Here is a 288,358-nt window from a genome sequence, read left to right as displayed (position 1 = left end):
TTTGATTGGTGTCTGTTTTGTGTAACGCCACATTTTCACAATGCGATAACCTTTCTCAACAGCCTTAACCAGCTCAATAGAAACCCAGGTACCAGTTAAAGATCTTTCTGAATCAGTATGTGAACAACCAGTTACCTGATTTTCAGACTCTGCACATATTCTACACAAGGGAAAGAACAGCTTACAACCACCGATCCTGTGTGGTAAAACGGGGTGATAAAGGCCTTTCAGTGGACACACCGTAGCCTTAACAATACCAAAGTAGGTGTCTAGCGGTTTGAAATCTCGAAAGATTATGTATGGATGCCCAATTGGATAAGTCTTTGTCTTGTGGCAGAATGGGTAAAGACTACAGACATCGTTATACTGAATAGTCTCCCTTTCTCGAGCTGGAAACTTCAAATGAATTGCCTTGGTACGACTGCCGAAAAGAGCATCCCGAGGGTCAAGGCGCTCTGAAGCATCAAAGGTCTTCAAGAAAGCTTTGACATCTGCGGATGTGTTTTTAAGCTGATTCCACTCACACTCCCATATGTATTGAACATGTACGTTGTGTTGTTCTATCAAAGCCTCTAGCTTTGTCAGCCATTGTTGGTGCATCAACCTGTACGGTATCTTCGTCACCGGATTGGTGCTTGCTGAACAATGACCGTGCCAGAAATTCATAGACTGTGCTCACCCCATCGCGTTCAGCATATCCATCAATATAGTAGGCACCGATCTTCACTTCATCCCTGTTCAGGGCATGCTGTATTGATATATTCTCATCAGAGGCCACATATTCAAGCCATTGGAATAAGCTGTTTGAGAATGTCTTCTGACAACGGTTGTAGTTGTCTGAGGGGACCAATGCAATGGTGTCCTTGGTGAGGAATCTGTTGCAAGACTTTCATGCAAGCCGAAGCAATCGTAATTGACTGGAATGGGTCAACACCACCACACTCCAGGAACTCAAGTCTGTAGCGCATACAACCAGTCTGTAGCGCATACAACCCTCTCTCAAGATGACCACATGAGTAAGCCTTTATTTCAGCCTGCATGACAAAGGGGTCTGCGGAAACAGTTGCTTACCATTGCAAAAAGTCATCTTTTTCTTTAGCCATCATGGTATTTACACTATATTAATGCGGTTCCAGATGGGGGCCAACATAGTTCTCATTCTCCTTGATGTTAAACTTGTAAGGAAAGTAGCCTTTTTTCGAATCCTTAAAATCCATAGCACGTGGCAAGGCTGCCAGCTTCATCTGCAGGAAGCAATGATTCTGATTGAATGTGCTGTCTGTTAAAATCATGAGCTTGCTACCATTAACAGTAAATGTTGTGCCAATACCATTGTTATCAAGGTACTGCATCAAGATGTAACCATCGAAACCTTTAGAGCTATAAATGTGTAGTCTTTTTTTTTCTGTTGCCTAAACTTTTAGAAAAAAGCAGTGATTTGCAGTGTGTACACCATTCACCGGATTGGCAATTGTCTCAAAATCATAAAACATGTTGCACTCAGTGGGGTCCTCGGGATTAGAGGGTTTTATGAAAACTGATGATTCATTTCAACCCCCAGATCCACATTACAATTGGGACACATGTTAGCCGTGCACTTGTGCGCTGTATAGTTGTTAATACTAACATTGTGATGACGGCCGCCATCGACAGTATTTCTTCTGGTCACACCTGCTAACCCAATGACTCAAACTTTTGTGGTGCTTCAAGTGTTTATGCTGTCTATAACAAATAGAATAAGAGTCTGTGCACTGCTTTGTGTTGTGGGGTTGGGTATGACAATCTTCACAAAGACTGACACTACAGCTATGTTTACAGCCATGATCGCCACGGGTGTTAAAACCTGTATAACACCACCCACAAACATATGACACACCCAGAAAACCCTTCAGATTCATGATGCCATAGCACATAAAGATGGTTATGATGTACATAAAGACGTTCTAGGGTAGGTGTCCTCGCTGTTTTGAAACTTGGTAAAGTGACCATCCAGTGTTTGATAAAAGACAACAATTTTACACCCTGTCATTTCTTCAAACCGAACAATATCTGTGAATGCCACACAGTCATCTAACACTAAACCATCATTGCAATCAGTTTGCATCAGAGAGCTCAGAGGAGTCAACTAGATCATGTGAAAAAAGGGAGCTACTAAGCTCGGTTAACAAACCTTGCATCTGAGGAGTATTGTGTGCATCGCTGTGCAAGACAGTAATGGCCGGTTCATTTGTATTTTGGGGTGTGTTCTGCTGATTATGTGTAGGTTTTTTCGTGTCTGGTCTGATGTTTGCAATATCTTTCGCCATTTCTCTATCTTAACGTGTAAATGACGATCCACTAACAGGTTAAAATATTCTAACTCAAACATACATTTTAATATATCACAGTTTTGATGAGTTGATGATAAAATATGTATTACCTTCAGCTTTCAAGCAGGAAATAACTTTCTTTTAACAAAAATCCCCTGACGCTGTGCAGCCACACGGTTGGTGTCTGTAACTGAAGCCATTTTGGGGATGTACTCTGTATGATCACCAGGGGTCCTCAATCTGTTGGTTGGTAAAGAGAGTACAAAGGTTCAGCTGTTTGCATATATTGTATCTATAATATTTAATACTTCTACCCATATTGTTCATATTCCCCATCCTAATCTTTAAAAAAATGCTGCTAGTTTATAATGTTATGTATATTATTGTTATACTTGCTATATCTATAATATTCAACACTCCTACCCATTTTGTTTATATTCCCAATCCTATTCTTTTTTTTTTTCATAAATTGCTGCTAGTTTATATTGTTATGTGTATTATTGCAAAAATGTTGCTGTATTTCTGCTTTATATGTTTCTTAATTCTTACTAAGGAGATGTTTTGTGCCATGTCACAAGAATTTCATTGCGCGATAATTTCTGTGTTATTCGGTGCATTTGATAAATAAACTTTAACTATGGTCAGTCCGAAAATCACTGTTTTCCAGGAGCAAAGTTGGATTAATTTAGTTATATTTCAACCATCAAGAAACAGATTCCCAACCTGACAATAATTGGATCATGCAACTTGAATCTGTAAAGCTTTGAGACTTAAATAATGCACTGAACTTGGAAAAGATTATCTTGTCTCAGACCCAAACCTATCTCCTTTTCGTTGAGGGACAGATATTCAGTCGTCTTTAATCTCTTCACCTGTGGCAATTAGACTGGATAGATTGCTGTATGAATTATTGTTCTTTACATTCACTTTTGATGTGGCTTTAATGATATTAACCTTATATGCAAGCTGTTTGCCATAGTTCTAAAGAAATCGGAAAAATACAGGCCTTATTTTTGGTCTTTTTTTCACCATGGCTCTTCCTATCAATTATATTGTGCAGAGTGGCACCAACTTGTCTTCAGAACATGTTCTCAAGGTTCTTTTTTAAAACCAAAACAAATCACACTACTGCTTGCATGGTTGCCAGATGGGGTGGTTTCCCGCTAATTGGGCAATTTTTTATGACAGTGTGTGGGCAAAAATGGGCTTGGGTGGGGCAATTTACAGATATAGAAAAAAAAAATATTCAAGGCATTTTTTGTGGTGCCTGTGGGTGATTGTGAGATTTACAGTCAATACAATCTGGCAACCCTGATTGCTTGGTAGACAGCCCCCATTAGTGTCATGCCGGCTTATAGCCCACATTAGTGCGGAGCGTTTGATTAGCTGTAACGGTAGTGCAGTGGTGGAGAGGAGGAACCAGGCGTAGGCAGAGCGGCAGTCGATGTAATATTTTAATAGAAAATAAACACTGAGCACACTGAAGGAAAACAAAAGCTGAAACTAGAACACTCACCACTGACATGTACATATGGAGACAGGAAACAATAACCGACAAGGAGGGGAGCAGAGGAAAAATATTTAAACACATACTGATGATTTAATTGGGACCTGGTGTGAGTGACAATTGGAGACAAGACAATGAAGGAGTCTCGGGTGAGTTTGTGAACAATGGGAAACCGGGAAAAGCGAGAGATGACGGAGCTGTCTGTCACCTCAATGTCACATAAGCATAAATTGTACGCGGTATTTAGGTTGTTTTACCAGATATAGAAGTCATCTTTACTCTTGATGAGGCTGCATTAGCATTATGGAAAAGGTCAGAAATCATTTCTAGTGAAAGTAAAACCAGACTGTACTAAAACCAGGTCCTAAATCTGTGAAATTGATGCAGTCACTTCACCAACAGAAACAACCCAATAATGCTGGAGATCAAGGTTGTGACAATTCCACACTACTTGGCCACAAGGAAAATGCAGCTATGCAGCACTTACGAACTACATATATCTCAGTCATCTGTCAGTAGAATATTACATCAAACAATAAATACTCTCTCCAGACTCCAGATTGTCTAATAATGTTCTCCAACTACAAAAAAACAAAGCTAACTTCATGGCCGTAGCTGGACCACCGGTATATTTGGTGCTATAGATGTGTTGAGAAAAAGGGCAGAGTACAGGAAGTGAGCCGAGGGTTTCGGGAGCAACAGCCGACGACGGAAACGGATCAACAATCCACACCAGGACTTGAAACGGATGACGTACAACTACCCCCCTCCCCTTTGGTGTTTGTGTATGAACCGAATGACCCCAGTACAACAGAATACTTTCAACAGCTCTGTAAAGAAATGGGGAGGGCCTACATAGACCCCAACTAAGGACTATGGGAGGGGTAGTAAAGTCTGTGGTCATGTGATTATGATAAACCAATCATTGAACAATGTTGTATAATATGTATATCCTTCATACACAAAGGGAGGGAACTGAAAGATGATATTATGGTAAACCAATCATTGTACGGTTACGTGAAAATGTGTACCTCGCTCATAGAGGGCGTGCATAAAAAACACTCTAAAAGAGCCTGGAGGGTCAGATAATGGCGCACTTCTTTGCTGTTATAGCGAAGACTTGAGAATAGTTGATCTGACTCTTGGTTATTGGACCCTCCCGGAACCCGGCGCTGTCTGTACTAGTGATTGACTAAATAAAGGTAGGAACTTTTAAGAGCTCTGCCTCTGAGCCGCAGCCCTGTTTTTACTAGAGATAGTAGTCAGTGAGATTCCGCGTTCTCCGTAAATCAACCTTAGACCTTAGACGATATCAGTTCCCCGTCCAGGTCCCTTGCAGGCAACTGAGAGAAAGGTGTAGACCCAATCATTGGTGAGAGTGTGTTTGGTACTGGTTTGCTCCAAGGTGGCGTAAAAAATAAATCAATTCCTTGAGGGATTTGGTCTGGGTTTGCTATACAGTAAGGTTATATTTAATAGAATATTTTAGGGCAAAAGAAGTGGGTTGATTCAGGATTCGTTCCCGAGAAGGAGTACTATCCTTGATTCCCCACCATACTAAAAGATCTGATATCTGACCCCTTCTGAGCAGGGAATGCCTGGACGGACAGAGGATCAGCATTAGTTAGATGAGATTTTTAAAAGGGTTTGATCAAATATTTTAGGGCTTCTGGAGAGGAGAGGAGAATACGGCCGATAGTAGAACCTCGGATTCAGGAGGAACAGTGTGGTTTTCGTCCGGGCCGTGGAACACTGGACCAGCTCTATACCCTCTACGGGGTGTTGGAGGGTTCATGGGAGTTTGCCCAACCAATCCACATGTGTTTTGTGGATTTGGAGAAAGCATTCGACTGTGTCCCTCGCGGCATCTTGTGGAGGGTGCTTGGGGAATATGGGGTCCTGGGTCCTTTGCTAAGGGCTGTCAGGTCCCTGTACAACCGAAGCAGGAGCTTGGTCCGCATTGCCGGCAGTAAGTCAGACTTGTTCCCAGTGCATGTTGGACTCCGGCAGGGCTGCCCTTTGTCACCGGTTCTGTTCGTAATTTTTATGGACAGAATTTCTAGGCGCAGCCAGGGGCCGGAGGGTGTCAGGTTTGGGGACCACACAATTTCGTCTCTGCTCTTTGCAGATGATGTTGTCGTGTTGGCCCCTTCTAACCAGGACCTTCAGCATGCACTGGGACGGTTTGCAGCCGAGTGTGAAGCGGTGGGGATGAAAATCAGTACCTCCAAATCTGAGGCCATGGTCCTCAGTCGGAAAAGGGTGGCTTGCCCACTTCAGGTTGGTGGAGAGTGCCTGCCTCAAGTGGAGGAGTTTAAGTATCTAGGGGTCTTGTTCACGAGTGAGGGAAGGATGGAACGGGAGATTGACAGACGGATCGGTGCAGCTTCTGCAGTAATGCAGTCGATGTATCGGTCTGTCGTGGTGAAGAAAGAGCTGAGCCGCAAGGCGAAGCTCTCGATTTACCAGTCAATCTACGTTCCTACTCTCACCTATGGTCATGAGCTTTGGGTCATGACCGAAAGGACAAGATCCCGGATACAGGCGGCCGAAATGAGCTTTCTCCGCAGGGTGGCCGGGCGATCCCTTAGAGATAGGGTGAAAAGCTCGGTCACCCGGGAGGAGCTCAGAGTAGAGCCGCTGCTCCTCCACATCGAGAGGGGTCAGCTGAGGTGGCTTGGGCATCTTTTTCGGATGCCTCCGGAACGCCTTCCTGGGAAGGTGTTCCGGTCCCGTCCCACCGGGAAGAGACCCCGGGGAAGACCTAGGACACGCTGGAGGGACTATGTCTCCCGGCTGGCCTGGGAACGCCTCGGTGTCCCCCCGGAAGAGCTAGAGGAAGTGTCTGGGGAGAGGGAAGTCTGGGCATCCCTGCTTAGACTGCTGCCCCCGCGACCCGGCCCCGGATAAAGCGGGAGAAGATGGATGGATGGATGGATGGATTTTAGGGCAAAAGAAGTGGGTTGACCAGGGATTCGGCCCCAAGAGGGAATATGATCCTTGATTCCCCACCATATTAAAAGATCTGATCTATGACCCCTTCTGAACAGGGAATGCCTGGACGGACAGAAGATCAGCAATTAGGCAGATAAGAGTTTTAAAAAGGGTTATAGCTAGGCGACTCTCAGTACCTCAGGCTCAGTGAGTGAATATTGTTGAGCGTTAGGAACCGCTGGGTGGCAACATTAAAAGTTCCTCTGTCGGAGGATTGATCAATAGGACCGTTCCAGAATTAGGAAGCGTGACATAAGCCAGGGGTGGAAGTTAACTGACCTTGCAGTGGGTCAAGTTACGCCTTACGCTACATTCCAGTGAGTGTAAACTGAGTTCGGTGTAATCCAAAGACGTAAAATCAAACTAAAAAGATCCTATTTCAAGTGTGAAATAACCAAAGACGCTTGGCGCCGTCACCCGATTAAAACAGAGGTCTGATAAATAAAAGGAGGTACATTGATCGGGTGATCCCAGAGATAAAGGTGAATTCGCCATCTAAATGTGAATGCTGTCAGACATGCAAGAGGCTGACAATTAGCTGAACATATCTTGACTAGTCAGTATATCATTCTTGTTTTCATATGTAATCAGTGACACTTAGCGTACACTTTTATTTGAATATCTTTATTTCAATATGGCAACATGACACATCCTTCTACAGTATTGCTATAATGAATTCACTGACAGAAACCATTCCCCTATCTGCCAATCACTGTGGGCATAGCAAATAAGCTTGTTTGTGGAACACAGCATCAACCATAGCAACAGGGTCAACACAGCCCTTTCTCTTAGATTAAGATTTTTCCCCATTCCTTATTAAAAGTTAGTCTTAGCAGTTATTGAATAGGATTAAGAGGAAACTAAGAACTTTTACTGCTGTTTAGGAGTACTCCTATTGGTAAGATAAAATGTTTGGGGAATACGGCCCCATAACTGCTATTTAGAATTGTAATTTACTTCATTGTTATCTACTATTAGCCTTTACAATTTCAGAAATACAGATTCATTTTGCAGTACTGGCTTCCCCATTTTTTCCCTATGGAAAATGACTACATAAAATATCTCACCACAGAACGAGTCAAACCATCCAACCGACCATTGTTAAATAGCATAGTGGTTAAAGACGCAGCCTCTCACTCAGGGGACCGGGGTTTGATCCTCTGCACAAATCAGGCATGAGGTTCTGTTCTAGGCGTTATATTGTGATGGATGAACTGCACCAGCAACAAACATATTGCTCTTGTTTTCACAAAGCGTAGTTCAAATTGCATAGTTGTTAGCTATTAAACTGTCTATTTGTTTTCTTAAGAAACAAATCAGTCATGGAGTGATTTAAGTCATTGTTTTCATTATAGGTACTGTATAGCTATTAGCTAGCCATCCTCAACATAGCGTTGTGGTTAGACAGGCCTGTCATGTTGGTGACTGGGGTTTGATCCTTGTTTTGGGCCCAACAAATAAGGCATTAGGATTTGTTCATATTGCTCTTGTCTTTGATTTACATAGCATAGTTCACATGGCTTAGAGGTTAGCTATTCAACTGTCTATTTGTTTTCAAAAGAAATGAACCAGCCATGGAGTGATTCGTGTCATTGTTTTCATTATAGGTACTGTATAAGCTATAGCTATTAGCTAGCCATCACAAACAAATTAGGCATTAAGATTTGTTCAGGATAGACCACAACTTTGTGTTATATTGTGATGGATGAACTGCACCGGCGACGAACATATTGCACTCGTTTTCTATTTACATAGCATGGTTCAGATGGTGTAGCGGTTAGCTATTCAACTTTCTATTTGCTTTCTAAAGAAACGAACCAGCCATGTGATTACATTTATTTTTTTCATTATAGGCACTAGAGGGAAGTCTGGGCATCTCTGCTTAGACTGCTGCCCCCGCAACCCGGCCCCGGATGAAGCGGAAGAAGATGTATGTATGTATTACAGGCACTGTATTACTATTAGCTAGCCATTTACAGTACTCTCATTCTAATTTAACATGTTCAGTGTAGTGTAGCGATCCTGTTATACTTGTTGGTTTGGATGTTAACTAATGTAGGGAACCATGGCATTTCGACTAAATGGTTTGACAATGCAAGTAAACAGATACCACATCTCAACACATGTATCACGTGCACCCACACCCGCTGTTTAAACAGCGTAGTGATTAAAGACACAGTCCGTCATATAGTAAATCACGGATCGAATCCAACCTGGGCAACAACAATCATCCCTTCTAATGGCGGTCCGGCTTGCCTGGTTCTTGTTTTGTAGTTGGACAACATTTTAGTCAGGACAATCTCTGCTGCACAGTTATGATTGGGCAGCGCCATTTACTGTAATCCAGTGCTAGTCCAAAGTATTTTTTTCCTTTGGAACTCTGAGCTTCGCCCATTGGTATCCAATTGTGTGATATGCTGGTGTATTTTGCAGAATATCTCAAAATGTGTGTTCACATTTATCAAAATATTGTCCTCTTTTTAATGAATATGTTTTGGCAGTGCCATTCCTTGTAATATAATGCTAGACTAGCAATAGTCAGAAATTGCAATTTTTTAAAATACTTCCGGTTCACCCTAATGTAATTGCAATTGATACCACAGAGGGGCAGATGATTAATTTCCACCTAAGATGTTATTTTCAGTTTTGTCTCTAATTGATTCCACAGAGGGGCAGATGTTTACTTTCTACATAAATAAACATGTATGTTGCATGTGTCTTGCAAAAATAGCTTTGAAGATTGCATCAGCCCAACCTCTGACCCCCCTCCATAGAATTTGGGGTCACTTAGAAATACCCTTGTTTTCTAAAGAAAAGCTAATGTTTTGTCCATTATAATAACATCAAATTGAAGCAATAAAACAGGCCTTCTTTAGACTAGTTGAGTACCTGGAGCATCAGTAATTGTAGGTTTGATTACAGGCTCAAAATGGCCAGAAACAAATAATTTTCTTCTGAAACTTGTCTGTTCATGTTCTAATAAATGCGAGAAATTGCCCAGAAACAGAATATCTCATACAACACTGTGAGGTACTCCTTAGGGAAGAAGCAGTCAGCTGGTATTCTGTCTATAATGGAGTTGCCAGCACAGTCACCGGATCTCAACCCTATTGAGCTGTTGTAGGAGCACCTTAACCGTATGGTACATAAGAAGTGCCCATCAAGCCAATCCAACTTGTGGGAGGTCCCTTAGGAACCATGGGGTGAAATATCTTCAGATTACCTAAAAAAATTGACAACTAGAATGCCAAAGGTCAGCAAGGCTGTAATTTCTGCAAATGCGGGATTCTTTGAAGAAAGCAAAGTTTGAAGGACACAATTATGGTTTCAATTACAAAACATTATTTCTAAGCTTGTCAAGGACTATATTTCCTATTCATTTTTCAATATTTCCTATTCAAACAAATTTCACAATAGCATTTCTAAGTGACCCCAAACTTTTGAACGGTAGTGTATACAATCATCGGTGGTAACCTATGAAAGGGGCAATGCATACTGGGAAATTATATTAGAGGAGAGTTTTAATATATTACACAATTATTTTCAGCCAAAACAACTCAAATCTGGACCCCATTAGATTTGACAGGTTTGAATAATCATAAAAAAAAATAAGATTATGTTAGATTCTGTCCAAGTTTGATCCATGAACAAAATAAATGCAACCAAAAGTCAGGGGAGAGTCATCTTTATTCAGCATGAGTCTATGATGTTGTCCTTCCATTTCTCATTTCTATCTCTTCCATAATTACAGAGGCAACACAGTCTTTTATGCAAGGATACATAGGAGGTGGCCAGTGGTCATAACCAACCATTGAACATTCCAATACCCTCCAATAAGAAAGGTTTATCCTATGTATGGTATGTTCCAACCTATGGTCAATGGACCTATCCATATAGCCTATGTCAGTCACATGGGCAACTCCTAACAGGAGGTATGGACAGAATGTATGGACAGGATGTGTGGGGCCCATCAGTAACAGGCAACACGTCCTGTCTATGGTCCTTCTTTCAGAGTTAGTCAGCACATCTGTGTTGTGTTAAGTTTCTCATGCCCATTTCCTATCAATTTTTACATACCAGTATATAAATCTTGTCAGTGCGGCTGGTTTCCTCAAATGTTTTAAGTAATGTGAACAAATTGGGGTTTACAATGAGGTTGGTTCTAGTGGTCCATCTCCATCTTCTTGTTTTTCCCTCGCCCAGTCACCTGGTTCACCTGAGTCAGTCATACTATGACCTCACAAATACTCTTGAATACAATAGATTATTTCTCTGCAATATTTCACCATGGTGTTATCCACTGGGTGTAGTTCCCGACAGGTTCCCAGGAGGAGGCCGGACGTCTCATAAGACTGTCATTTAGGACTGTCAGGGATAATACTGAGTTTACCACTTGCCGTGGATCATATAGACCAGAACACGGTAGAGGTTGTATACAATTTACCAATTGGTTATTTTTTCAAAATTCCTGAGCTCTGTATGGCAATGTAAATGTTTTGAAGAGTTGTATTGCTTTCCTTTTGCACCTGTACAGTTAAATTAAGTTCCACGTCAAAATTAGTGTGATAACCTCATTGATGATGTCTATCCTTGTTTTCTTTACCAGAATTACAATGTCAGAGTGTATCTGCCATTAATAACATGTGACACTTTTTAACACTGTATATAGACTGTTGAAATCTTTTGAAACCAAACTAAATAATATCATCAACACAATTCCCATGGAGTGGAGGATCAGCTGTCATTGTATTCAATTCCAATCATCCTCCATAATTGGAGAAATACTGTCAGAATTTTTTTTACACATTTTATTTTGATAGATACAATTCCCCCCTATAGACAGCTTGAATTCAAAGTTTAGTTCCAATAAGCCCCTCTACTGTTTCCTCATGATTCATTTTAGTCACACATGCAAGAAAACCCATGTTAACATCCATTTGGGACCACAGGACAGCAAAGCCTGTGTCTCTATACTTCATAATAGCATAATTTATGGGCAACACTTTATTCCAGTGCTGAAATTAAAATATGCATTGTGTCCAAGGAAGGGATGTGGGAGGCATCCAAAAGTGCCTTGCAATAATTGCTTACATAAACCCAAATCATCATGTCAACCGCACACATGTACAATCACACATTTCCATAATGCCATTCCATTTAAATGCTGTTCTTCTACAATTTGCATAAGTTAAATTATACATTTTCAAGGATTTTGCAGCCAATACTCAGTTCATAAGATAAACCAGGGTCTTGGGTCCCATGGGTCATTGGTAAGGTCTCCCGAAAATGTTTTTCTTAGCTTATAATGCTTTTTGTATTTAGTGGAAAAGTGTTTGTTCAGAGATACTGAGGGAGAGAAAAGGATTTGAAGCTTTTTAAATAAAAATCTGTTCATATTTGCTATTTCTATGCATAAGAATTGTATAACACATTTCTATAATATCTAGTAAAATATATGATTTATATGATGTGATTTGTTTAAAATACAAATGAATACTAAAATGTTAAGCTATTCAGCTGACAGTCATATGCTAAGTTAGTTACAGTAGTGAGGGTCTACATTTTCATATTGGTGGGAATTGAACACTTGCGCTTAACAAGTAAGCTACATGGAGCAACATACTGTATGCTGGGTGTCCCTGGCTTAACTTATTGTGACCCCTGAGCCAATTATTATAATATTTTTTTTTTGTTTCACAAAATCTCAATTGAGGTGACACCTGTTTTCCTCAAATAATGAACTACCCCATTATAAAACTGTTTTTTCACTCCTCTACAATGCGTATTTGTTAAGTTTCATTGTAGTAGCTCCCACGCTCCCAATTGTTCTTGTTATAGTCCACATTAAAGGTGGAAAAAGTTCTGACATGATTTATCTCTGTCCCATTTTTTTACATCACAAGAACCTGGCATTTTAACAGGGGTGTTTAGACTTTTTATATCCACTGTACATGCATAGGTTATCATGAGAGCTAAAGCACAGGAAATCACCGGCAGGTGCGGCCGCTTCCGAGGCCAGGCAGCCACGCCCATCTTGTCATCAACTGCCGGCCCCTGTGAACAAACAGTCACTCACGCACCCACACAACACAACATAGTACAAACAATGTGGAACGTAACAGTAGTTCCCAATCATGGTTGTGAATAGGCATTCAGGTTTTCAAAATGTCTCCCTTTATCAGGCACTTAACAGAACCACTTAAGTACCATATTATAGGATTTATTTCTCTAAAATTGAACTTTTGAACTGGCCTGACTCATCAGAGCTTGCCCTGTATGGTGGGAGTCAACAGCTTTGTCCTTAGGGCACTCTAGCAATGATGGATTTTCCTTCAACTTAAAACTCAATTAAACATTATACCCAAACTGAGGATGAATTAGAATTTTGATGTGTTCCTTGGACTTTTTTTTTACCCATGTGTATTACTATCATCATGTTAAGGGATGGTCGTGACTATAAAAATGTGTGATATTTTTTCGACGTTGTTTTGTATCGTTTTGATTAATCATCCAATGTAACTGCAAAAAATGATACAAATATTAATTTTTTATATCAACCGACAGCAAAAAAACCCAAAAAGTTTCAGAAAAAGTTTCATTCTATACCTATTTTTAAAACATTTCACTAACTTTGAGTTAAACTAACTTGGTTATCAACATTATACTTTACAACTGCAGTGCTTTCAGGGGTTCATATCAGTACCTTATTACAGATTTGTAAAATGTGTTCGTAATTTATAGAAGGCATTAGATACTTATTCAGATTCATTTATAGAAAGTGGTCCCGGTCCAGCCAAACCTTACAATAGCAAAGTTCTAGAACCTTTCATGTTTGTTTTACCATTAGGTGCATCATTTTATCAGTGATTTAATTTTCTTGGTTCTCTGCATTGTGTATTTCTAAATTCATTATAAATTCAGTCTTAAATTAGCTTTGACATGGCCATCTCTGTAATTTCTCATGTCTTTTCATACAATTGCACAACTTAATTTTGGATATCAAGACCAGATTATGAATCGTCAAGGGGAATGTCAGTCACAACAAAATCCTACCAGACATTTGATCAATCAAATCTCTCTATTTCATAATTATCTCATGAACCCTATTATAATCTATACACCCTATACAGTCACGAGTTATACGTTTTACACCAATCTGAGTGAAAGGCGGTACTTTCACTCAGCTGGGTCACAGATATCCCTAGTTTAAAGACAAAGGGCTCCCTATACCCATTTTTGGTTGCACTTTGAGAGACATATTGATCCAGGTCTAATTTTAAGAATAGGTTGACACCTTGCTTACCCTAACTATCTATAGACCCTTTTTGTGTTAGTAAACAGTGAGGAAATATTTTTCGGCAGAGCAGAACTGGTGGCAGAATGTGACAGCAACCTCTTTACAACATATAGGAATGTGGATCATCCGGATGCCTTCTCCAATTATTTTGTAAAGTAAATGTCATATCACAGGTATAATATTACCCTATATCCCATTCATTCATTAAATGCTTGCATAAATACTTAGTGATGTAAGCTAAACTGTTTAATTATGAGCAATTTGGTTTGTTTGCTTGCTAATTCTGCTTAGACGCTTGCTAATGTTGCTCCATGGTGTGAGGTTTTTGATCCCCTGCTGATGTTGTACGTTTGACCACGGACAAAGGAATGATTAGTCTTTTTTTTTTGAACAGTGAGAGACAGAAGGGGATCAAATACTTTTTTCCCTAACTGCACCATTGTAAAATAGCCTACATCATTGATTTTGCCTATGTGTGATAAACAGTGTACAAAACTTTGCCTGATATGAAATGAGCACTGCAGAGACGAGCATTCTGGATGATTTCATCAGTCCAGTGTGTCTGTTTAATGGCTTACAACCAGAAACGTGTACATTTAGCAAGGATGGCTTCGACAACGGCATTCTATAAAAATGAAGGCCATCTTTTTTTGCATTCCTATTCTGACATCCAATGGCACAACAATAATTGTTTTCCCTTAAGTCCAAGGATCTTGCCCATTTCCCTATACTTGTTCCCACAGTTTTCTGCCACCACGAAAGTTTAGTGATGTAACCGTGACATCCACCCCAAATTGGTCTATACAACCAAGGAGGGAGGAGGGGCAGGGTGCAAGGATATTCAGAAACGTTCCGTCCAAGAGTTAAAGAAGGGTGAGCCATGGACCCTGTTGACACCATGATCATGACCCCTGGTGGCACTAGGCATACAGGTTCCCCTCCCCCATATCTTCTGATTAAATTGCCCCATTTAGGAATTGTATTTAAAAAGAGGTAGGCTTAAGGGCAACAGCGATTTAACAACAGCCCAACCATAACCCAGATCAAAACAATGGAAATTGATATTGTTTTACAGGGATATATACTTTATTTCCCAAGTCACAGACATCAAGAGTAGTGCATCATATAAGCATACTCAACCTAGATTTTATTCAAACTAGATTAATTCCACCAGGACTGCAATATAATTCTATGAATGAATATATCCATTTGTCATTTTAAAATGCTAATTGCTAAATGCTAATTATTAAGAAGTGTGGTTGTTGTCAGGCTGACCAACAGAGTGAGGAGTGGTAGCGCTATGGGCTGAGTGTCATCACTGCTCATCATGTCCATACCTCGGTTACTGTTGCAGAGATTTCTCACACAGCAAGAAATAGAGTTGGAGTTACATAGAGCCCCGGAGATACACCCTTGAAGATTCAGAGGCTCACCAGCTGCTGTCATTATAGAGGAAACATTACAACATTTTCTATCAAGTTGACAAACAGAAACGATTTTTTATGATAATTCTTATGTGTACCATACAAGTACATGTGATCTTGGACTACCCAGCAAGCCATTGTCTGATTGCAAATTCTGTCATTTTCATTAGAACAAAAAGCACACTGAAGTCCATTGGGGGGACCAACGTGGAGGACACAACAGAACAACATATCAGGATCAGGAACAAAAATGAACAATGCTGTTCAGAGGACAGGTCAAATGTCAGAGTATTTCTTTACCAGTAAAATGTACACTGTTGCAGCCAGATGAGTTGCAGCAGGAAGAAGTAAATTGTTGATAACTGATATTAGAAGACACCATGAGGCTTGACTGACACAGCTTGTCATACTTGAGTTTGCACCTGTAAAAAGTGTATAGTTAAAAACAAATAAATGAACTGGATTTCAATGGACTACAGTTGTTTATTATCCATTAAAAGTAAAGAAACAAATGCAAAAACATTTTCATTTGCTGATGTATTCCTTTAACTTACTAGCATTTGACTCAGTTGAACTGTTCCAACGCCGCCTCCAAGACACACCAACACAAGCTTGACCCCAACTGAGGCCATAGTAGGCATGTCGAGAACTATGATCTACAGTGTGCACCCCATTGATGAACAAACAGGCAAGCTATTAAGGCAAGTTATTAAGAGCAAGTAATTTTTTTGCAATAAAATGCTAATTAATTATTTTAAAAAAATGTTTTAGATTCCGTCTCTCACATTTGTAGTGTACCTATGATAACAATTACAGACCTCTACATGCTTTGTAAGTACATCAGTGTATCAAATACTTGTTCTCCCCACTGTATAGGATTTCAGCAACTCAACAGTTCGTGGGTCTCCTTTGTCATATATTTCGTTTAATAGGGCGCAAAATGTTTTCAGTGGGTGACTCTTTTACTACAAAGTCATGCTGTTGTAATACGTCCAGAATGTGGTTGGGCATTGTCTTGCTGAAATAAGCAAGGCCTTCCCTGAAAAAGTACCACGAAGGCCTGAAGTGGCCATCAAATTTTCCCTTGTGTACTGAGATTTCTCTGGATTCTCTGAATCTTTTAATGATATTATGTACCATAGATGATGAGATCCCCAAACTCTGTGCAATTTTATGTTGAGAAACATTATTCTTAAATGCCTACGTCTTTCACAGTGTGGTGAACCCCTCTCCATCTTCTGAAAGACTTATCTTCTCTGGGATGCTCTTTTTTTATACCCAATCATGTTACTGATTGTTGCCAATTAACCTAATTAGTTGAGATTTTTGTTGCCCCTGCCCCAGCTTTTTTGAAACATGTTGCTGGGCATATATTTTCCAAGAAACAAAATAATGTCTCAGTTTCAACATTTGATATGTTGTCTTTGTGCTGTTTTCTATTGAATAGGGTTAATAAAAAAAAGGGTTAAAATAATTTGCAAAAGGGAAAACACCCCTCCATGAACTGCCACCTTAACGTGGTGGAGGGGTTTGAGTACCCGAGTGACCCTAGGAGCTATGTTGTCTGAGGCTATATGCCCCTGGTAGGGTCTCCCAAGGCAAACAGGTCCTAGGTGACGGGTCAGACTAAGAGCGGTTCAAAACCCCCTTAATGAAGAGTAACATTTTGAGTTCTGTGACATCGCCCGGAATGGCGCAACCGGGGCCCCACCCTGGAGCCAGGCCCGGGGTTGGGGCTCGTATGCGAGCGCCTGGTGGCCGGGCCTTTCCCCATGGGGCACGGCCGGGCTCAGCCCGAACGGGTGACGTGGGGCCGCCTTCCCGTGGGCTCACCACCCACAGGAGGGACCATAAGGGGCCGGTGCGAAGAGGATCGGGCGGCAGTCGAAGGCAGGGGCCTAGACAACCCGATCCCTGGACACGGAAACTGGCTCTAGGGATGTGGAAGGTCACCTCGCTGGCAGGGAAGGAGCCTGAGATTGTGCGTGAGGTTGAGAGGTTCCGACTAGAGGTAGTCGGGTTCACCTCCACGCACAGCTTGGGCTCTGGAACCACACTCCTTGAGAGAGGATGGACTCTTCACCACTCTGGAGTTGCCCATGGTGAGAGGCGGCGGGCTGGTGTGGGTTTGCTTATAGCTCCCCAGCTTTGCCACCATGTGTTGGAGTTTACCCCGGTGAACGAGAGGGTCGTTTCCCTGCGCCTACGGGTCGGGGATAGGTCTCTCACTGTTGTTTGCGCCTACGGGCCGAACGGCAGTGCAGAGTATCCGACCTTCTTGGAGTCTCTGGGAGGGGTGCTGGAAAGTGCTCCGACTGGGGACTCTATTGTTCTCTCCAGGTGTCACTGTCGTTGCCCACGTGGGCATTGAAGTTCCCCAGTAGAACGATAGAGTCCCCAGTCGGAGCACTTTCCAGCACCCCTCCCAGAGACTCCAAGAAGGTCGGATACTCTGCACTGCCGTTCGGCCCTTAGGCGCAAACAACAGTGAGAGACCTATCCCCGACCCGTAGGCGCAGGGAAACGACCCTCTCGTTCACCGGGGTAAACTCCAACACATGGTGGCAAAGCTGGGGAGCTATAAGCAAACCCACACCAGCCCGCCGCCTCTCACCATGGGCAACTCCAGAGTGGTGAAGAGTCCATCCTCTCTCAAGGAGTGTGGTTCCAGAGCCCAAGCTGTGCGTGGAGGTGAACCCGACTACCTCTAGTCGGAACCTCTCAACCTCACGCACAATCTCAGGCTCCTTCCCTGCCAGCGAGGTGACCTTCCACATCCCTAGAGCCAGTTTCCGTGTCCAGGGATCGGGTTGTCTAGGCCCCTGCCTTCGACTGCTGCCCGATCCTCTTCGCACCGGCCCCTTATGGTCCCTCCTGTGGGTGGTGAGCCCACGGGAAGGCGGCCCCATGTCACCCGTTCGGGCTGAGCCCGGCCGGGCCCCATGGGGAAAGGCCCGGCCACCAGGCGCTCGCATACGAGCCCCAACCCCGGGCCTGGCTCCAGGGTGGGGCCCCGGCTGCGCCATACCGGGCGACGTCACAGAACTCAAAATCTTACGCATCATTAAGGGGGTTTTGAACCGCTCTTAGTCTGACCCGTCACCTAAGACCTGTTTGCCTTGGGAGACCCTACCAGGGGCATATAGCCCTAGACAACATAGCTCCTAGGGTCACTCGGGTACTCAAACCCCTCCACCACGTTAAGGTGGCAGTTCTTTGAGGGATCATTCTTTTAAAGATTAGTTCTTAAAAGTGATCTACACTTGTTTTGTACTCATACATGAACTAAAGGTCAGTTTATTTGGTTTTACCCAAAGATCTATTCCAGTGATATTTCAAAATGTAATACTTTGACATTGAGTACAGAACAGAAAACAATAAGGCAGATTAAACATTTTTACTTAAGACTCCTATAGATAATTAAACTACTAAATAAAACTAGCAATGTTAAACTGAAAAAACACTAACTTCGGCAAAATTGGCGAATTTGCTTTGCGCATTTAGAAAAATGCATTTACTTTCTAAAAGCTACATCTGGCTTAAGTTTTAGGGTTAGAACAAAGGTTGCAATTGGGGTTAGGGTCTGAATTTCGGGGTTTCGAGAAAATACAAATATCTGTATGTATGTGTATGGAGGGGCTCATTCCAACTGAGTGATATCCTCTGACATCCATTCCTGACTCCTGGGATAAAGTCTGAGAATGGCAGATGCAGAAGACATAGATGGATGGATGGAGAACAGAGTTTGAGGCAACCAGACGTGGAGGGACGATGATGAATAAGGGAGCAAAGGAGAGATGAGAAGATTTAAAGATAAAATAGGAACCGTAAGTGCCTGGGACACACATCCCGTCCTGTTAAGACATCTGAGGACAACTGCTGAATAACTAATACACACATTAAACAGATGGAGTGAGGGGATGGGAGGGAGAGCGAGGGCTGGGTACAGAAAGAAATGGAAAGAGACAAAGTCATTGAAATCAATGATATTGCTTATTTTATCAGTTGTAAATCTGGATCACTCCCATTTGAAGTATGCTGAAATCTCTTGTCAAAGAGTGAGCTGTCATAATAGATTTAATAGGGATGCATAACATACAGACATAGTCACATCCAGTATACACACACAGGCACACACACAGAAATACAGCTAAAGTTCCCTTCCTCCACACATAGATGTTATAGTAAATGTCACAGTAATAGTACCATTACCGATCATTTACATCCAACATCTCGTCAGTCAGTGATAACACATTGGGAGAATCACTCCGTGCTGAGAGTAATCCTACTGTATAAAGAAACACACTGAACAACATTAAAAAAATAATTAATCCATTTTAGTCTACCCTGTGATTACAGAAGAATTTGTTAGTGATATTTAAAAGTTAAATCCATCAGTGGTGTTTTTATACTCACTCACTAGCTCATAAATTGTGATTGGACCATGAAAAGAAAAAAATAAATCCCTATTCTTGGACTCAAATGGTTAGAGATGCGTAAATATATGCACATACACCCTTGAGGATGTGCACATAGACACCCACACACACAGCTTAAAGGACACAGCAATTTATCATACTGAGTGAAACTGCATAACCCCAATCAAATATTAAACTCTGTAGAGCCAACCTCCCTGCTAGAGAAAGTAGCAGAATGCCAGAGAAAACAACAGAGACAGAAAGAGAAAAAAGGAAACAGAGGGAAGGAAAGAAAAGGGAAAAAAGACAGACAGAGAAAAAAGGAAACAGAGAGAAACAGATTAACAGCGAGAGAGAAAAAACTTAGAGACAAGGAACACAATCGAGACAGAAAAGATAGAGAAATAGAGACAGTAAAAGAGAGAGATTATTATATTAACATTATCTTCCACTTGCTTTGGCAATGTAAACAAATATCACCGATTCCAATAATGCCCTTTAAATTGAAATGGATAAAGAGAAGGAAAAAAACTGTCTATAAAATTGGTGAAGTGGATGTTGACTTTAGTATTTAGTTTTGCAGTGATCCTGATGTTACCTCACGGAGTCAGGAGAGCTGACTGAAAGATCACGGTGCTCAGGATGCACGAGGAATGTGGTATCTATAATTCAAAAACACCAGGGTAGAAACATGAATAAATTATTTATTTCAGCATGTTTTTATAGAGTTTGTGTGAGTGTGTGTGTTGTGTATACGTTTTTAAAATACAAACAGTCTTGCATGAACAGTAAAACTAGGAACATTTTCCTCAGGGGGATATCTAGAGTGGACATAAAAAGTCTACACACCCCTGTTAAAATACCAGATTATTGTGATGTAAAAGAATGAGACAAAGATAAATCATATCAGAACTTTTTACACCTTTAATGTGACCTATAATGTGAACAATTGAATTGAAAAACAAACTGAAATCTTTGAGGGGGAAAAATTAGAAGACGCCTGAATTATTTATCTTTGTCTCATTCTTTTACATCACAAAAACCTGGCATTTTAACATGTATAGACTTTTAATATCCACTGTAGGGAGTCTGCATGAGTAAAACAGTTAAAAGGTCAGGTTTAGGGTGAAGTTACAATAGGGTTTTGTTATGTTGTGGTTACACTATCACTTTTAATTGATTGGTTAAAGTGGCGAAAACAGTGCAGCGGGAGGAGCTGGCGGCTGCGGCCACTGGGAAGCGGGAGGAGCTGGCGGCTGCAAAAACAGGGCAGCGGGAGGAGCTGGCGGCTGCGGCGAAAACAGGGAAGCGGGAGGAGCTGGCGGCTGCGGCGAAAACAGGACAGTGGGAGGACCTGGCGGCTGCCGCGAAAACAGGGCAGCGGGATGAGCTGGCGGCTGCGGCAAAAACAGGGAAGCGGGAGGAGCTGGCTGCGAAAACAGGGCAGCGGGAGGAGCTGGCGGCTGCGCCGAAAACAGGACAGTGGGAGGAGCTGGCGGCTGCCGCGAAAACAGGGCAGCGGGATGAGCTGGCGGCTGCGGCAAAAACAGGGAAGCGGGAGGAGCTGGCTGCGAAAACAGGGCAGCGGGAGGAGCTGGCGGCTGTGGCGAAAACAGGGCAGCGGGAGGAGCTGGCGGCTGCGGCGAAAACAGGGCAGCGGGAGGAGCTGGCGGCTGCGGCCAAAACAGGGCAGCGGGAGGAGCTGGCGGCTGCGGCGAAAACAGGGCAGCGGGAGGAGCTGGCAGCTGCGGCCACTGGGCAGTGGGAGGAGCTGGCAGCTGCGGCCCCAGGGCAGCGGGGGGAGCTGGCGGCTGCGGCCCCTGGGCAGCGGGGGGCGCTGGCTGCGGCTCCTGGGTAGCGGGGGGCGCTGGCTGCGGCTCCTGGGCAGCGGGGGGCGCTGGCTGGACACACCCGGCGCCTTGGGGTTGGCACCAGACATAAACCAGGCGTCGGCCGCACCAAGCTGGCCGTGAGCTCTTCAACTGGCAGCAAGAACCGGTACGGCGGGTCCTTAAACCCCCACCAGTCCTCACTCCACCCAACATCCAGGAAGGCCTCCGGGGATGGCAGCCACGCCTCAGGGTCCTCTGACCGCCCCCATAGCACCCCCCCAAAAAAGTATTGGGGCTGACTTACGGAGGGTTGAGCAAGTCGCCTCCGTCGACGTCTCCTCCGGGGTCGGCACTGAGTTGGCCAGGTTTGCAGCGGAGGACGGTAGGGGTTCTCCTCCTCCTCTGTATCACTGTCGGGCCAACAGAGGAGTTCCCCTACCGTCCATCTCTGCCGTGTCGCTTGCTGGTGGTTCATTCTGTCATGGTTGAGGTTGTGGTAGGACACAGGCGCCGAGTAAAATAAATGTATCTAATCCATGTTTAATCCACAAAAAGGAAGACAAAACAAATGCAGCAACCAGTGACAAGCACTCAAACCAGGTCCTAAATCTGTGAAAAGTTAGGGGTGGTCAAGAGGACTCCTAAGTCACAAAGACCAAGTCACAAACAATCCTAAAATGGCTGCTCCCTTCAATCCGCCTCGTAATTAGGTTGACGGTTTAGAAACATTTAATGATACTGAGCTTCATATTATGTTAACAGTATTATGGTAGAGCTAGTTACTTCACCAACAAACAGAAACAACCCAATAACACTAAAGATGTTGTGACAACTCTACGCTACTAGGCCACAGGGAAAATGTAGCTATGCAGTGCAGAATATTCAGTCAGTAAAATATTATATCAAACAACACTCTCTCCAGACCCCACATTGCCTGACAATCTTTGCCAAATACAAAGAAACAAAGCCGACTTCATGGGCATTGCTCTACCACCAGTGTAGTCGGTGCGATAGATGGGACACATTATTACAAGAATTATTGCACGGTCAAAAAATTAACAGGCATTTGTTTTCACGAGCTGCCAGACATGTAAGAGGCTAACAATTAGCTGAATATATCTTGACTAGTCAGTATACAGTGGGGAAAACAAGTATTCAATACACTGATGATTTTGCAGGTTTTCCTACTTACAAAGCATGTAGAGGTCTGTAATTGTAATTTATCATAGGTACACTTCAACTGTGAGAGACGGAATCTAAAACAAAAATCCAGAAAATCACATTGTATGATTTTAAATAACAAATTTGCATTTTATTGCATGACATAAGTATTTGATCACCTACCAACCAGTAAGAATTCCGGCTCCCACAGACCTGTTAGTTTTTCTTTAAGAAGCCCTCCTGTTCTCCACTCTTTACCTGTATTAACTGCACCTGTTTGAACTCGTTACCTGTATAAAAGACACCTGTCCACACACTCAATCAAACAGACTCCAACCGCTCCACAATGGCCAAGACCATAGAGCTGTGTAAGGACATCAGGGTTAAAATTGTAGACCTGCACAAGGCTGGGATGGGCTACAGGACAACAGGCAAGCAGCTTGGTGAGAAAGCAACAACTGTTGGTGCAATTATAAGAAAATGGAAAAAGTTTAAGATGACGGTCAATCTCCCTCGTTCTGGGGCTCCATGCAAGATCTTACCTCATGGGGCATCAATGATCATGAGGAAGGTGAGGGATCAGCCCGGAACTACATGGCAGGACCTGGTCAATGACCTGAAGAAAGCTGGGACCACAGTCTCAAAGAAAACCATTAGTAACACACTACGCCATCATGGATTGAAATTCTGCAGCGCACGCAAAGTCCCCCAGCTCAAGCCAGTGCATGTTCAGGCCCATCTGAAGTTTGCCAATGACCATCTGGATGATCCAGAGGAGGAATGGGAGAAGGTCATGTGGTCTGATGAGACAAAAATAGAGCTTTTTGGTCTAAACTCCACTCGCCGTGTTTGGAGGGAGAAGAAGGATGAGTACAACCCCAAGAATGCCATCCCAACCATGAAGCATGGAGGTGGAAACATAATTCTTTGGGGATGCTTTTCTGCAAAGGGGACAGGACGACTGCACCTTATTGAGGGGAGGATGGATGGGGCCATGTATCGCAAGATCTTGGCCAACAACCTCCTTCCCTCAGAAAGAGCATTGAAGATGGGTCGTGGCTGGGTCTGATAAAAATTACAGACTTCTACATGCTTTGTAAATGGGAAAACCTGCAACATCGGCAGTGTATCAAATACTTGTTCTCCCCACTGTATGTATATATATATATATATATATGTGTATGTGTGTGTGTGTGTGTATATTTATATATATATATATATATATATAACTGTATCATTCTTTGTTTCATGTTCAATCAGTAACACTTAGCCTACATTTTTGTTTATCTTTAATTTAATATGGCACATTGTTTTGCAGTATTGCTATGATGAATTCACTGACAGAGACCCCCATCCTTCCTAACAGACAATCACAGACAACCACTGTGGGCATAGTAAGTAAACATGCTCATGGAACATGACATCATCCATAGCAACGGGGTCAACCCTGCCCTTTCTCTTAGCTTAAGATTTCTCCCCATTAAAAGTTGGTCTTAGTAGCTTTGTGAATAGGTTTAAGAGGAAACTCTTAGCTAGGAACTTTTACTGCTGTTTAGGAGACCTCTTAGAGGTAAGATAAAATGTTTTGTGAATACGGCCCCAGAAGTGAGTGCTCTGTTGACAGCCAACTAGCTGAAAAATGTGGGACAGTGTTCTCACTCTGTCATTAGATTTGAACTCCCCTCATTTGGAATGTTTTGCAAATGTGCATGGGTGATCAGTACGGATATGTTCCCAAATGTAGGATTTCCTTGTTATTTACGTATTTGCGTTAAAACATTCAGGGGCATTTTTGTTTTGGCTTAAACTACCTTTTTCTGATTATCTTAATTTGCATGTTCAGATCATCTTCCCTGGAGAGAATATTTTTTAATTCTATGTGCACATGATTAATTGCCGATCCATTAACTCTGTTGAGCAACCATTTGAAACATGGCAGCCTAGTGAAAATACTATTAGACATGGAATACATCTCCCAATCTCAGGCTGACGTCAGCCTTCATATCTTTCTCTACCATATGTACAGTTAAGGAATAACTTATGCACAGGTAAGGAATAACTGTACATATGGGTTGTAATGTGGATTTCCTTGTAGATCTGTTTCATAAAATGTACCTAGCCTATGTGGTGTGTATGTGATCATCGTTTGTTTGGCACTCTAGCTGTCACATCTTTTATGTCCTGGTGGTGCATTTGGGTGGCTACTGTGGTCTTGCCACACAGCGCACAGGACAGAGTATGTGATGAAAATAAACTGTACTCCCTCTCAATTAGCGGTCTTCTTTGTACAGACAGTGTTTGTTTTCATGCTCTGCTTAAAAAAACATGATTTGCTTGCTACTTATTTGCTTGATACATTTACAAAATAAACTTTTATACTTCTGTAATTACCTAGGCTACCATCTGCTTTTTAAGTAGGTTATGCATTTCCTTTGGAAATCAAGGTCCCAGAGTCTGGAGGAAGAGAGGAGAGGCACAGAATCCATGTTGCTTGAAGTCCAGTGTAAAGTTTCCACAGTCATTGATGGTTTGGGGTGCCATGTCATCTGCTGGTGTTGGTCCACTGTGTTTTCTGGGGTCCAAGGTCAACGCAGCCGTCTACCAGGAAGTTTTAGAGCACTTCATGCTTCCTGCTGCTGACCAACTTTATGGAGACTTGGCACTCAACATTGCAACTGGATGTCGTAGGCTATGATGAAATATAGAAAGGTGATGAAAGAAATTGTTTAAACCGCTTTGTGCTTTCCACTCCAGCTCTACGCTCATACTCTGGCAAGGATCTGTTTAATAAATTCACGATGTCATCAAAAAGCATTGGTTCTAATGCTTCAGAGATTTGATGTCGTGCCCCTAAAGTAAATGACTGATGGTGTGATTTGGTGATTCTACTTGATTATCCAGTTTGCTACAACTTTTTCAAGGATTTCTACCCTACATAAGAACTAGGTCCAATAAACATGGATCATATGGCCTAAAACGCATGCAGTTGGTAATGATTTCCCCATTTCTGTGGCCTATACATTGAGCATTATAATAATCTAATCATGTCCTAAATGTAATTATCTCTGATAGCATGACAGACTAAGCTTTCACCTTGCTGTCACATTTCATTGTCCAATGACAAAGCATGTCTAATCTATAATCAACAACAGAAACGTTTGACTAGGTCACAATCATTTTGGGTCAATATACACTGCAGGCACACACAGATGATCAGGGTTTATTCAGGACATTCCATTATGTTATTTCCATGTAATTTATTCAGTTTTTCCCATCTGCTCCATTTAGAGGGGCTATGCTGCCAGAAATGGAAGAACCTCAGGGAGACTTTCATCAGTGAGAAAAAGGAATCTGAGGAGGAGCGGATCAGGAGCTTTTCCCCACAGAGTCTGGTGCAGCCACATCTAAGATGGTGGTAGGAGTTAGGGAAACAACAGTGGGCCCCAGGAGAAGAAGAGGGTCCGAAAAAAAGACGTTTGGGAGGGAGAGGGAAGGAGGAGGAGCACCAAGGAGAGAAGTAGGTAGAGTTGCAAGAAGAGAGGGAGCAGCAGTAGTATGAAAGGAAGAGGAGGAGCTGCGGGGAGAAAGAGGGGTAATTTATTTTGAGAACCCCAAAAGCGTGTATGTTGTTTCTTTACAGATTATATACTATTATTAAAGTTTTGACTTTGAGACAGAGGATCTGGACTGTGTGGAAGGACAGGGAAACCTGGTGATCGCTCATGTTGCTCCACATCAGACATTGGTTGCTAGCACTTCAAAACCACCCATCACTGTGATTTCCTGCAACCCCAAGGCAAATCCCTTTGAGATGGAACTCCTTGGGGCATTTAGGACAGCAGTCAATAAGGGAGGTACCAGTACCCACCCTGGTCCCTGTGGATGAGGATAAGCTTTTCCATAAACTCCCCTATGAGGCAGAAACTGATGAGGACTGAGTGTGTTGAATTGGCTCTCTCTCTCTAGCTAGGTAAATTACACTCAACTGTGCTTGTTCTATTGTACAGGGCTGTTGTCATCTCTTTTCAATAATTTAGCATTCCACCAAAGGTGTGGCTGTTAATTAAGGGAGAGACTGTGGCCCCTTCTGAGTTTAATTTGTTCACCACATTTCTTGCTTCTCTGTCCTCTTTTACCTGTTTTTTTTTATAAAATAATCCTATAATATGGCTGTTAAAGAGTTGTTGCATTCCTCTAATCTAAATTCCCATGATGGACAAATTATACCTGTGAGGTTCTGTTTTTTTCCATTTTGTTTTTTGCTTCTGTTTTTGAACATAGCTAGTTCTGTTTCATCAGGTCTCCCACCAAGACATTGGGTTCCCGCTATTCTGCTACTAGTGCAATCTCAGAGAGCTTGACCAAAGTCAAAGTTTTCCAAGGGGCCTCTGTCGTTTGTCCAGCTGTAGCTGCTCGCACCCACAACTGCCAAGAGGGCAATGGAGTATAGAAAAGTGAGCCAAATGACCATATGCATGCCATCTACAGATACCAGGCAGTTAGGGAAGTTACACCACTCCTCACAGCGGGCAGCGAAGGCCCTCCAGTCATCCATTGTTGGAACGGGCATGACCTTTCCCATGAAGTAATCTTAGATGGTCCTGGTCACACTGGAGACAATGTAGGCAACTGTGGCCTTCCCTACATGGTAGGCTACGGACATGTTTACATTTCCGGTTTCAAAGTATTTGTAACAAATATGGCAGTGAATGTTTTTAATACACCGTCAAATTCAGAGTGATGGTGAATTACTAATATATAATACTGGTCAGCTAATGATTATGTGTTCAGATAATACAGGCGCATTCACAATGCACTCGCATATGTATGGCATGAAGGTGTCTGAATCAATTATAAGATTCCAAATGACCACAAAAATACTACAAGAAATGACTAGCATCAGTAATATTGAAGATGTACTTTATGAATTTATCCTATGTAATAATGTTTTAAATATGTAAAAGGTAATTGTTGAGTATGCTATGAATCACTGCAATCTATATTAATTAAACAATTAAATAATTAAACTTCCCAAAACAGGAACTCTTACAAACAAGGATGGGAATGATGCCGTTAGGCTGGAATCGATCCAGATGTATTTATTTGGTTTGTATAATTGACATTATTTGTACAAATGGAGAGACATTCTGAGGGATATGTAGGCCATTACAATATTGGAAGCCACCCTGGACAGCAGGTCATCAAATTGACCTCAGAATTTGGGCCTAATAGTTCAGTTTTTGTCTCATCAGACGATATACAGGTGCTGGTCATAAAATTTGAATATCATAACATTTTTTATTTATTTCAGTAATTCCATTCAAAAAGTGAAACTTTTTATTATATTCATTCATTACACACAGACTGAAATATTTCAAATGTTTATTTATTTTAATTGTGATGATTATAACTGACAACTAATGAAAATCCCAAATTCAGTATCTCCGAAAATTTGAATATTACTTAAGACCAATAAAAAAAAATATTTTTGAAATGTTGGCCAACTGAAAAGTATGAACATGAAAAGTATGAGCATGTACAGCACTCAATACATAGTTGGGGTTCCTTTTGCCTGAATGACTGCAGCAATGCGGCGTGGCATGGAGTCGATCAGTCTGTGGCACTGCTCAGGTGTTATGAGAGCCCAGGTTGCTCTGATAGTGGCCTTCAGCTCTTCTGCATTGTTGGGTCTGGCGTATCGCATCTTCCTCTTCACAATACCCCATAGATTTTCTATAGGGTTAAGGTCAGGCGAGTTTGCTGGCCAATTAAGAACAGGGATACCATGGTCCTTAAATCAGGTACTGGTAGCTTTGGCACTGTGTGCATGTGCCAAGTCCTGTTGGAAAATGAAATCTGCATCTTCATAAAGTTGGTCAGCAGCAGGAAGCATGAAGTGCTCTAAAACTTCCTGGTAGACGGCTGCGTTGACCTTGGACCTCAGAAAACACAGTGGACCAACACCAGCAGATGACATGGTACCCCAAACCATCACTGACTGTGGAAACAAAGTCCCACTGGGACAAAGTCCCACTGTATATTTGATGCTAGCAACATGTTTTAAACAAAATCTGGGACAGGGGCAATAAAAGACTGGTGAAAAGGTGTGTAATGCTAAAAAACCTGGTGGAACATCTCACAGCTAATTAGGTTTGTTGTCAACTGTTACAAACCCTGTGGCTCTAGCAGTCTAGGGTGGATGTTACAGAGATCCGTAACATAAAACTCATGCAAAGTGGTGTAGTGTATATGAACAGTGGGAACAAACACAGACAACCAAAGCTAGTCAACATTTTATTATAAACACACAGTAAAGGGGGTAGGGGAAAAGGCGCTTAGATGGTCCAAGAAATGAAATAATATGTTCAAACACCCCAAAACTGAACTTGCCTGCCTCAAGAACCGCTTAGCTGACTAGTAACCAATATAAAAATACAGTGGGTGGTCCGCCCAGTTCTAACTATTGTTTTTAGATGAAGTTTTCCTACGGTTTGTGTTTGCCCAAGGGCGACTCGCTAAAAAAAAAAAAAACTCTTCCCAGGGACAAACAAACCACACAGGTTAAACAGGGACTAAACAGCAAACAATGGACTAGAAAACATCAAACAAAACACCACAGCAATACATACTCACATGAAACAGGACAAAGTCAGATGTATGGGCTAAACTAAGTGATGTATGAATGAACAAAGTGTCTGTCTATGAAAAGTATCTGTATCTTAAGGGTGTATATGTCCATGTGGGGTAAAGCAAAAGAGTCTCTCTGGGAGAACCAACTGACTGGGTTTTTAAACCAGGGATCTGTGATGCAATTGGGTAATGGAAAATGGAACAGGTGGTGCAATTAGGAGGGGTGTCCACTGATTGGTCCACCTCAGCAGTCAGGCGGTGCGCTCATGACTGCCAGGTGGGAAACACCAACGAGCACAATCAGGAACATAAGAGTCACCTGGGGAAACGGTAGGAGGGGGAAAACACAAACGCACATACAGGGTACCTGCATGCGTAACAGCAACTGGTCAGCAACATGATTGGGTATTAAAAGAGCAATCCCAGAGAGGAGGAGTCTTTTAGAAGTAAAGATGGGGAGGAGTTCTCCACTCTTTGAAAGACTGCACGGGCAAACAGTGCAATAATTTAAGAATAAGATTTCTCAATGTAAAATTGCAAAGGGTTTGGGGATCTTATCATCTGCAGTACATAATATCATTAAAAGATTCAGAGAATCCGGAGAAATCTCTGTCCGCAAGGGACAAAGCCAAAAACCAATATTGGATGGCCGTGATCTTCGGGGCCTCAGACGGCACTGCTCTGGACATTGCTGTATTGGCTCAGGAACATTTCCGAAAACCATTGTCTGTGAACACAGAATGTTGCTGAATCCATAAATGCAAGGTAGAACTTTACTATGCAAAAAAGAAACCATCTTGAACAAGATCCAGAAACGCAGCCACCGTCTCGGGGCCCGAGCACATTTAAGATAGACAAAATGTGAAATTATTTTTGGAAATCATGGACACAGCATCCTCCCGGGCTAAAGAGGAGAGGGACCATCTGGCTTGTTATAAATAGCTGTTCAAAAGCTAGCATCCGTGATGGTATGGGGGTGCATTAATGCACATGGCATGGGTGACACATCTGTGAAGGCACCATTAATGCTGAACAATACACCAATCAGCCATAACATAATGATCACCTGCCTAATATGGTGTAGGTCCCCCTTTTGCCGCCAAATCAGCCCTGACTCATCGAGGCATAGGCCGTGGCTCTATTATTCAGTGCCTCCAACCCTTGCTTCACACTGCTCAGAATCCCACACTGCCCTGCGCACATGGTCACGTGACTCAAATGAAAATGAATTGGAGGAGAAACTTGCCTAGTGGACATCCGCTGTGAATGTACCTTGAAGCAAGACAGCGCGCTTGCAAGCGAATTCGCGTCATAACATTGGACATGCAGCATTGAGAGAGCAGCGTTATCAAGACTTTATTTTTTGCTTACTATAGCCACATCAGCCATAACATAGTGACCACCTGCCTAATATTGTGTAGGTCCCCCTTTTGCCGCAAAAACAGCCCTGACCCGTCGAGGCATGTACTCCACTAGACCTCTGAAGGTGTGCTGTGGTATCTGGGACCAAGGCATTAGCAGCAGATCCTGTAAGTCCTATAAATTGTGAGGTGGTGCCTCCATGTATCAAACCTGTTTGTCCAGCACATCCCATAAATACTCGATTGGATTAAGATCTGGGGAATTTGGAGGCCAGTTCCCCAGAAACACCTTGAACTTGTTGTGTCCCTCAAACCATTCCTGAACCATTTTTGCTTTGTGGCGGGGCTCATTATCCTGCTGAAAGAGGCCAATGACATCAGGGAATACCACCGCCATGAAAGGGTCCACTTGGTCTGCAACAATGTTCAGGTAGGTGGTACGTGTCAAAGTAACATCCAAATGAATGGCAGGACTCACGGTTCCCCAGCAGAACAATGCCCAAAGTATCACATTGTCTCCGCCGGCTTGCCTTCTTCCCATAGTGCATCCTGGTGCCATGTGTTCTCCAGGTAAGCGATGCACATGCACCCAGTCACCCACATGATGTAAAAGAAAACATGATTCATCAGACCAGACCACCTCCCTGGTCCAGTTCTGATGCTTCCGTGCCCATTGTAGGTGCTTTCAGCAGTAGACAGGGGTCAGCATGGGCACCATGACTGGTCTTCGGCTACGCAGCCCCATACATAACAAACTGTGATGCACTGTGTGTTCTGAAATCTTTCTATCAGTACCAGCATTAACATTTTCAGCAATTTGAGCTACAGTAGCTTGTCTGTTGGATCGGACCACACAGCCACAGCCAGCCATGTGCATTGATGAGCCTTGGCCATCCATGACCCTGTCACCGGTTAACTGCTTTCCCTTCCTTGGTCCACTTTTGATAGGTACTGACCACTGCAGACTGGGAACACCCCACAAGGGCTGCAGTTTTGGAGATTCCCTGACCCAGTCGTCTAGCCATCACAATTTGGCCCTTGACAAAGTCGCTCAGATCCTTACGCTTGCGCAATTGTCCTGCTTCTAACACCTCAACTTTAAGGACAGAATGTTTACTTGCTGCCTAATATATCCCACCCACTAACAGGTGCCATGATAACGAGATTATCAGTGTTATTCACTTCACCTGTCAGTGGTCATAATGTTATGGCTGATCGGTGTATATACAGGTTTTGGAGTAACATATGCTGCCACCCAGACAATGTCTTCGTCGGTGAAGGCCTTGCTTATTTCAGCATGACAATGCCAAAACACATTTTGCATGTATTACAACAGCATGGCTCTGTAGTAAACAAGTCCGGGTGCTAAACTAGCCTGCCTGCAGTCCAGACCTGTCAACCACTGAAAAGATATGGCACATTATGAAACAAAAAATAGGACAAAGGAGACACCAAAATGTTGAGCAGCTGAAATCCTATATCACGCAAGAATGGGACAACATTTTACATTCAACATTCACATAGTATGGTTAAAAGAAGAGTTGATGCCACACAGTGGTAAACATGACACTGTCCCATCATTTTTGAAGTGTGTTGCTGGCATCAAATTCAAAACTCTACCTTATGTATCTACCTGCATGTCCAATGTTACGACGCAAATTCGCTTGCAAACGCGCTGTCTTGCTTCAAGGTACATTCACAGTGGGTGTCCACTAGGTAAGTTTCCCCTCCAATTCATTTTCATTTGAGTCATGTGACCATGTGCGCAGGGCAATGTGGGATTCTGAGCAGTGCCAAGCAAGCGTTGGAGGCACTGAAAAATAGAGCCACGGCCTATGCTTCAATGGGTCAGGGCTGTTTTGGCGGCAAAAGGGGGACCTACACCATATTAGGCAGGTGATCATTATGTTATGGCTGATTGGTGTATTGTTCAGCATTAATGGTGCCTTCACAGATGTGTCACCCATGCCATGTGCATTAATGCACCCCCATACCATCACGGATGCTAGCTTTTGAACAGCTATTTATAACAAGCCAGATGGTCCCTCTCCTCTTTAGCCCAGGAGGATGCGGCGTCCATGATTTCCAAAAATAATTTCACATTTTGTCTATCTTAAATGAGCTTGGGCCCCGAGACGGTGGCTGCGTTTCTGGATCTTGTTCATAGATGGTTTCTTTTTTGCATAGTAAAGTTCTACCTTGCATTTATGGATTCAGAAACATTCTGTGTTCACAGACAATGGTTTTCGGAAATGTTCCTGAGCCCATACAGCAATGTCCAGAGCAGTGTCGTCTGAGGCCCCGAAGATCACGGCCATCTGAATCTTTTAATGATATTATGTACTGCAGATGATGAGATCCCCAAACCCTTTGCAATTTTACATTGAGAAATCTTATTCTTAAATTATTGCACTGTTTGCCCGTGCAGTCTTTCAAAGAGTGGAGAACCCCTCCCCATCTTTACTTCTGAAAGATTCCTCTTCTCTGGGATTGCTCTTTTAATACCCAATCATGTTGCTGACCAGTTGCTGTTACGCATGCAGGTACCCCGTATGTGCGTTTGTGTTTTCCCCATTCCTACCGTTTCCCCAGGTGACTCTTATGTTCCTGATTGTGCTCGTTGGTGTTTCCCACCTGGCAGTCATGAGCGCACTGCCTGACTGCTGAGGTAGACCAATCAGTGGACACCCCTCCTAATTGCACCACCTGTTCCATTTTCCATTACCCAATCGCATCACAGATCCCTGGTTTAAAAACCCAGTCAGTTGGTTCTCCCAGAGAGACTCTTTTATTTTACCCCACATGGACATATACACCCTTGAGATACATACACTTTTGATAGACAGACACTTTGTTCATTCATACATCACAGTCACGGTGCGGTGAGGATCAGTGCCACCGTCCCGTACACCTTCAGTTTCCATCACTCCACAAACACATCCCGGACTTGTCTTCGTTGCACATGTCTTCAACTATTCACACCAGTTGTGGCAGCCGCCAGCTCCTCCCGCTGCCCAGTGGCCGCAGCCACCAACTCCTGACGCAGAGGACTGGTCGCCGCCCGGGCCCGCCGTGGTCTGGCCGCCGCCGCCCGGGCCCGCTGTGGACGGGCCGCCTCATCCAGCAGTGCCCTCTCCTACCCAGGAGCTGCCGCCTTGTCCCGCGGCACCCTCTCCTGACCTGCAGCAGCTCCCTTGTCCCGCGGCGCCCTCTCCTGCCCTGGAGCCGCCGCCTCGTCCCGCGGCGCCCTCTCCTGCCCTGGAGCTCCGCCGGCTCCTGACCCTCGGCCGGCTCTCCCGGCTCCTGACCCTCGGCCGGCTCTCCCGGCTCCTGACCCTCGGCCGGCTCTCCCGGCTCCTGACCCTCGGCCGGCTCTCCCGGCTCCTGACCCTCGGCCGGCTCTCCCGGCTCCTGACCCTCGGCCGGCTCTCCCGGCTCCTGACCCTCGGCCGGCTCTCCCGGCTCCTGACCCTCGGCCGGCTCTCCCGGCTCCTGACCCTCGGCCGGCTCTCCCGGCTCCTGACCCTCCGCCGGCTCTCCCGGCTCCTGACCCTCCGCAGCCTCCTGACCCTCCGCCCCCTGGGTTGTTCTGTCCCCTGGGTTGTTCCGCGCCTTTGAGGGGGGTACTGTCACGGTGCGGTGAGGATCAGTGCCACCATCCCATACACCTCCAGTTCCCATCACTCCACAAACACATCCCGGACTTGTCACGTCTTCAACTATTCACAGCAGGTCCCAATCATCTCGTTAGTATGTGTTTAAATGTTTCCCCTCTGCTCCCCACATTTGTCGATCATTGTTGTTGCTGTCTGTGTGCTACTTGGAACTGGTGAGTTTTTCGTTTGCTGCTTAAGAGTCAGCGCCTTTGTTTCCCTTCTGTTTGTTTTGTGTGCTCTGTGTTTGTTTTCTTATTAAAACCAACTACATCGAGTATATTCACCTGCGCCTGGTTCCTCCACTACCGTCACCACGTTACAATCACTTAGTTCAGCCCATACATCTGACTTTGTCCTGTTTTGTCATTAAAATGTCTCAGTTTCAACATGTGATGTCATCTTTGTACTATTTTCAATGAAATACATGGATAAATCATTTTCACATTATTGCATTTTGTTTATATTTGTATTTTATGTATGTTTTTTTTCCATTGTGAATGCATTCCATCACTTTCCCATTCCGCAAGGCTCTATCCTGGGCCCCAAATCATGCAAGGCAACATAATTATGCAGATGATGCCTACATTATTATAGCTCTCTTAGCTAGTGATTATGGTCCCATATACCCACTATGCCAGTGCCTTGAACAAATCAATGATGTGATGTGCCAGAACTTTCTTCAACAAAATAAAGAAAATTAAATAATTGTCTTTGGTGACAAAGACAAGAGTCTGACTGTCAGTGATTACTAGTGATGACACATCCCTGAAAACTAAAAGCCTTGGGGTAATTATTCATTCTGATCTGAATTTCTGTTGCCACCTAATTTTAATAACAAAAGCAGCCTATTATCACCTTAAAAACATAACTAGAATTAGAGGATTCTTGCCCAGACAACATCTAGAAAAAACGTATGCCTTGTTTTATTTCCAGTATGTAATGGCAATTTTTCAGAAAATAGCCTTCAGAAACTAGCACCTCATTCAGAACGCCACGGAATAGATTTTAAGATCTCTCTCAATGATTCAGGGCTAAGTCATATATAAGACACATTCTCTCAGTATGAACCCTCTAGACCCCTCAGGTCATTAGGGTCTGGTCAGTTAACTGTTCCTAGAGTAAGGACAAAGGTTGGTGAGGCAGAGTTTAGTCAATATGCTGGAACAAACTGCCAGTTCTGACATTGACTAGTTTATTTGTATTTTATTTTGTAGCTTACAGTTTTTTTGGATTGCTTACACACTAAAATTAAAAGTAGTACACTATTAGCAAAACCTTACACTCAAGAAGACAAACATCAGCCCATATTAGCATTTTACAATGTTTTCTTGTGTAAAACAAGGACACATCTCTGTTTATAATTCACTGCAATGTATTTTACTGGAATGAATCAGACATGATTCAGAAAGCCACAATATGTTTTATGTCTTTTATTTATTATTTATTTTCTGCAGTAATTCCAAAATACAAGAATTTGTATACACACCATCCACTGATACAAAAGTAATGCTAATCTACTCGGTCTTCTCGATTTGGCCACAGGTTCTCATCCACATCATATCTTATGGCATCTAGGGCAATACACCTAGGAAAGAATCTTCTGGCATGCCTGATCCATCCCTGACAATCTTCTGCTGATATGTCCAGGCATCCAGCATTCATTGCATCCAGAAGGGATATTTGATCATGTGGATGGTGGTCATAAACCTTCCACCTCTATGGGGGAAAAAGTGACACCATTCTGGGATGGGCTGCAAACCACTCAGTTACTGCACGGGAGTGGTGAAATGCCACATTGTCCCATACAATTATAAATGTTGGCTGATTTCTTCTCTCCATCCCTTTCCTCACCTAGCACAACCCTTCCATAGAGGTCATGCAGGAACGCGAGGAGACGTTCAGTGTTGTATGGCCCAATTAGTGGTTTGTGTAAGAGCAGTCCATATTGCTGCACACATTGTGATGTTGGCATTCCTCTGGCCCAGGACATCCACTGTGGCTCTCTTCCCAATCATGTTCAGAGTTCCTCTCAAAAGGCACAGTGTACAACTGTTTCATCCTTACCTGATGTTTTTTCAGGACTCTAGAAATAGTTGTTATGCTTACACTGAATATTTGCAAAAGTAACGTCTGCCAAGACTCAAATCTCAATGAGTTTTATGTCATTGTTTCTGATGACCACATCAACAATGGCAGTTTCCTGCACATCAGTGAACATCCTTCCTCTCCCACCTGTGTGAGGTAACCATTGAGTCCTAAGCAGATATGCAAAAGCAATTACACACAAGTCTATTTACTTCTGTAATGTGCAACTCAGTCAAATGCCCTTGCAGAATATAAGTTACCTGTTGGTTTGCCGGAAAACTCTAACAATACATGCCACTGTTGAGTGTTGCAGATTTGGCTGCACTCTCTGACCAGCCTCTCTCATTGAGAGACCATGATTTACTACATGATCAATTACAGTAGCTCAGATCTCATCTGAGACTACAGCTCTTGATCTTCCTCTTATTCTACTTCCACCACACATACGTGTTCTTCACCCCCTCCCAGCCAGTCTTCTTCCTCTTTCAGCCACTTGTCTATTTCTATTTTCCCCGGCGCCCATCGGGAGGAGACATTGCTTGTGATGTCGATGAGGTCCTGTGGCCAGACCCCAACAGACGGCGGAATCCCCACATATGCACAATTGCCATGATTTTCTGTGTATACAGTACAGTGTTTTTTCTATTATCATTATTATTATTTTTGCTTTATCTGAATTCATCTTACTGAAATGTACAGTGCTGCAATGTACAATATTGAGTAGGCCTATTTGCTTTTTTGGTTGTTTGAAAATGTGCCTCCTGAAATGATGCCTTCTGAATAAACACTGAAAATCAAAGACTGCAGTGTTTTATATAAAGTAGACTAGTGTGTTCCCCCTGATCTGAAAGTGTATGCATATGATGCAAGTATGTCATTTTGTCATCAGAGTTTTAACAAAGGAATGTTAGGTTTTGATAGCAGAGTTTCAATTTGACACAGATGTGAATGGTATATTTCCCAGTGTTGTGTCATGTTTACTTGTGTGTAGGGTTTTGGCACAATGAGCGAAGTTTTGCAAAATGTGTTCAAGCAACGGGCAAAAACTCTAATAAGGTATGTCATGGCAAAAATCTGTAGAATTGCAGAAAACCTCCTAAACTCTCCTATATCTGCATTTTGTAGTACTGTACCTGTACTTATTCAGTGACATTAAAGTTGAATCTAATCTAAATCTAAAAACTGTCTCATATCGTAAAATTAGTGCATGAACTGGAATAAACCATCAGATGAATGTGGCTTACACGATGGCCATGTTAAATTCAAAGCCAATAACAATATTTAAAATAAATGAAAAAGCAGGGACTGAGGGAGGAAAGATATTTACTGAAATAAGTAAATTGTGTAGGAAAGAGTGAGGCTTGAAGTGGAGAACAGTTCTTTTTGAGTGGCTCTTTTTGGTTAACGTTGGGAACTGAATTTCTTGGATGAAAAGAGTACCTTTACATTGGATATTTAAACTTTTTTATTATTGAGCCAAATGGGCTGACTCTTTCAGTTAAACCGAGCTACAAGAGCTGGTTTACCGAAAAGATCATATCTCTTCAGGCTCTCTTAGGTACGTTTTTGTAAACCTGTTTTTTTCTTCACTATTGAAACAATTCCTTGGTCATGTACTATAGCATTCATTCACTTGTTGCTAGACAACAGCAACAGAATGCAAATGCAAAGACTAGAATTAGAATTAACTAGAACAGTTGCTGCCCCTATTGCCAAGGAAAGTTGGCCAAAATACAAAATACAGCCATTTTGTTTTAAATTACACTGATCTGTAATAAAGCCCAGGGATATACACATTTAAAATATATAAATGATACCCATTGCTACCTGCGCATGTACATACACATACAGACCCACATTCTCATGATACAGAGAAAACCACTCACCTCCCTTTCACTCTCTATTCATAAGGAGGGACTCAATTTCTGTGTTTTTAGTCTCAATGTGTATGGTTTTTAAGAGTGACTTCAATGTGTTTTTAGTCATGCTGTAGTTAGCTGATGAGGGATCCTCTGTGGGCAGTGAACTGTTGTCTATGTCCCTGTCGACCATGTCCGTGTGTTTCTGTGTGTGTCCATTTGTTTCCGTGTGTGTCCATGTGTTTCCATGTGTGTCCGTGTGTTTCCGTGTGTGCCCGTGTATTTCCATGTGTGTCCATGTATTTCCATGTGTGCCTGTGTATTTCCATGTGTGTCCGTGTGTTTCCATGTGTGTCTGTGTGTGCCCGTGTGTGTCTGTGTGTGTCTATGTGTGCCCGTGTGTGTCTGTGTGTGTCTATGTGTGCCCGTGTGTGTGTCTGTGTGTGTGTGTGTGTGTGTGTGTGTGTGTCTGTGTGTGCCCGTGTGTGTCTGTGTGTGCCCGTGTGTGTCTGTGTGTGCCCGTGTGTGTCCGTGTGTTTCCGTGTGTGTCTGTGTGTGCCCGTGTGTGTCTGTGTGTGCCCGTGTGTGTCTGTGTGTGCCCGTGTGTGTCTGTGTGTGTCTGTGTGTGCCCGTATGTGTCTGTGTGTGCCCGTGTGTGTCTGTGTGTGTCTGTGTGTGCCCGTGTGTGTCTGTGTGTGCCCGTGTGTGTCTGTGTGTGTGTCTGTGTGTGCCCGTGTGTTTCCATGTGTGTCTGTGTCCTTAGATCTGGTTCCTAAACAACCTCTGTCCCTAATCCAATGATCCTCTGGTCATCATACAAATTCTAAATATGTTAGGTCAAAACCTAATTACATTGCATGAAAGAGAATCGAATGCACTCAAAGTCACATTCATCTCCTGCACTGAAAAGTGAGAAAAGAAAACTAGATGGGGTGGTGGAGAGAAATGAAGAAATTACAGGGAGAGAAAAAGAGAGAGATAGAGATATATAGATAATAGAGAGGTCAATAGAAAATTACAAACATGCACAGCAGATGCATATAGATAAAGAATAGATAAAGACTATGCAGAACAAATATATTACGGGAATTATAAACATCCCTAAATGTTACGGGTAAACGTAACTATCTGTTATAGTTAAGACCTTGAACAACACAAGGAAGGTCAGGATGTGACCACTCTGTCTCACATGCAGAAAACATTTTCATTGGTCACATGAATTTCACTTGCTTGTCGTCCTTGGACATGGGCTGTGGAATTTTGTGTTCTGTTTTGTTGCATCAAATGCTTGCCTTGGAAAGAAATGTTGTAACAACTTATGAGGCAGCTCCGAGAAAAAGAACAGAAAAGTGATGAATGGGTGGATGAATGGAAATGTAAAAACTAAATGATTTAGCTTAGTTGTGATCAATTTGCTGAGTAGAAAATATATTTATTCAAAATATTATAATTATATTCCGGGAACCAGAACATTCTCTCTGACAAAAATCTTCCCTCAGCTGAATCTAATTTTCTATACCTGCTTTATAAATCCATCCACTTTAATCCTGCCTCCCCAAAAACCAATCAATTTTGGCTCTTTTTGACACATTTCCCTCCAGGCCAGATTTATGTAAGCTATTTCAACACTTAGTTATTCTATCTGAATGTAATGGTTGCCTTCAGTTATCATCCATGAGTTTCAATATATTTAGCATTTGTATTATTTATGTATTTCACTCTTTTGCTTGTTGTGGTGGCACCTTACTTGAAAATATAGCATTTTAATAAAACATTTTTTTTTATCATGATTGGGAACAGCATTGACAGCATTTACAAGACCCACACCTTCTTTTTAGATCCCCACAGTTAAGAAAAGCCACATAGGAAATGATAGAAGCAGCTAGAGATGAACAAGTTAGAGTGGTGAGAAGTAATTTCATGGTGTGTGGGTTGTATGACATGCTACCAGTGTAATTGGACAGCTAGTCCAATGAGGGGAACATGGATTGCTGTGCCACGTGCACCTAGTGCAATGTCTCTAGCCTTAGCTCACAAGGGTCATTTGGCATTGTAGGTACTAAACAACATCTCAGGAGTAATGTATTCATGATGCAAGCACTAAACATCTCAGGAGTAATTTATTGACATTGTAGGCCCTGAACAACATCTCAGGAGTAATGTTTTGACATTGTGGGCAATAAACATCTCAGGAACAATGCATTGATGTTGTAGGCACTAAATAAGCTCTCAGGAGTAATACAGTGGGGCAAAAAAGTATTTAGTCAGCCACCAATTGTGCAAGTTCTCCCACTTAAAAAGATGAGAGATGCCTGTAATTTTGTAGGATTTTTTATGAATTAATTGGTAAATTCCTCGGTAAAATAAGTATTTGGTCACCTACAAACAAGCAAGACCTGTGGGGTCAAAATGATCACAAGAAAGGTGAGCAAAAATCCCAGAACCACACCGGGGGACCTAGTGAATGACCGGCAGAGAGCTGGGACCAAAGTAACAAAGGCTACCATCAGTAACTACGCCGCCAGGGACTCAAATCCTGCAGTGCCAGATGTGTCCCCCTGCTTAAGCCAGTACTTGTCCAGGCCCGTCTGAGGTTTGCTAGAGAGCATTTGGATGGTCCAGAAGAGGATTGGGAGAATGTCATATGGTCAGATGAAACCAAAATATAACTTTTTGGTAAAAACTCAACTTGTCGTGTTTGGAGGAGAAAGAATACTGAGTTGCATCCAAAGAACACCATACCTTCTGTGAGGCATGGGGGTGGAAACATCATGCTTTCGGGCTGTTTTTCTGCAAAGGGACCAGGACGAATGATCCGTGTAAAGGAAAGAATGAATGGGGCCATGTATCATGAGATTTTGAGTGAAAACCTCTTTCCATCAGCAAGGGCATTGAAGATGAAACGTGGCTGGGTCTTTCAGCATGACAATGCCAAACACACCGCCTGGGCAACGAAGGAGTGCATTCGTAAGAAGCGTTTCAAGGTCCTGGAGTGGCCTGGCCGGTCACCAGATCTCAACCCCATAGAAAATCTTTGGATGGAGTGGAAAGTCTGTGTTGCCCAGCGACAGCCCCAAAACATCACTGCTCTAGAGGAGATCTTTATGGAGGAATGGGCCAAAATACCAGCAACAGTGTGTGAAAACCTTGTGAAGACTTACAGAAAACGTTTGACCTCTGTCATTGCCAACAAAGGGTATAACAACTTAGTTGAACTTTTGTTATTGACCAAATACTTATTTTCCACCATAATGTACCAATAGATTAATAAAAATTCCTACAATGTGATTTTCTGGATTTTTTTGTATATTGACATTGTAGATGTTAAACAACATTTCAGATGTAGTATATTGATGTTGCAGGCTCTAAACAACATGTCAGGAGCAATATATTGATGTTGTAGGCATTAAACAACATCTCAGGAGTAATTTATTGACATTGTAGAGACTAAACATCTGAGGAGCAATGCATTGATGTGGTAGGCACTAAATAAGCTCTCAGGAGTAATATATTGATGTTGTAGGCACTGAACAACATTTCAGGAGTAATGTATTGATGTTGTAGTGACCAAACAACATTTCAGGACTAATACATTTGTTATTGAGATGTTGCTTCTGTTCAATCTCTACATGCTACCTCTGGGCCAAATTCTACAGAACAACAACATTAACTACCATGCCATTAACTAGCTATGCCGATGATACTGAAATATATATGGCTCTCGAACCGTATGACAGCTAAATAGACTGTGTCATTATACAGAGCAGATAAATACCTGAATTAACCAAAATTGTCTACAATTAAACCAAGATAGAACAGAGATTGTGTTTGGTAACAAAACTAGTATTAATAAACAGTTGGATTCTCTGGCACGAAAAACCAGGAACCAAGTGCGTAATCTTGGTGTTCTGATAGACTCAGACCTCACATTTAACAGTCATATCAAAGCAGTCTCCAAAACAGCATTCTATCATCTTAAAAATATAGCCAGGATCAAGGGCTTGGTGTCCCATCCATGCTTTTATCTCTAGTAGGGTTGACTACTGTAATGGGCTCTTAACTGGACTCCCCAAAAAGACTGTAAAACAGCTGCAGCTCATTCAGAATGCTGCTGCTAGAATGCTAACCAGGACCAAGAGAAAAGAGCATATAATTCCGGTTCTTAAATCTTTGCACTGTCTTCCAATCAGTTACAGAATAGATTTTAAAGTTGTGCTTTTAGTTTATAAATGGTTTAGGCCCTGAATACATTTCTGATATGTTTGAAGAATATGAAGGGCTCTTAAACCCATGAACACAGGTCAGCTAGTAGAGCCAAACTTGGTCAAGCTGCATTTAGCAGTTATGCTGCACAAAACTGGAATAAACTACCAGAAGATCTTAGATGTGCCCCAAACATATACATTTTAAAATCCAGGTTAAAAACACTTCTCTTTTCACGTGCCTATGACTGAGCACTTAACATTTAACCACACTGTTTAGCCTTACAGCTTTTATAGCTTCCTATGTTTTTATCCCGTTTTTACACTATTTCTATGTTTTATTATGATGTTGTTTTGATGTTTTCCTTTGAGTATTTGTTTTTACGCTATTGTATTTTTATATTTTTTCCAGAGATGGAGTCAAAACCACAACTCTGGAGACCCAGACCAAGACCAAGACCCAAACCATGGAGACCTAGACCCAGCGGGTCAAGACCATTACAAGACCAAGACCACAATGAACACCAAAGCAAGACCAAGACTTTAGACTGTCCAATGTTTCCCAAACATAAAACAATGAAAAAATTGCATGGAACAAGGAAATAAAAGATTTGTTTTGTAGGCCACAGCAGAGCATTGTTTTATAGATGTAAACATAAATTACTAGATGAAATTACTTTACTGATTACAACAGAAATTATTAGGTTGAAAGTAGTTTACAAAGACTGAAATAAGAAAAAAAAGCTATGTGACACATCCATACATGTAATAGCTTATTTGCACACTGCTGTGCTTAGCTAGCAATCGAACAGGCTAGCAAACTGGCTAGGTAGTTAACTAGATGGCTAACTAATTTTTCTCAGTCAGGTTTGTTCTGGATACCCATAGTATTGACATCAATGGCTGTGGGTACTTGTCAAAACTGGAAACGGCATTTTCATGTACTGTAAAGTTTCTGGCCACAATGAAAAGTTTAGTGTCCATCACATCACAACGTTGGCCAAATTAGCTAGTGTAGATATCAAGCCTAGCTAACCAAGACTTTAGCTTGGTAATATATATGAATATAATATTACAGCAGTCTTTACTTTTATTGAGTTATGTCAATAGTATAACTGAACAAATCATGACCACAAATCATGAGGTGCATAAGCTAGCAAGCGTTGATTTACCTGCAGACATCTAGGGTTGCAGGTGGCTGCACATGCACTCTAAAAGTTTAGTAAGGACGTTGACAATAGGCTTTGAGAAAAGTTAGTCACCCTAAACCAATCAAAACAACAACACACAACGTTTTGCAGAGAACCTCATCTCATTCTGTGTAAACATCAAATCTGGCAGCAGGTGTGTTTTTTTAGTTTAGCTAAGTAGCATATCAGTTATCGACAGACAATTACCATCTGGGTAACCACAAAAGCATTCATGGAGCTAACCACAAAAGCATTCATTAAAGACAAAGAAAGTTCCAAGATGTTTATTACGAATTTGCAATTAATGCATTCGTATATGGTAGATAGAATTGAGAAGCCTTTTGACATTTTCAAAAAAATTCAAGTGGAGAACTCTCTGAACAGGTCCTCGATTACTGCAACCAAGTTAACACAACAATAAGAACTGGGTTCTGGATTTGTCACTCTTTCTTTACTATCAGTGGAACAAGCTGGTAAATCAAGCTTTTCCAAAACCAATCATAAGAAGAGCAAAACATCTTTGTTCAGAAAAGCCTTCAACACTGCTATTCTTTCAATGAAGTTACACCCTTTAGTTGTGATATAATAGACACTAAAGCAACATTGATGCAAACATCTTCAAGATCAGCAATTGTTGTCATGTGATACAGAATGTGAGCTTGCGAGATCAGGATGGTCGTACGAGGCTAGCAAATTGCCTCTTATGATTCATTGCATAAGCTGACGAACTGGACTAGAAGTGGGTGTGGTACAGGTACAGTGCCCTCCATGAATATTGGCAGCCCTGGTTAATATAAGCAAAACAGTCTCTGAAAAAAATTATTTGCAGTTTACCTTCTTTGTCAGAATATTCACAAAAATCTTAACATTTATTGAAGGAAAGTACATTACCGTTCAAAAGTTTGGGGTCACAACTAATTTTTTGTTCATTAAAATAACATAAAATTTATCAGAAATACAGTGTAGACACTGATAATGTTGGAAGTGACTGTTGTAGCTGGAAACGATTGATTTTATTGGAATATCTACTTAGGTATCTACTTAGAGATCCATTATCAGCAACCATCACTCCTGTGTTCTAATGGCATGTTGTGTTTGCTAATCCAAATTACTAATTTTATAGGGCTTATTGATCATTACAAACCCTTCTGCAATTATGTTGGCACAGCTGAAAACTGTTCTGCTGATTGAAGAAGCAATTAAACTGGCGTTCTTTCGATAGGTTGAGTCTCTGGAGCATCAGCAATTGTTGGGTTTGATTACAGGCTCAAAATGTCCAGAAACAAAGAACTTTCATCAGTCATCAATTTATTCTTGTTCTGACAAATTAAGGTTATTCCAATGCGAGAAATTGCCAGGAAATTGAAGATTTCGTAAAACGCTGTGTACTACTCCCTTCACAGAACAGTGCAAAATGTCTCTAACCAGAATAGAAAGAGGAGTGGGAGGCCCAGGTGCACAACTGAGCAAGAGGACACATTCATTAAAGTGTCAAGTTTGAGAAACAGACATCTCACAGGTCCTCAACTGGCTGTTTCATTAAATTGTAGCAAACCAAATGAAAAGATGCTGGAGGAGTGCTTGACACCATCTGTCAAGCATGGTGGAGGGAATGTGATGGTCTGGGGGTGTTTTGATGGTGGTAAAGTATGAAATTTGTACCAGTTGAAAAGGATCTTGAAGAAAGAAGTCTAACACTCCATTTTGCAATGCCATGCTATACCCTCTGGATGCCACTTGATTGAAGTAAATTTCCTCCTACAACAGGACAATTATTTGACGAAAGCAAAGATTGAAGGACAATAATTATTTCAATTTAATATCATAATTTTTACTCTTGTCAATTACTGTATTTCTTACTCATCTTGCTATATTTCCTATTCAAACCCATTTCATGTATTTTACATTTCTAATGGACCCCAGACTTTTGAACGGTAGTCTAAGTATTTTTCTCCAAAACATGTCTGCCACATTCATTGGCACCCCTAGAAATTCTCATGAGTAACATCTAGCTGGAGTTCATTCCCATTCCCATTTTACATTTTTAATTTCACCGAAATGATTATGAACACTTAAGTGGTAAGCCATGATTTCCTGTTTCACTGGGGTATGAAAATGAGATTATGCACAGGCCAAATTTCCATAGTCATCCATCACTATGGGAAAGACCAGAGAATACAGTAATGATGTGCGACAAAAGGTTGTTTAGCTGCACAAATCAGGATAGGCTACAAGAAAATAACTCAATGGTTGAAAATGCACATTTCCACAATAAGGTCAATAGTTAAGACGTTAAAGCAACTGAAGAGGTTAACAATTGGCCTGAAAGAGGATGAGTGTCATTATTGACCTCACACACAGTGAGGAGGATGGTTCGAGCAGCCTAGTAATATCCAAGGATCACAGCTGGAGAATTGCAGATGTTAGTTGGGTTATGGGGTCAGAAAGTCCAAAACTAATATCAGATGCCAACTACATAACACCATGTTCTTAGGGAGCATTTGCTGTCAACATACCAAATTTTACTGAAACTTTTAATGGGACCGGGTTCTATGGTCAAATGAGACCAAAATAGAGCTTTTTGGAAACAAACACCATAGGTGGGTTTGGCACTGACAGAAAGATAGCCATGCAAAAAAGTACCTTGTCCCCACTGAAGTATGGTGCGGGTTCTTTGATGTTGTGGAGCTGTTTTCCTCCCAAAGGCCCTGAACAATGGGTTAGGATACATGTTATCATGCACTCCATCAAGAACCAGCAGTTATTAAATCAAAACCTGACTGCCTCCGCCAAGAAGCTTAATCTGGGTTGACTCTGGTTGACTATCCACAGAATCAAGTTTTTGCCATGACCACCCCAGTTTCCTGATCTAAACCCCATAGAATACCTTTGGAATGAGCTTAAGAGGAGAGTCCACTACAATGGACCTTGGAATCTGAAGGATCTGGAGAAATTTTGTATGGAGGAATGGTCTCAGATCCCTTGCCATGTGTTTTCAACCTCAAGGGGTGCCAATAATTGTGGCACACATACAACGACCACTGCAACATTATCAGATTCTTTGGTTATTTAAAGATATGTGTTAGATTAAAATTAACAGTTTTGTTTTTTCTATAAACTAATGACAGCATTACTCCCAAATTCCAAATAAATATATTGTCATTTAGAGTATTTATTTGTACAAAATAACAACTGGTCAAAATAACCAAAAAAATATGCATTATTTTCAGGCCTTTAAATAATGCGAAGAAAACAAATTCATATTCATTTTTCAAAAACTAAATACTAATGTTTTAATTTAGGAAGCGTTCAGAAATCAATATTTGGTGGAATAACCCTGATTTTTTATCACAGCTTTCATGTGTCTTGGCATGCTCTCTACCAGTCTGTCACATTGCTGTTGGGTGACTTTATGACACTCCTGGCACAAAAATTCAAGTAGCTCTGCTTTGTTTGATGGCTTGTGAACATCCATCTTCCTCTTGATCAAATTCCAGAGGTTTTCAATGGGGTTGAGGTCCGGAGATTGGGCTGGCCATGACAGGGTCTTGATCTGGTGGTCCTCCATCCACATCTTGATTGACCTAGCTGTGAGGCATGGAGCATTGTTCTGCTGGAAAAACCAATTCTGAGAGTTGGGGAACATTGTCAGAGCAGAAGGAAGCAGGTGTTCTTCCAGGATAACCTTGTACTTGGCTTGATTCATGCATCCTTCACAAAGACAAATCTGCCTGATTCCAGCCTTGCTAAAGCATCCCCAGATCATCACCGATCCTCCACCAAATTTCACAGTGGGTTGGAGACACTGTGGCTTGTAGGCCTCTCCAGGTCTCCTTCTAACCATTAGACGACCAGGTGTTGGGCAAAGCTGAAAATGTACTTGTCAGAGAAGATTACCTTACTCCATTCCTCTACGGTCCAATGTTTATGGTCTTTTGCAAACTTCAGCCTGGCTCTTCTTTGCTTCTCATTGATGAAGGGCTTTTTTCTAGCTTTGCACGACTTCAGCTCTGCCCCTAGAAGCCTTTTTCGAACCGTCCCACCCCAGCTGCTGTTTGCCATTCTTTTTGTAGGTCACTTGATGTCATCCTACAGTTGTTGATTGACATTCAAATGAGTTGACAGTCATATCGGTTAGAGGACAGTCATTTTCACCCTCTGCCAGTCTGTAGCTTTGTTGTCCCCAGTGTTGTCCTCAGGATGAAAACCTCACTGTATCCCTTTTGCCAGTAAAGCCAGAATTGAACCCTTCTTTTCCTCTCTCAAAGCTTTTCTTTTCAACTCTTTTGTCATGCTGAATAGTATTTTTTTTATTCAAATTACCTTTGAGGTATTACTTGCACATGTTTTGCCATCCAGCTGGTCCTATTGCAAGAGGATGGTGATCTCCACAGCAGTGTTTTTTATACTTTTCCTTGTTAAATTAGATTTGGTTCAGGTAATCACATAATCGGTACCTCATTAAGTAAAATGAGGTGTGCATGTGATGAAATTTTACGGACAATGAAGAGATGCGGATTTAAGAAAAATTAGGAGTGGTCTCTTATTTTTTTCCAGAGCTGTATATTTCAGAAAAATATTAGTTTTTTTGATGAGGCTGTAATTTTTCTTTCAGTTGTTTCACTTTAATTAAATGTTAGATTTGTGTTAATATTATAACAGAGATGAAGAGGATAAACAATAAAGAATTTATTTTCACAGCCTGTTTGGATAATATTTACCAACCATGCCAATATTAGTGGAGGACACTGTGAGTCATAATCTATGGTTCCATTGATCACTCTAAACTGAGATTCTTTCCAAAATACAACAAAACTGAATGCTTCCTGAATATAGCAGTGCCAAGCACTGTGATGTGCACATTAAACACCAGGTTCTCCTAAAACAGTACAAACACTTTCAATAAGGACGGTAGCATTAAAACAGTGTGGTGGTCCTATCTTCTTGTAGAGCCAGAAAGGAATTTAAGGAACAACACCTTTCTTGAAATTACATGACTGGGGAGCCACAAGACGTGTACAATGCACGATTAAAAGACAATGCGGAACATTGTACTGTTCTGAGACATATCACATTGATTCCAAGCCAGAGAACATCTTTGAGGGCTGGCCACAAGGACAACTGACAAATATTTTGTATGTTGTTGGATTGACAGGGGATGGAGTAGTAGTATGAGGGTGTACTAAGACGATGTAATCATATCAGTAATGTGTCTCTTAATGTATTACCAGTCCTGGAGTAAAGTTTGATATTATGAAGTATAACATCCTTACCTACCATTTTAAATGTGTGACTGAGCATTCAGTGCCCCCAGCGTCCTAATAAACATGGTGCCAGAATGGACACGCAGTGAACCTCACCCTGCTCAGACACGCCTATAGCCCAGCACCGTCCCCTCCTCCAAGCCTCTCAGTTCACAACAATTAACAGATGTCACCAAACCTTTTAATCGAATGCATCCAGTCCACCCTTAGCAATTGAGACTGGGGACAAGGTTAACCATTGGTGGGTGGATAGGCCAAATGAAATCAGTCATGAGATGGTAACTGAATTCTACATGACATTTTATTGCAGTAAAGGCCTTCAACTGTAGGACTCACACAAATTGCAATTGGTTTAGGCCTAAGCAAAAAGCTTGTATGTCCATGTGCTCTCGTGGTGCACCAAATCTAATTACAACACAAGAGACCTGTTCACCGCACACTTACACACAAACCGGAGCTCAGTTCATGCCATTAAAATCAATTATTGTCAAACAAAACTAGCTACACAAGCTTAATAAAGGGTTCCAGAAAGAATACTCAACCTTACTTCAATGTAGAACCCTTCTTTTTTAAAGGTTAAACTATTTTGTATTGTCTAAAAGGTGTTGCCTACCTTGGACCAAAGATGATTAGACAAAGAGTTCTGCTATGGAAACAGTGAAGAATGCCTTTTGGTTCTAGTTAGCACATTGTTTAGGACTAGTGCAAATTAGTGTTATTGATTTTTTGTAAATCCTGTAGGCCTAAACACACACACACACACACACACACACACACACACACACACACACACAGGCCCATCCTTCTTCCATTGAGAGAAAAGACGGTGACGACAGCAGCGTGCGGTTTGTAAACCATTACTGGGGACAAAGTAACGTACAGCACGCGCTGCTCGGTTTCGGAGGCGCTTTAAGCACATTGCAGAGCATCATCCTCGAGGACACTCGCGCTGAATCCCCTCCAATGAGCTTCCGAAGTGCGCTAGCATGGGGTAGGAAGTTTCCTATTCTGGAAGCTTTTCCGTTGTATAAGATGTCAACTGGACCGCTGAAATATAACCTATCCAAACGACCGGGGTTTAATCTATCTGGCTTTAAAAATAACGCTTTGCCATTGGTTAAAAGTTCTCTTTTGATATACATGTATGGGTGGTAAAAACATGTTCATGTGGACAATCGAAACCTCCTCGTCAAAGTTACCTGAATAACTAAATGTCATCGACTCTCAGCTTCCCTTCACCGAAGAACAGCAGCCTTTTCACGGCGAGCTATGAAAGGATGGACCTCTCGGAGGCGCAAAGACAGATGAGTCTGGTTCTGTTCGCCTCATGCATTGCCATCGCCGCTGCCACCTTCGCAGGAGGTGTGTATTCTCTTTTGTTTTTCTTTCGGATGAGATGGAAAACCACCCTGTGCCTCATCGTGGCTTCGATGTCCGTTGACGACCTCATTAGCGTGATACCCCTCTCCCTATTCATGCTCCTCCAATGGGAGAGAGATCCAGAGGAACGGTCGGGTACCATATGCACTTTATCGGGACTTCTCTATGTGTTCCAAGGACTCTCCAGCAATATGAAAGCTTGCCTTATCGCAGCCTACACCTTTTACGTTACCAAGCGAGACGGGATTCCTCGGCCGTTGAGTGTGATGTGGGCGATAGCCGGGGTGTGTGTGGTCAGTCTGGCTGTCAGTGTGCTACCTCTGTGCGGTTGGGGGAGTTTCACACCAGCCTCTCTGGGTTGCTTTCCTGAGAGTCACAGTTTTTACGTCCTTATCCTTTTCTTTCTGTACTCCCTGTGTTTTTGCGGATTACTGTTCTGTTTCTTTCCTCTCACTTACAAGCTCCTGTGCTCCAGGGAGCACCAAAGGACGTTCTACCCAAGCTACTTGAATATAGCCACGGATCCGAGGGGGGACGTTTCTGCGCCTCTCTGTGACCTCCCCTCCCTCTCTCGGGATAGCTTGGACAGGAGTTTCAGTGCCTTCAACGAACTGAGTTCGGTTGGGCTGGGGTTAGGGGCGAGGGGCAAGGTGGACACGTATACCTGCCCAAGCCCAGCTTCAGAGGGTGGACTGAGGGATGGTGCCATCAGTAATCCAGTGTTCTTTGCGCAGAAGCGATTCTCCATGATATTGGCGGTGGTGAGAGTTGTCTTGTGGATGCCAATGATGGTGAGTATAGCCTACACCTGGAAACTGTTGTATCCTAATATAATTACTTACATATATACACATACACACACATTATTCCTTAAAGAACAATACATATATATTATAAGATCAGTTATAGATATATAAGATCAGTGTGAAGATTTTTGGCACCCCTCAGTATTCTAATAATTAATATTGAACAATTTTTTTTTTAAAGTACATCTCATTCTTCAGACACGGTATTTTCCCCTTCCATGGCTTCCTGTTTCACTAGTCTATACAAATCAGGTTACAGATGTAAAATTAATGTCATCTGTCACTATGGGGAAATTCAAAGAACTGACAAATTAAACATGACAAATGCCAATGTGATTAAAAAAGCTACATGCTTTTATCTCCCATTTACCACTATTCAGACTTTAATGAAGTTCAAAACCAGTTAAACAGTGATAAAAATAATTTGTAGATTATGCTCGTGTATCGAGGAAATGTTAAGAGGAAGATGGTTCTGAAACCAAAGAAGAAACCATGGGACACAGTTGGAGAGTTACAGAACCAAAATCTCCAAATCTAGAATTACACGCCACCTTCATGCTAATGGCATTTGAGAGGGTTGCCAAAGAAAAGCCTTTATTCAGAGCAACCAGCAATTGTAAGTGCCTGGAGTGTGCGAAACAGAATTGGCACTACAAAAATATAGCTCTTTGGCCACACACAACACCAATGAGTTTGGCATTAGAAGAATGATTAGTATGCAGAAAATCCTTACTGAAAAATATTGTGGTGGATCTTTCATGTAAAAATATGTGGTTAACTGGCAACAAAACCATATTTTACAGTGGCCATTATGTGCTTGAATTTCTTTAAAAACTTTTCTTTTTCAAAAAAGAGGGCTATCCATCAGCACAGAATGAAGGGTCTGCAAAGAGGAATGGTGTAAAATCCCTTCCAATTTGTAGGAAAAGCCTACAAATTGGAATATTTGCACCCATAAGAGAAAATAATGGGTGCAAATATTCTTTATTTTTGATTTTGGAGGCCTTATTGCCTGAAACTAAAGTACTTAAAATATGACTTTTTCTGGCTTTATTTACACACAGTAACTCACAATATCCATGTGAATAAACAAATAAATAAAAAAATTACAATTAAAACTGTAAAATACCCTGTTTTGGATAAGTGAACGCCTTAGAATTGTGCACTTGCTGAGGTATAACCAACTACCTCCCAGATATCAAATCAAGCTAATTGGCTTCCATCTGGGATCAATTGCAGTGACTTTGATTAGTTCACAATAAAAGCAGTTGTTCATAGACAACTCTGCTGCTTAGTAGTGCCAGTCAAAGCAAAGAATTCACTATGGATGGAAATGTAGTTTCAAAAGATCAAAGAAAGTTGTGGATAGTCAGAGGATGTATGTAAACAGATTTAAAGGCTTTGTCTATCCATTGGAACAGAGTTAAAACCATAATTAAGAAATGGATGGCGTATGGCTCTACCCAGACTCTGCATAGATTACGCCATCCCCCTAAACTAGATGACCGGGCAAGGGGGAGGCTGATAAGATAGGTTATCAAGAAGCCAATGGCCACAAATCTGGCCTCTGTGGGAGGGTGGCAAGAAAAAAAGAAAAAGGCAACATCAAGTCTCGTTTATGATATGCAAAACTGATTGTAGGTTCCGAGGCCAAGTAGCAAACAGTGCTTTGGTTGGATGAGACACAAATTAAACTTTTTGACATGACAAAAAATTATAATTAATCTTTCCACCCAAAGAGCACCACGCCTACAGTCAGAGTTGGGGAGTATGGATTACAAGTAATCAGTTACATGTAATGGATTACCAAAAAAAACTAACTCTAATCAGTTACGTTACCAACAAAAATATTGTAAGTCATTACTTTTGAAAAAATATGATTACTTTTGGATTCCCTCAATAGAAAAATAATTTGCGCAAAATAATTGACACGTTGCGTGTTAGATTTTTTTAAATGTTTTAAAAACATCGTTATTTTAATCAAAATAACAATCGTGTGCCTCAGTTGTGATTGATCATCATGCACGCAAAGATGGGCGCGCATAACCAGATTAGTGACCGATGAAGCAACAGTTTTATTAGTAAAAACAATGTATCTACGATAATATAAGCCAACCCATATAAAATGTGATTTAGTTATCCTCTCGACGCATCTTTCGCAGAACAATGATAGACCTACCTGGTGTTATATATCTTTCAAGTTTCAAGGTCTATTTGTCAAATGCACCAAACAACACAGCCAGGAATAGTTTAGAAGATTAGGCATCTATTTGTTTGATAGCTGTAACATGGCGCTACCTTCAAGATAAAACATTAAGGAATTGATCACGACATTTGAGTAGAAAATGTGTTGGGAAGCACTTTGCCAAAGGATGATGATTAGCATTTGACGCAGCCACCTCAACTCCATCCATACAGGTAGGCCATGTGATCCTGCTTTTGCACCTCAGAAAATGTTGGTTATTATTGGCTGCTGACCGCATTGGATTTAAGCTAAGAGTACAGGTGCATAATCACAGTTTCTTTCATTTGCATTTTGAAAATCTATTGCTGGCGGCCCTAATAATCACAGATTACGTTCACACGGGTAAAATGTATTTGTGTGAGGGTGTTCACGATTGCAAAAGTGCATTCGCGTGCCTGGGGCTTTTGCAACGTTTTGACAACATTTGTGGTTGTGGAGCAAAACCAAAATCAGTCTACTGCAGATTTAGTGTACGGATGTATATGCAAATTCCGTTTTTGGCCAGCTATATAAACTCTAACATTGATTGATCCCGCAAAATGTGTTCAATTGGTTATAGGTTATTCCTATTTGTTTTCTAATGCCTCTTAATATTCAAGTAATTCAAAGTAAACAGATTAAGTTAATGAGTTTGAGTAATCAAAAAGTTATGTTACTGATTACAAATGTGGACAGTTAACTTGTAACTGTAATGGATTACATTTAAAAACATGGCCAAAGAAACACACAGTGGCTGAAGAACAAGACACTGTCATAATGGTGTATTGGTGGAGAGGAGGAACCAGGCGCAGGCAGAGTGGCATTCGATGTTTGCAGTTTAATTGAAAATAAACACAGAGCAAACAAACAAACAAAATGAAACGGAAACACTGACGAGACAGGGAACAATAACCTACAAGTGAAGGGAGCAGAGGAGAAACATTTAAACACGTACTAATGACTTAATTGGGACCTTGTGTGAGTGACAATTGGAGACGAGACAAATGAAGGAGTCCGGGGTGAGTTCATGAACAATGGGAATCCAGGAAAAGTGGGAGACAACAGAGCTGTCCGTCACCCTACCGTCACAGACGGTGAATATCCGTGAGTCGTCTAGTCAGAGCCCAGACCTAAATCCTTGAAGAGTGCAGTCATAAATGGTCACCATGCAATTTGATTGAGTTTGAACAATTCTGCAAGAAAGAATGGGCAAGTATTGCACAGTCTACGTGTGCAGAGTTAGCTGAGACATATTCAAAGAGTCTGCCATGGCTTCAATAGAAGCAAAATGTAGTTCCACCAAGTATTAACTCAGGGGGGTGTTCCCTCATCCAAATAGTGTATTTTACTGTTTTTGATTGTACATTTTCATACTTTTATGGGTTTATTTCACTTCATTTTTTGTGGGTTACTGTGTGTAAATAAAGTAAAATTGTACGTGTTTTCATTTCAGGCTGTAACAAAAGGTGAACATTTTGTAAGGGGGTGGTGACTTTTCATACCCACTGTACATTTACGATTTGAGAAATGTTTAGTTTAGGTTCATTCCCTTGACGTTGATGTATAATATATTCCACATGGTAGGAAATGACCGGATAGCTCATTACCTTTGTCTAAATTGACAATCATCTTGGCTGGCTGCAACCCAATGTCTAAAACACCAACTTTGGCTTAAATGCAACAGGAAAATTAAGCTATGGCTTGACCTTTTTCATTACAAAATGACGAGTCTCATTCGTCATAATTCATGCCAGGGCTTAACATTTTAATTGGCATTCAAACGCTGCATACGTGAAACAAGACTGTACTGTAGCAATCATTCCAAGTTGTTTAAGTTCAATATATGGAAATATAATGTACACACAAGCACAATGTCTAACTCTTAAAAAGGAACTTAAAATATTATGTAACTCATTGTGCTAATGCTAGTTATCATTCGCTTGCACAGCTACCTCTAACTTTTAGCTGAGACATAAAGATTTGATACATGAGCCAATCATTCCCATAATGACATTCTAGCAAGCCACAAGCCTACTAGATATCAATGGGTTCGACACTTACCTTGTGGACAGTAAAGCTTACATATTATGCCTCCGGGGAAATTCTAGAAAAAAAATTTCTCATGCAAATACAGTTGTGCTCAAAAGTTTGCATACCTTTGAAGAATTGGTCTTTTATTTCTTATGGGATTTACATGCAACTGTAGGTCAAAACAGAATGGCACAATCATAAAACAAAACATGGCAACAAGGAAAAAAATGAACTGACCTCTGTTCAAAAGTCTGTGTACCCTTCGTTTTTTATACCGTGTATTGCCCCCTTTAGCATCAATGACAGCGTGCAGTCTTTCGTAATAGTTGTCTATGAGGCCCCAAATTCTTGCAGGTGGCATAGCTTCCCATTTGTCTTGGCAAAATGCCTCCAGGTCATGCTTTGGTCGTCTTGCATGAACTGCACGTTTGAGAACATTCCCCAGAGTGGCTCGATGATATTAAAGTCAGGAGACTGTGATGGCCACTCCAGAACCTTCACCTTTTTCTGCTGTAACCACTGGAGGATCAACTTGGCCCTGTGTTTAGTGTTATTGTCATGCTGGAAAGTCCAAGAGCAACCCATGTGTAGCTTTTGTGCAGAAGAATGCAAATTGTCTGCCAGTATTTTCTGATAACATGCTTCATTCATCATGCCATACATTTTCCAAAGGTTCCCTATGACTTTAGAGCTCACACCCCCCAAAACATCCGTGAGCCACCACCATGGTTCACAGTGGGATGGTATTCTGTTCGCTGTAGACCTTGTTGACCCCTCTCCAAAACATAGAGCATATGGTTTTGATCATAAAGCTCTATTTTGGTCTCATCACTCCAAATTACAGTGTGCCAGAAGCTGTCAGGAATGTCGGGGTTGTCAGGCATATTGTATTGCTTTTTTGTGGCGTTGGCACAGTAAAGGCTTCTTTCTGGCAACTCAACAATGCAGCTAATTTTTGTTCAAGTATTGTCGTAATGTGCTCCTTGAAACAAGCACGGTCTTTTCCACAGCAACCTGTATTTCTCCTGAAGTTACCTGTGGGTTTTTCTTTGTATCACAAAATATTCTGGCAGTTTTGGCTGAAATCTTTCTTGGTCTACCTGATCTTGGATTGGTATCATGAGATACCCACATTTTCCACTTATGTGATTGGACAGTATTGAGTGGCGTTTGCGAGGCTTTGGATATCTTTTAATGTCCTTTTCCTGCTTTATAAAGTTCCATTACCTTGTTACGCTATTTAGCCTGCTCAGTGCATCCACATGAGAGCTAAAAAACAAATTGACTCAAGGGCAAACATTTAAGGGTATGTAAACTTTTGATCAGGGCCATTTGGGCGATTTTCTGTTATAATTATGATTTAAAAAGGAGCCAACTGTATGTGTTCAAGTGGTGTTAACTCTGGTCTTTTGTGGGTTTTGTGAATTTTTTCACAAAAGTCCTGATGTTATGTTGAAAACACCTTTACTCTGTAAGATGTATATTAAAATTGATTTATGAATTTTATTTATAATAAGGGGCTCACACTACTTTTTTATTCATTCACAGATTCTGGTGCTCGTGCATCATGCAGGTAAGGTGCGCGGCGCTTCCCTGGAAATTGTGGAAACCGTGAGCTTCTTCTTGACCCTGCTGGCGCCTTTGGTCACGCCAATGTTTGTGCTCTCCGAGCGCTGGATCCACCTTCCGTGTGGTTGCTTCATCAGCTGCCGTCGGGACACTGCAGGCGAGCCCAGCGGTATGGTCCACAAATTCCAGTGTGTCACAACATTTTAACATACAAAATAAGGCTTATGGCCAATTACAAATGGCTGTTAGGCAACTGTCGTCAATTAGTTTACATGGTAACAATGAATCAAAATGTTCCCTTTCATCCTACAGAAAAGAAAAGGCGGTTTGAGTTTAACCTCTCCTTCCAACAAGGATATGGAATATACAAGATATCCCACATGACTAAACCAGACCCCAGCCCTTCTGTTGATAAGCCCTCCTATCATGACCTCTTCAACTGTGACTTCATAGAAAACCGACACCCTGTGCTGGATAGTGTCGGGGTCACAATCCTGCAGACCGAGTCAGAGTTCAGGAGCCCGCATGCGGTAGACAGCTCCTCACTTCACGAACATGGTGAGCTGCTTTTAGAGGCGGTGGCAGGTGGTGGTGAGGCCCTGGCGCTGGCAGACTGCCTCCAGTTCCCTCACGTTAACCATGGAGACCAGGAGGGCTTCTTCAGTGGGACCAGGTCTCAGGATCCCGAGGAGCTGAATCTTAACGACACGTCGTCAGTGTTCGAGGGAACGGAACGGAGGCTGTCGCATGTGGAGTGCAGGAAGATAGAGCTGTCCGACTGGGAATGGTGTCGGAGTAAATCCGAGAGGACACAGAGACAGGTAGTTTTTTTCACGGTGCCCTCAGAATAAAGGCTTATAAGAACTAACTTTTAATCTAGATCAGTCTAAACATTATGTATAGTGGCTTCCCTGTGAAGACGTATAGAATAATCTGTCTCTTGCCTAAACCAACTATCAGGTTTTTCACAAAGAGGCTACGTCTCCAACATGCCAAACCTAATGTTTCTTAATTCTGGTCCAAATGATCAATGTACAGCCCCGGAAAAAATTAAGAGACCACTGCACCTTTTCCTTTCCTTTTTGACTTTTTTGGAAAAGAAAGAATAAGTTGCTGTGGTCTCTTAATTTTTCCGTTGCTGTGGATACCCCTTGCTGTCCGGCCAACATATTATCTTCTCCATGACATTGTTAATATAATCCTTTATCAATCAACACCAATTTAACTTGTTCATTATTGAATGAACAGCTATAGTAATAAGTTGTGTTGTCCTACAATATATCTGTATGAACCGAGAATGGTTTAGGTGCCAATTACAAGGAACTGCCTCATAATAGTGATTTATTTTTCATTGCCTTTTCTTGTGTTAACTAATTACGGTAAGTGGTAATGATCCTATAGCCTGTGTAACGAGTGCACCTGTCGCCGGTGGCTTTTAATTGTGATTGTAAAAGGCGCACAGAAGGTGCAAGTCACTTAAATGTCCGGTTTTAGTGGCTCTGTATGTGTATTGCAGTTATACACGGTTTTCCTGTGTGTGTGTGTGTGTGTGTGTGTGTGTGTGTGTGTGTGTGTGTGTGTGTGTGTTTGTGTGTGTGTGTGTTTATGGTCCACAGTTAGCACTCCCTGTGTTAGTATGCATGCTAATGTCTGTAAATAATGGACTTGCACTTGCATTGAAGTGACAGTAATTGTGTCCTTTTGCAGTCACAGTCGTAGCAATTGTCTGCCTTTCTAACCACAGAAACACAGACGTACGTCTTTAATAATACTGTTGTTTGGTGACCAGAATCAATTAGGTGAACAATGGAGGCTGGGCCTAGGTGTCCTTGTCATTCATCCTAGTTATGTCTAACTATTTTCAATGTTTTTTAATATTGTCTTTTTGCAAAAGGGCCCACAAGTTAGCATTTAATTTCCACATCTGAATTTACCATGTGACTTTTTTCTAACATGCCACAGAATTGGGTTCTATCTGAAATTTCTGGTTCTCAAATATTTTATCCTGAAATAACTGTATGGTACCAGACTGCCTCTATTTCTCTTCTCGGAATGGCCATACCTGAGATGTCTAAACCAAGATATTTAATGAAACACCAGTCTGTGTGAATATCAAGTCTGTTTAGGTCTGTTTAAGGGGTGAAACACGAGCACTGTGTCTGAGGGATATTTGGCTGTGTGGTGTGAGTCCAGAACGGCTGTGGGGCTGAAGGGCAGAGTTTGATGCTACATGTATTTAGAAAACAACAAGAGAAAAAGTGAAATAGATAAGTGTACTATTTTGTTCACATTTTGAGAACACTCCGAACCACTCATATCTACTCAGGTCCCTGTTTTGAAAACGCACACCTGCGTACCCGTACACATTTGTTTTGTCCTTCATCAGAACCCATCAGACAGTGACATTGCTGGGTCAATGTTTGACTAATGAAACATGTAGATGTAATTTTTTTAGTGGTATTTCCCTTGAATTATATATGCTTTAATTCCAAAGTGACTTTCAGTTGTTCATGCATACATTTTCACATACAGTGGATCCAGCAAACATAGGTGGAGATTCAGTGATGAGGAAACACAGATCACAGTCAAGCTTATTCTGCTTCACATTAGTCTTGGTTGCTCCACACACTGCCACTATATTTCTATCTGTTAGAAAAATATAAAGATTCTCTACTCCGTTGCTGTCGAAACTTCACTTCGTTCTATTTGGTGATTCCCGAATGATTTAATGTGAAGAGAAATAATAATGGGTACATTTTTAGAAGGCTGTACTCGCCATTGGAAAGAGAGAGTATGGAACAGGGGAATGAGAGGAGCTCCGACAACGCTGCCATTTGGCCCCAGGCATTACCGTTGAAAGTGACAGTAATTGCAAATTGTGAGCGATACCACTGCAGGCTTCATGTGAACCCGGAGCAGATTGGGGCAGGGCTCGCACACACACACGAACAGAAGTAATTATACAAGCATTATACTCCAGACACACAATATGTGTTTCACACATTCACACAAAAATGGGCTGCTTTCTACAATACTACTGAGTTGTGGATTTAAAAGAGACTTCAGGGTTTGAACTGCACGACTAGGTACCTGCATCCATGCTATGGCAATCAGTCAGCACTATGTCAGTTTGAAGTGTGAATGTTTGTCACACTGTTTCGCGTGGGCGGGTGTATTTTGGTGTGGTTGTTTGTTGAGGAGCTGTCACATAAAACAGAACGGAATGGCCATCCGCTAATATACGCATGTAACATTTATGTAAACACATCGGTATCTGGAAGTAGGCCACACGCCGTGCTGTGCTGCGATACAAGCAGATGAAAGGCTTGGGCCTTGTTGGTTGTTGTATCGTTTTCTGTTCCTTGTTAACTGACTGGATCCTATTAGACCTACTGTCTCACCACTGTTGAAAGCCTCAGGGCCAGGGGTCGGCCACAGGTGAGTGATTGGATTAGCCCCCACTAACGTTTTTGGTACGCAGCAGAAAAAGAACTGGTTTCAGGCTATAATTGCCAGGCATTCTGCTAAAGGTCTATTTAGTTTAAGACATATGCTCCCAACTATTCCGACTAATATATTTGGATATTAATGTGTATCAGTGTAATCCAGATATGAAATTATTGTTACTTTCATATCAGTACAATCTCTTTTTGAACTGTGGTCATTTTTCATTTTGAACAATTTTGTTCAAACGCCCTCTGAAAGTCCATTAAGACAAACAAGTGTTCTAACCTGGCTCCAGCTGCTATTTTCCACTCCATGGAGTGAAATTAAAAGGTCTCCACCAGTGGGACGTGCCCCTCTTTATTCAATTCTGTATTCAGAATTCTCATTTAGATGCCTGGGTTGCTAATACATACATTGCCTTGCCAAAATATGCGAACCCCTGGCCAATTTTCTTTTAACATTAAACTAAAAATGGTACATTCACATTTCATTTTGTTTGATATTTTATTTCAAAACACCGACACTCAAAATCAACTACACTCACCTAAAGGATTATTAGGAACACCTGTTCAATTTCTCATTAATGCAATTATCTAATCAACCAATCACATGGCAGTAGCTTCAATGCATTTAGGGGTATGGTCCTGGTCAAGACAATCTCCTGAACTCCAAACTGAATGTCAGAATGGGAAAGAAAGGTGATTTAAGCAATTTTGAGCGTGCCATGGTTGTTGGTGCCAGACGGGCCGTCTGAGTATTTCACAATCTGCTCAGTTACTGGGATTTTCACGCACAACCATTTCTAGGGTTTACAAAGAATGGTGTGAAAAGGGAAAAACATCCAGTATGCGGCAGTCCTGTGGGCGAAAATGCCTTGTTGATGCTAGAGGTCAGAGGAGAATGGGCTGACTGATTCAAGCTGATAGAAGAGCAACTTTGACTGAAATAACCACTCGTTACAACCGAGGTATGCAGCAAAGCATTTGTGAAGCCACAACATGCACAACCTTGAGGCGGATGGGCTACAACAGCAGAAGACCCCACCGGGTACCACTCATCTCCACTACAAATAGGAAAAAGAGGCTACAATTTGCACGAGCTCACCAAAATTGGACAGTTGAAGATTGGAAGAATTTTGCCTGGTCTGATGAGTCTCGATTTCTGTTGAGACATTCAGATGGTAGAGTCAGAATTTGACATAAACATGCCTTGTTACCACTGTGCAGGCCAATTGGGCATCGTTTAAATGCCACGGCCTACCTGAGCATTGTTTCTGACCATGTCCATCCCTTTATGAGCACCATGTATACATCATCTGATGGCTACTTCCAGCAGGATAATGTACCATGTCACAAAGCTTGAATCATTTCAAATTGGTTTCTTGAACATGACAATGAGTTCACTGTACTGAAATGGCCCCCACAGTCACCAGATCTCAACCCAATAGAGCATCTTTGGGATGTGGTGGAACGGGAGCTTCGTGCCCTGGATGTGCATCCCACAAATCTCCATCAACTGCAAGATGCTATCCTATCAATATGGGCCAACATTTCTAAAGAATGCTTTCAGCACCTTGTTGAATCAATGCCACGTAGCATTAAGGCAGTTCTGAAGGCGAAAGAGGGTCAAACACAGTATTAGTATGGTGTTCCTAATAATCCTTTAGGTGAGTGTATAGTATGGTGACACTGATTTTAAAATTGGGAAAATAAATAATTAAATATTTTTCTTGCATGGATATTCAACCCCTTTGTTGTAGAAGCTCCCAGTTTACAGAGAAAAAATAAATTACCCAAAGGCACACTTAAAAATTACTCCAGCTGTGAACCCTTAAAGTTGCAGTTACATGATTAAAGAAACTGCATCACTTTACCCCGGCACTGTAAGAAAAGGCTGTCCCTCAAAACAAAGTGCTTAAACGAGAACACGTGTGAAGGAAGATACATAGAAGGAAATATTTTTTAAAGGAGCCACAGAGTTCAGTGGGAGCTCTGGAAGTGGAGTAATAGTGCAGAAAACAATCATATCAAGAACAAGAAGCTGTTACTCAAAAAGCTGAATCTGGAAGCACAAGCGTGACCTAGCTTTGATGTGGGAAAAGGTTTTGTAATCAGAAGATAGGGATCTTTGTTCAAAACTCAAAGTGCTATGTGTGGCATAAACCTAACACTGCCATTGCCTCAACACCCACCATCCCTACAGTGAATATGGTGGTCACAGCATCATGCTGTGGGGAAGCTTCTCATCAGTAGCGACTGGGCATCTTGTTAAAAATTGAAGGAAGAAAGGATAAAGCAAAATACAGGAGGAAAACTCCAAGAGTGGGTGGCTGTTCAGCTTTCTGCAGAACAATGTTCCTACACACAAGGCCAAAGCAATGTTGGAATGGCTCAGCAATAAAGGTGAATATAATTCTGTGGCCCAGTCAATGTCCTGATCTAAATCACATTCTGAATGTCCGAAGGGCATTAATATGGTGTTGGACCCTACCCTTGGCGACCATAACAGCCGTTACACTTCTGGGAAGGCTTTCCACAAGCTTTAGGAGTGTCTTTATGGGAATTTGTACCCATTCAGCAAAATCAGCATTTGTGAGGGAAGGCACTGATGTAGGACGAGAAGGCCTGGCTCACTTCTGCTATTCCAATTCATCCCAAAGGTGTTCAGTGGAGTTGAGGTCAGGGCTCTGTGCAGGCCACATAAAGGAGTACCTCCAAATCAACCTCGTCAAACCATATCTTTATGGATCTCGCTTTGTGTACTGGGAACTGTCATTCTGGAACAGGCCTTCTCCAAACTTTTGCCACAAAGTTAAAAGCACCCAATTGTCTAAAATGTCTTTGTATCCTGTAGCATTAAGAGTCCAGTGACGTCATTTTTTACACCAATCCAGCTTGGCATTGTGCATGTTAATGTGAGGCTTGCATACAGCAGCTCGACCAGTTCTTGTGCTGATGTTGTTTCCTGAGGCAGTTTAGAACTCTATGGTCAGTGATGCATCTGAGAATAGCAGATTTTTATGCACAACATGCTTCAGCACTCAGTGGCCTCGTTCTATGAGTTTCCTTGGTCTGCCACTTCGTGGCTGGGAACATGTTGCTCCTAGACTCTTCCACTTCAAAATTATAGCACTTACAGTTGACTGGGGCAGATCTGGAAGGGCATACATTTCATAAACTGACTTGTAGCAAAGGTGGCATCCAATGACTGTGCCACGTTTAAGTTACATTGCTGTTCAGTCCGATGCATTGTGCTTCCAATGTTTGTCTATGGAGATTTCATGGCTATGTGCTGGATTTTATGCACCTGTGGGCAATGGTTGTGGCTGAAAGACTTGAAATCAATAATTAGTATGGGTGTCCAAATACATTTGGACAAATAGTGTATATTCCAAAGTTTTGTTTAAATCTTTTAGATAAATCCTTTACAAATACCTTAGCTTGAACCCTCTTGTTTTTTTCAGTTGCAGCTTGTAAGAGGAAGAATGGCAGGTGCCTTTGATTAATCAGCATTGCTGCTGAGCGGAAAAAATGGCAAATAAACACCAAGCCGTCAACCTAAATATATGATGAAAATAATGTACACATTTCACTTTACACTGACCCTAGCATTTACTATTACTCAAATTAGTTTCTGAGTGTAACCTTAGTAATTGTTCAGTCAGGGTCCACTGTAGAAAGACCACAGACAGGTTAAGAGACTGAAAAGCTCAGTTCCCTGCTGAGAGCATGGACTGATGTGTGAATTGATCTGGTCTACACCTCTCTTACACTCTCTGTCTCACCACCTCCCTAACTCCCTTCCCTCTCTTTCCGCCAGCCCCTCTTTCTCCCCCTCTTTCTCTCCTCTATGCCTTCCGTTGCTCCGCTGATGCTTGGTGCATATTCTGATTGGCTTGACACAGTGTTTTTTCCTGACTGACAGTGAGATGTAGCAGGCGTACTGACGCCTCACTAGTTTATTTCCCCCTACTTATTTTTTCTCTCCCTTATTGTCTCTCACGTTCTTGCTCTCTATCTCTTTGATTGTCTCTTTCTGTGTGTGTCTCTCAATCTCTCTCTCCCTAATATGTGCGATCTCTAGGGAATGAGAGACACTGTGAGGCAGGTAAAGGAAAGGGTGGATCAATAAAAAGAGGGGATTGAACTGGAGAGGTAAAAAGCACAACATATTTACAAAGACAACATGAGGGGGGCGTGGGAGTGGCCAGAGGCAATCAGCTCTGAATATTTAACACAATTATTGTTATTATGAACTCCTTAAGGCACACTTAAAAATACCTAAAATGTTGCCATTTTAAATTATATTTCCTGCAGATTTCCTGTAGACATTTTAAAATGTCTTTTGTCATGTTGCTATCCAAACGGAGCAAACTTGCCTTTACACCCTTCATTTGGATTGGGAGTCTGGCCAACTGTCACCTGAAATAATTATAATTATGTTGCCGCCCCCTAGAGATTTGAAAGCCAGAACACTTATCCTGTGTGGGTGTCAGTATTATGGCTTGACTACCACTGTACGGATTGAGACTATGTGATTGGGGCTGGATTTGAAAGAAAGGGACTATTAAAAAAAAAAGTTTAACATAAAACAGATGAAAAACGGGGCTCTTGAAGGGTGCCTGTGAGCACAACTGAGTTGGAAGGCAGAAGAATGAGTTACATCCTTTGATTAAAGATTCCAGTATGGACCTCCTGGTTGAGCAAACAGTGTAATAAGAACAAGAATGGCATCAGATGTGCTTCCAAAGACGAGTATCACAACACGTTCCTGAGTCCGCTAGTAGTGGTGGAGATAAAGCAGGGCCTTAATCACAAACTAGATATTATATTAGATAGATAGAGCCCATTTGATTGGTTGGTTTATGGTTTATTTACACCATTTAGTATGATAAAATGAGAAGGCCTTAGACTTGAAAGTATTGTCATATAAATTGAATGTATTAATACAAAAGTAATAATGGATTGCAATTTCTCTATTTATTTTTCACTAGGCCTCCATTCTCTTATTTCCCCCATTCTATTAACCGCTGGTACTACCCATCAGAAGGACAAGGCAGCATTAAATGTGAAAATAATAATAATGTTCTCCACTGTTGTCCACTCCACCTAAGACTTACAATGGGACCACCTTATTATAGGTCATGAGCATACTGTCAAACTAGAGCTCCTCTTCTGATTTTCTTAACGAAATTGGCTTGAAGAGAGTGTCACCTGTTCTCTACAGGGATAAAAGCGCATTACAAGCAAACCCAACAAATCCTATTTTCACAAATGAGATATTATAATTCAGTTTCTTTGGGATAATCTTTTTATCTAATGCTGGTAATTAGGAATGTACCCTGAGCATGCCCCGGTATACAGTACAGGCCAAATTCTGGACACACTTTCTCATTCAATGCGTTTCCTTTATTTTCATGACTATTTACATTGTAGATTCTCACTGAAGCTATCAAAACTATGAATGAACACATGTGGAATTATGTAAAAGTGTGAAATAACTGAAAACATGTCTTATATTCTAGTTTCTTCAAAGTAGCCACCCTCTGCTCTGATTACTGCTTTGCACAATCTTGGCATTCCCTTGATGAGCTTCAAGAGGTAGTCACCTGAAATGGTTTTCCAACTGTCTTGAAGGAGTTCCCAGAGATGCACTTGTTGACCCTTTTGCCTTCACTCTGCGGTCCAGCTCACCCCAGACCATCTCGATTGGGTTCAGGTCCGGTGACTGTCGAGGCCAGGTCATCTGGCGCAGGCACTCCATCACTCTCCTTCTTGGTCAAATAGCCCTTACACAGCCTGCAGGTGTGTTTGGGGTCATTGTCCTGTTGAAAAATAAATGATGGTCCAACTAAACGCAAACCGGATGGGATTGCATGTCGCTGCAGGATGCTGTGGTAGCCATGCTGGTTCAGTATGCCTTCAATTTTGAATAAATCCCCAACAGTGTCACCAGCAAAGCACCCCCACTCCATCACACCTCCTCCTCCATTCTTCACGGTGGGAACCAGGCATGTAGAATCCATCCGTTCACCTTTTCTGCGTCACACAAAAGTTGGAACTAAAAGATCTCAAATGTTGACTCATCAGACCAAAGCACAGATTTCCACTGGTCTAATGTCCATTCGTTGTGTTTCTTGCCCCAAACAAATCTCTTCTGCTTGTTTCCTCTCCTTAGCAGTGGTTTCCTAGCAGCTACTTGACCATGAAAGCCTGATTCACACAGTCTCCTCTTAACAGTTGTTCTAGTGTCTGCTGCTAGAACTCTGTGTGGCATTCAGCTGGTCTCTTATCTGAGCTGCTGTTAACCTGCGATTTCTGAGGCTGGTGACTCAGATTAACTTATCCTCAGCAGCAGAGGTGACTCTTGGTCTTCCTTTCCTTGGGCGGTCCTCATGTGAGCCAGTTTCGTTGTAGCGCTTGATGGTTTTTGCGACTGCACTTGGGGACACATTCAAAGTTTTCTCTATTTTCCGGACTGACTGAACTTCATTTGTTAAAGTAATGATGGCCACTCGTTTCTCTTTACTTAGCTGATTGGTTCTTGCCATTATATGAATTCTAACAGTTGTCCAATAGGGCTGTCAGCTGTGTATCAACCTGACTTCTGCACAACACAACTGATGGTCCCAACCACATTAATAAGGGAAAGAATTCCACTAATTAACCCTGACAAGGCACACCTGTGAAGTGAAAACCATTTCAGGTGACTATCCCATGAAGCTCATTGAGAGAACACCAAGGGTTTGCAGCGCTATCAAAAAAGCAAAGGAAGTCTACTTTGAGGAATTTAAAATATAAGACATTTTTCAGTTATTTCACACTTTTTTGTTAAGTACATAATTCCATATGTGTTCATTCATAGTTTTGATGCCTTCAGTGAGAATCTACAATGTAAATAGTCATGAAAATAAAGAAAACACATTGAATGAGAAGGTGTGTCCAAAGTTTTGGCCTGTACTGTATTTGAAAAGATACACCCAAAAAAAAGATATGAACACAACATTCAATGGTTTTCAAGATTTTACTGAGTTACAGTTTCATACAAGTGTGTTGAAATAATTGAATAAGGCCCTAACCTATATACATAACATAGGAGACCAAAGCTTTTTGTGCATATGTGCTTATTTCTGGAATGAATGATGGGACCAAAACTTTGCATGTTGCATTTTTATATTCAATTACAGTATAAAATGCATTCTTATTGCTCTGGCAGATTCTGACTTTGTGTTTGCCTTGTGTTCCTTCAGAGATCAGGGGGTGGTCTGGCCATCCCGCTGTGTGCCTTCCAGGGCACTGTCTCCTTGCACGCCCCCACAGGGAAGACCCTCTCCCTCTCAACCTATGAGGTCAGCAGTGATGGCCTGAAAATATCTCCCCATGCCGCCAAGAAAGTCGAAGTCTACCGCTCCAAGTCAGTAGGCCACGAGCCCAGTGCCGACGACCCCGGCTCGGAGGGTGCATCTGGGTGTGTGAGTGGCGCCGGAGTTGGGATGGAGGTGGAGATGGGCATGGGCGAGGTTGGCATGGGGGACACCAATGTGAAGATCCACCTGGAGGTGTTGGAGATCTGCGATAATGAGGAGGCCATGGACAGCGTCTCCATCATCTCCAACATCAGCCAGTCGTCCACCCATGCCCGCTCCCCGTCACTACGCTACTCTAGACGGGAGAACCGCTTTGTGTCCTGTGACCTGGGGGAGACGGCCTCCTACTCCCTGCTCATCCCAAACAGCGGCAACCAGGAAGCGGACAACCTCAACATCTCAATCCCAGACACTGTGGAGGCCCACCGGCAGAACAGCCGCAGACAGACACAGGAGATGGGAGGATACCACGAGGAGATCCAGCTCCTCAATGAAGCCTACAGGAGGCACGGAGAGGACAGAGAAGACTGACCCACAGGAAGCAGGGAAGGGGACCAGAGGGAAGGATGGACTTTCACGCAGGAAGAGAGTGGGAGGAACGGTGGATGCCATTGTGCACACAAGATGCAGACCGGGATTTACAGACATTTGTAGAAGGATCAACCTTTTAAATCTATATTTTAGGTCAACGTCAGCTGACACTGCCTAAGACTGCAATGTGTTTCCATTCTTTGCATCGAAGGAAGGATAAGTGTACGTGATTAGGTGAGTGGACGGTGGAGCTTTAGCCTGAGTAAGGTGTAGCAGCATAACGAAAGACTAGAGAGAGCAGAAAGAAAGCATTAGGGATTATCCATCTTGGTATTCATACAGGCACCTCCACCCCATAGATACCCATATGTAGTATATAAAATATATCGAAAGAGAGAGACAAAGTGAGTGAGAGAGAGAGAAAACACATTAGGGATTAACCATCTTAGTATTCATGCAGGGTCTCCACCATATACAGTATCTGCTCTGGTATACATACACTATATATACACAAAGAGAAAGGAGGAAGAAAAAGGCAGTGGGACGGGTAGGGACAGAAAACATGGGGAACAGAGAGAGAAAAGAGAGGGAGAGAAAGAGAGGGAGCTAGAGAATGGGACTGAGTGAGCGACAGGGAAGACAGAACGACAGGGAAAGAAAGAGACGAATGAGAGGAAGACATCGATGGGAACGAGGAGGGTCATGGTTCTGTTCTTACCGTTGACGTCATCAGTGACTCAGCAGGGAGACCACTGGTCGCTATGTCTGAGTCATCCCAATGTAGGTGTGTGCGCGCATGCTCTGCCTGCGGGCAAGTGAATCCGTGTGTGTAGGTGTGGCTGCGTGCGTGCGTTTGTGTGTGTGTGTGCGTTACTTATGTGTTTCTTTAATCTTTAAATTATCTGCCAATAAGCCTGCAGTCTGGCTAACATACAGGATACCTTACTACTCACTGTACTGCTGTATGTGACAACTCTCCTTTTATTTAAATCAGAGGGGAGGAAGAGAGAGGGAGGGAGGTAGAGAGAAGAAGAATGAAAGAAAGAGGGGACAAACGAGAGAGCAGAGGGGGAGAGAGAGATGGAAAGATGGAAGGAAAGAGAGAGACAGAGGGAGTGAGACCAGGGGAGAAATAGGGAGTGAGATGGAAGGAATGGTACGAGGAGTGGTTTTCTGCATCAGGAACATTCCATCAACCATTTGATCGAATCGTTGAGTGACAGGGTGCATATTTTACCGCTGATGGAGGCACCAAGTGAACCCGCATTTTAAATACACGCTTAGTGGTCCTCTCTTCTAAACTCTAAGTTCAGTGCCTCTCGGTTCAGAGCAACCCAAGCCAGTCTGCCACGCTTCATACATAAATTCAGCTTCATAATAGAATATTCATTTGTGATTCAAAAAGGTTTGAAATATTCACCAGAATGAATATGTAGTGAAATCATAGAGCTGTGTTCTGTTTCACTGGTCTTTAACACCTGCACACATACACACAGTCACACATGTTGCACGCACACACACACACACACACACACACACACACACACACACACACAAAGTATATGTGTATGTGGACACAAACTTCATCCAGGTCACACAGTGAAGTATTTTATTCAATGTTCCATGAAGGATGTGTTTTGTTCTGTGGGTTGTAGGGCTTTGTCAAATTATTCAGCATCATCCTGCAGCTTTTGAATTGTTTTGCAGCAGATAGAAGCTTTGTCACATATGACATAATATTTGTCCTTCATATGAACATGCTCAATAAAGATTTATACTAGAAAATTGCCTTGAACAAGACTGATTCACACTACCCTAAGGCAAGGAAAAATGTTGGAGAGAAGTGTCTTATAATATTTGAATCATAACCAACGTGAATGAGTTGACTTTCTGCCAACATTGTGATGTGATGAACAGAAAACATTTCAGTGTTTCACTGGTTTCTAGCCTTTGGCATTTGGAATTCTTTCAGTACAGGGTTACATTTCAACATCAGTTCAACAGAGAACAATGAAAATAACCTCATTATTTGCTTAATCATGTGAATACAAGGTATCTGTAGTTCATCTCCAGTTCAAACCTGCTTCCCATACTGTAAATGTTTTAAACAAGCTTAATTTTTGCATTCTTAATTGGATATATTGGAGGATATATGATTTGTTACTTGGACTTGGTTTGTTTTCCTATGTAGTAAATCACAAATGTATGCTAATTTCATAACAATAAATCAGTCAAAGAAATTATAAGATATAATCCGGCTCAATGACTGTAACTATTGTCACATAATGGACTAGTTATCCAGTGCTGGCTAACTAAGGTAACTGACTAACTAAGGTAAGTTATACAATATCACTGCCTCTGGGATGTGTGCAATGAATAATCCACTTACATCAAGTGTCTTGTCAGTGGAAATGCTTATTGCTCTCCTTCACTCTGCTTTACTTAATGTGATTTCAGCTGCTCCATTTCTGACCGTCACTCCTCCCACAGCCTCTCTCCCACTAGTCACTCTCTCCCACTCTAACCAATGCAGGGAATCAATTTCTGGGATTTTCTAGGCAGGGTCGAAACATGTTCCAATATATTTTCAACGGATTTGCTCACCAAGTATTATGTTTTGCTCATAGAGTTTTCCCAATGCAAACCTACTTGTGCATCAAAGTTCTGTTGAAATATACACTATATGACCAAACGTATGTGGACACCCAACCATCACACCTATAGGAGCTTGTTGGACATCTCATTCCAAAAACATGGGCATTAATAAGGAGTTGCACTAATCTTAAAAAGCTAGTTCAATATATTTCTTAGTCTTTGCTTAGCTGACTAAATAGTAACTTGCAATGTTTGCAAATAACCTACCACTCTGATCTGGCAAAAGGGCTGCTTAATGTTGTGCAATGTTTTTTACTGCATATGGATTCACTGATGTTGCTGTTTTTTGACAGCTTACACATGCGATTGTTTGTGTGACATCGAAGTGTTATTAATTTTCATGGGAATTAAGTGCATGCCCGCAGCGTTGGCTGAATTGTCCATGGAGGCAGAGAATTGGGTTATAATTCGGTCAAGTTTACCAGACCTTAGAGTACACATACATGTACTGTGTCGATTAGCACAAATTAATTTGTCCCAGGGAAATGACAACTCTCCCCCCTCTTCTTTTTCCCCTGAAGTGTAAGATTAGAAGTATGCGAGTGTAAGATAATTGGTTCAATGTACCATGTTACTGAGGTCTACTGTGGCCTTGAGAGTTTAAATTGTAGATTCAGCTTTAGTTTCAATTGATAAGCCATGTCTGAATTACTGCCTTATATCTTCCTGCTGCAAGGTGAAGTGCCATCCAATGAGTTTTGAGGCATTGGATTGTGTCTGAGCAGCAAAGATGTTTCTATACTTTTTAGAATTCATCCTACTGCTGCCATCAGCAGTTATATTGTCAATGAAGACAAGTGAGCCAGGTCCAGTGACAGCTGTACATGCCCAAAACATAACCCCTCCACCTAATTTTACAGATTAGTTTGTGGGCCATTTCTTTTTTTTGTTACATACTCTACTTAAAATCACTGTGGTACATGTTAATATGTTTTATCTGTCCACAAAATTTTTAGATCATCCAGATTTTGAGTCTGACTAGTGTTTTTGCACCAGGCAGACCACACTCTGTAGTTTGGCTGTCTTCTGCAAATGGTTGTGGCTAACACATACATACCTCTTGGAGAGTGTTCTTGATCTGTCAGGACATTTGCTGTTGTTTTTTTTCTTCATTATGGTGAGTATTCTTTGGTCTTTAACTGTAGAGGTCTTCCTTGGTCCAGCAGGTCATTTACCATTGCTGAGCTAACCATTGCTTTTTTCTCCTTTAATTTTTGGCATGCCTAATATCTCTAATTATTTCAATCTCATTTATATCCATCATGATGGCCATCTTTACTTGCATTGACACTTCTTTGGTCCTTGTGTTGTCAGACACCAGCAACTGACTCTGAATGCAAATACAATGCATATAATCAAAACTAGACATTGACAGCTTTCTTGCGCATGTTCTAAAGGTCCAAGTAAACACACCCACCTACAAAAATAACAAAACAGCTATTATTTGTAAACAATCTGATCTTATACTGAGACCTGAAAATATTCTCAAATTAAAACTGACACTGTACTTAACCCCATCATCATTGTATCATTTCAAAACAACAATACTTGTCACTGTATACAAATATCTATGGACTGCTCTGTGGGTAAAGAACATTTTCTATCCACCCTTGCATTGCAAAAGTGTTGCGCTCAGGTTTAAACATACAGTACTTAACAAAGGTTTGGACACCCAAGGGTATAGGTTTTTCCTGCAAATGGGGGGTCAGGGTTGATGGGTCCTAGTAGTAGTCCATATTATGGCAAGAAAAGCTCAAAGAAGCAAGGACAAATGACAGTCCATCATTACTTGATAGACATAAATATAAAAATATAGACATGAAAATCTTCCATTCCAAAAAATGTCAAGAACATGATGGCTCTCATGAAGACCGCCACAGGAAAGGAAGACCCAGAGTGACTTCTGCTGCAGAGAATAAGTTAATTAGAGTTACCAGCCTCAGAAATGTAACTGTGCCTCAGATTGCAGCCCAAATAAATGCTTCACAGAGTTCAAGTAACAGCCAACATCAGTTGTTCAGAGGAGACTGTGTGAATGGTTGCTGCAAAGAAACCTCTACTGAAGGACCACAATAAGATGCAGAGACTTGCTTAGACTAAGAAACATGATAAATGGTCATTTGAAAATTTGAGATTTTTGGTCCCAAATGCCGTGTCTTAGACAAAGAGTGGGTAAACTGATGATATCTGCATGTGTGGTTCCCATTATGAAGCATGGAGGAAGAAGTATGTTTGGGGGTGCTCTGTTGGTGATACTCTGTAATTTATTTAGAATTCATGCCACACTCAAAAAGCCTGGCTACCAAGTCATTCTGCAGCAATATGCCATCTCATCTATTACGGGTTGACCAAAAAGGTCAGTGATGGTGCTGCTTCAGGTGACCTGACCTCCACAATCACCTTTAATGAATGCTTGTATGTATCCAGACTTCTGATTGGTACTGTACACTAAACCATTCCCTATCAAAATATGATCTGTTTCTTTTGGACAACAGGGCTTGATAACTGGCTAGATGGCTTGGTTACTATTTTATATTGTGGTGCAAATGAGACCTAGCCTGCTCATCAACATTGCATCAATGCCCCCAAAGGTGAATTCCGGCAGGTTCTGGAACCTTCCAGATGCAGCCAGAAAAAATAGCCCAGCCCCTGCACAGCTGCCTTCCACGAGGAACTTGTCAGCAGAAGTATAAAGAAGCTTCATGAGAATACGTAATAGGAAGAAAAGCTACTGGACATGCTGTGGGAGAAACCTAACAAACTGTAGAGAAAGAAAATGACTGAGGCAGTATGTACGCAGAAAAAATACCCCGTTACTGGAGAAGATGCAGGCTTATTTACACTATAAAAATGTGTAAATTACGCAAATCTCCATTCAAACCTTGTTTATCTAAATACAACTATCATAGTGTAAAGAGTCTGTTTACAAGATTTACATTACAATTTTTTTTTTTTAAAGGGTCTTGAGGGCCAGGATAGTGAGAGAGAAGGGAGTGCCCTGAATTTTATTGTGTTAAAGTTCCATCCATCCATCTTCTTCCGAAAAAGATGCCCAGGCCACCTCAGCTGACCCCTCTCGATGTGGAGGAGCAGCGGCTCTACTCTGAGCTCCTCCCGGGTGACCGAGCTTCTCACCCTATCTCTAAGGGATCACCTAGCCACCCTGCGGAGAAAGCTCATTTCGGCCGCCTGTATCCGGGATCTTGTCCTTTCGGTCATGACCCAAAGCTCATGACCATAGGTGAGAGTAGGAACGTAGATTGACTGGTAAATCGAGAGCTTCGCCTTGCGGCTCAGCTCTTTCTTCACCACAACAGACCGAATCAGTCTGTGTTAAAGTTATGTTCCAATAAATAAGAATATCAGCTATTGACAGTAAATGACCCTAAGCCACTCATACCTAGTGCGGATGATAGCACCTCTCCTCACATCGGTTATGCTACTTCATCCTTCTTGCGTGAATCAAAATGTAGTTATTATTGAGGGATTAATAGTCGAATATAGTTTACCCTATTAATGCTATTGTACCCTAGAGTGTTACCCCTATTAACATCCCCACCACTTTGTTGTGAAAACATCCCTCTGTATCACAATTTTGGGTTAAATAATTCAGGATGGGATTCAAATGATGTTGGCTGCCAGGCATCACAGGGGAGGATAAAGGTTAGGGAAGATGGATAAGCGATGACAGGGGAGGGGAATTAAATCCATACTTTAAGAAATCTGAATCCTCTATCCACCTCTTTTTCTGTGCTTCTCTTTCTCTCTACTCACTTCTTTCTGATTCATTTTCTGTCTCACTCCCAGACATTGAGAGGGCTCTCTCGTTTCAAATCATGACAAAGTTAAGATAAAAGGCACTAGTAGGAGAAATGTCTGAATTGCATCCCTCAAATCAATTCCATAAAAAGCTACTGATACAAACCCAGACACATACTGAATTTTTAATAACATGTACCAGAATAATTCTCAAAGAGAGAATACATTTCTGCCAGAATTGGTTACTGGCAGTTCTAAGGTTGAATATTTTTGAAAGGGAAAAAAAAACATAAGACATGAGACAACACAATATACATGGCTTATGTTTTGGAAAGACAAAATCAACCCACTAATAATTGAAAGTCCGTCCTTCATTTCAATACACATGTATTTGATTGTATAGCAAAAAAGACCTTCAGGGTTGAGTACCAAGGATTGTGTTAATTGTTAATTCAGTGGCTAAGTGATTTGGTCTAATCACCTGTCGACAGAGTCTGTTGACACAGCTGACAAAATCACACAAGATTTCACTTATATGTTTCACTGATTAATACAACAGTGATGACATTTTAGATAAAAAGCTGAACACACTGCAAGAATAATGAACAGAGGTTCTGACTGTGACAGATGATACCCATAATGAAGTCCCATACTCGTTCATTATTACTGTGAGAATGAATTACATTCTAAGATGTTTGAGTGTTCAGAGTTGAGAAGGTCTTGCTGAAATCGGATAGCAACCTATTTTAATAAAGGGACTCAAGGCTGAATGTGGTAATCTGCCCTGTCACTGCTTAAGAGCATCTCTTATCTTTCAGCCTTTCCAGCTCTTAAACAGGTGGGTGTAGCCAGCTTTCCTTTTTTCTGTATCCATTTGAAGCTTTTCCCTGGTCTTTCTCCTTTCATATTATTTCTTTTTTCTCTATTTATCTCTTTGGCATATTCTTTAGGGCACTAATTATCTCGCTCTCTGCTCTTTAAAGAAATACCTTGTGTTGTTAGTCCGACAGATTTTCAACCAGAAGCAAATGGCTATGTGAACGTAGTCCAATTATATATTCTGTGTTGGCGAGAACGCCTGAAGACTGAACAGGCAGCCTGTACAGAAGCCCCAGTAATTGTGAACAGCCCCGGATCAATGTCTTCTAATTTGAGGTATTAACGCAACTGGAACTAATTGCTTTTTTGGAAAAGCTGTAAGGTCATGTACTGCTCTGTCTATAGTCCACTACAGGCAGAAAGCAAGGCATGTGAATAAGTGGTTTATTTTAGGCTGTCTGTCTACTTTCTTTTTACAGACTGAGCTATCAATGCACAAACACAACATGGACATTAAAAATGTTTAAGTCTCTGAGTGATACACTGTGGATCCAGAGGTAGAGCATGGTTCCAGGCAACTATTAGCTTTGGCCCGTTTATCAACTGTTTTCTTCTGTCTTACACAGTTGAGTGCAGCCAGTGGCTTATAAAAGAAAAAAAGTGTTAGGCAGATGCAGTAAATTACAGACTTACTTATTCAGGATTATCTTTCAGTACAATTGACATAGTCTGTTAGACTCCACAGTACAGTGTGACACATTCTACATTAAAATTGCATTCTGTATATGAATGTCACATTTTTTTACCACAGTTATTTATACTATATTAACAGAAATATAAATGCGACATATAGTGCTGGTCCCATGTTTCATGGGAACTGAAATGAAAGATCCAAAAAAATTCATTATGCACGCATTTGTATTCCCATCCCAGTCATGTGAGATTGATATGTTTGGCTATAATGCATTTATTTCAGTTGACTGATTTCCTTATATGATTTGTAACATGAAATGATCGCATGTTGTATTTATATTTCTGTATAAAGTATACAGTATTTCAACAGCCTTTCAATAGGTCTCACTGATCTTGTAAACAGCAGTGTTCTACAGCGTATTTAGTCCAATCACATCAAAGAAGAACCTGACCAACTCTCTGACCAATCATGAGTTAAAACGTCATCATCCATCGACTTATTCAAAAAATGCTAGCTTCAACTGTATGCGCCCGGATATATATAACAGTTTAGCTGATTATTCTGTTATATTTTCATGTTACATGTGTCAATAATGTTATTTTAATTTGCATTCCATTTCTTACCTGACCCGGATTCTCTGTAAAATATGTATACGGGTTGAGATATACGATTATTCATTTAGCTCATCCACGAAATTGACAAGCCGGCTAACAAGCTTTAGCTATCATTTCTATTCCAGGACATACTGCAGCACGCTAGTCTTCGTTCTTCGGCATTGTGTCGTGCTTGTCATAACTGTAAGCGGTATGAGTTTTGAAGGCTATGATGGCAGAAGAGGAGGCCGAAGAGGAGGTCGAGGATTTGGAAGAGATGGAAGCCGTGAGAGGTGGGACCGTGGAGCTGGGTCAAGTGGCAGTAGACCCCCGCGGAACTCCGAATGGGAGTCGCGGGAAGAACGGGGAGGGCGAGGTGGAGGTCCAAACCGTCCACCTTCGCATCTGAAGGGCCGTGAGATCGGACTGTGGTATGCAAAATGGGGAGGCCTGAAGAGGAAAGAAAATGAAAGAAAATCGGTGAGATCTTATTTACGTCCTTGAAATGTCTGCCCTCACCTGAAAACCCATTGGATTTTAAAGCCAGGGGTCCAACTTCTCCGACCGTCTTGTTCTATAGGGATTTTAAAAACAAGTGAGCAGACAGGTAGCCTAACAGTTTGTCTGTCCAGGAACTGGAAATATGTAAGATTGAATCCCGCAGTGAACAAAGACGAAACTATTTTATTCTGACTCAAAGGGACAGTTGACTCCAATTTCTGTCATGGTGCTTGCTTTCAATGAGAATCCCTCAGTCAACTTACCTAGTAAAGTCAGAAAAAAGGTGTATGACATTGGCACAGTCCTAATGTCATCTGTGTTTGTCTGGTGACAGTGCTGCTTCGATTAGGTTGTTGTCTCCTTAGACATCCATCAAATGTTTTGCTAAGATAGTGGTCACCTGTTTAGAATAAATGTAATTTTACCATCATGTGTCCGGTGTGAATCTAATGGTGTTGTTGTCCTACCTTGCTTTAGCGTGCAGTTGTTCAGATGGATGAGTCCAGGGAGCAGCACATCACTAATCTGTTGAACACAGTCCAGAGAGGCCCGTCAAGGGAAGCCCGTCCCTCCACATCAGACAACTGGCGTTCAGCGTCGTCAGTGCCAGACAGAGGTGGCCACTGGTGAGGCACTCTCAGAAGCGTCCAGCTGCTGCTGGTTTCAATATCCCACTGTTGGATGTCATGTAGGTCCACAGTCCCTTTCCCTGGTCTCCAGGCCCAGCATAAATACAGTGGGGAGAACAAGTATTTGATAACCTGCAAAATCAGCAGTGTTTCCTACTTACAAAGCATGTAGAAGTCTGTACTTTTTATCATAGGTACTCTCTTCAACTGTGAGTGACAGAATCTAAAACCAAAATCCAGAAAATCACATAAGTAATTAATTTGCATTTTATTGCATGACATAAAGTATTTGATACATCAGAAAAGCAGAACTTAATATTTGGTACAGAAACCTTTGTTTGCAATTGCAGAGATCATATGTTTCCTGTAGTTCTTGACCAGGTTTGCACACACTGCAGCAGGGATTTTGGCCCACTCCTCCATACAGACCTTCTCCAGATCCTTCAGGTTTCGGGCCTGTCGCTGGGCAATACAGACTTTCAGATCCCTCCAAAGATTTTCTATTGGGTTCAGGTCTGGAGACTGGCTAGGCCACTCCAGGACCTTGAGATGCCTCTTACGGAGCCACTCCTTAGTTGCCCTGGCTGTGTGTTTCAGAAGACCCAGCCACGACCCATCTTCAATGCTCTTACTGAGGGAAGGAGGTTGTTGGCCAAAGTCTCGCGATACATGGACCTATCCATCCTCCCTCAATACGGTGCAGTCGTCCTGTCCCCTTTGCAGAAAAGCATCCCCAAAAATGATGTTTTCACCTCCATGCTTCACGGTTGGGATGGTATCCTTGGGATTGTACTCATCCTTCTTCTTCCTCCAAACACAGTGAGTGGAGTTTAGACCAAAAAGCTCTATTTTTGTCTCATCAGACCACATGACCTTCTCCCATTCCTCCTCCGGATCATCCAAATTGTCATTGGCAAACTTTAGACGGGCCTGGACATGCGCTGGCTTGAGCAGGGGGACCTTGCGTGCGCTGCAGAATTTGAATCCATGATGGCGTGGTGTGTTACTAATGGTTTTCTTTGAGACTGTGGTCCCAGCTCTCTTCAGGTCATTGACCAGGTCCTGGCGTGTAGTTTTGGGCTGATCCCTCACCTTCCTCATGATCATTGATGCCCCACGAGGTGAGATCTTGCATTGAGCCACAGACCGAGGAAGATTGACCGTCATCTTGAACTTCTTCCATTTTCTAATAATTGCACCAACAGTTGTTGCCTTCTCACCAAGCTGCTTGCCTATTGTCCTGTAGCCCATCCCAGCCTTGTGCAGGTCTACAATTTGATCCCTGATGTCCTTACACAGCTCTCTGGTCTTAACCATTGGGGAGAGGTTGGAGTCTGTTTGATTGAGTGTGTGGACAGGTATCTTTTATACAGGTAACAAGTTCAAACAGGTGCAGTTAATACAGGTAATGAGTGGAGAACAGGAGGGTTTCTTAAAGAAAAACTAACAGGTCTGTGAGAGCCGGAATTCTTACTGGTTGGTAGGTGATCAAATACTTAAGTCATGCAATAAAATGCTAATGAATTATTTAAAAATCATACAATGTGATGGTCTGGATTTTTGTTTTAGATTCCATCTCTCATAGTTGAAGTGTACGTATGATAAAGATTACAGACCTCTACATGCTTTGTAAGTAGGAAATCCTGCAAAATCGGCAGTGTATCAAATAATGTAATCTCCCCACTGTACGTTATCTTCTGGAGTTTTGAAAATGTGATAAGATTAAATGCATAGAAATGGAATTGAAGTCAGTGGTTTGTCAATTATATTCTTTCAGTTTTTTGCCTTTAATCCTAACCAATAGCCTAGTTGAGTTTCAGGTAGGTAATGTGGGGGGGAAACACAGGTTTATGTGGATATATAAGTCAGCTCAAACTGGATGCAGTTCAACTGTACGTTTTACATTACATTTAGAGGTGATCATGTTGCCATTATATTGCGTTTAATCTGCATCATCACATTCTACTGCTGCAGTTAGCCTAGCAGTTAGCCTTGCAGCTAGGAGTGTTCATCCTGGAACAGAAAGGTATGTTTACTCGAATCCTGTATTGTTAACATAGAAAATATATAGGCTATTTTATTCTGCTCCTAAATGAGACGGCTTCCTGCATCTGTCCCATTAGGTGGGGTTTGGTTAAAAGTGGAACATTTTGTTTCAACCAAGTACCGCCCAAATGTCATTCATTTTCCATGCGTGTGCGCCGTCCTAAAAGTGATGGTCAGATCTAGGGCTGCAAAGATTGTTCGATGAAGTTGACTTATTCGATTAGTAAAATCCATTGACCTCCATTTCGGTGGTCAATTAGTGACTTATATGTTGCCTCTATTAGCCTACATATGGTGTGCAACTCTGTCTGAGCACTGCTGGTTTCAGCAAGCCTACACAGTGTCCAAGGACTCACATATTACTGAATGTGTCACTCAATTTAATGTATACATATATATTTTTTACACAGGCTTTACACTATTACTTGTAATTAATATCAGGGATGCATCAATATCTCACACACTCGCAGCTGTTTGTGAATGCAGACTCCGCCCACTTCTTCAGACTCTGGTTGCTGGTCTGAAATAATTTAACTAGCTGATGGATTCAAACAATGTTCTCCCCAAACAACATTGTGTATATCCCCTAATGTATGAGATTGCATTTGTCGATGGTTGTGTTTGTGAATGGTATATTTAAACATGACACTTGTAGAAAGGCTAATTAGCTGATTGGGACAATTGAGCTGTGTAGTAGCCTTGTTTAAGTTCTTTTTTGGTTTAAGGTATTCATTAACTGTTTTACCATAGAACAAATGACCAAATCACAGATGACTAAATCATTGCTAAGAACATTTTTAAATGATCATTGTTTTCAGGCTGGTTGAATTGTTGTGTAATACTGTTATTAGACGAGCACTGGGCATTTACTTTGATCAGCCATAACATTATGACCACCTGCCTAATATTGTGTAGGTCCCCCTTTTGCCAGCAGCAGATCTTTTAATTCCTGTAAGTTGCGAGGTGGTGCCTCCATGGATGGGACCTGTTTGTCCAGCACATCCCACAGATGCTTGATTGGATTGAAATCTGGGGAATTTGCAGGCCAAGTCAACACCTTGAACTTTTTGTTGTGTTCCTCAAACCATTCCTGAACCACGTCTGCTTTGTGGCAGGGATGCATTATCCTGCTGAAAGAGGCCAATGTCATCAGGGAATATTGTTGCCAGGAAATGGACACATGGAACAGTGCTTAGGTAGGTGGTACAAAGTAACATCCACATAAATGGCAGGACCCAAGGTTTCCCAGCAGAACATTGCCCATAGCATCACACTGCCTCCACTGGCTTGCCTTCTTCCCATAGTGCATCCTGGTGCCATGTGTTCTCCAGGTAAGCGACATACACGCACCTGGCCATCCACGTGATGTAAAAGGAAACGTGATTCATCAGACCAGGGCGCCTTCTTCTATTGCTCCGTGGTCCAGTTCTGATGCTTACATGCCCATTGTAGGTGCTTTCAGCAGTGGACAGGGGTCAGCATGGGTTCCCTGACTGGTCTGCAGCTAAACAGCCCCATTTGCAACAAACTGCGATGCACTGTGTGTTCTGACACCTTTCTATTAGTACCAGCATTAATCTTTTCCGCAATTTGAGCTACAGTAGCTCGTCTGTTGGATCGGACCACACAGCCAGCCTTCGCTCCCCATGTGCATCAATGAGCCTTGGCCGCCCATAACCCTGTCACCGGTTCACTGCTTTTCCTTCCTTGGACCACTTTTGACAGGTACTGACCACTGCAGACCAGGAACACCCCGCAAGGGCTGCAGTTTTGGAGATGCTCCTACCCATCACAGTTTGACCCTTGTCAAAGTTGCTCAGATCTTTATGCGTGCCCATTTTTCCTGCTTCTAACACATCACTTTTGAGGACAGAATGTTCCCTTTCTGCCTAATATATCCCACCCACTGACAGGTGCCATGATAACGAGATTATCAGTGTTATTCACTTCACCTGTCAGTGTTCATAATGTTATAGCTGATTGGTGTATATTGTACCAGGGAACAGTGAAACTGTTTTTCTTTACCTTGCTCCTAGAATACTTAACAAATATTAACACAATATGCTACAGTTGCCAAAATTGTACTAAATCAGTCAGTTGACTGATTCATTAGGCCATTTTAAATGTCTGGGATTGTTTTATTTCTGCTCATGAAACATTGTTTATATTTTGGTTCAGTGTAAAAGCATCACCATAGACTGCAAAACATGTTTTCTTTCTTTCAATTATTCAAATAATCAAAGCTTTTTATGCTTAGAAATATTTATTGACAAAATAATGAATATAAGCAGCCTTAGTATTTTTTCAATGTACTTTCATACCTGGATTAATCCCTTAATTGTATGCAACGGCTGAAAGACGTGGCTGTTGCAGACTGCGCTATATAGTCCACCTGGAATGGTGGACCAATGTAGCATTTGATCTACTGAAGTTAGACTTGGTCTTTGTTTCTTGGCTATATACATTGTTTTTTTCCCCAAATACTTCATGGTTTTTCAATGTTTGTTTGAGTTCACAAAACCCAACAGCATGGTCAGCTTCATTGTCATTGCCTGCTGACATACTTGATTGGGAGACAGTATTGCTCAAGGGATGATTAAGTTTGCCTAACTACTGATTGCCCCGGTTACTTATTCCGTGTTTCAGTTACTTTGATGGAGATGAGCCCTCTCCGGATGTCCTGAAGACTGAAACCAAACAAGAGGAGGTGGAGACGCCGGTACAGAACTCTCTGCTCACCTCCCAACGGTAGGCCGACTCCTGGTTTGTGGGGTCGTGGTGGGTAAAATAACTATTTGGATGCTTATCATGCTCACTCTCAATCATCATTCTTTTTTATTTTTAAGTTACTTTCCCAAGGAGGCCCCTAAAGTTGAGCCCCAGGAAGAAAGGACAGAAACGGAGCAAATAGGGAAGGATAAAGATCTGGAGTACTTATTTCAGGAGGTGGTCAGGGAGAATGCACTGGACCAACAGTTAAAGAGGGACCTGGAGAGGAAGAGGGCAGACTCCAAATACCTGGAAATGCTGGTGAGAATTGTGGTTGTAATAAGCAGTAATAAATTGACTGTGTTTGTTGTCGCTAAAGGTTTGGGCGTTGTCGACCGTTTGGCTTCAGCACATATGCACAAGGGCCCTCTAATTTCCGCAGTGTGGAGATCACTGGTGGAATCATTGAGTCTAGATATTAAACATGGAATTCAATAAAATGGTAAACATTTATTTTTAACTGAAAGTCTATTCCTAATTTAGTCCCGTAATATGAATAATGATTGCCACCACATTTTGGCTGGCCTACTCTTAAAGTGCCACAGATCTGTAAGACCACTGTGCAGTATGTGTTGTCCATTATTGTTCAGTGGTTGTGTGACAGTGTCACATGAATCATGCAAATCTTGTTAACCACTGCATATCGTTACATTAGTGAAAAGTGTCTAATGACCCATTGAATCCACAGTAATGGCAGAGTGTAGATTTAAATGTGTGTGTGTGCTGAGGTTCATAGTCCACAAAATATGCTAATTCTCTAATGGGCACAAGAGCACGCTCCCAGTTACCGAGAGCCTGCTCCAGCTGGTCTACCTGCCTAGTAGCGATGTGCTGGTTGACTCTAGCCCAAGCCCCAGTGGGACAATAAAATACTGGTTTGGATGAAAGGTGGATGGGTTGAGGTTGGGTCGAATGTCATTGCTAGGCCTAGCACATTTTTATTTTCAGTAATCTATGAGAACTAGGGAACAAGGCCATAATTTGCCTCTCAAAGTAAGCTTCAGCTCCCAGCCCGTGTCTCTGTTACTCAGTGTGAAACGCTTCAGCTCCCAGCCCGTGTCTCTGTTACTCCGTGTGAAACGCTTCAGCTCCCAGCCCGTGTCTCTGTTACTCCGTGTGAAACGCTTCAGCTCCCAGCCCGTGTATCTGTCACTCAGTGTGAAACGCTTCAGCTCCCAGCCCGTGTCTCTGTTACTCCGTGTGAAACGCTTCAGCTCCCAGCCCGTGTATCTGTCACTCAGTGTGAAACGCTTCAGCTCCCAGCCCGTGTCTCTGTTACTCCGTGTGAAACGCTTCAGCTCCCAGCCCGTGTATCTGTCACTCAGTGTGAAACGCTTCAGCTCCCAGCCAGTGTCTCTGTTACTCAGTGTGAAACGCTTCAGCTCCCAGCCAGTGTCTCTGTTACTCCGTGTGAAACGCTTCAGCTCCCAGCCAGTGTCTCTGTTACTCAGTGTGAAACGCTTCAGCAGATTGTATAGGGCCTTAATTACGCATACAATGTTGAGGTTATCCATCAAACGGCATCATGTTGACATCAGCATCGACAACATCTTTCCGTTGTCGATATACCATGCTATCGTAACATTGCCAAACGCTTGTTGTCCTTACATCACTTAAGTTGGTCAAATGATGTTCTTATTTTACAACATGGATCGAATGCTTATAACAATTCAAGGTCCTTTCTGCATTTATTTTTTGTGCAGAAATTCAGAGAAAAACTTCCCTCCTTTGGCAAGAAAGAGGTAAGTTTTTTTGTTTATTTGTATTTATATATATTTTTTTCTCTCTCCGTCAACTTGGATAATGATATTCTAGGCCGCTCATTTTACATTTAGTTCAGGGACATTTTGTAAAACCTTGCTGTCTAAATTTATTATTAACTTTCTAATATTAACTAAAATAAAATGTAAAATATGTCTGCCTTTTTCTATTTTACTGTGTTTTGAATATTTATTGTTATTATTGTCAAGTTATTTTTTTTAATGTACTTTGAACATTTCAGGACTAATAAGAAAGGTATTATAAATAGATTCAGACATTTAGAAACATTGTGTCTGTTAGTGGTAAAATACAACACTTTTTTTCAAATTTCCTGAAAAGATGGAAATTTCACGATTTGTTGGTTTCATCAAGCAGCGACAGAAAGAGCCTTGCCCTTTACCTCTATTCCCTGTTTCCATTTCAACAGGAGCTGGTGGAGGTGATCCGGTCCAACCAGGTGCTTGTGGTCAGTGGAGAGACGGGCTGTGGTAAAACCACCCAGGTGACCCAGTTTATCTTGGACGACTACATTGACAGGGGCATGGGCTCACTCTGCAGGGTGGTGTGCACTCAGCCACGACGCATCAGTGCCATATCTGTGAGTAACGTTTGTGTGTGTGTGTGTGTGTATAAGGTGTCCCTTTATTCCTGGTACATGTATTGCCCTTTTGATATATGCCTGGTGTGGTCTCTCTGAATGTGCTTGTGGGTTTTAGGTAGCAGAGAGGGTGGCTGCGGAAAGGGCAGAAAGAGTGGGGGATGGAAACTCTTGCGGCTACCAGATCCGCCTGCAGAGGTGAGTTATGTATTTTCAGTTGGATCGTCCCTTTTAAAGGAGAATATAAGAGTTTCAGTAGATGAGCTTGTTTTGGATTCATTTAAACTTCCTTAAACACTTCAACAGGGGAACGCGGTCAAATTGTGTAAATGTGTCGGTTCATAGAGCCCTCCATTTTAATTGCTGGAATGTCTGTCAAGGTGCACTGCTCTTTCACTCAGGGAGAGTGCCGAGCTAGAGCAAGATTTACGTCAGCCGGCCATACAATATAGCTTGGCAGGGATGTAAGAAAAGCTTACATCCACTCAAGCGTGTCACTTAACAATGTCTACGCTGTATATCTCCTTAGATTGGGCTTCAATCGTTTTGAGTTGTGGTGGGGGTGGGGTAATGTAAGTCTAGCTCTCCTTGATTGAAGAGAGCTGAGCGCTTTGACAGACAGTCCAACAATGAGTCAGGGGGATTTATGAACCGAGACACATTTTCGACGTCTTATACAATTTTCCCCTTCAGGAGCATAGAAAATGCAAAGCTGCAGCAGAACAGCAAAATAAGGGGATTGAACTGGAATCCCAACCCGCGGCACTCCTGAAAATACTACAGGGACAACAGTAATGTAGACCTGGCAATACAAACCGGCTGAGGGATCACGGAGGCCGCAAACCGCTCAGTAGCCATCTTGTCCGTAGGCTTAAATACTCTCAAAGTGTCTCTCGGCAGAGATGTGTTGCGCGCGCACACCAAGCTTACATTCTCTGCGCCCTCTTTGATGGCATCATCTGTTTTGCTCTAACTCTGAGGCAAGGGAGGGATGGAGCGATACTGCTAATCCCATCAAGGTTGTGTGTGTGGGTGTAGAGACGGGGAGGGCGGTGGAGGGTGGTGTCCGTGGGTGGTGTTGGATGCAACTCGCTAATGTGCCTTACTGGCAGGATGCTCCACTCGGCCTCCAAAGCAGATTGATTCAAAGAAACATCTTGTCTTTTTTCCTTTGTGGTGTGTGCGCGTGCGTGCGAGGAAAGAGAGCGCTTTATCAATGTGGAATTTTGAATCGCTGTTTTCATCAGAGAGCTAGAGCTACTCCCACAGATGATTGGTTCATTCTGGCGAGGGGGCTCTGAGGGGAAAGGATAGACCTGTTTCTGTCTGTATGTCTTTCTGTGTCACGCCGTTGTTTTACGCCAATACCTTTTTGCATAGTACTGGGGATGTAATGACGTCTCCTCTCGGTGGGGTTGAATAGTTGAGCTGCTGATGTTCCTCCAGCTATTGAGCTTTAAAATGAGACTGATTTAGATTTTGAGGGACACATTCAATTGGCAGATATGTCGAGTCCATAAGGATTATATGTGCTTCTGCCTAGTCTGGATGCCTTTGAGTCTGTTTATTTTGTCTCACCTACATAACCATATACAACTAAACTAAGGGTGTCGACAAGAACATTCTTGATCATTTATAAGGTGACAATTCATTAGCAAACAAAGCTGTATTGCATTTTCTTTTACCAGTGTGTGTACTGCCCAAATGGCTTCCTTTTGTACAAGAATATGTGACAGTGATGAATCCTCATCCATTGTATTGTTATCACCTGTTTTACCATTGCTGTATATTAATTCTACCTGGCAAAGAGAAGAGAAGGAGCGAGACGAACAATATAGTAAAAGCATATGCCTAAACCAGTATTCAAATTGATGAACCATTTTGAGTGTTTTAACTCTATATAGTTTTAAACCACTTCTGTGCATCGCATCACTTTGTGTTGAGGTATACCATAAAAAACAGCCATCAGGTTGGGTGTAATTTTCTTCAGGCTTTCACTATGGAATCATGGTGTTTTTAAGCTTTCCCACAAAATTCCATTGTTGGAATGGTGTGAGTGTATGCATAGCCTTTAAAAATAGGAATGCCACTAGGCCGCTGATTGGGCACTTCTTCACTAGACCACCTCATTCTCATTTCCTTTGGAAGTTGTGGCATTTTCTATGCTCCTCAAGGGGAAGTTGTGGTTTTCTATATATTAGGGCTGCACGATATATTGTTTCAGCATCAGCATTGCGATGTACCCATCCACAATAGTCACATCGCATAACGTGCGATTTAGTAAGGTAAACATACCAGTCTACAATATATATTTTTCTCAAATGGAAAACTAGCATTATATCTGTCTGATATAAGGTAATTCACTTTGATTTATGGGTTATTGGATACACAGTTAATAATAATTATTATTTTATACACTGATTTCGTTGCTGCACATGGTTGACTTGCAGGCTCTGCTTGCGCGTGACGAAATGATGAGCAAGGAACAGGCAAAAATGGCCGAAAAGGAGAATTGCAAAAAGAAATGCATCCCCAATTACATGGCAATATTTCGGCTACAGACAGGATGAGGTTGACCAAAAACTGGTACTTTGTCGAGAGTGCCTTGCAATTGTTGCCACAACACGAGGCAACACGACCAATTTGTTTGATCATTTAAGGTGGCCCTTTAAATCTTTGTGTGACGAGTGCAAAACATCTCAATGCCGTCCAAAACAAAAACCACATACAAGAAAGGTTCCAAACGGCAGAGAAAAATCACAGATTCAATAACATTTCACGTCGCCAAAGACATGGTACCAATTAAAACGGTTACCAAAGAGGGTTTTAAAAACATGATTTATTTCCTTGACAAGCAGAATGTAATGCCATCATGCAACTATTTTTCTCAAGTTGCCATCCCAGAGCTGTATGAAAAATGTAATGCACAAGTTGAAACAGTGCTGTCACAAGTGGAATATTATACAGCAACAACATCTCATCTCATCTTCTCATCTTCATCCTTTATCCGGTATCGGGTCACGGCGGCAGCAGCTCCAGCAGGGGACCCCAAACTTCCCTTTCCCGAGCCACATTTGCCAGCTCTGACTGGGGGATCCCGAGGCGTTCCCAGGCCGGTGTCAAAATAGAATCTCTCTACCTAGTCCTGGGCCTACCCCGAGGTCTCCTCCCAGCTGGACGTGCCTGGAACACCTCCCTAGGGAGACGTCCTGGGGGCATCCTTACCAGATGCCCGAACCATCTCAACTGGCTCCTTTCGATGCAAAGGAGCAGCGGCTCTACTCAGAGTTCCTCACGGATGGCTGAGCTTCTCACCCTATCCCTAAGGGAGAAGCCAGGCACCCTTCTGAGAAAACCCATTTCAGCCACTTGTACTCGCGATCTTATTCTTTCGGTCATGACCCAGACTTCATGACCATAGGTGAGGGTAGGAAAGAAAATTGACTGGTATATCGAGAGCTTTGCCTTCCGGCTCAGCTCTCTTTTCGTCACAACGGTGCGGTAAAATGTAAAACCGCCCCCGCTGTTCCGATTCTCCGGCCAATCTCCCGGTCCATTGTCCCCTCACTCGCGAACAAGACCCCGAGATACTTGAACTCCTTTACTTGGGGTAACGCCTCATTCCCTACCTGGAGGAGGCACTCCATCGATTTCCTGCTGAGAACCATGGCCTCAGATTTAGAGGTGCCAATCCTCATACCAACCGCTTCACACTCTGCTGCAAACCTGTCCAGTGAGTGCTGAAGGTCACAGACAGAGGATGCCATCAGGACCACATCATCCGCAAAAAGCAGCAATGAGATCCCCAGCCCACCGAACTGCAACCCCTCCCCACCCCGACTACACCTCGATATCCTGTCCATAAAAGTTACAAACAGGATTGGTGACAAAGTGCAGCCCTTGCGGAGGCCAAACCCCAACTGGAACGAGTCCGACTTACTACCGAGAACCCGAACACAGCTCTCACTTTGGACGTACAGGGATTGGATATCCCTCAGAAGGGACCTCCTCACCCCATACTCCCACAGCACCTCCCACAGTATCTCCTGGGGGACCCGGTCATACGCCTTCTCCAAATCCACAAAATACATGTAGACTGGATGGGCAAATTCCCAGGCCTCCTCCAGGACCTCCTCCGGGGTTCTCCTCCAGACGTTCCCAATTCATCCGCACTACCAGTTTGGGTTTTCCCGGTCTGTCCAGAGTCTTCCCCTGCCCCCTGACCCAACTCACCACCAGATGGTGATCGGTTGACAGCTCCACCCCTCTCTTTACCCGATTGTCCAAAACATTCGGCCTCCGATGACACGATCACAAAATCAATCATCTCCCTTCGGCCTAGGGTGCTCAGGTTCCACGTACACTTATGAGCATCCTTATGTTCGAACATGGTGTTCGTTATAGATAATCCATGACTAGCACAGAACTCTAACAACAAATGACCACTCGAGTTCAGATCAGGAAGGCTGTTCCTCCCTATCACGCCTCTCCAGGTGTTCTCCACTCATTACCTGTTGAAGTCCCCCAACAGAATTATGGAGCCCCATACAGGACTCCATTCAGGGTCTCCAAGAAGGCCAAGTACTCCGAACTGCTGTTCGGGGCATTTGCACAAACAACAGTCAGAACCACCCCCCCCCCCGTGGTGCCACGTTGCTTTTTCGGGCTCCTTGGCATGCCCGGCCACCAGGCGCTCGCCGGCAAGCCCTCCCTCTGGGTCTGGCTCCAGATGGGGGCCCCGGGCTTCCTCCGGGCAGGGTAACTCCTCCTCTTCCTCGTTGGTGTGCTCTTCCGTAACTGTTTTAATTGGTACCATGTCTTTGGCGACGTGAAATGTTATTGAATCTGTGATTTTTCTCTGTCGTTTGGAACCTTTCTTGCATGGTGATTTTGCTTTGGACGGCATTGAGATGCTTTGCACTCGTCATACGAAGATTTGTGGTGCAGCCTTAAATGATCAAACAAATTGGTCGTTACCCCATGTTGTGGCAACAATTCCAAGGCACTCTCAACAAAGTACCTGTTTTTGGTCAACCTCATCCTGTCTGTAGCCAAAATATTTCCATATAATTGACGATGCATTTCTTTTTGCAACCAAATTCTCCATTTCTGCCTTTTTTGCCTGTTCCTCGCTTATCATTTTGCCACGCACAAGCAGAGCCTGCACGTCAACCACGTGTCAGTGTTTAAAATAATAATAATAATAATTAACTGTGTCCAATAACCCATAAATCAGAGTAAATTACCTTATATCAGAGAGATATAATGCTAGTTTTCCATTTGAGAAAAAAATATATTGTAGACTGATATATGTTTACCTTACTAAATCGCCTGTTCTGCAATGTGCCTGTTGCGGATGCGTACATCGCAATGCTGATGCTGAAACAATATAATGTGCAGCCATACCCTGAGGTACCCCCTCATGTTTATTTTACTACTAAGCCTATGGTGTCATGATTTTTCTTAAGCACCCCCAGTGGTCCTAGTACCCCTAGTTGGGAAACACTGATTTAATTTCTAATCAAACAAGCTTTGGGATATTAACACACATACACACCTGCTGCTTTCCTGCACTTAATCTAATTGTAATATTTTCTCTTAAAATCAACACAACCTACTACTCGTTTTCACATTTCAATGACTCCCAACCAAATGTAATTAGTATGAGCAATTGTTACAGAAGCATTGCATAAGACCATATGTTGCCTTAAGAGTTATGCAAAGCAGGTAGAATCTTATATAAAACCATTCAAGATGTAATGTTTGCCAGCCATTGTGTTGGGGTGGGATGACATAATGTACCACCATTTTTATTTTCAATTTTATGCCAGTGAAGCCTGTGCAAAAGATGTGTGGAGATATTAAAAGAACCTGTAATATTATTTTTTCTCTTTTTCCTGGTCCTGCTTAAGGGGTTTACAGCATATTAGTGTAAGTAAGTCGATAGGCTTTAACAACTTGTATGAATAATATGTTGCATTAAATTATGTATTCCCCCCCAACTTTCCTTCCCCCTTTTAGTCGGTTACCACGGAAACAGGGATCGGTGCTGTATTGTACAACGGGCATTATACTACAGTGGCTTCGTTCCTCCCCGTGAGTGTCCCAGTCTTTATCTTCTTCAAATCCAATCCTTATTCAATTTAAGTGCTTTTCACATATCTCAATGTATCTGCTATACAGAAGATCAATTCAAACTTGAAAAGAATATGGAAGTTTCAACATTTCAACAGGGAATGTCGCCTTCTCCCATTAGCGGCTGATTCCTTTTTGTGTGTTACTTACCCCTCTGTTAGTCTGCTGTCAACCATCAGCCACTTGGTTTTAGATGAGATCCATGAGAGGAACTTGCACTCTGACGTCCTGCTCATCATTGTCAAGGACCTGCTCCGAGTCCGACACGACCTCAAGGTCATCCTCATGAGTGCCACTCTAAATGCTGAGAAGTTCTCCAGATACTTTGGTAAGGATTGAGACAATAAAATAAAATAGTATCAAACATTTAATAGTTGGTGTGCTTTCATATACAGTGGAACCATAGATTATAGCATAGAGCCCATATACCTCAGTATGGAGCAATTTGTCAGCATTTGCATCTGGGAGCTATTCTAAACCATCAACAATAAATGCACATGAGTTGGAGCAGAATACAACGTGTTTATGCTTAGCATATTGTTCTATTAATACAATTTCAGAGAACTTAACAAAAAAGTGAGAACATTTCATATTCTAATTTATATTTCCCTATGATAATCACAAAATGTATCTCATATAAGTATTACATTATTTAAAACTATTACATGGATACGTTTATTAAATAAATACGATTATTTCACAGACATTGATTCACAAAGCTATGGGGCTTTAACATATCCAATTTTACATTGTTATTTTTGGTATAATTTCTGTTTGATTACAGTTGTTGATTCCACTGATGTTTTAAGGAACACTGTTAAATTAGCTCATAATCATTGCCTTTTTAATGCTTGACTAGAGAAATGTATCTAGCGTAGCCTGCTAATGACTAACCTAATAGTAGCTGTACAAGTAGTATGTAAGCACTAGCTTTTATTGGCCTTAACTTTCTAAAATAAACAGGCTGTTGGTAACTTGTGATTGGTAGCCAGGTTTAATTTCAAGTGTCTGACAGCCAATATTGAACGTCCGATTGATCTGTAATGCAAACGATACAGTTAGATCACTAATGTTATTTCAGTCACATGAATGGTTAAAAGGACAATGTTGCTCATCACATTATTAGCTTACAATGTTATCTGAGACAGATCAGTTTTCCAGTTATTGCAGCTAGCTTTCTTGCTACATGAACTAAATGCTGGTTATCTATAAAATTATTGTTGCATGAAGAGTATTCCGAGTCTCTGTTGTATGTTGTTTTTCGTGTAGAAATTTGCTGCGGCACAAAGTACCAATGTGTTTTAAGTTGCTCAAGTCAGGTGGTAGACTGAGTGCAAATACAAAAAATTATTATCGTCTCCTACTTTATATCTCGGTTGGTTCAGGAGATTCGTCCATTCACCCCCTCCTGCCCTCTCTCCCTTTTTTCATGTTGCTCTCCAGATAACTGTCCTATGATCCACATCCCGGGGATGACCTTCCCTGTGCAGGAGTTTCTATTGGAGGATGTGGTGGAGATGCTCAGGTGAGATCCCGCTTAAAACAAAAAATCATTCATGGGCCTCAAGCTTAAATGAATAGAGATTACAATCACTTAATCTCCTGACCATGAACTGTAGGGGTGTTTTTACACTACAATAGCTTTATTTGAGACTATACCAGATATGCATCGAGGATACAGTAGTTTTGGGGTCACTTTTGAAATGTCCTTGTTTTCAAATGATAAGCGCCCCCATTAAAATACAAATAAATTAATGAGAAATTCAGTGTAGACATTGTAGTTGGATTATTTTTTATGGAATGTCTATGTAGGCGTACATAGGCCCATTATCAGAAAACATCAGTCCTGTGTTCCAATGGCACATTCTTGGTTAATTTAAGTTTATAGTTTTAAAAGGCTAATTGATCATTACAAAGCCCTTTTGCAATTATTTTAGCACTGCTAAAAAGTGTTTTAAAGAAGGAATAAAACTGGCCTTTTATTCCTATCTGGAGCATCAGCAATTGTAGGTTTGATTTCAAACTCAAAATGTCCAGAAACACGGAACCTTCTTCTGAAACACGTCCGAAAGCCATTCCATGCGAAACTGAAGATCTCATACAACGCTGTGTGCTACTTCCTTCACAGAGCAGCGCAAACTAGCTCTTACCAGAATAGAAAGAGGAGTGGGAGGCCCTGATGCACAACTGAGCAAGCGGACAAATACATTAGACGTAGAGCAATGTGTTAGTTACCAGGTGAACAACATTATCAGTGTGTTTATACACCTCGTCAGAGCTGTTGCATCTTAAGGTTCTGAAATAAAACAGTTTACAGTTATACTGCGACTGTTTCTGTTGGATCTTCAAAGTATGCATCCGTGCAGGATAGACAAACACATTTGCTGGCTTAACAACGTAGTTACGTTATAGTAAGCCTTAACTGAAACTGTATGCGGTTATATTGGGACTGTTTCTGCATGGAATAGTTAATCTTCAGTCTCACTAGCAATAGCTCAATTATTCTGATTATTCCTAGGAAGTTGGTAGATATTATTAAGCCTATTACTGGCAATTCAGTTCATAGACGCTGTGGTGGAGGTAAACTTAATAAGAAACGTTAGTCAATTTAACACAATCCTCAATGGAGTCTAGCGACTGCTGAAACGTGTAATGCCTTGCGTAATGGTTGAAAACAGTGCCTCACATGTGGAAGACCTAAGTTCAAATCTATTGAGAGCAACGGCATTTATTATTTCTGGTAGATTCCACGATTCTCTAGTTTTTTCACTTGATGAAAAGGTTAGTTATTGTCACCTTTATTGATAGTTATTGTATCAATGTCATTCACAAATGAAAGAAAAAAGTATGTTTTGCCATTAAAGAAAAAAACTTGCTAGCAATTGCCCAAATCTTACAACTGTTCTAGTAAGTTTGTAGATACCGGTAAGGGTTATTACTGGCTATTACGCTGTTAAATTGTCGAGTGGCAAACGCAGTACATAGCCGCTATTTGTGGTGGAGGTAAACGTTAGTCAGTTGAACTGTATCAATGTTGTTCACAAATGGCCAATTAACTATTAAAACGGCCAGTGGCAAAAAATAATTTGTTCAGGATAGCGACAACACGCTATGCTGACACCTACCAAATGTACAGCTCCGTGGTGTAGTGGTTAACGATACAGCCTTTCACATGGGCGACCCGGGTTCGAATCTCAAGATGGCACCGCTTTCTGTTGTGGGGCGGCTGAGCTAGGATTGCCTTGTTTCTTGTTTTAGTTTTTTTTCTGATTCTGTTTATATATGGTGCATGACATCACTTCATACATCACCGCAAGAAAATTGTCTTTAGGCCTGAGTAGCCTTAGGGAGTATGTCAGTAAAGTGTACCACGTAACCTCAGGATAGCAGCAAGTGACAGTTAACCTTTTCACCTGTTTATATGATGATAAAATGTATCCCTGGCACCAATTTGGCCACAAGTTTTGTTAATCTAGATAAAACCATTGTATTGTTAAAACCCTTGCAACCCTAGGAACAGTAAGGCATTCCTGATAACAACCTTGCTTAAAATAATATAAACTGTGTGCATGGCTACGTTAGTTAGGGTTTAAGTGTCAGCTACATTTCTTAGGTTGTTGAATTGAAGATTCCAACTGAAATCTCGATTGCAATTCCATTCTGAGGATGGATTCCATTCCAAGGATGGTTTTCTACTTCAATTCCAGTTTGATGTATATATAGTCTTAATTACATTCCTCTTTAAAATAAAGATCAATCTGACTACACTCCAATTTTATTAAAATGTTATTTACAAAACACTGCAGTTCCAAGTAAATGAATTTAAGGAGAATTAGGAGAATACATTTTTCCAATTTTGGTTGAATTTGAACTCGGAACCAGAATGGTTTGTAGGTAGTTTCCCTGTTACATATTGGGCTTAACCATGTGTGTCAGGTAGTTATTGGATTGAAGTTTGCTTGTGGGTCTCTGTGTGTGCGCATGTGTGTCAGGTACCGTCCCCAGAAGCAAGAACGGAGACCCAGGTGGAAGAGGGGTTTCATGCAGGCTCAAAATTCCCGACCAGAGAAAGAGCAGAAAGAGGCAGAGTACAAAGAGAGCTGGCCCTGTTACGCCCGCACACTCCGAGATAGGTAAGTTACTGTTGCTTCTGGTCAGGGGTCTGAGTGGGCAATCAGTTTTTCCAAAGGTCTTACGGATTCTAAACACTGGATAGGACAAACTACATGGAAGTACTATGAATACATTGGGCAAGTCATTGACTTCAATTGGGGAATGCTTTTGCATTCATTTGTAGTACATACATTTAATATCGATGGGCAGAATCCACATGACTTAAAACTGGGCCCTGGGGATTAAGGAGAGATTGATTACTATTTCCCAACAGTGTCTGCCTGACTTATCATGCTTTTAGTTTATTATTAGGCATCTGTTTAATTAATCTGACAGCATAATACAATGGTTGCTGAGAGAATTGTCAAAGCTGTCTGACAGATGAAAAAGAAAATAATTTTCAGTTGCGCGTCATTGCCATACTCCACAACATAGCATTACTGTCACGTTTCTTGATTGACTAGTCTGCATCACCGTCTCCTCAGGACTGTATCCGCTGTCTGTGACTGGTGACTCTGGTTGCCTGTCTGATTGTAATTGGCAGGTACTCTGACAGCACCATTGAAGTGTTGGAGATGATGGACGACGACGATAAGATTGACCTGGAACTCGTAGTCCAGCTCATCAGGCACATCGTACTCAGCGAGGAAGTGAGTTTTTGCTTTGCAATCCTACCATACTGTTCTTTTGGTGTTTCAAGGTTTATTTGTCAAATGCCCCGAACAACACAGTGTCATCCTGCACAATGAAGTACTTGTGACATGGCACCCGACCACTACATAGTGAGGCTTAAGAGTATATAAGCACAAATATAGCTTGTCCGAAAATTATAATATATTAAAGCAATTATATATAATATATATACAATACACTGTACACTAGCAGCAGTTTAAAAAGAGTACTGTTAACTAGCAGCAATCTGGGTAGTATTGAACATTTAGATATGGCAAGTATGGCAGTAATATACATAAGTGTGAACTAGCTGCAATTGGTAGTTATGTATTATAGATTCATATGAGTGCAAAAGCTTATGAATGGTGGCATAGCTCACTACAGCCATGTAGTGTGAATTTAGGAAAAAAAATTACATACAGCAGTAAATATATCAAGAGGAGAAAGTAATAATATACAGTGGGGAGAACAAGTATTTGATACACTGCCGATTTTGCAGGTTTTCCTACTTACAAAGCATGTTAGAAGTCTGTCATTTTTATCATAGGTACTCTTCAACTGTGAGAGACGGAATCTAAAACAAAAATCCAGACAATCACATTGTATGATTTTTAAATAATTAATTTGCATTTTATTGCATGACATAAGTATCTGATCACCTACCAACCAGTAAGAATTCCGGCTCTCACAGACCTGTTAGTTTTTCTTTAAGAAGCCCTCCTGTTCTCCACTCATTACCTGTATTATCTGCACCTGTTTGAACTCGTTACCTGTATAAAAGACACCTGTCTACACACTCAATCAAACAGCCTCCAACCTCTCCCCAATGGCCAAGACCAGAGAGCTGTGTAAGGACACAGGGATAAAATTGTAGACCTGCACAAGGCTGGGATGGGCTACAGGACAATAGGCAAGCAGCTTGGTGAGAAAGCAACAACTGTTGGTGCAATTATTAGAAAATGGAAGAAGTTCAAGATGACGGTCAATCTCCCTCGGTCTGGGGCTCCATGCAAGATCTTACCTCGTGGGGCATCAGTGATCATGAGGAAGGTGAAGGATCAGCCCAGAACTACATGGCAGGACCTGGTCAATGACCTGAAGAGTGCTGGGACCACAGGATGGATGGGGCCATGTATCATGAGAACTTGGCCAACAACCTCCTTCCCTCAGTAAGAGCATTGAAGATGGGTCGTGGCTGCGTCTTCCAGCATGACAACGACCCGAAACACACAGCCAGAACAACTAAGGAGTGGCTGCGTAAGAAGTGTGATGGTAATTCCATCGATCGACACTCTTAAAGGAGTAAGAAATAGAGACAAAATTCTCTAGGCACCATTTTAATATAACTTGCAAATAAGAGAGACGCGTCAACCGCTTACCAACATAATCGTCTGAGGAGTCTCTAACTCAATATAGCTCATTCAAGAGTATATATCACATACAAAAAGGGGTGTGGTAAGTTGTTAGCCATCTGTCTTGTGTCACATAGGTTTTACCCAAAGGCGGGCTGTCCCCCCACTTTATCCTTTCTGCCATAATGTTCACTGTTGAGTTTACCTAAAGGGGCATGCTATCCTCCCCCAAATGGGTAACCTTTTCAACTGTAGGAGAAGAATCACAGCATCTGGACAAACAACATGATAGGCAGATTTACGATTAACCCTGTGTTCTACTGGTGCCGGTCAAGGATGCCCCCCTAGGACAAATACCAGAACCCCTCTCTCACGCCCCTCTACCTGTTTAAACATGGGTACTCAGTACTTTAACTAGTAACTCATTCATACATGCATAGGACCAAGAATACATCAGTTCAAGAATTTCCACAACAGAAGCATCTCAAGGTCCTGGAGTGGCCTAGCCAGTCTCCAGACCTGAACCCAATAGAAAATCTTTGGAGGGATCTGAAAGTCCATATTCCCCGGTGACAGCCCCGAAACCTGAAGGATCTGGAGAAGGTCTGTATGGAGGAGTGGGCCGAAATCCTTGCTGCCGTGTGTGCAAACCTGGTCAAGAACTACAGGCGACGTATTATGATCTCTAATTGGTTTCTGTTCCTAATATTAAGTTCTGCTTTTTTGATGTATCAAATACTTATGTCATGCATTAAAATGCAAATGAATTACTTAAAAATCATACAATATGATTTTCTAGATTTTTGTTTTAGATTCCGTCACTCACAGTTGAGTACCTATGATAAAAATTACAGACTTTTACATGCTTTGTAAGTGGGAAAACCTGAAAAATCGGCAGTGTATCAAATATTTGTTCTCCCCAATGTACATGACACTGTACATAGCAGCAGTTTAAAACGGTTACTGTAAGCTAGCAGCAATATTGGTTGTAGTATTAAATATTGTATATATGGCAAGTATGGCAGTAATATACAAATTATTTAAACTAGCATACATTTTGAAAGAGTAGGATGGGGAGTATAAACAGTATGGTAGAAGCATTGAGTATTACCTTTTAATGTGACCTATAACATGAACAATTCAATTGAAAAAAAAACTGAAATCTTTGAGGGGGGAAAAATTTAAAACTCACAATAACCTAGTTGCTTAAGTGTGCACACCCTTAAACTAATACTTTGTTGATGCACCTTTTGATTTTATTATAGCACTCAGTCTTTTTAGCATGGCACATCTTGACGTGGCAATTACTTGCTCACTCTTCTTTGCAAAAGTGTTCCAAATCGGTCAGATTGCAAGGACATCTCCTGTGCACAGCCCTCTTCAGATCACCCCACAGATGTTCAATTGGATTCAATTCTGGGCTCTGGTTGGGCCATTCCAAAACATTAATATTCATCTGGTGAAGCCATGCTTTTGTGAATTTGTGTGCTTTGGGTTGTTGTCGTGTGGAAAGGTGAACTTCATCTTTGGCTTTCTAATGGATACCTGAATGTTTTGTGCCAAAAATGCCCGGTATTTGGAACTGTTCATAATTCCCTCCATCCTGACTAAGGCCCCGGTTCCAGCTGAAGAAAAACAGCCCCAAAGCATGATGCTGCCACCATCATGCTTCACTGTGGGAATGGTGTCCTTTGTGTGATGTGCAGTGTTGTTTTTACGCCAAACATACCTTTTGGAATTATGGCCAAAAAGTTCAACCTTGTTTTCTTCAGACCATAACACATTTTCCCACGTGCTTTTGGGAGACTTGATGTTTGTTTTTGCAAACTTCGGCTAGGCTTGGATGTTTTTCTTTGTAAGAAAAGGCTTCCGTCTTGCCACCCTACCCCATAGCCCATTCATATGAAGAATACAGGAGATTGTTGTCACATGTAGCACAAAGCCAGTACTTGCCAGAAATTCCTGCAGCTCCTTTAATGTTGCTGTAGGCCTCTTGGAAGCCTCACTGACCAGTTGTCTTCTCGTATTTTTATAAATTTTGGAGGGACGTCCAGTTCTTGGCAATGTCTCTGTTGTGCCAGATTTTCTCCACTTGATGTTGACTGTCTTCACTGTGTTCGATGGTATATCTAATGCTTTGGAAATTATTTTGTACCCTTCTCCTGACTGATATCTTTCAACAATGAGATTCCTCTGATGCTTTGGAAGCTCTCTGCGGACCATGGCTTTTGCTCTGAGATGCAACTAAGAACGATATTTGTGATTTGTCACTTTAAATAATGGCAGGTATGTAATGTCTTCTATTTAAAATTAGTTTGAATCTGATTGGTTAATTCTGAACACAGCCACATCCCCAGTTATAAGAGGGTTTTTATTTTTTATTTTTCCTGCTCAAAGTTTGTTTTTCAATTGAATTGTTCACATTATAAGTGGAAAAAGTTCTGACATGATTGATCTTTTCTTATTCTTTTACATCACAAAAACCTGGCATTTTAACAGGGTGTGTAGACCTTTTTTTTTTTTTAAATATCCATTGTAGATACATTTGTGTATAATATGCTTGGTACATGCAAAGGAATATTCTAATGCCCATCAGAGCATCTGGAATGTTTGTGTGTGATCAGTATGGTCATGAATCAGTGTTACTGGTTGTGGAGCTTTATGGCCTGAACTGTTTTTGAGTCTGGAAGAGCGTGTTCCGATGTTCCTGCAGCGTCTACCGGATGGCAGCGGTGCAAATAGACCATAGCCTGCGTGGCTGTGATCTTTGATGTTCCGTGCTTTACCCAGGCGTTGTGTATGGTAGATGCCTTGCACGAAGGGGAAATTGCAGCAGATGATGCGCTCAGCAGACTTTACCACCCTCTGGACGGACTTGCTTTCAATGTACACCTGTAGTGTTGGTGAGAGTTTTTGAAGACATCACAAATTTCTTGAGTCTCCTCAGGAAGTCATTTTTGGGCAGTTTTCACTGCCAAGTTTGGTTGTTTGGACTAAGTGAGGAAATTCTTGATGAAAACACAAGGACTTAAAGTTGGAGACTCTCCACTTCAGCTCCATCAATGTGTATGGGGGCATGACCCCCCTTTAGCTTCCTAAAGTCATGATTATCTCTTTAGTCTTACAGATGTTAAGAGAGAGGTTGTTTTACTGGCACCATATTGCCAGGTTTCTTACCTCCTCTCTGTAAGCGTTCTCATCGTTGTTGGAGATGAGACCCAGGTGGATGGTAGTGTCGTTCTCAAATTTGAGGATGATTTTGGAGCTGTGTGTGGCTACGCAGTCATGCATGAACAGTAAGTACCGGATGGGACTGAGTATGCAGCCCTGTGGGGCTCCAGTGCTCAGGGTCAATGTAGAGGAGGTGAGGTTGCCCATTCACACCACCTGGGGTCTGCCCGGCAGGAAGTCCAGGATCCAATTGCAGAGGGAGGTGTTAAGTCCCAGGGTCCTGAACTTAGGAACAAGCTTGGATGGTACAGTAGTGTTGAATGCAGAGCTATTTTCCACAAACCGCATCCTCACATGTGTTGCCTTTTTACAGGTGGGAGAGGATAATGTGTCGTCAAGCCGATGGCATCATCCGTAGATCTGTTGCGGCGGTATACAAATTGAAAGGGGTCCAAGGTGTCAGGAAGGGTGGAGCAGATGTGACTTCGGACCAGCTGCTCAAAGCACTTCATGATGATTGTCCTTCAGACAGGTGATGGAAGGTTTCTTCGGTACAGAGACGATGATGGTCTGTTTGAAGCAGGAGGGGACTGTAGACAGAGACAGGGAGAGGTTGAATATGGAGGTGAAAACCTCCGCTAGTTGGTCAGCGCACCCCCTGAGGACACGGCCTTGAATGCCATCTGGTCCTAGTCACTTCCGAGGGTTCACATTTTTTAAAACTCTCCTCGCGTCAGCCGTGGTTGGGGAAGGAGTGTAGTTGTCTTGGTCCCCAGCAAGCCTCACTGATGGAATGTGCATAGGAGTTGAGCTTGTCAGGGAGTGAGGCGGTGGGACGAGCATCATTGCTATTTCTTCTTTTATTTTCTGTGATGTGTCACAGTCCTTCCCACGTGTCTGGAGTCAACGCTGTGGTAATTAGACTCCAACTAATCCATCCCTGATAGCCTTCCGTAGGTCATATCTGGAGCTCCTCAAGGCCTCCAGGTCCCCAGAGCTATAGGCGGAGGACCATGCTCTGAGCTTGACATGGACATTACCATTAGCCCAGGGCTTTTGGTTGGGAAAACCCTTGACATTGACGCTCGGAATGACATCTTTGTTGCATTTGGAGATATATGCTGAGACAGTCTGTGTATTCATCAATGTTCCCATCGCCTGTATCACAGAACACCTGCCAGTCCGTTGTTTCAAAGCAGTCCTATAGGGTAGTAATGGATCCTTCCATGTTGAACTGTATTTTTTCCTGTTTTAGGCGTTGTCTATAGGATAGGAGGAGCGAAATTGAGGTGTGGTCTGCCTTACCATATGTAGGGCTGGGGAGGGGTTTGTAAACATTCTGGATTTGTGAATAGCAATGTCAAGAGTCTCATCACCCTGGGTAGGAAAGTTAATGTGCTGGTGGTATTTTTGGTTGAACTTTTCTCATCTGCTCTATTTAAATCGCTAACAACAATAGCATTTGCCTCAGGGTGTGCATCTTCTAGTCCATCTATTACTCCATATAGAACTTCCAGTGCACACATTTTATCCGCCTGCAGGGGTTTATAGACTGTTGTCATAATAGCTGCGCTGAATTCCCTCGGAAGGTAGAATCTTTACAGACCGTAGCTCCAGGGCTGGTGAACAATATGTAGATAGCACTGCAACATCCTTTTCCCAGCAATAGCTAACTGTAATGCAGACCCCTCTTCCCTTACTTTTACCTGACTCTGACGTTCTGTACTGCTGGTAGATAGAAAAGCCTGCAGGGGTGATGCACAAGTCTGGTACCGTAGGATACATATGTATAGGCTGAACCTATCCCAGAAAAATATATTTTTATCTTTTGAGACTATATCATCAGCCGTGTTGAAAAACATTTTGAGTTGAACAAGTTCTTTGTGTTGAAGTCCTTTATGTTACTTTCCATATACTCATAATTGTACTTGGAATAAAATAGTTTAGTCTTTATTACATAGTGCAGTCGTGGCATGAAGTAATTTTGCCTTTGCACTTTCATTGCCAGTGTATTTCTTTGGCTGGCCGTTTACCAAAAGCAAAACATGAGTTGTTTACTTAAAACGTGTGTATTCGACAAAGGAATCTTATTATGGCGTAGACAATATTATTGTCACCTTGGAGTAGATACAGATTTTTCTACACTTGTGGTAAGTCATTCTCCTATTTTGTGTCACTGTATGTACCAAAATGAGAGGGGTTGCAAAGAAAGAAAATCATGGAATTGTCTGATGAGGTCAGATCCAACATTTTAGCCTAGCATGGACAATCTTAAGGATACAAGTCCATCCCCTAAGAACTTAATCTCCAGCTTACATCAAGAAGTCTAAAGCTCATGCCACTGTTTCCAACCTTCCTGGATGTGGCTGCAAGAGAAAACACGATGGATGATCAATTGCTGATTAAGGAAGAAATAAACTAGCCTTCTTTTGACTAGTTGAGTATTTGGAGCATCAGCAATTGTGGTTGCAATTACAGGCTTGTATGGCCAGAAACAAAGAACGTTCTTCTGAAAGTCGTCATTCTGTTCTTGTTCTGAGAAATGAAGGCTGTTCCATGTGAGAAATTGCCATGAAGATCTTATGCAATGCTGTGCAAACTGTCTCAGAATATAAAGAGGAGTGGGAAGAAACAAACGCGTCACAGGTCCGCTAGGTTACAGCCACTATCCTCTGACATCAGAACAATGACCCAAAGCGTAGCTTCAAACTATGCATGAACTATTTAGGAACATAGCAGTCAGCTGGTATTCTGTCTATAATGGTGTGGCCAGCACAGTCACTGGGTCTTAACCCTATTGAGCTGTTGTGGGACCAGTTTATGGTAAGAAGAGCCCATCAAACCAATCCAACTTGTGGGAGGTGCTTCAGGAGGAATGGACAACTAGATTGTCAAAAGCTGTATTTGCTGCAAATCAAGGATTTTTTGATTAAAGCAAAATTTGACGGACACAGTTATTTAAATAAAATTTTAAAAAAATCTATCCTTGTCAAATATTTCCTATATAGCAAAATGAATAGGATGTTTTCAAGGAAAACAAGGACATTTCTAAGTGACAGAGAGTTTTAAGAAAACCTGCCTGCAGTTTCCTGAAACACACCTTAAAATGCCTCTCCAACTGACAGGTTCAGATCGTTTTGGTAATGCTTGGTAATGCTTTTCTCTATGTTTACAGAAAAATTACTAATTCCTAACAGTCAAAAAATATTACCAAAACTTACATTTTAGGTTTAGCTTTGGCACTGGATGCCTTGAGGGTGCATGGAAAATTGAAATTAGGAATATACCAAAGCACTTTGCAGTTCAATGTCAAGCCCAGTGTCAGAAAACTGGGTCTCCATCAAAGGTCATGGGATTTCCAGCAGGATTAAGTGACAAAAACATTTCAAAAATCACCTAGGAATGACAAAATGCTGGATTGTTCTGAAGTGATCAGCTATGAGTCCAAATCGAAATCCCATTGAAAACCTGTAGATATATCTGAAAACAGGATTTTGGATGCACCCGTCAATTCTTTGAGAACTGGAGCAGTTTGCACAAGAGTGGTCCAAACTGCTAGTACAGTGGTTCAATAAACATATCCATGGCTATAGGAAGCACTTAATTGCATGTATTGACGGAAGGCTCTCCTTGAAAATATTTAGGTTAGTTTATCAAGAATTTTATCAATCCTATTTCTGTTTATTTTCTTATTTAAAGGAATGACATAGATTTTCCGAGGTTCTACTATCGGCCGTATTCTCCTCTCCAGAACCCTGGCATAGACTTTCCCGGGGAGGCTGAGAAGTGTGATCCCCCTATAGTTGGAACACACCCTCCGGTCCCCCTTCTTAAAAAGAGGGACCACCACCCCGGTCTGCCATCCCAGAGGCACTGTCCCCGACCGCCACGCGATGTGAACCTCGGATTCAGGTGGAACAGTGTGGTTTTCGTCCGGGCCGTGGAACACTGGACCAGCTCTATACCCTCTACGGGGTGTTGGAGGGTTCATGGGAGTTTGCCCAACCAATCCACATGTGTTTTGTGGATTTGGAAAAGGCATTCGACTGTGTCCCTCGCGGCATCTTGTGGAGGGTGCTTGGGGAATATTGGGTCCTGGGTCCTTTGCTAAGGGCTGTCAGGTCTCTGTACAACCGAAGCAGGAGCTTGGTCCGCATTGCCGGCAGTAAGTCAGACTTGTTCCCAGTGCATGTTTGTGTCAGGTTTGGGGACCACACAATTTCGTCTCTGCTCTTTGCAGATGATGTTGTCGTGTTGGCCCCTTCTAACCAGGACCTTCAGCATGCACTGGGACGGTTTGCAGCCGAGTGTGAAGCGGTGGGGATGAAAATCAGTACCTCCAAATCCGAGGCCATGGTCCTCAGTCGGAAAAGGGTGGCTTGCCCACTTCAGGTTGGTGGTGAGTGGAGGAGTTTAAGTATCTAGGGGTCTTGTTCACGAGTGAGGGAAGGATGGAACGGGAGATTGACAGACTGATCGGTGCAGCTTCTGCAGTAATGCAGTCGATGTATCGGTCTGTCGTGGTGAAGAAAGAGCTGAGCCGCAAGGCAAAGCTCGCGATTTACCAGTCAATCTACGTTCCTACTCTCACCTATGGTCATGAGCTTTGGGTCATGACCGAAAGGACAAGATCCCGGGTACAGGCGGCCGAAATGAGCTTTCTCCGCAGGGTGGCCGGGCGATCCCTTAGAGATAGGGTGAGAAGCTCGGTCACCCGGGAGGAGCTCAGAGCAGAGCCGCTGCTCCTCCACATCGAGAGGGGTCAGCTGAGGTGGCTTGGGCATCTTTTTCGGATGCCTCCGGAACGCCTTCCTGGGAAGGTGTTCCGGTCCCGTCCCACCGGGAGGAGACCCCGGGGAAGACCTAGGACACGCTGGAGGGACTATGTCTCCCGGCTGGCCTGGGAACGCCTCGGTGTCCCCCCGGAAGAGCTAGAGGAAGTGTCTGGGGAGAGGGAAGTCTGGGCATCCCTGCTTAGACTGCTGCCCCCGTGACCCGGCCCCGGATAAGTGGAAGAAGATGGATGGATGGACATATTATCAAAAATATTATCAGTGAAATGAAGTGCAATGGTGCAAATAGATTTGGCCATCACTGTGTATATACACTGCTCAAAAAAATTAAGGGAAGACTTAAATCACACACATCAGGTCGCGGTGAAGGAAATATATTAAAGAGCAACATCTTTACTGTACATTGTGTAATTCGGTGAGAACAATATAATTTAACTGTCAATGGAAACCAAAATCACCAACTGATTGAGGACTGGACTCAAACTTGCATTGAATATCAAAGTAAACACTTGAAATCACAGGTTGTTTTGTTACAATTTGCATGAATTTCGTCACAGCAACTCATAATGTGACTGAGTACTGTGTATGGCTCCCACATGCCTATATGTTCTCTCGACAACATCTGGGCATGCTCCTGATGGGACGGTGGATGGTGTCCTAGGGGATCTCCTCCCAGACCTGGATCAGGGCATCAGTGAGCTCCTGGACAGTCTGTTGCGCTATTTGGTGGTGTCGGATGCACCGATTTATAACGTCCCTGAAATTCTCAATTTGATTCAGGTCTGTGGAACTTGAGGCTGGGAAGTGTCCTACACCAGGAGGAACCCAGGGCCCACTGCACCAGTGTAAGGTCTAACAATGGGTTTAAGGATTTCATCAGTCACAGAACCGTTGGCTGGCACATGGAGGTCTGTGCAACACGCCATGGATTTGCCTCCCGAGACCATCACTGACACACTGCCAAACCAGTCGTGTTAGATGCAGGGATCCGGGGAAGAAGGATTTGTAGACTGCGGCTTGCTTCTCCAAATTACTGCAATTCATCTTAAGACGCACCGATGATGTTGTAACCTAGGTCCTATATAAATACATTTTGTGAATGTTCGTTCAAACAGCCACAGGATTCTGATTTGATAATTTTCATGAATAAGGCCGAATGTGAGTGATGACAGAAATGTGTGGTAAAGCACATGCAGTACTGTATGTGAGAATAGTGAAGCAAGGGTGAGAGCGTGTAAAATACAACATGATCCCCCATTTAGATTAAATCTCCCCATGAATTTGCAGACTTTTCAATGTCTAGAGAGCCAGAGATACTTTGGTGTAAAATATCTGAGAATATAAGCATCTGTAACCAAAGTAGTCATAAAAATTAGTTCATTATAATGAATTATGAAGAGGACTTTGGCATTCATGAATAATCTGGGTCTCTTTCCTGAGATGACTAAATAAAGATAGTGTTGTGATGAAGTAGCTACAGGAGCTGTTATTCCCAGAGCTCTCTTATTAATGCTAATTAATCCCAAGCCTCCATCTCCACAAGTCCCAGGAGGGACAAGTGTGACGCAGGTACCAAGCCATGACACACACAAACCCAGATGCGCACACATAAACATTGCTCATTATCAGAAAAGGGGGAAATAACTCTGCTTATGCAACGAGTCCTCTAAATGGCCCGGATACACACTCTCAGCTGATACGAATTATTTTATGTCGTTCTTATGGGTGGGTAATCACTGGGGGACATGTCTTAATTTACCAATCACCACGGTCAGAACCCTGGCAGCCGATGCCTTGCACTGGCTAAGAACCTAGTCACGGCTAATAAACTGCTCTCCACTTGGCACTCTGACAATGTTACGCAAATTTACTTGGCCAGCTCCCATTGGGTCAGGGTACGTGACCGAGACTAAATGTCAGATAGAGGCCTACACGCCAACCTCTAGGCCCTACTGTAAAAGTGCCCCTCCCCTTGATAAAAGGACTTAAGAGGGTGCTCCATAATCTATTCTAAATATGTTTTGTTCCCTGACACTTCCACCCAAATGCATCCAACATGGCCTTGAAAAGACAATAAGAAAGCTTTGAGAAACTCCTGAACTTATGGCATCTGCTTAATTATCAACAAATCACTTTTCTACAACACTTTTCTTCTCTTCGTTTTTTGTGAAGCGTTACTTACCCCGTGCTTTGACTCTGCAAAACAGATTTAAGAAGCGGTTCTTAATGCGATCTTGTCCATCAGAAGTATGTAAACTACAGGCTGTAACATCACTTAAGAACATACAGATTACTTTTTTAAGAAAGCTAGCCTCCTAGCTAGAAAGAAGTGTATAACACAGCAGCTGAGCTGACTAGATGGTCGGAGCAGAGCAAGCATGTGCTGCTAAAATTAAATATTGAAAGGGACATTGCATTTAGTTTTTCCCTCATAGGTTAGCCTCCTTTTTTGTTAAATATGAAATGTGTGGCTCAGAGTGTTAGTGGTTGTGTAAATGATCAAATGTATGAAATACGGCCACTTCAAGCACAGTAAGTCACCATTGCAGACTTCTAATCACTTCATCAGCTATTAAAAGCTGGCCCTAGTTTTAGTTACATCTCAAATGTCATTAAGAGGATGCATTAAACACTGGATGAGATTGTGTATCCTAATGTCCGGTATTTTAGGGTTGTCATGCATTGTATTTTGTTGTACCAATTTCATTTGTAAGGGTTTGATTGCTCCAGGGTGTTTTTTTGGGCATCTGAATGTCACTCCTAGAGACCCAGAGACTGGTTAGATATCAGCCATGCTTCCTGCCGCCCTGCTTTTCTTACACCATGAAAGAGACTGGTCAATCAAAAAGAAATAGTTAAAAAAAGAGATCTCATAGTGAGACAGAGACTGGGGACTGGGAGAGGGAGAGTGATTGCGAGAGATGGAAAGAGAAGAAAATAGATTGGGTTTTTCGTCAGCGTCACTATCATTTCCTCTCAACTCAATTATCCCCCTGCCTCTGCCTCCCCTCTTTTCTTCTCCTTTTTTTCTTCCTAGTTCCAGCAAGAGCTGTTAGAGCAGTGAAAATGGGCGTGCATGTGCCAAGGCTCCCAAATAAATCAATATCTACACAGAAAAACGAGGACTCAGTGTTCAGAATGAAAACTGAGGCGGAGATCAGGGGTGCATTCTACACTGCTAAAGAAAAGGAAGGGAACACGTAATCATCTCAGTACAACACCAAGTTAATTATACTTCAGGGATATCAACCTGCCCAGTTAGGACAAACAAGCGATTTTGAATCGATGTCACCTGTTTTGGTCCAAATGAAAGTGACAGTGACTGGAGATGCAACAGCAAGACAACCCCCGAAAAGGGAATGGTTTTGCACGTGGTGTCCAGAGACAATTGTTCTCTCCTTATCCTTCCTGACTGATAATTTTGCTAGAGTCCTTGTCACTGCTGGGACCATGAAGCGGTACCTGCAGCCCATTGAACAGGTAGTCCAGCTCCTCCAGAATGGCACATCCATACGTGCCGTTGCAAGAAGCCGTTTCTCCCAGTACAGTCTCAAGAGCATGGAGGATACCAGGAGACAGGCCATTACACGAGGAGACATGGGCATTGCCGTGGAAGGGCATCAACTCAGCAAGAGGACCGGTATCTGCTCATTTGTGCGAGGAGGAAATGGAGGAGCACTTTCCAGAACCCTACAAAATGACCTCCAGTGGGCTACTCCATGAGGGTGGCATGAGGCTGGCATTTTAAATGTATGATGCTAAGAAGCCAGATGGTCCCTCTCCTCTTTAGCCTGGAGGACACGGTATCCATGATTGCAAAAAATACAATAAATGTTGGTTTCTGGGGCAGTGGAAACTTGTTTTTTGGAGTGATGAATCACCCCTCACTATCTGGCAGTCTAATGATCAAATCTGGGTGTGGCGAGCGCCAGGAGAGCCCTACCTACCATAATGCATAGTGCCTACTCTAACTTTTGGTGGAGGAGGGATAATGGTCTAGGGCTGTTTCAGGGTTTGGGCTCGGCGCCTTAGTTCCAGTGAAGCTGTCAGTGCCTTCATGTGACCTCAAGTGCTACTTTGGCTGATTGGGCACATTCCCACATAGACGCTACAAAGTCTTGTGGAATTCCTTCCCAGAAGAATGGCAAATATTTTCATTTAAAGTGAAAATATGAAAACTGTGATGTAACACGTTTAATCATGTAATAATGAAAAAAGTGTTGAACAAAAAAATACATTTCATATTTTAGATTCTTCAAGTTAGCCACCCATTGCCTGGGAGGTGTGTTTTGGGTCATTGTCCTTTTAAAAAACAAATGTTAATTCCACTGTGCGCAAACCAGATAGCATTCTGCAGAAATACACCATCCCTGTGGTAGCCATGCTGATTGAGTGTGCCTTGAATTAAATCACAGAACGTGTCACAATTCACACCCACACCTTCACACCTCCTCCATGCTGGGTGGGAACCACACAAGCGGAGATCATACATTCACCCATTCTGCGTTTCACAAAGACCTCATACCCCAGCACTCATCTTCATATTTTTTCAAGTCACGTTTTTAGGAAGGGGGTATATAAATAAGCATTTCGCTTTAAGTCCTCGCTTGCTGTTTGCTAATGCAAAATACAAATACAACTTTTATTTTGTCCTCATGCCCAAATATGGGCACTAGCTGATCTTATTGATCGAAAGACCCATTAGTGGACAATGCAGCTCCACATTGGAAGCTAATGCTAACACCAGACCACCCCTTTGTCATTGTGTGGCTGTAAGCTTTTAGGTGACTAATTCCACTTTGAGCAATTTAGGTTTTTATTCCTTTGATGCCTATTTTCAGCTTTGAAAAGGAACAGATTATTATTATTATTATTATTATTATTATTATGTTGTAGTCAGGAGGCGGCAAACATGTAATGGTAGAACTGTTTTTTATGACTGTAAAAGTTTTGACCTGATTGTGTTGCCTGAGTATGTGGAATGTGTGGATCTGTTGCCTGAATTTGTGCATTAACCCTGTTTCAGGAAGGAGCAATCCTGGTGTTTCTGCCAGGTTGGGACAACATCAGCAGCCTCAACGACCTCCTCATGACCCAACAGATGTTTAAATCCGGTACAGACGTGCATGCGCGCACACGCATACACTCATTTACATGTTTACATTCATGTGTGTGCTTATAATATCTCATTGTTGTGTGAATGCCTTGAATCACCCTTTAGGCCCCAATATCATTTTTGAATGCTGCTGTAGTTTACAGAGAATTCTCAAAGACAATCATATTTTATCCAAAATGTCGAACCAGCGAAGCACAACAATGTGCCAATTAAATTTAATAGTTTACTTTTAATATGGTCTTCATATAACCCGTGTTTCCACAAAAGTTGGGGCGCTGTGTAAAATATAAAGAGATCAATCAATCAATCAAATGTATTTATAAAGCCCTTTTTACAACAGCAGTTGTCACTAAGTGCTTTACAGAGACACCCGGCCTTAAACCCCAAGGAGCAAACAACAGTAGTGTTGAATTTCAGTGGCTAGGAAAAACTCCCTAAGGTCGAATTTTAGGAAGAAACCTAGAGAGGACCCAGGCTCAGAGGGGTGACCAGTCCTCTTCTGGCTGTGCCGGGTGAGATATTAAGAGTCCAATTGGAATAATAAATAAATTTCTCTGGGCTAAATCCAGAGTCTATTTGATTTTAGACTAGGTCAGAAGTATGACCAGGTGGACAAGGACAGGGAAAGCAACGGGCCCCCCAAACCAGGTAATCCGCAGGTGTGGACCAGGACCTCATCTCCTTCTAAAATGTAAAACTGGAGGAAACTGAGAAAAGTTAGTAGTACATCCCTCATATCCCCCAGCACAATAATATAGCAGCGTAACACCTTGGAACTGAGATGGGGGGGTCCGGTGACACTGTGGCCCTACCCGGGGGAAGCCCCGGACAGGGCCCAACAGGCAGGAAATCAATCCAACCACATTGCCAGGCATCAACCAAAGGGACACCCACCAACCGCAACCCCCCTGAATGAGGGCCGAGTATTGAGATGAGTATAAGAGATGAGTTTGATAAGGAAAGGATCACCACTGTGATGGACTTTGTGTGCAAATTGTGCAACTATTTAATAATAAAGTTTCTCAATGTACAATTGCGAAGAGTTTGGAGCTCTCATAATCTACAGTACATAATATCATGAAAATATTCAGAGAATCCAGAGATATCTCTGTACTCGAGGGACAAGGCCGAAAACCAATATTGGATGGCCATGATCTTTGGTCCTTCAGGTGGCACTGTGTTAAAAACAGACACGATTCTATAGTGGAAATTACTGCATGGACTCAGGAACACTTTCTAAAACCATTGTCTGTGAACACCATACATCGCTGCATCCACAAATGCGAGTTATAACTCTACCATGCAAAGATGAAATATAAACAAGTTACAGAAACACAGCCGCCTTCTTTGGGCCTGAGCTCATTCAAGATGGATTGAGGCTAAGTGGAAAACTGTCTATCAAAACAAATTATTTTTGGCAATCATGGACACCGCATGCTCCGGACTAATGAGGAGAGAGACCTTCCGGCTTGTTATCAGTGCACAGATTAAAAGCCAGCATCCGTGATGGTATGGGGGTGCATTAGTCCATATGGCATGAGTGACTTGCACATTTGTGCAGGCACCATTAATACTGAACAATATATACAGGTTTTGTTACAACATATACTGCTATCCAGACAACATCTTTGTTGTCTATGCCAAACCACATTCTGCATGTATTGCAACAGCATGGCTCCATAGTAAAAGAGTCTGGGTGCTAAACTGGCTTGCCTGTAGTCCAGACCCGTCACCCATTGAAAACATTTTGCGCATTATGAGACAATATGTCTGTTGAGCAGCTTCATATATTATATTACTTCATATAATATTGAACTGTTGAGCAGCTTCAATTCTATATCAAGCAAGAATGGGAAAACATTTCACTTTCAAAAGTACATCAATTGGTCTCCTCAAACACTTACAGAGCATGGTTTAAAGAAGAGGTGATTCAACACAGTGGTAAACATGCCTCTGTCCCAAGTCTTTTTTTAAATGTGTAGCCAGCATTAAATTCAGTATTGGCATGTTTTTCCATAAACAATAACATTTCTCAGTTTCAACATTTCGTATGTAGTCTTTGTACTATTTTCAATGGAATACAGGGATAAATTATTTGCACGTCATTGCATTCTGTTTTTATTAGCATTTAACACTGCGTGCCAACTTTTTTGGAAACTGTTGTATATTTGACCACACATTCCTGAACCTTGGAATAATATAATTTGTTCTTCCATTGTGTAGACATGTGTGATCAAACAACTAATAACACTTAACACATCAAACAATGGGGATTGTAGTTCACTTCTCTTTGCCTTCGTGTTTCGTGTTTTGGGGGAATGCATTTATATTTGGTGAAGGTGTATTGTATCGGAAGTGTCTTGCGCTTTTGGTGGGGTATTTTCACTGGGGTGTCTTAAATGTATTAGTGGTAGTGTTTTGCACTTCCAGGCCACCGTACTTAAGGCTACTTTTGAAGGCATTACATGAATGGGGTGCCTTGTATCCAGAAGCAGTCTTTTGGACAGTACTTCACCACAGTCAAAAACCCAAAGAAGTGGAATGTATACATATATTGTATAAAACAAATGTTGGTTTTCAGCTTGGTGAAGATGTGGTTTAGAAAAGCTCAAACCAAATCCCAAGGCATCTGTAGATATGTGAACATTCTATACTACAGTCAAGTCTAGTAATTTGAGATCATCCAATAGTAGATTTTTGGACCTTGAGAAAAGCGTATTCTTAGTTTTACTTACAACTCGCTCCAGCATAGGGTCTATAGGTTCTTTTTAAAGTTAAAAATCAGACTGCAGGAGTGCAATTGCTTGTGCAGGAGGGGCTTTAGCATAAAGTACACTGTCACATGCATTAAAATTGCAGTTTATCAAATTAGACACAAAGAGAGTTAACAGTAAAAAACACAATGTAACTTTGTGGAACTCATTTGTGAACAGGAACAGATTTAGATGTCAAATAATTTGCCTAATCCTATTGAGGTCAGTTTTTTTTTGTCAAAATAGAATAATTTACTATATCAAAAGCTTTTGACAAGTGAATGAATAGAGTCACACAGGTGAATTTGTCATCCTGTGCTTTGGCAGTATCATTCACAACAACTGATATAAACCAATCGGCCATAACATTATGACCACTGACTGGTGAAGTGAAAAACATTGATAATCGCGTTATCATGGCACCTGTCAGTGGGTGGGATATATTTGGCAGCAAGTCAGTGTTCTGTCCTCAAAGTTGATGTGTTAGAAGCAGGAAAAATGGCCAAGCGTAAGGATCTGAGCGACTTTGATGAGGGCCAGATTGTGATGGCTAGACGACTGGGTCAGAGCATCTCCAAAACTGCAGCCCTTGTGGGGTGTTCCCGGTCTGCAGTGGTCAGTACCTATCAAAAGTGGTCCAAGGAAGGAAAAGCGGCGAACCGGCGACAGGGTCATGGGCGACATTGATGCATGTGGGGAGCAAAGGCTGGTCTGAGCTACTGGCGTTCATATTGATGAAATAGTTAATGCTGGGTACTGATAGAAAGGTGTCATAACACACAGTGCATCGCCGTGTTTTGCTTATGGGGCTGCGTAGCCGCAGACAAGTCAGGGTGCCCACGCAGACCCCAGTGACCACTGCCGAAAGCGCCTACAATTTGCATGTGAGGATCACAACTGGACCACCGAGCAATGGAAGAGAGTGGCCTGGTTTGATGAATCACGTTTCCTTTTACATCACGTGGATTGCCGGGGGCATGTGCGTCACTTACGTGGAGAACACATGGCACCAGCATGCACTATGGCAGCGGCAGGAGGCAGTGTGATGCTTTGGGCAGTGTTCTGCTGGGAAACCTTGGGTCCTGCCTTTCACGTGGATGTTACTTTGACACGTACCACCTACCTGACCATTATTTTAGACCATGTCCACCCTTTCATGGCAACAGTATTTCCTGATGGCTTTGGCCTCTTTCACCAAGATAATGCGCCCTGCCACAAAGCAAACATGGTTCAGGAATGGTTTGAGAAACACAACGAGTTCAAGGTGTTGACCTGGCCTCCAAATTCCCCAGATCTCAATCCAATCGAGCATCTGGGGGATGTGTTGGACAAACGGGTCCGATCCATGTAGGCCCCACCTCGCAAGTTACCGGTCTTAAAGGATCTGCTGCTAATGTCTTTGTGCCAAATACCACAGCACACCTTCAGAGGTTTTGTGTAGTCCATGCCTTGAAGGGTCAGGGCTGTTTTGGCAGCAAAAGGGGGACCTACACAATATTAGGCAAGTGGTCATCATGTTATTGCTGATCGGTATATAGCCAGATACTTTTTTATTTTATGCTCAAATGTTGTGGGATGCATCCTTAAGGACTCAAAAATGTAATGTTTGATTCCAATGAGAACATGAAGCTTGTAACTGCGTACTCGTTAGATGCATTTGTTAATGTTTTCGTTATATGCGTTAGGTGTTATGTTTTGATGAATTATGTCTGGAGTTACTTTAGTTGTACTTGAGTATATGAGATGTTTCTTCCCACTTCTAAATAGTGATAGTGCCAGGAAAAACTGTATTTTCTTGATTGTCATGGTAGCATGCACATGAATGTAGAAGTGTTCCAAATCACATCTCCATCTTCCTTACAATAAAAGTGACTCCAAAAAGCCTATTTGCTATTCAGTTTTTCACTTGATCAAAATTGCAAATGCGTAGAACATTTGGCAAATACTAAAATGTTGATCTTGATTCACTTTATTGACATTTGTTTTGTCAGGTTCTCCATGTATTATCAGGATGTAGAACTGATCACTTTAGGTCAGATGTATGCAAAAGAATCATTCAAAACTTTTCTCTCAGCAGTCACTGCAAACACACTAATACATACATTGTGAACCTTTTCTGATCTTGTCTTTCAGATAGGTTTGTGATCATTCCTCTACACTCCCTGATGCCCACTGTCACCCAGACATCGGTGAGCATGGTCTCAGGAACACTTTCACTTGAAACTGAAGCACAGGAATTACCCTAAGGTAGTTCTAATAATGTTAATAGTGCATCTCTTCTTACTTATTTCCCTCCTCAGGTGTTTAAAAGGCCCCCTCCAGGAGTCCGGAAGATTGTCATTGCAACCAATATCGCTGAGACCAGGTTTGTTTGTGTGTGTGTGTGTGTGTGTGACCAGCCCCCACAAAGATAATAAAACCTGACTATATGATCTGTACACTTCTCTCAAGAGCAAACAACTTTTACAAAGTAAATTATTATTAGTGTGACTGAAAGGGAGTTCAGAAAGACCCGTCACACTGGGTAATGGGTTTTCTAAAGCATTATGTAGCTGGCTGTCGTGGTCCTAATTATAAAAAGAGTAGATAGCATAAAAGAAAAAGAACAAACAGAATGCATACCAAGTCTTCAACAGTGTGTTTGGGGGGTGGGGGTGGGGGGGGGCTTCAAACATAACATCCAAGCAAAGCGATGGAAGCCATTGCTCCATTGAAAATGGTTTTGAAATACAAACGTTTCCTTTGGGTTATGTTAGAATTGGGGTTGTCTGTGCATGTCTGTGTGTGTGTTTGATAAGTAGTGCACATATGCATCTATGAACAAATTACAGCAGACTTGAGGGGTGCCACAGATTCTGAGCTATTTAACATACAGAGCCAGAGCTGCTAACGAGCGCTGTCGTTGGCTCAAAATGTAACACATTGCTACGCTGACAGCCACCCCCCCTCCCGATATATTCACAGAACAGAACGCGCTGTGAACAGATTAGACACACTTTGCTGACCTCACTACCACTCTTTCCCAGCAGTGGTATAAATTTAGACACCAAACTTTTCAAAGTGCCATATTTATTTTTATCGGTTTCATATAGTTAAAGGGAGCGAATTGCTATGTGGGTGTGCGTGCAGTTTTGATTTCCTTTCAAAGTGTAGTCTTGCCAAGCTGATTTCTTGGCTGTTTAATAATGAACTAATCCCTGTACCCCTACTCTCTCATCCAGTTCTCTTTCCGTCTCTCTCTCTCTCTGTGTTTCTTGCTTGCTTTCTCTGTGTTCATCTCTCTTTCTTTCTCTCCCTCTCTCAATATAATTCGAAGGGTTTTGTTAGCATGGGCAAAATGTTTACTTGCAAATGGAGTAGAATTACATTAAAGTCACAAAAATGGAAAAATAATGAAGACAGTTCACACTGTTCTTAGAAAAAAATATATAAACATGAATCTACACTGTTTGGAAGTTTGGCATCACTTTGAATTGCCCTTGTTTTTGAAAGAAAAACATATTTTTTTGTTCATTAGCATAACATCAAATTTATCAGAAATACAGTGTAGATATTGTAAATTTTGTAAATGACTGTTGTTGAGGGAAAATTATGATTTTGTTTTTAATGGAATATCTACATGGCCATACAGAGGCCCATTATCTGAAACCATCAGTCCTGTGTTCCAATGGCACATTTTGTTTGCTAATTCAAGTTCATCATTTTAACACTAATTGATTATTAGAAAACCCTTTTGAAATCGTTTGCACAACTGAAAACTATTGTGCTGATTAAAGAAGCAATAAAAGCATCCTTTAGACGTGTTGAATATCTGAATCGTGAGGCATCTGTTTCTCAACTAGACACTACTGTATTTGTTCTCTTGCTCACTTGTGCACTGGGGCCTACCACTCTTTATATTCTGGTTGGAGCCAGTTTGTGCTGTTCTGTGACGGGAGTAGTACACAACGCAAAATAAAATGCAAATTAATTACTTAAAAATCATACAATGTGATTTTCTGGATATTTTTTTTAGATTCCGTCACTCACAGTTGAAGAGAGTACCTATGATAAAAATTACAGACTTCTACATGCTTTGTAAGTGGGTAAACCTGCAAAATCAGCAGTGTATCAAATGCTTGTTATCCCCAATATTTGAGCTAAATTCCAAATGGCATTAGGCTTAAAGTGTTAGTACACACATCAGATAAAATCATTTGTCAGTAATTCTGAAGTTTCCAGCCACATTCTTTGAGATGTTTGCTAAATTGGGTTACCTTTATTGTTCAGTAGTGTTGAAGTGAAGACTACATATCCATCTGTCCAAATATGTATAAAAAGGACAGCTTTCCAGTGGTTGTACTTTACATTAATATACTCATTGAAAAAACAGGCACTTTGTAAATGTATATTTTGTCGATATTACTGTTTAGAATGGGCAACATTAAGTTGTTACCTTCATAAGAATTAGGGCCCCCTTGAAAAAGAAACCTTAGTGTTCTCTCTTAAAAGAAAGGTCAAGGTACTCAATGAAACGTTTTATTTTTTTTTTCCTGTTGATTTGGTTGGGTCTTAATGTAATTCTCTGAGGTGGTCTGTTTCTGAACATAGCCTCAACACTAGCTGGCTGAGGGGGCTCTTGGCCATTGTCGTCTCTGTCAACAAGGCATTGCTGTGGAAGGTTATGATCACCAGGGGGTATTGTGCTAACTCTCTCTGTCTTTATATGTTACAGTATTACCATCGATGATGTGGTTTTTGTCATTGATGGAGGAAAGATTAAGGAGACTCACTTTGACACTCAAAACAACATCAGCACCATGGCCGCAGAGTGGGTCAGCCTGGCCAATGCCAAGCAAAGGAGAGGACGAGCTGGCAGGTCAGTATGGCTGTGTGAGTGTAGTGTGTGTGCCAAAGGAGAATACTTGTAAAAGGTTCCATCGGTTGGTGATTTTGGTTTCCATTAACCGTTGATACGTAATTTGGTTCTCAACAAATTACACAATGTTCAGTGAATATTATGATCTGTGATTTAAGTTTTCCCTTAATTTTTTAAAATCATAAATGCATCATAGAAAGAAGCAATGCCTCGATGCAATTTAGAAGCATCCTCAGTAATGAGACCAAATTTTGTAGCAGGATTGTTGTCAACACTGCATCTCACTTCTTGATTGGCAGCTCACATTTGAACTGCATTGTTAGTTGGCTGTCAGTTGTCTGATCAGTGTTTAATCAGACTAGCTCAACTTAACTAAAAGTCCCAACCCCCTGTTGCAATGCACAAACCTTGCATATAATAAAAGTCCTAGGCAGTATATTGCTTTCGAAGTGTGATGCACACAAACAATGCAAATACAAATGTGTATTCATTTATTTAATGATGTGGCCCAAGGCACATTTAGTCTTCCATAACACTGTAGCTATAGCGTACTAGGTAACTGATCACAATATCGACAACAAACATGCTAAGGCCGTTTCAATTAATCCTTTACTAGGAAAACACTCTGCTTATAGTTCTACCACTCGCCTATTAGTAGTGATACATTTTTTGGAATGAGTCGGCTATTTTAGTCCCACAGCAGTATCAAGGGGTGTCTTAACAAAAAGGAAAGATTGTTCCACTAAACTCCTGTTTTTTTTTTTTTAGAACCAATTGTCTAACTTTGTTCCTCATAAATGATGCATAATCCAGCCCCTCTTTCTGATGGGAGATTTGTCAAGTGCAATTTGTCACCTTTCTTTTTTGGCAGGCTGAAAAACTGGACTTTATTATACTTGCAAATCAGATATATTTGAAAATCAGTCAGGGATTCATGGATATTCCTTCTGGCTCTGGCAATCATAGATCTCTCCGGCTGTAATGTTTTCAGTTTCTCCCTCTAGATTCCCAGCTGTGAGGCATTAGTGAATTGATTGGGTTATCTTCTTGAAAACCAATTTTGTGGAGGAAAAATTGCTTGTCTGTCTTAACCTCCCCTGCCATTGACTTTCCACCTCCAAGATCTTCTACAGTTGACCATGTATATTTGGCTCCTTCACTTTTCTTTCTCGTCTCTCTTAATCTTTTCTTGTTCTGCCCCGATCTCTCCTCTGTCGATCCCTCCCTACCTCTATCGCTCCCCTTCTTTCTGTGCAGGTGAGTGCAGCTTGGTTAACTCTGCCTGTCTGTTATCACTCTCAGGATTCACACAGACAGAATTAGTGCACATGCTGGCCTCACTTGGACATTCAGCTAAGGAATATGTTTGGTCTCATTGGCCAGTTAGACTCACACTGTACTCCAAAAGGACAGTTCGTTAACTAAAAACGTGATTGTGTGTGTGAGTTGAGGGTGTACCCATCTGTTATCCCCAGGCATTTCTAGACAGCCTCCAGAAATACTGTATCAGCACATTATCTCACACTAGGTCAGTTTTGGACTTGATGCCACATGGCCTCCGGATTGCAGGCCCAGCAAAGCTGAAGCGAAGCAGTTGGCTAGGTGTTTTTTTTCTTCCTGTAGTGGGCAGCTTAGCATTTGAATAAGTAGGTGCTCTCTGAACCTTAGTGTACCAATGCATACAGGGACCTCTGAATGTAAATTTGCTTTCAGGGTCTAAGTATTTATTGTGTGTGTTTGTATGCAGAGTGTGTCCAGGGAAGTGTTATCACCTGTATAACAGTCTGAGGGCCAGTCTGATGGAGGCCTACCAGCTACCAGAGATCATGCGCACACCTCTGGAGGAGCTCTGTCTGCAGATCAAGGTATCGTATGCAAGTCTGTACAATGAGTTAGCTAAAGATCTGTAGAGGTGATGTACCGTCACGGCCTGAAGTATTGGCTTCCTTGCACTTTCTTCAAATAACCCCCCATTGTCTCTGCAAATCTGCTCATATTGAACAAAGTATTTGGTCTCAACAATTTTGTTTCACTGTTAATATTACACAACCTTTGTTTTCGATTCAGAACCTAATAATTTCACTTTTATAAACCGCTACTTATACACAGATTTTGAAAACCTTTTCAACCACAGCGGTTAATACATGGGTGTGGCTAACACACAAGGCTCCATTTTGACAACCTTTTCAACCACAGCGGTTAATACATGGGTGTGGCTAACACACATGGCTCCATTTTGAAAACCTTTTCAACCACCGCGGTTAATACATGGGTGTGGCTAACACACAAGGCTCCATTTTGACAACCTTTTCAACCACAGCGGTTAATACATGGGTGTGGCTAACACACAAGGCTCCATTTTGAAAACCTTTTCAACCACAGCGGTTAATACATGGGTGTGGCTAACACACAAGGCTCCATTTTTAAAACCGTTTCCACCAGCGACCTTTTTCACAGGTCTCAGAAACTCATGTAGCAAATATGATACAGTTGGCATTACAGGGTTGTCAAAAACATCTATTATATTCTTCATGACAGTTGTTAAATATTAATGAACAATGTATGTACGAGTCATAATTCTCCAGGCAATGTGGTTTATATATAATACTCAGGTTTGTAAACACACAAAACTATAAAATAAATGGTGCGGTTTATTATGGGGCGTGTTATACATGGGGCAGGTTATAAACTGGGAATTACAGTATATACTTTTGAATCAGAAAATCAACAGAAATACTTTTGACAAAATGATTAATATGCGACACTCAGCCTTTGTTCAAAACAACTGCAATTTGCGATCGCCGTAGGCTGCAGTGGAAACAGGAAAGTGAAAGCCTCTGGAAATTGACTCATAGCCTGGGGATTGTCCGTGCCTTGCTATAGTATTGTCTGACCTTTGCCCCCAACTTTAGGTGGCAAAGGTCTGTCTCTGATTCCACATCAGCCTTTCTCAACCCTGCAAGTCACTGTGCTCCCGCTTGCTTCTTCTCCCTTTCTGACGCTGATACCATCTCTGTCCCTCACTCAAACATTTTCTCATTCATCTCTATCTACTTATCTACCCCCCTCTCTCTCCTATGGGCACCCTCTTTCTCTATCACGCAGATTCACTCTCCTTTCTCTGCCCCACATCTTTCAATGCTTTATTGACAGACTGACTGACAGTGGGAAACATGCACAGCGGCTCCCTGTGACGTGCGCCCATGGTTAGCCGGTTGTGAGGGAACACAAAGGCAAAGTTTTGCGAGCTGGCCACTTGATGTTGTGCCTCCCAGTCCTCTAATGGGCTAATGTGTGGCTTAATCAGTGTATCGATGGCTGAAAGGCTGCCCGTGCACTAATCACACCTTTTAGAGGAAATAGGGCTGTGGACATGCTGACCTCAGCATGCGTGCGCACACAGACATTAACGTACTAGATCAAGGGGGCTCAATGACGCAGGAGCAGAGGCACGCACGGATAGAAAGACACTAATGTAATAGCCTTGCTAACATCTCACTCAGAGTCCTCCTGACTGAAGAATCTGGAACGGGTGGTTTTATGTGGTCGTCAGGAAGCATTGATAACCAAGGGAGATGCGCACCTCTGGTTGGATGTCCCCGTTACATATTGAGCGTGTCATTTTACTCAGTTAATTTGAAATGAGGAGATTACAAATCGGCATGTCGGTAAATGTGTTTTACTGATGTACAGCCTCGCTTTATTCAACTCCTGTTTACCTCGAAAACCTTCTGAGTAGCGAATTGATGAGGAAGCTCGCAGCGTCACGCCCGCAAATAGCTTGTAAATAAGAACTAATCAAAACACTCCTAGATTTTCTGGGTGAACACTGTGGCTATATTAGGCTCCTGTCCATACTGGTGAGTCACAGCTCTCCCTGCACTGAGGGCCGTAGGTCATGTCAGCCAGGGTGCTAATGTACCGCATCGGCAGGACAAGGTCACATGGTACAACACAAAAACAAGGGCACAAATTTACTACATAGACAGGACACAGTGACTTGGCGCTATCGCATCAGCCGTGTGTGAAGTGGGACAAGCCAGACACATTTCAGTTGAAGTGATAAGCTGTGTCACTTGAATTGTTTGATTAACAGATTAGGTCCCTGGCCCTAAAGGACACTATCTTAGACCTCAGTTATCACGCACACAGCATTGTCTGGATGTGGAAGAGGATAGGGTTTAATGTGGTTTACGTGTTTACATTTTAGTCATTTACTTACTCAATGTGACATACAGGAGCGTTAGGCTTCAGTGCCTCGTTAAAGGGCACAACAAAGACTTTTCAGTTCTTTGGTTCAGGGTATCAAACCGGCAATCCTTTGGTTACAGGCCCAGTACACCACCTGAGTCTGATTCCCTCTCTTCCTACAAACCCTTTTAGATCCTCAAGCTTGGACCCATAGCCGAGTTCCTGAGGAAAGCTCTGGATCCTCCCACAGAGGAAGCCATAACTCTGGCCATCACGCACTTAATGGACCTCAACGCACTGGACCGCTCTGAGGCTCTGACACCGTTAGGCTTCCACCTGGCCAGGCTGCCTGTGGAGCCTCACATCGGGAAGCTGATTCTGTTTGGAGCTCTGCTGGGCTGTCTGGACCCTGTCCTCACCATTGCTGCCTCGCTCAGCTTCAAAGACCCTTTCTTCATACCTCTGGTAATAGCTCGCACAGGCACATTTGCACGCATATAGTCTGGCTTAGATTTTCCTCATTCCTGTTTCTGTCTGTCGTTGTTCTTTCTTTTTCTCTCTCACTCTCTCTCAGGGTAAGGAGAAGGTTGCAGACATGAGGAGACGAACTCTGTCCAGGGACTCAAAGAGTGACCACCTTACCATTGTCAACGCTTTTTGCGTAAGACCTTCTTTCTCCTCCTTTGTTTTGAACCGCCTCTATCGTCTCCTGACTTTAATGATAACTCAAAATAGCTACATTTGAGATCAACAATGGGGAAATGGATCCTTGCCAACAATGCCTGCCAAACTGACCGTGTGCTTATCTATCAGGGCTGGGAGGAGGCGAAGCTCCGCAGCAACCAGGTCGAGCGAGAGTTCTGTTGGAGCAACTTCCTGTCCGCCAACACACTCCAGGTGTGTCACACCGCCCACCAATCAGAAGCCTCGCTTTAAGCACCATTCGGATACTGCCTTTATATTGGCGTTAGTCCGTCTAACAAGTGTTTCCATGCGTAGATGCTGCACAACATGAAAGGTCAGTTCGCTGAGCACCTGCTGGGGGCTGGCTTCATCAGCAGCAAAAACCCAAAAGATCCGGAGGCGAATTTCAACTCAGGTGAGGATTGTTCTACAATTTGCTTGTCTTTCGCATGTCTCTTGCTTTTTTTTGTTTCTCACTTTCTCCCTCCCCTGTTTGTTCCTTTTAGAGAACGAGAAGCTGATCAAGGCAGTCATAGTGGCAGGACTCTACCCCAAAGTGGCCATGATTAAACCCAGCGGAAGTAAGAAAAGACCGTAAGTCAACATGGACTTAGAGATGAGCTCACGTATTCTGATTTTTCACATGTCAAGAACATTCGGAGCATTCACACAATCAGTGTTTCAGGCCTGAAATGCACTCGTGGACTTCCAGTTGGTTTGTACTTGAGATCTCATGGCTTAAACAAACAGCCGGATTCGTTAATAAGTCATCATCAAGCTTAGCCAACAGCAGCCAAACAGATCTTTTGATCAAGCCTTCAGGCACTACACTGTTATTGGAAGAGAAAGATTTTGCCCCAAAAATCAATAGTCATAAAGCATTCCTCTGTAGCTCAGGAGAATACTGCACGCACACATATTTTTATTACTTTTCAGTACAAAATAACAAAAACCTTAAGCTAGCATCAACCAGAATAATGTTATGCATATACATAACCTTAACCCTGTTCCTAACCCATAAACATTTAAAATCAGGACCTGTCTAATGTGAAAACCTGGGACTTACGTTTAAATGTAATGTCAGGACACTTAGGCAAATGTTGATCCTGACTAGGTAAGGAAACCTTTTCTTTTCGTGACCTGGAACACAAAAATTAATGTTCCGTTTCTCCTTGCACAAACCTTACCCTAAACCTACCATGATTGTATTCCTGAACAACCTACATTTTATCCCTGAACTCAACCTAGCCCTAATGTATAACCCTAAACTGTATGCTGAAACCGAAAAGTAACCCTAATTCTAGCATTATGCCCAATTATATGTTTTACTCACAACTTAACTCTGAAGCCAGAAAAAGTATTTTTTCCTATTGGAGACCTGCTAAAATAAAGTGTGGGGACTGATTTTGTCTGGTTTTATCATGTTTGTGGACACGCTAATACCCCCCCCCCCCCACCCCCTTGTGTCTTACTACAGGGTGAGAGTGTACACAAAGACAGATGGCAAGGTGTGTATCCACCCTAAGTCAGTGAATGCTGAGGAGATCCAGTTCAACTACTCCTGGCTCATCTACCACCTTAAGATGAGGACCAGCAGTGTAAGTTCTCAGATCAGCATGCCCACAGCACATCATCACCCCAGCAGTGTAATACTCAGATCAGCATGCACACAGCACATCATCACCCCAGCAGTGTAATACTCAGATCAGCATGCCCACAGAACATCATCACCCCAGCAGTGTAATACTCAGATCAGCATGCACACAGCACATCGCCCCAGCAGTGTAATACTCAGATCAGCATGCACACAGCACATCATCACCCCAGCAGTGTAATAATCAGATCAGCATGCCCACAGAACATCATCACCCCAGCAGTGTAATACTCAGATCAGCATGCACACAGCACATCACCCCAGCAGTGTAATACTCAGATCAGCATGCACACAGCACATCATCACCCCAACAGTGTAATACTCAGAACAGCATGCCCACAGAACATGCACATCATCGCCCCAGCTGGACCCAATCCATATTTAGCCATACAGACACGATTCACTGAAATCAGTTTGTCAGGCCGATTTGCTTACCCTAATTAGTGTCAGCCATTTGAGTTTTGCACTCCAAACTTTATTTCTCGTTCTGCTAATCTATGGGATCATGTGTGGACAGGCCGACTGGCATTTTGGAAAGTCTGCTTGTTCATTGTGAGCCTGTGTAATTAGTGATTGTTTTTATACAGTTGAGATCAGTAGTTTACATACATCTTGGCCAAATACATTTAAAATCAATTGTTCACAATTCCTGATATTTAATCCTAGTAAAAATTCCCTGTCTTAGGTCAGTTAGGATGACCACTTTATTTTAAGAATGTGAAATGTCAGAATAATAGTAGAGAGAATGTTTGATTTCATCTTTTATTCCTTTCATCACATTCCCAGTGGGTCAGAAGTGTATATAGACTATATTAGTATTTGGTAGCATTGCCTTTGTATTGTTTAACTTGGGTCAAACATTTTGGTTAGCCTTCTACAAGCTTCACACAATAAGTTGGGTGAATTTTGGCCCATTCCTCCTGATAGAACTGGTTTAACTGAGTCAGGTTTGTAGGCCTCCTTGCTCACATAGGTTTTTTCCGTTCTGCCTACATATTTTCTATTCGATTCAGGTCAGGGCTTTGCTTTGTGATGGTCGCTTTGTGAGGGCCACTTTCTTGTCCTTAAGCACGCAAGCACAGTTGGGAGAAGACGACATTTGATACAAGAACAAGTATTTGATACACTGCCGATTTTTCAGGTTTTCCCACTTACAAAGCATGTAGAGGTCTGTCATTATTATCATAGGTACACTTCAACTTTGAGTGACGGAATCTAAAACAAAAATCCAGAAAATCACATTGTATGATTTTTAAGTAATTAATTTGCATTTTATTGCATGACATAAGTATTTGATACATCAGAAAAGCAGAACTTAATATTTGGTACAGAAACCTTTGTTTGCAATTACAGAGATCATATGTTTCCTGTAGTTCTTGACCAGGATTTTGGCCCACTCCTCCATACAGAGCTTCAGGTTTCAGGGCTGTCGCTGGGCAATACAGACTTTCAGCTCCCTCCAAAGATTTTCTATTGGGTTCAGGTCTGGAGACTGGCTAGGCCACTCCAGGACCTTGAGATGCTTCTTACGGAGCCACTCCTTAGTTGCCCTGGCTGTGTGTTTCGGGTCGTTGTCATGTTGGAAGACCCAGCCACAACCCATCTTCAATGCTCTTACTGAGGGAAGGAGGTTGTTGGCCAAGATCTTGCCATACATGGCCCCATCCATCCTCCCCTCAATACGGTGCAGTTGTCCTGTCCCCTTTGCAGAAAAGCATCCCCAAAGAATGATGTTTCCACCTCCATGCTTCACGGTTAGGATGGTGTTCTTGGGGTTGTACTCATCCTTCTTCTTCCTCCAAACACGGCGAGTGGAGTTTAGACCAAAAAGCTCTTTTTGTCGCATCAGACCACATGACCTTCTCCCATTCCTCCTCTGGATCATCCAGATGGTCATTGGAAAACTTTAGACGGGCCTGGACATACGCTGGCTTGAGCAGGAGGACCTTGCGTGTGCTGCAGGATTTTAATCCATGACGGCGTAGTGTGTTACTAATGGTTTTCTTTGAGACTGTGGTCCCAGCTCTCTTCAGGTTATTGACCAGGTCCTGCTGTGTAGTTTTGGGCTGATCCCTCACATTCCTCATGATCATTGATGCCCCACGAGGTGAGATCTTGCATGGAGCCCCAGACCGAGGGAGATTGACCGTCATCTTGAACTTCTTCCATTTTCTAATAATTGTGTCAACAGTTGTTGCCTTCTCACCAAGCTGCTTGCCTATTGTCCTGTAGCCCATACCAGCCTCGTGCAGGTCTACAATTTTATCCCTGATATCCTTACACAGCTCTCTGGTCTTTGTGGAGAGGTTGGAGTCTGTTTGATTGAGTGTGTGGACAGGTGTCTTTTATACAGGTAATAAGTTCAAACAGGTGCAGTTGATACAGGTAATGACAGGAGGGCTTCTTAAACAAAAACTAACAGGTCTGTGAGAGACGTAATTCTTACTGGTTGGTAGGTGATCAAATACTTATGTCATGCAATAAAATGCAAATTAATTATTTAAAAATCAATCAATGTGATTTTCTGGATTTTTGTTTTAGATTCCGTCTCTCACAGTTGAAGTGTACATATGATAAAAATTACAGACCTCTCTCTACATGCTTTATAAGTAGGAAAACCTGCAAAATCAGCAGTGAATCAAATACTTGTTCTCCCCAATGATATTGTTGGTACAGATGAATGTGGTACCTTCAGGCTTTTGATAATTGCTCCTAAGGATGAACCATACATGTGGAGGCCTTTTTTTCCTGAGGTTTTCGCTGATTTCTTTTGATTTCCCCATGATTTCAAGCAAAGAGGCAGTGAGTTGGTAGGCCTTGAAATAAATAAATTTATTGGCACAGTCAAATTAGTGTACTGTATGTAAACTTCTGACCCACTGGATTTATGATACAGTGAAGTACATAAGTGAAATACTCTGTCTGTAAACAATTGACTTGTGTCATGCACAAAGCAGATATCCTAACCCAGTTACCAAAACTAGAGTTTGTTAACATGAAATCTGTGGAGTGGTTGAAAAATGAGCTTTATAGACTTCAACCTAAGTGTATGTAAACTTCAACTGTATATCTTTCCCAACACTCTTCTGTTGTATTGGATCAGTGACAGAACAGTGGGCTAAATTCAAGTCCTTGCTGCAGTGGTACATCGTCCACCTGCTTATAGCTCTGGACCAACCTAGCCCAGTAGTTACTTTTTTGCGCTACAATTATTGAATTGCTCATAATCGGTCCCAGCCTGCCTCTTGATGGAACACATCCACTTGATTGATAAGTCAGTGTCAAGTCATTGGCTCCACTGGCTAAGTGGAGAGGGAGCCAGTGAGGCGGGACAGTGGGCAAAGGTTATCTCTGGCGCCACTTTTAGATGTGATGAATATTTGATTCAACCGCTTGCCTTTCAACTCCCTCTCAAAGGCCCTGGCACATGAAAGCTCTCAGACACTGCTAGGGGAGAGGAACTGGTCACAACGGTCAAAGCCAGCCCGTCTGTGTCTCTTTGTTCTCGCCACCCTGCCTTGCTGATTGTTATCAGTTCCAATCGTTGGGGGTGAGAGGTGCTTTTCGTTCAGACTCTTACATGGCTTCCGTCTCGAGTTACTCCCCTCCACTCCATTTCTCCTCTGGCTGCCTTTCACCTCTGAGTCTTTGTTGCACTCGCTTCCTGGATTTCTGGGGCTTAGTTTTTCTTTTTTATTGTTTTAAGTATTTTAAGTGTGTTGAAAGACAAAGCTTTGCATGTGGGACTGAGGTAAAGCCTCTACGTGTCTCAGAGCCACTGGTGTACAGATGGAGGAAGAAGGCATTTTGGGAGGACGGGAAAGCAGGAGGGCAAGGCAGCTGGACCCCATCTCGTCTGACGCGCTCCCTTCAGGTCCTCCACACTACTCATCTGATGCAATCCCTCCACTCTCTTTTCCTCTCTGGTTCTCTCTCTTTTCCATCTCCTCCATCTACACGACATGTCTTAGAACTAATGCAGTCCCTCCCAATCACATCTCTGATTTTTCTCTTCTCCATCGCTTTCTCTCTTCCATCGGTCTTTCATCTCCGCCTTTCATCTTTATTCTCTCTCCCCCTCTTCCATCTATGTCTCTTATCTTTTTCTTGCTCCAATTTCTCTCTCACTTCTGCCTTTTCTCACCTAGCTGTATTGCTCTGAATTCTTAATCAGGCTTGACCTTTTAGCTTGCTGCTAACAAGCACCCGACATGCCATTTTGACCTGAGCCTCTGGCTCCTTGCGTGTGTGTTGTCACTCCTGTTGATCAATATCAGGAGAAAGATGCAGAAAAAGAGTGATTGAGGGGAGAGGGGTGAGAAGAGCCTCTGGTCGGCTGATGTGTGCGCCAGGCCCAGGGCCAGTTCTATGCATAAGCAGACGTCCAGGTGAGAGGGGGCCCCAAATAAAATTTTGCTTTGGGCTCCCAAAAGGCTAGCGTTGGCACTGGCAATTTCTAATGTCTGTGAGGAGAACAGCGACTTGAAAAACACAATCACATCCCCAGATTGAGTGAGAGATGGGAATGTGGACTGGGAGCAAGGGAGCAGGGTAGAGGGAGGGCCAATAGGGAGATAGATGTTGTGTGAAGGTGACGCCGTTTCCCCTATCACGTTATCAGATCTTCCTGTATGACTGCACCGAGGTGTCTCCGTTCTCCCTGCTGTTCTTCGGCGGCGACATCACCATTCAGACGGACGAGGAGACCATCGCTGTGGACGAGTGGATCGTCTTCCAGTCCCCAGCGCGCATTGCAAACCTTGTCAAGGTATGCCCGCTTGACCTGGAGTTTTCAATTCATGTATCAAATCTAGCTTAAGCTCCAAAAACATTATTCATTGCACGCCAGAATTTGTTATTCTGCGCTTACATTTGTGATGTGCTTCACAAATGTAAACAAATAAAAAGATTAATCATAGAGAACTGCACAACACATCTTGTAGAACTGTACAACCCATATACTTATAATAACTGTTTTCTCCTACTGAAGAGTCTGAAGAAGGAGCTCGACTCGCTATTGGAAGAGAAGATCCGTAATCCCGCTCCTGTTGACTGGAGAGACAGCCAATCCAAAGACTGTGCTGTCATCACTGCCATCATAGACCTGATCACCACCCAGGAGAAACCCAACCTTAATGCAGCCAACACTAGTTGGAGGAACTCTGCCCCCACTGGACATCATAGGTATTTCAACGACGATGAGCGCTAAGCCCAGGATACAAACCCTGCACTGTATATATTGCACCTGAAATAATTTCCCAAAGAGACGACTTTGTGACCAATTCAAAACCCAGCCCAGAACTGATAACTCTTATTATCCAACTGAAGAGTTTAGAATTACAGTTGTCTTTTTTTCACCCTAAAAGAAACAAACTGCAAAGAATTAATCTGTTGGTGACTTGCTTTGTATTAGTGCATTTGTTACTAATATGTTATATGAAATTACAGTTGTATTGAATGCTGTCAGATATTGCACTTTTAGACAATAAGTTAACTTAAAATGTGTTTGAAATTTTTATTTGGCCCATTCTATGTTAGCCTGACTGGAGAATGTCTCACTTTCTGTTTTCAGTTTGGTGCTTAAATATCTTTCTTCCTCAAGCTAAACCATTAAAGGTGACCTTACTGTGGCAGCATGATATTAGTCCTTACTTGAGGTCATAATGTATTTATTTAAATTTAAGATATAATGGGCTCAATTCAATCAAACCGACACTTCAATGTTTACACAAGCTCTTTTTCCAATTGTAAAATAAAATGTCTGTATGAAAAGCAACTAATCTTGGTACTACATAAAAAAGATGACTACCACCCGACTGGTCTCGGTACTATCTAAAACCTACAGCTACTACCACATATATACAGATCTATTAATACAACCAGACTGGTCTCGCTACTATCTAAAGCCTACAGCTACTACCACACATATACAGATCTATTAATACAACCAGACTAGTCTTGGTACTATCTAAAACCTTCAGCTACTACCACACATATACAGATCTATTAATACAACCAGACTAGTCTTGGTACTGTATTAAAACCTTCAGCTACTACCACACATACAGATCTATTAATACAACCAGACTAGTCTTGGTACTATCTAAAACCTTCAGCTACTACCACACATATACAGATCTATTAATACAACCAGACTAGTCTTGGTACTGTATTAAAACCTTCAGCTACTACCACACATATACAGATCTATTAATACAACCAGACTAGTCTTGGTACTGTATTAAAACCTTCAGCTACTACCACACATATACAGATCTATTAATACAACCAGATTAGTCTTGGTACTGTATTAAAATCTACAACTGCTATGACACTGGTCTGGAGTGCTCTGTACAAATCTATAATTTTTACCAGATTGGCCTTGGGGACTATAAATGATTACCAGACTGGTCTTTATTTGATTCATATCTCAACGTACTACCAGACAGGTCTTGATTCTGAATTAACCTACAAATACTACCTGAGTGGTCTTGGGTATTTTATACAAATCTAAAACTAGTCTACTACCAGACTGGTCTTGGTTCTGAAAAAATCTACAAGTACTGCCAGACTGGTCTTGAGTATTTGATTCAAATCTAAACCTACTACCAGACTGGACTTGAGTATTCAATACAAACCTACTACCAGACTGTGGTAAAACCACAAGTGCTGCATTAATTCTGTATCTCCAAAATTGCAAGATACAACTGGTTACTGATTAATGCAATTGTGGTAAATAAATACATGTCCAACAAATTGGAAATTACTAAATTGGGCAATCCCGTTCTTCAGTAGTACAGATTTAATTGTGGATTAAGGTTTTAGTTAGCCAAATTTCAGTCTTTACCTGTTCACTACTTTGGAGGGGCAGAGAACTCTGTCCTATTTAGGATCAAACTATTGTCTTAAACTAACTGACAGATATGTCAGGAAGTTTCTTTGTTGGCCTGAAAACAGATGGCTACTCAATTGCCTGTCTTAGCGACTCTCTTGTCAATTGCAGTCCACACTGTTGGGTTCCTTACCAATGGAGTACATTCAGCTCCTTGGTGTCTGGATTCCTCACATTCTGTCGTAATTTCAACGACAGATTATTAGACATAGTTTTGGACATTAGACATATTCTGTAATCTGGAAAAAAATCCAAAATATGGGTTTCTATTAAAATTATGGATCTGCTTTATCATACTGTGGAATCAGCTGGCACATCAACCAAACAAAATCCTAGGTTAATAAAATCCACTTGGGTCATCACATTTGCAAATTTTTAGAATTATGCATCCACCTGTTTAATCTCAATTACCAGTATGTAGATTTATTGCAGCATTAAAGTTTCCACTCTAGAATTCTCTGCAAACACAGGTTTGTTGAAAATACTAATTGAATACTAATTAAAACCAATACAGTTCTGTCCCCTGGTAACCACTCAAAACAGAGCAATTATTCAAAAGACACTGTACATTCATCATTTTGTAAGAAAATAACCAAGAGCAAATACACCAAATAACTTTTATTGACAAGTAGAGAATATATTCAAACAGTTGAGTCAACATTAAAGTAATTATCTCCAATAGAAATCTATAGCTGTGGATTAACTACATGTTTTGAACAAAGTTTGTCGTTAGTTACATATTTACACACATTATTTACATTGATTTTCCCTGAGTGCAAATGCAAACATTTTAGTCTGGGTAAGACCATTTATAGAGCATAGTGGTCTGGTTTGACAAATGGTGTTAGAAATGAAAGCTGACCAGGCAGTTATTTACTTCCTTTAGCCAAACGAGGAATTATCATTATGCTCTTACAACATGAGTCACGCTGGACAGTCATTTTAAAAAGCCTCTGCTGCCTGTTCCAGTTTTAGAACCGACAGCGTCAAACCAATACATTCCACTTTCTCTCCTCCTGCACGTCACAAATCCTAAGAAGGGTATTTTTCAAATGTTTAGCTCTGACATCACTGGGCTTTCTAAAAACACCAGTCAGCCACCCAGAGTCACCATTACGCCTAAATGCAGACATAGGTCTCCAGGATGATAATGTTATTAAGCCAGAGACAAACAATTGCAAATCCACTCCCAGGCATTAGGGCAGATCTGGAAGAAATGGATACAAGTAATCAGTATGATGAAAATTCAGCAAGGACATTCAACCAGGGGTAAGTGCTTGTCTATACTCTACTTAAACCCTAACTCCCTACCCTAAACCTAATCTTAAGCCTTACTGTTTTCAATATCAACTTCCATTGAGTAACTTCAGAATTGGGACATAATTGGGCCTTCTGATTGATTCAAAATGGTTACAAATACATTTTTAATGAGAAACTCCAAACTGTGTGATATGGACACATCTCCGTGTTGTGATAAATTGCCTGAACTGAGGCGATAGTGAGAAATAGAAAAAAAAATCTACCCTTAAAAATAATATTCTATGGCTGTAGCCATCAATTGTCCTATGTACAATCAATCATAGCAAACATAAAAAAAGCTTAATTTCTCTAGAACAGGCATTATTGTAATGCACAAAATCTGTAATAAGTGGTCTGTGTGGAAAATGGCCATTATCAGTTTATTCAGTCAACGGTGTAAAATGAGGGATTGGGGTAGAGCTTTTTCCTGTCTTTGTAGGCAAACACCATCATAGCATTTCATCTGCCATGTTGGGTCTTACATTTAACCTCCATGCACCGTAACCTAACCAGAAACTATCCAGTCACTCTACCATTTTGGCTCCTTACATTCAGCTTGTTCAGCAGCCAATAACACACCACTAAAGGAAGTCTCAAAACAGTCAGTTCATTTGTGTTCTTTGGAACATTGTCGCATTAAAAAAGGCCTACAGACCCCATACATATGTACATATAAGACTTGAGAAATGCTTCTATGTAAGTTGCGTCTTCACCGTGAGCCTCTTAGCCAGCCATCTCGTGACAATGGCCTGACCACCAAAACAAATGGCCTGCAAGCCAGGTCACCGTCTGAACAATACCTGACTGTCACTTCACAACACCACAGCCTGGCACACAATACAAAATATACCTCCAAACATTATAACTCCAAACATTTCATCAAACATTTAATCAGATAAGTTGTCAGAGGGCAGAAAGTCTGTAGGGCATCTTTAAGAAGAAAACACTGCCAAAAAATGAATTTGTTGATGTTGACCTAAATGCCACAGCTATCGTTGAGGTCTACACCCCACAAAAGTGGATAGGGACCTCTAGTAGGGAATAGTAAAAGAGGCCTCTAAACTGGCGACAAGGACTTAACGTGTACTGTGCCATTAAGGGCTTCAGTTATTTTAAAGTGCTCAACGGTGCGGTCTAATACGGGGTGAGAAGGACCCCAGGATTCCATGTGGGTCATCAGGAAGTGTCAGACAATGAATTATACTTGTGAACAAGCATTCCATAATCACAGGGTGCAGTAAGTGGCTTGCCTTGATTTTAAACATGTTCAAACAACAACCTCTAGGTGGCAGTGTGCACTCATTCAGTTAGATTACAAATGTGTTTAAGTAGTGGAAGATACTGTACTTCAAAATAGTGATTACCTCAATGGCTATGCGCATGCTCTCACAGACAGCAAAAGACAAAGAAATACAACATCTATCCAAGTCTACGTTCAACTCAACATTTTTAATTAATGCATTCAGTTGTCGCATAACCATATATTTATCAGTTCAGAGATTTCTTTCAGTGGTCGAAAGGCAGCTCACTGGTGCATTCAGTTGGTGGTGGAAATGGCCGAGGAAGACCATCAATGTTTATTAACTTGAAGTCCCCTCACACATTCGGCAAAAGCCGGCATGAAGTTTGCTCCATTCTAATGGGCAGAGCCCGCCCTTCAAGCTCACACATTGGTCTCCAGCCCCTGGAGGCGGTCCATCCTCTGCACGTTGCGCTCAATGGTGGCCTGGCAAGTGATTGGTTGGGCACATTCCGACAAGAACCAACCCCTCTCGCCATCACGCAGGCGCTCGCCCTCATACCAGCCTGATGGAGAGAGGGAGATGTAGAGTTACCATTCTGGAAGCACATTTGTCCAGACATAATATTAATACTAAATATATTTATATAATTTGAGTTCACAGGACTGAGGGATGAGTAAAAGAGTTTCCTGTTCAAAGCAGGAAGTGACTTCTGACCCACCCACCACCACCACACACAGGTGTTTGATGCTCTATTCTGCCTGTTTTGGAATGCCCTTTCACATAAAAGACGGTTGCCTTAGAGGAACAGAGGAATATTAACTTCAGCCTTGTGTTCACACGTCATCAAACGCATCTCTCACCAGGCACAACACAAAAAATAGCTTTCAAGACAAAAGAAAAAAGGACCAGCCGATTGGGAGGCAAATAGAAGCGGTGAGAGAGGGAGGCGAGAACAGAGTGACAAGGAAATAAAAAGCCAGAGATGGCCTTTCAAATGTAATTGAGAGAGAGACAGAGATATTAACATGTAACTGACATAGAGACAGACAGAGAAAATAACCATTGTTAAACATCCTACCATCTTCCACAGTCTGTGACACAAGGACCACGTCGGCCACTTGCAGTGACAATTCGTCAGGCTGCTTGGCTGTGTACGTCCTCGTCACCTCCACCTGCATGGCATCTGGGACAAAACCAAGAGTTTCAACTGTCGCCCCAGACACAACACGTCTCCTTCCGGGGTTTTAAAGTAATAAACTATTTCCAGTGTTTGGCTTTGTCAGGAGATCAGTACTGAAGTAGTGCAGAACTTAAATATTCTACCTATTTAACTGCTGTTCCGCATAGAATAGTGTGTTTAGCACAATGACATCCTGAGATCCACAGTAACAAAAAAACACTACATAACAGCAAACATGAATATACAAGAACAGGTGCAAAAGCCCATATAGAATGATACTATTCAGGTCATAGCAGTTGTAGATTTTAATACAGTACCAAGACTAATCTGGTTGTATTAATAGATCTGTATATGTGTGGTAGTAGCTGAAGGTTTTAATACAGTACCAAGACTAGTCTGGTTGTATTAATAGATCTGTATATGTGTGGTAGTAGCTGAAGGTTTTAGATAGTACCAAGACTAGTCTGGTTGTATTAATAGATTGGATTGTAATCTACAACTCAGCCACAAGGTGGTGCTGCATGCCTACAAGTGAGTACCAATGACCGGTCAAGTTGTGCTAGTTGGCTGTGTGAATGAAGGCAAGGTGCTGAACTTACTGATTCGGTCCTGGTTCTTCTTGTCACTGCTGCTCTGATCCAGGGCACTAATCCAGCGAGCACGCTCGTTCCTGTGGGACGAACCAAACATTGACAATGCTTTAGCACATCACCCACTCCCTACTTAGACATTAAGAACCATGCAGATTGCATTGTGACATGGCCAAGATTGGGATTTCCTAATCAGATGGCATTCCTGGAAATTGCACTTAAGGTTTACTTTGTCTGTCACTGCAGCTGATATTATCAGCCAGCGGGCCCGTTTCATCAAACAAACACCACTGACGTAAATCAGTAAAATTAAAAGATCCCGCAGGTGGGCGGAGACTATAACCGCTTGGCATTGGAAATGAATTACCACAAACACCTCCGCCTCCATTCTGCCCTTCTTTCCTCCTTCCAATCAATGCTCTGCCCTTTCCATTAATGCTTTTTTATTATTCATTTTCCTTAGAATATGCACAGTCATTCAAAGAAATTCTGTCCACAGTTCCGTTCAGAGAAATCTGCTCTCTTTTTCTTTCTCAATAAGTCTTCTCTTCGGTAACTCACTCTGTCATGCCTCTCCTGCTCCCAACCCAAAAACCCGTCCAAGAGAGGTTGAGAAGACAGGTTGAATGATTGATTCAGCCGAATGGGGACAAAGGCTAATTCACAGGGAACAGAGATGCTCTTGGTTTCAAGGCTACTTTAGGAGCACAGGGAACGGGTCAGGTTTCCCCAGGTAACTCTACCTGCCAAATTACCTGCCTGCCTCCCACACAAAACAGAAGAAAGGGAGAGACAACAGACTGAGATTGAGAGAAAATGGGGGGAGTGTTAAGAGAAATAGAGGGGTGAATAAAAGAAAAAGGGAGAGAGGTAAGAGTGCTGGTTTGTCGAGAAAGAACGAGCCAGACTGACCAGATGAGTGAGTGACTTAAAACGTTTACACGGGTGTAAGTTTGTCTGTCCCACTGGGGGACAGGACCAGGAGACAAAGAGAGACTCACCCCAAATCAACCCCACACAACAAGGCAGGCACAATGAAAGAGGTCTGTGTGGAGCAATCTGAACAAGAGAACTCCCATGACTCAGATTTCCATCACTCCCTTTTCCCCTTCCAGTTTTGTTCCGGAGAATGTTTCCGCCCCTAAATGTGCCGTGTCAGTGCGGAAATCTGACTTCTCCAAGCTCGATTCTATACACCAATAAAACCTGAGTAATCAATGACAATCATTGGAACTTCTTGGGTTTGTAAAAACTGAAAGGTTTTCCACTGTCATTCCACTGCCTTTTTACCAACACTAACAAGTGTAAAAACTGAAAGGTTTTCCACTGTCATTCCACTGCCTTTTTAACAACACTAACAAGTGTAAAAACTGAAAGGTTTTCCACTGTCATTCCACTGCCTTTTTTACCAACACTAACAAGTGTAAAAACTGAAAGGTTTTCCACTGTCATACCACTGCTTTTTTACCAACACTAACAAGTGTAAAAACTGAAAGGTTTTCCACTGTCATTCCACTGCCTTTTTACCAACACTAACAAGTGTAAAAACTGAAAGGTTTTCCACTGTCATTCCACTGCTTTTTTACCAACACTAACAAGTGGTCACATAAATGCAGAAAGTCTCTGTGTCACCTCCACTTCCAACACCATGGAGGTCACCTGTACAGAAACATTTATACATTTATTACAGGCGTGTTCACAGAGACGAATGTTGTGCCTGTTCCAAGTTCCCTACTGCGCATGGGGACAAACTTTCTCATTCTATGGTTTTATATGGATTGGATGGTCGAAGGTGGTCGGTATTACCGCGAGTTGAGTCTATATCCGCAAGGGAAAAGGTGACCGTAAACCTCAGAGGGATTCATTGCAGATCAGAAACTAAAACCTAAAAATCACTCCGGGTAAACCGGTCGGCCTCAAGAGAACCCTCGCAGAGATGTCATAACACTCAAGTGTTTCCCAGAGTGAGTGTGTGTGTGTGTGTGTGTGTGTGTGTAGGTGGGGTGGGAGTTTCTGTCTGAAACTTAGGTAATAACAGCTGTTCATTGCTTGCAGTTGGACACAACATTTTCGTTGGAATTCACTCCCTGAAATATACAGGCGCGCACTTCCATTTAATATTTGTGTGTGGAACAGAAGGCACATGCCAGTGAGGCTCGGGTTAAAACAGCATTCACGCTGTCTCTCTCACCAAGTGTGTGTGTACGTTAATCTGTGTGTAGCAGGTGTTACTCCTCTTTAAAACGCCCACAACATCAATTAAATCCTGCTGTTAAAATACGACCATTCAAGGGCTGCTGCATACATACCCATACAATTAAACCAGTCAATGAAAACATGCCGAGCCGGGAACTCAAAGTAGTGCGTGAGGCTCGTGTTTCACACTGAGACGGAAATGTAACAGCGAAAAGGCTGTTGAAAGTGTACTGGCTGTCAGACGGAGATCGTGAGGTGCAGTTATGTCGACCTCCCATCACAGAAAGACACAGCGAGGAAAGTACAGGCATACACACCCACACAGGACCGGAACTGATAAGGAACTTCTCCCTCATACAGTCTGACAGAGATGACGGCTTCTTTCCAAATCAATAACAGGCTGTTGTTGTTTTATCGTTTTCTTATCCCTCATTCCTCCTTGTCCTTTCTCTTTCTCCTCTGTTTGTTTCCCCCCAGACCCCATTCCATCCAACCACAAGTCAGGAGACAATTACGGCTGAGAATTTCCCCCGGAATCCCACCATCAGGACAATGCAATGTCCAGACTGCAGCTTCCAGGGAAAATCGTAGAAGATCCAAAAGTCTGAAATCCAGTTAACCCAGCCAAAGTAGGCCATTGTAGGAACACGCAAAGAGATGCGAAATAACACAATTATCAAGATGGATTTGGCTCTCTGTCCCTCTGTTGCCCTTCCTGGGCCTTCTTTTTTCTTTTTTTTTTTTTGGAGTACCCTGTTTTTTGTATTTGTTTTCTTGGTCGTTTTTAGAATGTTGTGCTCCTTCACTTGTTTGTTGTTTACGCTCGTCTCAAAGCAGAAGTAGTGTGGTGGGGCCCAGTCAGTCAGAATATACTGCACACCCTACTGGCAGTTAGTGGTTAGAAGTGAATTCATTCAAGGGAAGATGGAATACATTTACGGAATAAGTGTTACTTACGATGAAATTATTTGGCCACAAAACGCTATGTAAAGTTAGTTAGGCATCATTTCTGTCTGTCCATCCGATTGCCTGTCTCTCTGCCGAAGCGTTGTATTGTTCCCTCCACAGTAGTGTTTTTCAAACTGGAGAAAACACAACAGGGTCAGAGTGGAGGCACAGACTGACACGTGACACAGACAATTCCACGTGCACACGTGCACACCATCTCTCTGTAGCCTGCAGCCAAAAGCGGTGGACAAAAAGACAGCTGAGCGCCAGCAGACACAGCCTCAACACAAAGCCCTGCTCCAGCTGTCTGTGTGACTGACCTTCTGTCTCAACTGTCTGTCTCAGTGACTGTCCTACTGTCTCTTTCCGTCCCACCTGTCTGTCTCAGTTACTGACCAACTGTCCTTCTGTCAGTCTCAGCACTCTGTCTGTAGTATTTCCTTTTATGATGTCACTGGGATAGCCAGCGCCAAACTATTTCAGCCCTTCTCCATAGGCCTTTTAATTGGCTGCACAAACAGACTGAGACGGGGAGCTTCCAGAGGTACATGAAACCCCACCCTCAGTCCAGAATATTCCGGTGTTCACGTGAATATAAATTACCTTCTGCTTCCTGACACTGACTCCTCAACATCAACTGGCTGGGTTGCAGGAGAGAACCGCTGCTTGCCAACATTTTTTAATGAACCACGCACACACACACGCCAAGCGGGGCTGAGAGCAGAAACGCCAGGTGACCCAAGGGGAAAGGTGCTGCACGATCCTGCGCGGTACAGTTCAAGGTGGAGCTAAGGCCTTTTCAGGCTCGTTCTGGATAATGACTTACAAAGTGAAAGATGAGAGCCAGGCCTTGATGAAAGAGAGCCAGGGGAGAAGGAGGAGGGGCTAAGAGAGAGGAAGAAGGGGCTAGAGGGGCAAAGCGAGAGGGAGGAGGGGCTAAAGGGGCGAAGAGAGAGGGAGGAGGGGCTAGAGGGGCGAAGAGAGGGAGGAGAGGGGTGAGGAGCGGGAATCGTGGGAACAAGCAGATTCAACAATGCTCTGCTGCTAGGCAACCGGGGTCGAAATGCGTAGCGAGAGCTGTATCCAGGGCTGGACGCCGGGGGCTCTCTACTTGCACTCATTCAATAGGCTAATATCGACGCACAGTCGAGACAAAGACACTACTATTATTAACTCATTACATCACAGCGGGGGCTTTCAAAACACGCTATTGGAGGGGGGATATGGGGGTCTTCCTAACTGACACATTCTCTTTCGACAGACCTGGGGAGGGGACCTCCGCCTGTTCACAGAGGCAGGATGTGCCACGGTGTTGTTAGCATAAAGACTGAACAGCCTTTACATCCAGAAGTCACACAGAACACACAGCCACTGCGACAACCAGGAGATTTATCACAGGAACACTTCTACTCAGGGACTCATTCTGACCCGGGAAAACAGTCCACTATTGTTTACTGGAGGGCACGCACGCACCCACCCACACACCAGACGTCTTTCGGCCCTCCAGGACCAAAGTTGCCTTTCTCTGACGTCCTTGTTTTACTATGCTTTATTCAATGGAGATTGGGCTGAAGGATAGCCCACTCAAGATTTTGCTGAAACAGTGCTGGATCGGATCTTTTACCCACGATGCAGCAGCTCAAATGCGTGCTTGGCGTCAGCTCGTACTACTGGACCCCAGGACGGCACACACACCTTTCTGTGACCCAAAATAGAACCTGAGTCAGAACCTTTTTAAAGGTTTCGGAAATGTTACGGGAGCAAATGAGGTTGCGAACGGCGCGTGTCTCTGTCATAAATAAATACAAATACACGGTAAACTGCATGGCAGGATCTTGCCAGCTCGCGTTGTCACCTGTTCTGCACGCTACCTGTCATTTCCTCCCATTGGAAACATCACCAGTGGGCCGTATCTTGGGTTAGGCCGCGCTGACATTCCAGTTTGGATGGATACAGACTAGCTAAGATGGCCATTTCAGATCAAGGGCCTCTACCTTTGGCTAGGTTGGTCTGTGGTAAGAGGCTCTACGGGAACTGTAGAGAAATTCATTAAAATGGGAGGTGTACCTAAATGGACAGAGGAATGAGGAAGAACTGGCCTTGCATGTTGTGTGTGTGTGCATACCCGCGTGCACGTCGACATACTCCCTATTTACTGAAAATGAAAGTACAATGACGTCACCCTCTTTATAAAGAACTTCGACTGACAGGCGTTTTGTGCAAGTGTGTTATATAACAAAACTCTGCTGGTCTGCTCAGGCACATTCAATACAATAGGCCAGTACAAGAAACAGAGAGAAACAGGCAAAGACAGAAAAAGAAAGAAATGTGAGAATTAGAAAGGTGCTGCTCTCTTATATTCATTTTGTTAGTGTTGTGACTTTCAGATGTCTAAATCAAAGACAAGATTGAAGCTTAATACAAAGGAATACATACATAACACCTCCGTTCATTTATACGGAGAAGAGATAAGAAAGAAAGTGAGTCAGAGAGAGAGAAAAAAGTTTGATTTTTGGCAGCCAAATATGTGGCCTCGTGCCACATTCTGAGGGGTAGCCAATGAAAACAAACACAGCAGACATATTGCTGTTTTGTTTGGGTTTTCATGCCATGCCGTGAGACATTTTATTTTTATTCTCATTGCTACACTTGTTGTAGTTGCTAACCACTGTATACATATATAGTCTGAGAATGTTTGTAACTTTCCATACCAATAAAGATAGTCAGAGAGATGGGAGGGGGGGGGGAAGACAGAGAATGCAGAATTATATAAAGAAAACCAAACAAATCCATAGGTCGAGGGTTACAGGCTCTGAGGGGACACTTACATTAGCTCCACCCCCAGGACCATGGGCACATTGTGTCCCGAGTGGTTGCTACGGAAGCGCAGGCGAAACAGGTGGCTGGCCCCACCCTGTCGTGACGTCAGCATTCCAGCGGTGCTCCTGATGGGGGATAGGTTGAGGTCCTCGGCCTGGCACGACCCCACCCAGATCTGGTCCCTGAGGGCGTAGTCTATCACCGCATAGCTGTCCTCACTAAGAGACGGGGGAGGGTGAAAACGAGAATGAAAAGGTGAGAAAGCTATGGATGGAGGGAGGAAAAGGAAGAGAGAAAAAGTGAGAGATGGCGATAAGTAAGTTAGCCGTTTGCTGGAGCCATATGGTACACATTCTCTCTGTCTAACACGAGCGGGCTGATTCAGAGGCTGGGTGGTGCCTGACCCCCCACAACACACACACACAAGTGCGCACACACACACACACACACACACACACACACACACACACCCACACCCACACCCACACCGCAGATATACGTGAACCTGCACACACACGTGCCAGCTCAGTGGGGACCATTTTTACAGTTGGCTGAGAAGGAACGTCATGGGTTTCGCAGGTTGGAGGCCAGGGGTCGACCGGTACCCAACGCAGCCTTACACTCACTGAGTCAACATGGGAGAGACGGTGTGAGATTTCATTGGGTCGGCTAAGAACCGTAACCGATATCAGAAACCTCCGTGGCTAGAATGTGCGGAATTCCAGTTGGTTTTCTCTTTGGAGGGAGGGAACGCAGACGCTCTGAATGACAATCGAGGAGCACTTAGCTGTCAGTCAGAGACACAGGAGCTCCTGCATGGACGATGCATGCACACACAGAATACAGAAAAAAAGCTTTGCTTTAAGACAGTCTTGGTGAGACCGCCTCCTTTGTGAATGAACAGGCAGGACGCTACCTGCTACTGTACAACTTTCAGCCATCTTTGACAGAGGGAGAGGTGGATGGGGAGTATCCAGGAGAGAGAGAGAAAGAACAGAATGTCCTGGTGCTTTGTGAAAGTACTGAGGCACTGGCCTAGTCAAACACAGAGAGGGGGAGAAAGTCCTGGTGGTGAGTAGGAGTGCTGTTATCAGGGCCTACTCAAAACAAACACAAAAGCCAGACAAGCCTAGAAGAGAGGAACGCGAGGAGAAAGCACGAGAAAAAAAATGCCAGAAGGCAGAAGATGGGTGAAGTGCAGGATGAAATAGAAATAAAAAGCGACTGAAAAAAAGTTTAGGATTTATAGGATTCCTCTCCCGGTTTGGCAAAGGCGAAGTGGATCTGACAGGGCAGCCAACTGGTTTGTAGTTGAGGTTACAGAAATGTTCCTGCAGGTCAGAGAGATAGATGCAGTTTTTTCCCGTCTCGCTTCCAGCTGGTCATCTCTCAACGATTGAGCCTTCCCTGGTTCTGGTTCAAACCCCCGCGATCCCATTGGCTCATCAAAGCCAGCTCGCTTCGATTTTGGAATCACTGAATGCAATTACACGGCTTCTAAGAGATGACGGTTGCCGTGAGAGGCCAACCGTAAAATCTTTTAATGGTCGGTTTGCCTAGGTAGGCACACTGGCGCCTCTTCATTTCGACAGAATGACTCTGGAAGGTGAGCCGTGATTGGGTGATCCCAACAGGAAGCAGCCAGCAGCACAGCGTTCCAAACTAGCGTTGGCCAGAGTCTCTGTAACTCAAGGACCACTGTTTTATTGTGCCGTGAGTTTAGACCGCAAATCCGAGTAGCGCATGCTTTTACTGCGGTTCATGTGGAGGTACTGAAAAAGAGAATGTGAGGGATGGATGCGGGGGAGGGGGTATTGTTGCGTGCCATAAAAGTCTGCCCGTGCATTATATCAGCCGCCTCCCCAAACACACACAGACAGATCCTCTCACACACACTCTCCAGATCTCTGCTTCGGAACACACTATAGCCGTGGCGGTGGATCAAATTCCCAGAAAGATCCGTCACGAGTGGAGATGAGAAAAAACTGATTTGGAGAGAGGGAAATGAGAACCAAAGCCCTCCTCACACACACACACACGCACAAATGACTGCCTTATGGGTTTCCTGGAAATTGTTCTTTATTCATGGCATGAAGAATGTTCCCAATTGTTTTTACGGAGGGGAAAACAAGCTTTCATTCTGATCCTGTTGACATCTCGGCGGGCTAGACAGCACATGGCGGGAGTATATGCATAGACACCAATTGAGATAGGTTGCACCTGCTATCAAGCACCTGTGCAAAAGGTGGCCCAGCATTCTCGGTCAGTTTGCCCATCCTTTTCACAGTGTTTAGTCACCTCTTTCTCCTGAATTAGATCACATGTGGAATGAGTTACATAAAACTACCACGGTTTTAATTCCCCAGAACGTGTAACAGCTTGATAAGAAATGGTGGCATCCTCAGAGGGTAAGACACCGCGCCCTGTCTGTCCCTTCCATTTCAAGACAAGCGAGTACAGTTTCCCATCCTTAACATGTTGGAACAAGGTAGGAGTTGTGTTATTGTAAACGGCTCATACATCAATGTAATGCGTGATTTCTTCCAGACAGACACACACACACACACACACACAAAGACACACACACACACACACACACACCGGGTGACTCACACAAAAACACAAGCGGAGGAGCTTATGGTTTCACGCAAAACTCAGTCCTGAGGTCACGAGGGCATGAGGTTCTTATAACAAAATATAAGATGTCTAGCCAGGTCCAGAACCTGTATATAAAATATTTCACCACAGGGACTTTGACCTGGTTCGCTACAGTGCAATAATAAGTGTTTAACTCACCTCAGTCAGCATTGTTGACATGCATATTTTGTGTTAACTTCAAACAGTTATGCATGAAATGTTAACCGTCAAGTTCTTATGTTTTATTTTGTCCATAACCTGCCAAACACCCGCATGAAAGTGAGATCACGTAAGACTGTGATTGGCTAGTAAGACGCTTGCTGTGATTGGCTATTAAGATGATGGCTGTGATTGGCTAGCGAGGCTGCGGGGGTCGGTTGTGAGTGCCTTTTAAGAATCTATAGTTGACTGGGACTGGCCTCGAGATTGGCACCTGGACCCACCTCTTCTTCTTGGTGAGGATGAGGACATCGTTGAAGAGGAAGAAGTAGACGTGTTGTCGTGATGTCCTCTTGGAGAAGATTCCATTCTCCTCCGTGAAGGCTGTGAGCTCCCCCCTCTTCACCATCCACCTTGAGGATGACACCAAGGGGAAGGGCTGCGGAAGGAGAGGAAGAGAGGAGAAAGGAGACAAACAGAAGAAAAGACAGAAAAATATAGAAGGAGGAAAAAAAGCAGCAGATATTCAATATCAACATTTCCCAACGAATGCGCTCCAGACATTCCAGTGTGTGTGTTGCTGCGAACAGCTGGCTTTGCGGGCAGAATGTATGTTCACAGCACTGTGGACATCTGTCAGCCTCAAATTAGCCAACAGCCCCAACACTTTCCCACACTGCTATCACACTTGTGCCTGCCTGCTGATGTGTGCGTTCATTTGCAAAGACAAACGTGTGGAAGTTGAGTGTGTGGAACAGGTTTGAATACATCTCTGCTTCTGTGTGTGTGTCTGTCTGAGTGTGTATCTGTGAGAAAGATATGCGTGAGCATTTCTCACACACTGCTCAAACAAACACATCCACACCACAGATGAAGTAATGTGTGTGTCAATGAGTGTGGAGAAGACCCTGCAAACGTACAAATCCTAACTTCTGTGCGTGTCTGTGTCTTCTGTAGCACAACACCGGTAACGTTTACGCAAAGCTGTAACTCCCCTTTCCATATATGTATACACGGCAGTGCTGTGGGCAACAGAAACACAGCTATCCAAACAGGTCTCTAGACAGCGCATTCAGAGTACACACACCGAACCATTTTCTGCCAGAGCTCAAGTAATGTGACTTAAGCCTTGTTGTAGACATGGAATATCCATGTTCTATAGAAAAAAATATATATACTTCTCGAAACAGACAAAACGAAGGAAACTAAATATAGCAGAAAGGACCTAAATTGTTCCTTTTTTATAGTAAATGGCCTTGAAATAGTAACACCCCTCTCCACACACACACACACACACACAAGTTTGTTCAGCTACCCTCATAGGGACCAGAAAATAGAAATTGCATGCTCTCTTGCCCTAATCTTAACCCTAAACCTAACCCTTACCCTAACCTAACCCTAAACTTTACCTAGATGTAATGCCTAACCTTAACCCTAAACTTAACCAACAAAGCCTGGACCTAAAAGAAACCCCAATACTAACTATAAAATAAATTGTAAGTTTGACCCTAAACCCTGAGCCGGAAAATTACTTTTGCCTCATGGGACCAGCATAAGGTCCCAATGAGTAAAAAATGTTCTGGTTTTACTATACTCATGGGGACATTTGGTCCCCATGAGTTTAGTAAGACCTAAAATGCACACGCACGCACATGCACGCACATGCACGCGCACACGCACACACACACACACGGTAAAGTATTCCGAACCCGATCTTCTTACCTTGATCTTAAACTCCAGTTGGGAATTGATGGTGTACATCATCTCCGTCCTCTCCATGGTACGAGCTCCTTCATTGCATTTCCGCACCACCTAAAAGAGATGCACTCCCGTTTAATCACAGTTGCTGCATAACATGGCGAGAATCTGTCTCCTCTCGGATCTCGTGCCGAGATGGGCGCAGCGCTGGTGGTCACAACGATTGCTCACCTTGCTGATGGATTGGAGGGCCCTCTTGCAAGCGTCGTACTGGGCTGAGTCTTTTGGCGCCTTCTGGCAGATGGCCTGGGGGAGGGGGGGTCAGAGGTCGGGTCACGCACATACACACTGACAGTGGAGCGTGTACACACAGGCATACAGTGGCTGGGGGAAAGGACAGCGTTCTCTTAACCTAAGGTCTGGCGCAGACACTAAGTTTACTTGGTATCTGAATTTACAGATACAGATATTCACATTACAAACTGGGTATTTCAAAACCCAAATGCGGATTGGCCGAAAGCCATGGCATAATCCATTACCACTGGTTACATTTTTTTTTTTTTACTATTCTTATGTTGGCAACCAGTTTATAATATCAAAATGTCACCTTGGGGGTTTGTGATATATGGGCAATACACAATTGCTAAACTGAGTCCAGGCGTGACTTCGGACATCCCATTACCATGATATACTGGTCATATACCAGACCCCTGACACACTATTATTTTATTATATAGCCAAACCATGTAATAATATCTTGTGTGTTGAAGAAAGACAGACCGATCAGAAACTGTAAAACATTCGTTTGTTTTTCTTTTCCTGGAACACAAAACTTTGAGAAAATCTCTCTCACGCTGCTACAGTAACACGCAAGCGTGGACACATAAACACAGCCTTTGGAACACGCAACCAGAACTTTCTCAAGGGCTCGAAGTCCTCCTACTTCATGACCTAATATCCTGCCTCAAACCTCACACTCGAGGGAACAACTAAAAAACCAAGAGGATAGGAAGGAAACCGGGGGGGTGAGAGAGTAAAGTTTGGCTAGATTCAGAAGGATAACAAATATTGTGTTCGAAAAAGGATCAACCAAAGAAGAACACCGTATCTCAAAGCCGGGGACATTTAAATGGGCAAATCATGGAGACACCCATGTTCAGAGCCATACAACAGTGAGGGCTAACATCTTGGTTATTTTACCATCTCGGACCCTCCCTGTGGGAAGCCCAGAACCATGACTTTTGTAAGCACCCCGCTCTACCAAATGAGCCACGCGTGAAGCAAACAAGCAGGCCAACCGGGGCTGAGCTCTTGGTAGATAGTTCATAGGTCGCGGGGTTAGCACTGGGTGCTGATCACCGGCTGCGAGGCAATTGAAGTTAGTACGTCCTCGGTTGTGTTTGTGTGGGAGTGTATGCGTGTGCCTGCGCATGCCTGCGCGATACATAGAAAATTGAGAAACAGATTGAGAAACACGTGACCTGCTGATCGAGGACATAAGTTCAACCAGGCCGGCAGAGTGACAGAGGGCAGAAGAGTGTGAGAACCCAACATGTAGAAAGAAGAGAAAGGGGGAGTGAGAGAGGGAGGGACAACGGGGGGGAGGGCGGTTGACGAACGAGGCTGCTTTTAGCGTAGCCAACGCAGCACTGTTATGTAAGACTAAACGGTTCTGATCAGGGGGTGTGCATTTCAGCACAAACACACAGGATATATCTATGGGTATTTACTATAAACTTAGCACTCCATTCGGCTCCTGTCAACTGTGTGTTTGTGTATGTGGTGGGAGGCTGAAGAATAAAAAAAGACATTGTCCATAGTGTTGTATCACACTCCGGGCCCTCATTATTAGGTACACCGGCTTGTTAACACAAATGGCCAAACAGTGAGTCACGTGGGATGTGACTCAGTGCATGAATGCATGTGGACATGGTCGAGAGGCTTCCTTGTGATGATTCATCACCAAATAAACCCTTTTGGAATGAGGCAGAACAGCTAGGACCTCAGGATGGACCAAAACCCCCACAGTGTTTCCAGCACCTGTTGGAATCCATGCTGTGAAGAATTCAGGCTGTTCTGGAAGCAAAAGGTCCCACCCGACCCTAGACAGGTGTAACTAGCAGCTACCGAGTGTATATTCGCAATATAATATTAGTGTGTGTGAGTGGGTTCGTTTGTACATACAAATCAACCTGACAAAGCAACACTTTTGTTTTTGCCCCCATTTATCATGAGCTGAACTTTCTCTATGTACACAAAAGGCCTATTTCTCTCAAATATTGTTCACAAATCTGTCTAAATCTGTGTTAGTGAGCACTTCCACTTTGCCGAGATAATCCATCTACCTCACAGGTGTGGCATATCAAGATGCTGATTCGACAGCATGATTATTGCAGAGGTGTGCCTTAGGCTGGCCACAATAAAAGGACACTCTAAAATGTGCAGCTCCATCACACAGCACAATGCTACAGATGTTCACGGATGAATCCCGGTTTTCACTGTACAGGGCAGATGGCAGACAGCGTGTATGGCGTCGTGTGGGTGAGCGGTCTGCTGAAGTCAACGTTGTGGATCGAGTGGCCCATGGTGGCGGTGGGGTTATGTTATGGGCAGGCGTGTGTTATGGACAATGAACACAGGTGCATTTTACTGATGCCATTTTGAATGCGCAGAGATACCGTGACGAGATCCTGAGGCCCATTGTTGTGCCATTTATCCACCTCATATTGCAGCATGATAATGCACGGCCCCATGTTGCAAAATCCTGGAAGCTGAAAACATCCCAGTTCTTGCAGGGTCAGCATACTCACCCGGACATGTCACCCATTGAGCATGTTTGGGATGCTCAGGATCAGCGTATACGACAGCGTTGTCCAGGTCCTGCCAATATCCCCAAGAGTGAAACTGCACATTTTAGAGTGGCCTTTTATTGTGGCCAGCCTAAGGCACACCTGTCCAATAATCATGCTGTCTAATCAGCATCTTGATATTCCACACCTGTGAGGTGGACGGATTATCTCGGCAAAGGAGAAGTGCTCACTAACACAGATTTAGACAGATTTGTGAACAATATTTGAGAGAAAAAGGCCTTTTTTGTACATAGATTTGTACATAGGGCCTCAAGTCTTAGATCTTTGAGTTCAGCTCATCATAAATGGGGGCAAAAGCAAGCATTGCGTTTATAATTTTGTTCAGTGTATTTCATAAAAACATTGTAGCTATCTGCCTCTGTGTACAGTAAAGATGAATACAATTGTCCACCATGCGCTGTGACTAACGCCAACTTCAAAACGGCTCGAGCAGGCTAGTTTGCACGCGCATCGACTTGATTGGGTGGGCAGCTGTGTGACGTGAGATTAATGAGGTGACTCACGTCCATAAGCAGTGGCAGACGTGTGACTCTCTGCATGGGCAGGATCAGGAAGGAAATCATCGGGAGGTTCCGGCAGTCTGGGTGGGCCTCGATACGGATCAGCACCTCCTTGAACGCTGAACTCTTACTACTGCTGGGACACGCACACAACGTACACGAGCACACAACGTACACGCGCACACAACGTACACGCGCACACAACGTACACGCGCACACAACGTACACGCGCACACAACGTACACACGCACACAACGTACACATGCACACACACGCAGAGATGAGGGGTAAGTCACACAGAGTTCAAAGTTAACTATATTGGATGCTCCCTCTAAAATCCTGCAGGTCAGCCATGGTGAAGAGATGGCAGCCCATGCAGATTATTGTCTAATCCCAGCTGGAGGCAGTAAAACAAATATTTTTTACAAACATGACAATGGTTTTATTTGATTACCGAGCAAACTATATGAATCACTTTTGGAACTATAACCAGTCTACTCTGTCGAGAATATCTGAGTGTCGTGGAATGTTTTGTCAAATGTAGCCTATTTTTAAAACCTCATGAAATTGGTACATAAATATTGCTAGATGTAATGTAGTTTACATGTATTATTTTTCTTTAAAGTATTTAATGATGTTCCAATGTAGAGGGAGTGATGTATTCTTAAAGAGAGGCTTGATTAACGTGGTGGGCCATTGTGTTACAGTCACAAAATCCGGAGAGACACTCTAATGTAATTTGTTTTAACTGAATGTAGGCAAGCATTAAATGCCATATTAAGGCCATTGTCGAGTACATTATTTAAATAAAGAACAATTTCAATATAAATTTGCTATAGGAGTTGTTCCATTCATTTTGTTTGTACGGCACTCTGATACAGTAGGCCTGCATTATGCTCATATAGCCACAATATACCATCGGCTACTACTGTAACTGAGACCTTAACATAAAGGGGTTACACAGGGTATACAGCCTCAGTGGTCACTGTAATTGGAAGTTGTTCTGAATTTACTCTCAGGAGACCAGAAATGTGCCCAGTAACCCCTAAAAAGATCAGAGGGAACATTGGCTATGTATAAGATTTTGAGTTTCTTGAACCACTGTGCACACGTGCGTGTGTGTATGTATGCGTGCGTGCGTGCGTGCGTGTTTGTGTGTGTGTGTGTATGCGTGCGTGTGTGTATGTGTATGCGTGCGTGTTTATGCATGCGTGCGTGTTTGTGTGTGTATGCGTGCGTGCGTGCATACTCACACTAGCCTCTGCAGAGTCCTCTGTTGGTAGACCTCATTGGAGCAGTAGGTGATGTAGGGGTCAAAGTTGGACTGCGCGTGTCTGAACACTATATCGCTGATGTCGTCTATAACGATGTTCCGCTGGTGCTTGTCCTCTAACTCTTTAAAGAACCTGGTGAGACCCGTCGGAAAGAGATGGAGAAAAGAGGGAATGAGAGACACGGAGAGAAAGATGTTGAGTTGTGATGATGTAAAATTTGCGATGACACCTATGGGTAATGTATTGATAAGGAACAAATCCACTTCAGGACATTGAGTTCTGGCATTCAACAAATACCTCTTAGAAAAGACTAGCATGTCAGAGATTCCATACATTACAAAGGGTTGAGTCACGAGGATCTGGCTTTTTTTACGTCACTCATCCCCCTACACACCCACACACACCCACACACACACACAAACCCACACACACACACCCACACACACACACACCCACACACACACACACACACACACACACACAAAGACAGGAAGTGTCTCTGACACATCCGTCCCAACCACGCCATAACATCACTGGAGAGGAACACCCGGATTCCTTAAAATAGCCCGAGGGAACAATTAGCACCAAGCACGCAGGGCTTCCTCTTCCAGTCGACTTTATGCAGATGGCCGCTATAATGGTCGGCCCTGGCCCCCTTACAGGAAATGGTCGCACAGCCACAGGAAGTTGACCTCAACCAGTTTGGGCATGTTTCAACTCATCTGCAAAGACACCTATAGTGACCTTCCCCATCCGCTGACACTATTCTCTCACACACATACGCTCAAATGAGTGTTTCAAAAAGAACGTAGTGGAAAATGCGATCTCCATCCTCGGGATGTAACCCCTGGCCCCCAGGCCTTCCTGAAGCTGTGGTAAGTCCTCTGACTCGAACAGGTTACAGGGACAGATCACCACTGTCCAGAAGCCCCATGCTGTAGTGGACGGACTGACTGGCCCCGATGAACAAAAGTCATGGGACAAATGGGGTGACGAGAGAGGAGGTGAAAAGGCATCTGCCTGAGGTTTCAACGCGTTTCTGTTTCCGTGCATACGCCAGCACGGAAAACCCCAGTGGAGGAAAAACCCTCTCCATCCTTTCTAAACCCTCTGTATCTTTGATACAGATGGGGGATATTTTGTGATAGTCGCTGGCCAAAGTGTTTGATCCCGCTGCAACATTGTGGAAAATTGGGACGACAAGGTACATTGCGGTGAAAGTGAGTTGCAGTAGGGAGTGACAAGGGATTATGTCTGTTGATGGTTTGCTTAACTGAGCCTTCTCATTCTGTAAAAGTGTGCCAATTGGCAAAGAAAAACTGTCAATAATAATTACTACCACGCGTTTTTAAAGTAGTTTTGATCAATTGCCAGAAATCGCAAGAAACACATTAACAAACAAGCTACAACTTGCCAATGCTCATTAGAAGTTACTGAGTGGTCCATTTGGCAATGACATGGTGACTGTACAAATGGATCAGCATAATAATTATAACGCAAAAAAAAAGAAAAAGCGAGTAAAATCAGAGTACGACTGGGGGATGGCAAGTGCTTTACGTTTTCTGTGCTGGTGAGTGCGAGCCGAACCCCAGTGCTAACGCAGACAACCACAACCACCTTCCTGAGTCTGCAGGAAGCACACAAGAAGAAACAGGCTCTCTTGGGTCTCCTGGCCCAACCTTTTGGCTTTAGGGTGGGGGACCGAAAACTGTTTTTGTTCGAGGAGAAAAGCCATCTGAGACAAGCGAGAGGGCAAGAAACAAAATCCAGTTCAACCAGTGTTGCAGAAGGACCACATGCACACACACGCAGAGTCTGGTCGGTAAACGAGCTTTAGCTGTGACAGTTAAATCCAGACTAAAGCCCGAAAGTGTCTGGGCCTCTAGCCATGTTGACACCTCAGCAGCACCAAAAAATATGATGTTCTTCATGTCAGATCTGGATAAGATCTGCTCTCCACAATAGAAACGGGGGGGGGGGGGGGGGGGGGGGTTGGCGTCTGAACTCAGGACAAATCTCAGAACTGTGTGTTCACTTCCTAGATGTGGAAACTGACAGTTAAGCCACCGGACACAGGCGTTGACCATCATATTCCTTCTTTGAACGTTCAACCTAAAACCTACCCGTCATTGCCAAGTGCCCTTTGTTTCTCTAGATATATAACAAAACCCCGGGGCTACCTGATTTTAAAGTGTTAAAAATAGAATATATAGCAGTGAAACTTACATATTTGCAATATGGAAGGAACAAAACTAAAATGTAAACAACAAAGAATTACTCCTCGGACACCACAAAAGAACAACCAGATAGACAATTTCCAGTTTTTTGGGTACTAGGATAATTGATGCTCGTTTCTTCAAAACAAAAAGCAATAACATACGCGTCTGGTTAGACTATTGTCGATTTCTGCTTAACTCCATTGATGTCATCCACTTGCTTATTTAGGCTGCCTATTGCAGTTAGGGACAACGTTTCTGCTGGGAAAATGTGGCATTGATTACAGAGCAGGACTGGTCTGAGCACAGAACCGTTAGAGTGCCAGGGGCATCACACACAAAAACACACAAACGTTTGCTTTTCTATCCGTGTAGAGACCTTAAAAGCAATCAGCTATTTTCCCAATCCTTTATCCCTAAAGCTAACCCTAAGCACAAAAACCTAACCTATATGACTAAACTTCACATAATCCTACACCTAACTCCTAATGCCTATACGAAAAACTAACCCCAGTTCTAACGTTAACCCATATTGTACTATGTTCACAGAAATTAAACCCTTAGTTATTCGTTTATTTTAGGATTGGCATTTGTTAAGTATTTACATACACATGCCTTCATTACTTGAGAAATATAGAGAGTGTAAGCATTTGACACCACATTTGATATGCTCCTGGGACCTTGTGATGTTGGTTCTCAACGGTCCTATTCTGTACTTGCTTTGCCCTAACCACCTAGCCACATTGCTAGATATCACTGCTGTGTCTATTGTGCTGTTGAGTCAAAGGTCTCAGTTCAGTATCCATAATATAATTGGATTAATATTTGACCAACTGTTCTACTGAACTTCTGGACCAAAGTCCACACCAAGTTAAGACAATGTTCTCAGGAGGATGTTTATTGATAACAGGTAATAATGGTGAAGAATTAGTACTGCAATACACACATACAAACATACACACTCACATATATATCTGCCAGCATGAGCTAACCCAGGGGACAGTCACAGACATGAACACACTGTTCCAGAGTAACAAAGGTCCCGTGTGTGTGTGTGAATCTCTGTCTATAAGCCTGGTGTGTTTCCACGCAAAGCACCGCACAGCCCTGCCAGCATAAACACACACACAAACATCCGTCTGGGTTGGTCAAGCATGGCAAGAAAATTATGCGTCTGTCGTAGGACAAACACACACACACACACACACACACACACACACAGTCTCAGTCTGGGCATGAGGGTGACAGCGTGTCAACAGTAAGTCCATACATAGAGCAACCACTGACAAACTGTTGTCCAGGATCACGTGAAACATTTCTGTCAATCCCGACAGTGCATAGTGACCTTGTCAAATGCCACAGAAAATAGAAGAGCCTGGGCTGGCCATAGTAGCGGGAGTGTGTGGGTGTGTTTGTTTTACTCGTAGCATGTGTCGCAAGAAGGACCCATGAAGAGAAACATGGCCAGCCGTCGCTACACTCTAATGACTAAACTCACATTGCGCCTCCTGTGGCCACACCAACGCTCGGCTCCTCGCACACAAAAGTCATGAGCAGGAACAAGCTTGCGGAAATACAACAGCAAACTAAATCTCCTAATTGCATGCATGTGTGCACTCATAAAGCACCGGGTCAAGTCCAGTCAACAGGACCAATGTTGACTCTATTCAAACATGTCACAAGGCCAAACACTGAACAGTCCCAAACTGCCAAACTTCACAGTACTCATAATGGAACAGCAATTATGATTCAGTAGATGTTCGTTTCTTTTTTTGGTTGTTGTTTCTATCCGTTTATCAGTCTGTCATAACGTTCTATTTCTATTTTGTCTGCTTTGCAGTATCACTAGTCTTCTACGGGACTCTCATTGACCTCAAATCTCACAAAAGCATAAACTATGATACCCATGATCCCCTGCTCCTTAACTAAGGAGTGTTGCGGACTCTAACACGTGTGAAAAACATGTACAAATATAAAGGCTTTTTAATCTGTGCTATTTACAGGTGCATCTCCAAAAAATATATATATTCTGTAAAGATTGTTTTTTTTTCATAATTCAAATCAAAAAGTGACGGCTTTATATATTCTTGATTCATTACTCATAAAGTGAAATATTTCAAGCCATTATTTTTTCAATCTTGATGATTATGGCTTTTGGAAATAAAAAAATCCAGTATCTCAAAATATTCAGATAAATAATTGTAATATAGAAATGTCGACCTGATAAGAGCTCTAATCAGCTAATTAATCAGTATAGCGCTAAACAGTATTATTCTAACAGGCAAGTAACTTTTTCCTATGGTATCTTTGCTAATAATGTGACAATTGGGTACAAGTCCACACACACACATGCAGGACTTACTTCTTGCTGGCCTCGCACACGTCTGTGATGTTGGAGAAGAGGTGGTGGTGTTCGGTTTTGGTCATGGTATCGCTGAGATCTGAGGAGTTCTTAAACATCCGGATCAGAATCTCCAGACTGTGGAGGTAAGAGTGCTCTGACGAGATCAACTCAAATATGGCCTGAAAACACAGAGTTCGGGGTGGGCGAGAAAGTAATTAGATCCATCTGTTGGTATATGCCATTAAACAGCTGCTTTAATACAAAGCAAATTAGTCATGCATTGAATATAACCATTATTGTTTAGCTTTTTTTACACAAGACCACTTTGATATGTTGTGATCAACTCTTTAACAGTTCTCCAATTATAAAGGCCAAGATGTGGCATCCTAATTGAATTGCCCCCAATAACCTCATCCTGGGCTAACACGTAGAGGCTTCCTGGATTTCACTAACTCCACTGATCATGACCGCACAGAAGCCAGTCTAAATCAGGGCGTAAATGGAGCGCATTAACATAGCTCACATATTTCTGTGGTACACTAATATCCCAGCATTGGATTGCGCAACAATGTGTTAGGACGGCATGATGCTTTTGATATGTTATTTTGGCAGGGCAAAAGAGGGCATTTCACAAGGCATGCGAATATATACATTCAACTAAACACTGAGCCTGTATGTTCTCCTATGGGAATCCCTGTTTAAGTCAGAGCAATTCAACTTTTTAGTTCTTGTTCAATGACCAGGAAGACCAGGTTTGGTTTACTTAGTTGGTCTGGAGGGGTGCCTGCCTATTTGGGAGGAAGTCATGCAGTACCAGAAAAGGTTTTGCTTAAGCCTATATTCAAACTATGATACTTTTCTATGATCTATTTGTTTAGCTATCTGTGCAATATCCACTAGTTCATTTCTCTATGGTTATTTTTGTCCCATTTGTATACGGCCCATATCTCCTAACCTTCCAAGCATTTTTATACTCTGTACTCAATCAATCAATCAATCAAATTTATACTAAAATTACTTGTATATTTTCCTTATTACTATTGTATTTATATACTCAATTACATTGTTGTTGCGCTGTAGTAAAGGAACTGCCAAATAAGCATTTTGTTGAAGAGTCTATACCTTGTGTATACAGGTCATTTGATAATTCAAACATGAAACTTGGGAAGGGTTTGTAATTGCTACACAGGGTAGAGATAGATGAATTGAGCCATATACTGTATTTGATTTCAAATAGCAGAGTATGATGTAGGTACAGTAACTAGCTGCTTGGGTGAGTGTCTGTGCTCGTCCATCTTTAGGTCTCAGCCTGCATTAAAACACACAGACAGACACACCTAAATGAAATGCTGTTACCTCTTGTCTCTTCCGCTCCTCCTGGCTCAGCTTATCATAAAGTCCACTTTTCTTCACCTGCAGGAAAAACATAGTTAAGGATGTTTTCAGAAAATGTTAAGAAGGATTTTTTTATCTCTAAAGACACATATGCCTTTTGACTTCAGGACCCACATATTTGTTGAGATGTGAAGTGTAGCTCTAACATTTAAACCTAGAATTCTTAGTTGCTAAATCTATATTTTGTGTAATTATTAATTATGTCAATGGATGGCAGATGAATATCAATTATAAACCTGAGTTTAGCTCAACTGTTATACCCAAGCTGAAGCCAAAATATCAGTTGCCTTTAGTACAATATATGGAAAAAGGTTAATGTAAACACACTCTTTCTAGCCTTTTGTATTGTTTGCAAGTACCATGTTGATAACATGAATTTTAAGCCAAGGCACTTGTTTGTCTCACTCTGGATTTCTGAGTTGTGGTTGACTTTCTACAGCACCATCCTTTAGCTCATTAACAAAACACAAGCAAGTTGACTGCTTTATTCTATTGTTTCAAATAAGGATTTCAGCTTTAAGTTTTGTCATTGCAATTTGCTCTGAGGGCTAGGTTTCTGCTTTTAAACAACTGAGGGATTACTGGCACAGTAATGTGTGTTCAGCTGCCGCGCCTCTGTGTCCGCGCAACACGCACACACACAGTATCTCTGTGAAACAACAACAACAACGCACACACAGTTTGTCTGTAAAAGCAACAGGAAGTGATATCTGAGGACTGCGTTTGTTGTATCAATGTGTGGCGGTGCGCACGGTTACGGTTTGTGCGTTTTTGAAAAAGGGCACGAGCCTCTCGTGTTGCACGCACTCATGTAGGAGTCACCAGGAGTGCTTTCTGTTAAAGTCTAACCAGGTGACACAAACCTGCACGCTCTCATGTAGGAGTCACCAGGAGTGCTTTCTGTTAAAGTCTAACCAGGTGACACAAACCTGCATGCTCTCAGCCTCCTGAGGTTTTAGCGCAATAATATGTCATAATATGCACCAAACATTCCGTTCTGGTTTCAGGGTCGAACACACACTCAAATGCTTCCGTTTTTTTCCTGGGTCACAGACAAAGCACCACCAGGGTTAGTGTTTTCCTGGGTCACAGACTAAGCACCACCAGGGTTAGTGTTTTCCTGGGTCACAGACTAAGCACCACCAGGGTTAGTGTTTTCCTGGGTCACAGACTAAGCACCACCAGGGTTAGTGTTTTCCTGGGTCACAGACTAAGCACCACCAGGGTTAGTGTTTTCCTGGGTCACAGACTAAGCACCACCAGGGTTAGTGTTTTCATGGGTCACAGACAAAGCACCACCAGGGTTAGTGTTTTCCTGGGTCACAGACAAAGCACCACCAGGGTTAGTGTTTTCCTGGGTCACAGACAAAGCACCACCAGGGTTAGTGTTTTCCTGGGTCACAGACTAAGCACCACCAGGGTTAGTGTTTTCCTGGGTCACAGACTAAGCACCACCAGGGTTATTGTTTTCCTGGGTCACAGACAAAGCACCACCAGGGTTAGTGTTTTCCTGGGTCACAGACTAAGCACCACCAGGGTTAGTGTTTTCCTGGGTCACAGACTAAGCACCACCAGGGTTAGTGTTTTCCTGGGTCACAGACTAAGCACCACCAGGGTTCAGAACAACTCGTGCTGTTACACCAAAGAGTGCCGGCCCCCTCCCACCCACACACGTCTTCCCCAGAGGTCTGCTACTTACGCAAGACAAATGTAAGAGCCAAAAATCCCCCTCACTCCAACTTAAAAAGAAGTATTTTCTGCTTTCCCATCAACAGGTCTCTCCACTGCCAATTCGTCATCACTGTAGAGCAGCCTTCCGCACTTTCTTACAGAACGCATTCATTTTGCGTACTTTGACACCGCTGTTATGGAAATCAAACTGCCCCTCTGAGCCCCGACACACACAGACACACACACAGACACACACACAGACACACACACAGACACACACACACACAGACACACACACACAGACACACACACACAGACACACACACACAGACACACACACACAGACACACACACACACAGACACACACACACACACAGACACACACACACAGACACACACAGACACACATACATACATCCAAGGGTGTTTTAATGTGCGAGACTAATTCCCTAAAGGTCAATAAACATGTACTTATATATTGACAGTCATCCCTGGTCTCCTAGCAACCACGTTCACGCCAGGAACACTGAACTTTACCCCAGCTCCCCGTGCTTTTGGACTTTCCCTGAGAACCAAGAGGGACTGCAACGCATGGGACTGTCTGGGTAAGAGGTGAGCAACTTGCTGGAGTCACCTTACCCAATCCTCTGTCATATCCTAGCCAAAGGGAAAGGAGCAGGGCAAGTTATTTAACTCTCATCCTGGTGTCAACATTTCCAGGCACGTGGCATCCCCATGACCCTGCGAGGCACTGTTACTGGAAACTCAAGACTTCTAGGAAACTGAGACGAGTCGAAACTGAAATGGTGGGGAGAACCATTCTGCAGGTGTCCTGGGACGAGGCGTCACTCTTGACAATGTTGGCACTTTCATCCGTCCATCAAACACTGAATCAAACCATTCCCTCAATCCCAGGAGTATCAATATGTCTCCTCCTAGGAAACCCCAAAACCCACCCCCACCCCCACAGGTCTGACTTAAAGTCTGGTTTCAGTTACTGGAACAGGGAAAACAGCAGAGACTCCAACTAATGTGAAACACACCGGTCGGTCACAGAAGAAACCAGGCCCAGAGAGGCACAGATCTTCTGTGACGGAGACCATGGGACGTGGTCTGGACAATGTCATGCTATTGTCTCTCGATTTCTCCCGTCACCTTCCTTTCATCTCAAACTCAAAACATCTGGATGAATCAATCTTGGTGCAGAGTGTCAGCATCTGAGCTCTTGCACTACGGAGTCCTATCTTATGCCGTCGCTGCTGTGCAATGAGCAACATCTCAAGCAAGGGAGGTTTTTCAGCAATAGCGCACGGAGGGGTGTGGTATGTGGCCAGTACATCCCAGCTACAGGCCCTTCTTAGATGCAGTGTAATCGCTCCAGGTGGGACAATTCCCAGGTCGTTTCACAAGCAAAAGCATCGCTCTCCAATAAGAGTAAACACAGAAGGAAACGCTTATGTGGAAAACTACATTAGACCTCATTACTCTCTCTGTGTCCTTTTATCACGCCGCCCTGGCTCTGAACTGTATTACGTAACGATACGCTAACCAGAGTTACCATGCTGCTCTCTCAGGGAAGCATATTCCACATTTTTCTGCTGGGAAGACTCTCCAGAGTTTGCCAGCCGGCTGGCGCCGTGCCGGTCGGTGTGTTCCCAGTCTCCTTACCCAGACACAGATATTCCTGACCATCCCACTCTTTCCCTTCACCGCATTAACCCACATGTTATTTTATCTCTGTATTACATTCCTCTCTCTTTTTCTATTACTTTCTATAGGAGATTAGTAGAGACAGAAACACTGGAAGAGGCAGAGACAGAAACACAGGCAGAGGAAGCGACAGAGAAAGAGAGAGAAAGACACAGAGAAAGAGAGAGCTGTAGAAAAAAACAGTAAGCGGTACAGCCAGATCTGCTAGGATGACATTCTTTCCAGCTGGCGTTCCAAGCAGACAACGGGTCTGTGCATAGAGGCACTGCAAAATATGTGCGCGCGCCTGTGTCTCACCACACTGAGTTGGCTCCACGAGGTCCGTATAGGTCTGTACTGTACCACGATGCGCTCGTCCGGTTTGGGCTCCCTGGATTCAGAGTCCTCGTCAGAGTCATTGTGGAGGGCCTTCTCCTGGTAGTTCTGGTACAGCTCCTCCTCTGGAACCCATGCCACATACACACGCCAGGTCAGTCACGGCATCAGATATCTGGGTGTGAGTCTCAGTCGTTATGTGGTTTATTTAAATTATGATAGAACAGAGCCACTCACCTTCGCTGTCAAACGTCCTCTGGGTGATCAGTCCTTTCTTTTTATCAGGACTCTGAAAGAGAGAAAGAGCGAGACGTTCGCATGGGTAATTTCACTTTTGAAAATGTCTACATTTTTTGCTTTGGGAAGGTAAACATATATTTCCCTTGCCAATAAAGCCTTAAATCCCTTACAATTCTACATTCCTTGTATATAATTACTATATGCTGAACAATGAGATTATCACTTGATCGGTTAACGTGAGTATATTCAGCACAAAATCCTTATTTATTAGTCCGAACGGGTTCTGGATGAAATGTTGGTTGCGGGTAATTGATCTGACAACTACCTTAGAAGGCACTCACACCCAATCTTCTCCACCCATCACATCCACCTGTCACATTCTAAAGGCTGACTGTAAGAACGTCCCCTGTCACCTGATCTTGACCTCTGACTTTTTGGGCTTACTTCCATTTAATTACAAAGCAGTGGACTGGAGTGTGTCTGTGTTTCCACTGCAGTCCTAAGTCTTCACCATTGTTACCCTGTGTCAACACAAATCCTTCTGGCAACCTGCTGTCTTAACTTGTGTTTGATTTGGACTTTGGTCCGGATTAGAAGTTAGTAGAACAGTTATTCAAATATTAATCCAAGCATATTATGGATATTGAGACTTTTGACATAACAACAAAGCAGTTATGGAATATGATATTTGAAAAAGACCCATGAGAAACCAGGCGACAATTAAAAGTCTCAAATGAAAGCAAACAATCAACATCTTTTAAAACATTGAAGGATATATGTACTTATGTACTTATATTTAGAATTAAAATCCATTCCAAAACTAATGAATACTGAAAGGCATTCATTTCTGGTCCAAAATAAAGTAAAATACAGGATGTGCAGAATAATAACCTTTTATGCAAAGGAGGATATAGAATTTTCCTATTTCTGTGTACCTGTTTAGGATACATCACATGATCACAATACAGATATAATATCCACAACTTTGCCTTTCTGAATAGTACAGATCAGGGACCTATGATGTCCTTTGGTAACCTGACATTGATCTACTTCCACTTACTGTGGATCAATAAACAAAATACAGTAATTTTTTTCAAGCTCTAAATGTCCTATCATAGTTGATTCTTTCTATATACATCAATGCATAATAATTAAGATTCGATACATAATAACATTTTAGGATAAAATGGTCACATAAAAAACCTAGAGGGACTGTGCTGTTATTCTGTTAGGAGACATTAGATTTGCCCTAAATGCGTTTTTGTGTAAAATGTCAGTGGAAGAACGACTAAACCAAAGTCATCCTACCTTGATCATCTTCACAGGACTGGTGGGTTTCTCCCTGTCCTCCTGTGGTCCTTTGAACGCGGGATGAGAGAGCCGATGAGCCTTGGGGTCTTCGGACGGCGACTCCAGATCGACCCCGCTCACCACGGCCTTCCGGTATGACGTTGACCTCAACCCCCTCTTAAGAGCCCCTACGTCCTCACCATCCTCGTCCTTCTCGGTCCCGCCGCCCGTGGAGAAGAACGTCCCACTCTCCACCATGCTGAGCGCTCGCGGGGTGCGCTTGGCTGTATCCAGGCCCAGCAGACCTCCCAGGCCCTGGCTCTGTGGCCCGCCAGGAGGGGCCTTGCTTAGGGACGCCAGACCCTTCGGGATCAGCTGCTGGGTGCCGATCTTCCGGGCAGCAGCACTGTGGGTGCTGAGGACGACGGAGGGCGGGGGAGAGATGGAGGGCGACACGGAGTGGGTGGGGGGCGGAGACGGCGCCGACTTGCCAGCCGGGGAGGGGGTGCGGGGCGTGGGGGGGTCGGAAGGGCTGCTGTGGGTGGAGGCGAGGGAGGACAGCGAGTGGATGCTGGAGGTTGAGCTGTGTGACGGGGTGGGGGTCCGGAGCCCAGGGGGAGAGGGGCGCGGGTCTGGGGTACGGTAGGCGGAAAGTGAGGCCTGGTTATGGTTGTGGTAATGGCTGTTGTTATTGGGGGTGACCGGGGGCGATGAGTGCTTGAGGTGGTGGCGGTCGGTCGGCGAGGGGCTTGTCCCGAAGACGATCTGGTCCCGGTGCGTGGCGAGGGTGAACGGGCTGGAGAGGCGCTTCAGCTTGTCCGACCACGCAATCTCCACGTTGACTATTTTATCAACACTCCCTCCCTGATACGCCTTATTGTCCAGGGACGCCGGCTTATCCGACTCAGTCTTGAACCTGGACAGGGAGAAACGTCCGTTGGAGAAAGGTCCGATACTTATACTCCTGACCACCCTGGCCTTCCTGGGGGGTTTGTTGAGAACATGCTTCACAGTGGCAGTCCCTGCTGTCGGCGTGGCCACCAGTCGTTCGGCCGGCTGGCTTATTGTGAAGCTGCTCTTGTTGTCCTTCATGGGGAAATCCTTCACGCAGAGTCCTTCAATCTGGTAACTGAGGGGCCGGGCTTTGCTAGGGTCCCGGGGGCCGGTGTGGTTGGCCGAACGACGCTTCCACAGCGGAGTGATGTTATTGTTGGACAGATCCACCTCGTTCCCGCCCTCCATGTCAACGGCTCGTCTTTTCCTTCTCACTGCGGAGCTGGAGTCTCGTCTGACCGACGATTCACTGTGAAAACATCCCAACCACACAGAGAACTGTTATCAGCCTCTGGTTGAAAACGCACAGATGTCAATCAAAATCATTCTAAATCCAAGTCAGTGAGAGAGCAGAAAGCGAGTCCTCATTTTTCAGAGTTACACGTTAATAACTGTGTAAGGTTAGTGGTTGGGTTGGTCATTGGTTATCTTTACCACCTCACCAAATGTTACCATGAACACTAGTCTAATATAGGAAAATAACAGATTCCTTTAGTGACCTTTCTACCGGATCACTGGTAATAAGTAATGCAGTCGACAGAAAAAAGTCCAACATTTTAAATTTGCCAACAGTTGTTTAAGTTACATTAGGTGCTGTGTAAATCAATTGTAAAATATTCGTACATTATCTATCCAGAAGTCTGGGTATTGTAACCACGGAGTTACAGAAAGTGTGGGTAACAATGTTGCAAGTTAAGATTTACCAGTACCCCGTGAGGGATAAGCCCGACTTACCTTGCTATTGACTTGCGTTTCCCAGCGTAATAGCAGCATTGTTTCTTTGCGCTGTAAATCTAAATATACGCGTGAAAGTCCTCAACACGTTTTAAATCCGATTTTTCGGGTAACCTGTTCCTTTTGTGCAAAAACGTCGTCTGATATCTGTAATCCAGGGACAGGGTGCTGCCCTTTCACCGTATCTCGAACTACAGCATATCGGTGTGTTCTCTTCAAGTGAACCAAATTGTGTGTGTTCAGAATCCTGTGAACGCGGGGATAGCTACAGGAGTAGGCGGAATGTCGATTGACAAACAGAAGCCTTCCCAAGTTCACGTGACGTCATGTACTCCACTATTCGGCCGAATCCAACTGTTATCTTTTATTTAGACTAGAAATAAATATATCAGGCGTGCGCCTTAGCATTGCAGTTGAATTGTATACGCTATGAGATGTTTTTGATAATGTAGGATACAGTAAAAAAAAAAATCACACTGTCCATTTTGAGAAAATACACCTACATGTCGCGGTTGGACCAGGGTTTGTAAGGTGTGCAACAAGTTCACTATCTACATTATGTTCACTTGTGAAATAGCGCCACTCCGTGGTTCTTAAACGTTATGCGTTACATTACCGGCCAGAGGTGACCAAACATTTTCATGTCACGTACTCATAAACATATCCTCAACACCAACGGTTCTTAATCCAGTAGTATACATACAAGATACTGTAATTCCTTTAATTCAAGTATTTGTTTTACAGGTATACAAAGTTAATTTGCAAGGACCCTCATAACCCCAACAGCATTCTTGGTTATGGTATAACGTTTTCATTTTACATGCTAAGGACAATATATAGGTGTGTGTATCTTAGTTGATTTCAATAACTTTTAATTTGCTCTGGATGTCTTTCATAAACTAGTGAACATTTACTTGAAAATGATCATTTTCAAAATATTTATTTTAAAGCATGCTGGGATATGAGCGGTGAGTATATTCTACACATGAATTCCCTTTTGATGTACACATTTACATTTGTTGGTTACGGCTGACCTGCACTGCTCTACTAGCACTTTAAGAGTAATGCATTTTATAACTCATTTTAAATAGTTTATATTTTGTCATTTGTTACAGGCAGGGCCATTTTAATGAACAGGTTTACCAGGGCTGTTGGCCTGGGGCCCCAGCTGGCAGAGGGCCCCACACTAGCCTGGATCATGCGGACTAGCTCCCAGTCACAGCAGAGGACCAAGATACGGCTACTGTGTCAGGTTTAGTATAAGCTAGGAGGGGACCAGATAGGATACAATGACATTATTTTCACAAACAAATGAGCAATAAATAGGCATTAACTTAGTTTATCCAGGCCAGAGGGACAGTGCGCAAGTTTGCCTAGTGTAAAATTCAGACAGACATTTTCTGTTTCCGTGCAATACTGAATGGTATATTGCAAATAACGTTTAACCGTAGGCTTAATTTATGTGAGGGTTTTCAATTGAGCCAGACTGGAATTATTTTTTATTATATTTGCTAAATGAATAACAGGGGGGGATTGCCCTTTAGCTTTTAGAAAACATTACTTCTGCATTCCATGCACTTGATTGGTCAAGACACTGAAAATGCAGCAGCGCTCCAATGTGAAGGATAGAAATACAAGCAAATTAGTCTTGCTTTGCCACATGTAATGCTTTGTGCCAATATATTTAAACTTTCCTTTTTAAATACCGTGTCAAAGTCTGCCTCATTTCACATTTTCCAGCAACCTTGGTTAGGCACTCTGCTACCATTATTGAAATATGTCTTGTCATTAGTGGTGACCTGACTACCAGGCTGACATCACATCATCATCAGCTGTTGTAGACACATGGCTTTAACAAGGACAGATCAATAGCTGATTAATGAATATAGACCTATATTTAAATGTTTACCTTTCAGTGAAGCGCAATATTATAAATTTGAACATATTACACCAATTTATAGGTCTCTGCACTTGCTCCCTGTATCTCATAGAATAGATTTTAAGATTTTGCTACTTGTCTATAAATCAATGAATGGTTCAGGGCCAAGTAACATCTCAGACCATCTCTTTCAGTATGAACCTTCTAGACCCCTCAGGTTGTCACGGTCTGATTTGCTAACTGTTCCCAGAGTAATGACAAAGGTCTATGAGGCAGAGTTTAGTCATTATGCTGCGCAGAGTTGGAACAAACTGACAAGCTCTAGCTCCCACTTTTAAATCTATGCTGAAAACCTATATGTTTTCTTATGCCTTTTAGTAAGCTTTTTTGATAATCTATTAGCTCTTTTAAATGTGTTGTTTTTATTTGTTTGCTTTGTCTTTCAACTAATTTTACTTTGTCTAATGTTTTTTTTTTTTCTAATGTAAATCATTTTGAAATGCCCCTGTGTATGAAATATGCTATACAAATAAACTTGCCTTGCCTTGCTTTACTGGAATAGGTGTTACGAAGAATTCAGTGACTGTGCAAATTCAGTGTGCCTGTTGAAAGTGCGCATGCGCCTCCATCTAATATTCCTTTCTGTCAACGTGAGCGTGTGATATCTTGCACACTTGTTGCTTCTGGCTCCCGACAGTGTCTTCATTCTAAAAAGGGTTCCAGGTAGGGGTGTCGCGATATACCGCTATATACGATAACCGTGATATTAAAAAAATGAAATATTGATATCATATTAATAATACACATGATAATATCGTATCCATCCATCCATCTTCTTCCGCTTCATCCGGGGCCGGGTCGCGGGGGCAGCAGTCTAAGCAGGGATGCCCAGACTTCCCTCTCCCCAGACACTTCCTCTAGCTCTTCCGGGGGGACACCGAGGCGTTCCCAGGCCAGCCGGGAGACATAGTCCCTCCAGCGTGTCCTAGGTCTTCCCCGGGGTCTCCTCCCGGTGGGACGGGACCGGAACACCTTCCCAGGAAGGCGTTCCGGAGGCATCCGAAACAGATGCCCAAGCCACCTCAGCTGACCCCTCTCGATGTGGAGGAGCAGCGGCTCTACTCTGAGCTCCTCCCGGGTGACCGAGCTTCTCACCCTATCTCTAAGGGAACGCCCAGCCACCCTGCGGAGAAAGCTCATTTCGGCCGCCTGTATCCGGGATCTTGTCCTTTCGGTCATGACCCAAAGCTCATGACCATAGGTGAGAGTAGGAACGTAGATTGACCGGTAAATCGAGAGCTTCGCCTTGCGGCTCAGCTCTTTCTTCACCACGACAGACCGATACATCGACCGCATTACTGCAGAAGCTGCACCGATCCGTCTGTCAATCTCCCGTTCCATCCTTCCCTCACTCGTGAACAAGACGCCTAGATACTTAAACTCCTCCACTTGAGGCAGGCACTCTCCACCAACCTGAAGTGAGCAGGCCACCCTTTTCCGACTGAGGACCATGGCCTCCATGGTCCTCAGCAATCCCCGAACCCGGTGGTGGACACCGGAAGTAAGGGATGCCGTCAAGCTGAAGAAGGAGTCCTATCAGGCCTGGTTGGCTTGTGGAACTCCTGAGGCAGCTGACGGGTACCGACAGGCCAAGCGGACTGCAGCCCGGGTGGTTGTGGAGGCAAAAACTCGGGCCTGGGAGGAGTTCGGTGAGGCCATGGAGAAGGACTATCGGCTGGCCTCGAAGAGATTCTGGCAAACCGTCCGGCGCCTCAGGAGAGGGAAACAGTGCCCTACCAACGCTGTTTACAGTAGAGGTGGGCAGCTGTTGACCTCAACTGGGGATGTCGTCGGGCGGTGGAAGGAGTACTTCGAGGATCTCCTCAATCCCGCCGTCACATCTTCCATTGAGGAAGCAGAGGATGAGGGCTCAGAGGTGGACTCGTCCATCACCCGGGCTGAAGTCACTGAGGTGGTCAAGAAACTCCTCGGTGGCAAGGCACCGGGGGTGGATGAGATCCGCCCTGAATACCTCAAGTCTCTGGATGTTGTGGGGCTGTCTTGGTTGACACGCCTGTGCAACATCGCGTGGCGGTCGGGGACAGTGCCTTTGGGATGGCAGACCGGGGTGGTGGTCCCTCTTTTTAAGAAGGGGGACCGGAGGGTGTGTTCCAACTACAGGGGGATCACACTTCTCAGCCTCCCCGGGAAAGTCTATGCCAGGGTTCTGGAGAGGAGAATACGGCCGATAGTAGAACCCCGGATTCAGGAGGAACAGTCTGGTTTTCGTCCGGGCCGTGGAACACTGGACCAGCTCTATACCCTCTACGGGGTGTTGGAGGGTTCATGGGAGTTTGCACAACCAATCCACATGTGTTTTGTGGATTTGGAGAAGGCATTCGACTGTGTCCCTCGCGGCATCCTGTGGAGAGTGCTTCGGGAATATGGGGTCCTGGGTCCTTTGCTAAGGGCTGTCAGGTCCCTGTACGACCGAAGCAGGAGCTTGGTCCGCATTGCCGGCAGTAAGTCAGACTTGTTCCCAGTGCATGTTGGACTCCGGCAGGGCTGCCCTTTGTCACCGGTTCTGTTCATAATTTTTACCTCCAAATAATATCGTATTCACTAGGCAAAACTAAAGTTGTATTTTTCCAAAAGCCCCTCTTTTTTTTTGATTATTCTTATTCATGTCACGAGACAAAAGATGCATGTCCTTAAACAAGGAGACTGGACCTATGTACTGGCGTTGTATTCAACTTGTTAGCACCACTAGAACCCCTGGGAGATCTGCAAAGACCCGCTGTTTTTGTAGCCTATTCACATGGAAAAATGTACTAGTATTTTTCCAAAAACTCCTTTCATTTTTTCCATAGCTTATTCATGGACAAACGATGCATGTGATCAAACTACAAGTCTGGACCTATACACTAGAGTTTGAATTAATGCCTTTTTGTAGCCTATTCACTGGGTGAAAATGTTTAGTATTTTTCCAAAAACACCTATCCGTGTTAGGCCTTGTGTTTAGCAGTTCCCCATGTTGCCTTTTCAATATCCATTAAGTGTATTTGTTCCCGGGTCCCCCGGGAGATACTGTGGGAGGTGCTGCGGGAGTATGGGGTGAGGAGGTCCCTTCTGAGGGCTATCCAATCCCTGTACATCCAAAGTGAGAGCTGTGTTCGGGTTCTCTGTAGTAAGTTGGACTCGTTCCAGGTGGGGGTTGGCCTCCGTCAAGGCTGCGCTTTGTCACCAATCCTGTTTGTAACTTTTATGGACAGGATATCGAGGCGTAGTCGATGTGGGGAGGGGTTGCAGTTCGGTGGGCTGGGGATCTCATCGCTGCTTTTTGCGGATGATGTGGTCCTGATGGCATCCTCTGTCTGTGATCTTCAGCACTCACTGGACCGGTTCGCAGCCAAGTGCGAAGCGGTTGGGATGAGGATTAGCACCTCTAAATCTGAGGCCATGGTTCTCAGCAGGAAACCGATGGAGTGCCTCCTCCAGGTAGGGAATGAGGCGTTACCCCAAGTAAAGGAGTTCAAGTATCTCGGGGTCTTGTTCGCAAGTGAGGGGACAATGGAGCGGGAGATTGGCCGGAGTATCGAAGCAGCGGGGTCGGTATTGCACCGTTGTGACGAAAAGAGAGCTGAGCCGGAAGGCAAAGCTCTCAATATACCGGTCAATTTTCGTTCCTACCCTCACCTATGGTCATGAAGTCTGGGTCATGACCGAAAGAACAAGATTGCGAGTACAAGCGGCTGAAATGTTTTTTTTTTCAGAAGGGTAGCTGGCTTCTCCCTTGGGGATAGGGTGAGAAGCTCAGCCATCAGTGAGGAACTCGGAGTAGAGCCGCTGCTCCTTTGCATGGAAAGGAGCCAGTTGAGGTGGTTCGGGCATCTGGTAAGGATGCCCCCAGGACGTCTCCCTTGGGAGGTGTTCCAGGCACATCCAGCTGGGAGGAGACCTCGGGGTAGGCCCAGGACTAGGTGGAGAGATTATATTTTGACACTGGCCTGGGAACACCTCGGGATCCCCCAGTCAGAGCTGGCAAATGTGGCTCGGGAAAGGGAAGTTTGAAGATGAGATGAGTAATTGTTCTTTTTGTATGCTTTTATATTTTTATTTGCAGACTTATAGTTACAGACTCTCTCCACCTCAATACACTCGTATTTTGAGTGTAATTAGGTTACCTGAAAAGAGAAAAAAAATTCACTTCAAATTTTCTATAGATACCACGATAATTATGATTTATTTTGGCCACGATAATCGTATAGTAAAAATCTGATATCATGACAGCCTTAGATCCAGAAAGCGTTTGGTTACCTAAGCTTGTTTGCTCTGCAATATAAGCTTGTGGTATTTGCGATCTGTAGATCTTTTTTTTAACAGCCAAAAAAAGGATATATTTTACAATATATTGTGTTGTTTAACATATGTGTAAGTAGTATTGTTTCAATGACAAATGCTGTGTTTGCATCAGCTAGCACAGCCAGTCAAAGCAACTGGGGATCTAACGTTAGTTCGCCAATTCAATTTGTTGGACTTCTTTCAATAATAACTAGCTACCCATACAGAAAATACACGTATTTTAAATATATTATCTGAATACATTTGCTAAATGTATGTCAAAGTGTTGCAATTGGCCGCTTAAATATGTTGATACTTTTTTTTATTAATATAAACATCGTTTTGGGGCTCTGTTACAAACCCGCAACCTTTGGAATACGCATTGCCTAAGTATATCTTTGTGATTTAGATTAAATGTATTTCAACACCTAAAAGAGGTGTTTCATTAATATGTCAGTAATGATGAACATTTTGAAGGTGTTGGTTGTATATTCAGGTCAGCTGTGAAGTGATATAAAATACAACAAGCCTTACATCAATGTCATTTTGGACTGTGAACATAAATTGTTTAAGCAGTATACTTAGCATGCACATCTCATGGTGAAATAACAGTTTTTGTACTTCTGAGCTGGGAATATGGATTAAGTTAAATTTGTGTATATACACTCACCTAAAGGATTATTAGGAACACCATACTAATACTGTGTTTGACCCCCTTTCGCCTTCAGAACTGCCTTAATTCTATGTGGCATTGATTCAACAAGGTGCTGAAAGCATTCTTTAGAAATGTTAGCCCATATTGATAGGATATCATCTTGCAGTTGATGGAGATTTGTGGGATGCACATCCAGGGCACGAAGCTCCCGTTCCACCACATCCCAAAGATGCTCTATTGGGTTGAGATCTGGTGACTGTGGGGGCCATTTCAGTACAGTGAACTCATTGTCGTGTTCAAGAAACCAATTTGAAATGATTCAAGCTTTGTGACATGGTGCATTATACTGCTGGAAGTAGCCATCAGAGGATGGGTACATGGTGGTCATAAAGGGATGGACATGGTCAGAAACAATGCTCAGGTAGGCCGTGGCATTTAAACGATGCCCAATTGGCACTAAGGGGCCTAAAGTGTGCCAAGAAAACATCCCACACACCATTACACCACCACCACCAGACTGCACAGTGGTAACAAGGCATGATGGATCCATGTTCTCATTCTGTCTACGCCAAATTCTGACTCTACCATCTGAATGTCTCAACAGAAATTGAGACTCATCAGACCAGGCAACATTCTTCCAGTCTTCAACTGTCCAATTTTGGTGAGCTCATGCAAATTGTAGCCTCTTTTTTCCTATTTGTAGTGGAGATGAGTGGTACCCGGTGGGGTCTTCTGCTGTTGTAGCCCATCCGCCTCAAGGTTGTGCGTGTTGTGGCTTCACAAATGCTTTGCTGCATACCTCAGTTGTAAAGAGTGGTTATTTCAGTCAAAGTTGATCTTCTATCAGCTTGAATCAGTCGGCCCATTCTCCTCTAGCATCAACAAGGCATTTTCGCCCACAGGACTGCCGCATACTGGATGTTTTTCCCTTTTCACACCATTCTTTGTAAACCCTAGAAATGGTTGTGTGTGAAAATCCCAGTAACTGAGCAGATTGTGAAATACTCAGACCAGCCCGTCTGGCACCAACAACCATGCCACGCTCAAAATTGCTTATATCACCTTTCTTTCCCACTCTGACATTCAGTTTGGAATGAAATCATTCAGGAGATTGTCTTGACCAGGACCACACCCCTAAATGCATTGAAGCAACTGCCATGTGATTGGTTGATTAGATAATTGCATTAATGAGAAATTGAACAGGTGTTCCTAATAATCCTTTAGGTGAGTGTATTTTTAATAGATATCAAAATAAAATATATGGAATAAAGTCTATAAGTTGTCCACCCATCAATCAAAATACATAATACCTGAATTTACCAAACTCACACTGTTATTGTTTCGCTACCTAACCACCATATTCAATGGATTTAATTCAATCTAAGTGTATTTTCAATCATTAAAGAGGGTACACCATTTCTGCTAGGCAACGGCGAAATCGGTGCCCAGTGTCATTCAAAATATATTTTAGCTAAATTTACCAAGGTCATAGTTATTTATCTTCTCCCTCACCAACGTATTTAATAGGTTGGATAATATTTTCATTTAGATATGGAGATATTCAATCAATCAATCAATCAAAATTTATTTATAAAGCGCTTTTTACAACAGCAGTTGTCACAAAGTGCTTTACAGAGACACCCGGCCTTAAACCCCAAGGAGCAAACAACAGTAGTGTTGAATTTCAGTGGCTAGGAAAAACTCCCTAAGAAGGTCGAATTTTAGGAAGAAACCTAGAGAGGACCCAGGCTCAGAGGGGTGACCACTCCTCTTCTGGCTGTGCCGGGTGAGATATTAAGAGTCCAATTGGAATAATAAATACATTTCTCTTGGCTAAATCCAGAGTATATTTGATTTTAGACTAGGTCAGAAGTATGACCAAGTGGACAAGGACAGGAACAGCAACGGTCCCCCCAAACCAGGTAATCCGCAGGTGTGGACCAGGACCTCATCTCCTTCTAAAATTTAAAATTGGAGGAAACTGAGAAAAGTTAGTAGTACATCCCTCATGTCCCCCAGCACAATAATATAGCAGCGTAACACCTTGGAAACTGAGACGGGGGGGTCCGGTGACACTGTGGCCCTACCCGGGGGAGGCCCCGGACAGGGCCCAACAGGCAGGAAATCAATCCAACCACATTGCCAGGCATCAACCAAAGGGACACCCACCAACCGCAACCCCCCTGAATGAGGGCCGAGTATTGCTAGTAGCGTACAGCCCAACTGCACAAGTGTGCAATAGAGAGTCAACAACAAGCCAGTGACTCTTCCCCCGAAGGGCATTGGAGGGAGGGCATCCCAGTGGCGACGAGAGCCCACCTGGCAAGACAGCAAGGGTGGACAGTATCAAGCCTACTGGTCACCTTCACGCCCCCGGGCCAGGCTACACCTAATTATAAACCGTGCTGTAGAGATGAGTTTTTAGTAGACACTTGAAAGTTTGCACTGAGTTTGCATTTCTAACCTTAATTGGCAGATCATTCCACAGGAGTGGAGCTCTATGAGAAAAGGCCCTGCCGCCAATTGTTTGTTTAGAAATTCTAGGTACAATTAAAAGGCCTGCGTCTTGCGATCTAAGGTTACGTGTAGGTATATATGGCTGGATCATTTCAGCAAGGTAAGTAGGAGCAAGTCCATGTATTGATTTATAGGTTAAGAGTAAAACCTTAAAATCAGCCCTAACCCTAACAGGCAGCCAATGTAAGGATGCCAGGACAGGAGTAATGTGTTCAAATTTTTTTGTTCTAGTTAGGATTCTAGCAGCTGTGTGCAGCACTAATTGAAGTTTATTTATTAATTTGTCTGGATAACCAGAGATAAGAGCATTGCAGTAATCTAATCTAGAAGTAACGAAAGCATGGATTAATTTTTCTGCATCAGTTTTTGATAGGAAGTTTCTAATTTTTGCGATGTTTCGAAGATGAAAATAAGCAACTCTTGAGACATATTTTATATGTTCTTCAAATGAGAGGTCAGGGTCAAGGGTAACGCCAAGGTTTTTTACAGTTTTTTGGGATACGACCATGCAGCCGTCGAGGTTCACAGTGAGATCTGCTAACAACGCTATTTGTTTTTTGGGTCCTAAAAGGAGCATTTCTGTTTTATTTGAGTTTAAGAGCAAGAAATTCTCTGTCATCCACTTCCTAATGTCTGAAACGCATGCTTCCAAAATAGCTAATTTAGGGGCTTCTCCATGCTTCATTGAAATATATAACTGTGTGTCATCAGCATAACAGTGAAAGTTAATATTGTGATTTCGGATTACATCGCCCAGAGGGAGCATGTATAGTGAGAAAAGTAATGGGCCCAGAACCGAGCCTTGAGGAACTCCAAAGCATACCTTTGACTTGTCAGAGGATATGCCATCCACACTAACGAACTGATATCTTTCAGATAAATAAGATTTAAACCAGGCTAGAACATGTCCACGTAGCCCAATATTGGTTTCCAGTCTCTCTAAGAGAAGGGAGTGATCAATAGTGTCAAAAGCAGCACTAAGATCAAGAAGCAACAGGACGGATGCGGAACCTTTGTCTGAGGCCATTAGAAGGTCATTTGTTACCTTCACGAGTGCAGTCTCAGTACTATGATGGGATCTAAAACCAGACTGGAATATTTCATAAATGTTTTTTGTCTTTAGGAAGGCATTCAGTTGTTGGGAAACACATTTTTCTAAGATTTTTGAGAGGAACGGGAGGTTCGATATTGGCCTATAATTGTTTAATATGTCGGGATCTAGATTAGATTTTTTTTAGAAGAGGCTTAATTTCCGCAATTTTTAGTGAGTTTGGTACGCATCCGGAGGAAAGGGAGCAATTTATTATGTTCAGCATTGGCTGACCTAGCACAGGAAATAACTCCTTAAGTAATTTTGTAGGAATCGGGTCTAGCTGAGAGTTTGTGGGTTTAGAACTCATTACAAATTTTGTAAATGTGTCGAGCGATACGGTATCAAAAAACTCAAGTGTCCCCATTGACACCTGATCAGGGAGGCTCCGGAAATTTTCCGGACAACCGAGATTTTTAGGACCATAACTATTTAGGGATTCAGTTATTTGTTTTCTAATGGTGACGATCTTTTCATCAAAGTAGTTCATGTATTCATTACAACTAAAGTGAAGACCCACTTCACATGCTAAGCTTTGCTTTTTTGTTAACTTTGCAACTGTATCAAAGAGAAATTTTGGATTGTTTTTGTTCGCCTCAATCAGGTTGGAGAAATAAGCTGATCGAGCAGACGTGAGTGATTTTCGGTATTGTACTGTACTGTCTATCCAGGCTAGTCTAAATACTTCCAACTTGGTGGAGCGCCACTTTCGCTCCAATTTTCTGGAGGCTTGCTTAAGTGCTCTAGTATTGTCGGTGTACCAAGGAGCAAGTTTCTTGTTGCGTATTTCTTTAGTTTTTAGTGGTGCAACTATGTCTAATGTATTTCGCAGTATTGAGTTTAGATCCTCGATTTGATCGTTTACAGATTTATTTACTCTGTCATTTAAGAGCGAACTAGTAAGAATATCAAGGAATTTATTTGTAATCCGAGAATTTATAGTACGGCTTTTGAAACTCATTGTTTGGGGGGCAAGTGAATTTCTTGTTTTAACGGTAAATGTAATAAGACAGTGATCCGATAATCCAGGATTTTGGGGGTAAATTATTAGATCTACAATATCTATTTCTCGTGACAGGACTAAATCTAAGGTGTGATTGTGGCAATGTGTTGGACCTGAGACATGTTGGATGAAACCCATTGAGTCGATTATGGCTTGAAAGGCTTTTTGAAGAGGATCATGGGGGTTTTCCATATGGATATTGAAATCGCCAAAAATTAGAATACTATCTGCCATGACTACAAGGTTAGACAAGAATTCTGGAAACTCATTGAGGAACAATGTGTATGGCCCGGGGGGCCTATAAATAGTAGCTATGTAAAATGATTTATCGGCCTGGTTAACTTTCATGAGTAAAACTTCGAAAGAATGAAACTCTGTGATATGTTTGAGAGTAAGTTTATATTTACTGTCATAAATATTAGCGACACCCCCTCCTTTTCGGGATGCACGAGGGATATGATCACTAGTATAGCCAGGAGGAGAGGCCTCATTTAAGGCAGTGAATTCTTTAGGCTTTAGCCACGTTTCACATAAACCAATAGCATCTAGTTTATGATCAGAGATTAATTCATTTACCGCAACTGCCTTTGGAGCAAGAGATCTAATATTTAGGAGTCCCATTTTGAGATGCGAAGTGATACAATTATTTTTATTTTTGACCGAGGTGGAGGAAGGCTTTATCTTAATAAGGTTGTTTTTGTTAGCACTACCTTGTTTAACTTTTCTCAGCCTGGAACGAGTCACAGTGGCAATAGGTAAAGCTGTACTAACTACTCTGGCTATGCTATTGACAGACTCCACTATGCTAGCAGGCTGGCTAACAGCCTGCAGCCTGACCTGCACCCTATCTCATGTTAAAGCTATAGGAGTGAGACTCCTGTCAATGTTCCTAGACAAAAGAAGAGCACCACTCCAGCTAGGATGGAGTCCGTCGCTCCTCAGCAGATCAGGCCTGGCCCTATTTCTGGGAGAGTCCCAAAAAGAAGGCCAGTTATCTACAAACTCTACCTCCTGCGACGGGCAGAACTCCGTTTTCAGCCAGCGATTGAGTTGCGCAAGTCTGCTGTAGAGCTCGTCACCACCCCTAGCTGGGAGGGGGCCAGAGACAATTACTCGATGCCGACACATCTTTCTAGCTAATTTACACGCTGATGCTATGTTCTGCTTCGTAACCTCTGACTGTTTCATCCTAACATCGTTGGTGCCAACGTGGATAACAATATCTCTGTACTCTCTATACTTGCCAGTTTTAGACTTCGCTAGCACCAACCCCAGATTTGCGGCTACGTCGGTGGCTCTGCCCCCCGGTAAACAATGTACGATCGCCGGCTGATTCTTTAGTCTAATACTGCGTGTGATGGAATCGCCAATGACTAAAGTTTTCAGTTTTTCAAGTCCACCGGTAGAACATGCCTGCCGACCATTCCCCTCCGAAGACGGCTCGGGTCTTGACTCCGACTCCAGTGGGGAAAACCTGTTCAAAGTCTCAGTTGGTTTTAGCAACGATTCAGGTTTAACTGGTCGACGGCATTTCTTCCCAGTGACCAAGAGAAAGTTATTGCCCGGCTGCAGGAGCTGTGCCGGGGGGCTAACAAAACTATCGTTTCTACCTGGTGGCACTGACGCAGATTTTTCTATTTCTACACTAGCATAATCCTTGCCTGGCATTTGCGTCAGAAGCCGAGCCTCTAACTCTGCTATCTTTAACTTAAGACGAACATTCTCCTCCGTGTTGTTGCTACAACAATTACAGTGAAAAGGCATTGTAATGATACTTAGCCTCGGGTGTTCAGGGGTGAGTAGTTCTGTTAATTATGTCCAAAAAGAGTCCCGGTGTAGAAAAGTTGGGTAAGAGGTCAACAGATAAATATTGCGTTGGTAAAACTCTAAAATAGAATTTTGACCAATTAGTTTATATCGAGTAAATTCGAAAAAGTTTGGCAGGTAGCCAGGTAGGTAACAGCAGGCAGGGTACAGCACGTCAACAATCCCACAATGCAGTTCGTCTCAGCAATATACAGCAATATACAATATACACAGCAATATACACTTCAGATATTTAACCCTTCTGTTCCTCATTCAAAACCTTCCTTTTCAACTTTCTTGTAAAGGAAAGAAAAAGGTGCATTTGGCCTCTTCATTTTTTCACGAGCTGTATTTTGGACAATCCAGGTGGATTTATGATGTGGGGATTCCTCCAGTGACTATTTATTGTGTATTTAAAATTATCTCGCTACACATATGAAAGATAAATATACAAGCCAGGTTCGAAAGTCTTTGGGAGACTGTGTAAAATGCAAATATAAACAGAATGCAATGACGTGCAAATAATTTATCCTTCTATTTAATTGAAAATAGTACAAAGACAAGATATCAAATATTGAAACTGAGAAATGTTATTGTTTTTGGAAAAAGAAATTGCCATTTTGAATTTGATGTCTTGTTTCACATGTTTCAAAAAAGTTGGGACAGTGGCATGTTAACCACAGTGTTGCATCACCTCTTCTTTTAACAATACTCATGCATTTGCGAACTGAGGAGACCAATTGCTGTAGCTTTGAAAGTGAAATGTTTTACCGTTCTTGCTTTATATAGGATTTCAGCTGCTCAACAGTTCAGGGTCTCCTTTGTTGTATTTTTTTGGCTGTATTTTTCATAATGCTCCAAATGTTTTCAATGGGTGACAGATCTGGACTGCAGGCAGGACAGTTTAGCATCCAGACTCTTTTACTACAGTGCCATGCTGTTGTAATACGTGTAGAATGTGGTTTGGCATTGTCTTGCTGAAATAAACAAGGCCTTCCCTGAAAAAGACATTGTCTGGATGGCAGCATGTGTTTCTCCAGAACAAGTACAGTGGATATAAAAAGTCTACACACCCCTGTTAAAATGCCAGGTTATTGTGATGTAAAAGAATCAAACAAAGATAAATAATTTCAGAACTTTTTCCACCATTATTGTTACCTATAACGTGAACAATTCAATTGAAAAACAAACTGAAATCTTTGAGGGGGAAAAATAAAAAACTTTTTGTCTCAAAGTTTTTGTCTCATTCTTTTACATCACAAGAACCTGGCATTTTCACAGGGATGTATAGACTTTTTATATCCACTGTATATATTGTTCAGCATTAATGGTGACTTCACAGATGTGCAAGTTACCCATGCCATGTGCACTAATGCACCCCCATACCATCACAGATGCTGGCTTTCAAAAGTTTTCCTTAGCCCATGTAATGATGTACACTACAGAATTGTTTCTGTTTTTAATGCAGAACTGCATGAGGGCCCAAAAATTACGAACATCCAATACTGGTTTTCGGCCTTGTCAGAAGTATACAGAGATTTCTCTGGATTCTCTGAATCTTCTAATGCTATTATGTACTATAGATTATGAGATCCCCAAACTCTTTGCAATTTTATGTTGAGAAACATTATTCTTTAAAGGACATTGGTGTGGTTCGATGTTCTTCTGCAGCAGTACATCTGCACCAGAGACAACAACACTGGATCATATGGCCACTGGACATTATGGACATATCAGAATGAGGCCAACTGCGCAGCAAAACAATTTACAAAGCCACAAAACCTTTTTTTAAATTAATTTGTTTTTTTACTCCGTTTTTCAATGAAGTAGTAAGAATGGGAGCTGCATTGTGCAACATCACTATGCAACTCAAAGCATTCTATGAATTTAGAACACAACCACAAAAAAGTGGTGAACTTGAGCTGAAGAGAACTTGCGTGCAACTGGCTCAGAGCGGCTGCAAATGATTAGAGCGCTCGAATATGTGATGATTGTTTCATGTTTCCCACACTGCTGATTATGTAATGTATTAATGTTCAGTCCAAAAAAAGTCAAATGTTGATTTAAAGTAGCCTTGCTAACCAACAGTTTTTTTTGGCTCCTTTGGTGGGCAGATTATCATCCATTAGTCTAGTTAACTCTAGCCGGCATCATGAGCATGTTGGATAGCAATAATTTGTCATGTAGGATTACCATTGCTGTTAGAATGTGTGTTGGCAAAGTGTTATACGTGCACTGTTTGGCGCAGATGCAAATATGTCAGTTTCTGTCCTAGAACAGGGCTTTTCAAACTAAGACATACTTTTTTTGTTAAATAAATTAAATAATATTTGCAACAGACTTAGCTGGGGAACGTAAGTTGGGTACATGATCAATATTTCTACCTCTTATACTCACCCCACTGACAATCTAGCTTTTTTCTCAGTAATGTCAATTATGACCAGATTTATCACAAAAGCTGCCCCCTTGGCCTTCAACTTAAAGGGTCGTATGAACAACTTTTCCAACTTGAAAGGGTTCATTTAACCTACAATTCAATGAAAACTGTAGTTTAAACAATATGACTACATTTTTGTGTCAAACCCTAACCTCATTTGTCAGCAGTGCTTTCGTTATTTGTAATGACAGTGTGCGCTGTGCGGGCAAAAAAGGGGCGATTTACAGTCTGCGGGTGATTTAGTGGTTTACAGTCAATCAGAGTCTGGCAACACCGTCAGACACCTTGTGAGATATGTAGTTAGCAAACTCGGTATCAATTTCGCAAACTTTGCTCATCACTGTCCCTTGCTTGGGGAATTGCACTTAAAAGTACTATTGGATGTGATGAGGTTTGGGTATAGGTTTAGTACATGCATTAATGTAGCTACTTCAGATAGAAAGTTGGATGGCCAATGTCATGCCTTTAACGTCTCAAACGTTTTTACTTTAGTCTTCTTTCAAGTCTGATTATATGCTAACTTTCCATGCATGTATAGCGTACTGGCTTCCTATCACCGTCTACTTTCCCAGCATAATGGGGGTGACTGTTATGGACGGTTATAACATCACTGACTCGTTAGTCGGAGTAACTGGGTGATCATGATACAATGGTAATGCAGTTTCTATTGCTGCTAACTTTAGTATTAGCAAAGTAGCCGACAAACGTAATGGCAAAACGTTTTAAAATAAAACTGCTACGTTGCTTTAAATTTGATAATACCTGCGAGCTTGGTATTTGTACAGTAGGTTCCCAATAGTCTTGCCATGTTTTTCAGCGTTTCCCCAAAATGTGTCTCTGCAGCATATTTAGCATGCAGCAGACATGATCCCCGCTACGGTCGTAGGTTTGAGTGCATTGCCTAGCCAGGAAACGTGTGATGTTGCAGGAGATACGTGCGCTGTGATCTAACGTTAGCTAGCCAATTTAATTTGTTGGACTTAACAAGCTACCCGTACGGAAAATATATGTATTCTAAATATATTTTCTTAATACATTTGATAAATGTATGTCAAAGTGTTGCAATTGGCTGCTTAAATATATTTATATAAAAACGTATTTCTATAAATGCTATCCAATCGGGCGCCCTACACACTGCTTAAACAAGACAACAATTAATCAACTAATAATAAAATAAGCCGTAATTGTAGCATTTTTGTCTGTTATGGAAAGTTCACCATTCTAACACACTATTTAAAAAAATGACCTGACATGGAATCCTGTTAGAAAATAGGAAATTATTGCTTACATTACTAGAACATACTAGCTTATGAGAAAGGTCACTCGAACACAACAGGAACACAAGGATTCTGTAAATTCATATTTGTGAAAAATGCATTTTAATGTGGGCTTCAAAATACATTCTGTATTGTATTTTCTATACAAAAAACATATTGTAATGATACCATGTTTGTCAGTGAATTACATCTGTACACAACTTAAATGTATTTATACATTTTGAAATACATTTTGATATCTGAAAGGTATTTTGAATCAAGTTAAAAGTTGGAACGCTGTGTAAAATGTAAAGTAAAGAAAAACAGAATGCAATTATGTGCAAATCATTTAAACCCTATATTCAAGTAGTACAAAGACCACATATATCGAATGTTGAAACTGAGAAATGTTATTTCTCAGAAGCAAAGATGGGGAGGGGTTCACCACTCTGAAAGACTGCGCAGGCAAATAGTGCAACAATTAAGCACAAGAAAAGTATCCTTTATCACCGCTGTCTTTTACCACTGTCTCAATCAGATAAAGCATAAAATGGTTGAAAGAAAATGTACATTCAAATAATATAACCATTAGGAATTTGTAAACGTAAATATAGGCATTCCATATGCCCGATTAGATTTTGTACTGTAGCATTTTATTTCTCCACTAGGTGGCATCATTGTCTTGTATATCGCTAAATATCACACCCATCTCACTGGTGACATCGACCCACAGCAGCTGGACTGTGGATGACAGAATACAAAATAATTACTGCTAAAGTAAATAAAGAAAATATGTGCAATAACTTCTGTCATTTGCTGGGATTAAGTGTCCACTAAAGGACTCAGTTTTAAATCCCTAATTAGTTTTTTTCAGCTGATGACCTGTCCAGCTTTGCTTACATCCATGCCACCATTGCAACAATCACCTCCGGGGACAGTAAACTTGTCTTCTCCCAGCGGTCACCCTCAGGGCGGGGAGCCTTAGATGTGGTGGGTTGCAGGTGGAACAGAGAAAATGGATCTCTGAAAGGGAGAGGGGATCAGGGAAATGTGGGGGGTGACAAATGGTAAATAACACACTTTGATGAACGTAGGGTTGTGACTTAATCGTGAGAAAGAGGGATCAAAGGACAGCTAATAGGGCAGTGCAGCAAAGGACCTTCAACTGTTCTACCATCCTCTCTCTTACTTTCTCTGTCTACAATATTCAGTAGTCAGACCTCAGCAGAACTTGTAGGACCCTTTCTGTTGTTATAGAAACAGCTCCTGAAATGGCTGAAGTGGGCCCTGACGAGTGGCTTATTTTTAGGCGCAGTGCCGCACCTTTATATTTCTAGATGTGTGAGAGAGGAAAAGGGCTGAGTGTGAATACATAGTGTGGAGAACAAGTATTTGATACACTGCCAATTTTGCAGGTTTTCCCACTTACAAAGCATGTAGAGGTCATGTACTTTTTATCATAGGTACACTTCAACTGTGAGTGACGGAATCTAAAACAAAAATCCAGAAAATCACATTGAATGATTTTTAAGTCGTTCATTTGCATTTTATTGCATGACATAAGTAAAAAAAAGCAGAACTTAATATTTGCAATTACAGAGATCATACATTTCAGTTAGTTCTTGACCAGGTTTGCACACATTGCAGCAGGGATTTTGGCCCACTCCTCCATACAGACCTTCTCCAGATCCTTCAGGTTTCGGGGCTTGTTCTATTGGCTGAAATATGTGCCACCAGAAACTGAATTTGAATAATTTATATTTGAATTTGAATTGCTAAACTTGAATAATTGCATTGAAAAACTGAATTTGAATCACATAATTTGAAATTGTATTGTTTAATTTGAATAATTGCATTGAAAAACTGAATCTGAATTGTATAATTTGAAATTGAATTTATTCGTTTGGATCCGAAGTCCGATAAAAAGTGATCCTCACTGAAAATTAAACTCTCTATATATCTTCACATTCACTTCTCACAATTCAGATTCAGTTCTCAAATTCAATTTCAAGTTACTGAGACAGACATCCGGGTAGTTGGAGGATGGAGGATGAAGGAAGAGCAATCGAGCGCAGATCGATAGATGGCGTTCATTGGCGCACAGGACTCCTCTTGGGCCAATCAGCACCTACGTTTTGGAGCATAGTACGTACCCGCCATGAAACAAGAAAGAAACGCTTGCCTTGCAGGTGGCCGGCCTTGACCCAGACCGGCGTTAACACCATGTATTTCGCTGGGACAAATACGGTAATTACAATTTAACATATCTACAATCTTTTGTTTAAATGTTGTTAATGATATAGCTGTTTTTATAGAAACAGGGAAAATTAAATCTTTCTTTCGACGTTGCAAACACAGTAGCTATTATCCCACGTTTTTATGGTAGCCTACTATTTCTGGTAACAACATCTTTGCCTGGTGTTTATTATATCTAAGCGTTTGCCTCTTCCTCCGGTGAAAATGTTGTTGCAAACGTAGCTAGTGCTAGCCGCCGCCAAGTAGACTGGTCATGTCTTCAGCATGATTATTTCCGATAACTACTCCTTGTGATTGTCATTGACACCGTCAGGGTACTGCTTACTGAGAGGGAGGGAGAGTAGTAAGCGTGTCTGTGTCGCTGTGTTTGGCAGGTGTTTGGATAATGTAAGGCCATAAACTTCCGGGCAATTACACCATAGCACTAGCCCTACTCATTTGAATTGAATGCATAGCTAATTCCGGTTGACTTGAACACAAAAATAGCACATTTAGAAAGAAAGCTGGCTGTTCTCCGTATTTGCAGGGAAAATAAAAAGTGATGGTTTTTAAAACTAGCAATCCAGTAGTGCTTTCATTATTTTGTTGAGAGTATTATCTAGCTAGTGGTACAGTAAATATGGGCTAGTAGCTATAAAACCGTGCTTGCCACTATATAATAACATCATACTTGGTCAACTTAGTGTAAAAACAGTCATGTTTACATTAAATGTAATAGTGCATATGGTATTGTGGTCTATAAATATAGTGCCTGTTGTATTAATGTTGTTTTATATTGATATAGCTAGCCATTTTCCTGAATAACTTTTTGCAATACATTTTCTTTGGAATATGGAAAACATCCCACTTTGTAATTTTTTATTTGGTAATTAAGTTTCCATGTAGATTTCATTATCATTGTAACTCTGTGCTGGTACAGGTAAACCAAATATTTAACGTGATTGTTTGCTTTCTGTCTCTGAAAAGGTGAACATCCAGAGGCAGGTGACACAGTAGACTATCCAGGTCACCTGTCCCCCAGCAAGTTTCTCCAGTGGCTCACAGGACAGGGCCACATTCCTGTCTTACCAGAAGAAAACTTCAGTCTTTGTGCAGTTCAACCACACCTGTGACATCCTGTATGGTTCACATACAGTTTGCCACCCAACAGTTGCTGCATGTAGTAATACAATCCTACTGCCTGTTAAGCATATGCAAACTTCTGAGTTCAAACAAGTGATGACAGAGGCCTTCCATCTAGGGCAGGCATTTCATCAGGTTTAAGTGAAATGTTGCAGTTTCAAATATGCATATACAGGTGCTGGTCATAAAATTAGATAATCATCAAAAAGTTCATTTATTTCAGTAATTCCATTCAAAAAGTTAAACTTGCATAATGTATGCATTCATTCCACACAGACTATATTTCAAGTGTTTTTCTTTTAATTTTGATTATAACCGAAAAAAAAAGGATTTTTAGAAATGTTGGCCAACTGAAAAGTATGAACATGAAAAGTATGAGCATGTACACTCAATACTTAATTGGAGCTCCTTTTGCCTGAATTACTGCAGCAATGCGGCATGGCGTCGATCAGTCTGTGGCACTGCTCAGGTGTTATGAGAGCCCAGGTTGCTCTGATAGTGGCTTTCAGCTCTTCTGCATTGTTGGGTCTGGCGTATCGCATCTTTCTCTTCACAATACCCCTTAGATTTTCTATAGGTTTAAGGTCAGGCGAGTTTGCTGGCCAATTAAGAACAGGGATACCATGGTCCTTAAACCAGGTACTGGTAGCTTTGGCACTGTGTGCAGGTGCCAAGTCCTGTTGGAAAATGAAATCTGCATCTCCATAAAGCAGCAGGAAGCATAAGGTGCTCTAAAACTTCCTGGTAGATGGCTGCGTTGACCTTGGACCTCAGAAAACACAGTGGACCAACACCAGCAGATGACATGGCACCCCAAACCATCACGGACTGTGGAAACTTGACACTGGACTTCAAGCAACGTGGATTCTGTGCCTCTCCTCTCTTCCTCCAGACTCTGGGACCTTGATTTCCAAAGGAAATGCAAAATGTACTTTCATCAGAGAACATAACTTTGGACCACTCAGCAGCAGTCCAGTCCTTTTTGTCTTTAGCCCAGGCAAGACGCTTCTGACGCTGTGTTTTGTTAAAGAGTGGCTTGACACAAGGAATGCGACAGCTGAAACCCATGTCTTGCACATGTCTGTGCGTGGTGGTTCTTGAAGCACTGACTCCAGCTGCAGTCCACTCTTTGTGAGTCTCCCCCACATTTTTGAAATGGTTTTGTTTCACAATCCTCTCCAGGGTGCGGTTATCCCTATTGCTTGTACACTTTTTTCTAGCCTCTTTAGCAATGACCTTTTGTGTCTTGCCCTCTTTGTGCAAGGTGTCAATGGTCATCTTTTGGACAGCTGTCAAGTCAGCAGTCTTCCCCATGATAGTCTAGTTCTGTAGGCTACACAGCGAGACCATCTAATGGCCTTTGCAGGTGTTTTGAGTTAATTAGCTGATTAGTGTGGCACCAGGTGTCTTCAATATTGAACCTTTTCACAATATTCAAATTTTCTGGGATACTGAATTTTGGGTTTTCATAAGTTGTCAGTTATAATCATCAAAATTAAAAGAAATAAACACTTGAAATAGATCAGTCTGTGTGGAATGAATGTAAACATTATACAAGTTTCACTTTTGGAATGGAATTACTGAAATAAATCAACTTTTTGTCAACTCTAGTTTTATGACCAGCACCTATACATTCAGACTCAAATAGTAATAGATAAGATATTTGTGCAGTCTAATTTCATTTTTTGTCAAATCCAGTTTGTATATGTTAACCCAATTCACTGTTCATGGGTGTATTAAATGACCCAGTGTGCATTAAATGACCCAGTGTGCATGGCTAATTGATTTGATATTTTAGAAAGTATAAATCATTGTTAGCCACATTGAATGTTAAACTTCAAAAAGCATTTCCATATGTGCATCGCACCATTACAATGTTTGTCAGAGAAGATGTCCTTCACTACGTTCTTTCCCGCTTTCCTGTGGTTGTGTCAGCAAGACAGAAGTCCGATTTAAAAAAAATTGCTGTGAATGGAAGGTGGACTATAAGGTGCCTGGATACATGGGGTCCTAGACTGGACTTAAGCAATCATGAATTATTAAAAGCCTTTAGTCCTCTGATTGGCACAGGCATGACTGTCAATGATGGTGAAGTAGGTACAATGCATGTGCAAGTGTGGTCAAATAAATGTATTTTCCAAAACTATTTGAATGAGAAAGGGGATCAATGGCAACGCGTAGAGATTCAATGTCCTCGGTCTTCAATGGACATTCCATTTCTGGCATGGTAACACCTGTGTTGGCAGAGGTATGAGAGAGCCCTGAGCTCTCCCAATCAAAATCCTCAATTTGGATTCCCTAAAACCAACAGAAGACAGTATTAATGAATTGTTAACATATATCATCTAGTAATGCAACCCATTTCATCAGCCGGAGCTATTCTTTTCGGATGTCACTGAGAATCACTGACATACTATGGATTAGATTAGACATTATTTCATACATTAATAGTAGGGTATTAATGTTTATTGTGGAACTAATAATATTCCAAATAGGAGATGTGAGCTACAGAGAGGTAGCTGGATACATAATCTAGAAGTGGTAAAGGTTGAAAGTAGTAGGTTTTCATTGCCAAGAAATGTAATTGCTTTATCATAAACAGATTCAATCATCACTGATTGCTATGGATTTCATGTCAAGTTAATATCAAATGTGATGGATGAGGAACCACCAAAATTAAGGAATAGTAGCAAACCAATTATATTTGTTATGTGACTACAAGCCAACTAGTTATGAATGTAACAATATTGGCAGATATGTTTCCTATACCATGTTAACAGTAAAAACGAATTTGTAACTGGTTGGATCATGCCCATAATCACTATAACGTTAAGTTTCACCTTGCTAAACATTGTGCAGATCACAGCATAAGTTGGTCAAAAATGTATCTCCAAAAGAACAGCTGGGTTGTTTTAAGTCACAGGTGGGACTGGCAAGTAAGCTAGCACGATGCCTTCTATTTCTAGATCTTACTAAGTTTACCGGTACTTATCTGAGCTAACGACATGATCACTGTCACTAGATATAAAGAAATCATTGACTTTCACTCGGTGCTATTCACTGACAGTAAAAAAAAAAAGGGTTGTCATTGTACGCACAGCTGTTTGTAGACTAGCTCCAGCCTCCTAGCTGCGTTGCTAAAATAATAGCAGAAACAATGCTAACGTGCTAGTCATAAATATAGAACAATGGTGCTAGCTAGTCGTCTAATGTAATTGTAAACATGATTTGTGTATGCTCGCGGACTAAACGAAACGTTTCTACAAAACAGCTATAACATTAACGACAGTTAAACAAAAGATCGTTAGATCGTAGATATGTGAAATTGTAATTACCATATTTGTCCCAGCCGAATCCATGGTGGTCACGCCAGACTGGGCGTTCTGGGTCAAGGCCGGCCACTGGCAAGGCAAGAGCTTCTTCCTTGTTTCATGTACTATGCTCCAAAACGTAGGTGCTGATTGGCCCAAGAGGAGTCCTGTGCGCCAATGAACGCTATCTATCGATCTGCGCTCGATTGCTCTTCCTTCATCCTCCAACTACCCGGATGTCTGTCTCAGTATCTTGAAATTGAATTTGAGAACTGAATCTGAATTGTGAGAAGTGAATGTGAAGATATATAGAGATTTTAATTTTCAGTGAGGATCACATTTTATCGGACTTCGGATCCAAACGAATAAATTCAATTACAAATTATACAATTCAGATTCAGCTTTTCAATGCAATTATTCAAATTAAACAATACAATTTCAAATTATGTGATTCAAATTCAGTTTTTCAATGCAATTATTCAAGTTTAGCAATTCAAATTCAAATATAAATTATTCAAATTCAGTTTCTGGTGGCACATATTTCAGCCCATATTGTTCTCCCCACTACCGTTCAAACTTTGGGGTCACTTAGAAATGAAAACATGTTTTCCGTGAGTTTGATTAGGAAATATAGCTAAATTAATATTAAATATAAACATTGACAGAGTTAGAAATAAAGTTTTTTAATTGAAATAATAATTGTGTCTTTCAAAATCTTGTCAAAGAATCCTCCATTTGCAGCAATTATTTCACTCCATGCTGAAGCACCTCCCTCAAGTTGGATTGGCTTGATGGCACTTTTTACTTACCATAAGGTCAAGCTGCTCCCACAACAGCTCAATAGGTTTGAGATCTGGTGACTGTGTTGGCCACTAGACCACTAGAATACCAGCGGTCTGCTTCTTCCCTAAATAGTTCTTGCATAGCTTGGAGCTGCACTTTGGGTCATTGTCATTTTGTAGGAGGAAATTGGCTCCAATCAAACACCATTCACAAGGTGAATTGCAAAATGGATTGATTGCCTTCTTTCTTCAAGACCCCTTTTACCCTGTACAAATCTCCCACTTCACCACCATGGCACCCCCAGAACATCACATTGCCTCCACCATACTTGACAGATGGCGTAAAGCAGTCTTACAGCATCCCGGAGTCGCTTCTTCACTGTTGACGTTGAGACTGGTGTTTTGTGGGTACTGTTTAATGAAGCTGCCAGTTGAGGACCTGTGAGGCGACTGTTTTTCAAACTAAACATTCAAATGCATTTGTCGTCTTGCTCAGTTGTGCACCGGTGCCTCCCAGTCCTCTTTCTATTCTGGTTAGAGCCAGTTTGCGCTGTTCTGTGAAGGGAGTAGTACACAGTGTTGTATGAGATCTTCAGGTTCTTGGCATTTTATGCACGTAATAGACTTTCGAAGAACGTTTTTTGTTTCCACAATTGCTGATGCTCCAGATACTCAACTTGTCCAAAGAAAGCCAGTTTTATTGCTTCTTTAATCAGCATAACAGTTTTCAGCTGTAATAACATAATTGCAATTCTTTTTTTTATGATCAATTAGCCGTTTAAAATGGTAGATGTGAACTAGACTAATGGTTGCTGATAATGGGCCTCAGTATATAGATATTCCATAAGAATCAGCCATTTCCAGATACAATAGTTATTTACAACAATAAAAATGTCTACACTCTATTTCTGATCAATGTGATGTTATTTTAACTGACAAAACAATTTGCTTTTCTTTTAATAACAAGGACACTTCTAAGTGACCCCAACCTTTTAAACGGTAGTGTGTCTATACACAAACAGACACCCAGACACACAGCTGACAGCTTTTTGAAAGAGAGGGCTAAAGTGAGGGGATTTTAAAACAAAACATCTTCTATCCAGGCACAGGAGGCAGATGGTAAAGAAACCCTTTAAAGTGAGAAAAATCTGCGGACCCAGGTGTAGGGTTTCACACGCCGTGCGAGTGTTGTTGCTATTGGTTTATTCGTCGTATAACACTTCAGTGTGCCTCTAAGTGTGATTTTCATAAGTTGGACAATCATGTTACCGGTTCTCAAATATATTTTTTATGATAGAATCATGTACAAATATTTTCATTTGAAGCGTTAATGTCCTTGTTGCCATTGTCATCACTGTCCTCCAAATCATCATCATCACCATTTAACAATAGCAGCAGCAGTACCATATTCCTTCTTTTTCTCTGTATTCTTCATCATCATCAATATTCATGTATTGCCTACACAGAGGCCAGGGCCATATGTTACATGTGTATTGCCTTATTCAAGACAAATATAGTACATCATTTGCTCTTTATCTGTCTTTATCAATACTGTTATTTAAGTCACCTGAGCCCTTCTGGTCCAATGTGTCTCCCATGCTGAGGGAAGTACAGCTTTGTCATGCTTGACTGTTTAGGGCTCTATACATTTCCTCTGCTTTATAACAGGAAACGGCCATGCTTCTTTTTTTCTTCCTCTTCTCTACCTATTAAGGGGATTCGCTCATAGTTTAGATCTAACAGTTAGTGGCGACTACAATTTGTCAGATGCATGAAACAATAGAGCATACAGTAAAAAAAAATAGGGTTTGAAACAGCGTGAATAAAAACTGAATGAGACGCCTCATGCTCTATAAAAATGTTTTGCCTATTCTAGCAAATTGCATTCAGCTGCCAACAACAGTTATGTTTTGAATGTATTGTTGGAATTAATGAAATATGCTGGTAAATTGTACTGGCTTTATCAGGTATAGTTGTGCAAACTACTGAACCCCAGCTTTAAAGTAACACATTTGAAAATATCTTGTTGCAGCTGGTGAAAGTGTAAATATGGGACCTGTCCTCACATTGCAACTCCTAATTCCCATCATGACTTGTACCTGAAAAATTTCTCTAAGAAGCTCTCCTTTCCTACAATAAATGTAAAAGTATTGAAACTATCTCGATTGATAAGACAACTTCTTTATCCTAGTCTCACCTGTTTCCTATCCTTAGAAAGGATAAGATAGGGGTTTGCTGTGTCAGGATCCAGGATCACATCCACAATACTATGTTGCATTCCTCTCAACTCTATCTCACACAGATTAATTTCTTCATCGAGTGTCTCCTCCAGCCGAGACACGTTTCTCCTCACAGTCCCCCAACACAGACTTCTGTGAACCCTGATCCCAGACCAGTCCTTAGTGGGTAGAGAGGGACATGGGAGTGTCTGGGGGAGTTGGAGGTGAGAGTTGATGTGTGAGAGCTGCTCCAGCTCAGTGGCTCTCCTCATTAGCTCAATGATTTCCTGCTCCAGCTCTGTAATGAGCCCTTCTGCCTGTTGCTCAGCCTCTTTCTGCTTCTTTTCAATCACCTCAATAAGCTCAGCATGGCTTCTCTCAATGCAACGCATCAGAGATGTGTAGACTTCCACAGCATCTGCAATGTCCTTCTCAACATCTTTCTTGCCAAGCTCCATTGAGGTTTTTATCTCTGTAACCTTCTGACGTCGCTCCTGGATCATCTGTTTAGCGTTAGCCTTTATCCTGGCCATTTCAGCCTTCCTCTATTCATACTCATCCTCTATGGAAAACATTTTGTGAGGTTTATGGCCTGTCTCTATGCAAAACTGACACAAATATGTCCGGTCACTCCTACAGAAGAGCTCAAGGGTTTTGTCATACTTTTTACAATCTCGGTCTTCCAGGTTCGACACAGAGTCAATCAGTGTGTGTTTCTTGTAATAAGCTACTCTCGAGAGGCTCCATGTGAGTTTCACAAAAAGAAGCAAGACACACCAGACAGGACTTCTGGGCCATGAACCTATTCTCCGTGCAGACGTCACAAGGAACCTGTCCAGGTGTGATGATTGGATGTTTGTGGGTGATTGAACTGCTTTTCACCATTACGTGCGCACCACGGTTGGTATGGAGGTTTATTGCCAGCGGGCAGAATGCATGACAATAATGTACATCCCTCGGACAAATGGACTTACAGTACATCCTGCATATTTTTTGTTGAACCATGATGTATTAGCCAAACCAACAAAAATTATGCATAGAAAATTTTGCTTTGTATAACTTTACCATTACAGCAACAACACCACCCGTTTTGAAAAACCTACCTTCCAAGGTTGAAGCTCGCGTGAGGCAGTATAGTCTTTAGCAATCCAGAGAAAATGTGTCCATCCTTCAGTTTTGTGGACAACAGGAACAGTTTGCATAGTGTTTTATGGTGGATTCTCTCTTCAAAACATACATTTCTTGGATTGCTTGAATGAGGGTAGCACCTGACCAAATCTGACTTTGAACAAGTAGCTTCATACTACCTCAGGATGTGGTGCCCTGACTGTGGCTCCGGAATGTGATTTTACTAATGTTCACTCAACTAAATAATCCTCTGTACTTTTTGTGAAAATATCTCTGTGTAAATCGGCCCAATCTTGCCCTTTCTGTGGGAGTCAACAGAGATGTAAAACCCCTCTATGATAATCTGTCTTGTGAGCAAAAAGGACTGAGATGACACACCCCTTTAACAGACCTTGATGTGTCAAAATGCTTGTTTCATTCATGACGGAAAGAATATGAAACCCATTGACTGTTAAGGAAAACATCCACTAAATATTTCTGAATATGTTAGTCTGATAATAATAGCTTCAACGTATCACCTTGAAGTCAATGGAAAGTTACAGTCCTACAGCCATGAGATTAAAACGTGTCTGAATGAGTGACCAGCTTACAATTAGTCAGCAATGAAAAGATCTTGACACAGCATATGATCAACAAACATAATTTCCAAATAATATGTAATAGCCCATGTAATATGTAGCCCATGTAAATCTAAATAGAAGGTAGCTGGTCCCATAGTTCTAGCATCTTGTATTGTTCTCTTGATTAAGGAACCAATACAACAACTGCTAAGTTGGGCTACTGTATAAAACACATATTAGCCCTTCTAATTTGGAGAGCTGCAGGGTGGGCAGGCATTTGATCCAACACTGTATAACACCTAGGATTTTTTTAAGATATTGCACTTGAGGTTGGTTGGAATTAGGTTCAGGTGGGGGACAGTAAACATTAGCTTTTCTGATTAATGGTTAGCCAAATACTTGTCTCTATTCATTGATTCCCAAATTCAACCAAATTAATAGGTAATGGCATAAAATAGTTAAGGTTCCTAGGGATGTTTTTCTACAAACATTGATCAGGGGAGATCAGTAATTTATGTAAAGCATGCAAGTTGTTTGTTAACTCCACTATTAGAATATGCGTAGGTGGAAATGCGACTGGTGACACCATTAGGCTTATGCTTATGTTACAGAAGATTTTCAAAAACAATAAAAAACGACAATTTACCAACCTACAGATAGTTTTTAGCTGGTAGATTCACGCAACACAACGTCTTGGGACCAGTGGGTGAAGAGGGTCCAACTCAAGGGAGGCACCGCTGGTCTTTCAGTTCGACAGGTTTTTGGAGGTTAGATGGAGTTGCAAGAAGAGATATTACAATGTCCACACATCTATTGAACAAACGTAACGGATGTGTAGCCAATTAAATGTTTGTCCTGCAGCATTCATAAACTAGAGCCGGGAAACCACTAGAGCTGAGCATTCACTATATGAATGCCAAATCTCCTGTGATATATAAAAAGATTGCTGTGAAGCGCTCAGCTCAAGTCAATCGCCAATAAAGTTACCGGTAAACAATAAGCACAGGTGAGTACTGCAATCCTAACGGCTCTTGCTAAAGTCAAGAACTAACTATGGATTCCTCTGAGGCTCAATGTAAAATGTGTTAACAGCAACAACAAAAGATTACCAGCTTTAGGCAAACAGGCTACATCGTTGTTGTGGTTACTGTGACAGGCTGTGTCCACTAGTCATTTAGACTTTTCGCCAGTGTTGCCAACTCCTCAGTAAGGAAAGTTGCTATTGGCTGTCCTAAAAGTCACTAGAAGTCGCTAAATTACGTCATCGCCTAATTTACATAATCTCCCATCAGCATCATGAATGGATTTTTTCTTTCTTTTTTAACATACAAAACTCTCGTGGGGAAAATAATATGCATGCGTATTTACAAATGTTGTCCATGTACAAGAAATAATCACCTGAGCAAAAAACTAAGAAAAAATCAAAAAAGGGGGCGCTATTTAAGTCAAAATCTTAAATTTAGAGCGACACACAAGGGGTGATATCATCATGGTCATGGATTAAGAGAACTGCACCAACTGCACTTGATGGACGCTGCCTGTAGGAGAGACAAAAAGGGAGTAAAAACACCCTAAATATGTTTAGAACTACAAATTAACTTTCTTCTGTACATTTTTTTTTTTTTTTTAAACCAACCCTCCTCCTCCTTTATCCGGGCTTGGGACCGGCAAAAGTTACCCAAAAGAGACACTCTGGCGGAGCGCATGAGCAATTAATTTTCAGTCTGGACGCGGAGGAGTTAACATATCCTGCTCTGACTGGAGCTGAGAGGAACTGCCGTGCGAGGACTGGGCCGCCTGTGAGTGCTTTCAGATGGGGGAGGGGCCCATGGCGGCACCCGCTGCTCATTGAGAAGAGTAGGAACAAGTCTCCAATAACACCATAAAAAGTCACTAGATTTGTCACAAGGTCACTTTTTTTTTAAAGTCCCTAAGTTGGCAACACCGCGTTTCGCGTGCCTACACCTGCAAAATCGGCAGTATTTCCCACTTACAAAGCATGTAGAAGTCTGTAATTTTTATCATAGGTACTCTTCAACTGTGAGTGACACAATCAACAACAAAGAAATCCAGAAAATCACATTGAATGATTTTTAAGTAATTAAATTGCATTATATTGCATGACATAAGTATTTGATACATCAGAAAAGCAGAATTTAATATTTGGTACAGAAACCTTTGTTTGCAATTATAGAGAACATACGCTCACCTAAAGGATTAGTAGGAACACCTGTTCAATTACTCATTAATACAATTATCTAATCAACCAATCACATGGCAGATGCTTCAATGCATTTAGGGGTGTGGTCCTGGTCAAGACAATCTCTTGAACTCCAAACTGAATGTCAGAATGGGAAAGAAAGGTGATTCAAGCAATTTTGAGCGTGGCATGGTTGTTGGTGCCAGACGGACCGTTCTGAGTATTTCACAATCTGCTCAGTTACTGGGATTTTCATGAAGAACCATTTCTAGGGTTTACAAAGAATGGTGTGAAAAGGGAAAAACATCCAGTATGCGGCAGTCCTGTGGGCGAAAATGCCTTGTTGATGCTAGAGGTCAGAGGAGAATGGGCTGACTGATTCAAGCTGATAGAAGAGCAACTTTGACTGAAATAACCACTTGTTACAACCGAGGTATGCAGGAAAGCATTTGTGAAGCCACAACACGCACAACCTTGAGGTGGATGGGCTACAACAGCAGAAGACCCCACCGGGTACCACTCATCTCCACTACAAATAGGAAAAAGAGGCTACAATTTGCACAAGCTCACCAAAATTATACAGTTGAAGACTGGAAGAATGTTGTCTGGTCTGATGAGTCTCGATTTCTGTTGAGACATTCAGATGGTAGAGTCAGAATTTGGCGTAAACAGAATGAGAACATGGATCCATCATGCCTTGTTACCACTGTGCAGGCTGGTGGTGGTGGTGTAATGGTGTGGGGGATGTTTTCTTGGCACACTTTAGGCCCCTTAGTGCCAATTGGGCATCGTTTAAATGCCACGGCCTACCTGAGCATTGTTTCTGACCATGTCCATCCCTTTATGACCACCATGTACCCATCCTCTGATGGTTACTTCCAGCAGGATAATGCACCATGTCACAAAGCTCAAATCATTTCATATTGGTTTCTTGAACATGACAATGAGTTCACTGTACTGAAATGGCCCCCACAGTCACCAGATCTCAACCCAATAGAGCATCTTTGGGATGTGGTGGAACGGGAGCTTCGTGCCCTGGATGTGCATCCCACAAATCTCCATCAACTGCAAGATGCTATCCTATCAATATGGGCCAACATTTCTAAAGAATGTTTTCAGCACCTTGTTGAATCAAGGCCATGTAGAATGAAGGCAGTTCTGAAGGCGAAAGAGGTTCCAACACAGTATTAGTATGGTGTTCCTAATAATCCTTTAGGTGAGTGTATGTCCCCTTTGCAGAAAAGCATCCGCAAAGAATGATATTTCCACCTCCATGCTTCACGCTTGAGATGGAGTTCTTGGGATCGTACTCATCCTTCTTCTTCCTCCAAACACGGCGAGTGGAGTTTAGACCAAAAAGCTCTATTTTTGTCTCATCAGACCACATGCTGCAGGATTTTAATCTATGACGGCGTAGTGTTACTAATGGTTTTCATTGAGACTGTGGTCCCAGCTCTCTTCAGGTCATTGACCAGGTCCTGCCGTGCATATCCCTCACCTTCCTCATGATCATTGATGCCCCACGAGGTGAGATCTTGCATGGAGCCCCAGACCGAGGGAGATTGACCATCATCTTGAACTTCTTCCATTTTCTAATAATTGTGCCAACAGTTGTTGCCTTCTCATCAAGCTGCTTGCCTATTGTCCTGTAGCCCATCCCAGCCTTGTGCAGGTCTATAATTGTATGCCTGATGTCCTTACACAGCTCTCTGGTCTTGGCCATTGTGGAGAGTTTGGAGTCTGTTTGATTGAGTGTGTGGACAGGTGTCTTTTATACAGGTAACGAGTTCAAACAGGTGCAGGCAATGAGTGGAGAACAGGAGGGCTTCTTAAAGAAAAGCTAACAGGCCTGTGAGAGCCGGAATTCTTACTGGTTGGTACTTATGTCATGCAGTAAAATGCAAATTAATTATTTAAAAATTATACGTGATTTTCTGGATTTTTGTTTTATATTCCATCCCTCACAGTTGAAGTGTACCTATGATAAAAACTACAGACCTCTACATGCTTTGTAAGTAGGAAACACTGCCAATTTTGCAGGTTATCAAATACTTGTTCTCCCCACTGTATACAGGATCTCAGAGAAACTGTATATATACAGTATCTGACAAAAGTGTTTACAACCCTCACAATTTTGTAAATATTTGTTTATATCGGTATAGTCATCTAAACTGCTGAACTGAGACTACATTCATCCAGAACCGTGTATCTGAAGGACAGACAACAATAAGGTTAGTAAAAAGACTGAAAGACTGTTTTAGAGACTGAATTTCTTATTTCCTGGCCTCTTGTTATTATCATGTTCTGAATATCTTCCCATATGTTTGGCACTAGTTGGAAATACCTGAAACAGTTAACACTGTCCCTTTAAGAATATGAAGAACAGGGAGGGGCCCTGAACGTCACTTTGCTGAAGTGAAACAAAACCGGAAAGCTTTGATGATAAATAGTATGAACTGCAAATGATAAATGAATAGTCATCTAAATCGCTGAACTGAGACTACATTCATCCAGGACCCTGTATCTGAAGGACAGACAATAATAAGGTTAGCAGAAAGACTGTCTTAGAAACTGAAGACATGATATCCTGTACTCTTGTTATTATCATGTTCTGTATGTTCTCAAAACATGTTCAGCACGTTTTGGAAATGCATGAATATGTAGAATTAAGTAACATGAGAAAATGATATAGCAAATTTCAAAAGACCATTTACACATAGTTTGTTTCTTTTTCTGTTCCCAGCTATGGCATCCTTCAACACTTTCCTGTCTGAAGAGCAGTTCCAGTGTTCTATCTGTTTGGATGTATTTACTGACCCAGTCTCTACTCCATGTGGACACAACTTCTGCAAGGCCTGTATCAGCAGATACTGGGACAGTATCACTGATGTCTGTCAGTGTCCCATTTGTAAAAAAACATTTGAGAACAAACCTGACCTTAGTGTCAATACCTTCATCGCTGAAATGGCCTCTGAAGCGAAAAAGTTAGATATGTCAACCAAAACGAAAATGGTGAAAAGCAGTTCAATCACCCACAAACATCCAATCATCACACCTGGACAGGTTCCTTGTGACGTCTGCACGGAGAATAGGTTCATGGCCCAGAAGTCCTGTCTGGTGTGTCTTGCCTCTTTTTGTGAATCTCACCTGGAGCCTCACAAGAGATTAACCTTTTACAAGAAACACAAACTGATCGACCCTGTGTTGAACCTGGAAGACCGAGTTTGTAAGAAGCATGACAAATCCATTGAGCTGTTCTGTAGGAGTGACCAGACATATTTATGTCAATTCTGCATTGAGACAGACCACAAAGCTCACAAAACCGTCTCCATAGAGGAAGAGTATGGAGAGAGGAAGAGAGGACTGGCCAGGACAATGGCTAATGTTCAACAAATGATCCAGGAGCGACATGAGAAGGTTAGAAAAATAAAAACGTCAGTGGAGCTTGGCAAGAAAGATGTTGAGAAGGACATAGCAGATGCTGTGGAAGTCTACACATCTCTGATGCGCTGCATTGAGAGAAGCCAGGCTGAGCTTATTGAAGTGATTGAAAAGAAGCAGAAAGAGGCTGAGCAACAGGCAGAAGGGCTCATTACAGAGCTGGAGCAGGAAATCACAGAGCTAAAAAAGAGCTGCACTGAGCTGGAGCAAATATCACTCATTGAGGATCACTTCCAGCTCCTCCAGACCTCACCCCTCCCCTTTCCACCCACCAAGGACAGGTCTGAAATCAGGTTTCAAAGAAGTCTGTGTGTGGGGACTGTGAGAAGAACTGTCTCTCAGCTGGAGGAGACACTCAATGAAGAAATGAAGAATCTGTGTGAGATAGAGTTGAGAGGAATGCAACATAGTATTGTGGATGTGACTCTGGATCCTGACACAGCACACCCCTATCTTATCCTTTCTAAGGATAGGAAACAGGTGAAACTAGGAGAGATATCTAAATTATTTTCTAACAATCGATACAGATTCAGTAGCTCTGTCAGTGTTTTAGGAAAGGAGGGCTTCTCATCAGGGAGATTCTACTATGAAGTGCAGGTGATGGGCAAAACTGCCTGGGTTTTAGGAGTGGTTAGAGAGTCCATTAACAGGAAGGGAAGCATAACACGAAATCCTGAGAATGGACACTGGGTTATCAGGCTCTGGGATGGTTTTGACTACCGGGCTCATGCTGGGCCTGATGTTCACCTCTCCCTGAGAAAGAAGCCTCAGAGTGTGGGGGTATTTGTGGATTATGAGGAGGGGCAGGTCTCCTTTTACAATGTGGAGAACAGGTCCCATATCTACTCTTTTACTGGCTGCAAATTCACTGAGAAACTCTTTCCTTGCTTCTCTCCTGGGCTTAATTCTAATGGGAAAAATGCAGCCCCCCTTATAATCTGCCCAGCAAGAAAAAAAGACTGACTTAACTATTGTCAATAACCGATTTTGAAGTTTTACTTTGGCGTCTTTGTGTTATGAAAAGGAAAAAATATATAACTCAAATAGATAAAAAGTATAAGACTATAATGAAAGAGGTCATATTATTATTTTCTGTCTGTCGACTCTCACATTGATCAGATTTATTAGAAGGATAAACTGGTGATTGATTTGGAAACGTCTTGTTCCCCCATTGTGTCCCCAATCAAATAAAATAACCCAAAAATCTGTGAATTTGTTTGTTTTAAATTGTGTAATAATCTTTTGTACATCCTACTTCAATTTGTCTTGAACGAAATATAATAATTGTATCCCCCCAAAAGTTTGTTTTTGAAATGGTCTTTCTATTAAATATATCACATTGTCCCATACAATAATGCTGAATTCTATTCTATAGAACTGTTTCAGCTGCAAGAGACACGAAATGAAGAAGCAGTGTGAGATAGAGCTGAGAGTAATGTAATATTGTATTGTGGATGTGACTCTGGATCTTGACAGCACATTGTGAACTAATTCTGTCTGAGGACAGGAAAAAATTAAGTAGAAGAGATAGACAAGTTACGGTTTCAATACTTCTACTTGTGTTGTAGCAAAGGAGAGATTGTTTGGTGAGTTGCAGGTGATGACAAAGACCAGATGTGTTTTAGGAGTTGTTATAGTCCATCAACAAATATGTTAATGTACTTAAGGTGAAAACATGGGCCCTGGCAAATGGATAAGGTTCTACCAAGAACCAGTTTCATCAGAAGATACATCTTTCATCTAGCTTTTGTTTCCTCGTTATCGATTAATCCTAGTGATTGGCAGAACAACACTTTCCAAAACACATAGACAATAGAAACATTAGTGCCGATGCTATATGAAACAATCAAAACATTTACTTGACAGTGACATCTGCCGGTGAGAAATAAATCAGATGTTCAATGTTCAGGCAGAGGTATTTTCCCATATTGCTGTTAATGATTTTGTGGCTCTACAGTTTGGCGTGTGTACTAATTGATTGAAAGTAAAACGTGGGGTTTGTATCCTGCTTTCCACTTGCCTTTCCAGTTTTTCCGCTCTTTTAAGCATTCCTTCATCATAATGTTTTGGATGATAAAGATGTGTGAGTGAGAAGGGTTTCATTCATATTTATATTCCTTTTGCAGTAAATGAGACATTATTTGAACAAAAATAAATATTGTTTTTAAATTTAGAAAAACCTGAAGACCATCTGAATTTGAACCTGGGCCACTTTGTTCAGTAGACTGTGACACTACACACGACACCACTAGTGAAGTAATTTGCAATTAAACGTTTCTACTTTAATTGCTAAATAGAGCTTGGTGTTTGAAAGTGTTGGCACTGATAGACACAGGCGCTCAGACTCCCGAGAACTGTGGAAACCTGCGCTTTGCACTTTAAATCGAGTTCCTACTAATCAGGCTATTTTCAAACAACTGTCACACAGCTAACTCTCACAATCTCTCATTAATCTCACACATTTCTCTCTTGCAACAAATTGACACAAGTCATTCAAAGTTGTTGGTATTGTCACCTCAATTTTCAAAACCTGAGGCAGTCAGGTGTCGGACACTCAATTGACACTTGGTGGTTTCGTTAAATATCAAGTGACAATGTTTCGACACCTGTCGTCAGGTGACCAGAATTTCTTTGGAACGATGTAGTGCAGTGAGTGTCGGAAGGCTGTGGACAAACTCGGAAAAGTATCGAGCATTTGTGCATAGCAGCCCATCATACCCCAGACATTGATCTGATGCAGTGAGTTTAGAAAAAACTGGAACAGACCATCACTACTTTTCAACATGCTTTTTTTTAACAATGCATCCATTACAATGATTTGGATGAATAGGCAGAGCTTTTATGGGTGCGATGGGTGCACTCATGACAGCCAATCACTGGGGCCTCCAAGAAGTTTATCTTATGGTTGAAAAAATTATAGCAAGCAGAATAAAATGATATAATGATTATTTTGCTACATACTATTTACATGACATTCAAGTGATAAACAACTATATTTTTTATGATTCCATAATTTCTATGATCGACCAATCTGTGACCGTAGGTGTGTAGCCAGCATTGCCAGATGGGATAGTTTCCCAATAATTGGGCTATTTTTATGACAGTTGTCATAAAATGTTTTTATAGGTGACTGGATTTATATTGTCAGTGAATTCTGCGACTTACAGCGATGATCCAGGTCCAAAAGCAGCTAGCAGCGAAGTTTTGTAACTGCAGGTAGGTTTTGTTGTAGCCTAATAACAAGCTTCTGTTCATCATGGTACGTGAAATGTATATACATTTTTGGGAGAATTATATTAAATATTTATATTATCCGCCTATCTTTTAGTTTGGAAATCAGGTAGTAAGACTTTTTCGATGGGGGTGGTGGTACGGGGGGCCTAAGGTTTGCGCCCATGGGAGAGAAAGCAAAGTTCTTTCACTGTTTGGATGATAAAATTAAGTAAATATTTTAAAAACAATAAATAGTCATGTTTCAATTGGGAGAAAATAACCAGTAATTTTACTGTACTACCCACTGGAACACCACTTAACTTAACTCATGGTTCACTCAGGGACTGTGTGGAGAACTGTGTCTCAGCTGGAGGAGACCCTCAATGAAGAAATTAAGAATCTGTGTGAGATAGAGTTGAGAGGAACGCAACATTGTGTTTTGAATGTGACTCTAGATCCTGACACAGCATGTTGTGAACTAATTCTCTCTGAGGATGGGAAACAAATGAGACTAGGAGACATACACCAAATCTTGTGTAACAATCAACATAGGTTAAATATCTCTCAGTGTATTAGGAAAGGAGAGCTTTTGCACAGGGAGATTCTACTATGAGATGCGGGTGAAGGGGAAAGCTGGGTGGGTTTTAGGAGTGGTTAGAGAGTCCATCAACAGGAAGGGAAACATAACACGGTGTCCTGAAAATGGGCACTGGGTTATCAGGCTGTGGGATGGTTTTGACTACCGGGCTTATGCTGGGCCTGATGTTCACCTCTCCCTGAGAGAGAAGCCCCAGAAGGTGTGGGTATTTGTGGATTATGAGGAGGGGCAGGTCTCCTTTTACAATGTGGAGGACAGGTCCCATATCTACTCTTTCACTGGCTGCAACTTCATGGAGTTACTCTTTCCTTGCTTCTCAACTGGTAAAAATATAGATTGTAAAAATGGAACCCCTTTTATAATATGCCCTGGAAGAAAAAAAATATTACTTTTCACATAATTGTCTTGAACTTTCAAATTTGACACCACTTAGTTGACAGTATAAACAATAGAAATGTAATTTAGGGTATACCAGGAAATGCAGTGATCTAATTCACTCTATTTTATTACCAGGCTGATCATCACAGTCTACATTGAAGCACTGAGTGTTCCACTGGATGTCAACTGGACAAGAATCCAATTAGAAATGTAAATTGGCCAGCATTGCCCTGAGAACATGGCGGCATTGTCAATAAAGATTCCAGTCCATTAATGTATGGTCAGGAGTAGATTACAGCTGGAAGTCACCAGGGACATCACATACTACCATGATACTTAGTTGCTGATGTGATACGTATTGGGTTTCACGATTTTCACAATTCTATATTTATAGCAAATTAAATTCTGTGATTCTATTTCAATTCAACGTTCCAAACATAATGCTTACCATATACTGGGAACCTTCTACAGAGGATCAAGAGAAAGACTTGTCAAATAAACCAAAGTGTTTAAAAACTGATTGTAACTTTATTTAAAAAGAAAAGTTTTACACTTACACAAATGATTATCGATACACTGCTTGCATAGTTGGATATATATTAATGGGTATCAAGATCTTAAAACGTTTCTCAAAAAAAAGTTTCTCAGCCCCAACTAAGAACTGTATGTAGTGACTTGTAAGTAATAAGGAGTGATAAAACTGGTGTGATCCTGTTGAGGGGTGGTCAACTGAGAAGAATGTAGATTACATTATACATTCAAAAACAAGGAACCAGACAATGTACCAGTGGCCAAAGGCTAGGGTTCAGGAATGCTGAGGTCAGATGACTATTCTGCAGGGTAATCACTTGACAACAATAAACCCGCACGCTGAATGGGGGGTGGACAGAAGGTCATTTAAAACGTAGGTTTAAAGAGCAATTTGCTCAGACCAGATGAAATAGGATAAAATATTCAGAATGAAATAGAAACAAAATCCAGTTTCAGGACCCCACTGTCCCTTAAATATGCATTTCAGGATTGTTGTCCGCTGGTTGAGAACTGTGTACTATGTCATGTACACTGGTCAGCCATCACATGATGTCCACCTGCCTAATGTTGTGTAGGACCCCTTTTACCACCAAAACAGCCCTGACCCGTCGAGGCATGGACAACACTAGACCTCTGAAGGTGTGCTGTGGTATCTGGAACCAAGAAATTAGCAGCAGATCCGTTAAGTCCTTTAAGATGCCAGGTGGGGCCTCCATGGATCATCCCACAGATACTCGAATGGATAGAGGGGATTTCTGGGGAATTTGGAGGCCAAGTCAACACCTTGAACTTGTTGTGTCCCTCAAACCATTCCTGAACTATTTTTGCTTTGTGGCAGGGCGTATTATCCTGCTGCAAGAGGCCAATGACATCAGGGAATACCACTGTCATGAAAGGGTGCGCATGGTCAGCAACAATGTTCAGGTAGGTGGTACGTGTCAAAGTAACATCCACATGAATGGCAGGACTCACGGTTTCCCAGCAGAACATTGCCCAAAGTATCACACTGTCTCCGCCGGCTTGCCCCTTTCCCATAGTGCATCCTGGTGCCATGTGTTCTCCAGGTAAGCGATGCACATGCACACGGCCATCCACGTGATGTAAATGAAAATGTGATATAACAAACGACCCATGCTGCATCTTTAATAGTTCATCTCCTGGGTTTGTTTTTCTAATGTCCTATTGTCAATAGAATTTTTCTGCATTGGCATTTCATTCTAGTTATAGAGAGAAACATTTTATGGCATAGATACTTCTCAATGTTCTCCCTTCCTATTCCTGCAGTGTGTGACTCACCTGTGAATGATTCACCTACCTACTAATTACACTTCCTTATAAAACTCTGTTTTGGAGTGCCTCTGCATGTCTGCTAGACTGTACATTCTCTCTTTCTTCTTCTGCACAAAACTGTCTCTCTCTCTCCACCTGCAACACTGTGCTATCTCCTCCCCCTCAATCTCTCCTTTTTACTCCCTGTTCTTTCCTTCTGTACTATGACTCACTAACTCATTGTATTTTCTCCTGACTCAACTCTGCTTTCGTGCCTGTCCTTAACTTCAGTCTCCCCCAGGGGGTGGGAGTGAGAGAGAGAGAGGGACAGAGAGAGACAGAGAGAGCACAGTACAAAAGAAAGCAACTAACATGAATTGAAGAGTTCCCAGATACAAACAACTTCTAGCAAAATTGGAACAACCTAAACAAACCCAAAAAAGAGGAATCAGTCAATCAAAACAGGAAGACTTGGACAACCAATTGTAATGCTTTCTACAACACTATTAAAATTGTCAGAAAATTACCAAATTCATGAGAAGTTTAATCTGTTGGAAAAAGCTATAAAAGACAATCAAATCCTTTGGAATCTTTTTATAAAAATGTCAAGCTCTCAAATAATAAAAAGCATTCAGACCTGATGGGATCCTAAATAAGATGCTTAAAAATCCAGAAAATCACATTGTATGATTTTTTTTATAATTAATTTGGATTTTATTGCATGACATAAGTATTTGATCACCTACCAACCAGTAAGAATTCCAGCTCTCACAGACCTGTTAGTTTTTCTTTAAGAAGCCCTCCTGTTCTCCACTCATTACCTGTATTAACTGCACCTGTTTGAACTTGTTACCTGTATAAAAGACACCTGTCCACACACTCAATCAAACAGACTCCAATCTCTCCACAATAACCAAGACCAGAAAGCTGTGTAAGTATATCAGGGACAAAATTGTAGACCTGCACAAGGATGGGCTGGGCTACAGGACAATAGGCAAGCAGCTTGGTGAGAAGGCAACAACTGTTGGCGCAATTATTAGAAAATGGATGAAGTTCAAGATGACGGTCAATCTCCCTCGGTCTGGGGCTCCATGCCTCGTGGGGCATCAATGATCATGAGGAAGGAGAGGGATCAGCCCAAATCTACATGGCAGGACCCGGTCAATGACCTGAAGAGAGCTGGGACCACAGTCTCAAAGAAAACCATTAGTAACACACTACGCTGTCATGGATTAAAATCCTGCAGTGCACGCAAGGTCCCCCTGCTTAAGCCAGCCCATTTCCAGGCCCGTCTGAAGTTTGCCAATGACCATCTGGATGATCCAGAGGAGGAATGGGAGAAGGTCATGTGGTCTGATGAGACAAAAATAGAGCTTTTTGGTCTAAACTCCACTCGCCGTGTTTGGAGGAAGAAGAAGGATGAATACAACCACAAAAACACCATCCCAACCGTGAAGCTGGAAGTGGAAACATCATTCTTTGGGGATGCTTTTCTGCAAAAGGGACAGGACGACTGCACCATATTGAGGGGAGGATGGATGGGGCCATGTATCGCAAGATCTTGGCCAACAACCTCCTTCCCTCAGTAAGAACATTGAAGATGGGTCGTGGCTGGGTCTTCCAGCATGACAACGACCCGAAACACACAGCCAGGGCAACTAAGGAGTGGTTCCGTAAGAAGCATCTCAAGGTCCTGGAGTGGCCTAGCCAGTCTCCAGACCTGAACCCAATAGAACATCTTTGGAGGGAGCTGAAAGTCTGTATTGCCCAGCGACAGCCCCAAAACCTGAAGGATCTGGAGAAGGTCTGTATGGAGGAGTGGGCCAAATTCCCAGCTGCAGTGTGTGCAAACCTGGGCAAGAACTACAGGAAACGTATGATCTCTATAATTTCAAACAAAGGTTTCTGTACCAAATATTAAGTTCTGCTTTTCTAATATATCAAATACTTATGTCATGAAATAACATGAGCACCTATGAAAACAATTACAAATGAATTACAAATTATTGTGTGTAGATAAATTTGGAAAAAAATGTAATTTTATAAATTTTACAATGAGGCTGTAACGTAAGAATATTTGATAAGAGGGTCTGAACACTTTCAGAATGCACTGTATGATACAATAAACGCGATGTAAACCACATCATCAAAAATGGCTAGAAAATCCACCAGCATAACCTGGGGGTTGCAATCTTGTTAAGAAACAAATTAAGTTTAAATACGTGTTACAATTTGTCAAAAAAGGTGTGTAAACACTAAAGCCTTAGGAACAGATCCTTCAAACAACGAGAATTAATTAAATTACAAAACAAAACTACGTTTCTTGTTGAAACAGAAGCACAAAGCAAAACTCAATGCTAACATTTTTAAGGGTCTCCTATAGAGTGTATAACGCAGCCTTCTCTTACAGAGACAAATAAGATAAAATAATTTGGGTTTGTTTACAAAAACAGACTCTCCAGACGGCCCAGGAGAGCAACAAAGCTGTGAGATAGTGACACGTTCACAGTCCACATCCTAAACACACTTCCTTTTAGTAAACATTCTGTGCATTGGACTCATACCCTGTTATAGTTCTAGTATGTAGTCTGACATGCTCTGGGCTCCTATCCCAGTAGTTTTCTCTAAACCCTTTTATGCATACCAAACTGTTTAAATGCATGCCATGATGTCAGTGTGTTGAACAGCATTCGAGTACCATCACAAGATCTCCCATTGGCTGACAGCACCGGCAAAAATGAAAAAATATGAACTTGTATCTGTTACTGAGGCTTACAGCGGCTCCCAGAAGTAATGAATTGCATAGTTTTTCACCCCCATTGCAATGATCTTTTCCAAGGCATTAAGAAATGTTTTTATCTATATAATCAACACAATAATTAAACAATATAAAGTATGCCCCCATGTAAACGCCAAGTATGCCCCCCCAACAAAAATAAATAAACATGAACACACAAACATAGAATACAAACACATTCTTCATGGAAATATTCCTCTATAATATCTCTGAGTTGCCCTAGAGGCACTAACTCATTCTGTTTATAATGATCATGGAAATTATTCCAAATGTGAGGTGCAGAAAAGCTAAAAGCTTGCCCACCTAACTCTGTGGAGATTGCAGGTATCTCTAGATTTAACCATCCCTGAGACCGTGTCTGATAGTTTGTACTTCTTTATTTCAGCAGGGTAGTAATGTATGTTGGTAATTTATGCAAGAGTCCTTTACAAACAGAGTCAAATGCATAGAGCTATGTGATTTCAAAGAAGGCCATCCTACTTCCTTATACAGAGAACAATGTGTGTGTAATGGTGGCAGTAGTGGAGGAACCAGGTGCAGGGGAATACACTCGTTGTAGGGTTTTTAATTAAAATCAAACATGAGCATACAAAAACAAACTTAAAGAAAACAAAGGGGCTGGATCCTTGGACAGCAAACCAGAGCCACTCACCAGTTACGTGTAAAATACAGACAGTCCCAACAATGTTCGACAAATGTGGTGAGCAGAGGGGGAATGTAATGTAAGGCATGATCTATTTCCATATAGAAAGCCAATTTTCATTCTCAGTTTTCTAACAAGTTCATCTACATGTTTTTTAAAGGAAGGATTTTCATCTGTCCATATACCCAGGTATTTGAATGCAGAAACACATTCAGATCCAAGCACTATTAAGAATTAACAAATCCAAATTTACAGGCACATTTTCAACAGAATAAAATCATTTGTGTAAAAGGAAAATAAATTGGGCCAGGAATCCTTAAGGGAACCCCTTCAATATGTAAAAGAAAATCTGATTTCACTCCTTCTGCAAGTACATACTAAGATCTGTCATTTAAGTCATTTTCAAACCAGCCAGAAGTAGCCTTATTTAAGCCCATTGCTGAAATGTTCAGAATGAACAAAAAGTGATCAACAGTGTCAAAAGCTTTAGATAGATCAATATAAAGTTTTTTCTGTCAAATATGAAGCCTGTTGAGATAAAATGTTAAAAATGTTAAATGCATGTCTAATCTAATTTTGATCTGAAATAATGAAACAGCCCAACAGAATTTTCTTAGGTAGGGACACAGTAACATAACCTGCATTTTTCCAAAATCTAGATGGAACACCTGCAGAGCTAGAAATAAAAGGAAAAACTTTTTTTAATTTGTAGACTACATTTATTTCTCAGTTGCCTGAAGAGTTGCCAATCAGATGCCAAGTCAGTCTTTCTAGCAATTGCCCAGGCCTGATTTCTCTGGCTAAGGTGTTCAGATAGCTCTTTTGAGAACCAAGAATTTGTGAGATCTCACACAAAGTAATATTTAAAAGAAGCGTGTCTATCAACTAACAGGTTAAACATTTATGAGAATTTGTCCAGAGCCAGAAGTGGTCCAGAACCAGAAGTGGTCCAGAACCAGAAGTGGTCCAGAACCAGAAGTGGTCCAGAACTAGAAGTGGTCCAGAGCCAGATCCAGGTCTGAGAATTCCTTTACAAGGAACAGCTCAGAGTAAAATACATCTTGCAAGAAATCAATCTGTGAATTTTTTTTTAAATGTCTCCTTAATAAGGCAAGGGTCATCAAGCATGTTGTTGTTTAGTACTTCTAATACAAACTATTGGAAAATGATCACTAATATAGTTTGCAAAAACATCAATTGATCTACATCCACCTTCATTAGGTACACCTTTCCAACTGCTTGTTAACGCAAATATCTAATCAACCAATTACATGGCAGCATGCATTTAGGCATGTAGACATGGTCAAAATGATCTGCTGAATTTCAAACCTAAGCATCAGAATGGGGAAGAAAGGTGATTTAAGTGACTTTGAAAGTGGCATGGTGCCAGGCGGCTGGTTTGAGTATTTCAGAAAGTGCTGATCTACTGGGATTTTCCCACACAACCATCTATAGGGTTTACAGAGAATGGACAGAAAAAGAGAAAAGATTCAGTGAGTGGCAGTTCTCTGGGCATAAATGCTTTGTTGATTATAAAAAATAGAATGCAAATAATATATCCCTATATTTAATTGAAAATATTACAAAGACAACATATCAAATGTTGAAACAGAAAGGTTATTGTTTTTGGAAAAATATGTGCCCATTTTGAATTTGATGCCAGGAACAAGTTTAAAAAAAACTGGGACAAGGGCATGTTTACCAATGGGTTGCATCACCTCTTTTTTAAAGAATGCTCTGTAAGCGTTTGGGAACTGAAGAGAACAATTGCTGTAGTTTTGAAAGTGAAATGTATTCCGATTTTTGCTTGATATAGGATTTCAGCTGCTCAACAGCTTGGGGGCTCCTTTGTCGTATTTTCCATTTCATGATGCACCAAATGTTTTCAAAAGAGGACAGGTCTGGACTGCAGGCAGGAACCATGCTGTTGTAGTACATGTAGAATATGGTTTTGCATTGTCTTGCTTAAATAAGCAACGCTCCCCTGAAAAAGACATTGTCTGGATGGCAGCACATGTTGTAACAAAACCTAGATATATTGTTCAGTATTAATGGTGCCTTCACATATGTGAAAGTCACCCATGCCATGTGCACTAATGCACCCCCATATCATTACAGATGCTGGCTTTTGAACTGTTTGCTGATGACAAGCCGGATGGTCCCTCTCCTCTTTCGTCCATGATTCCCAAAAAGAAGAGAACGTGGCAGCGTTTCTGGATCTTGTTTATATATGGTTTCTTCATTATCCCTTGTCCCTTGCATGCAGAGATTTCTCCGGATTCTCTTAATCGTTTAATTATATTTTGTACCGTAAATGATGAAATCCCCAAACTCATTGCAATGTTTTGCTGAGAAACGTTATTCTTAAATTGTAGCACTATTTGCCCACTGTCTTTCACAGAGTTGTGAACCCCTCCCCATCCTCACTTCTCACGGACCCATCCTCTCTGGACTGATCTTTTAACATGTAATCATGGTTGTATAACATTGTGTAGGATATTTCACCAGGTTTAGTTTTTTAACATTACCCAACTTTTCTAATCTTTTTTTGCCTTTATCCCAACTTTTTGAAATGTGTTGCTGTGATCAAATTCAAAGTATTTGTATATTTATTTTCTACAGGGTCAGTGCACAATAATCAACGTTTCAGTAGAAGTGCCAGTTTTAGACCGCCGGCTATTTTTCAACTACAGTCCCTGGGATGGTTATTAATAACAATTACAATAATAATACAGACAAGCAATGAGCACATACAGACTAACATAGTACAAGCAACATGTAGCATCCTGACAGAGCAATAAAATACATAAAACGAGCAACAAAATACATAAAAACAACAGTGTTTACACACCTCTCAAGCTACTGACAACATGGAAGGCAGCAATACACAGCTAGGGATTAAGTTCACAAGTCTGATTGGCCATTAACCAGGTCTTCAGGTGTGTTGTGAAGGTGTGATTCAGGTGTGTGTCAGATGGCAGTGTGTTCCAGACATGGGACGCTGTAAGACAGAGAAGGCAGATTGACTAAAGTTCCTTTTCCTTAAGGGAACTATACAGTCACCTCTCATGGCCAACCTTTTGGATCTGCTGCCATGGGTTTGAGTTTTTTGTTTAACAAAATTACTAAGTGGAGAGAAAGCCAGGCCATTTAGAATCTTGAAAACAAGATGTATGTCAGTGTATTGCACAAGGTTCTTGCCAAGTCAGGAGCTCATGCTTTCTGAGGATGTAACAATTATAGATGGCTACTGGGCTTCCTATCAGGCACTTCGAGAGCTTGTTTGTAGACAGACTGAATGGGCCTTAAAAAGCAGGGGAAAAAGGTAACACATCAAATAACCAAATTCAACATAGATAATTTCCGATTTATATGAAATTGTTTGGCTATAGAGGTAGCAAATCTGTACTTTCAATCTATAATACTCCTTCACTGAACATACTGCTTGACTAGTTCGGCCGAAGCTTGCAGTACAGAACTAACAGAAAGATTGAAATCAAGTATGATGCCAAGGTACTTAAAATCGGGTACCACCTGGAGCTTCTCCCCTGACACAGATATCTGGCTCAGTAGGATCAGTTTCCCTCTTTGTGAAGAACATAGAGTGTTGTTTCTACATTGAGATGCAAACATGAGTCACTGAGCCACTTTGTAACCTGGACCATCACTGTAGTGAATTCTTATGCAGCTTCTTGTTTGCTCTTCAAGGCTGTTGCTATTTAGACTGCATCCTGTGTTAAACTGTCATTCACATTCATTTCTGGTCTTTTTGCAATGTTATTATGGTCCTTCCCTGTTAACCTTTATAGATTATCCCAGATCAATTTAGAATGTCCCTTTGCTTCAGCAGTTATGTTGATAAAACATAACATGCTCTAATTTGGATTTTAGGGCTGTTTTTAGAGCATTCTATCATCAATTTACATATTTCTCCATTTTGCCAAGGAAGAGTACTCTTTTGGCCAGCTTTGGATTTGATTTTGTGGAAACAAAATCAAGAAACAATGTCTCAGTTTCAACATTTTATATGTTGTCTTTGTAAATATAGGGTTTAAATGATCATTGCATTGGTTTTGATTAACATTTTATGCAGCGTCTCAACTTTTTTGGAAACGGGGTTGTACATTTGATAGATTTTTGAAGAAACATATTATTGGGCCCTCCTGTGCAATGTATTTCCAGTGTATTGTTTGTGCCATATGGGGTCCCTTTGGATTGCTTCCCTCTGTCCAGGTCTTCTAGATCTTCTGCAATCAAAGGAAAGACAGCGAGCAAGCCACCAATGGACACTGGGATGCATCCATGTTAATAATGTCTGCATTCGAGAAATAATGGTGACTTCTGAATGATGGGCCTGCAAGTCATGTTCATTACAGATGTTTGGTCATTCACAATTTATATAATTATGACACATTGTGTTTTTGATCTTCCCTCGAATACAGCTATTATGTACAGCCATTATGGTCCACCTTCTTGGAGTAAACAGGATATGACATGATTAGCAGTGATTCACTGACAGGAGGGATGGTCTCATATATACACACTTTAGTTGCTTAAGTTGCAGTGATAAATCTAAGAAGTTAATGAAGAGGAGATTTAATTTTGGTGAAATAGTGATATTCATGGAAAGTTCTAATTATGTAATCCTGTGCTCAAACCAGCAGAGGGCATGGATGAGACTTTGCACAAAAAATGCCGAGGTGTGATTGACAGTTGGATTCAGAGAGAGAGAGAGAGACACACACACACACACACACATTTGTGCACGCACACATACGCATGCAAACCTACACACATGCATACAGAAACACACACAAGACAGACAGACACATACAAACAGACACACAGCAACAGACGGACTGACACATTTTTGTGTCACAAATGGAATTAACACTTTTATTATATACAATCCTTGTCACTATTGCACTATAACATGATGCCAAAACCACATCAGCATAGATAATTACTGGATAGAGGGTCAGGCAGTCCCTTGTTAGTTTTAATTCAAACCTTTTTTTTTCCCTTTGCCTGTCTCTGCGTATTGCACAAGAAAGTGTTTGCTTTCAATCTAGTCAGTTCCTCTTTGAAGAGGAGATATTTAAATTTCCTCCCTACTAGATTCAGAGAAGTGAGGGCGAGGGAGAGAAAGAGGATGAAAGAGCGAGAAAAAAGGGGCAGAGCTCACTTACAGTGCCAGTATCAGTGACAGGACACTTGTCTGTTTCATGCCTTTCATTCCATTTACACCTTCAAACAGGGCAGACTTTAGTGACGGCAGACATACTAAACTGAATACACAGACAATGCACTCTAACATAACTCCACAAAATAACATTTTAAAGCATTAATAACTGAATTACACTAGCCTACAAAATAAATGAACATAGATTTGTATCATGGTACATTTATTATTTATCATTCCTAAATCAAGGTATTTATAATGAGATTATATAGAGAAACATTAATTATTATTATATACCATGTATATCCAACAAACTTAAAATGCTACATGTCATTTTAAATTCCGATTCCCTTCCCAGGATGGTTGACGAAGATGGACAGATTTGCACACAGTAACAGGATGTATTACCTCACCAAAATGTCTGCCCAATCTGCTGTGACCCTCTTTTCATGAGAGAGTCGCCTGCTGTCTCCCCATCGCCTGCTTTCACGCCCTCCCCCTCCCCCTCTAATCCACTCTGCTGAACCCATCAAGTCTGCTAATAGCTCTTCTCAAAGCTCCTTAAGAAACCCCTTCATTACTAAGTAAAATTGACTGTCGACCCCTTCACACCATTACCCTCCCAAAGTGTTGGCCTTAGATACAGATCTCAGTTCATTTTGGCTTTTCTTTCCCTCATGGTCTAAGAGGATTGGGACAACCTATAAGCTGATAGTAGATCTGTATTTATTCCCTCCCTCAACTTCCCTCTGGAGCACACTTTGAATGGTGATCTCCTGATGCTGGATCAGAAATGTGGCAAGGAATGTATGAAGCAAGAAAAGAAAAAATGAGGCAGTGACTGCTCTTTATAAGAGCATCTGCTAAATTAGTAAAAAAATTTCATAATGCAAATTATATATAATATACTGTATTGTCCTTCAAAAGTTATGACCATCATAACCGGATTGTATCACGTTTTCTACTGAACCAACAGCATTCTTCTCTCATGACACAACTGGAAAATAAATACGACAAGAGGAAATGTGACAACAAAGAAGTGCAGACAGGCACTACCAGTCAGTCATGGAACAGTGACCTGGCTGACATTTCAGTATGAAACAGAAAATAGCATAGGTGTAAAAGCTACAGCTTTAACATATTTGCAGACACTTCCTCTGATATTCATGGAAGGTCTAGTGAAACTCTTCGGCCAACGTGGCCTTTAGCAAGTGGTTAAGATTTACACTTACAGGAAAATCTGCAGTTCTTACATACATTGTTTTGTAGTAATCAGTTTAATATATACTATACAAAAACTTTCAGACCCAGGCCAAACCTTGGGTAAGCTTGTTTTACTGCCTTATTTCTAAGCAAGGAAATGCATAAACAAACCATGCACAGCGTCAAAACTATCATTTTGATATCATGGTTGGTCAGTTACTCCACCCATTGCTTATTGTTTAGACTGGAGGTTGGCCCATGAAGTCCCTTAGTTCCTCTAAGGAAAACTCTCCTGACCACCACTGCATAATCTATCGTGAATTTATTTAGAACCAAGCTGCTTTCACAAATTCGAAGCCAAAACATATATCAGTACAATGCGCTATATAATTGATGGTGATTGATTGTTGATTAGCATGGGAAATGGGTGCCACTAACTGCCAGCTGTCAGCAGATGGGAGAGCTGTCACTTAGCTTGTCTACACAGGGTGATTACAGCGGGGGCTGGAGTGGTGGGGGGTATGCGAGGTCGTTGCTTGGACAACGCAACCTGTTGTGTCAGTGCAGTTAAATGGACTCGATGGACAGTGTGTGTGTGTGTGTCATGGGGCTTTTAGGGAAGGAGGAAGAGGGAGTGATCGAATCTTTAGAACATCTTGCACCCCTGCACATATCCCACTTGAACACACAAACAAACAGATAATCAAGCAAGCTCAGCAATTAACGCTCTTAAAACAATCTTTCCTCACTATCAGAAAATGTCTAAAACATTGTACAAGGTGATGTACACGGGTACCAGCTGGGCTTATAAATGGATCTGGATAAAACAAGATATAGACTATGTCCTGTCTTCCTCCTCCGCATCGATCCATTCTGTATATATAGTTCAAAGAATGTGTGGGAGTGCTGAAGAGTTAGTGTGATGTGTGCATGACCGTGCATTCGTGTGCCAGAGTGTTTAATCCCCCACTATCACCACAGAGAGCCTGGTTCTGGAGGAAATACAGAGGGATAAGACAGGCCCAGTTGCAGTATATGGCATTACAGTGTATGTCATGCTAAATGGACTGAATCTAGCGAACCTCTGGGCTCGACAAAAACCTTGCTGTTCCCTGAAGTTCTTGGTCATCTGGCTTTGCACAGACTGGTTAGCTAGGTAGCCACTCCGTTTCACTAAGACTGTGTAACACCCACTACAATGACATCACTGAAGAGAAGCCACAAAGGTGCTGGAAGCTCCCCACACAAACACTGTTAGGGGTCAGGAAACTGGAGGACAAGGGAGTTGAACAGAAACGAGACCTGTTAATCACCGTATTTGACCTCTCCCAATACTGGCGTATTTATCCGAGGTAGATCCGAAGATAACAATATGTATGAGTCGGGGGGGGGGGGGTCTTTACAAGGAATACATCCATAAATGTTTGCAGTTCAGAACATGATGCCATATTTATATCAGAGAAAGTGCATAGTCCACTTTACCTAAAGTTTTACGTGGGATTAACCAGCCACCCACCTATACTCACAGGCCAGTGAACTGTCACACGGCCCCTGAACGAAGCAGCACAGCTTTACTGAAGACCACCTGTCTTCAACCCAAAACCATCCACCTACCTGACCCATATGCCTGAACAATGTTCTGTGTAGGTGTATGTGTGTGTGTGAGAGCGAGAGAGAAAGAGAGAGAGAAGGTAAATGAGGTAACATGTTGTGTGAAAGGGCATGTGCAGTAGGGAAGTCTCAAAATTAAATTATTTTCTTTTGCTTTCCATTTACTGCCACAGTGACATGCAGCTCACAGTGATTTCCTTCCTGCCAAATCACAGGCCAGCCTTTGTATATGCGAATATCTGAATTTGTTTGCATTGGTCTATTCTGTTGTATAGTAAACATGCTGTTCAATTCAATGTTCTGTAACGAGTAGGTCTGGCATGTCCTCCTGCAGTGTGAGATAGGAACGTCAGGAAGTTTACTCACATCCTATTTCACTTTCACAGTGGGATAATGACCAGACCATTAGGTGAAGGTCAAGAGTCTGAAGCGTTCGGAGGAGGCAATGACAGAAGACATGGGCGTGCGCCGTTCAGGGTCTTCTTATTCCTTTTGTCTGTAACAACGCGCAGGGACACGGAGGAGGAGATGTGGGTGACCGTGGACGTCGGGTTGGATGAGAACCTCTTCAACAGAAGGACGCTCTGCGTTACACCAGAAGTTCTTCAAGCCAGCGAGAGAGAGAGATCGCGAGAGGGTCTGATATTGCAACTGTCAGCAAAGAAGATGGATCTGGAGGAAGTACAGAAGGATAAGAAAGGCACACACACTCACGCGCTTGCGTGTGTGCACATACACACTAATGGAAATAAAACAGATGTTGTGCTCTATGCATCCTCTCTATAGCAGGGACAATACGAAATACTAACATGTTGATTACAAGAATCCCTCAACTTACCAAAGGTGCAAATATGAACTGTTGACTGGTTGCCGTTCCTTCACTCCTGGTTCCTTAAGCCCCCTCCCCCACATCCTACAAATTCTAGAGTGTACAAACACTCAGTCCATTTTGCTCTGCGTAACACCCACCCCCCCCCCCACACTCTCCAAACCAGGAAAACTAGTAATCTAAACATTAAGAGGCAGTGATAACATCATTTCCTTGGTTGATAATATCTGCTTCTTGTTGCCACTGAAGAGTGACTCTGGGAATGAGCCTTACCCACGCCCAGAGATTCACTAGTATCTGTGGGTGCGTGAAAGAGAGAGTACATTTTTACATATAAATGTAGGATTACTTTAGATGTCTCTTATCGCACAACAGCATCTTCAGACTTTTGAAAAGGTGGCCAGGCAATTATACCACAGAAAAACGCATTGTACATTCTGAAAAGAAAATGCCACTTTAAAGAGTATGTTTTTATAAATGTATTAATCAAAACTTATTTATGCATTAATAAGCGGTGGCAAAATGTTTTAATACTAACATGATTTTAGAGTTTAGCATCTTATGTAGAGTTGCATTTATTGTATTTCAAACATATTTTTTTAGATTGTGGAAAAACCAAAGAGAATTTAGTCACTGTTTTGCAAACAAACAAAAAATACAGTTACTCATGAAGTTATAACAGAGATCAACTGTACTCCAGTTTCATTAAAAATGTCTTAGCAGTCGAGAAAAACTGTAACAACACAGTTGATATTAGCCTAGTTATATTAGCAGTGTTAATGCTTTCAGGCATGTGTTCTCGTTTAAAGGATAAATGCTGCCCTATGGGGAATCCAGCAGCCTAACCACCCGTCCCCAGATGCCTGAAAACATAACACCCATGCAGCTTACTTAGGGAAGCTTTGATACTCTAACCCCAGGACACGCAGGAAAAACATACACACACATACTCAAATAGAGAGACATGCGCACTCACATTTAAAAGAACCCGAACTGCCCACCATCTCCTTATCACAACTCCTTTATGACTCACACTACAGCACAGAGAGAGGGAGAGAGAGAAATAATAAGAGAGGGAGAGAGAGAGAATAAGAGAGGGAGAGAGAAATAATAAGAGAAAGAGAGAGAAATAATAAGAAAGAGAGAGAAATAATAAGAGAGGGAAATAATAAGAGAGGGAGAGAGAGATATAATAAGCGAGAGAGAGAATAAGAGAGGGAGGGAGAGAATAAGAGAGGGAGGGAGAGAGAGAATAAGAGAGGGAGTATGAGGCCATGTGAAGTGAAAACTGAGATTGGAGGAAAGAGTAAAAGAGACGAAGAGAGATCGGGAGAAAGATTCCATTGCTTTCATGACATTTGTGTTATTAAATTGTATTTTTTTTCTTCCCTTGATTTCTGTTTTAACTCATTCTCTTTTTTACAATCTTGATTATCATTATTACTTAACTGAAGTAACATTTCATCATATCACAACAACTTAATGTCCCAATTACTAATGTTAGCAATGATAAATTTGCCATAAAAACACATGGCCTCCTTAACACAATCTAGAATGAGCAATTTTGAATTTCGCTGTATAACCTACTTCCTTTGTATTGCTGTGTCCATAAGTACCACAAGTACAATAATTCATTTCGAAAATAGACACTGCCTCTCCAATAACATGGATATAATGATACTTTTTAGAAGATGAAAAACTAAACTTTAAAACAGACAGAAAACACCATGTATGAGTTTAACCATTTATTAGAGAACTTATGTACAGCCCTGTACATGCAAGTCTTGATATTAGGTTATGCTCCTTTAGGGTAACTCATTGCAATTACATGATCGTGTATACGATACTACAACAATAATATATATTGTTATTATTTATGCAATTCCCATGGCAATGAGCAAGGTACACAATGAACAATCAATAAATCAATTTGATTTATAAAGCCCTTTTTTACATCAGCAGTTGTCACAAAGTGCTTTTACAAAACACCCAGCCTGAAACCCCAAGGAGCAAACAACAATGTTGAATTACAGTGGTTAGGAAAAACACCTTAAGAAGGCCAAAGCTTAGGAAGAAATCTAGAGAGGAACTAGGCTCAGGGGTTGACCAGTCCTCTTCTGGCTGTGCCAGGTGAATGTTAAGAGTACAAGTTATAATAATTAAATCTAGGCTGAGTCCAGAGTCTATTAAACTTTGTCCAGGTCAGAGCATGACCAGATGGACAAGGAACACAGAATCGAACAGGTGAAGGCAGGGGTGGTGGGTGGGCGTGCACCTGCATGCTAGTTCAACAACCAACTGAGTGAGTACCTGATGGTTATATAGACAGGTTGCAATCTGACAAGAGCAATTCTGCATCAGCTGATGCGTTGCTGACCTATTACCACTCAGGTTTTCTGGCTGAACTGGCTACGCTAATTAATTTACAAGCCAACAAAGACAAATCCTCATTCGCATTTCGTTTGCTTGGTGCCACTGCCAGTAATGCATCTGTAAGTAACTACAACAGAAATCGCTGGTAAACACCACATTAGTGTTTATCTTGCTTACAAAACATACCAAGAAACAATAACATTAACACTGTTAACAGTAGAAATCACTTTTTCCATTTAGGATTTGTTTTAGACAAGCTAAATCTGTACCTTCACGGTTACTTGGCAAAAACACAAACATATGTAAACACACATTTAACAGTTAGTCTCCACTAAATCTGGTCATTCTTGGAAGGACGCAACTGTTTGTTGCAATGACAGCAAAGTAACCACATTTAAAAACCATAGACATTGTACAGTAGATTGCTAGCGACAGATCTCAAAATAGCATTTCCACATCCATGATTTTCAGTGAACAAGACTCAAATAAGTTGCCGTTTTAACTAGATATTTACAAAAAATACAGAGTTGCTCTCACATTACATTAACATGATCACATATTTACCAGTAGAAATAGTTAAGAATTCATGCTTTCACAACTTTACACAAAATTTGTACTAAATGTTCAGACAGTAGCTTGAATAACAGCAACGTAACGGCATTTGCATGTGTACGTTATAAAGTATTATGCGGGCCATGGATCACAAAAGTTAATTCTACAGACTTGGTTTTATAATAAGCAAGGCTCAATCATGTGTGTCGTTATAATTTCAGTAAATAGCCAAATGTAAGAAGAGTAGGCTATACATTTTACAGTAGATTGCCAGGCTTAGATCTCAAAAGTTATTTTACTAATCTAGCCAAAATAAGCAGGAAATTCCCAATGTTTGTTTAGTAAGAAGGCACCAATCAACAGAATTACATTCACTCTTAGCGAAATTTAACAAAACATGACTGCATTCATTTTTCAGATCTCGCTTGCCCTTCAATACACACAGCGACATAACTATATGTGCTTTTTGTTGCACAAAATGAAAAAAACTTGTTCCTCTTGGCCAATTATGTGTGAAACAAATCTCAGTGCCCTAGAAATCTCTCAGACTTAAGGTCCCCTAGAGTGAATGCCCCTTTTATTAATGTTGTATTGCAAATAAAAGTAATATTATTCCCAGAGTACTCTTTGGCAAATTGTGGATTGTTACATCATGCCAATGACGTCATTTGAATATCATTGAAAGAGACAAAGGAGAGAGAAAAATGAAAATAAAGACTGACAGACAAAGTGAGAGAAATATATAGATAAAGAGAGAGGTTTAGAGACAGAGAGAAAGAAAGGGAAAGACAGAGAGAGATGGCTCACAGAAGAGAAGAGGGGGGTAGAGGAATGCAGTGGAGAAATACAGTGATCATTGGAGATGTTGGGCAGGCCCTGCATTGTTCAAACAACAATGTGCCCTAAGGTCTGTATGCACAGACGGCCTCTTTGTTTGACTGAAGCATGACACGACCGGGGCTCTGACAGGTACATTAGAAAGCAAAAAAAACACTAAACAAGTTATTTTTTATCTGGTCGGTAAGCAATGTCATACAGCTCAGCTCAAACATTAGTTCAGTTTTGATAACGGCTGTGATTGACGCACGACACTGGGCCCGTAGGGTTTCGTGCAAAGGGTTGCCACGGTAACAGATGGGTGAGTCAGAGGTGTGTGTCCGCTCTCGATTGCCATCGAAGCTGTTTGTGCGCCAAGCAGTTCCCACCTGAATCGGCCCAGTCTAAAGTGCCAGGTTGAGGACTGCTGGGCACGCTGGGTTGGGAGAGCAAGAGCTATGGGCCACAAATCTCCGGAAAACGGGACACACACACGCATGTGCGCCCGCACAGGCACTCCCGCCACCACCCACACTAACCACTCGCACCTCGAGGCTTAATCGCTGAGTCATGCCACAGATAACCATCAGAAATGATTTGTCTCCCTCACTCTCTGCTTCCCACGTCTGGCTTCGCCTTGCTTCTCGGTCCCACCAGCTCTTGCCTTTCTGAATGACCCAGAATTCAACTGAACGACACCTAAGCTGAATGCGCCACTTCCCCCGACAACCTTCCCGGCTATCGTATCCTCTCTCCTATAATCTGCCGCGTCCTCCCGTCTTCTCCGACCCCTCCTGCCACTCCTCCATGTCTCCTTCAGTGCTCTAAAATGCGACCCCTCTGCTCGATTCGTAGCCTGCTCTGTTGTACGTATTGCTTCCTGAACTTTAACCTTATCTCCCAATCTGCGCACAAACAATTAATGACATGCCAGCGAACACACTACAAACCACAGAACATGTTTGTTAGAAGAGCGCATTAAAAGGAAAGAGAGCCAGTGAGAAACAACCCCCTCCGACCTCCCGCCCTGCCCCACACCACACAAAAGAAAAAAAAGAAAGAAACATTTTCACCCAGCACCATGTGCCACTCGATCTGCCCTCATGACTGGTTGAGAATGTACAACTGGAACAATGACTCTTTCTTTCGTCTTCGTTTTGGAAATTGCCCGACACGAATACCGATAAAGAGATGTATCAGGTCTCTTAGAGGGTTTTTGTCTTTATACATATTGACTGAGTGTGTCACCATATGAACATTCCAGAGGATGATGGATATCAGCAAGTTCAGAAAGAGTAGCCTTTTGCATCGACCTTAATATGGCCCTCAGACACCATCAGTTAACCAACGACTCCAAAGAATGATGTCATTCTACAAAATAACATTGACTAATTACTTGGCCCCCTTTCACTTTGAGACTGTGATGCAAGAACAGATATGTCACTGTCGACTTAAACGATAAGAGGCATTGACAAAGAGCAGCAGCATTTCTGAAGTTTGAAACAAAGAAAGAAAAGGCTGTTCTGAGCTGATCCAATTGTCCCCACTGGACTAGCATTGGCTAACACAATTATTGTTGTAATGATTATTAGATACTTGGGATTTACATTGGACAAGTATGTGTTATTATTCAAATATTATTCAGTTAATCGAAATGCATGTTTTTAAAAACTACCAATACAACATGAGTGCTACTATATAACGTGCAAAGGAGTGGGTGTAGTTTCCATGAACATTGGCTTGATGGCCGTTCATGTGACAAAAGCGCGAGTGCGCATATGGAGGAAGCAGTGTGGTAGACATGCGGAACTCGACTACAGAACTAAAAGACAATATTAATCCACATATAACATTGACATTATTGGATGGAGGTCTCTGAAAAAGGCTAGGTAGCTAAGCTAGTCAGGTATGCTATTTGCCGTAGGAAACATTAATTCAGAAAATATATTCCATCTTCCCTTGAATTAGTTAACTTTCATCAACTTGCTAACAGTAGGCATATATGGTGCATATATATATATATATATATATATATATATATATATATATACAGAGGATATAAAAAGTCTACACACCCCTGTTAAAATGCCAGGTTTTTGTGATGTAAAAGAATGAGACAAACATAAATCATGTCAGAACTTTTTCCACTTTTAATGTGACCTATAATAATGGGAACAATTCAATTGAAAAACAAACTGAAATCTTCGAGGGAGAAAAATGAACAATAAAAATCGTACAATAACCTGGTTGCATAAGTGTGCACATTTACTGCAAAAGTCTTGACAATAATTAAATGCCAAACTACCAGGAATCGATTATCTTCCAATACCACCATATTTAAAAACTGCAACCTACCTGGAGTGTCCAGGAGTAGAAGGTGTCAGAGACACAAGAAGGCTGAAACACCACCACCACGGAATAAGATTCACAAGTTGAAGTCAAGATTGGCCAAAGAAATACCTGAAGACAGATTTTTCAAAGGTTTTATGGATAGATTAAATGAGAGTGACTCTTGATGGACCAGATGGAGGGGCCCGTGGCTGGATCACTAATGTACATAGGGCAACACTGCGAGTCAGGCGCCAACAAGGTGGAGGATGGGTACTGGTATGGGCTGCTTTCATAAAGAATTAGGTAGTTGGACCTTTTCAGGTTGAAGATGGATGGAAAACTTCAAACCAACTGCCAGTTTCTGGAAAATACTTTCTTCAAGCAGTGGTACAGGAAGAAGTCCTCAGCATTCAAGAAGGCCATGATCTTTATGCAGGACAATGCTCCATCACATGCATCCAAGTACTCTACTGTTGGCTAGCAAGCAACGGTCTCAAAGATGCCAGAATAATGACCTGGCCCCCTTCCTCACCTGACTTAAATCCTATTGAGAATTTGTGGGGCCTTCTCAAACGTGAGATTTAGAGTCAGGGAAGAATACATCTCTTTGAACAGCATTTGGGAGAATATGGTTGCTGCTTCAGCTGAAGTTGGTTGTGAACAGACCGAGAAACTGACAGACTCCATTGGATTGAAGGCTCATGGCAGGTATTGAAAAGGAGTGTGGCTGTATTGGTCACTGAATAATTTTAAAAGGCCAGAAATGTTATTTAATTGTCATTTTGTGTAAATAACTCTAAAAAATGTTGAATAAACAAGTGAGTTGTGAGAAATGATTTTGTAATTTAGTTGCTTAATTATTCTGCACACTAATAGTTGGCTATATATATTACCATTGTCCCCTCACTCACGAACAAGACCCCGAGATACTTGAACTCCTTTACATGGGTAACGCCTCATTCCCCACCTGGAGGAGGCACTCCATCGGTTTCCTGCTGAGAACCATGGCCTCAGATTTAGAGGTGCTAATCCTCATCCCAACCGCTTCGCACTTGGCTGCGAACCGGTCCAGTGAGTGCTGAAGGTCACAGACCGATGATGCCATCAGGACCACATCATCCTCAAAAAGCAGCGATGAGATCCCCAGCCCACCGAACTGCAACCCCTCCCCACCCCGACTACGCCTCGATATCCTGTCCAGTCAGTTTATAACAATGCCAAATGGTGTCTAGCGAAATATTCAAACTTGGTGTGATGTTAATGCATGACGACTTGGAATTGATAGTTTTCACGTGTCGTAACGGCATATGAGAATGCCAATTTGGCGGGCAAAACAAAAACAAACTCCGTTTCCATTGCCCTCCATCTACACCTCCACAACGTTCACTAGTTATGCTTCAAAAGTCCAGATAGTTGCAGCTCCACTGGATGCGCTAACTGCATATATATTGTATTTGGAATCATATCTACATGTAATCATTGTAAAAACATGATCTGTTTTTGTCTACACCGCTGCAACCAACTCCAATGGCCTAGCTAACGTTAGTGAAACTAGTTAAACCTCTCTTGTTAAACACTTAGCGTCAGCTAAGTAAATAACAAAGTTAATACAGGAGAAAACCTCACCAATCTAACCTTCTTCACAACAACCCAGGCTGTCAATGGTGGGTCAATACAGTAGGAATGGTTTACCAGACATTCGGAAAACGATTATATTATTATCAGTACATTTGTCACAAGATTCTGTGTTATACTGGCTGCACTACGTTACACTGACCACCCATAGAACAACCACAATTTAGGTTAATTAGCACTTAACTTGGCTTTGACAATAAATATTTCTTCTTCACCTGCCATTTTTTTTTATTATTGGCCTACCCTGATCGAATATACAGATAGTAGTCTGTACTTTCGTACGCTTTCTTTTTGGTAGCATTGTAAGGTGTATGTAATGGAAGGTGTATGTACACGTCCTCAATGTTCAGCAAAAATGTTTTAATGATGTAAATAACTCAGTGGGTGTTGTATATTGGTCACAAGTGCCTGAGATTTGCAGAGTGTTTGCATACCTTTGTTTTTCATGTTTTGTGAGTTGATCTAAACACTCATAGGCTATAAAAGTAGAACATTTGACTGGATTGTGCAGGAGCTCCATAGAATCCCCAGTGTTAGCCGCCATGTTTCAACAATGTTTTGCCCGCCAGGCTGTCAGAGCAACCACCTGACTGAAAACGATGAACAGTCAAAATCAATCGAGACTGAAGATTATACTACCAAAGCTATTTCATTTCCTGACACAAAAACGTTTGTTTTTCTTTCATTTGTGAATGACATTGATACAATAACTATCAACTTCTCCCTACCTCAGGTTTCAAACCCTGGTCACACACGTGAAAGGCTGTGTCGTTAACCACTACACCACAGAGCTGTACACTAGCCTCTTGTCTCTATCCTGAACAAATCCTCTTTTGCCACTGTCCGTTTTTATAGTTAATTGCCCATTTGTGAATGACATTGATTCAGTTAAACTGACTAACGTTTCTTACTAACTTTACTTCCCTCACAAATAGCGGCTATGTATTGTGTTTGCAACTGGCTGTTATAACAACATATTAGCCAGTAATAAGATTTACCGATATCTACTAATTTACTGGAATAGTCAAAAGAATTGAGAAATTGCTAGTGAGTCTACCAAAGCAATTTCATTTCATGGCATAAGAACTTATTTTTTTCTTCTATGGCAAAACAACATACTTTTTTCTTTCATTCATGAATGACATTTATACAATAACTATCAATAAAGGCGACAATAACAAACTTTTTCATCAAGTGAAAAGACGAGAGAATCGTGGAATCTACAAGAAATAATTAGCGTCTACGAACTGTATTGCTTTTGCCACTGGCTGTTTTAACAGCTTGTTAGCCATTAGTAGGCTCACTAGTATCTACTAACTTAATACGAATAACATAGAAGAATTGAGCAATTGCTAGCGAGACTGAAGATGAACTATTGCATTCCAGAAACAGTTGCAATATAACCATATACAGTTTCAGGTTTTAGCCAGCAAAGTTTTCGTGAATACAGAATAATTCATAATGTGTACTTCGCTTCGCCTGCAAGGAGATACGAACTTGGGACCTACGGTTCACTAATCCGCTTCTCCAACCACAACTCTATTTAACAAAGGGCAGTCACTTAGTCAGTAAAAAACATTTGCTCTGCTTAGCCGGCTCCGACAAAAATCATCACAGAAATAGTCACAGTTTTTTTGGACTTACTATAACCTAGCTACTGAAGACTGTTGCCAGTGAAGATTTTGTCAATCTAGAACAAATCCTAATGCATAATTTGTTTTGATTGTGATGAGATTTGAACACAGGACCTATGGTTTGCACAGCCGCTTCTTTCACCACTACGCTGTTTAACAAGAGGCTGCTAGTCACTCACATACTCACTCACTCAGTAATAGATATTCGCTCTTCTTGGCTCCGCATTTGTGGCCTGGCAAAAATGTGGGGCAAAAATGTATACACAAGTACTCGAATAGTAAATTAATTGAGGATATTTAAATATTTGACTATTTGTGCCAATCCCTATTAGATACTAGTTTCCATACTATTCTTGTAACTACTATTATTTGTTTTTGTCACTGAGAAATTCTTGGAAATCAAGAAATGTTATCCTGCAATATCTAGAATGAAATCCTCTGACCTATGACATAATCCAATCTATATAACCCCAGAAGTGATGTCACCCGTTGTGATTTTGCTCTATTTGGAACAATCATGACAGATGACAGAGATCAATGTAATGCAGCATAGAGTTGTGATGTCACCCTTTGTGACTTCACTCATTTTGGCACAGACATAACTAATGGCAGAGAGTGGTGGAACAGTGTGGAAGAGTGAGGTCATCCTTTGTAGGGCAATAGTTTTTTTGTGAGTGACTGTATTGGTTAAACAGATGTACCCAAGAGCTGCTTTCAGAGTGGGTGCTATTATCATCACAATTTTTTGATACCTGGAGTTTGATCCCGGAGGGGAAAAAACTGTTCTGTTTTTCGTGTCTACCAGCTAGTTCGTTGCACTTGCCCGGTGTCTCAAGACTGAATCAGTCTCTGATTAGAAGAGACAACCAAAACAGTCTTTCGGTGCTTCCCCTGCACTTTAATATTATAGTATGTTCTCTGTTATCAACATCCAACATAAAAGTCCCCGAAACAAGTCAAATATACAAGGATACATGAACACCAATGGATGTTTTCATATGGGAGTGTTTTTTACTGCAGTGATAATGGTATATTATCAGCCAATTACACTGGTTTTTATGTGTGTATCAGATGATACATACTAACTCGTGTTAGTGTGTATATGTGTGTTGACGTTGTAGGTGTTGGTGTTGAGATTGTTGTTGGTGTGTATTGACATCGATATTGTCGTTGGAGTGTGTTTGTGTGTGGGTAGGTGTGTCTGTGTGTGTCTTCATGCATGAAGCCTGTGGGTCTAAATCTCCAATCTATTTTTCAGCTCCTACAAAGTGTCATAGTGATGAGTCACCAGATAAACTGTCTGATTCCTTTCCCTCTCACTCTCCTCTCTCTCTCCCTCTCTTTCCCGCTCTCTCTCCCTCTCTTTCCCTCTCTCTCCTCTCTCCCTCTCTTTCCTTCTCTCTCTCCCACCCTCACTCTCCTCTCTATTTCCCTCACTCCAGCTATCTTCCACCCTCTTTCCATCTTTTTCTCCCTGCCTCTCATTCCCTCCCACCCTCTCTCCCTATCTCTCTCTCGCTCTCTCTCTGAGGGCAACACAATAGAGAACCCTTTCTTCCAGCCCTACAATTTCACTGTGACCCAACACCCTTACCAAACACATAAACAGTGTCACCTTTTTAGACTCAAAACAGAATACCTCTGCATCCTTTGTCAAAGGGATCGCAGCCTCCTCCCAGGCTCTGCAAAATTAGACATGGTAATAGAAATGCACAAAAAGGTCTAACATTGAAGAACACTAACTAATGACCTTAAACAAGGCTTCATTTTACCCAAGACCCTGAAATGAGTATTAAGCTCTGTGTTGAGCAGTCAGACTAAAGCAGGGGCTTTGTTAACCACAAAACAATGGTGTCAGACAGTACAGTCATCCCACTGTGAATTCTACTGGCCCAGCAGTGGACAGCATGTCAGCCTCCTCCCTCCCAGCTCTCCCTGTGGTGAAGCCCTTATGCACACAGAGCATAAGTTGCCCTCTCGATATACTAGAAAGGAGGAAGTACAGAGAAAGAAATGATACACTTGCAATAAAGGGTGCTTTGGCTGTCCCTGCGCATGCTTAAAAAAGGAGGGTCCCTGAAATGTTTGTAGAGTGATGGTTCTATGTGAAGGTACAATGACATAAAGAACCATTTGAATTAAGTCACTATTTGCAGACAATACCAAGGTTCTTTAGTCTTTTAGTGATAAGTAAAGTAAAGTAAAATGTTGGGGAGGTGGCGCATTTGTATATTTGTTTTTTTTCCCAACACACATCTAGTACAACTGTGAGGGAGTTTCATTCCAGTGTCTAGAATGTGTTGTGTTTTGTCATTACGAATTTGGCCAGTTAAAATTGAGAACAGTTGACCAAATCAGTCAGTGGTTCTTAAGACTCCCCACATGGAAGTCTTACAGAGGTAATAGACTATATTTAAACACAGGGCAGCATCGCTTAGTAGTAAGAGGTATCTGACCAATAACTTGACCCTGTAATGTATTTAACCGTTTATTGTTTTAAAGAGTTAACCCTTTATCTCCTCAGTAATTAAAATGTAAAAATCCTTATGGAACAAATATCCCTTATCTACAAACTAAACAAGTGGTTCCCTATATACTGCAAAACAGAATCCTACTAGAACCCTTTGTAGTGCTAAATGCTGTATAACCTTTTTTTAAATGTTCAATATTGAGTGAATCCCATAAGGTTCTAAATTAAATCTATATGGTGTTATATTGGACCTTAGAAAAAAGGCCCTTTATATGGTTCTTTACACAACTGTCTATGTAGAACAGCTTTATAAAGAAACCTTCTCCATCTACAAATTATATTTGTAGATCCTTTTGAAGAACGATGCAGGTATATTATTGTGGCCATATTGCTTAAATCAATATTAATATGGTCAAATGTGTTCGCTCTGGAACAACAAAGGGTCTGAAAGAAGAAAATTGAGCTTTGAATAATACTAGCCCCCAAATGTTCTACTGTGGCACCTCCCCTAAAATGTAATTATCATCAAATATAATTTTAGGGGTTTAAGAATATGTTTTTAGGGAGAGGTTGAAGTGAAAATCAACTGGTTCTAATAATGGTTCTCTATGGAACCAAACACAGGCTTCTCCTCCAAGGACAACCAAAGCGCCCTTTTGGGATCTTTTTTTTAAGGGTGTAGTGAATGCATACTTTTTTGGAATCTAACTGTCAACTCTGATATTGAAAGTGTCATGCTCAACCAACTGAGCCACAGGGGATGTAAACAAACAGGGAAGGAACGTGCACGCCCGCCAGACCAAATTTTGTTTCCTGTCAACGGTTACTATGCTATGCGCCTGCAGCCATGCAACCCAAGTCTATCTTATCAGTTGCAGGCTCGCAGCTAGTGTGTGTGTGTGTCTTCTAGACCAGTCCTCAGGAGAGAAATGAGCAGTTAATTCCTCCCTTAAGAAAGCAAAGCTGAGACTGACTGTATATTGTTCAGTGTTATTTATTTAGCTGATGCTCATACCCTGAGTGACCTAAATTATTGATTGTTCATTTAGTATATATAGTGTGAATATGTTGTTACGGTGGAGGAGAGGACATGAATGAGGCAACTGGAAGCTGGGGATGATCATGATGGTGCGATGAGTTTATTATAAATGTAGCCAGGACACCAGGTTTAACACACCTACTCCTACAAAAAGTGCAATGGAACCTCAGTGACCACATAGACCTGGGACACCCATTAAATGTCCTATCGACAAGACAACACCACATGCAGCGCAATTTGCTATTGATATTTGATATTTTGACCACAAGGAAGTGTCCCATTCTGGCCCTTCGAAACCAAGTTCCAGCAGAATCTATTCTCCAATCCAGAAACCAACCAGGACAAACCCTACTTAGCTTCAGAGGAAAACCAGCAGTGGGACACAGAGTGGTCAATTTGCATGCATGTATAATAGACTACATCCTAACCACTCGCTGTAAGTTTAGGAGAGTAACATTTCTCCATCCTTCCTGTTATGTATATACGTCTTTTAGCAAATATGTGTTTTTGGTATGCCGATAAGCAAGACAGTTTTCCATGTTTAGATTTCCAACTGTGAAAACGAACACAGTGGTTTTCAAACCTCTTTTCTCAGGCGCCTAGACATTTCACAATCTTGGAACCAATCCACCTTTTTAAGGGCCTGATTACTTGACAAGTGGAATCAGCTGTGCATGGGTGGGGCAAAATAAATTGTACTGTCGGGGTACTCGAGGACCGGCGTTTGGAACCACTACACTAACACATACATCTACTCCTCCACCCACGGCCATTGTCTTTCGGAACACAGGGAAGATAAGGTACGTTTATGTATAGTTATTATTATTGATGCATGTTTTTTTTATAGTGTTATTATTGATAATGTGTGTTATCTTCTTATTTATATATTATATTACTGTTACTTTTTTACTTTTAACTGCACTGTTGAGAGTAGGAAAACCAAGCATTTCATTGCCATACCTTGTTATTGCAAATGACGAATAAACCTTTTGAACTTGAAGCTCTCTGCGGACCATTGCTTTTGCTCTGAGATGCAACTAAGAAAATGTCAGGAAAATCCTACTAGAACAGCTTATCTTTATTTGTGATAAATTAGAGTCACATTAAATGATTGCAGGTGTGTAATGACTTCTATTTAACATGAGTTTGAATGTGATTGGTTAATTCTGAACACAGACACATTCCCAGTTATAAGAGGGTGTGCACACTTATGCAACCAGGTTATTGTAAGGTTTATATTTTTCATTTTTCCCCATCAAAGATTTCATTTTGTTTTTCAATTGAATTGTTCACATTATAAGTCACATTAAATGAGGAAAAAGTTCTGACCTGATTTATCTTTGTCTCATACTTTTTCATCACAAAATCAGGCATTTTAACAGGGGTGTGTAGACTTTTTATATTCACTGTATATATTTCACAACTGGCCAGATTTTTATCATGGATATAATAAGCAATCAACGTTGAGTTTGTACTTTTCGATTAAAAAGTGTTGCGTTGTCAAATTGTGCTAACTGTTATTCCATAAACACTGAAAGCTAGACATCGGAATCTACTTCAGTTTCTGACAACGCACAGTACAGCAATGCACAAGCTGAAAAAAATCCAACGTGTGAGACAACCTGCGAGCTCTGCAAACTACTCCGGCGAAGGAGCCGCAAATTAGCGAATTGCACTTCATGGGAATTAATAGATGTCTGCTGCCACGCATATGCTTGACATATTTGGTGTGTCCCTGCATGGCCTAGTCGCGGACGGTAGCTATGATGGCCGACCTTTTTGAAATTCAATACTTCGAGAAGGATAACATAAGATGATGGAATACTTGACGGCCACAGCACCCTGTGGGACAACTCCTGCCTGGTCGGTGAGCATAGTGGAGCCCAAGTAGCCAAAGGAAGACAGCAATCGAGAAGAGACAAGTAGAGTTAGTATTAAGCTGCGAGGAATGGATATTATTATGATTTTAAGTCGCGTTCGAGCCTGGTCACTATAATAAGGTGACCAGATTTCTGAAATGAATACCGGGGACATTTCCAGATGACATTTCCAGTTGAAAACCGAGGACATTTCCGGTGGTCAATATGTAATTAAAATAACCATTGTTATTATCCAAGAAATAAAAAAGGGGAAGATTCCGTTTTCATGTACTTAGTCTAACAGGCACACTGATAGACAGAGGAAACAACTATATTACCGAAACACTACAGACAAGACAGTCTGATCTGAACAGCCATTCAGTGATCCTGGAATTCTGGACAGAATAAGAGCAGAAGAGAACATGAGCAAAATTGAAAAACAGAAACAATAAATCTTTCTCTTTTATTCACTAGTTTTTCTTCTCTTTCTTTCTTCCTTTTTACTCTACGTTTCCACCTCACCATCAACACTCCTCGCTTCACTCTTCACTCCCTTAATTTTTTCTTATCACTCTCTTCTCCTTCCTCTCCAATCATTAATAATAGACTGTACACTATTACACTCACCTAAAGGATTATTAGGAACACCTGTTCAATTTCTCATTAATGCAATTATCTAATCAACCAATCACATGGCAGTTGCTTCAATGCATTTAGGGGTCCTGGTCAAGACAATCTCCTGAACTCCAAACTGAATGTCAGAATGGGAAAGAAAGGTGATTTAAGCAATTTTGAGCGTGGCATGGTTGTTGGTGCCAGACGGGCCGGTCTGAGTATTTCACAATCTGCTCAGTTACTGGGATTTTCACGCACAACCAATTCTAGGGTTTACAAAGAATGGTGTGAAAAGGGAAAAACATCCAGTATGTGGCAGTCCTGTGGGCGAAAATGTCTTGTTGATGCTAGAGGTCAGAGGAGAATGGGCCGACTGATTCAAGCTGATAGAAGAGCAACTTTGACTGAAATAACCACTCGTTACAACCGAGGTATGCAGCAAAGCATTTGTGAAGCCACAACACGCACAACCTTGAGGGGGATGGGCTACAACAGCAGAAGACCCCACCGGGTACCACTCATCTCCACTACAAATAGGAAAAAGAGGCTACAATTTGCACAAACTCACCAAAATTGGACAGTTGAAGACTGGATGAATGTTGCCTGGTCTGATGAGTCTTGATTTCTGTTGAGACATTCAGATGATAGAGTCAGAATTTGGCATAAACAGAATGAGAACATGGATCCATCATGTCTTGTTACCACTGGTGGTGGTGGTGTAATGGTGTGGGGGATGTTTTCTTGGCACACTTTAGGCCCCTTAGTGCCAATTGGGCATTGTTTAAATGCCACGGCCTACCTGAGCATTGTTTCTGACCATGTCCATCCCTTTATGACCACCATGTACCATGAGCACGACAATTTCCGGCAAATTGTCCTACAGTAAGTGGCCTCAAAATCTAGTAGGAGATTCTGCAGGATTTGTCTTACTGGATTTTGGGTTCACTTTCCTTTAGGACAATTATTGTTGGATCCTGTAGGAATAATCCTCAAAATATCCAGCAGAATATTTTCACTAAGACTATCTGCAGGATTTAAAGGAGCATTGCTGCAAAATTTTCCTTAAATCCTGTGAGATATCCTGTATCTCTTGTTCCTGGAGCTAAAAGAAAAATGCCAGGGCAATTTTTATGCACAACATACTTTCTTCATCCTCAAGATACTTTGCTGCAGGACAATATACATGCTTTAAAAAGAATAGACAGAAAGCAATAAACATCAGATTGCATGGCCATTTTATTTTTCATTGCCGCATCATGAGTTTGATTGTCCATTTAAACTCCAGCACTGCATACAAGATGATTCCTAGGAGAATCGCCTGCATAACTGTCCACTCCCTATATGCTCAGTTTCTGGGGAGGACAAGAAAGAGATTTATAGAATATAATAGCCCAAACAGTGTGTATGTCTGTGTGTGTATGTATGTGTGTTACATTTGCATCATAGCATCTTGTGGTAGTAAGTCTCACTCTTGTTTAAAGGCTAGGTCTGGGGAGGAGGAGAAACATTTGATGTGAAGAGCTCACAGGATGAAACACAGAAAGTGTGTGTGTAAGTATGTATGTTACCTTTACATCATGGCATTTTGTGGTAGTCAGTCTCACTTTTGTTTATAGTCTTGGTCTAAACAGAGGAGGACACGAGAAAGTTCATAGGATTTAATTTACCTTTGCTTAATATTCTGTTATGGTAGGCATTGTTTCACTGAGAGCAGAGAGATAAGAGGGGCAGATGTAATAGTTGCAAGCTGTGTGTGTAGAAGTATGTAAGTGTGTTAGCTTTTCTTCATTGCATCTTGTGGTAGTCAGCCGCACAGTGGTTCATAGGCTCAGTCTAAATTTGGGAAGAGAGGATATAGATAAGAAAGGCAGAAGTCATAGGATATAAACTGTTTGTGCCTGTATGTAGTTGTTAGCTTCTCTTCACGTTCTATTATAGTAGTCAGTGTTCTTATTAAGCATTGAAGCCCAGACATCTTACTATATTACTAACAGGGTGTCAACTGACTGAAATGGGTTTAAAAAAAAATTATTGAAATGTAACAGAAGTAGACAAAATACATTATTTTGGAGATTATTTTAACTTTGTTCTTTATAATGGTGTGAGTTGATACACAACAACAGACAATTAGAGTAATTTTGGTGTGTAATGCAAGTAAATGGTTTACGGTATGTTAGTTACTGTACGGTTAGGTAGAATGATATCAAACGTTAGTAATATTACTAGCTAGCTAGCTACTTAAGCAGCCACTACTTGGCCAACATTACTGAGACATATTCAAGACAAGCTAGACAATTATACACCAGCTAACCTTAAATTAAACAAAATGTATACTTACTGGATTGTCAAATATATTTTTTTTAATGTACAATACGTCTTGAAAAGAACATAATTAAAAGCTAAAGATAAAACCCCATTACGTGCAAGCAATACCTGCCTGCAAATGGAAGCAGCGAGTCAGCTGTTTGAAAGAACATCTGCTAGGCTCGCTGTAATGAGAGAATACTGCAGTACATGTTTGCAAAGTAAGTCATAATAAGGCACATAGGTTAGAGCTGAAAATATAAGGCAGAATAATTCTCCCAGAGCTTTATTTGTTTACATGACTAGCATGAGCAGATGACAGGAATTGTCAGGAATTCGCATATTCAAATATTCATCAGGAATATCAATTCTGAAGGTTTGAAGTCCTGCAGGGATTGCCATATCCTGCTGCTATATTAAAATAATCTAAGTTGCAGTCCTGCAGGAATTGCATGGTCCTGTAGAAACCATATCCTGCACCGCAGGAATAACAAATCCTGCAGGTTTGGTCCAGCGGGATTCCTGCATGAATTGTCATGGTTATGCAGGATTCTCAACGGCCTAGAAAAGCGAATGTCTCTTACTGACTGAGTGACTAACTAACTCTTGTTTAAATAGCATAGTGGTTAGAGGCATGGACCAAAAAGCAGCAGGTCTTGCATTCTCCTCCTGTCACTGTCAACACATATTATGCCTCAGGATTTGATCAGGAGAGACAGAAGCTTTGTTAGTTACAACCTTCAGTAGCTACGTAATAGGAAGCCTAAAATGAAACAGTTCTGGTGGATATTAGGATTTGTTCAGGATAGACAAGCACTTTGCTGGCTACACAATTCTCTCTTTTCACTTGAAGAAAAAGTCAGTTATCGTCAACTATATTGATAGAGTAAATATATCAATGTTATTCACAAATGGCTAATAAGCTGTTAAAACAGCCAGTGGTGAAAGCCATAAAGGTCATAGATGCTATTTGTGGTGGAGGAAAACTTAATAAGAAACTTTACTCAGTCTAACAAAATAACCAAACTTGATGTGATGTTAATGCGTGACAAAATTATATAATGTCAAGAGGCTATACCAACACCTGACAAACGTATCGCTTGGTGGTGTAGTGATTAAACATACAGTCTTTCATGTGGGTGACCCAGGTTCGAATCTTGGGAGAACAACAACGATTAGCACTTTTTCAAGGCCATATTTAGGATCTCAAGTCATAAGAAAATGTCAAATCTATGCATTTGTTTTTCTGCTGTAACCACTGGAGGGTCAACTTGGCCTTGTGCTTAGGGTCATTGTCATGCTGGAAGTCCAAGAGTGTCCCAATGCGCAGCATTCGTGCAGAAGAATGCAAATTGTCTTTCAGTATTTTCTGATAACATGCTGCATTCATCTTGCCATCTTGCCATTAGTCTATAAAGCCCTTTTGCAAATATTCTCACATCTAACCTCTTTATTAACATATTGAAGAATATTCTGTCATCCATCACCTCATCCTCTCTTCATCTTTTTCTTGCTCTCATTTTTGTGTCTTGCCTTCCCAAAGTTTAGCTTTGTTTGCTTGTATCTTTCCATTTTCCTCATTCATGAAAGGCTACTCAATGTCAGTGAATCTGTTAAAGGAAATTATTTCACAAAATATCATTCTACCCTTGTAATTCACTGGAATACAGTCAACAGTTAGGATTTCATGGATTGAGGTTCAATGCAAATGCAGTTATACTAAAATGTACTTTGTTATCACCACTTTCAACTCTAGTTAGGTTTATGTAGCTTGAAAATTAACCAGGGTCCTAGCTAATTAATTTATAATAGGACACATAATATGACGAGATAAAAATGTTTTCAATAATTAGCTTAGCTAGCGTTAGCTTGGCGGGTGATTCTCTGAGACTGGTGCCTTTTGGGTCATACATTTGTTTTTTTAAATACCCCAAATAATTGTATTTCTGATCACTACATCTGATAGTGGACTAGTTAAACCTTTGAGAAAATATATTTTCTCATCTCAGGCATGACATCCCTTTCATTAATAGGCATTTCTTTCTCACTAAAAGTTGCTTTGAGTTTAACCCCGTCATAGACAAATTGGACCCTGAGTGAATATGAGTCAATTCTTGTAGATGCTTAATAATAAGATGTCCCTTGTTTAAAATTACTTATTCTAAATGTAATTTACCACCATTTGACTGCCAAACAGGCCATGAGAACTTTATCTGACATTGGCCTTCATATTCTATCAAAAATATGCATTAACATAAGGTTTTGATTAGGCTTTCATATTTCTTTCTGATTATCCTGTAAATTGTACAAACACTTCAACATACATTAACCTCATATTTCTTCTTATCATAAAAATATTAATAAAAACAGATCAAATAACAGGGTTGAACTCAGCATGACAGGGTTGAAAATGATAACAGGGTTGAATTGACAATCACTTTTTCAATATGGTATGATTTATTTACCTGTGAAATTAATGATATAACGTGCAATAACATTTTAATTGAATTTTGTTAACAGTTGACAGAGGGCAACAATCAGATTTTTCAACTGTCATATGAAAAAACATGAAACAATCATATTTAACATTAAATTAAAAACATCAAGCATAAATGAATCACATACATAAATGGAATGGATCTGTCCATATGGTCGGCAGTTAAAAAATACCGTATAAAATGTAGAGCATAGGCTACTTTGAAGAAACCTAACTTGCTGGAATTTCATTTTAATTAAAACTAATAACTAATAATAATAATTGAAACTAATAAAATTGAACTCTAAAAACTTGACTGTAAAGTGATGATTCATACATCCTTTGGTTTTATTTGTTGATGAGCTATCAGAGGCACCCAGATTCATAAATCCTTGATTCAGAAAGCCTGGCCCACTCTTTCTGAATTTCCATATGTTGTGATGTCACAGACTTAAGGGGGCGGGATGAGCTCATGCACATCATCAAATAGATACCATAGCACATCCTCATGAATAGGCCAAAATAACCTGTTTGGTCCGACACAGTGCATGCATTTAACTTTAACATGGGTTTCATCTACGTCAAGGATTATTCCTGGATACAAATCTTTATCATATGTGAGCGCACACCACTGCCCTAGCACCTCTGGGTCTTCCCAATGGATTTGTGTCTGCCTCAGTGACACAGCAGCTGGCAACTTCTTGACAAAGCTGAAATGCTGTGCGATCCAGCACTCAGTGTAGCTGCTTCTGGGTTGAGCAAATACAGCTGACATCACAAGATATTATCTCGCCTGGAGCAAGAGTTACCACTTGATGTATTCTCATGGTTCCTGGGACTGCTGGTAGGTTTGATGGAATCCTATGAAGTGCCTGCTCAACAGTTTGACCATCAACAAAAAAACAACTTAATAGATGTGTTGGTCTCCTTTGAGCTCATTTGTGTCTTGGATGTCCCGGCCATGGCTTATTAAGGTCAGCAGTCCTCTTTAAGGCTGCTCCAACACCATCTGGTGATCCCTTACCATGGCTGGCCTCAAAAATATTTCTGCTTGTACTGGGTATAAGGACCATCACTAAAAAAATGCATCACAGGAACCTCTGGGCAGGTTGCCTGCACATAATGCAATACAGGGTTCAGATGCTCTCATATAGCTGCTGGGCTTTTGTGCTTTGTTTGAGATATTGTGATGAAGCAGGTCAGTTCTTGGCTACCACCTACATTGGATATAAAAAGTCTACACACCCCTGTTAAAATGCCAGATTTATGTGATGTAAAAGAATGAGACAAAGATAAATCATTTTCCCACTTTTAATGTGACCTATAATGTGAAGAATTCAATTGAAAAACAAACTGAAATCTTCAGTGAAGAATGGAATACAGTGAAGACATCATCAAGTGGAGAAGATATGGCACAACAGAGACATTACCAAGAACTGGACGTCTCTCCAAAATTGATGAAATGACGAGCTTCCAAGAGGCCTACAGCAACATTAAAGGAACTGCAGGAATTTCTGGCAAGTACTGGCTTTGTGCTACATGTGACAACAAACTCCCATATTCTTCAACTAAATGGGCTATGGGGTAGGGTGGCAAGACGGAAGCCTTTTCTTACCCGTCTGAAGTTTGCAAAAACAAACATCAAGTCTCCCAAAAGCATGTGGGAAAATGTGTTATGGTCTGATGAAACCAAGGTTGAACTTCTTGGCCATAATTCCAAAAGGTATGTTTGGTGCAAAAACAACTCTGCACATCACCCAAAATACACCATACCCACAGTGAAGCATGGTGGTGGCAGGATCATGGTTTGGGGCTGTTTTTCTTCAGCTGGAACCAGGGCCTTAGTCAGGGAGGAGGGATACCAGGCAATACCAGGCAATACCAGGCAATTTTGGCACAAAACCTTCAGCGTCCGTTAGAAAGCTGAAGATGAAGAGGAAGTTCACCTTTCAGCACCACAACGACCCAAAGCACACTACCAAATCCACAAAAGCATGGCTTCACCAGAAGAAGATTAACGTTTTGGAATGGCCCAGCCAGAGCCCATACCTGAATCCAATTTAACATCTGTAGGGTGATCTGACAAGGGCTCGCAATCTGAGATGTCCTTGCAATCTGACAGATTTGGAGCGCTTTTGCAAAGAAGAGTGGGCAAATATTGCCACATCAAGATGTGCCATGCTTATAGACTCCTACCCAAAAAGACTTGAGTGCTTTAATAAAATCAAAAGGTGCTTCAACAAAGTATTAGTTCATGCTATAGGTCACATTAAAGGTGGAAAAAAAGTTATTATTTATTTATTTATCTTTGTCTCATTCTTATACATCATAAAAACCTGGCATTTTAACAGGGGTGTGTAGACTTTATGTCCACTGTACATAAACAACTCCTGTATCTACTGTTGCCTGCTGATGAGAAGATCCAAAGTGCACTGCTTGGATCTCCGAAGTGTACTTGCAGGTAAAGTTTGCTGAAATATCTATGTGAATTAAGCACTCATCAGTGGCCATGCTCTTCCTCAGCTCACGGTAGTATGCATAATAATTTGTTTAACAGATATCTTTACTGTTAGCCCCTCCAGATCATTCACTTTTGTCTTCTCTTCTGTCCCCCACTGAGTTTAGGACACATTTTCTGCAATATCATATGTACTTGAGATGGGAACTGTTTTGTCTTTGCAGTTTTAACACTCCCCATACATACAATCCTTACTTGCGATATCCCAGCACACAATTTTCACAAGTCTCTCAAGATTTGAGGTCTCAATCAGTTTCAGCTGTATAAGCTTTTCTGGCAGAAAGGTTAGATTCTTGTACACCTTACACATGCATGTCTCACGATCAGCCAGGGAGGGGCGCACAACCCAAAATGGACGTAGGCGGCAAAATGCAGGTTATGTGATCCTCACATTTTTCTCTGCTAGACATTTTCTGTGGAGTTTTCTCATTGTGTCTACAAGGAACTTTTTCTGCATGTATAATTTGTTCCTTGTAATGGTTTGTTTTCTTCCTGTAGTTAACCTGCTGACATCATCTCTTGGAAAAATATCTTTACATTGTTCTCAATAGATTTATCTGCATACCTGTTGACAGTTTCTGTTAAAGTTGCTCGGGCTTTTACTCTTCAAAATGTTCCTGCGTTTCTTTGAAAACCCCAATGCATTTTCTGACCATCTCTGCAACCTATACTTTTTGACAATCTTTCCCACAGTAAACTTAGATATGATTTGCTTACCTCTTTCATTTCTGGTATTCTGGTATTTTATCTTGACGTCAGTAATAGGGGCTTGATGGAGTAGTAATGTTCTTCTGATTCTGCTGTTCACGGCACAATTTTTGACCAGTTCGTGGACTTTGGATCTTGGAGATTCATTATAATTTGCTGATCGCTGGAACCTCTTTTTGTACTTTTCTTTAGGTTTTCTCTCCTTTTTGAGTTCATGTTTGAGTTGTGTTATTTCTTCGTACAGTTTGTATCTTGCTCTTCGGGATTGTTTCTTGCCCTCCAAATGTTGCCTAAAACAAAACCAGGCAATAAATAATCACCCAAACTGCAAATAACTTATAAGAATCTCACATGGACAAACACCTATAGACCTACATATAAAGTATACTGAATGTAAGCTTAATCACACCCTAATAAAATAGCTTGTTCTCCTTTCCAAATTTTTCTAAAGTAACCTCTAACAACTGACCTTGTGGAGCCAGATCTGGGTTGCTCTGCATATTGATTATCAGGACTTTGTGGAGGGGTGTTGATATTCCTCAAAGCATCCCTTAACATCAGTATTTTTTTAGTATTTCTCCAACTCCTGCACTCATGAAGTTTAGCTCTATCACTCAGATCCCTGATGTTTTTCTTTTTCCCTGCCTCAGTGTCCCTTTTCCACATCTCACGCTCACTCCTGAGATATGTTTCCCTCCTCTCTGGGTCTGCATTCCTTTTTGCCCTGTACTCTCTTTGCCTTTCTGCTACTGTTTTTGCCATTGTGATGTCTGAAAATTGTTTACATAAAATATTATTTCAGACAGTTCAAATCAAAGTCTACAATCTACTAAGAGGTGTCAAACATTCAACCCTGTCACAACGATTCACCCTGTTGCAAATAAATGTGACAGGGCTGAATGTGACAGGGTTGAGGTTTTTGGCTAAATGTAGCCATAGCTCCATATTTAGCTAGGACAGTAGCACCACATGGCATTTAGCACATCATGAAATTGGAATAGCAACACTGTGGTATTACAATCAATTATTCATATAACAGAGGTAAAATGTTAAGCCAGAAAATCTCAATCTGACCATAAAAACAATGATAAGGTAATAGGTAAGAAAAGATACTGACACTTGCCTTTCTTTGCAGCATGATCTTCAAAAGACTTGTGTGATGTCACTTCTTTAAAGCTGAAGTCACATTATTTTTATAGGGGGTAAGTGGAAGGGCGTGACGGGGTTAAAACAAACTGGGGGACATGTCTAAATATTGCAATTTCATAGATATGAATGTATTTAAAAAAAAAAACATGTTTGTAGTTAAAGTATAAAAACATGATTATATAAGCAGCAAACTTTTGGTATTAATAGCATTTTTTTTTTGTTTAATATTCAATTAAAATGTAATGATGGTATCTGAGGACATTCAAATGTGTATGTTACTACTACTTAGATAACATTGTAATGCAAAGACACCTGGTTTTATTAATTGATGACTTTAAAATGCATTTTGTGGTTTCCTTTAATGAAAATCTTAGAACTAAGGCTGGAGGACTTACAGGGCCCCCTGATTCAGAGAACCACCCAGGCAGCAAACCAGCCAGCCAACCCTGCTAGCTTAGTCATACAAAAATATTTATTATCAAACCACTGTCTATCTGTCTGGCATTACTTCATAAGTCATCACGACGGCATTAACACTTTACCCCTTTTATTCCGGTGTGAAAAATGCATACAAAGAACATGACCTTAGTGTTCACAATGCTAGATCAAGGCCTGCGTTTGTAGAGAGCTATGGAATGCATGCTTGTCTCCCCATCCAACTACCTCAGCAACTACATGTAAGTAGTTTGACAATCTCAAAGATAGTTCAGTATCTTTCTTAGCCTTTTTGCATAGCTAAGTAGTAAGGTGCATTGAAATCAATAAGAGCTAACTACAGTTAATGCTATTACCGGGCACACAAGCAGGTAACATTAGCTTGCATTAACTAGAAATATACTTTCCTATACAATCACGCACTACATTGGAACTGCACTTGGTTTCACTGTTGTTGTTCATGTCTGTAGCAATGTCTTTTGACAATGCCACTTGTGATTGTTCGTGTGACATCGAATATCTGCATATAAACATAGCATAGTATAAGAACACACTCCAGCCACAGACTGTTAGTTTGAATCCAAGGAAAGAAAACACAAAAAATAAAGAATTACATTTACTTTAACTGTTGAGAAAATAATACCTAAACTTAATATCTAACCCTAACTGTAATACCTAATTCTAACCATAACCCTAATAGTAATATCTCAAAGCCTAAACTTAAGGTTAACACTAACTTTGGAATTCATAATATGTTTATCATGCTCCTAATAATGTTTTTGCAAATTCATAACATATTGAAAATGTTTCATTTTGTGCTGCTGCTATTCCATTAATATTCTAATAACAAAACAGGAAGTAAAATATAATTCTAAATGGATGATCCTACATGTACGTTTTCCCCTGAGATCAGAATGTCCATGGAGTTGCCATCTGGTTAATGAACACGAGACCATCTGACTGACAAAACGGTACTTTTTAGGCCTGTAGGCATGAAAAAAACAAAAACACAGACATGCACACAATCACAGTCACGTTTATAGAGCAACACATGAATACACCACATGCGACCTTCCAACCCACCCACCCACACAAACATATTCACGCACAACAGTAAATACAGTGTACTGTTATTTAAGGGTCATTTAGTTATTTAGTTAAATAGTCTTATTGCAATGAGTGGATACATTTTCATACCTTTTTGTGCTTTTACTGTAATATTATGTACTTCAGACACCTTCTTCAGACACCTTCATTCTCCACATGATGTTTTGTTGTAGGTTTTCTTTTACATCAATTTTCACTCAGTACCCCATAGAGTCAAAGCAACACTTTTTAAAGACATTTGTGCCAGTGTATGAATAATGTGCTGAAATGTTTAATGAATTCAGACCTTTTGCCATAACACATTTCACAGTGCATGCCAGAGCAAAAACTAAGCCATGAAGTACCAGGAACTCTCCATAGACCTCCATAGAACTGTTCAACGTTCCTAGGAGCACAGTGGACTCCATTATTGTGACACAGAGTAAGTTTTGACCCACAAAAAATCTACCTAGACCCATCCGGCCGGGCCAAACTAAGTGACCAGGTGTGAAGTGCCTTTCCCACATGGAAAACTAATGTGAAACATATATGCACAAATATTTAGAGGATTCCTCAACACATGAATATGTTCATGAAATATATAACTTGCGCTTCTCACAATATCATAATACAATGCCTATTGTGTACAGCTCTGGAAAAAAGAGACCACTGCACCTTTTTCTTTCCTTTCCAAAGAAGTTGGAAAGGAAGGTTTTGAGTGAGCAACGGAAGGGTTAAAATTTTGAGATCACTGTTAATTGAATGCTTCTGTTCCTCACTCCAAACTTTCCTTTTCCAGCATTTTGGAAAGGAAAGGTGCATTGGTCTCCACATTTTTTCCAGAGCTGTATTTTAATGCTGAATATTGTGTGTTAAAATACTGAAATACAGCTCTGGACTTCAAGCATTTCTCATCAACACATTATAGAATTAACCTTCAAGAGATTATTTTCCAGAGAATCTCCTTGTTATAGTGAGTTTAACTAATTATTGTTGGCAAAATGGGGAGTCTAGGCCTTCACAGTATACTGAATGCCATTCCTCTCTGTAAAAGTACTTTAACAAAATTACTAGATAACATAATAAAAACATGACAGGAAACCAAAAAAATTTGGAAATATGTCAGTTAGATATAAATACTAAATGCATATTACCAACTATAATTTTGTCATTTATGTAAATATATTTACATGTATTTAAAATGTATTAAAACATATGTGAAAACGGCCAAAATCGAATATGGAAATATATGGTCATACATTAGTAATACATATAATACATATATTAGTATATGTTTAAAAAAACAGATAGGCACATATAAAAAATATATGCTTTCAAAATATACAGCTCAGAGTCAGACATCATATACAGCTCCGGAAAAAATGAGACCACTGCAGCTTTTTCTTTCCTTTACAAAAGGACGGTTTTGAGCGAGGAACAGAAGCGTTCAATTTGCAGTGGTCTCTTAATGTTAACCCTTCTGTTCCTCACTCAAAACTTTCCTTTTCGACTTTTTTGGAAAGGAAAGAAAAAGGTGCAGTGGTCTCTTAATTTTTTCCAGAGCTGTGTGTATATATATGCTCACCTAAAGGATTATTAGGAACACCTGTCCAATTTCTCATTAATGCAATTATCTAATCAACCAATCACATGGCAGTTACTTCAATGCATTTAGGGGTGTGATATTGGTCAAGACAATCTCCTGAACTCCAAAATGAATGTCAGAATGGGAAAGAAAGGTGATTTAAGCAATTTTGAGCGTGGTATGGTTGTTGGTGCCAGATGGGCCGGTCTGAGTATTTCACAATCTGCTCAGTTACTGGGATTTTCATGCACAACCATTTCTAGGGTCTACAAAGAATGGTGTGAAAAGGGAAAAACATCCAGTATGTGGCAGTCGAAAATGCCTTGTTGATGCTAGAGGTCAAAGGAGAATGGGCCGACTGATTCAAGCTGATAGAAGAGCAACTTTGACTGAAATAACCACTCGTTACAACCAAGGTATGCAGCAAAGCATTTGTGAAGCCACAACACGCACAACCTTGAGGCGGATGGGCTACAACAGCAGAAGATCCCACCGGGTACCACTCATCTCCACTACAAATAGGAAAAAGAGGCTACAATTTGCACAAGCTCACCAAAATTGGACAGTTGAAGACTGGAAGAATGTTGCCTGGTCTGATGAGTCTCGATTTCTGTTGAGACATTCAGATGGTAGAGTCAGAATTTGGCGTAAACAGAATGAGAACATGGATCCATCATGCCTTGTCACCACTGAGCAAGCTGGTGGTGGTGGTGGAATGGTGTGGGGGATGTTTTCTTGGCACACTTTAGGCCCCTTAGTGCCAATTGGGCATCGTTTAAATGCCACGGCCTACCTGAGCATTGTTTCTGACCATGTCCATCCCTTTATGACCACCATGTACCCATCCTCTGATGGCTCGTTCCTGCAGGATAATGCACCATGTCACAAAGCTCGAATCATTTCAAATTGGTTTCTTGAACATGACAATGAGTTCACTGTACTGAAATGGCCCCCACAGTCACCAGATCTCAACCCAATAGAGCATCTTTGGGATGTGGTGGAACGGGAGCTTTGTGCCCTGGATGTGCATCCCACAAATCTCCATCAACTGCAAGATGCTATCCTATCAATATGGGCCAACATTTCTAAAGAATGCTTTCAGCACCTTGTTGAATCAATGCCACGTAGAATTAAGGCAGTTCTGAAGGCGAAAGGGGGTCAAACACAGTATTAGTATGGTGTTCCTAATAATCCTTTAGGTGAGTGTAAAATACTTTGTGTGGGTTGTCACTCTAAAAGAGCTTCAAAAAGATCATCTCTGGAGCAGTCCATCCTTTATGGTAGTGTTTAGAAAGAAAGGCATGAAAGGCTTAAGAGCAAAAGGCATAATGAAATGCCGCTTATAAGTACGACAAAATATATTCTCTAGTCTCATGAGACCAAAATTCAAACCATTAGGCTCGACTGCCAAAAGTTTTGTCTGGCAAAAACACGGTACCACTTATCTCCTGGCTTATACCGTCCTTGGTGGTGACACCATCATACTATGTGGATTCTTCTCAGTGGCAGGGACTGAGACACCTGCCAGGATATAGGGAACAATGAACCAATCAAAATACAAAGAGGTCCCTGAAGAAAACCACAGCTCACAGGACCTCAGACTATGGCGAGGCTTCTGGAGAAGCAGGTGAATGTTCTTGAGTGGTCCAGCCTCATTGAATATCTGTAGGGAGACCTGTATATTGCATTTCTGACAGCTTGAGAGAATCTACAAGAAAGAATGGTGGACACTGCCCAAATCCAGGTGTGTAACCCTGGTAGATGCTTACCAAAGAAGGCTTAAAGCTGTGGTAGCTGCCAAAGGCACGTCTTCTTAGTACTAAATTAAAGGTCAGAATAATTATGTACACGAGATATTTCAGTATCTCATTATCAGTACATTTCTAAAAACATTTTGCGTTGTCAGTATTGGGTGTTGTGTGTAGGTTGATGGCAACACATTGTGTATAATCAATTCTAAATTAGGTCTATAAGACAACAAAATGTAGAGCAATTGAAAGGGTCTGAATACTTTCCAAACTCACTGTAGATGCTGTTCAAACAGAGGGGCCAAAACCCCTGATGAATTGCTGTTTGAGTGTGTCATTGTCATAGCAACTGAGTTAGCACCACTGAAATGCTGTTTCATAAAAAGTACAGTTGCTTTTCTTCCTGCACCCATCACCCCTTTATATGATAGACTTCCTGTAGGTCTTATGTCTCAATTACTGTGAATATAACGTATCAAACATGAAATCTATACACTGAGCCTAAGAGAAGTGAATAAACGGATAGATATAGAATACATGAAATTAAGAGATTACTATCAAATATTAACCTACCCAACATGGATGCTGGAACTAGTGAACAGAGATATCCAAGTCAAACATACTGTCTAACATTCTGGATATGCCTGATTGAAGGGTAATAAGATGATTCTGTGAGGGAGTGACGAAGTGAGTGAGAAAGTAAAGTAGTGAGTAAATTGGTAAATGAACACACTTCCTGTAGGAATCTCAAATACTGGATCTGAAATCTTGGAAAACAAAAGACCATCCGTACCAGACGCTTGAGATTGATGTGATTCAGACGCAGGCACACACCCACACACACTCCAACACACAAACACACACACACACTGGCAATCCTACCAAAGAGAAGGGAATTAAATGTAATTTGCAGCTATGAAGGAAACATAGTGAATCCTTAAAGCTATTCCAGAACTGCATACATTATCAGTTAGATAGACATGAGGTGGTAGGCAGATATGTAAGCAAGTGGGCAGAAAATGTATGTGTATGTGTGCGTGTGTGTGTGTGTGAGAGAGAAAAAGATGCAGACGAGAAGGTTGGTACAGGACAAGATGTAGGCAGGCAGCATGCGAGCCGCGCTCTCTTTTAATGAGTCACAGTCAGGGGGTTGGTGTTTAGAGAGAAGAAAGCGAGAAAACAACGAGAAGACACGGGGGATCGGTGTAGCTGGCACACACACGGGCAGGCGGGGACGTGGGTAGCTGAGGAGAACATTAGAAATGAACCTAAGCTATGCAGTTGTGGGCGGCGGCCATCGGACAGAGTAAGAATAACGGACAAGGGGTGCAGGCATGTCGGTCTTTTCCACGTTCCTGCGTGTGTGTCACAGTGCTGAACCATATGGTCCACGGAGCAGAGATTCCTGAAACACAACACACGCATGCATCGGCCACTGTACTCATCGCAGCACCATGTTGACAGAATGTCCTTATCCCAAACGAAATATGTGTGTGCGCGTGTACGTACATGAGGAGCAGCCATCTGCTCCCCATGCTTGTCCCGGAAGGCCGAGAGACAAGACTCACAGCCAGACTAGCATCTCTACCGGAGACAGTGTCTCAAGGAGAAACGTTGAAGCGGGGACCAATATACACCGGCTTTAGTGGAAGCCACCTTAGGCCCAACACAATGCCGACACGTGACACAACAAAAGCATTGGAATGATCACGCAGTCCCCGGGCAGGAAGTATGTAGCAGCTACGGACCTTAAAATCCTCGGAACGCCCACCCTAACCCCACTCCCCTCTGCGTCGCTCCCCTAAGTCTTTATCAGTGTCCATATGGTTCGGAGATTTAAAAAGAAAGACAGTATCACAAGGCAAGCCCCTAGGGCCTGGATATGAGCATGGGGGAGTCGTGGGGGAGAACAGGGGGAGGCATATTATAGGCAATTACTGTAGAGGCGGTAGAGTGGAAGGGATGCAGGACTGTGTGTGTGGCATGGGATGGCTTCACTGTATACTGTATGTGTGTGAGTTGGGGTTTGTTTAAAGGCCTGTGTTACTTGGAGAGCCTGTGTGTGTGGGGGTGTGTGTGTGTGTGTGTGTGTGTGTGGGGGGGGGGGTCAGTTTGAAAAGAGAGCCTTACCTACTGTGTCATATGATCCGCCCACACAGCAACACTAACGACATTAGCCTGCCAGAGAGAGGGATATCAAACCAGCCGCACGCCCCCTGCTCCTCCCCTTCACTCCTCTCCATGTTCTCCGTTCTACTCTCCTCCGTTCGCTCTTTCTTTCTCTCTCTCCCACTTCTATTTTCTCTTTTACCCTCCCCAGACACTTTCTTTCATCCCTTTCTCCATCGATGACTTGCATCCTGCAAACCTGTTCCAAACATCCCTCCTTCCCTCACTCTCTCTCTTTCTCCTGCATCATGTCTTCTTCCTCTCTTCTTCAGCTTCTCAAACAAGCCTCTCCCCAGGGTAAAAAAGGACATTTAGACCAGTTGACATTTTAAGCTGGGCCAAGTTCAGGTTGTTTAAAACAGCTGTGTTGCTGTGTATTGTTGTCTGGCTTTGTTGTCTGTCCTGTCTGGTCAAAGTTGTCAAAAGTGTAATACAATGTTGAGAAATGTGTGGAGCCCATCCAATAAAAGCACATATTGCTAAGTCAGCGACCAACTTGAACCAAACATTCCCTCCCTCGTGATTAGAATCAGTCAGTCATTGTTAACATTAACAGACATAAAGCCTATCAGACCTGGTCCCAGGTACAAAAATGATGGCCGTGGAAACATGAATTGTTAGTGGCAAAAGCTATGGATGTTAAAATGAAGCTCTGGAAACCCATTGATTTTACAGTGTTTGTTGCCGTTCTGATCTAGCTTCACCCATTCAACAGCTTGATGATTAGTTGACAAGTGGAATCAGGTGTGCAAGCCCTGGAACAGATCAAATACATGGAGCTCTGGGGGTCTTAGCGAAACCCAGAGGATTGAGAACCACTGCATAGATGATTCAAGCTATTCTTCTGACAAGACCGGCCTTTCCACTGACCAGTAATGTAGGTCAACACCGGGTCCCGTGTGTCGCAAGACTTCCTACTCCACAGCACAGAACAGGATATGAGCAATTTCCTCAAAATTTCCCAAAAATCTATGCACTGAGGAGGCTCAACAGGAGGATATCATTTAAATGTTTTCATGTTGAGTCATTTAAGCTATCTCATAATCTGGAATGAAATTAATGTTAGATGATAAAGACCTTAAAGACGTTATCACTGGGTCTCCCAAGATTCCATGTGTGGGTGTTTGGGTGTACACGCTTATTCACAAACATACACACACCAGTGAAACAGAACAGGTTTCAGTGAAAATGAGAGGTTGAGGAGTGATGTCTTGTGAGGTTAAGAGTGTTGGTATCAACTGTGTTTTCATCGGTCTGTATTGTTACCTTGTCTATCACACAATGTCCTCTTGTAGGGTGGAGCTAACCACAACACATAGTTGGGGTTTTTCATATACACTTCCTTGAGATTATGCCATCTTTCATTTTAAAAAGTGTGTCTCCTACAAACACTGCAAAATGACAAACCTTGGCCTTCGTTGACAGGCAAACCAACAGAGATAGAATTAATGATTTATGTTTTTAATAGTTGGGGACAGTTGGACATTTCCTAGGGAGAGGAGAGGCAGGTAAACTTGGTGGCATAAAAAAGGCACCATCCGTGCATAACACATTTATTTAAAAAAATATATATGATCCACCCCTTGTAGCAGAAGAAATGTGTAGACTATCCACTAAAAAACACAATACTTGTTGTAGAGTTAGTTATTTTTGACAAGTACAATGTAGGATAATTAGCATTAATGTCAAATAGCTTGTAGCTATTTAATAACTTAGTGTGCTGCTCATTCAGTCAAAACGGTCAGAGAATTTTGGAACACTCACACATTCTATACTACACAAACTAAGAAATTAGAACATAAAAGCTCTTCTATCTAATAAAGGTAGTCAACTCTCCACAAAAGACAAGTACATTTCAAATCATGTGCTCCCTCTACCTATACACATGGTATATTATATTTATGGAATGTATGGTATAGTTTGCAACTGTGGTAGATACTGCATTCTCAGCATGAAAGAAAACATATAACGGGGTCAATGACATTGTGTTTTTTAGACAATGGGAGAGTCCTTGGCTAGACTTCCTTTCAGATGGTGGTTAGTGAAGGAAGAGATAATGAATGGACAATGACTCTCAACATAAACACCAGGTTCTCACAGCTCCTGCTACAAAAGAAAGGGGATATCTGTGTTACTGATTGGAGAATTGGAGTCTACTGTGGACTGGAACCATAAAGATGAATCGAGGGTTCCTCTGAGTACACAGCTCCGGAAAAAATGAAGACACCACTGCACCTTTTTCTTTCCTTTCCAAAAAAGTCGAAAAGGACGGTTTTGAGTGAGGAACAGAAGGGTTAAAATTAAGAGACCACTGCAAATTGAATGTTTCTGTTCCTCACTCAAAACCTTCCTTTTCGACTTTTTTGGAAAGGAAAGAAAAACGTACAGTGGTGTCTTCATTTTTTCCAGAGCTGTATTTATTCTAATGACATTTGTTCCGGCATGGGTGGCGCTAGCTCCATGATAAAGTAGTTGATTTCAGAATAACTCTCTGGTCGACCCCTTGAGACCACATGACCAACCAAGACCCACTGAATTTAGAATCCCACTAGGTTGAATACATTAAAATGGCTGATGATATCAATGGAATATGTTTTCTTTTTATTTATGTCCTCTATCAATCTTTATGGTGAGAATTATGTAAAAAATTGTGGGACAGTCTACTCTACAAAGATGCACATTCTGTCAACATTAATAGATATGAACTATTCTTCAAAACTAATGCTGTGCACGCACACAGTTAAAGATAGCTGCATTTCTTTTTGTAATTACTCTCTCCCACGAGGTAGTGAATCTGACTTGTGAACAGCTGCTTTATAAAAGAGATGTTACATAAATATCTCTCCAGAGGTCTGAGGATAGACGAGAGAATGCAATACGGCTCTCCCCTCGCCACCATAGACAGAGATTAATCTCTCCTGCTTTCCAGCTAAAGAGTAACACAGGGAAACACCAAGCCCAGACAAATATAACATGGAAAGGTGAAACACAATGTTTGTGTAGTGAATAACTTTTGTTTACCTATGTAGCCTATAGTTGATATACACCCACATAATGTACTCACAGTAAACTTCATGTAGGAAGACACTTAACTAAAGTATACAGAATGATACCAAATGGAAGAAAAGTTCAGATAGCGATGACAGACAGCCTAGCCATACTTTATTATTCTATTTACTCCCATCTTTTCCCCCCAGTTTCATCATATCTAGTTGAGCAACTCCTGATGGACTGGGTGAGTTGAAGATCACATAAAGCCTTCCTCTTAGGCATTTTTCCCAAAAAGTCTGCCAATCTCCTTTTTCTTTGCAGGAACCTCATCTACCTGGGTGAATCACTAGAGAGTCAGGAAGTCCTTTGTATCGCTTCCTCACACCTCTACGGGTGATGCTGGGTGTTTTGCATGTGGTCAAGGTTAAACCTAGACAGTGGTGGACAATTAAACCATGTCTTGCTAATTAGCAAGCTGGAAAATATGATAGTTTGTATATTTACACACAATTGTTGCAATAGCACCATTCCTGCAAACATTTTAAACCTAGAGGCACAACATCACAAGAACCCCAGAAACACTTGCAAAGCTGACCTTGAGATGAGACCTGGGTTTGGAGTTTATAAAGTCAACATGTTAAATATTTGTCGATGGTTGTTCCATTTTCTCTAAATCGTAATGCAAAACCCAGATTCAATCCAATGTCTTATTGGAGAAGCTGTTATTGCTGAACTTCATAATAAACAATCTTGTGTTTCAGTTCGGAAGCACTTTTGATAGTTCTGGTGTCGGTACTGTAGCTGAACTGAGGTATAGCACAGGAAGACAAATCACAACTAAACTGGACACTGTAGTCCTCAACTTTGTGCACAAACAGCCCAAAGTGTCGACCTGAATATAGATGGGCCTTGAATCGTATGAGGTTGTAGGTAGATTTGGTCTCCAGTGGAATACTTTATTGCAGTGTGGTTTGTGAGTGCTAGGGCAAAAACAAAAATGTGCAACCCTTTGAGGACCAGGATTGGGAAACACTGCTTTATTGGATTTACAAATAGTTTTGCAATTACAAAAATAATTGTAAACGTTTTGGTCTATTTTTCATTTGCGTTCAGACTGCCTTAGCTATGCTGTTTGGCATCCACAGGCAAGCACTGTTTTGGATGTTTACATGTTTGTTTTCTAAACACAAAAGATTTCTTTCTCTAGCATTAACAGACATTGCTGTATTTAAAATGTATGTTGACTTTAAGTGGAATTGATATCCTGTCCTTACCGTATATCTTGTCCACCGGTTTAATAACATTTCTATTCTTGTTATGTGTAAATGTACTTTGCAAATAATAGCAAAAATTGACTGACTGTAATGAAAGACTTCTAGGTTGAGGTTCTATTTGGGGATTTACATATTTTTATAAAGGAAAAAGGAAAGTAAAAGAGGAGTCAGTGCATGTTGTGACATTAGCTGGAATGTTTCTGTGGTAATGAGAATGCAATGCCAGGATGGCATGACCAACCTTAAATTCAAGCGGAAGCCACACATTCTGCAAGACATGCCAGGAACAACTCAGACCACATACGTTTCACTACTCGGGTGAAGGTAAAGGGGTGTGGGAAACACCCCTTTGTTTCCCCTATTAGTGGATATGGTCAGGAATGGAGTAAGGTATGCTGACCTTAGATCTGTCTCTTCAATCTACTTTTACTCTTTTTTACCCTTACCCTTCCCCACAGAACACCCAAAAACAGAAAGAAATGGTGTAGTTTTCTATTAGGTGTGGGATTAAGATTGCATAATGCAACATCTCGGAAATTTACATCAACTTAAAGACCGATAAGAGACCTTTTGAATGGCGCACATTCACAGGCAACATGTAAACACTTGCACACCCCCATGCAACCCACATAGCTGAAGGCAGGAAGGCACGTTTTCACAGAGTTTCCTTCTCAAAAGCCAAAATTGTTAACAGCACACTACTTAAGTCACTAAAACAATAAACTGCATCATTAAAGTGAGATCACACCATGGTCTTCACGACTGCACTTACAGCCTGCCCAGAAGCAGAACAGCTGCAGCAAAACAAAATCCAAGAATGCCAGATTTCCACAAAAGACACGATCGGTTCACTTTTCCAACATCAGCATTACATGATCTGCTCAGTTCATAGTGTCTCTAATTGGACTACAGGGCCTCATATCAGAACAGAACTCAGGATGTCAGATTTTATAGCCCTGGGCTAGATCCAGGGCTTGTGTTGTAATCGTGCTGTGCCAAGCTTAACAGGGAAACCAATCAAGAGATACAACACTTGGGTGGTGACTGGATTCTGTTTGGACAAGTCCCTTTCTCTCCATTCCTCTTCTCTGAGAAAAACTATTTCTCTCTTTTCACCATCCTCTTCTCTATCATTTGTTTACACAGAAATCATTTAGCAGACACTTACCCAGAGAGGCATACAGTATTAAGTGAATTCATGCTCATACATTTTTCCCATGCTGTAAAAAATCAAACCCATGACCATGGTGTTACAAGCACCATGCTATACCAACTGATCTATACAGATCCCATTCCTCCATCAACCCCAGTTCTCCTCTATATATGACACTGCATCTCTTTGAAGTCCTTCATTTCTTTAATACTCCCCCTGAATCTGCATTTCTCTCCTTCCTTCTCTCTCAGTAGTAAGTATAGGCTGTCTCTAAGACAGGTCCTGACAGTAAAGTTGGAGAAATGACAAAAATTACAGGAATTCTGGGGCATTCCAGCCAGGCAACAGCTCCATCCTATAGCAACAAACTGGAACTGCTCCCTGGGCAGACCCCAAATAAAAGAAGTTTGAAGTTGAAGTTGCCCTTTAGAGGCTGATCTCAAGTCATTTCTGGTTTCCCCCCCCTAAGGTTACGATTTTCTATTTCCATTAAGGCGGAGCCGGTGTCAAACATGCTCATCTGCAATTTCTACTTTTAAAGCCAGCTGTTTTCCAACTGAGGTGGGAGGGGTGGAAATATTTTAGATGTGACCTTACAAAACCTGAAACAAAATGCTAATATCAGTCAACCCTGGATATTAATACACAGTATTCTTATTTATAAAACAACCAATGCTTTAAATATATATAGATGTATATAGGATAAAGTTTCCTTTCTTCTTTTTGTATTTATATAGAACATATTTGTCCAACACCTGTGAAACATTTTGAATCACAATGCCAATAGCACAGACGGAGTGTGTGACAAACCAATTCCAGCACCCCCAAACAACCTGCTGAACACATTAACTTCCTTTTGATTGTGATTAGCGTTGATATGTAAGAGACACAATGTGAGGTCACTTAGACATAAGATGGCTTTTTTACAGCTTTTACGATTAGCTCAGCTATTTGAATTTGGGGATGATGATGACAGTTGCTCCCCTTTAAGTTATTTTAAAATATCGGCTTTTTGCCCAAAGGAAAATGCCTCTTTCACTTTCCTCTGTATGACATGAGTCAAATCACAGGAATTCCTATAGATGTCTCCGGTGCGGAATGCATTTATACTGTTTCTTCCTGTTTCCTTGTCACACAGCAACATCAATACTCACCATATAAAAGACAATGGTATCTCTCTATATCTAGAGGTCAGAAGACCATTTCCCTTTTCTATTTATGTTTCCAGGTATTATAATTTTTTTTGTAATTCTTTTTAATTCCGTTTAAATTCTTATCAGCAGTGAATTTAATCGTACTTATTGACACTTGGCCTGTCCGTGCCTCAGATATTTTTATTACATTTTCTACATTAAGTTTTACAGAACCATAATCTAGCAAGAAATAATGTTTACCTATCCATTTCCAAAATAAAGCCATGAATACCCAAAACATGGACACAGTTCAACATATTTAACAGATAGGCCTTCTGTTTCACTAGAACATTAAACAAAATTGGCTATTACAAACTAACGCTCATCAGAGACAATAACAAAATATCATAAAACACACAAGCAACATTATATTTGACCACAGAGCACCTTCTACAATGTTGATCCTTATCACTCAATTAAGACGAGCCCTTTCAAAACACAAGCAGTTCCTGCAGCTATAACACCCTCTCTGAATTGCAAAAAATATTTAGCGCCACCAACATCCCTAAGATATACCCATTTTGCTGGGTTTGTTCATATTAGAGTGAGTATCTAACGATTACAGTTTTCATGGTGCTTATGGCGATCATAGATGCGAGCCCTGTACGGAAACATCAATCCACAAATGCATGAAAGGGACTTCTAATCCACTAAAACCATTTTACTTCTCTAGTGACCCCACAGAATTAGGAATTAGAAATGTAGCATTTAATAGGATCTCTATGGGTGACCCATCAACTTCTAACCAAGGCTCACTCCCAGTTGAGCGCCTCTGACCCATGGGGTGTTGGCCATGCTCCACTGTTTGAAAGCCAACCGTTTTAGCCTTTACTCCGCTTCCTCTCAACTCCGCACCGACAACCATTACTGCTTCCACAAAGTGCAATAACACCGCCACTTGAGCTGGTAATAAGACAGTGGCATTTAAGCAATGATTAGGAAATGAAAACAGCGGTCTGAAGAAACTGTCAGTCACTGCCAAGAGCTAACATCCCAGCTCACTGAGAAGGGAGGATTAATCGGGTGTGTGTTTTGTCTTAAAAGAGGGTGGGAGTGTAACTGTGCATGTGTGGACAGAGTGGGAATGGGAGTGTGCACACTCACAAGTTTACCCCTAACACCGACCAGACAAAAAGCAACAGCATGGCTCCAGTGTTGTCATGGTTTTGTCACTCAGGAAATGAAACCATGGTTATGTCCCCTCCTGTTCTGCTACAGTAAAACCAGAGTAAATCAAAGCCGGAGTTGGAAAAGATGTTCACTTTGAAGATATTGTCACATTTTACATATCTTTTCTAATTGCAAGTGTTAAGCATCTTGCAATGTGCAAGAGGAGAGGGCAAGACAGAGAGGGAGAAGACTAAAGAAAAAGCTAGCGCAAAGAGAGAGAAAGCACAAGAGCAGCAAAGAGCAGGCGAGCGCAAGGGGAAAGAATAAAGAAAGAACATGACAGCGAGAAAGCAAGAGAGATAAAGAGTGAGAGGGCGAGCAGCGTTGCAGAAAATAAAACAGACGTCTAGCAACAAATACACGTCGACCACATTTTAAACATTGGTTGAGCTTTGGGACGATTAACACACAAACAGACACAAAATAACCCAGTGACGTTGAATACAAAAGAGCACCCTTTAATTCAAACAGAAGCCTATGTGGTGATTAGGAACCCAGTACAAGTAGCTCTGCCACATCCAGCCCGCCCATCCACCCTCTCTCTCTCTGCCATACTTTCCCTGAGAATGCCATAGCCAATGCGGCAGATGAAACGTCTTGATACAGAGCTAGGATCTGATTTCCCTGCTGCAGACCAAGCTTTGACCACAGTGGGGATAACCACGCACCTGACCACAGCAAAAGCCCAGCTACACTAACGTGGCCACCAAAACAGCCTACCGGGCTACAAAGACAGACAGTAAAGAAACCAGTACACGTCAACAGATGTTGGGAGGATGGCACCTTTGAACAACGCTGGATTAGGTCCATGTGCAAAACTGTGACACGTTGGCTCATTGAAGACTGTGGTGGCATGATTCTGCTGGATGAACTTAAAAACAATGTGGCCATTCAAATAATACACCCTCATGGCACTTATAAGTCAGCTGTTTGGACAATGGCGGATCCTGTACATTGAAACCCGAATACGCTCCCACATGGTTAAAAACCAGCACGTCCTCAAAGAGGGCCTGTGATTATGGAAATCAATCCTGAAGTACACTGATCCCCCACCAACAGAATTAACCAAAAATGTGAGAATATCACAGTTGGGGGAGGGTGCAGTGTCCAAGTTAAAGGCAAAACACTGCTGGGCAAAATGGGATGAGTGAAGAAAACAAATCGGTCCCATATTGAACTACATGCCACTAAAACATGGCGGTTAAATAGGCATGGGTATTGTGCTTGCATACCATTAGATGTATGTTGTTATAGCACAGCTTCTGGAAGTTCTGTGGGGAAAAAATATTTTAAAAAACTTTCCACCCCTAAGAGCTCTGAAATATTTACACATCTGAACAGAACTCTGGTTGGTATAATCTTGTAACAGGGTTAGGAAGTGAAACTTTCTCTTTCTCTCTCTCTCTTCTCTGTAGGAAGGGAGTTGAAGAAAGAGAAAACAGGAACTCCACACACATTCTGGCCCTTTCCTCTCCAAAGGGCAAATTCTTCTGCTATCAGATGTTTACACAATAGCCAGGGCTTGAAGTTGAGCAGCAAGGGGGATATCTAGTAAATACCTCACCCAGACAGAAGCTGCAGCCATATGCTGCCATATAAGACAGAGAGAGAAGAGAAACCACTCTGTAAAACATAGAGTTCTCCCTGACTCTCTCGCTGCCTCACTGAGTTTTAGTTTGCGGAGGCTTCGAAAACGTATCATTAATCACAACTAAAACATATACAGGCTAAATGCTAGCCGCATGGCTAACTGAATATGCCAAAGCAGAGACCAGCTATCTTGAGGGTGGCGATTAAAAGACAGAAAAGAGTGGCAATGAGAGAAATGGAGGAAACAACTGAATAATTCATGAAAATTATTCAGTTGGCTAACAAACTCTCTCAGACTACAGAGTTGAACACAAACACCAAGACAGACACAAGACCAGATCCGGATTCAACAGGGGGGCAATGAAAGAGTACATGGCTTTTGTAAAAGCTAGTTGACATAATACGACTACTGTGCGTCCAAACCTGTTCAGAGGCACACTTGGGGCAACATTTGTTCTGAACTCTAATGGATACATGACACTGTGGACTACAATGGGTACTAGGCAACACAAACAACCTGTACTGAAAACTTGCACTCTCTCATTTCCAGATGCAAGGTCAGCATCCGGTTTGTTTACACTTTCCCCAGAACATGCTGAAGGCAGCCGGATCAGTCTGGGGTAATCTCTGTTGGTAAACACACTCACCTCACAAAACCCGCTCAGCTAGACTGCCAACACCTAGACTGCAAGGTTCAAACCACACACAATGGGCTGAAGGGGCACAGACGGGAAGGCCTTGTGGCCATGTAACCTTAGACCCCACACCTGCTTTGAATACAGCTCTAAAACCCCAAAAAGCATTTACAGGTGCGCTTTGATCATCCCACAGAGTTGGGCCCTGATACTGCATGCAAAATATCACAGGAGATCCATATCGAATTAAATATTGGTTTGATGACTCTCAGCCCCATGTAATACCCGTCTTTATAGTTTATTATATTATATTGATTTTACTCAAATTCTTCAAACGAGGAGATACCAACCACTCAACCAAGTGTTTTGATCTGAACTACACACAGAAATAATACTCTTAAAATGCTATTTGGTCAAAAAGTACATTATTTGACCTTGTTGTGCAACAACAGTTTGTGCATTACCTGATAGAAAACTGATATGACACAAAGAAGGGGAAAAAACACAAGAATGTCTCTTAAAAAAATTCAATTTGTATTAAAAGTACTTTTAAAACAGACAGACAGCTGTTAAAAGGCTGGTCTGAAATTAAACTTACAATCAGGTTAGGTTTTTCAGTGGTACATCACATTTTTATGTTACAAACAAAAACAAACATATAATTCCTTTGATTTAAGTGGTCTGGAAGAATCGTTTGGTGTGGTTAAGTCAGGAGGATCCAGTACCTTTGTTTTTAAATTTGGCCAAACCCAGGAGACAAATAGCAACCAAAAAAACAAAACCTTAGTCAGGCCAAAATCAAAGAGGACAACCACCATAAAACAAAAGGCCTTTAGTCTTGTTTTTCCTTCTCCCACCCCCAAGAGATTATCCAGAGAAACGTTGTAGATCTTGAGACACACTCGGATTGGCACTGAATTTGAACAGCTGATTTGTTTTGAAAAGGCACTTGACACAAGGGCGGTCAGTTTGCCATCCCTTACGTCACTAAAAGTCCTTGCACATGTTGAAGGAGAAGAAGAGTTTTGCACTCCCAAGAACACTCCCCAAATGTGGCATAAAATTCAAACCACACGGACCGCCAAAAACTTTTTGTGTTGTGGTCGCAGTCTTGCGGGACGTAACTCCACGAGGTCAGGAGAACCCCCCCCCCCCCCCGCCCAAAAGAATGACGAAATGTGCTGCGAATAACAAAATATACTTTTCTAAACATCTCTCCTCGTACAGAAATACCCATAGCCTTTCATAGCCGCAGTCTCCACGTATTTGCCATAGGGTATATGTTCCAGTTGTGAGTGCAAGCCGAGACAGGGGTTGCCAACTCAGCGGAGCTCTATATGTGCCACTTGCATTGACATCAATAGTGTACATTGAGTTTGCGGCAAAGACACTCCAGCCGAGCCGAATTCCTGAAGAGCGGCCCCCACCCTCACAGCTAGGCCACTCCCCTCCTCCCCCCGTGGAATTCCACCCTTCGGTCCGTCCAAGGCCAGGGTGATCCACGAAGAACTAAACAGTACATACACTTCCTGCAACATACTTGTCAAAGAAAAAAAAAATAATCAGGTGAAATAAACCTTATGTTTCGTTGAAAGATTCTGAATATACAGCACTGGGCAAAGTTTTTAAGGATGCAAGTGCCCGTTGTTTGAAATTGTAGCTTTTTTCCTAAGTCCCAGAACATTCAAGTATTCTGCCATGTAAACACTGGTAAAACTTTTTAAGCGTGTGCAACACATAGCCTAGTATTAGGACACTTTCCAGTACTGATGTTGAGAGTAAACATCAGAAATAAATGTTCAAAATGTGTCTGGTTTCTGTCTTCAAGCTAAACTCGTTAGTTTCCTCGGTTCTTGATGGTTTAACTCTAGATTAATATTAGGACTGGCTGGCTCACTCACCATCTGCAAACATAAACATGGGGGAATCAAACTTCTTTTAAAGAATAACACATGACGAGCAGCACTGATCGTCTCCGCCTGGTGCAGAAGCATAGTTCATCTGTCTGACAATCTCTGCAAACAGTTCGTCCACCGAGCCCTTATTTTTGGCTGAAGTTTCCATAAACGGGCAATTCCAATCATCCGCCAAGGCTTTCCCTTCCCCGGCCGAAACCTCTCTCTCGCCCTCGAGGTCCACTTTGTTGCCGACCAGAATCATCGGAACCCTCTCGTACCTTTTCACCCGGATGATCTGATCCCTCATTGGTTTTATGTCTTGAAAGCTTTGTTGGTTGACCAAGCTGTAAACTAGGATGAATCCTTGACCGTTTTTGATGTACAGGTCTCGCATTGAGGCGAACTGCTCAGTCCCCGCGGTGTCCAGTATCTCCAGAACAGAAGGCGATGAGTCCACCTCGATCTCCTTTCGGTAGAAATCCTCTATCGTGGGATCATATTTCTCAATAAACGATCCAGTAACGAATTGGACAGTCAATGCGGATTTGCCGACACCACCGGATCCGAGCACCACTACTTTGTATTCTCTCATGGTTCTGATAACAGTCCTCTCTACCTATCTTCTCTGCTTCCTCCCAATTGCGCCCCGCTAGTCGCCCTGCAGTGTTTCAAACCACACGCAGCGACGCCGTTGTGACTCCTTTAGCAGTTTTAAACCCAAATCGGCGGGCTAGAGAACTGTTCGTGCACAATCGGTGTTCTATGTGAGAATTTGTTTGATTCCGACCGTCACCCAGCATTAGTAATGTAACATGTTGAACACCAACAATTCCGATCCTTCTGCAATGTCTGTGTTCGTGGAGTGGTCTCCGCCGTGCGCCCTCTTCCTGCCCACACTCTAAAGTACGTAGCCAACGTCTTCACGTCACTACAAGTGCTGGCTGTTCCATTCCCTTAAAGGCGCAGGCACACACCCTGTCCGCTGTCAAAAAGCCTGAGTAGGACACAGGAAACCGCCACACCTTGTTGCGAAATCGGTGGTATACATGGATAAAGCTTGAGTCATTCACATTGTTTGACTCATTTCAGTGTCTTGTACATAGGTTAACAACATTTTAATCTGAGACATATAATATTGTTTTGTCTGATTGTGTTGAGATTAGTGAATGACACACCTTCAGAGTCTAGCAAGGTCTCACAGGTAAATATGAGATTTAAAAAACCTATGCTTTAAAATGTTTGAAAGCCTTATTGTCCAGTGCACATTAATCACACAAAACATAACAGCACTGCCAAAGAGTGTTATGTCATTTAGAAGTGGATTCATGTTATGTAACTTAAACCAATGTGAGAATATTGATTTTCTTTCAGCCTCATCTATTGCTGGGGAACATGTTAACCCGTACATCCACCTTGTTTGTCCTTTTATTTCAGCTGGAACCAGGGCTCCAATCCACAGACAATCTCCAAATTGAAGTGCTGATCTAAGACTATCAGTTAGGATTTACATGCCCCAACTGATCCTGGAAAGTTTGTGGATATGAGCAATGATGTCTACAAAGGAGCAAGGGATATTTTAGGACTGGTTTTCACAGATTAACCCTAGTTCTGAACTAAAATATCAAACTCAACTGAATTAGATTTGTTAGTCTTGGACTACTGTTAATCTGTGTCTGTAATACCGGCCCATAGGGTTCATCCCACTTCTTTGTCTGTGTGAAGTGTTATCAGTGTGCTGACTGGAACCAGCCCTTTGTGGTAAATGTTATCACTTTAGTCATCAACTGGCAGGAATGGAACATTACGAAATCCCCAAAAAACACTTAGCTTGGGCACCTGGCTGTAGGTGTGTGTATGTGTATGCCTTCTCATAATGCACAACCAGATTAGCCTAAATTAACTTCCTCAGCTGAGTCACCCATGTTAACACAGAGGTGTACGTATGTGTGTGTGTGTGCTCTCTATTGGTTATGTAACAGTCAATCTTGTCAGGGTAACTTCTTTGACGGAAACTCCAGGCAGCAATTTTCCAGTTAGTCCATAGTGGCATTTTGGATGGTATGACACCTGAAATCTTGAGTCACGTTCCTGCATCCAGCTTTAGAAATCATAAACGATACTGAAGTAGAAAAACATTCAGTTGCGCCATAGTTTTATTGCGCCATTGCTGTTTTCTCCGCTTTGTTTTTACATAACATTCTTGAAAGAGGAAACTGTTGGTATCATACCAGCCCTGTGGCTGTATCATTTTATACTTGACAGCCAGCAAATAAATACATTGTGTATGCATGTTTCTGTGTGTGTGTGTGTGTGTTTGTGTGTATGTGTGTTGTTTTTGTTGTTGTTTGTTTCTACTTAGACTGAGGACATTTAAGTAATTTAGCTCTTATCCAGAGTGAATTACATTAGTAAGTGCTAACATTTTTCTGCTAGTCTCCCTCTCTTTGTTTTGACATAGTTATTGCAGTTTGAAGTATTGTACTGATTGTCGTACCTCGTTGTGACCTCATCACCTCAGGGCAGAGTAAATTCTGGAACGGAAGAGGTCAGTCAGATCGTTAGGTTTATTATTGCAGCACACAATAAATGACGATGCAGCTGATCTCATGTTATGAGTCAGTGAAACTTTCTGTGATCAGCTACAGCTTGTTCCCTGATGCCAGGAGGTCAGTTCACAGTCGGTTGCATAAAAAATGCCTGGCAGATGTTGGTTATGCACTGTATGAATTGAAAAACAAGTTAACTCCCAATCCTGTTTCAGCATTGATTGCCTTACAATTGCATGTTGCGTCAACCTTAATGACATTTTGTTCTACACTATTCTCACAACACTATTCCAGTTATTAGAGTTGTGCTTTTAATCAAGCATACGGCTTACTTTGAGGAACAATGAGTAATTCGTATTGGAATCCCTCAAAGTTGAGTATTCACAACTATTTAAACTTAAACAGCACAGAAAGTGACTGAAGCGAGGGAAGATAGATATGGAAGATCATTGTGACTACTTAAATAATCTGGAACAACCATCTCTGTCTATGCTCCTAAGCTTTGGAATTCCCTCCCGGCTGACATCAGAGAAGCAAATACACTAGCGACTTTTAAATCTCTTCTTAAAACATTTTATTTCAGGATTGCTTTTACTTGATTTAAATTCCTCTGTGTTTATCCTTGTATTTAAATTGTACTGTTTCTGCTATGCTTGTCTGTAAAGCGCTTTGAGAAAGCTACTTTTAAAGGCGCTATACAAAATAAATGTATTATTATTATTATTATTATTATCTCAACAGTGGATGAAAAAAGTAACTAACAGATTGTAATATTTTTAGGAAAGATTTATGTTATTTTATCGACCCATATGCCATGGGGGTGTTATCATGGGTTTGGCTGCACTTAGGTGTTCTAGGTTTTGCAGGATCTAATATGCCAGTCACTCTGCTTTCAGCTTACCATGGGAATGCCTGGGAGGTTCCGGTGCCAGCCATTCTTGTGATTGGTGGAGTTGCTGTAGGGTTTGGGAAGGGGGATGGGTTCTACAAGTTTAAGACGACGTTGATCCATTGTTTTCTCTCTCTTTTACATCCTGTCGTAGAGTTTGGGGTTTCTTGCCTTACAAATTGTTTTATGTGGCATGTGGGCTATGGCCACACAATAGACAATTTTTTCTGTTTTTGTACTAAACCAGTGAATTTGAGAACTCAATCCTTTCTTGTAGACATTGTTTTTAATGTTCATTACTTATTTTTGTTTGTTTTGAATCAGCCAAATTAATGTTCATGCAATAACACAAGAACTGAAACCGTTCTGAAAATCAATAGAGTGCTGGGAAATATGCAGGGTATGGTGGGAAATGAGTTAAGGCAGAGGTTGTTGATGAAGTCCTAGTTGCAAGGCAACCAGCTGCAATAGGAATGTAAGTTAATTGTTAGCAAAATTGATAGAAGGAGAATGCATTCACCAGCCAACAACCATGAGTGAGCTTGCAGGCATCTGGCCAACCACAGGGAGTCACTAGAGGAGAAAAAGGTATTGTATAGACATTTAGTATTGTTCTCAATATTGTGTTTGTGTGTGTGGGGGGGGGAGGGGGGAGGTATATCTGCTTCTAACACTGGGGTGGAAAGATCCCTCCTCCGTCCACCCATGGGGAATGGCTCGACAAGGATTTCAACTCCTGATTAAGCCATTGCGTTCATTTGTTATTTTACACTGTAGTGTAGAATACACACACACATTGGTTGTACTTTGGATAGTAAAATAGTCTGGGTGCTAAACTTTCAATTAAATACAGGGATAAATGATTTGTACATCATTGCATTCTGTTTTAATTTGCATTATATAATTTTTTTGGGGGAAATGGGGCTAGGAACGTTTGTCCCACATGTTGAATTGTACCCCCCCCCCCCCCACACACACACACACACACTCTGATTAAATCAAGTCAAAGTCAATTGTCTCTTCCATGATTTTTCCCCTGCAAATCTCTTGTTCCTTCTAATCAATTGGTGCTCAGAAGCAGCAGGCCATGGCCCTTATTTGCTCTTCTCAGCCCGGGCCTGTTTATGGACATGTCTAATGGGGATTGAAAACCATATGATATTTGACTTAGGAATTTCACACCTAAAGAGTCTTAACCGTTTAGGGCCTGAGAGACCAGTCAGTCCATGTCCATTGAGAAGAAACACAGGTGCCTGTTCACATGCAAGGGATAATTAGGCCTGTACTAATCAGCTAATGGGCTGCCTTTCCCATCAATGATGGTATGGAACGTTCTCTTCCCTGGTGACTAGGATTCCTTAAGCACCAACCGATACATTGAATAATATACTCTAAATAGTACCAGAGGTTCTTTGGCTTGTAACCACAGCAGAATCATTCTTGGTGGGATATAGAACACTATTTTTGATTATATACAGTAGATTCCCTTTTATGTGTTTCTTTCGAGAACTTTTAATGAAATGTTCTTGACACGTCCATTTGTGGAACATCTGTATTGTTTTGTCTGCCAAGTAACGGGGAGAAAATCCCATTGCCATTATTGTTGTGTTAACTGACAAGTTGAATCAAGCGAGTGTCCTCTGGAACAGCAAGGTTTCCCTGGGGAGAGATCAGAGAATCAGAGAATCACTGCCTGATTTAGACAACTGTTCTAAGTTATATGACTCAATCACAAGACACCATCAATGAAAAATATTGTGAAATGGCATAACACAACACATTCAATAAACTGGATTGATGATCTCAATCAGGTGTGCAAGATGAGAGATGTTATAATGAGGTGCTTCATAAACACATTATTACATTATTTCATTTTAGTGCAAAGAAGTCCATAGAGAATGCCAAGAAATGTTGAAAATCTCAAAGCTTTGAGTCATTATGGTTTCACATTGAACCATCGCCCTTCCTGTAGAACTTGTGAGTACACATGCACAACACACACATACACACACACACAAACATATACACACACACACACACACACACACCTTGTGGGAGATATTTCACACTATGTGAAAAGTCAACAGTGTTTCTACATAACTATGAAAACAGGTTTCGGCCAGAAGTGAAACCTAAAACCTCCACATGTCTCCTCAAACAGCCAGCGATAATAAAAAACAACACTCCTTGTTAATGCATGTCTCCGCACGTTGCTTTGGGAAACCTGTGTGTGCTTCAACTGCCAAGAATCTCCATAACCTATTAAGTTGGTTCTCTTGTAATTACATTAAAGAGGACAACAACAATCCAAAGTTTTCTTTCACTGTAGGCATAAAACCTTTTTCCCTCATTTTATAATTTACAGCACAGACCTGGGGGGCAATTACATTTAACTGCCTCTCTCACAGATACATTTTTTACCAAGCCGGCTCAGGAACTCAGTCAGGTACTGGTCAAAGGCTTTAACAACTAGGTTGCCTGACCATTGTCTTAATCTGTCTTTATTCATCGCTAAAACCTAAAAAAAAATCAATTTGTAATCTTCCCTTCATTCTTTTACTTTTCCAATTGAAAACGAGTCCAGCATTTCTGCCGTTTGCTAATAGAGGGATCAGCTTTTTCTGATGCTGTTATCCCGCTAAAAGACAATTTATTAATGAGATATCCTAGTTGACACTCTTCAATTGAAATGGCCCTACAAAGCGACCTCCCCGTGAGTCTGTAGTCCGCATTAATAGGATTTAGCAACACATTACCCACTTGCGCAGCCACGGCAGACTGACAGCCACATAATTAACACGTCTGTGTGACGAAACAGCTAATTAATGATGAGGAGCACGCTGTTGTAATACCATGGGATAGAGTGATAAGGGGATGGAAAAGAAGTTAAAAAAGGAGAGATAACTGTCATCTGTAGATTACCTTTCTAGACAGTTTTTCCATTTCTCTGGAATTCTAAATCTTGTTGCTTGCTCTTTGGGATTTTGCTTGCTCTTTGGGATTTAAAGTGCTTTCTGACAACTTAACATGAAAATGACTTTATAAATTAAACTTGGTTGTCTGATTTGTTTTATTCTAGTTGAAATAAATTATGTTTGTTATAGGCAAAGAGGGTCAGATGATGTAATAACACCCAGTAATGAAACAGACAATTATAATGTAAGGCACATTTAAAAATGGCATTTGTGCTTATAATGCAATGCATTTCCAATTTAACAAATACTCTCACTCCAACACATTGGAAATAAGACAAGCTCAAAATTCTGCCACAAAGCAAACCTATACTTCACACTAAGGTTCTGAACCTAGGGTGGTATGGATGCTGTACTGCCCAAACCAAGGGTGGTCACTGTAGGGGCCCCTTTGGTGCTACATTGAACGTTAATGAATGGTTACTCATAGAATCTTAAGAAAGGGGTTGTTTATAGCACCACACATGTTACAATTACAATTTTCTAGCATTCATCTTAAAGAAACAAATGATTAATGAGATTCAGCTAGGGTTACAAGCCAAATTAATCCATTTGGTACTATTTCTTTGGCCACTATAAAAGGGTTTGCTTGCTGCTCCATCTTGTGGTGTGTTTTTGCAATTTCAGGTGCATTTATTTATTACTGCAATTTAACAGACCAGCAGCTACACATTGTTTTGGCGCTATGTGGAACAATTTAATTTGGTTTCTAAATAACCATGCTCATTTTGAACTTGTATGTTGCTTCACCTATAAACATTACCTAAAATGTACAAATAATGACTGTAAAGTTTCTATCAAGCATCAAAACATGATCCAGAATCTTTAGAACCCTAACAAAAGGCTTAGCAAGCAAAACTGCTGAAAAGGTTTAATTCAAAGCAAGGCTTTTACCTGTGTATTTTCCAAATTAATTCTAAATGTTGCTAAGGCCGTTACAAACAGCCTGAATGAATGGTCATATTCATTCAGGCTAAACATGTATTTGTCCGAATTTAAAACTTAACATTTTTCTCATGTTTCTTTCTATTCATTAAATAAAGGATACACAGTGAACTATTTGGTTGCTGACATTCTTTTGAGAGTAGAATCCAGCAACTGCCATCTGAAGTGATTGTTTGGCTGAGGTAATCATCCTGGTCAGATGTAATCGTCTTGACTAGTCATGTTAATGCCAATTGACTGAATGAATCGGGACTATAGGCCATCAGGTAGGTTTCAGTATTATCTAACCTTTCTTTCTATACTTTTTATGGTTCATTATAGACCCTTTATTGTAAATGCTTCTGTAGAGAACCTTTCTCATTTCAAATTAGATACAATTGAAAAACCACACATGATTTCATGCTGACATTAGTTTGACACAATTTCTGTTTGTGATCAGCATGTTAGTTTGCGACCACTGTAATTATATATAAATCAATGTTCCAAAATCTTATGGTGAAAATCAAACAGCTTTTTAAAGAAAGATCTGTGGTATTTTACCTGCAATAATCGAAGTGCTAATAAGGCCTACTTTAGTATTTCTACTATAGGCAGGATGGACCCTAAACAGTTAGCTGCACACATTAAAAATATTTGTGGCCAACACATGACAATTGGTAGGTAAGCTAATGTTAACAAAATGATGAACTATGTTAAATGTATGCCAGCCATGTTATTCAAATTCCACAGGTGTTATGGCTTCCTCGGATAACATGAGCCAGCCTAGGTCAGGTGTCGGTAACCTTGTTCCTGGAGAGCCGCAGGGTATCTAGAAAGTTTTACCCCACCTGGAAGACCAGGTGCTTAGCATTCTCCCTATGGCTATTCAGGAACACGGTTGCTGACCCCTGGAGGTCATAGAAGTACAAATTCATTATATTTTTATGGGAGAGATTGGGGTGAATGACTCAAGTATTTTGGCTTGAGGCCCCAAACACACTGCACACACACACACACATTTGTTTTTCTATCCTTGTGGATAATCAATATTCCTCATTTTCCCTTTACCTAAAGTCAATAACTTAACTTTTATTGCAAAACTTAATTCTTAACTTTTATGCCAAACCTAATCCTAATTCCAAACCCTATCACCTACACTGCGTGCACAATTATTAGGCAAATCATATTCCTCAACATTTACTTTATTGTTGAACAAAAAATCGGCCTCCTGTATCTGGGATCTTGTCCTTTCGATCATGACCCAAAGCTCATGACCATAGGTGACCACGACAGACTGATACATCGACCGCATTACTGCAGAAGCTGCACCGATCCGTCTGTCAATCTCCCGTTCCATCCTTCCCTCACTTGTGAACAAGACCCCTAGATACATAAACTTCTCCACTTGAGGCAGGCACTCTCCACCAACCTGAAGTGGGCAAGCCACCCTTTTCTGACTGAGGACCATGGCCTCGGATTTGGAGGTACTGATTTTCATCCCCACCGCTTCACACTCGGCTGCAAACCGTCCCAGTGCATGCTGAAGGTCCTGGCTTGAAGGGGCCAACACGACAACATCATCCGCAAAGAGCAAAGACAAAATTGTGTGGTCCCCAAACCTGACACCCTCCGGCCCCTGGCTGCGCCTAGAAATTCTGTCCATATAAATTACGAACAGAACCGGCGACAAAGGGCAGCCCTGCCGGAGTCCAACATGCACTGGGAACAAGTCTGACTTACTGCCGGCAATGCGGACCAAGCTCCTGCTTCGGTCGTACAGGGACCTTACAGCCCTTAGCAAAGGACCCAGGACCCCATATTCCCGAAGCACTCTCCACAGGATGCCTCGAGGGACACAGTTGAATGCCTTCTCCAAATCCACAAAACAATCTATACAGTACTCTCAAAATGTATTCAGTGGTGTTTCAGCCTTCCTGACCTTGGCCATGTCTCTGAGCACTTGACACCTTGTACTTCTGGACATTCCAGGTAAGTTTCTGTTCTAGAATTTGATGGCACTGGAGGATAATGGGTTCCTGGTAGCTTCACATTTAATTATTCTCAAGTCTTTTGCAGTTATTTTGTATCTTTTCTTCTCCATGACCTGAGGTCATGAAGCTGCCTAATAATTATGCACACCTTGATATTAGGTGTTATTCACTTTTGCCACACCCTCCCTCATTACACCAATAAATCTTACTTGATAATTATTCAATCCAGTGAGCATTCAAGTTTGTATGGTTTGGAGTTGGAAAATATGCATAGAAATAATGATACGATCAGAATACTCACTTGCCTAATAATTATGCATACAGTCCCGAAAAATACAGGTAATAATAAAATGTTTTCATCTGAGGACTGGCTCAAAACCTTGTCTGGACTGATTTATTAGGTTTTACTGGGTTTTTGTGACCCTGGTTGTATAGTAATACTAGTATCTTAATTAAACACATACACACAACCTCATTATTACGCGACTAAACACAGACCCATACCTTTAAATGTGCATAGCCAGAAAGGACTAACATAGGCAAAATTCAATTCAGTGCAGGTGGAGGGAAGGCATTACAATTTCACCATTGTGAAGTTTCAACTTTTTTTCTAAATCAAGGCTTCCAAAATGGACTCCTCCTCGACATCACCACTTACCTCTCACCCACTTGCCTCACCATTTACCCTTCAAACCCTTCCTAGATGTGGACCCAGCACCTGCTCAAGACCCAGATTCTGGTTTCCTTGATACTGTTCACAGCACCAGTTCTCATATCCAATCGCAGCATCATCCACAAACCGTTGACACAGCAGTAGAGGCTACCAACACTGCCATCTTAAGCCTTTCGCTGCCAGCCCAGACTCAACAAGGTCTTCTCCCCCTAACAAAAGGTATTGTTCAACAGTTTAAACATTTGATACGTTGTCTTTCTATAATTTTCAATTAAATGTAGGGATACATGATTTTCACATCATTGCATTCTGTTTTTATTTGCACATTTTACACAGTGTCACACCGATTTTGCAGGTTTTCCCACTTACAAAGCATGTAGAAGTCTGTAATTTTTTATCATAGGTACTCTTCAACTGTGAGTGACGGAATCTAAAACAGATATCCAGAAAATCACCTTGTATTATTTGTATGTAATTAATTTGCATTTTATGGCATGACATAAGTATTTGAAATATCAGAAAAGCAGAACTTAATATTTGGTACAGAAATCTTTGTTTGCAATTACAGAGATCATACGTTTCCTGTAGTTCTGGAAAAAAAGGCCTACTGTAAATTACATTACTTTGTCGCCGGCCTTCTAGCTGTCATCGCCCCTCTTCATCACACCTGGTTCCCATTATGTCATCAGTGTGTTTATATGTCTCCTCTGCCCCTCATTCTGTTTGTCAATGTTACATGTTACGTTTTTCACTATTATGTGGACATTACCACTTGTATTTTGTTTATGCATGCAAGCATTGTTCTTTCTAAGTGGACTTTACCACTTGTATTCTAACACATAAAGCGTAATTCCAAAGTGTCTGGAATAAACCTAACTTTCTCTGTGCCTGGTTTCTCCTACAATACATGACAATATTAAAAGTTGCAAACACCTGAATCCAGACAAAAGCGAGACATTTCAGTTTCAAAACAACATCATAGCAAGACCAAATTGTTATTTTGAAACAAACTGTAGGATCCACTGAAGGATATAAGCTTACATTGATAATGCCATCACTGTATTACTCAAATGGTTTATCGGATAAACATTTCCAATGAAACTGCAATTCTCTAGATTCAGTATTCTGACATAAAAGAGGGAGCACAATGTTGAGAAAACAATCAAACTTAATCAATAACCTGAACCACTGAATGAAGTAGCAGGTTTAAGTTTTGTCAAAATAAATGTTTTGTGTGAACAGCCCCAAGTGTGTCCATTTATTCTAATGAACTACCCATATACAGCTCCGGAAAGGAAAGAAAAAGGTGCAGCGGTCTCTTCATTTTTTCTGGAGCTGTATATACCAAACTCACCCCAGACTCAAATATTTTGATTAGGCATTTTTAAGCATAAGAGCAGTGGGCTGGATTCAAGCATATTATGCAGCATACAGTGGATATAAAAAGTCTACACACCCCTGTAAAAATGCCTGGTTTTTGTGATGTTAAAGAATGAGACAAAGATTAATCATGTCAGAACTTTTTACCTTGTGACCTATAATGTGAACAATTCAATTGAAAAACAAACTGAAATCTTCGAGTGGGAAAAATGAAGCCCGGCTAAAGTTTGCAAAAAGTACCCCAATAGCATGTGGGAAAATGTGTTATGGTCTGATGAAACCAAGGTTGAACTTTTTGGCTATAATTCCAAAAGGTATGTTTGGCGCAAAAACAACACTGCACATCACCCAAAGAACACCATACCCACAGTGAAGCATGGTGGTGGCAGCATCATGCTTTGGGACTGTTTTTCTTCAGCTGGAACCAGGGTCCTAGTCAGGGTGGAGGGAATTATGAACAGTTCCAAATACCATGCAATTTTGCCACAAAACCTTCAGGTATCCGTTAGAAAGCCAAAGATGAAGTTCACCTTTCAGAACGACAACGACCCAAACCACACATCCAAATCCACAAAAGCATGGCTTCACCAGAAGAAGATTAACGTTTTGGAATGACCCAACCAGAGCCCAATTTAATACATTAATTAATCAATTCATACACATATATAGATAAAAAATAAGCATTGTAAAAAAACATTCAACATAGCACACTGTGAAAAATTCTAATAAAGGGTGTGTGGACTTTAATCTACCATATTTGGATAAAACCAGGCCCTCAAAATAAGGCCCTTAGACACATACAGTTTATGGTAAGTTAAAATGGATTATAACATCTTCACTGTCAATAGTCCTAAAGGCCAACAATGTATGACTACAATGTCCATGTCTCTAAAATGTATCTTATCTCAAATTAGGTATTTGCTTAACTAGTCTTACATTTTATTCAACTAGAAATAATGATATGGGTAAACAAAAAAAAAAGGTGAAAGGTGTTAGTAAATAATTGTAAGCAGTGCACTACAACGTGATAAGAATAATCAAATTAAAATATATTGGTTCACTGAATTCAAAAATGCATATACAGTCCTTGAAAGCAGACAAATGACCAGACACAACACATATATTTCAAAGTGGCACTTTCAGTAGAATCTGGTCTCCCATCCAGAGACAGATCAGCACTGACACTATTTAGAGGCATGTATGGTGCTATGCTGCCAGCAAAGGGTTGGTAAAAAAAAGGAACATGCTTCAAAGCTCCATCACGACAATGTCAAACTGGCACATTGATTTTATACGTTCAGAATGCGTCCCAGCTTCACCACACAATGCCACCTAGTAAAACTAGTGCCATCACTGATCACTGGAACATAATACACATGCCCTCTTCAACGATTATCAAAGCCGTTGAAACAGCAAGTCTGCCAGTAGATGGCTCTCCCTGTTATTCGGCTCGAGTAAATCCGCTAACCAAATGAGGCGGGTGTTACCTTTGCGATCAGTTGCAGGGATCATCATGGTTGTGCCAGCAGGAATCTAGACCAGATTCTTTGCTCTCACTCGCAGTTTCTCTAGGCAGACTGCACTGTGTATCAATTCCAATTGTTGACACTGGGAGAGTTTGTTTCCAGTCTGGTTCAGCCTTTTAATAAGAGGGATATAGAAAAGGGCAATGCTATGCTGTCCAAACAAGTTTTCATAGTACTGGCCTATAATATTCATACCCAACAGCCCTGGGGTTTGTTCCTTGTTTCTTTAAAAGTATGTGGAGCATAGCAGGTGTTTCACAACTAATACTGCACAACCTGGCATCTTTCTCCTTTAAACTGTCACACCCAGCTCAAAGGATTCCACATAAGGAATGTCAAGACCAGTGTTTTTGTAGAAACCATAGAACCTGTGTCTAACAGGGAAGGAACTTTCATCAAATCCATTAGTACATTACTATCTAACTTTGTCCCGCCAGTTGCTGTTAAATTATAGGACAATAAGTTTTCAAGTTAGAGCCTAGTTCAAGCCCTTCTGATATATGACCCAAAACAACAGAAGACATTAGTGTTCCCAAGGTTGTGATTCTGGTTTTGGCTTACAATCATTGATCATGGGCATACAACAATACCTTGCAATGTGTCTTGTCCAGTTTCACCACAGGCTCTTCCGTTTCTGTATGAAATAAGTAATTTGTGCTGAACAACTAATCGCCCCTTGGAGACACTTAAAACGTTTTACAACAGTTCTACCTGCTCTTGCTGTTGCTTGAAAATATCAGTTATTAAGGAGAAATCTTGGGGAGACTTTCAGGCCCTACCAAATTTATAACACTTGAACAACTCAACCTGTCCGGCATTACATCCCGATTCAGTTCAAGCAGGTTCCTTTGCCTTTTCCTTTCAGAATTTAAGAAGGGAGATATCTGACGTCTGCCATAACCCTGCCTTCAGGAGCACATCAAAGTTTCCATTGCTGATGTTCTCTACAAACAGACCACCGTCCCAGTACCCACATTTTTTTTCTAGCACCAGCCTGAATTACTACCACCCTGTAGCACTGACCTCCATCATCATGAAATGCTCTGAGTGGCTGGTCAGAACTCTCATTTGCCCCACCCTTCCTGACACCTTGGACCCCTTTCAGTTTGCATACCACTCAAAAGATCTATGAACGATGCCATTGCTCTGACGACACACACCGCCCTCTCCAACCTGGAATAAGCCAACACATACGTGAAGATGCTGTTTGTGGACTTCAGCTCTGCTTTCAACACTATTGTGCCCACTAAGCTTGTTCCTAAGCTCAGGACCCTGGGACTTAACACCTCTGTTTGCAATTGGATCCTGGACTTCCTTACAGGCAGATCCCAGTTGGTGAGAATGGGCCTCCTCTGCACAACCTCACCTCCTCTGCACTGACTCTGAGCCCCCCAGGGCTGCATACTCAGTCCCCTTCTGTACTCCCTGTTCACGCATGACTGCGAAGCCACACACAGCTCCAACACCATCCTCAAATTCACGGACGACACAACCATCCTGGGACTCATCTACAACAATGATGAGACCGCTTACAGAGAGGAGGTGGGGGAACTAGCTACATGGTGCCAGGACAACAACCTCTCTCTCAATGTCTACAAGACTCAAGAAGTTTGACATGTCTGTAAAAACTCTTACCCACTTCTACAGGTGCATCACTGAGAGCCTCTGAGGATACATTACTGCCTGGTACAGCAGTCCCTCCAGAGGGTGGTGCCAAAGTCTGCAGAGTACATCACCGACTGCCGTTACCCTTTGAGCTAGGCATCTACCATACATGATGATTTAGGAAAGCACGGAACATCATAAAAGACTACAGCCACCCAGGCTATGGTCTGTTCACACTGCTGCCACCTTTATCCCTTGTCCTTGCCCCACTCCTCTCCCTTGTCCTTGTCCTTGCCCCACTCCTCTCCCTTGTCCTTGTCCTTGCCCCACTCCTCTCCCTTGTCCTTGTCCTTGTCCTTGTCCCACTCCTCTCCCTTGTCCTTGTCCTTGTCCCACTCCTCTCCCTTGTCCTTGTCCCACTCCTCTCCCTTGTCCTGGTACTCGTCTTCCTCTGCATCGTGCAGGCATTTTTTTCTTTCTTTCTTTCTTTCTTTCTTTCTTTCTTTGTGTTGCTCCATATTGTTCCTTTTCCACACAATATCAGCCCAAAGAGTACTCTTTTAGAACATATGATGATGCGATTGAAAGAACCTCAACACCTGAGTGTGCTTCCTAGATGGGAATCAGCTGTGATTTATATATTTGCATAACTTCAATAAGCTGTTTCTCATTAGCAATGGAATAAGATACAGGGAATATATTTGTGTTTCAATTCACAATATAAACAGCTGTTTACCTTGACTTTAGCCTGTAAGGTTAGGTTTAGAACATGGTGTTATCTGTTCTGACATACAGTGTGAAAGCATTTGTAAATTTGACTGTAAAATTACATTGTTTTGGTCTTGGTTGAGCTTGTGTGTAAAAGAAGTTCAAGCATTTTAAATGTGTGTTAACTGTATGCATTTTGTGTCAAAGCAACAAGAAATGTGTTAATTGTATAGCCTACAAAGATGGATGTTGTGCTAGCCATGTTACAGTTTTTTACAATCGCAATGACAGTTTTTTCAATACATTTAACAAGTTTCCTAAACTCTTAACACGGCTAGCACAACATCCATCTTTGGAAGACGAGTACCAGGACAAGGGAGAGGAGTGGGACAAGGACAAGGGAGAGGAGTGGGACAAGGACAAGGACAAGGGAGAGGAGTGGGACAAGGACAAGGACAAGGGAGAGGAGTGGGACAAGGACAAGGACAAGGGAGAGGAGTGGGACAAGGACAAGGGAGAGGAGTGGGACAAGGACAAGGACAAGGGAGAGGAGTGGGACAAGGACAAGGACAAGGGAGAGGAGTGGGACAAGGACAAGGGAGAGGAGTGGGGCAAGGTAGAGGATGAGAACATGTGGCCAAATGCAGAAGACCGGGCAGATTAGAAGATTACTTTGTTTTTGTTATTATTATTCCAGTGCTTTTTCTGTTTGTATATCTTGCAGCAATGTCCTTTTACAAATAAAGTCTTTACTGCAGCAATTCTTTCTCTGTCTTTTTTTTCATAAACTGTACATTCTATAAAGCTACTCTAAGATGGTCATTCATTTTTTGTATTGAATTTCTGCAGCAAAAGAAACAAAATGCATGCATTTACTAAACCCAACAAAACAAAAACGTAGAGAGGCATCAAAAGAAACTGCAGTGCAAAACACAATCTATGATCAATACAATATACTGTCTATTGTATAAGGGCAGACCTGATACATAAAATAATGCAGTTTCTGTAATTTCAGCTGATGACAATGTTTTTTTTGTCATTGTGTTATGATTGACTAAATGTTCCTGTTGGAAGAGAACATGTGTTAGTGTTTTGAATAATTATTTTATATGTTTGCAGTGTTTTGTTAGACATAGTGTATTGTGTTAGTGTATTATTGTATTTTGTAAATTAGTTTTGGAGTTTAGTTTACAATGTGTGATTTGAGCATGAAATTAACCGTTTTGCCAATTGTGTGTTTTAGGTGTGTTGGTGCGTTAAGAGTTTAGGAAACTTGTTAAATGTATTGAAAAAACTGTCATAGCGATTGTAAAAAACTGTAAGAGTTTAGGAAACTTGTTAAATGTATTGAAAAAACTGTCATAGCGATTGTAAAAAACTGTAACACCTGAGTGTGCTTCCTAGATGGGAATCAGCTGTGATTTATATATATACTAGCTGTGTTAAGAGTTTAGGAAACTTGTTAAATGTTTTGAAAAAACTGTCATAGCGATTGTAAAAAACTGTAACTAAATCTTTAATAACTTCAACATAGCGATGAGTGTTGGCAGCTGTGAGATACTTCCACATTCGTGATTTAATTGTTTAATTAAATCTCTCAACGATACTTGCTTTGACATCATTTCCTGTTGCAAAATGTTTTATGTTGTACTTTTTATGTTGTACTTCTTCATTAAAATGTGAATTAAAAAACTCCTTCCCCTTGTCCATTTGGACTTTTTGTGCTGTTCTTCCTTCTTTTAATATGTCTTAAAATTCTCGCTTTACCTCGATAGCGCTTTTATTTCTCAGCACAAGAATCCATGCGTATTTGCTTAATTCATGTTATCGTTTTCCACACTGTAAGCAAATTGTGAATTCATATCATGAAAATTTCTTTGAAAATGTATAGCTATAGGCCTGTGTAGCGTGTATGTATCCTGGGCGAGCAGCCAGTCATCAGCCTCGCCATTTTTGAGGATCTCCCCTGTTTTCTCCAAGCACGCTCTTTTCAAACCATCTCTACCCACATAAGCACCAAGGTATGCTGGGTCACAGTAAATACTTGTCATAACCTGTTCAGACATCGTAGAGCATTCGAGCAGTAATGAGAAGAAATACATGTTTAACATCGTTTTATTTGAGTTTTTCGAAATTACACACCCAAGATTCAGAAAAGTTACACAAACATTCAGATTTCTCATAGTATTTGCTTATATACAGTGGGGAGAACAAGTATTTGATACACTGCAGGTTTTCTTACTTACAAAGCATGTAGAAGTCAGTATTTTTTATCATAGGTACACTTCAACTGTGAGAGACGGAATCTAAAACAAAAATCCAGAAAATCACATTGTATGGCCAACAACCTCCTTCCCTCAGTAACAGCATTGAAGATGGGTCATGGCTGGGTCTTTTCTGATGTATCAAATACTTATGTCATGCAATAAAATGCAAATGAATTACTTAAAAATCATACAATGTGATTTTCTGGATTTTTGTTTTAGATTCCGTCACTCACAGTTGAAGAGTACCTATGATAAAAAGTACATGACTTCTACATGCTTTGTTAGTGGGAAAAACTGCAAAATCGTCAGTGTATCAAATACTTGTTCGCCCCACTATATGTGTTTGAGTAAAATTAACAGTTTTGTTTTATTATCTTTAAACTACTGACAGCATTACTCCCAAATTCCAAATAGAAATATTGCACTTCAGCCCTGCCCCTAGCAGCCTGTTTTGAACCGTCCTTTCCGTGCACTTCACCCCAGCTGCTGTTTGCCATTCTTTTTATAGGTCACTTGATGTCATGCTACGGTTGTTGAGTGGCATTCGAATGAGTTGACGGTCATCTCGGTCAGTGGACAGTCGTTTTCACCCTCTGCCTGTCTGCAGATTTGTTGTCCCCAGTGTCTTTTGATCACTGGTTTTACATATCACTGTTGCTAGCTAAATATGTTGAAACAGCATTCTTATTTGAGCCCCTCTAAAATGTAATTAGTTTGCATTTTTAGAGTGCACTATAGATACCCATGGTTTAAAGTGACAAAATATGATATCTTTCATTTTTCCTGTGTTTTCAGAGTGTTGAATTTGTTGTAGAGTACACATCTTTAGATATTTGCATGCACCCACACATTGTGATGCTTCTCAATGCTTTTCAGTGCAGTGTCAAACTATGGCCAGATGATGGCAGTGTGGTAAAGAGACATCACCACGGCTCATGAAGCAGTGAGACAGAGGAGCTGATTAGTGTAGCCGACTGCATTTTTATTGGTCATGAATGATGACTGAAATGATACAAGATATCACCCATGCACTACACGGTCGTTCAAAATCAAATTCCAAAGAAATTACATGTACTGTAAGTGTAAAGTTCTATAGGTGATATGGTTAAGAGGCATTGTTAGTGCAGAGTGCTCAGATGCTCTCAGTCAAACTGCAACCTGGTCGATTGTTACATTAAGGTATTCATTTCAACTGGTAGCGTAAAGAGATTAAGGTTGGTGATAGGGTTACGTTTCAGGTATTCATTCTGAGTGGTTAATATCTAAGTTGTAGGTAATGCTTTATAACAAGTCTTAAGATTTTTGCCTAGCACAAAGATTAAACACACAAACCTGCCAGAATGAGCAACCGTATTCTGGTCAGTCATGTGAAAGGATTTAAATCCCATAGATATTTCCATTGCATAAATTGACTAGCCAATCTCAATTTACACAATTAATTCACGCCATTCATTTACACCATTTATTTTTCTCTCTGTAAGAGGCTGAAACATACCATCTGATCAGTAAAGCGGGTGAGTCACCCAGTGTATGTAAGGACAGAGGTGTGACTGATTGAGATGCGGTGCAGTGAAGGCATTTCTGTGCATGAAAATCTCCTTAGGGTGCTCTCAAACAGAGTGTCCTTCTGTATCCAATTGACATAATAGTTGAAGACATGGTCTTATCTCTGCCCAGTCCCTTTGTTGTTTCCATCTTACTGAAATCTGTCTGGAAGGAAATGTCTTTAATCTCAATAGGACTTCTAGGATTGAATAGTTATGCGGAATGTTAAATATTCAATAACTGTACATGGACTGTACTGCATTTCCTTTCCTGACAGTGAACCGCAGGGAGGAATTTTCTGTATAAGAAATAGTATTCCTGGAGCTTTAGAAATAAGTCACACAAAGGATCAGTGTTTTTTCCATTCATTTATTTATTCCACAACAATGTGTTATACCTTTATTTTACCAGGAAATGCAAGTATATCGTAACTAGGTGCTTCCTCAATCTAAGGCAATATCTCTTATCTGCATTTAAAAATGCTCATCCTTTTCTGTCTATGTACTTTAAAACATGCCACTCATCATCCAAACATATTTCCCATTTGTATTATAACACACTTCAATATGTCAACCCACCCACACCCGATGCCATCAAGGCAGGGTGGGAGGAGGATCCATGCCCTGAAATCTTCATATCACACTGGGAGCATACCTTGCATCCATTCCCGGGATTGTCGCATACATTTCAAAATATTACACTGATTACACAATTCCAAATCCAGATCAAATAGGATAGTATTGGATACCACCGTTTTGCCTTGTGCTTATAACTACACTATTTGTCTGGAATCTTTGAGATCCTAACGGATGTTAAGATATTCATTATTTGGTTAATGGTTTCAAAAGCCCTAAACAGAGTAAGTCCCAACCACTAATTATTTCTAACACTTTCATATAAAAAAGGGAATAATATATTTGATGTTTCTGGACAGGGCTTCACTTGGGATAAAAGAAGCGCAGGAACTGACAAATCACTCATTAGACTATTTTCATCAAAATGTATGTGTTAATAAGGCTTGTTCCATTAAAGTAGCCTATCTCAGATATTGCAGACATATATTTTGCCTTAAAAAGGAACAGGAATGCTGTTTGCATAAAATTAGAAGTACCGGAAAGCCATTCCGGATCATTCCGGCCCAAGTCAAGCACTGTTTCTAGAAGAAAAAAGACTTGATTATAGCTCTGGGAATTGGCAAACATATTACATTTAGAGAGTTTGATATATGCTGAGTAACAGTCTAAATTTCAGGGGATCTGGCATCCCCTCCTTGATTATTGGAAACATTTAACATTGTGATTTGTCACACTCCAGATTGGGTCTTTGATGCACACATTTTGTGTGTAGAGGTGCTCTGGGTGCTGGCCCATTCATCCGAAAATGTAGAGAGCGGGGGTTTTGAGTGGGAGGTAAGGAGATCGATGGTGTAATGGGGTACTTTTGTTTCATGTTATTCTTGTTCACTTTGTTCCTTTCAATTCCATTTCACTTTTTTAATCAGAAGTTTATGAACTCAAGTATTGTCAAGAGTGATCAACTGACCCAAGGTAATATTTGAGTTTTTCTCAAGATAATATCATTGTCCACCACCATATGCAATTGAAAGTCCCAGATGCTAGATGAACTGGAATGATACTCTCATGCATGCTTGCCAATATGAGATGAGAGTGAAGCACACCCACCAAATATTATATGGAGCTGCGTCCCTCTTATCAGTACGAGTAAACACTCCTTTTATGAACTGCAAAGAACCACTGAAATGCTCAAAGGGTTCTTTATAATTCAAAAGTCATTACAATTCCACATAGAACCATTAGTATTCCCAAGAAGTCCTTGAACATCCCCCATAATTAGTGTGATTATGATGGAAGCCCTAGTGCGAAGAAATATCTTACATTGAGAGCTTGTCTCTATCTATTTCTTTTTGTTGCTCTCTCCCTAAGCTGTCTGTGAGAGAATGATAAATAACATCTGGGGTGTATACATTTCACTAAAATAAGTTACTGAACATAATCACAAACGTGTCTCCCTATTTTGTCCTGCTTTAGAAATTGACAAATTAAGAAGTAGTTGTCCAATACAAAATCATAGAGACAAAACTATTTTTCAACTCAAACTTGATGTTTGGTGGAATGAATACAGCCTTGACCTGCACAGCAGGTATGAACCTTGGTAGATGTGGGAGTTTCCCAATGTACATAAGGAAAATAGAGTGACTGATTTAGAGGTGGTTAGTATAGGGCATATCCATGCATTTACACTCCTTCAAGGTTCTTGAACAGATAGGCCATCTGTATTTAACATAATAGGTGGAGCTGTTGTCTTATCTCCACACTGTCCTTCTGTTCTTTCCATCCTACAGATGTGCCTGAATTTACATTTATTTAATCTCTAGGGAACTTGTTCGAATGTATTGATATACTGTATTCACAGTGATGATTTTATATGAAAAATCGGGGGGGCACAAACCATTTCAAAATATAGGTAACATACCAGTAAAGCTACAAAACTCCCTCTTGCTACTGATGTGTTTATTTAGCATATCAACAAACAGCGTGGCTCCACAAAACACTTTTAACGACAGAGCGGCTTGCTTCTACCAGGTGTTGTAGTACACATACTGGAGAGAGAGACATTCTTGTGTAATTGCTCTCCTCTCTGACCAACATGTAAAATTACCACTGTCACATTTACAAACCTAAATTAGGAATGCAACCTATCTCAGAACCAATGTGCCTACAGGGCCATACGCGAACAGCAATGAGCTCAACACCACTGAAGGCCACAACGAAGCAGAAAGACAACTTTTTAGGGATACAGATCCATTCTATGACATCAACCTTTATAGATAAGCATGGACACTGACACTTGTCACCATCTATATCAATCGATCCAGCTCAAAAATATGACCAATGCACGGACCTGCACCACAAGGCAGGTTGATAAAATACGCTTTCACTCACCAAGGCTGAGGGCTCACTTGAAGAGACAGGTGGCACAGCGGTTCTTTCTCTGGGTAAACTTTTTAATGACTTTAGGAATGAAATCATGTAGCTGCTGAATCAGCTGGCTTTCGATGGACAACATGGCCAATGTGTTGAGTCGTGGCTGTTCCATGGTGTTGCAAGTGAAGGTTTTTACCCTCTTCAACATGCAAAATTAAATCTGCAAAGAAACGCTTTCAGGATGTTGCTGCAGGGTCAGGTTCAGCTGGCGAGCATAGCAGTGAACATACTGGGCATGTGGGTATGTCTCTTTCATTAGTGTCTGAACCCCTCAGACGTTTTCACTCATTTCAGCCGCACCGTCATAAATCTGAGCAATCAGCTTGTCTCCCAGCTTCAGTGGTTCCAGCACACTCTTGATGCTTTTAGAAAGGCTGAGTCCAGTTTTATCTTTGACTTCCACAAACTCCAAAAACTTCTATGTCACTGTATTGTCAGGCAACATGTATCGCAACACAACCACCATTTGCGATTTACAGGAGACATCAGTTGTTTCATCTGCCTGTATGGCAACAAATGATGTCTCGTCCACTTACTTGGCTACCTCCTCCCTGTACACTTCATACATACAGTCTAACAGTTTGTTTTGTACAGTGCTAGAGTTTCCTTTGAAGATGGGCTGAGCGTCATAGTGCCTCTGAAGTATCGAATCGTCCTCACACAGTCTCGAAAATGCATCTGAATATTCCAGGATTCAGGGAGTCCACCAACTCATCGTGCCAGCAGTGTGGTTTCACATTTTCCACACAGTTTAATACATGTTATGATCCAACTGAGAACGTACCTGTTTTCCTCCACCTGTTTGTTATGCTGCTCAATGGAGCGCCTGCATGCACTGTCAACTTGGGCTGCAACATTTACCCTTCCAAGTAAGCCCAATTTCACAGCATTGTCCAGATGACTCCCGCTGCTCTCATGTTTTGCAGTCCTCTCAGAAAGATGTTTCAAATCTTTATAACTCGTCCTTGACCAAGTAACATCTCCACCAAATAGCAGATATGGAAAATAGAAGATTGCCTTCTTTTGTATGCTAACCGTTAGCCACTTTTTCTTCAAAAACCACTCCACGTTAAACCCACGGTTACTTTTACCAGCGGTTTGAGTGATGACAATATCCCGTGGCTGATGGGCACCAAGTCGCTTTACTTCAAGTTTCTACTCCAAATTAAGTGTTTCAAACCGGTGCTCGAGTAGGAAATCCACTTTATTCATTTTCTCAAGTTATCTGGCGTTTGGAAGCTAACAAGCTAGCTAAAACAATCTACCCTCCTCGCTCTTCTTGCCGACTAATGTTGGCACCAGACAGACAGACAGCCAATCAGGTCTGAAATACGAAATTACGCTATAGTGGGGCTGTCAGCCCCACTTGGCATCACATTTGTGTGATCTACATTGATCACACTAACATTCTGAGCATGCATACATGTGCAATGTACATTGCATTGTGAGAGAGGGGCTAGCCCCACATTCACGCTTAACCGATGGCCTACTACTGCAATCTCGAATTGGCAGAACGCAGTCTGAAGCAGCAAGGCAGGGACCAATGAACTTGAAATAAAATCCTAACACAAATGATATGCAGTTTTGGACGATTCTATATTCATAGATAATAAATTATAGGAAGTAATCTTCGAGAAATAAAAATAAAAATGTTGTTGCAGTTCTTTCTGTTGACAACAGGTGGGGCTGTGCCCCACCCACCCCTAATGACCAGTCACCCCTGTGTATTCATTATTAAACAACTGCACATGCAAAGGATTACATTTCCTTTACTGCCAGTGAATGGCCAGGAGGAATCTCGTGGATGTGTTAGTAGTAATGTTGGAGCTGTAGAAAAATTCACACAAAGAATCACTGTAGCCAGCCACACTTGGCTGGGTGCGGTTGTTTGTTAAGTTGGACCAGACTGGACCGGTCAGTAGTCAGGAGAGGCATCTGTCAGCTGTGAGCGACACACAGTCTGCTATCTGTCCTGGAGCTCGTTTCCCATAAACATATTAGGGCCTCATGGCCTTAATGGTTTTACTGATTCACTTTCCCGTAAGAGGCTTTTGTGAAACCAGGCCCCAGTGGTTGAATCGAGCATCCCCTCGGCATCCTCTCAACCCGAAAAAGGGAGAGAAATAGAGAAAGAGAGAGAGAGAGGGGAAGAGGGAAAGGATAGAATAGGATAGTCAGGTTTTTGTGTGGACACAGCCTCTTTCTCCCAGTCCACAATGCAGGCCTTTCAAGCCTGACATTTACCCGTCATTAATTATACATATGGTGAACAGTGCCGTGCCACCGATGGTGTTGCTACCGAGGCAATGGACTGGGATCAGGGGTTACGTTTATTGGCTCTTAGCAACCGCCACTGACTGCGAGATCTGGGAAACCGCCTCAACTTGCCCTTCATTCAACTACAGTGTAAAGTGAGGACCTGGAATAGTTTGGGTAATAGGTGTCGCGAACACAAACTTATTTGATTACACTATTCCATAACCTTAAAGGCTTCAAGAGAAAGATATGCAGTGAATGACTTTCTAAGATATGGGTTAATAAAGAATGGTGCCCTATAAAGTACATTCTCTTATGAGTTCTGTTTGAATGCGCAAGTCATTTATTTTGTCATTTGTGTTTGTCAGGTTTTGTATATTTTTTTGCATCCATAAAATACAGTTATTTCATGATGTAGGTCATAAATTACATCACAGAAACATTTTATTTATAATTTAGAAGAAATCTAAAAGAATAATTTGATTAATGGAAATAGAAAATAGAAATAAATATGCGAAAGACAAACAGCACACAGCTGATATTGATTATGAATACAAAACGCCCAGTGTTTCCTAACCCAGACTCAAGGCATTTATTTATACTAATGTTGAGTCTGCCAAATATCAAATTAATCATTTTTGTGGTGATTATGGTCTGGGGTTGTAGCCAATGGGGATTCTGGAAGATCCACAAGGCATTTTAAGGATGGTTTTACACACAATACATTTAGACACACTGCACCTCTCAAAGAAAAAGATGTTCCCGCTTCTGTGAAGGAGAGATATCCTGCAGTATCTTGTCAACAGGAGGGTCATACTTCACTTGCTTCAGTCAAATTTTTTATGTATGTATAGTATCCTAGTTACCAATATTTATAGTGATACTGGCTACTTTACAAGCATCCTTTCTATTTGTTTTGGAGCAAATTGTCTCTCTTCAAGGTTTAACCATGAGAAGAACATCTTGGCAATTTAAGAGTAGGGTATAGTGGATGATTTGACTGGTGTTTTTTAAGACGCAAGTCTGAAAGGCGGGTTTTCTCCCAGGCACCAGGTGTGTAATGGGACATCACATGAGCTTGCCCTGCACCATTTTACCTACTGCCACTAAAGCAGAACAGCAATTAGACATTATCAAGAAATGCAAAGGGTGATAGCAGCTTTTGTATATAATAAGTCAGCGTGTGTATTTTGCTGTGAAGATGGGAATGATTGACTGCTGTGCAGCACGTAAATGTATATGTGCATGTATTTTGGCAGAAAAACCACTGCTGTTATGCTGGAAGTGTTCAGAATACATATTACTTTAAATAAGGGTTTTTCAGCTGTCCTTGTAGCATTAAAAACAAGTAAACGTTACAAAGTAATATTGTATTTTATTATTATTAATATATGCTTGTCGATGCAAATTCATTTGGCAGGTAAACCCAAAAAACAAAGCTTGTGTTTTATAAATTCACTGAAATACATTGGACTGTAGTTTACCTAGTGAAATACAATTGACAAAATACCCAAAATGTGTTTGCATACATATTTTACATAGTACTTTAAATACAAAACCTCTAGCAGGATGTACATTTGTTTTTTTACAGGGAAAACAATTAAAGTTCCAGAAACAACTTTTTGGTGATGGAACCCCATAGAAGACATTTTTGTTTACCATGTAGTGCCTAGATCCTTGGTAATCATTGCATGGGCCAGGGGACGCATGCTGCCCGCAAGCCACCAATTAAAAAACAGTACAATCATAAAGCTGTCCCAATACTTATGGGGGGGGCACTGTCTGTAATTATGAGTCAAGTGTTTCTTCACAATGTAATAAATAAAGTTAGTTTATTTTAATAAAGCAGTTTTAAATAAACCCCAAAGTGTCATGGACAAATGAATGTATATAGCTTGGTCATGAAACATCTGAGCTCAGAGTCTGCAAATAATGTTGTAAACATGATCATCACAGGCATTCGCCCAATTTAAATGAAGAGAGATGAGAGGCTTCGAAAGATTTCTTTTCAAAAGTGTCTTTATTTTTGGAAAACATTTTTGTATTAAGTGTGTTAGTGGTTTTAAGTTGCAAAGGGTATAGCCTAAATTGTGTTTTTGGAAAGCAGTGGTTTTGGTGATATAATACACAATTACTAAAAACAGTAACTAGTTACAGCCCTAGAGACCGAGATGTATATGACATTGTCCAATTGTGTTCGGGTCCACGTCCGCCAAAACAACTCCTTCAGAGATGAACTTTTGTTTTCTGTCAGTTCTGGGACAAACAAGACGAGATAATATTGTGGAAACACTTGTGAACTTTTTGCACAGAATAACATTGACTGATCCATACTGTTAACTGTGCTTTTATGCACCAAAAATGTGAGGAAAGGCAAAATGACTTATATGCCTTAGGAGGATGACAAAGGAAATTCATGACTTTGTTGCTTTAAATTGTATAATTCACCAGGAAGCACTTGTAGCTAAACTTAAAGGCTGTGATGTAAGTCGTACTTCATTACTGCAAAGGCACTGAATCACTGCCAATTCCACTGAGCTTCTGAAGGAATACCAGACAGAATATGGTATGACTTCATATTGCACAATAAGGGGAGATGGCAGTGTTCTGTAGAGATTTCTCAGCCTCCTCCATCAAATCCGTACATTCGTTGCAAGGGGAGAGATGAACCAGAGCAAGAGGATAGATAGAGTGGATACTAAAGCTTGCTTTTTTAACTGTCATCTGAACACAATCTCTAACTCCAGCAAAGTCCCTTGACAACATGCTACGTGGGGTCACATCATACCAAAACAAAATCAACACACTGTTCATACCTGACAGAGAGTTTATTCATTTATTTCCATTTCCTCAGAGCAGTCACCACAGCAAATCCATACATACTGCAGCATTTTAGTTATGATGCGGTTGTGAGTGTTGAGGCTGGAGACTTTTTTTCCACTTCATTGAGAACCCCTTTCATGTCTCAGTGTCAGAGGCCGTGGTGCTAAAGGCAAATGACGTATCAGACAGAGTACCCAGTTCTGAAGCAGAGTGTACAAAAGGGACATCCATTTTTCTCAGCATTTATTCATATGAAGCACAATTGTCCTCATTAACAAAATGTAATTAAACCTGGCCAAGATCCTTCCTGGAACCCAACATGTTTCTGGTACAGCCAAAACCCTTTTTTTTTGAGAACACAGAACTAACAGAGTGAACCCAGAACTAACGTCAACTCTGGGCTCATACAGCCAACCCTTCTGTTTGTGAAGGGGCTATTCCCAGTGACCTACTGCATGGAGAAGGGTCAGTAACTGGGCTAAGTTTAGAAGGGAATCCAGGACACCTGGATCAGCTTACACATGCAACACTATGCAATGGGTAATACACAAGTTTCAGTCTGACATAGGAAATGAAGCGGTTCACTGCAGTTTGGGTTGCAATTCAGGTTTGATTAGAAGAAGAAAAAAAAATGTCATGGTGTGATGCAACACAAAATGATTTGATACGCTAAAATTTACTGTATGAAATATTTATTTTCCACTCTAACTGGATCTTTTGACTTGGAGCCTTCACACATGGTACTGTGAATGTGTTATGTCCGTAGTGTATAGTATGTAGGCATTCTTGTGTACATTACTAGGTTAAAAAGTGATCGAGCTAGTAAAATTTCAATGATACCTACAGGAGCAAATAAGCAATGATCAGGAATATGCCTATCTATTTGACCTCTATTTGACTGTTATTGACTAGTGTTTTTTGGCATTCAAAGTTACAATTGTAATAATTTTCAAAGCAGGCTCATCCTCAGTATGCAATGAATGCGTGTGGTAATTGTAAAACTCTAAGCTTTCAGAATCAGTGTACCATAAAAAAAGCTGATATACAGGTACTTTAATGTTACCCCAGACAGACACAAGGGTATTTCTTGTGCGTTGGCAAAACTGATCACATACAAAGTGTTCCCTGCTGACAAGTAGGCAACGTGAACGTTACAATTACTAATCGGAAACTGGTGCATTTTGCTATCTTGTCTGATCTTAAACCTAGCATCCATAAATGCCCAAACCTTTAGTAAGTCAAAAATATCCGGCAAAGTAATCTGGCATCAATGTTTAAGGTTGAGCTGGTAAGTCTGACATGAACTGGCCTTTTAGGCAGTATAAGTTTTTCTTGCAGTTGAAGCATGTACTTCCAGGTGACTTTTGCCAGATGCAGTGCAAACACTTCACTGGATTTCCTTTTTGTCCCCAAAGACAAAATGGAAATCAAGATGAAAACAGCTTTCTT

The 288,358-nt window shown here is 41.6% G+C and overlaps 5 protein-coding genes and 1 pseudogene across 8 annotated transcripts; 3 read left to right on the top strand and 3 right to left on the bottom strand.

Moving 5' to 3' along the window:
- The first annotated feature begins 50,062 nt into the window (after positions 1-50,062).
- On the top strand, positions 50,063-70,077 carry LOC105007162 (probable G-protein coupled receptor 149). Its single transcript, XM_010865987.3, has 4 exons — positions 50,063-51,360; positions 57,179-57,368; positions 57,512-58,020; positions 67,896-70,077. Exons 1-4 carry the CDS (start codon positions 50,401-50,403, stop codon positions 68,541-68,543), a joined length of 2,307 nt encoding a protein of 768 aa, XP_010864289.2. The 5' UTR covers positions 50,063-50,400; the 3' UTR covers positions 68,544-70,077.
- Positions 70,078-76,951: 6,874 nt separating this feature from the next.
- On the top strand, positions 76,952-130,670 carry dhx36 (DEAH (Asp-Glu-Ala-His) box polypeptide 36). The gene is made up of 25 exons (XM_013140721.4): positions 76,952-77,543; positions 78,042-78,190; positions 82,886-82,987; positions 83,086-83,269; positions 84,712-84,750; positions 85,197-85,367; positions 85,486-85,565; positions 91,389-91,463; positions 91,664-91,830; positions 92,946-93,027; positions 95,495-95,635; positions 96,160-96,265; positions 110,630-110,717; positions 115,606-115,661; positions 115,773-115,837; positions 118,187-118,330; positions 120,078-120,195; positions 122,714-122,986; positions 123,096-123,182; positions 123,335-123,418; positions 123,521-123,620; positions 123,712-123,799; positions 124,683-124,803; positions 129,481-129,627; positions 129,850-130,670. The coding sequence occupies exons 1-25, from the start codon at positions 77,277-77,279 to the stop codon at positions 130,066-130,068; spliced, it is 3,153 nt and encodes a 1,050-aa protein (XP_012996175.2). The 5' UTR covers positions 76,952-77,276; the 3' UTR covers positions 130,069-130,670.
- A 2,544-nt stretch (positions 130,671-133,214) lies between these two features.
- On the bottom strand, positions 133,215-164,517 carry LOC105009152 (rho guanine nucleotide exchange factor 26). Of its 4 annotated transcripts, none has more exons than XM_020049335.3 (15): positions 164,137-164,501; positions 162,367-163,651; positions 161,056-161,107; positions 160,801-160,943; positions 157,083-157,139; positions 155,745-155,905; positions 151,146-151,298; positions 149,896-150,028; positions 146,754-146,828; positions 146,547-146,636; positions 145,109-145,263; positions 142,037-142,246; positions 136,074-136,144; positions 135,373-135,477; positions 133,215-134,856 (listed from the first exon to the last, which is right to left on the bottom strand). In XM_020049335.3, exons 2-15 carry the CDS (start codon positions 163,588-163,590, stop codon positions 134,714-134,716), a joined length of 2,772 nt encoding a protein of 923 aa, XP_019904894.3. In that variant the 5' UTR covers positions 163,591-163,651; positions 164,137-164,501; the 3' UTR covers positions 133,215-134,713. The 4 variants fall into 4 exon arrangements, with proteins under 4 accessions (XP_019904894.3, XP_028975943.2, XP_034148495.1 ...); XM_029120110.2 differs by having other exon boundaries at positions 149,896-150,025; positions 164,137-164,498; XM_034292604.1 differs by lacking the exon at positions 133,215-134,856 and adding an exon at positions 134,876-135,290 and having other exon boundaries at positions 135,322-135,477; positions 164,137-164,517.
- A 26,256-nt stretch (positions 164,518-190,773) lies between these two features.
- On the bottom strand, positions 190,774-191,695 carry LOC109615693 (annotated as a pseudogene).
- Positions 191,696-197,130: 5,435 nt separating this feature from the next.
- LOC106023692 (E3 ubiquitin-protein ligase TRIM39-like) lies at positions 197,131-199,428 on the top strand. Its single transcript, XM_013140720.3, has 2 exons — positions 197,131-197,244; positions 197,442-199,428. The coding sequence occupies exon 2, from the start codon at positions 197,444-197,446 to the stop codon at positions 199,100-199,102; it is 1,659 nt and encodes a 552-aa protein (XP_012996174.3). The 5' UTR covers positions 197,131-197,244; positions 197,442-197,443; the 3' UTR covers positions 199,103-199,428.
- Positions 199,429-255,082: 55,654 nt separating this feature from the next.
- Positions 255,083-260,696, bottom strand: LOC105009239 (ras-related protein Rap-2b). Its single transcript, XM_020044140.3, has 2 exons — positions 259,803-260,696; positions 255,083-259,440 (listed from the first exon to the last, which is right to left on the bottom strand). The coding sequence occupies exon 1, from the start codon at positions 260,389-260,391 to the stop codon at positions 259,840-259,842; it is 552 nt and encodes a 183-aa protein (XP_019899699.1). The 5' UTR covers positions 260,392-260,696; the 3' UTR covers positions 255,083-259,440; positions 259,803-259,839.
- Positions 260,697-288,358: the final 27,662 nt, after the last annotated feature.

Source organism: Esox lucius, chromosome 1 (genome assembly GCF_011004845.1).
Source record: "Esox lucius isolate fEsoLuc1 chromosome 1, fEsoLuc1.pri, whole genome shotgun sequence".
NCBI classification, from domain to species: domain Eukaryota; kingdom Metazoa; phylum Chordata; class Actinopteri; order Esociformes; family Esocidae; genus Esox; species Esox lucius.
The sequence above is the reverse complement of the archived record's forward strand: the minus strand, read 5'-3'. Positions and strand labels throughout refer to the sequence as shown.

What these genes read in the sequence shown, in the direction of transcription:
- LOC105007162 (XM_010865987.3), top strand. Translation starts at nt 50,401, where the DNA reads ATGTCATCGACTCTCAGCTTCCCTTCACCGAAGAACAGCAGCCTTTTC. An exon ending in CACTGCAGGCGAGCCCAGCG is followed by an intron (nt 57,369 to 57,511) that starts GTATGGTCCACA and finishes TTCATCCTACAG; the next exon opens with AAAAGAAAAGGCGGTTTGAG. An exon ending in CCGAGAGGACACAGAGACAG is followed by an intron (nt 58,021 to 67,895) that starts GTAGTTTTTTTC and finishes GTGTTCCTTCAG; the next exon opens with AGATCAGGGGGTGGTCTGGC.
- dhx36 (XM_013140721.4), top strand. Translation starts at nt 77,277, where the DNA reads ATGAGTTTTGAAGGCTATGATGGCAGAAGAGGAGGCCGAAGAGGAGGT. An exon ending in CCTCCTTTGGCAAGAAAGAG is followed by an intron (nt 84,751 to 85,196) that starts GTAAGTTTTTTT and finishes CCATTTCAACAG; the next exon opens with GAGCTGGTGGAGGTGATCCG. An exon ending in AGCGGAAGTAAGAAAAGACC is followed by an intron (nt 123,800 to 124,682) that starts GTAAGTCAACAT and finishes GTCTTACTACAG; the next exon opens with GGTGAGAGTGTACACAAAGA.
- LOC105009152 (XM_034292604.1), bottom strand. Translation starts at nt 163,590, where the DNA reads ATGGAGGGCGGGAACGAGGTGGATCTGTCCAACAATAACATCACTCCG. An exon ending in GTGTGCGAGGCCAGCAAGAA is followed by an intron (nt 151,299 to 155,744) that starts GTAAGTCCTGCA and finishes GGGTCTCACCAG; the next exon opens with GTTCTTTAAAGAGTTAGAGG. An exon ending in ATCCTCACCAAGAAGAAGAG is followed by an intron (nt 142,247 to 145,108) that starts GTGGGTCCAGGT and finishes CCCGTCTCTTAG; the next exon opens with TGAGGACAGCTATGCGGTGA.
- LOC106023692 (XM_013140720.3), top strand. Translation starts at nt 197,444, where the DNA reads ATGGCATCCTTCAACACTTTCCTGTCTGAAGAGCAGTTCCAGTGTTCT.
- LOC105009239 (XM_020044140.3), bottom strand. Translation starts at nt 260,391, where the DNA reads ATGAGAGAATACAAAGTAGTGGTGCTCGGATCCGGTGGTGTCGGCAAA.